Source organism: Lathamus discolor, chromosome 5 (genome assembly GCF_037157495.1).
Source record: "Lathamus discolor isolate bLatDis1 chromosome 5, bLatDis1.hap1, whole genome shotgun sequence".
NCBI classification, from domain to species: Eukaryota; Metazoa; Chordata; class Aves; order Psittaciformes; family Psittacidae; genus Lathamus; species Lathamus discolor.
The window spans coordinates 113,071,571-113,359,010 of record NC_088888.1 but is presented as its reverse complement, the minus strand read 5'-3'; the positions used below and the strand labels follow the sequence as shown (position 1 = coordinate 113,359,010).

The following is a 287,440-nucleotide window of genomic DNA, read 5'->3' as shown; positions in this document are numbered from 1 at the left end:
GATCACTGAAAAAACCATGGATGCAGTGCTCTGAAAGAGCTGCCAAAAAATAGTGGGTAGCTCCAAAAAACCAAATGCTGGTGATCTCCTGGAGGGCCATGTGCTGATGTACTCCTGAGGCTGCGCAGCGAAGCATTCCAGAGTTGCCCGGCGTTGTCTAATTCCAAGGGGAAAAAAGAAACAAAATCCAAAAACGTGAAAGTACTCCCAAGAACCAAACTGATGGAGCAGTCAAAAAAATGCCCTGGGGGCAAAACTCCCAACAAGGCCAGGGCAGAGAGCACCCAAAAATCCCTGGGTCGAGAGGTGGCAAAAATTAGTGAGTAGCTCCCAAAAACCAAAAGATGATGAACTCCACGAGGCCACGTGCTGGGGGAAGCACTGCAGAAATGGCAGGAATTGCAGAATTCCAGCGGAAAAAAAAAAAAAGTAAAAAAAAATTCAAAGCTGATTGGAAAAAAGAAGTTGAAGCGCTCCAAAAATGCCCTGGGTGGAAAGATCCCTAAAAAGCCTCCAGGATGTGAGCTCCCAAAATGCTGCCGCATGGAGAGCTACAAGAAAAGTCAAGGGTGAGCAGCGCTCCAAACTCCGACACTGCAGAAAGCCCTGCCAAGCTCTCCAGGATGCAGAGCTCCCAAAACCCCAGGGGTCAGAGCTGCAAAAATTCCTCTGGGTCAGAGCTGTCACAAAGGAGTGAGTAGCTCCCAAAAAACCAAACGTTTATGGCCTCCTTGAAGCCACGTTCTGATGCAACACCTCAAGGCCTTGTGGGGAAGCACTCAGGGAATGGCAGGCATTGTAGAATTCCAGTAGAAAACAAAATTAAAAATATAAAGAAATAAGAAAATAAAAATCAGCGCTTATAGGACAAAAGAAGAAGCTGAAGCGCCCCAAAAATGCCCAGGGAGCAAAGCTCCATAAAAGCCTCCAGGGTGAAAGCTTCCAGAACGCTGCCACATGGAGAGCTACAAAACCCCCATGGCGAATGGCTCTGGAAACCCCAACAGCTGATGCACTCCTGCAGCGATGCGCTCCTCCAGGGTGTGCAGGGAAACGTGTCAAAGGTGGCAGGCGCTGTAGAACTCCAGAACAAAATCCAAGCCTCCAAGTCCTCCCAGCACTCACAATGGTGAAGCACTTCCAACGGGTCCGGGATGGAGAGCTCCCAAAAATGCCCATGGTGCAGAGCTTCCAATGAGCTCAGGCTGGAGAGCAGCCAAACAGCCAAAGATCAGTGAGTGGTTCCCAAACGCCCAGTGCTGCTGCAGTCCTCGGGGCCGTGCAGTGAAGCACTGCTGCAGGTTGCTGAGCTGAAGCACTGCTCTGTGGCTGCAAGGTGATGCACGCTGCAGGGGCCGCAAGGTGAAGCGCTCCTCAGGGACCTTCCGTGCAGAACTTGCTCTTCCATGGCTGCAAGGTGATGGATGCTGCAGGGTCTGCATGCTGAAGTGCTCCGCAGGGACCTTCCATAAAGTACTTGCTCCTCCATGGCTGCAAGGTGATGGATGCTGAAGGGTCTGGATGCTGAAGTGCTCCGCAGGGACCTTTCATAGAGTACTTCCTCCTCCATGGCTGCATGGTGATGCACTCTGCAGGGGCCGCATGGTGAAGTGCTCCTCAGGGATCTTCTGTGCAGAACTTGCTCCTCCATGGCTGCAAGGTGATGGATGCTGAAGGGTCTGGATGCTGAAGTGCTCCGCAGGGACCTTCCATAAAGTACTTGCTCCTCCATGGTATCAAGGTGAAGCACTTCTATTCCGTTGCAGCATTGCACAGTGGTTTTCCAAGAGCAAAAGGAGTCACCAAAACCAAAATGCTGAAGTACTCAAAAAAAAAAAAAAAAAATCTCCAGAATGGAGATCTCCCAGAAATGTCCTGGGTGGAAAGCTGCCGAAAAAGGAGTGGGTAGCTAATAAAAAAAAAAGTTGAAGCTCTCCAAAAATGCCCTGGATGGAAAGATCCAAAAAAGACTCCAGGATGCGAGCTCCCAAAATGCTGCCACATGGGGAGCAATGAAACAACCCAAGGGTGAGCAGCACTCCAAAACCCAAAACTTTCCAAAATTGCCTGAACTTGTGGAATTCCAGAAAAAACCAAGTGATAAACAAAAACTCAAAAAAAAAACAAAGAAACAAAACCAAAAGCCACGTTCTCATGGAACACCTCAAGGCCGTGTGGGGAAGCACTCAGGAAATGCCGAGAATGGCAAAGTGCAGTAAAAAAAAACAAAGCAAACCAAATTTGTAGAATTAGAGGTTAAAAAAAAAAAGGCCAAAAGCACAAAAAAACCCCAAAGCCTTCACAAAAAAAAAAAAAAGAAAATTAAATAAAAACATAATCAGAGCTTGTAGGAAAACAGAAGATGCAGAAATGCTCCAAAACTGCACAGGGGGGAAACCAACATAAAAGCCACCAGCGTGAAATTTTCCAGAATGGTGCCATGTGGGGAGCTACAAAAGCCCCCATGGTGAATGAAGAGTGAGAAGTGCCCAAAAAAAGAAACGCTGAAGAACTTCCTGAGGCCACGTTCTGATGGAACACCTCAAGGCCTTGTGGGGAAGCACTCAGGGAATGGCAGGAATGGGAAATTTCAGTTAAAAAAAACCGCAAAAAACAAAAAAGAAAACAAAATAGAAAAAATTGTAGAATTCCAGTTAAAATAAAAAAACCCCAACAAAATATAACCACAATTCCCCTCCCCCTGAAAAAAAAAAAAAAAAAACCAAAAAACCCACAACACATTAAAATCAAAGCTAAGAGAAAAAAAGAAGTTAGAGCGCTCCAAAAATGCTCTGAGTGGAAAGATTCCTAAAAGGACTCCAGGATGTGATCCCCCAAAATGCTGCCACATGGAGAGCGACGAAACAACCCAAGGGTGAGCAGCACTCCAAAATCCAAAACTTTCCAAAACGGCCTGAACTTGTGAAATTCCAGAGAAAAACCAAACGATAAACATTCAAAAAAACCCCAAACAACCCCCCCCCAAAAAAACCCAAAACCAAAAGAGAAAGAAAACCACACAAAACGACAAAAAAAACCACAGAACTGCAGAGCTCTCCAGGCTGCAGAGCTCCCCAAAATCCCTAGGATCAGAGCTGCCAAAACAGAGTGAAAAGTTCCTAAAACCCCAAAACCTGTCAAAGGTGGCAGGCGCTGTAGAACTCCAGAACAAAATCCCAGCCTAAAAGTCCACCCAGCACTCACAATGGTGAAGCACTTCCAACGGGTCCGGGATGGAGAGCTCCCAAAAATGCCCATGGTGCAGAGCTTCCAATGAGCTCAGGCTGGAGAGCAGCCAAACAGCCAAAGATCAGTGAGTAGCACCCAAAAATGCCCTGGGTCGAGAGGCGCCAAAACTTAGTGAGTAGCTGCCAAAGAGCCAAACGCTGATGCAATCACTGCTCAAGGCCAGGGGCTGATGCACCACGTGCAGGCCTTGTGGGGAGCACTGCAGAAATGCCGGGAATTGTAGAATTCCAGATAAAAAAGAAAAAGAATAAAAGAATAATCAAAGAAATCAAAGCAAATCGGAAAAAAAAAGTTGAAGCTCTCCAAAAATGCCCTGAATGGAAAGATCCCTAAAAAGCCTCCAGGACATGAGCTCCCAAAATGCTGCCACATGGAGAGCGACAAAACAACCCAAGGGTGAAGAGCACTCCAAAGTCCAAAACTTTCCAAAATGGCCTGAACTGCTGGAATTCCAGAAAAACCCCAAACGATAAAGATTGTCAAAAAAAGAAAAAATGAAAAAAGAAAATAAGTGGCTCACTGCAAAGCTCTCCAGGCTGCAGAGCTCCCAAAAATCCCTAGGATCAGAGCTGCCAAAACTGAGTGAAAAGAGCCTAAAAGCCCGAAAGTAGAAGAACTCCTTGAGGCCAAGTTCCAATGGAACACCTCAAGACCTATGGGGAAGCCTTCAGGAAATGTCAAGAACGTAAAATTCCAGTACAAAAACCAAACCAAACCAAATTTGTAGAAGTCCTGATTTAAAAAAACCCAACCAAACCCACAAAAAACCCCAAAAGTCATCACAAAAAAAAAAAAAAAAAGAAAAAAAAATCAAAGCTTGTAGGAAAACAGAAGATGCAGAAATGCTCCAAAAATGCACAGGAGGAAAGCTCCATAAAAGCCACCAGCGTGAAATTTTCCAGAATGGTGCCATGTGGGGAGCTACAAAAGCCCCCATGGTGAATGAAGAGGGAGAAGCGCCCAAAAAAACAAACGCTGATGAACTGCTTGAGGCCACGTTCTGATGCAACACCTGAAGGCCTTGTGGTGAAGCACTCAGGAAATGCCGAGAATGGCAAATTCCAGTGAAAAGGAAGAAAACAAAAGAAAACAGAATAGAAAAAATTGTGGAATTCCAGTTAAAAAGAAAGTAAATAAATAACACCAACCCCCAAAATAAAATAATAAAAATCAAAGCTAATCGAAAAAAAGAAGTTGAAGCGCTCCAAAAATGGCCTGTGTAGAAAGATCCATAAAAAGCCTTTAGGATGTGAGCTCACAAAATACTGCCACATGAAGAGCAACAAAACAACGCAAGGGTGAACAGGATTCAAAAACCGATAACTTTCCAGAATGGCCTGAACTTGTGGAATTCCAGAAATGACCCAAATGATAAAGATTGCAGAAAAAAGATAAAACCAAAAGTGTCTCACTGCAAAGCTCTCCAGGCTGCAGAGGTCCCAGAGATCCCCAGGGTCAGAGCTGCCACAAAATAGTGAGAAGCGCCCAAAAAGCCAAACGCTGATGAACTGCTTGAGGCCACGTTCTGATGCAACACCTGAAGGCCTTGTGGGGAAGCACTCAGGAAATGCCAAGAATGGTAAGTTCCAGAAAACAAAAAGAAACAAACTCTAGAATTTCAGATTAAGAAGAAAATAAAAATAATTCAAACCCAAAAACAAAAGAAAAAACAAAAAAAAACCCAAAACCCAAAAACCCCCAAAAAACCCAAAATAAAATCTAAGCCTCAAACAGAAAGTGCAGCCCTGCAAAGATCCTCAGGCTGCAGATCTCCCAAAGATCCCCGGGGCCAGAGCTGCCAAAACAGTGAGAAGCTCCCAGAAAAGCGTATGTTGAAGAACTCCTTGAGGCCAAGTTCTGATGCAACACATCAAGGCCTTGTGGGTAAGGACACCAGAAACGCCAGGAATGGTAAATTGTAGTAAAAGAAACCAAACCAAAACAAACAACAAAAAAAAAAAAGCAGAATTCCAGAGAAAACAAAAGCAAAAGAAAAAAACAAGCCCCACCCCCCCCCCCCAATAAATAAATAAATAAAAGCCTAAAGAAAAAAGAAGAAGCTGAAGCACTCCAAAAATGCCCAGGGAGCAAAGCTCCATAAAAGCCTCCAGGATGTGAGCTCCCAAAATGCTGCCACATGGAGAGCTACAAAACAACCCAAGGGTGAAGAGCACTCCAAAATCCAAAGCTTTCCAAAATGGCCTGAACTTGTGGAATTCCAGAAAAACCCAAATGATAAACTTTATTAAAAAAAAACAAAAACAAACAAACCCCTCCCCCCCAAAAAAAACAAAAAAAGAAAAAAAGTGACCCAGTGCAAAGCTCTCCACGTTGCAGAGCTCCCAAGAATCCCTAGGATCAGAGCTGCCAAAACAGAGTGAAAAGTGCCTAAAACCCCAAAAGTAGAAGAACTCCTTGAGGCCAAGTTCTGACGGAACACCTCAAGGCCTTGTGGGGAAGCTTTCAGGAAATGCCAAGAACGGTAAACTCCAATAAAAACCCAAACCAAACCCACAAAAAAAACCCCAAAAGCCATCTCCAAAAAAAAAAAAAAAAAAAAATCAAAGCTTGTAGGAAAACAGAAGATGCAGAAACGCTCCAAAAATGCACAGGAGGAAAGCTCCATAAAAGCCTCCAGGGTGAAAGTTGCCAGAATGGTGCCATGTGGGGAGCTACAAAAGCCCCCATGGAGAAAGAAGAGTGAGAAGCGCCCAAAAAACCAAATGTTGGAGAACTTCCTGAGGCCACGTTCTGATGCAACACCTGAAGGCCTTGTGGGGAAGCACTCAGGAAATGCCAAGAATGGTAAGTTCCAGAAAACAAAAAGAAACAAACTCTAGAATTTCAGATTAAGAAGAAAATAAAAATAATTCAAACCCAAAAACAAAAGAAAAAACAAAAAAAACCCCAAAACCCAAAAACCCCCAAAAAACCCAAAATAAAATCTAAGCCTCAAACAGAAAGTGCAGCCCTGCAAAGATCCTCAGGCTGCAGATCTCCCAAAGATCCCCGGGGCCAGAGCTGCCAAAACAGTGAGAAGCTCCCAGAAAAGCGTATGTTGAAGAACTCCTTGAGGCCAAGTTCTGATGCAACACATCAAGGCCTTGTGGGTAAGGACACCAGAAACGCCAGGAATGGTAAATTGTAGTAAAAGAAACCAAACCAAAACAAACAACAAAAAAAAAAAAGCAGAATTCCAGAGAAAACAAAAGCAAAAGAAAAAACCAAGCCCCCCCCCCCCCCCAAATAAATAAAAGCCTAAAGAAAAAAGAAGAAGCTGAAGCACTCCAAAAATGCCCAGGGAGCAAAGCTCCATAAAAGCCTCCAGGATGTGAGCTCCCAAAATGCTGCCACATGGAGAGCTACAAAACAACCCAAGGGTGAAGAGCACTCCAAAATCCAAAGCTTTCCAAAATGGCCTGAACTTGTGGAATTCCAGAAAAACCCAAATGATAAACTTTATCAAAAAAAAAAACAAAAAAACAAACAAACCCCCCCACCAAAAAAAGCAAAAAAAAAAAAAAAAAAGTGACCCAGTGCAAAGCTCTCCACGTTGCAGAGCTCCCAAGAATCCCTAGGATCAGAGCTGCCAAAACAGAGTGAAAAGTGCCTAAAACCCCGAAAGTAGAAGAACTCCTTGAGGCCAAGTTCTGATGGAACACCTCAAGGCCTTGTGGGGAAGCTTTCAGGAAATGCCAAGAACGGTAAACTCCAATAAAAACCCAAACCAAACCCACAAAAAAAAACCCAAAAGCCATCTCAAAAAAAAAAAAAAAAAAAAAAAAATCAAAGCTTGTAGGAAAAGAGAAGATGCAGAAACGCTCCAAAAATGCACAGGAGGAAAGCTCCATAAAAGCCTCCAGGGTGAAAGTTGCCAGAATGGTGCCATGTGGGGAGCTACAAAAGCCCCCATGGTGAATGAAGAGTGAGAAGCGCCCAAAAAAAGAAACGCTGAAGAACTTCCTGAGGCCACGTTCTGATGGAACACCTCAAGGCCTTGTGGGGAAGCACTCAGGGAATGGCAGGAATGAGAAATTTCAGTTAAAAAAAAACCCAAAAAACAAAAAAGAAAACAAAATAGAAAAAATTGTAGAATTCCAGTTAAAATAAAAAAAACCCCAGCAAAACATAACAACAATTCCCCTCCCCCTGAAAAAAAAACAAAAACAAAACCAAAAAACCCACAACACATTAAAATCAAAGCTAATAGAAAAAAAAGAAGTTAGAGCGCTCCAAAAATGCTCTGAGTGGAAAGATTCCTAAAAAGACTCCAGGATGTGATCCCCCAAAATGCTGCCACATGGAGAGTGACGAAACAACCCAAGGGTGAGCAGCACTCCAAGATCCAAAGCTTTTCAAAACGGCCTGAACTTGTGGAATTCCAGAAAAAAACCCAAATGATAAACATTCAAAAAAACCCCAAACAACCCCCCCAAGAAACCCCAAAACCAAAAGAGAAAGAAAACAAAACAAAACAACAAAAAAACCCACAGAACTTCAAAGCTCTCCAGGCTGCAGAGCTCCTAAGGATGCCCAGGGTCAGAGCAGGCAAAGGATAGTGAGAAGATCCCCCAAAACCAAACACTGAAGAACTTCTTGTGGCCACGTCCTGATGCAACACCTCAAGCCCTTGTGGGAAAGCACTCAGGAAATGCCAGGAATGGGAAATTCCAGTAAAAGAAAACAAAAAATTGTAGAAGTCCAGATTATAAAAAAAAATAAAAATAAAGTTTATAGAAAAAAAAAAAAAGAAAAGATGCTGAATTGCTCCAACCCCCCCGCCCCCCCCCCCAAAAAAAAAAAAATCAAAGCCAAAACTTTCCAAAATTGCCTGAAGTTGTGGAATTGCAGAAAAGACTCAAAAGGTAAAGACTATTAAAAATAAGAACAAATCCAGAAACCAGAAAAACAAACACAAAAAAGTGACTCACTGCAGAGCTCTCCAGGCTGCAGAGCTCCCCAAAATCCCTAGGATCAGAGCTGCCAAAACAGAGTGAAAAGTTCCTAAAACCCCGAAACGTGTCAAAGGTGGCAGGCGCTGTAGAACTCCAGAACAAAATCCAAGCCTCCAAGTCCTCCCAGCAGTCACAATGGTGAAGCACTTCCAACGGGTCCGGGATGGAGAGCTCCCAAAAATGCCCATGGTGCAGAGCTTCCAATGAGCTCAGGCTGGAGAGCAGCCAAACAGCCAAAGATCAGTGAGTAGCACCCAAAAATGCCCTGGGTCGAGAGGCGCCAAAACTTAGTGAGTAGCTCCCAAAGAGCCAAACGCTGATGCAATCACTCCTCAAGGCCAGGAGCTGATGCACCATGTCCAGGCCTTGTGGGGAAGCACTGCAGAAATGCCGGGAATTGTAGAATTAAAGATAAAAAAAAAAAAAAAAAGAATAAAAGAATAATCAAAGAAATCAAAGCGAATCAGAAAAAAAAAAGTTGAAGCGCTCCAAAAATGCCCTGGATGGAAAGATCCCTAAAAAGCCTTCAGGATGTGAGCTCCCAAAATGCTGCCATATGGAGAGCGACAAAACAGCCCAAGGGAGAGCAGAACTCCAAAGTCCAAAACTTTCCAAAATGGCCTGAACTTGTGGAATTCCAGGAAAAACCCCAAACGATAAAGATTGTCAAAAAAAGAAAAAACCAAAAAAGAAAAAAAGTGACTCACTGCAAAGCCCTGCAGGCTGCAGAGCTCCCAAAAATCCCTAGGATCAGAGCTGCGAAAAGAGAGTGAAAAGAGCCTAAAACCCCGAAAGCAGAAGAGCTCCTTGAGGCCAAGTTCTGATGGAACACCTCAAGACCTATGGGGAAGCCATCAGGAAATGTCAAGAACGTAAAATTCCAGTAAAAAAACCAAACCAAACCAAATTTGTAGAAGTCCAGATTTAAAAAACCCAAACAAAACCCACAAAAAACACCAAAAGTCATCACAAAAAAAAAAAAAAAAGAAAAAATCAAAAATCAAAGCTTGTTTGAAAACAAGATGCAGAAACGCTCCAAAAAGGCACAGCGGGGGAAAGCTCCATAAAAGCCTCCAGGGTGAAAGTTTCCAGAATGGTGCCATGTGGGGAGCTACAAAAGCCCCCATGGTGAATGAAGAGTGAGAAGCGCCCAAAAAACCAAATGTTGAAGAACTTCCTGAGGCCATGTTCTGATGGAACACCTCAAGGCCTTGTGGGGAAGCACTCGGGAAATGCCGAGAATGGCAAATTCCAGTGAAAAGAAAGAAAACAAAAGAAAACAGAATAGAAAAAATTGTGGAATTCCAGTTAAAAAGAAAGTAAATAAATAACACCAACCCCCCAAAATAAAATAATAAAAATCAAAGCTAATCGAAAAATAGAAGTTGAAGCGCTCCAAAAATGGCCTGTGTAGAAAGATCCATAAAAAGCCTTTAGGATGTGAGCTCACAAAATACTGCCACATGAAGAGCAACAAAACAACGCAAGGGTGAACAGGATTCAAAAACCGAAAACTTTCCAGAATGGCCTGAACTTGTGGAATTCCAGAAATGACCCAAATGATAAAGATTGCAGAAAAAAGATAAAACCAAAAGTGTCTCACTGCAAAGCTCTCCAGGCTGCAGAGGTCCCAGAGATCCCCAGGGTCAGAGCTGCCACAAAATAGTGAGAAGCGCCCAAAAAGCCAAACGCTGATGAACTGCTTGAGGCCACGTTCTGATGCAACACCTGAAGGCCTTGTGGGGAAGCACTCAGGAAATGCCAAGAATGGTAAGTTCCAGAAAACAAAAAGAAACAAATTCTAGAATTTCAGATTAAGAAAAAAATAAAAATAATTCAAACCCAAAAAGAAAAAGAAAAAACAAAAACAAACAAACAAAAAAAAACAAAACCCAAAAAAACCCCAAAATAAAATCTAAGCCTCAAACAGAAAGTGCAGCCCTGCAAAGATCCTCAGGCTGCAGATCTCCCAAAGATCCCCAGGGCCAGAACTGCCAAAACAGTGAGAAGCTCCCAGAAAACCGTATGTTGAAGAACTCCTTGAGGCCAAGTTCTGACGCAACACATCAAGGCCTTGTGGGTAAGGACTCCAGAAACGCCAGGAATGGTAAATTGTACTAAAAGAAACCAAATCAAAAAAAAAACCAAAAAATTGCAGAATTCCAGAGAAAACAAAAGCAAAAGAAAAAAACAAGCCCCACCCCCCCCCCCCAATAAATAAATAAATAAAAGCCTAAAGAAAAAAGAAGAAGCTGAAGCACTCCAAAAATGCCCAGGGAGCAAAGCTCCATAAAAGCCTCCAGGATGTGAGCTCCCAAAATGCTGCCACATGGAGAGCTACAAAACAACCCAAGGGTGAAGAGCACTCCAAAATCCAAAGCTTTCCAAAATGGCCTGAACTTGTGGAATTCCAGAAAAACCCAAATGATAAACTTTATTAAAAAAAAACAAAAACAAACAAACCCCTCCCCCCCCAAAAAAACAAAAAAAGAAAAAAAGTGACCCAGTGCAAAGCTCTCCACGTTGCAGAGCTCCCAAGAATCCCTAGGATCAGAGCTGCCAAAACAGAGTGAAAAGTGCCTAAAACCCCAAAAGTAGAAGAACTCCTTGAGGCCAAGTTCTGATGGAACACCTCAAGGCCTTGTGGGGAAGCTTTCAGGAAATGCCAAGAACGGTAAACTCCAATAAAAACCCAAACCAAACCCACAAAAAAAACCCCAAAAGCCATCTCCAAAAAAAAAAAAAAAAAAAAATCAAAGCTTGTAGGAAAACAGAAGATGCAGAAACGCTCCAAAAATGCACAGGAGGAAAGCTCCATAAAAGCCTCCAGGGTGAAAGTTGCCAGAATGGTGCCATGTGGGGAGCTACAAAAGCCCCCATGGAGAAAGAAGAGTGAGAAGCGCCCAAAAAACCAAATGTTGGAGAACTTCCTGAGGCCACGTTCTGATGCAACACCTGAAGGCCTTGTGGGGAAGCACTCAGGAAATGCCAAGAATGGCAAAGTGCAGTAAAAAACCAAAGCAAACCAAATTTGTAGAATTAGAGGTAAAAAAAAAAAAGCCAAAAGCACAAAAAAACCCCAAAGCCGTCACAAAAAAAAAAAAAAAATTAAATAAAAACATAATCAGAGCCTGTAGGAAAACAGAAGATGCAGAAATGCTCCAAAACTGCACAGGGGGGAAACCAACATAAAAGCCACCAGCGTGAAAGTTGCCAGAATGGTGCCATGTGGGGAGCTACAAAAGCCCCCATGGTGAATGAAGAGTGAGAAGCGCCCAAAAAAAGAAACGCTGAAGAACTTCCTGAGGCCACGTTCTGATGGAACACCTCAAGGCCTTGTGGGGAAGCACTCAGGGAATGGCAGGAATGAGAAATTTCAGTTAAAAAAAAACCCAAAAAACAAAAAAGAAAACAAAATAGAAAAAATTGTAGAATTCCAGTTAAAATAAAAAAAACCCCAGCAAAACATAACAACAATTCCCCTCCCCCTGAAAAAAAAACAAAAACAAAACCAAAAAACCCACAACACATTAAAATCAAAGCTAATAGAAAAAAAAGAAGTTAGAGCGCTCCAAAAATGCTCTGAGTGGAAAGATTCCTAAAAAGACTCCAGGATGTGATCCCCCAAAATGCTGCCACATGGAGAGCGACGAAACAACCCAAGGGTGAGCAGCACTCCAAAATCCAAAACTTCCCAAAACGGCCTGAACTTGTGAAATTCCAGAAAAAACCCAAATGATAAACATTCAAAAAAACCCCAAACAACCCCCCCAAAAAAACCCAAAACCAAAAGAGAAAGAAAACAAAACAAAACAACAAAAAAACCCACAGAACTTCAAAGCTCTCCAGGCTGCAGAGCTCCTAAGGATGCCCAGGGTCAGAGCAGGCGAAGGACAGTGAGAAGATCCCCCAAAACCAAACACTGATGAACTTCTTGTGGCCACGTCCTGATGCAACACCTCAAGCCCTTGTGGGAAAGCACTCAGGAAATGCCAGGAATGGGAAATTCCAGTAAAAGAAAACAAAAAATTGTAGAAGTCCAGATTATAAAAAAAAATAAAAATAAAGTTTATAGAAAAAAAAAAAAAGAAAAGATGCTGAATTGCTCCAACCCCCCCGCCCCCCCCCCCCAAAAAAAAAAAATCAAAGCCAAAACTTTCCAAAATTGCCTGAAGTTGTGGAATTGCAGAAAAGACTCAAAAGGTAAAGACTATTAAAAATAAGAACAAATCCAGAAACCAGAAAAACAAACACAAAAAAGTGACTCACTGCAGAGCTCTCCAGGCTGCAGAGCTCCCCAAAATCCCTAGGATCAGAGCTGCCAAAACAGAGTGAAAAGTTCCTAAAACCCCGAAACGTGTCAAAGGTGGCAGGCGCTGTAGAAGTCCAGAACAAAATCCAAGCCTCCAAGTCCTCCCAGCAGTCACAATGGTGAAGCACTTCCAACGGGTCCGGGATGGAGAGCTCCCAAAAATGCCCATGGTGCAGAGCTTCCAATGAGCTCAGGCTGGAGAGCAGCCAAACAGCCAAAGATCAGTGAGTAGCACCCAAAAATGCCCTGGGTCGAGAGGCGCCAAAACTTAGTGAGTAGCTGCCAAAGAGCCAAACGCTGATGCAACCACTGCTCAAGGCCAGGAGCTGATGCACCACGTGCAGGCCTTGTGGGGAGCACTGCAGAAATGCCGGGAATTGTAGAATTCCAGATTTAAAAAAAAAATAAATAAAATAATAAAAGTGAATCGGAAAAAAGAAGTTGAAGCGCTCCAAAAATGCCCTGGATGGAAAGATCCCTAAAAAGCCTTTAGGATGTGAGCTCCCAAAATGCTGCCACATGGGGAGCAATGAAACAACCCAAGGGTGAGCAGCACTCCAAAATCCAAAACTTTCCAAAATGGCCTGAACTTGTGGATTCCAGAAAAAAAACAAATGATAAAGACTGTAAAAAAGAAAAAGGCTGCAGAGCTCCCAAAGATGCCCGGGGTCAGAGCAGGCAAAGGATAGTGAGAAGATCCCAAAAAACCAAACGCTGATGATCTTCTTGCTGCCACGTTCTGATGATGCAACACCTCAAGACATTGTGGGAAAGCACTCGGGAAATGCCAGGAATGGGAAATTCCAGTAAAACAAAACAAAAAAAGAATGTAGAAGTCGAGATTATTTAAAAAAAAAAAAAAAAGATAAATCAAATATTTTAGGAAAAAAATAAATAAAAAGATGGTGAAGTGCTCCAACCCCCCCTCAAAAAAAATCAAATCCAAAACTTTCCAAAATTGCCTGAATCTCTGCAAAGCTCTCCAGGATGCAGAGCTCCCAAAAATCCCCAGGGTCAGAGCTGCCAAAAAGGAGTGAGAAGCTCCCAAAAAATATTGAAAAAATCAACCAAACAAGCAAACAAAAAAATAATCGTAGAATTCCCGATAAAACCAAACAAATTTGTAGGATTCCAGTTTAAAATAAAATATAAAAAAAAGAACACAAACAAAAACCGCAAAAAACCTCCACAAAAAGCAACCCAACAAAACCCCAACCAGCTTAAAGGATAAAAGAAGCTGAAGCGCCCCCAAAAAGCCCAGGGAGCAAAGCTCCATGAAAGAGTCCATGGTGAAAGTTTCCAAAATGCTTCCGTGTGGGGAGCACACTGAAAGCTCTCCAGGCTGCAGAGCTCCCAAACATCCCCAGGGCCAGAGCTGCCAAAAGATAGGGAGTAGCTCCCAAAAAACAAATGTTGACAAAAAAAAATCCAAACCCAAATAAAACCAAGCAATATTTCTGGAATTCCACTTAAAAAAAAAAAAAAACCCACACCAAACAAAAACCACAAGAAGTAAAAAAAAATTAAAAGGTGATGGGGATAAAGAGGAAGCTGAAGCGCTCCAGAAATGCCCAGGGAGCAAAGCTCCATAAAAGCCTCCAGGGTGAAAGCTTCCAGAACGCTGCCACATGGAGAGCTACAAAACCCCCATGGCGAATGGCTCTGGAAACCCCAACAGCTGATGCACTCCTGCAGCGATGCGCTCCTCCAGGGTGTGCGGGGAAACGTGTCAAAGGTGGCAGGCGCTGTAGAACTCCAGAACAAAATCCAAGCCTCCAAGTCCTCCCAGCACTCACAATGGTGAAGCACTTCCAACGGGTCCGGGATGGAGAGCTCCCAAAAATGCCCATGGTGCAGAGCTTCCAATGAGCTCAGGCTGGAGAGCAGCCAAACAGCCAAAGATCAGTGAGTGGTTCCCAAAGCCCCAGTGCTGCTGCAGTCCTCGGGGCCGTGCAGTGAAGCACTGCTGCACGTTGCTGAGCTGAAGCACTGCTCTGTGGCTGCAAGGTGATGCACGCTGCAGGGGCCGCAAGGTGAAGCGCTCCTCAGGGACCTTCCATCAAGTACTTGCTCCTTCTTGGCTGCAAGGTGAAGCACTGCTGTGGGTGGTGTTGTCAAGCAGGGTGAAACATTCCAAGGTTGACAGGCACTGTGGGATTCCAGAAAACACCCAAAGGGAAATACTCTCATAAAAGTAAAACGTGAAGCACTGCAACAATCCCAAGGATGGAGAGCTTCCGAAGGGCCCAGGGTGCAGAGCTCCGAAAATTCCTGTAGGTCAGATATTCCGAAGAATGCTGAGTAGCTCTGAGAAACTGACTAAGCCCTTGAGGCCCATGTGCCCAATCACTCCTCCAGCATTGTCAGGTCAAAGTGTCCACAATAGCCTGGATTTGCAGAATTCCAGGAAAAAGACCAGACCTCAGAAGGCTCTCAGAAACCAAAAAGAGGCCCCAGGGATGTGAGCTGCCAAAATGCTGCCATGTGGGGAGCTGCAAGAATCCCCAAAGGGTGGAAAGCTCCCAGAGCCCAAAGGCACTGCACTCCTCAGAGCTGTGCAGTGAAACACCCCTGCAGGCTGGTGAGCTGACGCACTCCTCCACGCCTTCTAGAGCTTCCATTTCTCATGGAATTCCAGAGCAGGAAACAAACTTTGAAGGACTCCAAAACACCAAATTGGCTACCCAGGAAACCCAAAAGCTGATGCACTGCCTCAGAGGCATGGCGTGAAGCATTCCTGCAGTGATGTTCTCCTCCAGGTCGGCATGGTGAAGCAGTCCAAGGTTGCCAGGAAATGTAGAATTCCAGTGAAAAAACCCAAAGCTTACAGTGCTCCCAAAACCCCAAAATGCTGAAGCTCTCCAGAAATCCCCAGGGTAGAGAGCTCCCAAAAATCTGTTGAGTCGAGAGTTGCCATGAAACCCAAACAGTGGACAGCTCCCAAAACCCAAACGCTGATGAACTCCTTGAGGGCACGTGCTGATGCATCAGCTCAAGGCCACATCGTAAAGCACTTAAAAAAGGCCAGGTATGGTAAGTTCCAGTAGAAAACCCAAATCTGAAAGGTCCTGCTAAATCTCAAGTGGGCTCTCTACAGATTCCTATAATGGAGAGCTCCCAGAAATCCTTTGAGTGAGAGCTCCGTAAAAGCCCCGGGGTGCAGAACTTTGTGAAATCCCTCAGGGGCAGAGATCCCAAAGTGCACAGGGTGGAGAGCTGCCAAAAATCCAAATGCCAGTAAAAACCCCCAAGCTCAGAAGTTTCCCAATCCCCAGAACTGATCCCAAACCCAAAATGGCTCCCAGAAAAGGCCAGATGGTGGTGGGATGCGCCGTGAAGGAGTCCTGCAGGTTGGCGAGGTGAAGCTCTCCTCCGGGGTCGCCTGGTGAAATATTCCAAAATTGCCAGTCATGATAAATTCCAGAAAAGGATCAGACCTTGAAGGACCCCAGACCCGAAAATGGCTCCTCAGGGTGGAGATCTCCTAAAACAGCCCAGGGTGGAGAGCTCCCAAAGAGCCACAAGGTAGGGAGCACCCACAAGTGCCCAGAAGGTCTCCCTAAAACCCAAATGGTGAAGCGCTCCCAAAAAGCCTTGGGCTGAGAGCTCCCAAAAAGCCACCAGCTGGAGAGTTCCAAAGATAACAAAGGGTGGATGGCTCCCAGAGATCCAAATGCTGACGCGCACTCCTCAGGGCCACTCATCTTTGGAGGGCACAACCATAACTGGTGTTGAACCTTGTTCTAATCAAGGCTGCTGTACCTGCAAGAGCTGGTCGCGGGTGGTGAAAGCTTCCAGGCTCCTGTGAGAGGCAGGCAGGTCTGGCTCCACGGTGGCTTTAGGGCATCAGCATCCCAGGAGGGAAACAGCCACCTCTCTGTCCTCCCAGCTGCTGGTGGTGCTTTATCAGGACAGCAGTGGCAGGGCACCCACTGTGATGTCATCTGACGTATGAAGGTCTCTGGTTTCAGGCGTGTGTCCTGCCTGGCCACTGCTTATGGAGAGGGACCCAAGTCTGATCACTGGCTGTGGCTATACACAGATGAGAGCAGGCACACCACAAGCTGCAGGAACCATGAAAGCGAATGCTCGTGCTGAACGCAGTCAGGCTGGGCTCTGAAAAGGGAATTGTGTCCGTCCTCCAGGACGTGCACCAGCCCCACACGCTTCAACGGTGTCCCCAGAGCAACTTGATTTGTTACTGCAGGGTGGTGATGAATTGATAATAAAAGGGAGGAGGAGCAAAGCAAAATTAAATCGAACTGAAAACTCATTGATTTAATCTAGAAATGATATTATGTTATTTTAAGTAGTGAGTTAAATTCCCATCCCTTCCCAGAAAAATACCCAGAGGAAGAAATTATCCAGTAGTTCAGGTGTATTCAGGCGACCAGACCGAAAAATGACAACAAAGAGGGAAGAGTGTGAAGGGAGCAACAAATCAGTTTCCTTCTCTGGCAGCGTAACACCTTGTGAGGGGCAGGCACCTGAATGTGGACTCCAGAAAGCCTCCACACCTGAAGTTCCCATTGGCAGGGTAACAGAAGTTGGTCTCTAGCAAATTAGTGATGGCTGATGGAAAACTGCTCCCAGAGTCCTGCCTGTTATTTCCCCAATGACAGTGTGTGTTTCTGAGGATGACTGTTCTGGCCACATTGTTGTGCATGTTGTATAAAATAAGGTGGGAAGGTCCCTAAAATGGGGCCCGGCCCCTCACTTAACCTGCTTGTGAAAAGCATTGGCACATTTTGTCTGATTCTGAAGAGTCCTCCGGTCATCCTTCCCTTCAGCTGTAAAGGAAAACTGTCGCACTGAATTCCTTCCTTGCACTTGATGCCCCCAGTCTCTCTGTGTCTCTTGGATTCAAGGTAGATGCCTATTCCTTTCTGCCCTGCAGAGCTCTCCCCATTTCTTTCTTGCTGCCAGCCTGCTGCAAAAGGAGCCCATCGTGCTCCCAGCCAGAAGAATATGCACCGACAGTGCAGATGCCACCATTCTGATGTAGCTGGCTCATGTAGCCTCACCACCACATTCATGGAATCACAGACGTTTTGGGTTAGAAAGGACCTTAGAGCCCATGCAGTTCCAACCCCCTGCCACAGGCAGGGGCACCTTCCACTAGTCTGGGTTGCTCAAAGCACTGTTCAGCCCGGCCTTGAACACTTGACCAAGGGTCAATGAGTTATACCACAGGCATGACAAATGTTAATGACAAACAGCACAATGGCACAGCCCTTTGGTGAAGTCCTCCTACACCTTCAAGGGACGCCGTGTTGGTTTTTCTTTAAAGCCTGGGAAGCTGAGAGTAGCTAAGTATCAACGCACTTGGCTCCTTCTTTCTCATCCTTGTCCACAATGCAGCCAAAAACCTATCCTCATTTTTACCTGTCCCCTGAACAATCACTGTAAACAAACCCAGAGGGAATTAGGATTCACTCAAAGGGACAACAGCCCTTTTAACACTTTGGTGGTAGGCAATTGCTAAGGCTGCAAGAAACACCCCCCAGCTCCAGACCCTGCACCAAAGCCTTGTGCATGGGAGCAGCTGCACAAGGGCAAGCACCACGGATGGGCCTGCCTCAGTGGCACTTCTTCCATAGGTCGCTGGTCCACAGAGATGTGCATTGTCACATTGCTCCTTTTCTGTTCCCGGTGTTTCATGACTTTGGCCTTAGCCAAAATAGTGTGTAGGTTTGGTGGGTATCCAAGTGACACGTTAGAAAGAAGCAAACAGCACATATTATGGAGAGGGGAAGGAGTCGCTCCCACAGACTCCAGGCTTGAAAAAAAAGAAAAAAGAAACAACATAAAGGAAGCAAATTGTTGGGAAATCTCATTCTTTTAGGTAATTTTTGTTACCTTGGCATATGTAATCTCCTTCCGAGATGATGGAATTGATTCACCCTGCAATTTGACTGCCCTTGTCTTCAGGTCCATCTTCATCCGTGAGACGTTTCTCAGCCCCGTTGTTTGCCCATAGCTGGCATGCCATGTCTTGTCCTGCCTGCCGGTTGTCCCTTGTGGGTGCTGCTGCGACCAGCTCATGTGGGTGGGGGATGAGCTGACTTACTGTGCAAATAGAGGGGATGAGAGGCTGCCCAGCTGGATGGGTACAGGTCCTCCCCATCGCCCTCCCCACCAGCCGGGGACTTGCCCTGCATGCTCAGCCTGTGACAGCTCTGCTCAGAATGCCTCAGGGCTGACCACAGCTGAAAACCTCCCATGTGGCTCCTATCAGCCAAGTAACCTTTGCTCAAAGCATTTGGCCACACCTGTGCCATTCACAGCTTCTTCACCTGTCAGCAGGAAGGAGGAAGGAAAGGAGGAAGAGAGACAGAGGGAGGGAGAAAAGGAAGGAAGGAAGGAGGCTGCATTCAGCATTTACCTCCAGCAGCCAGAGCCAGAGCAGCTGAGAGTCACCGTGGGAGACGCTCGCGATGTCCTCGCCAGGCTCCACCACCTCTTTGCCCAGCGGCCTGTCTGTCCTGACGACTTTCCCAGATGTGCTCTTCATTCCTGAAATTGTGAGTGCTGGCTTTTCCCTGGGGGAGGGCAGATGCTGCTTGTGGGCATCCAGCACGCTTCATGCTGCAGGCGTCTGAGGGTCAGACTTGGCACTAAGCGTGTGGCTCAGGAGCCACAAGGTTCTGGGGCAGCCACCTCAAAGAGAAACAAGCCCTAAGTTGGGGCTTGGAACTTCTCCTTTAGTTTGCAGGGGCATGTTGTTGTGTCCTTGAAACCTTTTGTAACTTCTGCCTGGTGAACTTAAAGGGGCTACTGGTGGGTTAGGTTGCAAATTGAGCCAATGAATTAACTGGAAGGTGAGTTTAATAGCTGATACAGGCAGAGGATAAACTGCTTGCTTAAAGCAGGGGCTAAAAGTTGTCTGAGGTTAATTGCTTGCAGCAGCCAAGAGCCCAGGCTGCTGAAGCTGTACTGCTGCAGCGTTCCTGAGCTGGAGGTGAAAGAGCTGGATCTTTGTGTGTGTGCAACAGTGGGTGAGCAAAGGGTGAACAAACACCTTAGAACTTCTTCCTAGGTTGTAATGTTATTGAGCAGGCAAAGATCATAATCTTACCAGACTTGGTGCAGGTGATTAAAAGTAGCTGCTGTGAGCAGAGACCTAAAATTTAACTATAATCTTTAACATGTGTTCTCTGCCCCCAGCCATGAAACCTCCTCTCACAATAGTTTGAGAGGCTTTTTCTAAAGCCTGAGTACTTTCATCCAGCCCTGAGGATTTTGGATGTGTTGTAGGGTGGCATTCCAACTATTTCATGCTAAAAACTTCAACTTTGTGATCTGGGACCAAATCCTTTCCTGTCACCCAGCTCAGTCCACACTCCTGGGACTGATGTTTACTTCCTACTTCCTTCTCCTACTGATATCAGTCAAGCAAAGAGGAATTAGTTTAAAGCAGGTGGTATTGATGTGTAGAGAAAGGCTTTCCTTCAGCTGCTCCCAATATGCTCTGGGGACTTGCCCTCTGTGCCCTGCACCTAAGAATAAGCTCCAGGTTTTCTGCAGCTGCATGAAAAAGGGTGAAAAGTCCCTGTTGAGCTCCTGGCTGGGCAGACACTCGCCAGCCATCCCTGCCACTGGTTGTGTTAGTCCTGGTGCTCATCGTGCCGTTAACCAAGGTAGTGGCTGTGCCTCGAGCTGTTTGAAATTCCTGTCTCCAAGGGATTTGGCAGAGCTGCTTGCTTAATGGGACCGAAAAATAAAAGCACCCTATCCCTTGGTTTGGGTAAGGTCTGGAAATGTGCATCCCGAAGGCTCAGGAACCACCCAGGAAAGAAGAACGCTGCATAACCAGATTTCCCCATCTCCAGAGGTGTATGACTCTAGGTTGTGCAGCTGTATTATCTCTGCTGTGTACAAAGGAGGCGGCTGCCTTGAATCACAGCATTCGGAAGAATAAAGAGTTTCCCAGTCTCTAGAGGAATGTGAGATTGACTGCAGTGGGTTCATAGGGTAACCACAGAATGAAAACAAAAATTGGGATTTAACATACTGAGAAAGTCTTGGAAATGCCAGAAGGTCCTGCCTGCAGCTCAGGCGATTGCCACATATGGATGTGCTGATTAAAACTATCCTTTTTATTCTCTGAGTCTGGGTTTAATTCTTGTGATCTGTTTTATTTGAAGAGCTTTCTGCACATATGGATAGCCAGGCCTACGTGGAAAAGCTGAAAGAGGCTGAATACCGACATGTTTGCTTTGTAGAAGGGGATTAAAGAGATCAGTTTTTCTTAGACTGGTCCCCAACTTGCTGTGGGTTGTTACGGAAAGCTTCTTGGCCCTTCCCTCAGTTTTATGAGCCTGCTGAACAGCACCATGAAATCTAAGTCACTAATGAAACCATGTCAAACATACTTGCCTGAGTGAGAAATCACATCCTGCAGAAAGGGGAGATGGCGAGTGGTAAGAAGTGAGAAGTGATGCTTCTCCCCCCAGCCTTGCATCTCACCCCAATTGTGTTGGATTTTAAAGGAGCAACTGTAAGGCTTTCTCCAGGACCTTTAGCTGCAATGCTGTCATGGTGTCGCACATGAGTTATTCCAGGGACTGCATGACTGTTCAAGTGTCACTCTTTGGTTCTTACAAGAGACATCAAACCAGCAGCACTTTGCAAGACCTGTTTTCACTCAGATATCTGCAAGGTCTCAACCACATCTTCGATTTAGTGTATTGATTTGTGACATGGAAGCAACGAAGTTTCCTACAAGTGTGGGCTGCCACAAATGATGTGGCTTTTTTGGGGTATCAGATCTGAAACTTTTTTCCCACTTGCGGAATGCCTCCACTGCATTTGTATTGAGTTGTGTGATTTGTAAGAGTAGGCACTTGGATGCTGGACAAAGCTGGCCTGGGACACAGTGGTGATCAGACTGATTTTACAGTCAGTGAGGCTCTCTTACCTCTGGAGATTTGCCTGCAAATGCAAGGCCAGTCAGTGATGAGGGATGGGTCTCCTTTCTCTGCTGTGTGGGTTCAACGGAGGAGCTCCTCATCATAAAATACTGCATAGACTAAACTTCGCACAGGTTCTGGGAATAAGTGGACTGATTTATAGCAGAGAAAAGCTGCTCAGTACGCTCTGGTGCAAAGGCACCACTTTGCAGCTCACACGTTCTTAGCATGGGACATTGTGCTATGAAAGCAGCAATAAAAAACCCTAGAGAGTAAAATTGGCCATATTACCTCCTTTCAGCCTGTTCTCTGTCCTTTCAGGGTAACGTTTGCATGTGGCCTTCGCTAAGGCCATGCTGTTTGTGCAGTTGGGCTGAGTTTGACACGACTGCTTTCAGGGATCTGCCACTCTGCCTGTGAACCAAATGTGCCCTTCCGAAACAAGCCTGTTCATTGAAACCAGCATCCTGAGCACACTGATGTGGGCAGTGACAGCAAGAAGCAGGACTTGAACTTTTGCCAGCATTCTGTTGTGTTTCAAAGCTGTGAATTCACTGTTTTTCCCCTGTTAACTTGGAGTTACACCCAGGCAAATAGTCAAATTTAGTCACTTCAGAAAGTAGTTACACACAAAATTCAGGTGGACATCAGAATACCGTGGTAAAACTTAGAATGAAAGTCTTACCTTAGTTCCTTAGGAACAGACTACGTTTTAGCTTTTTTATCATGAAAGATGTGAAATTAATTCTTACAAGCTGGTGATTAATTTGGACGGCCATATTAAATTAGAATTTCTGAATTTCAAATTCCACAAACAGTATGTTTGGGGAGGGGGTATAAGATCAAGTTATTGTCAAGGGCTCTGTTTTATAAAGCGAAAACTAAGAGTCAAGGTATCTAGAGGCAAGAAAGGAAATAGCTTGCTCTTAGAGTTCTAAGTTCCAAGTATAAAAATAGTTAACTCCCTTCAGTCTGTTCTTGACTATTGGGAGTCCTTCCAGAGTGGCGGGTTCCTCCGGTTTGCCAAAGGTCTCCTTGCTTGTACTGTATAGAGTGTCTTTCTATTTATTGGTGGAAAAGGACAATGACAAGATTTTTACCTGAGGGTGGGCGTCAGACTGAAATAATTGACACATAAGTCCTCTTTCCTGCTACAGCAGTGCTACATGTTGTGCCCCTCCTGTAACTCACGACTGAGGCCTTTCTAGTAGATGAAAGTATCTCAGGACTAGTATGCAGATGAACAGAGTGTACTCTGACTCTTTAGTGTACAGTCATAGGGTTGTTAGGAAATCTGATCCTGTAGCAAGCATAACTTGAAGTGATTAATTATTAGTCTACAGGCAGGTGGGGTGTTTTACTCAAATACTAATGCATAAATTGTTCCTATGAAATGCTCATCTACTGTTTACTAATCCAGCCTCCTAAAGTTCTTAATAGTCCTGAGTAACAGATACACACTAGAGTAAAGTAGTAAAGTGGATGACAGCTTTATTTCTGACTTCACCTTGTTTTCATTGCTTTAGATACTTTATTGCCTAAATAATGTTGCATTTATGTCAAGGCAGCAAGTCTGCTACATGTCACCTTATGCTCCCTTTGTGCTGTTCAGTGTGTTTTAAGTCGCAGTATGATAGCAGAACACCTTTTAACTTTTGGTGACTATCCAGTTCATTGAAATTGCTCATAGGCTGGATTCCCTTGTGGATTTAACTGGGGTGTGTGTGGGGAAGTTCACCTTCCTGCACTATTTAGACCATCTAGATTATTCATAGTATTTGTGTCTCCTCTTACCACCTGCCTCCTGTATCTCTTCCATCATGTTGACATCTTTCACTTTTTCTGAGAAGAACCCCAAAATCAATAGTAATTCCAAAGCTGTTTAAAACAAGTACTTCAGTGGAGCAGAACTGATGTAACAGGTCACTGTTGCCAGAGAGGGGTGATTCCCTACCCTGCTCCTGGCTCTAGTGCTGCTTACGTGGTGTTACCCTGGCACTCGGTGTGGTGTCTGGGCTGGTGTGGTTGGTTCACCTGGCAGTGAGCTAAGCAAAAAGAGGGGGAAGTGGGTTTGTGCTGGCTTGGAGAATTGAATCAGCTCCTGAGGCAGTTGTGTGGGTTTGAGGGAAGCTGAAGGGAAGGACTGTAGGGCTGGAAGCAAGGGAGTTGGGAAGCTTCTTGTGTGTGGTTTCCTATAAAGTAGAGCTAATCCAGCTCAGGAAGCCTGTCTGTGCCCTGGGACCCGTTACCCTGTGAAGCAGCAACTTGTTTAGAATCTCTCATCTGCATTTTGTTCATCGATTCACATAGAAGTAGTCAAAACCTCTCCCCTTTTTCCCCTCCTTTTCAGACACACAGAGCGCACATCTGCTGATGAAGACTCTGCCTGGGGCCACGTTGAGAAGACAAGGGTAATGAAGATGTTAAAATGCTTTTGCAAGAGGCACACAGATTTGTAAAGACCATCAAGGGCTTTTTTCCTTGGTGGCACAGGCACTACGAGAAGATTGTAACGGGAGCAACAGGATTCAGCAATGTCTTTTTCTTGGCTGTATGTATTATTTTGGTGGGCTGTTTTTTTCAGTGGGGAAGCCAGAGGAAATTTGGTCTGCCTTGAATTAAACCGTTTTAGTGTCTTTGTGGGCAGATGACTGGAGCCATGTGAATTTGGACTTTCTGGGGACACAGTCCTGAAATGCTGGTGTGGCTCTGGCTCGCCTGTGACCATCTGCCCCATCATGGTGGAAAGGGGCATCCAGGTACACTCAGGCTTTCCAGTCAGGTGGCAAAATGTTCTTTGCAGGTGCCGTGCAGGGAATACCTGCTCCAGCTGTTGTGTTCTAGAGCACAGCCCCAGCAGGAACAGCAGTGCCATGTCCAGGGCTTCAGAAGCAACAGCTGTAGTTGCCCCTTTTGCCTATGTGGGCTACTGCACAGGGTCTCAGAGCAGAAGGATTTTCTTCACTGCTGTCAAAAATGTCTCAGCCTGCCCCATTGCCCATTTGCATTTATATGTGTGAAGCCAGTGTGTGTGGGTAAGGAAATAAATGGGCTTAAATAGAGGATTCTGAAGATGAGAGGGAAGGCAGAAGGTGGAGAAACAGGGCTGAACTCCCATAAAAAACCCTAATGTTCAGGTTTGATTTCAATACAGACTGGCATTTAATGTTTTGAATAATTTATTTATAAACTTTGACATACATACAAGCTTCCGTGGACGAGCTTCCGTGGACGAGCTTCCGTGGACGAGCTTCCGTGGACGAGCTTCCGTGGACGAGCTTCCGTGGACGAGCTTCTTGAAGACCTGAGAGACATTTCACTGAAACTGATTTGAAGAACCCGAAAATCTGAAGTGCATCTCTCCTTGAGGGCTGTGCAGTGAGGAACGCCAATGAAAGCCAGGGAACGCAGCACTCCAAAATGCGCAAGTGTTGAAAAGCTGATGGGTGAGCACCTCACAGAAGAACACAGGGTGAAGCAGTCAGAAAACACTGGGCAATGGAGAAAAGGTGAAGTGCTCCAAAGAAAGAAAAACCAAAACACATTTCCCTTGATGGAGAGATCAAAAACTCCAGGGGAAAGAGATCACTGAAAAAACCATGGATGCAGTGCTCTGAAAGAGCTGCCAAAAAATAGTGGGTAGCTCCAAAAAACCAAATGCTGGTTATCTCCTGGAGGGCCATGTGCTGATGTACTCCTGAGGCTGCGCAGCGAAGCATTCCAGAGTTGCCCGGCGTTGTCTAATTCCAAGGGGAAAAAAGAAACAAAATCCAAAAACGTGAAAGTTCTCCCAAGAACCAAACTGATAGAGCAGTCAAAAAAATGCCCTGGGGGCAAAACTCCCAACAAGGCCAGGGCAGAGAGCACCCAAAAATCCCTGGGTCGAGAGGTGGCAAAAATTAGTGAGTAGCTCCCAAAAACCAAAAGATGATGAACTCCACGAGGCCACGTGCTGGGGGAAGCACTGCAGAAATGGCAGGAATTGCAGAATTCCAGCGGAAAAAAAAAAAAAAGTAAAAAAAAAATTCAAAGCTGATTGGAAAAAAGAAGTTGAAGCGCTCCAAAAATGCCCTGGGTGGAAAGATCCCTAAAAAGCCTCCAGGATGTGAGCTCCCAAAATGCTGCCGCATGGAGAGCTACAAGAAAAGCCAAGGGTGAGCAGTGCTCCAAACTCCGACACTGCAGAAAGCCCTGCCAAGCTCTCCAGGATGCAGAGCTCCCAAAACCCCAGGGGTCAGAGCTGCAAAAAATCCTCTGGGTCAGAGCTGTCACAAAGGAGTGAGTAGCTCCCAAAAAACCAAACGTTGATGACCTCCTTGAAGCCACGTTCTGATGCAACACCTCAAGGCCTTGTGGGGAAGCACTCAGGGAATGGCAGGCATTGTAGAATTCCAGTAGAAAACAAAATTAAAAATATAAAGAAATAAGAAAATAAAAATCAGCGCTTATAGGACAAAAGAAGAAGCTGAAGCGCCCCAAAAATGCCCAGGGAGCAAAGCTCCATAAAAGCCTCCAGGGTGAAAGCTTCCAGAACGCTGCCACATGGAGAGCTACAAAACCCCCATGGCGAATGGCTCTGGAAACCCCAACAGCTGATGCACTCCTGCAGCGATGCGCTCCTCCAGGGTGTGCAGGGAAACGTGTCAAAGGTGGCAGGCGCTGTAGAACTCCAGAACAAAATCCCAGCCTCCAAGTCCTCCCAGCACTCACAATGGTGAAGCACTTCCAACGGGTCCGGGATGGAGAGCTCCCAAAAATGCCCATGGTGCAGAACTTCCAATGAGCTCAGGCTGGAGAGCAGCCAAACAGCCAAAGATCAGTGAGTGGTTCCCAAAAGCCCAGTGCTGCTGCAGTCCTCGGGGCCGTGCAGTGAAGCACTGCTGCAGGTTGCTGAGCTGAAGCACTGCTCTGTGGCTGCAAGGTGATGCACGCTGCAGGGGCCGCAAGGTGAAGCGCTCCTCAGGGACCTTCTGTGCAGAACTTGCTCTTCCATGGCTGCAAGGTGATGGATGCTGCAGGGTCTGCATGCTGAAGTGCTCCGCAGGGACCTTCCATAAAGTACTTGCTCCTCCATGGCTGCAAGGTGATGGATGCTGAAGGGTCTGGATGCTGAAGTGCTCCGCAGGGACCTTTCATAGAGTACTTCCTCCTCCATGGCTGCATGGTGATGCACTCTGCAGGAGCCGCATGGTGAAGTGCTCCTCAGGGATCTTCTGTGCAGAACTTGCTCCTCCATGGCTGCAAGGTGATGGATGCTGAAGGGTCTGGATGCTGAAGTGCTCCGCAGGGACCTTCCATAAAGTACTTGCTCCTCCATGGTATCAAGGTGAAGCACTTCTATTCCGTTGCAGCATTGCACAGTGGTTTTCCAAGAGCAAATGGAGTCCCCAAAACCAAAACGCTGAAGTACTCAAAAAAAAAAAAAAAATCTCCAGAATGGAGATCTCCCAGAAATGTCCTGGGTGGAAAGCTGCTGAAAAAGGAGTGGGTAGCTAATAAAATAAAAAAGTTGAAGCTCTCCAAAAATGCCCTGGATGGAAAGATCCAAAAAAGACTCCAGGATGCGAGCTCCCAAAATGCTGCCACATGGGGAGCAATGAAACAACCCAAGGGTGAGCAGCACTCCAAAACCCAAAACTTTCCAAAATTGCCTGAACTTGTGGAATTCCAGAAAAAACCAAGTGATAAACAAAAAAAAAAAAACCAAAAAAACAAAACCAAAAGCCACGTTCTCATGGAACACCTCAAGGCCGTGTGGGGAAGCACTCAGGAAATGCTGAGAATGGCAAAGTGCCGTAAAAAAAAACAAAGCAAACCAAATTTGTAGAATTAGAGGTTAAAAAAAAAAGGCCAAAAGCACAAAAAAACCCCAAAGCCGTCACAAAAAAAAAAAAAAAAGAAAATTAAATAAAAACATAATCAGAGCTTGTAGGAAAACAGAATATGCAGAAATGCTCCAAAACTACACAGGGGGGAAACCAACATAAAAGCCACCAGCGTGAAATTTTCCAGAATGGTGCCATGTGGGGACCTACGAAAGCCCCCATGGTGAATGAAGAGTGAGAAGTGCCCAAAAAAAGAAACTCTGAAGAACTTCCTGAGGCCACGTTCTGATGGAACGCCTCAACGCCTTGTGGGGAAGCACTCAGGGAATGGCAGGAATGGGAAATTTCAGTTAAAAAAACCCACAAAAAACAAAAAAGAAAACAAAATAGAAAAAATTGTAGAATTCCAGTTAAAATAAAAAAACCCCAACAAAATATAACCACAATTCCCCTCCCCCTGAAAAAAAAAAAAAAACCAAAAAACCCTCAACACATTAAAATCAAAGCTAAGAGAAAAAAAGAAGTTAGAGCGCTCCAAAAATGCTCTGAGTGGAAAGATTCCTAAAAGGACTCCAGGATGTGATCCCCCAAAATGCTGCCACATGGAGAGCGACGAAACAACCCAAGGGTGAGCAGCACTCCAAAATCCAAAACTTTCCAAAATGGCCTGAACTTGTGAAATTCCAGAAAAAAACCAAACGATAAACATTCAAAAAAAAACCCCAAACAACCCCCCCCCAAAAAAACCCAAAACCAAAAGAGAAAGAAAACCACACAAAACGACAAAAAAAACCACAGAACTGCAAAGCTCTCCAGGCTGCAGAGCTCCTAAAGATGCCCAGGGTCAGAGCAGGCAAAGGATAGTGAGAAGATCCCCCAAAAACAAACACTGATGAACTTCTTGTGGCCACGTCCTGATGCAACACCTCAAGCCCTTGTGGGAAAGCACTCAGGAAATGCCAGGAATGGGAAATTCCAGTAAAAGAAAACAAAAAATTGTAGAAGTCCAGATTAAAAAAAAAATAAAAATAAAGTTTATAGAAAAAAAACAAAGAAAAGATGCTGAATTGCTTCAACACCCCTGCCCCACCCCAAAAAAAATCAAAGCCAAAACTTTCCAAAATTGCCTGAAGTTGTGGAATTGCAGAAAAGACTCAAAAGGTAAAGACTATTAAAAATAAAAACAAATCCAGAAACCAGAAAAACAAACACAAAAAAGTGACTCACTGCAGAGCTCTCCAGGCTGCAGAGCTCCCCAAAATCCCTAGGATCAGAGCTGCCAAAACAGAGTGAAAAGTTCCTAAAACCCCGAAACGTGTCAAAGGTGGCAGGCGCTGTAGAACTCCAGAACAAAATCCCAGCCTCCAAGTCCTCCCAGCACTCACAATGGTGAAGCACTTCCAACGGGTCCGGGATGGAGAGCTCCCAAAAATGCCCATGGTGCAGAGCTTCCAATGAGCTCAGGCTGGAGAGCAGCCAAACAGCCAAAGATCAGTGAGTAGCACCCAAAAATGCCCTGGGTCGAGAGGCGCCAAAACTTAGTGAGTAGCTGCCAAAGAGCCAAACGCTGATGCAATCACTCCTCAAGGCCAGGAGCTGATGCACCACGTCCAGGCCTTGTGGGGAGCACTGCAGAAATGCCGGGAATTGTAGAATTCCAGATTAAAAAGAAAAAGAATAAAAGAATAATCAAAGAAATCAAAGCAAATCGGAAAAAAAAAGTTGAAGCTCTCCAAAAATGCCCTGAATGGAAAGATCCCTAAAAAGCCTCCAGGACATGAGCTCCCAAAATGCTGCCACATGGAGAGCGACAAAACAACCCAAGGGTGAAGAGCACTCCAAAGTCCAAAACTTTCCAAAATGGCCTGAACTTCCGGAATTCCAGAAAAACCCCAAACGATAAAGATTGTCAAAAAAAGAAAAAATGAAAAAAGAAAATAAGTGGCTCACTGCAAAGCTCTCCAGGCTGCAGAGCTCCCAAAAATCCCTAGGATCAGAGCTGCCAAAACTGAGTGAAAAGAGCCTAAAAGCCCGAAAGTAGAAGAACTCCTTGAGGCCAAGTTCTAATGGAACACCTCAAGACCTATGGGGAAGCCTTCAGGAAATGTCAAGAACGTAAAATTCCAGTACAAAAAACCAAACCAAACCAAATTTGTGGAAGTCCAGATTTAAAAAACCCAAACCAAACCCACAAAAAACCCCAAAAGTCATCACAAAAAAAAAAAAAAAAAAAGAAAAAGTCAGAGGTTGTAGGAAAACAAGGAAAACAGAAGATGCAGAAACGCTCCATAAATGCACAGGAGGAAAGCTCCATAAAAGCCTCCAGGGTGAAAGTTTCCAGAATGGTGCCATGTGGGGAGCTACAAAAGCCCCCATGGTGAAAGAAGAGTGAGAAGCGCCAAAAAAATCGAATTTTGAAGAACTTCCTGAGGCCAAGTTCTGATGGAACACCTCAAGGCCCTGTGGGGAAGCACTCAGGAAACGCAGGAATGGGAAATTCCAGTAAAAAGGAAAAATAAGAAAACAAAAGAGAAAAAGTTGTAGAATTCCTGTTAGAAAAAACAAAGCAAAAGAAAATCCCCACACCCCCAACACACGCAACCCCCCCCACAAAAACAACAAAAAAATCAAGGCTAACTGAGCAAAAGAAGTTGAAGCGCTCCAAAAATGTCCTGAGTGGAAAGATCCCTAAAAACACTCGACGATGTGAGCTCCCAAAGAGCTGCCACATGGAAGCATGGAGATCTACAAAAGAGCCCAAGGTTTGAACAGGACTCAAAAACTGAAACTTTCCAAAATGGCCTGGCCCTGTGGAATTCCAGAAATAACTCAAATTATAAAGATTGGAGAAAAAAGAAAAAAAAAAAAAACAAAACCCAAATTGCAGAATTCCAAAGAAATCCAAACAAATTTGTAGGATTCAAGTACAAAAAAAAAAAAACCTCAAACAAAGAACACACATACGCAAAAAACCCCACCAACCAAAACCCAAAAAAAAAACCCCACAACAAACAAAGATTAAAGGGATAAAGAAGAAGCCCCAAAAATGCCCAGGGTGCAAAGCTTCCAATGAGCTCAGGCTGGAGAGCAGCCAAACAGCCAAAAGATCAGTGAGTAGCACTCAAAAATGCCCTGGGTTGAGAGGCGCCAAAACTTAGTGAGTAGCTGCCAAAGAGCCAAACGCTGATGCAACCACTGCTCAAGGCCAGGAGCTGATGCACCACGTCCAGGCCTTGTGGGGAGCACTGCAGAAATGCCGGGAATTGTAGAATTCCAGATTAAAAAGAAAAAGAATAAAAGAGTAATTAAAGAAATCAAAGCAAATCGGAAAAAAAAAGTTGAAGCTCTCCAAAAATGCCCTGAATGGAAAGATCCCTAAAAAGACTCCAGGATGTGAGCTCCCAAAATGCTGCCATATGGAGAGCGAGAAATCAACCAAAGGATGAAGAGCCCTCCAAAATCCAAAACTTTCCAAAATGGCCTGAACTGCTGGAATTCCAGAAAAAAACCCAAACGATAAAGATTGTCAAAAAAAGAAAAAAACAAAAAAGAAAATAAGTGACTCACTGCAAAGCTCTCCAGGCTGCAGAGCTCCCAAAAATCCCTAGGATCAGAGCTGCCAAAACTGAGTGAAAAGAGCCTAAAAGCCCGAAAGTAGAAGAACTCCTTGAGGCCAAGTTCCAATGGAACACCTCAAGACCTATGGGGAAGCCTTCAGGAAATGTCAAGAACGTAAAATTCCAGTACAAAAAACATACCAAACCAAATTTGTAGAAGTCCTGATTTAAAAAACCCAACCAAACCCACAAAAAACCCCAAAAGTCATCACAAAAAAAAAAAAAGAAAGAAAAAAAAAATCAAAAATCAAAGCTTGTTGGAAAACAGAAGATGCAGAAACGCTCCAAAAATGCACAGGAGGAAAGCTCCATAAAAGCCACCAGCGTGAAATTTTCCAGAATGGTGCCATGTGGGGAGCTACAAAAGCCCCCATGGTGAATGAAGAGTGAGAAGCGCCCAAAAAAACAAACGCTGATGAACTGCTTGAGGCCACGTTCTGATGCAACACCTGAAGGCCTTGTGGTGAAGCACTCAGGAAATGCCAAGAATGGTAAGTTCCAGAAAACAAAAAGAAACAAACTCTAGAATTTCAGATTAAGAAGAAAATAAAAATAATTCAAACCCAAAAACAAAAGAAAAAACAAAAAAAACCCCAAAACCCAAAAACCCCAAAAAAACCCAAAATAAAATCTAAGCCTCAAAAAGAAAGTGCAGCCCTGCAAAGATCCTCAGGCTGCAGATCTCCCAAAGATCCCCGGGGCCAGAGCTGCCAAAACAGTGAGAAGCTCCCAGAAAAGCGTATGTTGAAGAACTCCTTGAGGCCAAGTTCTGATGCAACACATCAAGGCCTTGTGGGTAAGGACACCAGAAACGCCAGGAATGGTAAATTGTAGTAAAAGAAACCAAACCAAAACAAACAACAACAAAAAAAAAAAAAAAGCAGAATTCCAGAGAAAACAAAAGCCTTCAGGAAATGTCAAGAACGTAAAATTCCAGTGCAAAAAAACAAACCAAACCAAATTTGTAGAAGTCCAGATTTAAAAAACCCAAACCAAACCCACAAAAACCCCCAAAAGCCATCACCATAAAGAAAAAAATAAATAAAATAAAAAAAATCAAAGCTTGATTGAAAACAAGATGCAGAAAAGCTCCAAAAATGCACAGGGGGGAAAGCTCCATAAAAGCCCCCAGTGTGAAAGTTGCCAGAATGGTGCCATGTGGGGAGCTGCAAAAGCCCCCATGGTGAATGAAGAGTGAGAAGCGCCCAGAAAACCAAATGTTGAAGAACTTCCTGAGGCCCCGTTCTGATGGAACACCTCAAGGCCTTGTGGGGAAGCACTCAGGAAATGCAGGAATGGGAAATTCCAGTAAAAAACAAAGAACAAAAGAAAAGAAAAGAGAAAAAAGTGTAGAATTCCAGTTAAAAAATCCAAACCAAACCAAAATCTCCCCCCCACCCCCCAAAAAAAAAAAAAACAAACCCACAAAAAACCAAGAAAAAAGTCAAAGCAAATCGGAAAAAAAAGAAGTTGAAGCGCTCCAAAAATGCCCTGACTGGAAAGATCCCTAAAAAGCCTCAAGGATGTGAGCTCCCAAAAAGCTGCAACATGGAAGCTTGGAGATCTACAAAAAAGCCCAAGGGTGAACAGGACTCAAAAACTGAAACTTTACAAAATGGCCTGGCCCTGTGGAATTCCAGAAATAACCCAAATGATAAAGATTGGAGAAAAAAGAAAAAAGAAAAAAAAAAAAGAAACAAAAGCAAAAGAGAAAGAAAAAAAGAAAGAAGAAAAAATGTCACAGAAATGCAAAGCTCTCCAGGCTGCAGAGCTCCCAAAGATGCCCAGGGTCAGAGCAGCCAAAAAGTATTGAGAAGGTCTCAAGAAGCATGAAAAAAAAACACCAAAACAAAACAAACCAACAAACAAAAAAAAAACCCCAAAATTGCAGAATTCCAGATAAAACCAAACAAATTTGTAGGATTCAAGTATTAAAAAAAAAAAAAACTCAAACAAAAAACACACACACAAAAAAACTGCCACCAACCAAAACCCACAAAAAACCCCCTCAACAAACAAAGATTATAGGGATAAAGAAGAAGCTGAAGCGCTCCAGAAATGCCCAGGGAGCAAAGCTCCATAAAAGCCTCCAGGGTGAAAGCTTCCAGAACGCTGCCACATGGAGAGCTACAAAACCCCCATGGCGAATGGCTCTGGAAACCCCAACAGCTGATGCACTCCTGCAGCGATGGCTCCTCCAGGGTGTGCGGGGAAACGTGTCAAAGGTGGCAGGCGCTGTAGAACTCCAGAACAAAATCCAAGCCTCCAAGTCCTCCCAGCACTCACAATGGTGAAGCACTTCCAACGGGTCCGGGATGGAGAGCTCCCAAAAATGCCCATGGTGCAGAGCTTCCAATGAGCTCAGGCTGGAGAGCAGCCAAACAGCCAAAGATCAGTGAGCGGTTCCCAAAGCCCCAGTGCTGCTGCAGTCCTCGGGGCCGTGCAGTGAAGCACTGCTGCAGGTTGCTGAGCTGAAGCACTGCTCTGTGGCTGCAAGGTGATGCACGCTGCAGGGGCCGCAAGGTGAAGCGCTCCTCAGGGACCTTCCATCAAGTACTTGCTCCTTCTTGGCTGCAAGGTGAAGCACTGCCGTGGGTGGTGTTGTCAAGCAGGGTGAAACATTCCAAGGTTGACAGGCACTGTGGGATTCCAGAAAACACCCAAAGGGAAATACTCTCATAAAAGAAAAGCGTGAAGCACTGCAACAATCCCAAGGATGGAGAGCTTCCGAAGGGCCCAGGGTGCAGAGCTCCGAAAATTCCTGTAGGTCAGATATTCCGAAGAATGCTGAGTAGCTCTGAGAAACTGACTAAGCCCTTGAGGCCCATGTGCCCAATCACTCCTCCAGCATTGTCAGGTCAAAGTGTCCACAATAGCCTGGATTTGCAGAATTCCAGGAAAAAGACCAGACCTCAGAAGGCTCTCAGAAACCAAAAAGAGGCCCCAGGGATGTGAGCTGCCAAAATGCTGCCATGTGGGGAGCTGCAAGAATCCCCAAAGGGTGGAAAGCTCCCAGAGCCCAAAGGCACTGCACTCCTCGGAGCTGTGCAGTGAAACACCCCTGCAGGCTGGTGAGCTGACACACTCCTCCACGCCTTCTAGAGCTTCCATTTCTCATGGAATTCCAGAGCAGGAAACAAACTTTGAAGGACTCCAAAACACCAAATTGGCTACCCAGGAAACCCAAAAGCTGATGCACTGCCTCAGAGGCATGGCGTGAAGCATTCCTGCAGTGATGTTCTCCTCCAGGTCGGCATGGTGAAGCAGTCCAAGGTTGCCAGGAAATGTAGAATTCCAGTGAAAAAACCCAAAGCTTACAGTGCGCCGTGAAGGAGTCCTGCAGGTTGGCGAGGTGAAGCTCTCCTCCGGGGTCGCCTGGTGAAATATTCCAAAATTGCCAGTCATGATAAATTCCAGAAAAGGATCAGACCTTGAAGGACCCCAGACCCGAAAATGGCTCCTCAGGGTGGAGATCTCCTAAAACAGCCCAGGGTGGAGAGCTCCCAAAGAGCCACAAGGTAGGGAGCACCCACAAATGCCCAGAAGGTCTTCCTAAAACCCAAATGGTGAAGCCCTCCCAAAAAGCCTTGGGCTGAGAGCTCCCAAAAAGCCACCAGCTGGAGAGTTCCAAAGATAACAAAGGGTGGATGGCTCCCAGAGATCCAAATGCTGACGCGCACTCCTCAGGGCCACTCATCTTTGGAGGGCACAACCATAACTGGTGTTGAACCTTGTTCTAATCAAGGCTACTGTACCTGCAAGAGCTGGTCGCGGGTGGTGAAAGCTTCCAGGCTCCTGTGAGAGGCAGGCAGGTCTGGCTCCACGGTGGCTTTAGGGCATCAGCATCCCAGGAGGGAAACAGCCACCTCTCTGTCCTCCCAGCTGCTGGTGGTGCTTTATCAGGACAGCAGTGGCAGGGCACCCACTGTGATGTCATCTGACGTATGAAGGTCTCTGGTTTCAGGCGTGTGTCCTGCCTGGCCACTGCTTATGGAGAGGGACCCAAGTCTGATCACTGGCTGTGGCTATACACAGATGAGAGCAGGCACACCACAAGCTGCAGGAACCATGAAAGCGAATGCTCGTGCTGAACGCAGTCAGGCTGGGCTCTGAAAAGGGAATTGTGTCCGTCCTCCAGGACGTGCACCAGCCCCACACGCTTCAACGGTGTCCCCAGAGCAACTTGATTTGTTACTGCAGGGTGGTGATGAATTGATAATAAAAGGGAGGAGGAGCAAAGCAAAATTAAATCGAACTGAAAACTCATTGATTTAATCTAGAAATGATATTATGTTATTTTAAGTAGTGAGTTAAATTCCCATCCCTTCCCAGAAAAATACCCAGAGGAAGAAATTATCCAGTAGTTCAGGTGTATTCAGGTGACCAGACCGAAAAATGACAACAAAGAGGGAAGAGTGTGAAGGGAGCAACAAATCAGTTTCCTTCTCTGGCAGCGTAACACCTTGTGAGGGGCAGGCACCTGAATGTGGACTCCAGAAAGCCTCCACACCTGAAGTTCCCATTGGCAGGGTAACAGAAGTTGGTCTCTAGCAAATTAGTGATGGCTGATGGAAAACTGCTCCCAGAGTCCTGCCTGTTATTTCCCCAATGACAGTGTGTGTTTCTGAGGATGACTGTTCTGGCCACATTGTTGTGCATGTTGTATAAAATAAGGTGGGAAGGTCCCTAAAATGGGGCCCGGCCCCTCACTTAACCTGCTCGTGAAAAGCATTGGCACATTTTGTCTGATTCTGAAGAGTCCTCCGGTCATCCTTCCCTTCAGCTGTAAAGGAAAACTGTCGCACTGAATTCCTCCCTTGCACTTGATGCCCCCAGTCTCTCTGTGTCTCTTGGATTCAAGGTAGATGCCTATTCCTTTCTGCCCTGCAGAGCTCTTCCCATTTCCTTCTTGCTGCCAGCCTGCTGCAAAAGGAGCCCATCGTGCTCCCAGCCAGAAGAATATGCACCGACAGTGCAGATGCCACCATTCTGATGTAGCTGGCTCATGTAGCCTCACCACCGCATTCATAGAATCACAGACGTTTTGGGTTAGAAAGGACCTTAGAGCCCCTCCAGTTCCAACCCCCTGCCACAGGCAGGGGCATCTTCCGCTAGACCGGGTTGCTCAAAGCACTGTTCAGCCCAGCCTTGAACACTTGACCAAGGGTCAATGAGTTACACCACAGGCATGACAAATGTTAATGACAAACAGCACAATGGCACAGCCCTTTGGTGAAGTCCTCCTACACCTTCAAGGGATGCCGTGTTGGTTTTTCTTTAAAGCCTGGGAAGCTGAGAGTAGCTAAGTATCAACGCACTTGGCTCCTTCTTTCTCATCCTTGTCCACAATGCAGCCAAAAACCTATCCTCATTTTTACCTGTCCCCTGAACAATCACTGTAAACAAACCCAGAGGGAATTAGGATTCACTCAAAGGGACAACAGCCCTTTTAACACTTTGGTGGTAGGCAATTGCTAAGGCTGCAAGAAACACCCCCCAGCTCCAGACCCTGCACCAAAGCCTTGTGCATGGGAGCAGCTGCACAAGGGCAAGCACCACGGATGGGCCTGCCTCAGTGGCACTTCTTCCATAGGTCGCTGGTCCACAGAGATGTGCATTGTCACATTGCTCCTTTTCTGTTCCCGGTGTTTCATGACTTTGGCCTTAGCCAAAATAGTGTGTAGGTTTGGTGGGTATCCAAGTGACACGTTAGAAAGAAGCAAACAGCACATATTATGGAGAGGGGAAGGAGTCGCTCCCACAGACTCCAGGCTTGAAAAAAAAGAAAAAAGAAACAACATAAAGGAAGCAAATTGTTGGGAAATCTCATTCTTTTAGGTAATTTTTGTTACCTTGGCATATGTAATCTCCTTCCGAGATGATGGAATTGATTCACCCTGCAATTTGACTGCCCTTGTCTTCAGGTCCATCTTCATCCGTGAGACGTTTCTCAGCCCCGTTGTTTGCCCATAGCTGGCATGCCATGTCTTGTCCTGCCTGCCGGTTGTCCCTTGTGGGTGCTGCTGCGACCAGCTCATGTGGGTGGGGGATGAGCTGACTTACTGTGCAAATAGAGGGGATGAGAGGCTGCCCAGCTGGATGGGTACAGGTCCTCCCCATCGCCCTCCCCACCAGCCGGGGACTTGCCCTGCGTGCTCAGCCTGTGACAGCTCTGCTCAGAATGCCTCAGGGCTGACCACAGCTGAAAACCTCCCATGTGGCTCCTATCAGCCAAGTAACCTTTGCTCAAAGCATTTGGCCACACCTGTGCCATTCACAGCTTCTTCACCTGTCAGCAGGAAGGAGGAAGGAAAGGAGGAAGAGAGACAGAGGGAGGGAGAAAAGGAAGGAAGGAAGGAGGCTGCATTCAGCATTTACCTCCAGCAGCCAGAGCCAGAGCAGCTGAGAGTCACCGTGGGAGACGCTCGCGATGTCCTCGCCAGGCTCCACCACCTCTTTGCCCAGCGGCCTGTCTGTCCTGACGACTTTCCCAGATGTGCTCTTCATTCCTGAAATTGTGAGTGCTGGCTTTTCCCTGGGGGAGGGCAGATGCTGCTTGTGGGCATCCAGCACGCTTCATGCTGCAGGCGTCTGAGGGTCAGACTTGGCACTAAGCGTGTGGCTCAGGAGCCACAAGGTTCTGGGGCAGCCACCTCAAAGAGAAACAAGCCCTAAGTTGGGGCTTGGAACTTCTCCTTTAGTTTGCAGGGGCATGTTGTTGTGTCCTTGAAACCTTTTGTAACTTCTGCCTGGTGAACTTAAAGGGGCTACTGGTGGGTTAGGTTGCAAATTGAGCCAATGAATTAACTGGAAGGTGAGTTTAATAGCTGATACAGGCAGAGGATAAACTGCTTGCTTAAAGCAGGGGCTAAAAGTTGTCTGAGGTTAATTGCTTGCAGCAGCAAAGAGCCCAGGCTGCTGAAGCTGTACTGCTGCAGCGTTCCTGAGCTGGAGGTGAAAGAGCTGGATCTTTGTGTGTGTGCAACAGTGGGTGAGCAAAGGGTGAACAAACACCTTAGAACTTCTTCCTAGGTTGTAATGTTATTGAGCAGGCAAAGATCATAATCTTACCAGACTTGGTGCAGGTGATTAAAAGTAGCTGCTGTGAGCAGAGACCTAAAATTTAACTATAATCTTTAACATGTGTTCTCTGCCCCCAGCCATGAAACCTCCTCTCACAATAGTTTGAGAGGCTTTTTCTAAAGCCTGAGTACTTTCATCCAGCCCTGAGGATTTTGGATGTGTTGTAGGGTGGCATTCCAACTATTTCATGCTAAAAACTTCAACTTTGTGATCTGGGACCAAATCCTTTCCTGTCACCCAGCTCAGTCCACACTCCTGGGACTGATGTTTACTTCCTACTTCCTTCTCCTACTGATATCAGTCAAGCAAAGAGGAATTAGTTTAAAGCAGGTGGTATTGATGTGTAGAGAAAGGCTTTCCTTCAGCTGCTCCCAATATGCTCTGGGGACTTGCCCTCTGTGCCCTGCACCTAAGAATAAGCTCCAGGTTTTCTGCAGCTGCATGAAAAAGGGTGAAAAGTCCCTGTTGAGCTCCTGGCTGGGCAGACACTCGCCAGCCATCCCTGCCACTGGTTGTGTTAGTCCTGGTGCTCATCGTGCCGTTAACCAAGGTAGTGGCTGTGCCTCGAGCTGTTTGAAATTCCTGTCTCCAAGGGATTTGGCAGAGCTGCTTGCTTAATGGGACCGAAAAATAAAAGCACCCTATCCCTTGGTTTGGGTAAGGTCTGGAAATGTGCATCCCGAAGGCTCAGGAACCACCCAGGAAAGAAGAACGCTGCATAACCAGATTTCCCCATCTCCAGAGGTGTATGACTCTAGGTTGTGCAGCTGTATTATCTCTGCTGTGTACAAAGGAGGCGGCTGCCTTGAATCACAGCATTTGGAAGAATAAAGAGTTTCCCAGTCTCTAGAGGAATGTGAGATTGACTGCAGTGGGTTCATAGGGTAACCACAGAATGAAAACAAAAATTGGGATTTAACATACTGAGAAAGTCTTGGAAATGCCAGAAGGTCCTGCCTGCAGCTCAGGCGATTGCCACATATGGATGTGCTGATTAAAACTATCCTTTTTATTCTCTGAGTCTGGGTTTAATTCTTGTGATCTGTTTTATTTGAAGAGCTTTCTGCACATATGGATAGCCAGGCCTACGTGGAAAAGCTGAAAGAGGCTGAATACCGACATGTTTGCTTTGTAGAAGGGGATTAAAGAGATCAGTTTTTCTTAGACTGGTCCCCAACTTGCTGTGGGTTGTTACGGAAAGCTTCTTGGCCCTTCCCTCAGTTTTATGAGCCTGCTGAACAGCACCATGAAATCTAAGTCACTAATGAAACCATGTCAAACATACTTGCCTGAGTGAGAAATCACATCCTGCAGAAAGGGGAGATGGCGAGTGGTAAGAAGTGAGAAGTGATGCTTCTCCCCCCAGCCTTGCATCTCACCCCAATTGTGTTGGATTTTAAAGGAGCAACTGTAAGGCTTTCTCCAGGACCTTTAGCTGCAATGCTGTCATGGTGTCGCACATGAGTTATTCCAGGGACTGCATGACTGTTCAAGTGTCACTCTTTGGTTCTTACAAGAGACATCAAACCAGCAGCACTTTGCAAGACCTGTTTTCACTCAGATATCTGCAAGGTCTCAACCACATCTTCGATTTAGTGTATTGATTTGTGACATGGAAGCAACGAAGTTTCCTACAAGTGTGGGCTGCCACAAATGATGTGGCTTTTTTGGGGTATCAGATCTGAAACTTTTTTCCCACTTGCGGAATGCCTCCACTGCATTTGTATTGAGTTGTGTGATTTGTAAGAGTAGGCACTTGGATGCTGGACAAAGCTGGCCTGGGACACAGTGGTGATCAGACTGATTTTACAGTCAGTGAGGCTCTCTTACCGCTGGAGATTTGCCTGCAAATGCAAGGCCAGTCAGTGATGAGGGATGGGTCTCCTTTCTCTGCTGTGTGGGTTCAACGGAGGAGCTCCTCATCATAAAATACTGCATAGACTAAACTTCGCACAGGTTCTGGGAATAAGTGGACTGATTTATAGCAGAGAAAAGCTGCTCAGTACGCTCTGGTGCAAAGGCACCACTTTGCAGCTCACACGTTCTTAGCATGGGACATTGTGCTATGAAAGCAGCAATAAAAAACCCTAGAGAGTAAAATTGGCCATATTACCTCCTTTCAGCCTGTTCTCTGTCCTTTCAGGGTAACGTTTGCATGTGGCCTTCGCTAAGGCCATGCTGTTTGTGCAGTTGGGCTGAGTTTGACACGACTGCTTTCAGGGATCTGCCACTCTGCCTGTGAACCAAATGTGCCCTTCCGAAACAAGCCTGTTCATTGAAACCAGCATCCTGAGCACACTGATGTGGGCAGTGACAGCAAGAAGCAGGACTTGAACTTTTGCCAGCATTCTGTTGTGTTTCAAAGCTGTGAATTCACTGTTTTTCCCCTGTTAACTTGGAGTTACACCCAGGCAAATAGTCAAATTTAGTCACTTCAGAAAGTAGTTACACACAAAATTCAGGTGGACATCAGAATACCGTGGTAAAACTTAGAATGAAAGTCTTACCTTAGTTCCTTAGGAACAGACTACGTTTTAGCTTTTTTATCATGAAAGATGTGAAATTAATTCTTACAAGCTGGTGATTAATTTGGACGGCCATATTAAATTAGAATTTCTGAATTTCAAATTCCACAAACAGTATGTTTGGGGAGGGGGTATAAGATCAAGTTATTGTCAAGGGCTCTGTTTTATAAAGCGAAAACTAAGAGTCAAGGTATCTAGAGGCAAGAAAGGAAATAGCTTGCTCTTAGAGTTCTAAGTTCCAAGTATAAAAATAGTTAACTCCCTTCAGTCTGTTCTTGACTATTGGGAGTCCTTCCAGAGTGGCGGGTTCCTCCGGTTTGCCAAAGGTCTCCTTGCTTGTACTGTATAGAGTGTCTTTCTATTTATTGGTGGAAAAGGAGAATGACAAGATTTTTACCTGAGGGTGGGCGTCAGACTGAAATAATTGACACATAAGTCCTCTTTCCTGCTACAGCAGTGCTACATGTTGTGCCCCTCCTGTAACTCACGACTGAGGCCTTTCTAGTAGATGAAAGTATCTCAGGACTAGTATGCAGATGAACAGAGTGTACTCTGACTCTTTAGTGTACAGTCATAGGGTTGTTAGGAAATCTGATCCTGTAGCAAGCATAACTTGAAGTGATTAATTATTAGTCTACAGGCAGGTGGGGTGTTTTACTCAAATACTAATGCATAAATTGTTCCTATGAAATGCTCATCTACTGTTTACTAATCCAGCCTCCTAAAGTTCTTAATAGTCCTGAGTAACAGATACACACTAGAGTAAAGTAGTAAAGTGGATGACAGCTTTATTTCTGACTTCACCTTGTTTTCATTGCTTTAGATACTTTATTGCCTAAATAATGTTGCATTTATGTCAAGGCAGCAAGTCTGCTACATGTCACCTTATGCTCCCTTTGTGCTGTTCAGTGTGTTTTAAGTCGCAGTATGATAGCAGAACACCTTTTAACTTTTGGTGACTATCCAGTTCATTGAAATTGCTCATAGGCTGGATTCCCTTGTGGATTTAACTGGGGTGTGTGTGGGGAAGTTCACCTTCCTGCACTATTTAGACCATCTAGATTATTCATAGTATTTGTGTCTCCTCTTACCACCTGCCTCCTGTATCTCTTCCATCATGTTGACATCTTTCACTTTTTCTGAGAAGAACCCCAAAATCAATAGTAATTCCAAAGCTGTTTAAAACAAGTACTTCAGTGGAGCAGAACTGATGTAACAGGTCACTGTTGCCAGAGAGGGGTGATTCCCTACCCTGCTCCTGGCTCTAGTGCTGCTTACGTGGTGTTACCCTGGCACTCGGTGTGGTGTCTGGGCTGGTGTGGTTGGTTCACCTGGCAGTGAGCTAAGCAAAAAGAGGGGGAAGTGGGTTTGTGCTGGCTTGGAGAATTGAATCAGCTCCTGAGGCAGTTGTGTGGGTTTGAGGGAAGCTGAAGGGAAGGACTGTAGGGCTGGAAGCAAGGGAGTTGGGAAGCTTCTTGTGTGTGGTTTCCTATAAAGTAGAGCTAATCCAGCTCAGGAAGCCTGTCTGTGCCCTGGGACCCGTTACCCTGTGAAGCAGCAACTTGTTTAGAATCTCTCATCTGCATTTTGTTCATCGATTCACATAGAAGTAGTCAAAACCTCTCCCCTTTTTCCCCTCCTTTTCAGACACACAGAGCGCACATCTGCTGATGAAGACTCTGCCTGGGGCCACGTTGAGAAGACAAGGGTAATGAAGATGTTAAAATGCTTTTGCAAGAGGCACACAGATTTGTAAAGACCATCAAGGGCTTTTTTCCTTGGTGGCACAGGCACTACGAGAAGATTGTAACGGGAGCAACAGGATTCAGCAATGTCTTTTTCTTGGCTGTATGTATTATTTTGGTGGGCTGTTTTTTTCAGTGGGGAAGCCAGAGGAAATTTGGTCTGCCTTGAATTAAACCGTTTTAGTGTCTTTGTGGGCAGATGACTGGAGCCATGTGAATTTGGACTTTCTGGGGACACAGTCCTGAAATGCTGGTGTGGCTCTGGCTCGCCTGTGACCATCTGCCCCATCATGGTGGAAAGGGGCATCCAGGTACACTCAGGCTTTCCAGTCAGGTGGCAAAATGTTCTTTGCAGGTGCCGTGCAGGGAATACCTGCTCCAGCTGTTGTGTTCTAGAGCACAGCCCCAGCAGGATCAGCAGTGCCATGTCCAGGGCTTCAGAAGCAACAGCTGTAGTTGCCCCTTTTGCCTATGTGGGCTACTGCACAGGGACTCAGAGCAGAAGGATTTTCTTCACTGCTGTCAAAAATGTCTCAGCCTGCCCCATTGCCCATTTGCATTTATATGTGTGAAGGCAGTGTGTGTGGGTAAGGAAATAAATGGGCTTAAATAGAGGATTCTGAAGATGAGAGGGAAGGCAGAAAGTGGAGAAACAGGGCTGAACTCCCATAAAAACCCCTAATGTTCAGGTTTGATTTCAATACAGACTGGCATTTAATGTTTTGAATAATTTATTTATAAACTTTGACATACATACAAGCTTCAGTGGACGAGCTTCAGTGGACGAGCTTCAGTGGACGAGCTTCAGTGGACGAGCTTCAGTGGACGAGCTTCTTGAAGTCCTGAGAGACATTTCACTGAAACTGATTTGAAAGAACCCGAAAATCTGAAGTGAAAGGTGGCAGACGCTGTAGAATTCCAGAACAAAATCCAAGCCTCCAAGTCCTCCCAACAATTACAGTGGTGAAGCACTTCCAATGGGTCCAGGGTGTAGAGCTTCCAAAAATGCCCATGGTGCAGAGCTTCCAATGAGCTCAGGCTGGAGAGCAGCCAAACAGCCAAAGATCAGTGAGCGGTTCCCAAAAGCCCCAGTGCTGCTGCAGTCCTCGGGGCCGTGTAGTGAAGCACTGCTGCAGGTTGCTGAGCTGAAGCACTGCTCTGTGGCTGCAAGGTGATGCATGCTGCAGGGGCCGCAAGGTGAAGCGCTCCTCAGGGACCTTCCGTGCAGAACTTGCTCCTCCATGGCTGCAAGGTGATGCACGCTGCAGGGGCTGCATGCTGAAGTGCTCCGCAGGGACCTTCCATAAAGTATTTGCTCCTCCATGGCTGCAAGGTGATGGATGCTGAAGGGTCTGGATGCTGAAGTGCTCCGCAGGGACCTTCCATAAAGTACTTGCTCCTCCATGGCTGCAAGGTGATGCACTCTGCAGGGGCCGCATGGTGAAGTGCCCCTCAGGGACCTTCTGTGCAGAACTTGCTCCTCCATGGCTGCAAGGTCATGGATGCTGAAGGGTCTGGATGCTGAAGTGCTCCTCAGGGTCCTTCCATAAAGTACTTGTTCCTCCATGGCTGCAAGGTGATGGATGCTGAAGGGTCTGCATGCTGAAGTGCTCCTCAGGGACCTTCCATAAAGTACTTGCTCCTCCATGGCTGCAGGTGATGGATGCTGAAGGGTCTGGATGCTGAAGTGCTCCGCAGGGACCTTCCATAAAGTACTTGCTCCTCCATGGTAGCAAGGTGAAGCACTTCTCTTCCGTTGTAGCATTGCACAGTGGTTTTCCAAGAGCAAATGGAGTCACCAAAACCAAAATGCTGAAGTACTCAAAAAAAAAAAATGTCCAGAATGGAGAGCTCCCAGAAATGTCCTGGGTGGAAAGCTGCCGAAAAAGGAGTGGGTAGCTAATAAAATAAAAAAGTTGAAGCTCTCCAAAAATGCCCTGGATGGAAAGATCCCTAAAAAGACTCCAGGATGTGAGCTCCCAAAATGCTGCCACATGGGGAGCAATGAAACAACCCAAGGGTGAGCAGCACTCCAAAATCCAAAACTTTCCAAAATTGCCTGAACTTGTGGAATTCCAGAAAAAAAACAAATGATAAACATAAAAAAAAAAAAAACCTCAAAAACACAAAAAAAAAACCGAACACCAAAACCAAAAGCCACGTTCTCATGGAACACCTCAAAGCCGTGTGGGGAAGCACTCAGGGAATGGCAGGCATTGTAGAATTCCAGTAGAAAAAAAAATTAAAAATATAAAGATATAAGAAAATAAAAATCAGCGCTTATAGGACAAAAGAAGAAGCTGAAGTGATCAAAAATGCCCAGGGTGGAAACCCCCATAAAAGCCTCCAGGTTGAAAGCTTCCAGAACGCTGCCACATGGAGAGCTACAAAACCCCCATGGCGAATGGCTCTGGAAACCCCAACAGCTGATGCACTCCTGCAGATATGCGCTCCTCCAGGGTGTGCGGGGAAACGTGTCAAAGGTGGCAGGCGCTGTAGAACTCCAGAACAAAATCCAAGCCTCCAAGTCCTCCCAGCAGTCACAACGGTGAAGCACTTCCAACGGGTCCGGGATGGAGAGCTCCCAAAAATGCCCATGGTGCAGATCTTCCAATGAACTCAGACTGGAGAGCAGCCAAACAGCCAAAGATCAGTGAGAAGCACCCAAACAGCTAAAGATCAGTGAGTAGCACCCAAAAATGCCCTGGGTTGAGAGGCGCCAAAACTTAGTGAGTAGCTGCCAAAGAGACAAACGCTGATGAAATCACTCTTCAAGGCCAGGAGCTGATGCACCACGTCCAGGCCTTGTGCGGAAGCACTGCAGAAATGCCGGGAATTGTAGAATTCCAGATTAAAAAGAAAAAGAATAAAAGAATAATCAAAGAAATCAAAGCAAATCGGAAAAAAAAAGTTGAAGCTCTCCAAGAATGCCCTGAATGGAAAGATCCCTAGAAAGACTCCAGGATGTGAGCTCCCGAAATGCTGCCATATGGAGAGCGACAAAACAACCAAAGGATGAAGAGCCCTCCAAAATCCAAAACTTTCCAAAATGGCCTGAACTGCTGGAATTCCAGAAAAAAACCCAAACGATAAAGATTGTCAAAAAAAGAAAAAAACAAAAAAGAAAATAAGTGACTCACTGCAAAGCTCTCCAGGCTGCAGAGCTCCCCAAAATCCCTAGAATCTGAGCTGCCAAAACTGAGTGAAAAGAGCCTAAAAGCCCGAAAGCAGAAGAACTCCTTGAGGCCAAGTTCCAATGGAACACCTCAAGACCTATGGGGAAGCCTTCAGGAAATGTCAAGAACGTAAAATTCCAGTACAAAAAACAAACCAAACCAAATTTGTAGAAGTCCAGATTTAAAAAACCCCAACCAAACCCACAAAAAACCCCAAAAGTCATCACAAAAAAAAAAAAAAAAGAAAAAAATATCAAAAATCAAAGCTTGTTAGAAAACAGAAGATGCAGAAACGCTCCAAAAATGCACAGGAGGAAAGCTCCATAAAAGCCTCCAGGGTGAAAGTTTCCAGAATGGTGCCATGTGGGGAGCTACAAAAGCCCCCATGGTGAATGAAGAGTGAGAAGCGCCCAAAAAACCAAATGTTGATGAACTGCTTGAGGTCACGTTCTGATGCAACACCTGAAGGCCTTGTGGTGAAGCACTCAGGAAATGCCAAGAATGGTAAGTTCCAGAAAACAAAAAGAAACAAATTCTAGAATTTCAGATTAAGAAGAAAATAAAAATAATTCAAACCTAAAAACAAAAGAAAAAACAAACAAAAAAAAAAAAACCCAAAACCCAAAACCCCCAAAAAACCCAAAATAAAATCTAAGCCTCAAACAGAAAGTGCAGCCCTGCAAAGATCCTCAGGCTGCAGATCTCCCAAAGATCCCCAGGGCCAGAGCTGCCAAAACAGTGAGAAGCTGCCAGAAAAGCGCATGTTGAAGAACTCCTTGAGGCCAAGTTCTGATGCAACACATCAAGGCCTTGTGGGTAAGGACTCCAGAAATGCCAGGAATGGTAAATTGTAGTAAAAGAAACCAAACCAAACCAACCAAACAAACAAAAAAGCAGAATTCCAGAGAAAACAAAAGCAAAAGAAAAAACCAAGCCCACCCCCCTCCAAAAAAATAAATAAATAAAAGCCTATAGAAAAAAGAAGACGCTGAAGCACTCCAAAAATGCCCAGGGAGCAAAGCTCCATAAAAGCCTCCAGGATGTGAGCTCCCAAAATGCTGCCACATGGAGAGCTACAAAACAACCCAAGGGTGAAGAGCACTCCGAAATCCAATGCTTTCCAAAATGGCCTGAACTTGTGGAATTCCAGAAAAACCCAAATAATAAACTTTATCAAAAAAAAAAAAAAAACAAACAAAACCCCCTCCAAAAAAAAAACCCAAAAAAAAAGACAAAAAGTGACCCAGTGCAAAGCTCTCCACGTTGCAGAGCTCCCAAGAATCCCTAGGATCAGAGCTGCCAAAATGGAGTGAAAAGTGCCTAAAACCCCAAAACGTGTCAAAGGTGGCAGGCGCTGTAGAACTCCAGAACAAAATCCGAGCCTCCAAGTCCTCCCAGCAGTCACAATGGTGAAACACTTCCAACGGGTCCGGGATGGAGAGCTCCCAAAAATGCCCATGGTGCAGAGCTTCCAATGAGCTCAGGCTGGAGAGCAGCCAAACAGCCAAAGATCAGTGAGTAGCACCCAAAAATGCCCTGGGTCGAGAGGCGCCAAAACTTAGTGAGTAGCTGCCAAAGAACCAAACGCTGATGCAACCACTGCTCAAGGCCAGGAGCTGATGCACCACGTCCAGGCCTTGTGGGGAAGCACTGCAGAAATGCCGGGAATTGCAGAATTCCAGATTAAAAAGAAAAATAATAAAAGAATAATCAAAGAAATCAAAGCAAGTTGGAAAAAAAAAAGTTGAAGCTCTCAAAAAATGCCCTGGATGGAAAGATCCCTAAAAAGCCTTCAGGATGTGAGCTCCCAAAATGCTGCCACATAGAGAGCGACAAAACAACCCAAGGGTGAGCAGCCCTCCAAAATCCAAAACTTTCCAAAATGGCCTGAACTTGTGGAATTCCAGAAAAACCCCAAACGATAAAGATTGTCAAAAAAAGAAAAAACAAAAAAAGAAAATAAGTGACTCACTGCAAAGCCCTGCAGGCTGCAGAGCTCCCCAAAATCCCTAGGATCAGAGCTGCGAAAAGAGAGTGAAAAGAGCCTAAAAGCCCGAAAGCAGAAGAACTCCTTGAGGCCAAGTTCTGATGGAACACCTCAAGACCTATGGGGAAGCCTTCAGGAAAAGTCAAGAACATAAAATTCCAGTACAAAAAACCAAACCAAACCAAATTTGTAGAAGTCCAGATTTAAAAAACCCAAACCAAACCCACAAAAAACCCCAAAAGCCATCACCATAAAGAAAAAAAAATAAATAAAATAAAAGAAATCAAAGCTTGTTTGAAAACAGAAGATGCAGAAACGCTCCAAAAATGCACAGGGGGGAAAGCTCCATAAAAGCCCCCAGTGTGAAAGTTGCCAGAATGCGCCAAAAAAATCGAATGTTGAAGACCTTCCTGAGGCCCCGTTCTGATGGAACACCTCAAGGCCTTGTGGGGAAGCACTCAGGAAATGCAGGAATGGGAAATTCCAGTAAAAAACAAAGAACAAAAGAAAAGAGAAAAAAGTGTAGAATTCCAGTTAAAAAATCCAAACCAAACCAAAACAAAATCTCCCCCGCCCTCCCCCCAAAAAAACAAACTCACAAAAAACCAACAAAAAACTCAAAGCAAATCGGAAAAAAAGAAGTTGAAGCGCTCCAAAAATGCCCTGACTGGAAAGATCCCTAAAAAGCCTCAAGGATGTGAGCTCCCAAAGAGCTGCCACATGGAAGCTTGGAGATCTACAAAAGAGCCCAAGGGTGAACAGGACTCAAAAACTGAAACTTTCCAAAATGGCCTGGCCCTGTGGAATTCCAGAAATAACCCAAATGATAAAGATTGGAGAAAAAAGAAAAAGAAGAAAAAATGTCACAGAACTGCAAAGCTCTCCAGGCTGCAGAGCTCCCAAAGATGCCCGGGGTCAGAGCAGGCAAAGGATAGTGAGAAGATCCCAAGAAAACAAATGCTGATGAACTTCTTGCTGCCACGTTCTGATGCAACACCTCAAGACCTTGTGGGAAAGCACTCAGGAAATGCCAGGAATGGGAAATTCAGTAAAACAAAACAAAAAAAGAATGTAGCTGTCCAGATTATATATATATATAAAAAAAAAGATAAATCAAAGATTTTAGGAAAAAAAAAAAAAAAAAGATGCTGAAGTGCTCCAAACCACCCTCAAAAAAAAAAAAAAAAATCAAATCCAAAACTTTCCAAAATTGCCTGAATCTCTGCAAAGCTCTCCGGGATGCAGAGCTCCCAAAAATCCCCAGGGTCAGAGCTGCCAAAAAGGAGTGAGAAGCTCCCAAAAAATATTGAAAAAATCAACTAAACTTCACCAAACAAACAAACAAAAAAATAATCGTAGAATTCCCAATAAAACCAAACAAATTTGTAGGATTCCAGTTTAAAATAAAATATAAAAAAAAGAACACAAACAAAAACCTCCACAAAACCCAACCCAACAAAACCCCAACCAGCTTAAAGGATAAAAGAAGCTGAAGCGCCCCCAAAAAGCCCAGGGAGCAAAGCTCCATGAAAGAGTCCATGGTGAAAGTTTCCAAAATGCTTCCGTGCGGGGAGCACACTGAAAGCTCTCCAGGCTGCAGAGCTCCCAAACATCCCCAGGGCCAGAGCTGCCAAAAGATAGGGAGTAGCTCCCAAAAAACAAATGTTGACAAAAAAAATCCAAACCCAAATAAAACCAAGCAATATTTCTGGAATTCCACTTAAAAAAAAAAAAAAACAAAAACAAAAACAAAAAAACCCTGCACCAAACAAAAACCACAAGAAGGAAAAAAAAAAAAAGATGATGGGGATAAAGAGGAAGCTGAAGCGCTCCAGAAATGCCCAGGGAGCAAAGCTCCATAAAAGCCTCCAGGGTGAAAGCTTCCAGAACGCTGCCACATGGAGAGCTACAAAACCCCCATGGCGAATGGCTCTGGAAACCCCAACAGCTGATGCACTCCTGCAGCGATGCGCTCCTCCAGGGTGTGCAGGGAAACGTGTCAAAGGTGGCAGGCGCTGTACAACTCCAGAACAAAATCCAAGCCTCCAAGTCCTCCCAGCACTCACAATGGTTGAAGCTCTCCAAAAATGCCCTGAATGGAAAGATCCCTAGAAAGACTCCAGGATGTGAGCTCCCAAAATGATGCCACATGGAAAGCGACAAATCAACCAAAGAATGAAGAGCCCTCCAAAATCCAAAACTTTCCAAAATGGCCTGAACTGCTGGAATTCCAGAAAAAACTCCAAACGACAAAGATTGTCAAAAAAAGAAAAAACCAAAAAAAGAAATAAAGTGGCTCACTGCAAAGCTCTCCAGGCTGCAGAGCTCCCCAAAATCCCTAGGATCAGAGCTGCGAAAAGAGAGTGAAAAGAGCCTAAAAGCCCGAAAGCAGAAGAACTCCTCGAGGCCAAGTTCTGATGGAACACCTCAAGACCTATGGGGAAGGCTTCAGGAAATGTCAAGAACGTAAAATTCCAGTACAAAAAACAAACCAAACCAAATTTGTAGAAGTCCAGATTTAAAAAACCCCAACCAAACCCACAAAAACCCCCAAAAGTCATCACAAAAAAAAAAAAAAAAATCAAAGCTTGTAGGAAAACAGAAGATGAAGAAACGCTCCAAAAAGGCACAGGGGGGAAAGCTCCATAAAAGCCTCCAGGGTGAAAGTTTCCAGAATGGTGCCATGTGGGGAGCTACAAAAGCCCCCATGGTGAATGAAGAGTGAGAAGCGCCCAAAAAACCAAATGTTGAAGAACTTCCTGAGGCCACGTTCTGATGGAACACCTCAAGGCCTTGTGGGGAAGCACTCAGGAAATGCGGAGAATGGCAAATTCCAGTGAAAAGAAAGAAAAGAAAAGAAAACAGAATAGAAAAAAATGTGGAATTCCAGTGAAAAAGAAAGTAAATAAATAACACCAACCCCCAAAATAAAATAATAAAAATCAAAGCTAATCGAAAAATAGAAGTTGAAGCGCTCCAAAAATGGCCTGTGTAGAAAGATCCATAAAAAGCCTTTAGGATGTGAGCTCACAAAATACTGCCACATGAAGAGCAACAAAACAACGCAAGGGTGAACAGGATTCAAAAACCGAAAACTTTCCAGAATGGCCTGAACTTGTGGAATTCCAGAAATGACCCAAATGATAAAGATTGCAGAAAAAAGATAAAACCAAAAGTGTCTCACTGCAAAGCTCTCCAGGCTGCAGAGGTCCCAGAGATCCCCAGGGCCAGAACTGCCACAAAATAGTGAGAAGCGCCCAAAAAACCAAATGCTGATGAACTGTTTGAGGCCACGTTCTGATGCAACACCTGAAGGCCTTGTGGTGAAGCACTCAGGAAATGCCAAGAACACTAAGTTCCAGGAAACAAAAAGAAACAAATTCTAGAATTTCAGATTAAGAAGAAAATAAAAATAATTCAAACCCAAAAACAAAAGAAAAAACAAAAAAAAAAAAACCCAAAACCCAAAAAACCCCAAAAAAACCCAAAATAAAATCTAAGCCTCAAACAGAAAGTGCAGCCCTGCAAAGATCCTCAGGCTGCAGATCTCCCAAAGATCCCCAGGGCCAGAGCTGCCAAAACAGTGAGAAGCTCCCAGAAAAGCGTATGTTGAAGAACTCCTTGAGGCCAAGTTCTGATGCAACACATCAAGGCCTTGTGGGTAAGGACTCCAGAAATGCCAGGAATGGTAAATTGTAGTAAAAGAAACCAAACCAAACCAAACAAAAAAAAAAAAAAAAAAAAAAGCAGAATTCCAGAGAAAACAAAAGCAAAAGAAAAAACCAAGCCCCCCCCCCCCCCCAAATAAATGAATAAATAAAAGCCTAAAGAAAAAAGAAGAAGCTGAAGCACTCCAAAAATGCCCAGGGAGCAAAGCTCCATAAAAGCCTCCAGGGTGTGAGCTCCCAAAATGCTGCCACATGGAGAGCTACAAAACAACCCAAGGGTGAAGAGCACTCCAAAATCCAAAGCTTTCCAAAATGGCCTGAACTTGTGGAATTCCAGAAAAACCCAAATGATAAACTTTATCAAAAAAAAAAAAAAAAAACAAACAAACCCCTCCCCCCAAAAAAAACCAAAAAAAAAGAAAAAAAGTGACCCAGTGCAAAGCTCTCCACGTTGCAGAGCTCCCCAGAATCCCTAGGATCAGAGCTGCCAAAACAGAGTGAAAAGTGCCTAAAACCCCGAAAGTAGAAGAACTCCTTGAGGCCAAGTTCTGACGGAACACCTCAAGGCCTTGTGGGGAAGCTTTCATGAAATGCCAAGAACGGTAAACTCCAATAAAAACCCAAACCAAACCCACAAAAAAAACCCCAAAAGCCATCTCCAAAAAAAAAAAAAAAGAAATCAAAGCTTGTAGGAAAAGAGAAGATGCAGAAACGCTCCAAAAATGCACAGGAGGAAAGCTCCTTAAAAGCCTCCAGGGTGAAAGTTTCCAGAATGGTGCCATGTGGGGAGCTACAAAAGCCCCCATGGTGAATGAAGAGGGAGAAGCGCCCAAAAAAAGAAACGCTGAAGAACTTCCTGAGGCCACGTTCTGATGGAACACCTCAAGGCCTTGTGGGGAAGCACTCAGGGAATGGCAGGAATGGGAAATTTCAGTTAAAAAAAACCCCAAAAAACAAAAAAGAAAACAAAATAGAAAAAATTGTAGAATTCCAGTTAAAATAAAAAAAACCCAACAAAACATAACAACAATTCCCCTCCCCCTAAAAAAAAAACAAAACAAAAACAAAGAACCCACAACACATTAAAATCAAAGCTAAGAGAAAAAAAGAAGTTAGAGCGCTCCAAAAATGCTCTGAGTGGAAAGATTCCTAAAAAGACTCCAGGATGTGATCCCCCAAAATGCTGCCCCATGGAGAGCGACGAAACAACCCAAGGGTGAGCAGCACTCCAAAATCCAAAACTTTCCAAAACAGCCTGAACTTGTGAAATTCCAGAAAAAACCCAAATGATAAACATTCAAAAAAACCCCAAACAACCCCCCCAAAAAAAACCCCAAAACCAAAAGAGAAAGAAAACAAAACAAAACGACAAAAAAAAAAAACACAGAACTGCAAAGCTCTCCAGGCTGCAGAGCTCCTAAAGATGCCCAGGGTCAGAGCAGGCAAAGGACAGTGAGAAGATCCCCCAAAAACAAACACTGATGAACTCCTTGTGGCCACGTCCTGATGCAACACCTCAAGCCCTTGTGGGAAAGCACTCAGGAAATGCCAGGAAAGGGAAATTCCAGTAAAAGGAAACAAAAAATTGTAGAAGTCCAGATTAAAAAAAAAAAAAAAATAAAGTTTATAGAAAAAAAAAAAAAGAAAAGATGCTGAATTGCTCCAACCCCCCTGCCCCCCCCAAAAAAAAAAATCAAAGCCAAAACTTTCCAAAATTGCCTGAAGTTGTGGAATTGCGGAAAAGACTCAAAAGGTAAAGACTATTAAAAATAAAAACAAATCCAGAAACCAGAAAAACAAACACAAAAAAGTGACTCACTGCAGAGCTCTCCAGGCTGCAGAGCTCCCCAAAATCCCTAGGATCAGAGCTGCCAAAACAGAGTGAAAAGTTCCTAAAACCCTGAAACGTGTCAAAGGTGGCAGGCGCTGTAGAAGTCCAGAACAAAATCCAAGCCTCCAAGTCCTCCCAGCACTCACAATGGTGAAGCACTTCCAACGGGTCCGGGATGGAGAGCTCCCAAAAATGCCCATGGTGCAGAGCTTCCAATGAGCTCAGGCTGGAGAGCAGCCAAACAGCCAAAGATCAGTGAGTAGCACCCAAAAATGCCCTGGGTCGAGAGGCGCCAAAACTTAGTGAGTAGCTGCCAAAGAGCCAAACGCTGATGCAATCACTGCTCAAGGCCAGGAGCTGATGCACCACGTCCAGGCCTTGTGGGGAGCACTGCAGAAATGCCGGGAATTGTAGAATTCCAGATTAAAAAAATAAATAAAAAAATAATCAAAGCAAATCGGAAAAAAAGAAGTTGAAGCTCTCCAAAAATGCCCTGACTGGAAAGATCCCTAAAAAGCCTCTAGGATGTGAGCTCCCAAAATGCTGCCACATGGGGAGCAATGAAACAACCCAAGGGTGAGCAGCACTCCAAAATCCAAAACTTTCCAAAATGGCCTGAACTTGTGGAATTCCAGAAAAAAAACAAATGATAAAGACTGTAAAAAAAGAAAAGGCTGCAGAGCTCCCAAAGATGCCCGGGGTCAGAGCAGCCAAAGGATAGTGAGAAGATCCCAAGAAACCAAACGCTGATGAACTTCTTGCTGCCACGTTCTGATGATGCAACACCTCAAGACCTTGTGGGAAAGCACTCGGGAAATGCCAGGAATGGGAAATTCCAGTAAAACAAAACAAAAAAAGAATGTAGAAGTCGAGATTATTTAAAAAAAAAAAAAAAGATAAATCAAATATTTTAGGAAAAAAATAAATAAAAAGATGCTGAAGTGCTCCAACCCCCCCTCAAAAAAAATCAAATCCAAAACTTTCCAAAATTGCCTGAATCTCTGCAAAGCTCTCCAGGATGCAGAGCTCCCAAAAATCCCCAGGGTCAGAGCTGCCAAAAAGGAGTGAGAAGCTCCCAAAAAATATTGAAAAAATCAACCAAACTTCACCAAACAAACAAACAAAAAAATAATCGTAGAATTCCCAATAAAACCAAACAAATTTGTAGGATTCCAGTTTAAAATAAAATATAAAAAAAAGAACACAAACAAAACCCACAAAAAACCTCCACAAAAAGCAACCCAACAAAACCCCAACCAGCTTAAAGGATAAAAGAAGCTGAAGCGCCCCCAAAAAGCCCAGGGAGCAAAGCTCCATGAAAGAGTCCATGGTGAAAGTTTCCAAAATGCTTCCGTGTGGAGAGCACACTGAAAGCTCTCCAGGCTGCAGAGCTCCCAAACATCCCCAGGGCCAGAGCTGCCAAAAGATAGGGAGTAGCTCCCAAAAAACAAATGTTGACAAAAAAAATCCAAACCCAAATAAAACCAAGCAATATTTCTGGAATTCCACTTAAAAAAAAAAAAAAAAACAAAAAACAAAAAAAAACCCTGCACCAAACAAAAACCACAAGAAGGAAAAAAAAATAAAAAGATGATGGGGATAAAGAGGAAGCTGAAGCGCTCCAGAAATGCCCAGGGAGCAAAGCTCCATAAAAGCCTCCAGGGTGAAAGCTTCCAGAACGCTGCCACATGGAGAGCTACAAAACCCCCATGGCGAATGGCTCTGGAAACCCCAACAGCTGATGCACTCCTGCAGCGATGCGCTCCTCCAGGGTGTGCAGGGAAACGTGTCAAAGGTGGCAGGCGCTGTAGAACTCAAGAACAAAATCCGAGACTCCAAGTCCTCCCAGCACTCACAATGGTGAAGCACTTCCAACGGGTCCGGGATGGAGAGCTCCCAAAAATGCCCATGGTGCAGAGCTTCCAATGAGCTCAGGCTGGAGAGCAGCCAAACAGCCAAAGATCAGTGAGTGGTTCCCAAAGCCCCAGTGCTGCTGCAGTCCTCGGGGCCGTGCAGTGAAGCACTGCTGCAGGTTGCTGAGCTGAAGCACTGCTCTGTGGCTGCAAGGTGATGCACGCTGCAGGGGCCGCAAGGTGAAGCGCTCCTCAGGGACCTTCCATCAAGTACTTGCTCCTTCTTGGCTGCAAGGTGAAGCACTGCCGTGGGTGGTGTTGTCAAGCAGGGTGAAACATTCCAAGGTTGACAGGCACTGTGGGATTCCAGAAAACACCCAAAGGGAAATACTCTCATAAAAGTAAAACGTGAAGCACTGCAACAATCCCAAGGATGGAGAGCTTCCGAAGGGCCCAGGGTGCAGAGCTCCGAAAATTCCTGTAGGTCAGATATTCCGAAGAATGCTGAGTAGCTCTGAGAAACTGACTAAGCCCTTGAGGCCCATGTGCCCAATCACTCCTCCAGCATTGTCAGGTCAAAGTGTCCACAATAGCCTGGATTTGCAGAATTCCAGGAAAAAGACCAGACCTCAGAAGGCTCTCAGAAACCAAAAAGAGGCCCCAGGGATGTGAGCTGCCACAATGCTGCCATGTGGGGAGCTGCAAGAATCCCCAAAGGGTGGAAAGCTCCCAGAGCCCAAAGGCACTGCACTCCTCGGAGCTGTGCAGTGAAACACCCCTGCAGGCTGGTGAGCTGACGCACTCCTCCACGCCTTCTAGAGCTTCCATTTCTCATGGAATTCCAGAGCAGGAAACAAACTTTGAAGGACTCCAAAGCACCAAATTGGCTACCCAGGAAACCCAAAAGCTGATGCACTGCCTCAGAGGCATGGCGTGAAGCATTCCTGCAGTGATGTTCTCCTCCAGGTCAGCATGGTGAAGCAGTCCAAGGTTGCCAGGAAATGTAGAATTCCAGTGAAAAAAACCAAAGCTTACAGTGCTCCCAAAACCCCAAAATGCTGAAGCTCTCCAGAAATCCCCAGGGTAGAGAGCTCCCAAAAATCTGTTGAGTCGAGAGTTGCCATGAAACCCAAACAGTGGACAGCTCCCAAAACCCAAACGCTGATGAACTCCTTGAGGGCACGTGCTGATGCATCAGCTCAAGGCCACATCGTAAAGCACTTAAAAAAGGCCAGGTATGGTAAGTTCCAGTAGAAAACCCAAATCTGAAAGGTCCTGCTAAATCTCAAGTGGGCTCTCTACAGATTCCTATAATGGAGAGCTCCCAGAAATCCTTTGAGTGAGAGCTCCGTAAAAGCCCCGGGGTGCAGAACTTTGTGAAATCCCTCAGGGGCAGAGATCCCAAAGTGCACAGGGTGGAGAGCTGCCAAAAATCCAAATGCCAGTAAAAACCCCCAAGCTCAGAAGTTTCCCAATCCCCAGAACTGATCCCAAACCCAAAATGGCTCCCAGAAAAGGCCAGATGGTGGTGGGATGCGCCGTGAAGGAGTCCTGCAGGTTGGCGAGGTGAAGCTCTCCTCCGGGGTCGCCTGGTGAAATATTCCAAAATTGCCAGTCATGATAAATTCCAGAAAAGGATCAGACCTTGAAGGACCCCAGACCCGAAAATGGCTCCTCAGGGTGGAGATCTCCTAAAACAGCCCAGGGTGGAGAGCTCCCAAAGAGCCACAAGGTAGGGAGCACCCACAAATGCCCAGAAGGTCTCCCTAAAACCCAAATGGTGAAGCGCTCCCAAAAAGCCTTGGGCTGAGAGCTCCCAAAAAGCCACCAGCTGGAGAGTTCCAAAGATAACAAAGGGTGGATGGCTCCCAGAGATCCAAATGCTGACGCGCACTCCTCAGGGCCACTCATCTTTGGAGGGCACAACCATAACTGGTGTTGAACCTTGTTCTAATCAAGGCTACTGTACCTGCAAGAGCTGGTCGCGGGTGGTGAAAGCTTCCAGGCTCCTGTGAGAGGCAGGCAGGTCTGGCTCCACGGTGGCTTTAGGGCATCAGCATCCCAGGAGGGAAACAGCCACCTCTCTGTCCTCCCAGCTGCTGGTGGTGCTTTATCAGGACAGCAGTGGCAGGGCACCCACTGTGATGTCATCTGACGTATGAAGGTCTCTGGTTTCAGGCGTGTGTCCTGCCTGGCCACTGCTTATGGAGAGGGACCCAAGTCTGATCACTGGCTGTGGCTATACACAGATGAGAGCAGGCACACCACAAGCTGCAGGAACCATGAAAGCGAATGCTCGTGCTGAACGCAGTCAGGCTGGGCTCTGAAAAGGGAATTGTGTCCGTCCTCCAGGACGTGCACCAGCCCCACACGCTTCAACGGTGTCCCCAGAGCAACTTGATTTGTTACTGCAGGGTGGTGATGAATGGATAATAAAAGGGAGGAGGAGCAAAGCAAAATTAAATCGAACTGAAAACTCATTGATTTAATCTAGAAATGATATTATGTTATTTTAAGTAGTGAGTTAAATTCCCATCCCTTCCCAGAAAAATACCCAGAGGAAGAAATTATCCAGTAGTTCAGGTGTATTCAGGCGACCGGACCGAAAAATAACAACAAAGAGGGAAGAGTGGGAAGGGAGCAACAAATCAGTTTCCTTCTCTGGCAGCGTAACACCTTGTGAGGGGCAGGCACCTGAATGTGGACTCCAGAAAGCCTCCACACCTGAAGTTCCCATTGGCAGGGTAACAGAAGTTGGTCTCTAGCAAATTAGTGATGGCTGATGGAAAACTGCTCCCAGAGTCCTGCCTGTTATTTCCCCAATGACAGTGTGTGTTTCTGAGGATGACTGTTCTGGCCACATTGTTGTGCATGTTGTATAAAATAAGGTGGGAAGGTCCCTAAAATGGGGCCCGGCCCCTCACTTAACCTGCTCGTGAAAAGCATTGGCACATTTTGTCTGATTCTGAAGAGTCCTCCGGTCATCCTTCCCTTCAGCTGTAAAGGAAAACTGTCGCACTGAATTCCTTCCTTGCACTTGATGCCCCCAGTCTCTCTGTGTCTCTTGGATTCAAGGTAGATGCCTATTCCTTTCTGCCCTGCAGAGCTCTCCCCATTTCTTTCTTGCTGTCAGCCTGCTGCAAAAGGAGCCCATCGTGCTCCCAGCCAGAAGAATATGCACCGACAGTGCAGATGCCACCATTCTGATGTAGCTGGCTCATGTAGCCTCACCACCACATTCATGGAATCACAGACGTTTTGGGTTAGAAAGGACCTTAGAGCCCCTCCAGTTCCAACCCCCTGCTACAGGCAGGGGCACCTTCCACTAGTCTGGGTTGCTCAAAGCACTGTTCAGCCCGGCCTTGAACACTTGACCAAGGGTCAATGAGTTATACCACAGGCATGACAAATGTTAATGACAAACAGCACAATGGCACAGCCCTTTGGTGAAGTCCTCCTACACCTTCAAAGGATGCCGTGTTGGTTTTTCTTTAAAGCCTGGGAAGCTGAGAGTAGCTAAGTATCAACGCACTTGGCTCCTTCTTTCTCATCCTTGTCCACAATGCAGCCAAAAACCTATCCTCATTTTTACCTGTCCCCTGAACAATCACTGTAAACAAACCCAGAGGGACTTAGGATTCACTCAAAGGGACAACAGCCCTTTTAACACTTTGGTGGTAGGCAATTGCTAAGGCTGCAAGAAACACCCCCCAGCTCCAGACCCTGCACCAAAGCCTTGTGCATGGGAGCAGCTGCACAAGGGCAAGCACCACGGATGGGCCTGCCTCAGTGGCACTTCTTCCATAGGTCGCTGGTCCACAGAGATGTGCATTGTCACATTGCTCCTTTTCTGTTCCTGGTGTTTCATGACTTTGGCCTTAGCCAAAACAGTGTGTAGGTTTGGTGGGTATCCAAGTGACACGTTAGAAAGAAGCAAACAGCACATATTATGGAGAGGGGAAGGAGTCGCTCCCATGGACTCCAGGCTTGAAAAAAAGAAAAAAGAAACAACATAAAGGAAGCAAATTGTTGGGAAATCTCATTCTTTTAGGTAATTTTTGTTACCTTGGCATATGTAATCTCCTTCCGAGATGATGGAATTGATTCACCCTGCAATTTGACTGCCCTTGTCTTCAGGTCCATCTTCATCCGTGAGACGTTTCTCAGCCCCGTTGTTTGCCCATAGCTGGCATGCCATGTCTTGTCCTGCCTGCCGGTTGTCCCTTGTGGGTGCTGCTGCGACCAGCTCATGTGGGTGGGGGATGAGCTGACTTACTGTGCAAATAGAGGGGATGAGAGGCTGCCCAGCTGGATGGGTACAGGTCCTCCCCATCGCCCTCCCCACCAGCCGGGGACTTGCCCTGCATGCTCAGCCTGTGACAGCTCTGCTCAGAATGCCTCAGGGCTGACCACATCTGAAAACCTCCCATGTGGCTCCTATCAGCCAAGTAACCTTTGCTCAAAGCATTTGGCCACACCTGTGCCATTCACAGCTTCTTCACCTGTCAGCAGGAAGGAGGAAGGAAAGGAGGAAGAGAGACAGAGGGAGGGAGAAGAGGAAGGAAGGAAGGAGGCTGCATTCAGCATTTACCTCCAGCAGCCAGAGCCAGAGCAGCTGAGAGTCACCGTGGGAGACGCTCGCGATGTCCTCGCCAGGCTCCACCACCTCTTTGCCCAGCGGCCTGTCTGTCCTGACGACTTTCCCAGATGTGCTCTTCATTCCTGAAATTGTGAGTGCTGGCTTTTCCCTGGGGGAGGGCATCCAGCACGCTTCATGCTGCAGGCGTCTGAGGGTCAGACTTGGCACTAAGCGTGTGGCTCAGGAGCCACAAGGTTCTGGGGCAGCCACCTCAAAGAGAAACAAGCCCTAAGTTGGGGCTTGGAACTTCTCCTTTAGTTTGCAGGGGCATGTTGTTGTGTCCTTGAAACCTTTTGTAACTTCTGCCTGGTGAACTTAAAGGGGCTACTGGTGGGTTAGGTTGCAAATTGAGCCAATGAATTAACTGGAAGGTGAGTTTAATAGCTGATACAGGCAGAGGATAAACTGCTTGCTTAAAGCAGGGGCTAAAAGTTGTCTGAGGTTAATTGCTTGCAGCAGCCAAGAGCCCAGGCTGCTGAAGCTGTACTGCTGCAGCGTTCCTGAGCTGGAGGTGAAAGAGCTGGATCTTTGTGTGTGTGCAACAGTGGGTGAGCAAAGGGTGAACAAACACCTTAGAACTTCTTCCTAGGTTGTAATGTTATTGAGCAGGCAAAGATCATAATCTTACCAGACTTGGTGCAGGTGATTAAAAGTAGCTGCTGTGAGCAGAGACCTAAAATTTAACTATAATCTTTAACATGTGTTCTCTGCCCCCAGCCATGAAACCTCCTCTCACAATAGTTTGAGAGGCTTTTTCTAAAGCCTGAGTACTTTCATCCAGCCTTGAGGATTTTGGATGTGTTGTAGGGTGGCATTCCAACTATTTCATGCTAAAAACTTCAACTTTGTGATCTGGGACCAAATCCTTTCCTGTCACCCAGCTCAGTCCACACTCCTGGGACTGATGTTTACTTCCTACTTTCTTCTCCTACTGATATCAGTCAAGCAAAGAGGAATTAGTTTAAAGCAGGTGGTATTGATGTGTAGAGAAAGGCTTTCCTTCAGCTGCTCCCAATATGCTCTGGGGACTTGCCCTCTGTGCCCTGCACCTAAGAATAAGCTCCAGGTTTTCTGCAGCTGCATGAAAAAGGGTGAAAAGTCCCTGTTGAGCTCCTGGCTGGGCAGACACTCGCCAGCCATCCCTGCCACTGGTTGTGTTAGTCCTGGTGCTCATCGTGCCGTTAACCAAGGTAGTGGCTGTGCCTCGAGCTGTTTGAAATTCCTGTCTCCAAGGGATTTGGCAGAGCTGCTTGCTTAATGGGACCGAAAAATAAAAGCACCCTATCCCTTGGTTTGGGTAAGGTCTGGAAATGTGCATCCCGAAGGCTCAGGAACCACCCAGGAAAGAAGAACGCTGCATAACCAGATTTCCCCATCTCCAGAGGTGTATGACTCTAGCTTGTGCAGCTGTATTATCTCTGCTGTGTACAAAGGAGGCGGCTGCCTTGAATCACAGCATTTGGAAGAATAAAGAGTTTCCCAGTCTCTAGAGGAATGTGAGATTGACTGCAGTGGGTTCATAGGGTAACCACAGAATGAAAACAAAAATTGGGATTTAACATACTGAGAAAGTCTTGGAAATGCCAGAAGGTCCTGCCTGCAGCTCAGGCGATTGCCACATATGGATGTGCTGATTAAAACTATCCTTTTTATTCTCTGAGTCTGGGTTTAATTCTTGTAATCTATTTTATTTGAAGAGCTTTCTGCATATATGGATAGCCAGGCCTATGTGGAAAAGCTGAAAGAGGCTGAATACTGACATGTTTGCTTTGTAGAAGGGGATTAAAGAGATCAGTTTTTCTTAGACTGGTCCCCAACTTGCTGTGGGTTGTTACGGAAAGCTTCTTGGCCCTTCCCTCAGTTTTATGAGTCTGCTGAACAGCACCATGAAATCTAAGTCACTAATGAAACCATGTCAAACATACTTGCCTGAGTGAGAAATCACATCCTGCAGAAAGGGGAGATGGCGAGTGGTAAGAAATGAGAAGTGATGCTTCTCCCCCCAGCCTTGCGTCTCACCCCAGTTGTGTTGGATTTTAAAGGAGCAACTGTAAGGCTTTCTCCAGGACCTTTAGCTGCAATGCTGTCATGGTGTCGCACATGAGTTATTCCAGGGACTGCATGACTGTTCAAGTGTCAGTCTTTGGTTGTTACAAGAGACATCGAACCAGCAGCACTTTGCAAGACCTGTTTTCACTCAGATACCTGCAAGGTCTCAACCACATCTTCGATTTAGTGTATTGATTTGTGAAATGGAAGCAACGAAGTTTCCTACAAGTGTGGGCTGCCACAAATGATGTGGCATTTTTGGGGTATCAGATCTGAAACTTTTTTCCCACTTGCGGAATGCCTCCACTGCATTTGTATTGAGTTGTGTGATTTGTATGAGTAGGCACTTGGATGCTGGACAAAGCTGGCCTGGGACACAGTGGTGATCAGACTGATTTTACAGTCAGTGAGGCTCTCTTACCGCTGGAGATTTGCCTGCAAATGCAAGGCCAGTCAGTGATGAGGGATGGGTCTCCTTTCTCTGCAGTGTGGGTTCAACGGAGGAGCTCCTCATCATAAAATACTGCATAGACTAAACTTCGCACAGGTTCTGGGAATAAGTGGACTGATTTATAGCAGAGAAAAGCTGCTCAGTACGTTCTGGTGCAAAGGCACCACTTTGCAGCTCACACGTTCTTAGCATGGGACATTGTGCTATGAAAGCAGCAATAAAAAACCCTAGAGAGTAAAATTGGCCATATTACCTCCTTTCAGCCTGTTCTCTGTCCTTTCAGGGTAACGTTTGCACGTGGCTTTCGCTAAGGCCATGCTGTTTGTGCAGTTGGGCTGGGTTTGACACCACTCCTTTCAGGGATCTGCCCCTCTGCCTGTGAACCAAATGTGCCCTTCCGAAACAAGCCTGTTCATTGAAACCAGCATCCTGAGCACACTGATGTGGGCAGTGACAGCAAGAGGCAGGATTACAGCGAGGCTTTGTTTGGGTCACCATCAGAGACAGATGCTCCAAGCTAAATTCCCAGTTATCTCGTGCGATGGAAATCATCCTAAGAGCCTCCCTTTGCAAGTGTGTCTTGTGGTCACCCCATGAACATGGAAGTTGTTCAATGACTGCAGTTTCCAGGCTGGGTTTGGGGTTTGTTTTTTAATGTAAATACTATAAAACACAAAGCTTTTAATGTGGGTCTTAACAGGCAAGGCTGCTTCCACTGGATCTGATCCAATGACTGAAACAGTGAGGGATAGGAGAAGCTGTTTCTGATAAATACTCTGGCAAGGCTTTTAAAGGGGAGGCAAAAATTTTTCCTACTTGCAAAGCGGGAATTGCCTGCGCTGTTGTTGGAGAACATTGGTGTTAGAGGGAGGAAGTCTTGGGTAATCAAAAGGTAATCAACAGGTTTAGGTAATCAAAGACCTGATTCCATTGTTTACTCTTAAAGGCCTTATGACTGTCAGCTAGTCTACTCTTGCTGGGATTAGCAGGACTGCTATTTGTTCTGATGCAATATTTTGTATTTCTTTCCAGCATCTTCTAAAGAAGAAGAAAACTCCGCTTTTGAGGTGCAGCCATTTCTTCTCTGCAGAGAGTAAGCAGTGAATACAGAGCAATAGAGATGGCAACTCTTGAACAGGAAAACAGCATCTTTCTTTCAGTTTTGCACACATAGTAAGGGATATACATTTTTGGTTTTAGGCCTCCGATATTGATGCTGGTACTGACCAGCTTTATTGTTGGCCATTGTAGCCTTTTCAGCGCTTAAAAGTAATAGTCTGTATATATTTCAAGCTTCTTAATTCATAAACTCAAGCTGCATTGCCCCACATACACTCAGATTTACAGCTGGTTGACATCTGGGCATTGCGTTTTAATGCATCAACAACTGATTTCTGATTTTGGGGAACCCCTCCCACCCACCCCCCCCAAAAAAAACAAACCGAAAACAACCAACCAAAACAACAAACACCCAAGCCCCAAACAAAACAAAGTAAGACCACCACCACCACCAAAACAGCCAGCAACTGCAAGAACCAAACGTGGCCTCATCTAGCAGAGCCAAACACAAGAGAGATGTTATTTAATTTCTAGTATGTTCCTGCTTGTGACTACTTGCCAACTCTGGGCATTGTGCTGGCTTATTTTTCACAGAAACGTCTGCGGTTATTGACCAAACAAGAGTTTCATACCATTTACAGTGATTTTTTTTTTTTTGGTTTTTGTTTTTGTTTTGTTTTGGTTTGTTTTTTTTTTCCTAGACCTACATTTTTTTCACTGTTACTGTTTTTCCTAATGTCCAAACTGCCCATTAACATGCCTTTTAGGGACTTGTTTTGTACAATAATGCTGCTTTTTATTTGGATTCTGCATTGGCAAGAAGGATCTCAGACCAGAAAATGGTGGTGTGCTTTTTCCTTTCTGTTAGCATGTCCTGGAATATCCAGCTAGCCACCTGGTTTGCTGTTAGATGCCTCTGTTCATCCCTCATGCTGTCATTTTGTGGCAGAGTTGAACCAAGTGAATAGTGGGCTGCTTCTAACAGGCAGTTCCATCTATCTGCCTCTTTATGTCTTGGCTGAAAACAACCCCTTTCTGTAGGGCTGGTGTTCAGTGGGTGTTGATCTCACTTACCCAGTGCCAAAATGTGGTGGGAAGATGGTGAAGAAGGTGAGGTAGCTCCATAGAATGGCAGGGCGATCTTGCATAATCTTGTGTTGACCACCCCTCCCTTTGGCCGTGCTTGTCTTCTGGTCTCATTGCTCTGCTGGACCATCCTGCCCAAAGTATGTCCTTGGGAAGGGGAGGTGAGGAAGGGACCATTATCATGAGAGCTCCATCAGCAAGACTGTTTAATCCACTTGGAGTGAACAGAGCCAGGATAGTCTTTCCCCACCCACCCTCTCTCAAAGCCAAATGTAGTGCTTGCTCATCTACCGAGAAAAATGGATTACAGTCAATGGTTAGTATTAATCTGCTTTCTGGACAGGATGCAGTTCTCCAATCTGGGAGGAGTTACGAAGTTAGGGATTAAAATTCCATTTGGAGATGTAAGTTGCTGAGTTGAGCCATGACCCTTAACATGCTTAGGTGATCTGTCAAATGCAACTGACATCTGAGGTGTCAGCAGTATTGAGTTCTGCCCAGATGAAGGAAGGCGAGGCAGGATAGCACCTAACCTCTATTTTTCCTGCAATTGCCAGGCTACTTCGTGTTGGAGGGACGATTGTGTTGCTGCTGAGCCACGATCTCCACAAGCGCACGGATGACATTACCAAGTGTACTGAACGTGACTCTGCTGCTGCCATTTCTGATGGCACAGGTGAAACCACCACTGCAAAAGCCCTGCATGCAGATAGGAATTCTTCCTCCTTAGTGAATGGTGTTGAAGAATCCTTTCTCAATAGCAGACAGACATGTTTTGGCTCTCTGGTTCTAGATGGTGTCTATGGGGTTAGTCTTGGAAAGACGGATGCTTTCATATACAAATATAAGAAGATTTCTACTGCTGGGAATCAGTAGATTTCTTGCACTGTGCCTAAGTGAACTTGAGCCCTTGTACACTTGAAAAGCAGCATGGCAGTGATCTGCTGGAACCCTGCTAATCCAAACAACTACTTGCATTTGTTAGCTCAGCTCACTTCCTTTGGATGTCCTATGGTGCTGCTTTTCCCTCTTTTTTTTTTGGGGAGAGTTGGAAGATGCCTACTGGTGTTTCAAGTATTACTACTGTAAAATATTGTAATGAGATGAGAGGCCTCATTGTTTAGGCAAAGAGTCTTGGTATTGGGAGGACTTTCTCTGGGAGAGAAGATCTTCATTTGCAGAACTGGAAAAAAAAAAAGGTATTAAATATAAGTGGGTTTTCACCAGTATTCAGTATTTCTTTAGGAAGCAGATCTTACCTGAAGAAGTCTCCAGCTCTTTTTGAGGTCTGGATGTATGTTTTACCTTGCAGTCTTGTATTTTATTTTAAAGCTCCTTTCTGATGAGTTTGAAATGTCTCTGTTGAGATCTCTTAGTGGAAAATAAAACTATTTTTGTATTAATTCTTTGTATTAATTTTTCTGTTCTTTGCAGCATTTGCACGTGTCTAACGGGTGTGCTGTAGCTTTTTTAAGGGGAGAAGCTTCTTTCTATCAGAAATAATGTTTTTTTTCCCTTGATAATGTTACTCCATGGGCACAATGTGGAAGATGGAAAAACTTGCCAAGTGGATGAACGATTAGAAGTGAGTTCTGCCTGCAAAGAAGCATGTGGAAAAATTCTGCTGAAGAGAAAGGTGTTAGCAGTCCTTTTAGATAATGCAAAATGTATCTGTAGGGGGGAAATAGTCTAATTCAAAGCTTTGCATGTCTGCTGAGCTGACAGAGAAGTATTTTTGTAGAGAATGATTGCGGATTGCTTTCAGTTGCTCTTTTGGACAATGATTTGCAACTTGTCAAGCTGGGATGGACTTGTGCATTGTATTCATTCCTCTGCAGTGATTAGCATGGAGACACTTCTGCCTTTTGTGTTTCTGTTTTCACTGTTGCAAAGAATTTTATTGTGTAGGGTGGACAGCGAAGTGTACAAGAGGTATGTTTGTTTGATGGTGAAAAAGAGACACTGCCCTGTCCTGTTCGGTTTCAGGAAATACTCCTGGAGATAAAAGAGGCAGTTGCTTAATTTTTTTTTGTGTCTTGTAGTTCCTTCCTTTCTCATTTAGAAAGACTTGTGTCTCTTGGTATGAAATTGCCATTCTAATTGTGCCTAGTCCCAGGCTCTCTGTATTTTATGCTTTTCTTTTAGGGTTTGGGTTACAAGTGCTGCATGCAGGATTCTGACAGAGACCATATCGATAATTTGTCTGGTTTGCCCTCATTCAGGTACCTTTGGTTTTGGTGGTCAGTGGATATTGATTAAAAGCATCTTCTGAGGTGACGGTGGGTCTGTTTCTTTTGTTCATATGGTTATATCATTGTATGTGAGGGGGAGGGTGAGGAAGATCTTTGCTGTGGTTTAATAAAGGTTGAACTTCATTTACCATCTCACAGGTCATTCATCGTGTGTGGGCTGACCCTACAGAAGGTTTTCAGCATCTCTCTAAAAGAAATGCCTCCTTTTCCTTCCCCCTTTACTGAATTTCAAATAGTGAGTGAGATAATCAGTTCCTGCAGAGCTCTGTTGTGCCATGTCTACTTATTTCTGTTCTTTTTGTCATTTATGGCTTCAGACAGTTGACAGATGAAGATGCAGGGCTCTGCAGGGTGCACGTTGCCTGAGATCTCATTTTTCAAAAGAGAAAGCCCTATTTTCTGCTCCCCAGCCCCTTGGCTTGTGAGTTGGTTTTGGTGAGGGGAGACATGTACCTACAGCTCAAGTGCTTCACACTGAAGTCCTCAGATTCTGTAGGCTTCTCTAGGGAACACGTGGTGACTGTTACTGCTGTCAGCCATGTTCCAGTGTCTGGTTTCTGATAGTGCTTCTATCAGAGGATGAGGATGTGTCCAAGGCAGCTGATCCCGAATTTTGACGAATTCCAGTTTTGCAGCATCCTGAAAACAAATCTCTCCATGCCCATGCCCTTGATCTCTTCTCCGGGATGATCCAGCAAAGCATCCATTCTTTTGCAGCTTTGCTGCTACTGAAACTGTGCCTTTTAGTTGTGTGCTTTTTCATAGGCGTTTTAGTCATCCTTTCTACTTGATTGACCTTGCAGCTGTTGAAACTTCTTTTGACTTTTCTAGGAATAAATATTGGTGTTTCAAAGGCTATAATTTGAGCTTTCATTGCCTTTTGAAGCTTGTCAGGCAGAGAGAGGGGTGGTTGTTCTGCCATCCCGTTTTTACTGCACTGAGTAAGTACTACAGGGCGTAGTTTCTGTGACTGTGGTTTTGTTAACCGATAATCCATGTCTTGAGTAGGGAGTTTTGTTTGCCTTCATTTCAGATCTTTTTGTTTGACATCACCTTTCTCCAAACATTGCTTTCTGAAATTGTAGCTCTGTTGGGTTTTGGTATCATGCCTCCTACCAGAATGTGGAACTTTATTATTTTTAGCATAATTCTTAGGAGTTCAATTCCTGTTAGGTACAGCTTTGATTCTGTAGGACGAGCTGAACTGATGTAACAGGTCACTGTTGCCAGAGAGGGGTGATTCCCTACCCTGCTCCTGGCTCTAGTGCTGCTTACGTGGTGTTACCCTGGCACTCGGTGTGGTGTCTGGGCTGGTGTGGTTGGTTCACCTGGCAGTGAGCTAAGCAAAAAGAGGGGGAAGTGGGTTTGTGCTGGCTTGGAGAATTGAATCGGCTCCTGAGGCAGTTGTGTGGGTTTGAGGGAAGCTGAAGGGAAGGACTGTAGGGCTGGAAGCAAGGGAGTTGGGAAGCTTCTTGTGTGTGTTTTCCTATAAAGTAGAGCTAATCCAGCTCAGGAAGCCTGTCTGTGCCCTGGGACCCGTTACCCTGTGAAGCAGCAACTTGTTTAGAATCTCTCATCTGCATTTTGTTCATCAGTTCACATAGAAAGTAGTCAAAACCTCTCCCCTTTTTCCCCTCCTTTTCAGACACACAGAGCGCACATCTGCTGATGAAGACTCTGCCTGGGGCCACGTTGAGAAGACAAGGGTAATGAAGATGTTAAAATGCTTTTGCAAGAGGCACACAGATTTGTAAAGACCATCAAGGGCTTTTTTCCTTGGTGGCACAGGCACTACGAGAAGATTGTAACAGCAGCAACAGGATTCAGCAATGTCTTTTTCTTGGCTGTATGTATTATTTTGGTGGGCTGTTTTTTTCAGTGGGGAAGCCAGAGGAAATTTGGTCTGCCTTGAATTAAACCGTTTTAGTGTCTTTGTGGGCAGATGACTGGAGCCATGTGAATTTGGACTTTCTGGGGACACAGTCCTGAAATGCTGGTGTGGCTCTGGCTCGCCTGTGACCATCTGCCCCATCATGGTGGAAAGGGGCATCCAGGTACACTCAGGCTTTCCAGTCAGATGGCAAAACGTTCTTTGCAGGTGCCGTGCAGGGAATACCTGCTCCAGCTGTTGTGTTCTAGAGCACAGCCCCAGCAGGATCAGCAGTGCCATGTCCAGGGCTTCAGAAGCAACAGCTGTAGTTGCCCCTTTTGCCTATGTGGGCTACTGCACAGGGTCTCAGAACAGAAGGATTTTCTTCACTGCTGTCAAAAATGTCTCAGCCTGCCCCATTGCCCATTTGCATTTATATGTGTGAAGGCAGTGTGTGTGGGTAAGGAAATAAATGGGCTTAAATAGAGGATTCTGAAGATGAGAGGGAAGGCAGAAAGTGGAGAAACAGGGCTGAACTCCCATATAAAACCCTAATGTTCAGGTTTGATTTCAATACAGACTGACATTTAATGTTTTGAATAATTTATTTATAAACTTTGACATACATACAAGCTTCCGTGGAGGAGCTTCCGTGGACGAGCTTCCGTGGACGAGCTTCAGTGGACGAGCTTCAGTGGACGAGCTTCAGTGGACGAGCTTCTTGAAGTCCTGAGAGACATTTCACTGAAACTGATTTGAAAGAACCCGAAAATCTGAAGTGAAAGGTGGCAGGCGCTGTAGAATTCCAGAACAAAATCCAAGCCTCCAAGTCCTCCCAACAATTACAGTGGTGAAGCACTTCCAATGGGTCCAGGGTGTAGAGCTTCCAAAAATGCCCATGGTGCAGAGCTTCCAATGAGCTCAGGCTGGAGAGCAGCCAAACAGCCAAAGATCAGTGAGCGGTTCCCAAAAGCCCCAGTGCTGCTGCAGTCCTCGGGGCCGTGTAGTGAAGCACTGCTGCAGGTTGCTGAGCTGAAGCACTGCTCTGTGGCTGCAAGGTGATGCATGCTGCAGGGGCCGCAAGGTGAAGCGCTCCTCAGGGACCTTCTGTGCAGAACTTGCTCCTCCATGGCTGCAAGGTGATGCACGCTGCAAGGGCTGCATGCTGAAGTGCTCCGCAGGGACCTTCCATAAAGTATTTGCTCCTCCATGGCTGCAAGGTGATGGATGCTGAAGGGTCTGGATGCTGAAGTGCTCCGCAGGGACCTTCCATAAAGTACTTGCTCCTCCATGGCTCCAAGGTGATGCACTCTGCAGGGGCCGCATGGTGAAGTGCCCCTCAGGGACCTTCTGTGCAGAACTTGCTCCTCCATGGCTGCAAGGTCATGGATGCTGAAGGGTCTGGATGCTGAAGTGCTCCTCAGGGTCCTTCCATAAAGTACTTGCTCCTCCATGGCTGCAAGGTGATGCATGCTGCAGGGTCTGGATGCTGAAGTGCTCCTCAGGGACCTTCCATAAAGTACTTGCTCCTCCATGGCTGCAGGTGATGGATGCTGAAGGGTCTGGATGCTGAAGTGCTCTGCAGGGACCTTCCATAAAGTACTTGCTCCTCCATGGCTGCAAGGTGATGCACTCTGCAGGGGCCGCATGGTGAAGTGCCCCTCAGGGACCTTCTGTGCAGAACTTGCTCCTCCATGGCTGCAGGTGATGGATGCTGAAGGGTCTGGATGCTGAAGTGCTCCGCAGGGACCTTCTATAAAGTACTTGCTCCTCCATGGCTGCAAGGTGATGCACTCTGCAGGGGCCGCATGGTGAAGTGCCCCTCAGGGACCTTCTGTGCAGAACTTGCTCCTCCATGGCTGCAAGGTCATGGATGCTGAAGGGTCTGGATGCTGAAGTGCTCCTCAGGGTCCTTCCATAAAGTACTTGCTCCTCCATGGCTGCAAGGTGATGGATGCTGAAGGGTCTGCGTGCTGAAGTGCTCCTCAGGGACCTTCCATAAAGTACTTGCTCCTCCATGGCTGCAGGTGATGGATGCTGAAGGGTCTGGATGCTGAAGTGCTCTGCAGGGACCTTCCATAAAGTACTTGCTCCTCCATGGCTGCAAGGTGATGCACTCTGCAGGGGCCGCATGGTGAAGTGCCCCTCAGGGACCTTCTGTGCAGAACTTGCTCCTCCATGGCTGCAGGTGATGGATGCTGAAGGGTCTGGATGCTGAAGTGCTCCGCAGGGACCTTCTATAAAGTACTTGCTCCTCCATGGCTGCAAGGTGATGCACTCTGCAGGGGCCGCATGGTGAAGTGCCCCTCAGGGACCTTCTGTGCAGAACTTGCTCCTCCATGGCTGCAAGGTCATGGATGCTGAAGGGTCTGGATGCTGAAGTGCTCCTCAGGGTCCTTCCATAAAGTACTTGCTCCTCCATGGCTGCAAGGTGATGGATGCTGAAGGGTCTGCGTGCTGAAGTGCTCCTCAGGGACCTTCCATAAAGTACTTGCTCCTCCATGGCTGCAGGTGATGGATGCTGAAGGGTCTGGATGCTGAAGTGCTCCGCAGGGACCTTCCATAAAGTACTTGCTCCTCCATGGTAGCAAGGTGAAGCACTTCTCTTCCATTGTAGCATTGCACAGTGGTTTTCCAAGAGCAAATGGAGTCACCAAAACCAAAATGCTGAAGTACTCAAAAAAAAAAAATGTCCAGAATGGAGAGCTCCCAGAAATGTCCTGGGTGGAAAGCTGCCGAAAAAGGAGTGGGTAGCTAATAAAATAAAAAAGTTGAAGCTCTCCAAAAATGCCCTGGATGGAAAGATCCCTAAAAAGACTCCAGGATGTGAGCTCCCAAAATGCTGCCACATGGGGAGCAATGAAACAACCCAAGGGTGAGCAGCACTCCAAAACCCAAAACTTTCCAAAAGGGCCTGAACTTGTGGAATTCCAGAAAAAAAACAAATGATAAACATAAAAAAAAAAAAAAAAAAAAAAAACCTCAAAAACACTAAAAAAAAAAAAAACCGAACACCAAAACCAAAATCCACGTTCTCATGGAACACCTCAAAGCCGTGTGGGGAAGCACTCAGGGAATGGCAGGCATTGTAGAATTCCAGTAGAAAAAAAAAATTAAAAATATAAAGATATAAGAAAATAAAAATCAGCGCTTATAGGACAAAAGAAGAAGCTGAAATGATCAAAAATGCCCAGGGTGGAAACCCCCATAAAAGCCTCCAGGTTGAAAGTTTCCAAAATGCTGGCACATGGAGAGCTACAAAACCCCCAGGGCGAATGGCTCTGGAAACCCCAACAGCTGATGCACTCCTGCAGCGATGCGCTCCTCCAGGGTGTGCGGGGAAACGTGTCAAAGGTGGCAGGCGCTGTAGAACTCCAGAACAAAATCCAAGCCTCCAAGTCCTCCCAGCAGTCACAACGGTGAAGCACTTCCAACGGGTCCGGGATGGAGAGCTCCCAAAAATGCCCATGGTGCAGAGCTTCCAATGAGCTCAGGCTGGAGAGCAGCCAAACAGCCAAAGATCAGTGAGAAGCACCCAAACAGCTAAAGATCAGTGAGTAGCACCCAAAAATGCCCTGGGTTGAGAGGCGCCAAAACTTAGTGAGTAGCTGCCAAAGAGACAAACGCTGATGAAATCACTCTTCAAGGCCAGGAGCTGATGCACCACGTCCAGGCCTTGTGCGGAAGCACTGCAGAAATGCCGGGAATTGTAGAATTCCAGATTAAAAAAGAAAAAGAATAAAAGAATAATCAAAGAAATCAAAGCAAATCGGAAAAAAAAGTTGAAGCTCTCCAAGAATGCCCTGAATGGAAAGATCCCTAGAAAGACTCCAGGATGTGAGCTCCCAAAATGCTGCCATATGGAGAGCGACAAAACAACCAAAGGATGAAGAGCCCTCCAAAATCCAAAACTTTCCAAAATGGCCTGAACTGCTGGAATTCCAGAAAAAACCCCGAACGATAAAGATTGTCAAAAAAAGAAAAAAACAAAAAAGAAAATAAGTGACTCACTGCAAAGCTCTCCAGGCTGCAGAGCTCCCCAAAATCCCTAGAATCTGAGCTGCCAAAACTGAGTGAAAAGAGCCTAAAAGCACGAAAGTAGAAGAACTCCTTGAGGCCAAGTTCCAATGGAACACCTCAAGACCTATGGGGAAGCCTTCAGGAAATGTCAAGAACGTAAAATTCCAGTACAAAAACCAAACCAAACCAAATTTGTAGAAGTCCAGATTTAAAAAACCCCAACCAAACCCACAAAAAACCCCAAAAGTCATCACAAAAAAAAAAAAAAAAAGAAAAAAATATCAAAAATCAAAGCTTGTTGGAAAACAGAAGATGCAGAAACGCTCCAAAAATGCACAGGAGGAAAGCTCCATAAAAGCCTCCAGGGTGAAAGTTTCCAGAATGGTGCCATGTGGGGAGCTACAAAAGCCCCCATGGTGAATGAAGAGGGAGAAGCGCCCAAAAAACCAAATGCTCATGAACTGCTTGAGGTCACGTTCTGATGCAACACCTCAAGGCCTTGTGGTGAAGCACTCAGGAAATGCCAAGAATGGTAAGTTCCAGAAGACAAAAAGAAACAAATTCTAGAATTTCAGATTAAGAAAAAAATAAAAATAATTCAAACCCAAAAACAAAAAGAAACAAACAAACAAAAAAAAAAAAAACCCAAAACCCAAAAACCCCCCAAAAACCCAAAATAAATTCTAAGCCTCAAAAAGAAAGTGCAGCCCTGCAAAGATCCTCAGGCTGCAGATCTCCCAAAGATCCCCAGGGCCAGAGCTGCCAAAACAGTGAGAAGCTGCCAGAAAAGCGTATGTTGAAGAACTCCTTGAGGCCAAGTTCTGATGCAACACATCAAGGCCTTGTGGGTAAGGACTCCAGAAATGCCAGGAATGGTAAATTGTAGTAAAAGAAACCAAACCAAACAAACAAACAAAAAAGCAGAATTCCAGAGAAAACAAAAGCAAAAGAAAAAACCAAGCCCTGCCCCCCCCCCAAAAAAAAATAAATAAATAAAAGCCTATAGAAAAAAGAAGATGCTGAAGCACTCCAAAAATGCCCAGGGAGCAAAGCTCCATAAAAGCCTCCAGGATGTGAGCTCCCAAAATGCTGCCACATGGAGAGCTACAAAACAACCCAAGGGTGAAGAGCACTCCAAAATCCAAAGCTTTCCAAAATGGCCTGAACTTGTGGAATTCCAGAAAAACCCAAATGATAAACTTTATCAAAAAAAAAAAAAAAAACAAACAAAACCCCCTCCAAAATAAACGCAAAAAAAAGACAAAAAGTGACCCAGTGCAAAGCTCTCCACGTTGCAGAGCTCCCAAGAATCCCTAGGATCAGAGCTGCCAAAACAGAGTGAAAAGTGCCTAAAACCCCAAAAGTAGAAGAACTCCTTGAGGCCACGTTCTGATGGAACACCTCAAGGCCTTGTGGGGAAGCTTTCAGGAAATGCCAAGAATGGTAAACTCCAATAAAAACCCAAACCAAACCCACAAAAAAAACCCCAAAAGCCATCTCCAAAAAAAAAAAAAAAAAAATCAAAGCTTGTAGGAAAACAGAAGGTGCAGAAACACTCCAAAAATGCACAGGAGGAAAGCTCCATAAAAGCCTCCAGGGTGAAAGTTGCCAGAATGGTGCCATACGGGCATACGGGGAGCTACAAAAGCGCCCATGGTGAATGAAGAGGGAGAAGCGTCCAAAAAACCAAATGTTGAAGAACGTCCTGAGGCCACGTTCTGATGGAACACCTCAAGGCCTTGTGGGGAAGCACTCAGGAAATGCCGAGAATGGCAAAGTGCAGTAAAAAAAACAAAGCAAACCAAATTTGTAGAATTAGAGGTTAAAAAAAAAAAAGCCTAAAGCACAAAAAATCCCAAAGCCGTCACAAAAAAAAAAAAAAAATTTAAATAAAAACATAATCAGAGCTTGTAGGAAAACAGGAGATGCAGAAATGCTCCAAAACTGCACAGGGGGGAAACCAACATAAAAGCCACCAGCGTGAAATTTTCCAGAATGGTGCCATGTGGGGAGCTACGAAAGCCCCCATGGTGAATGAAGAGGGAGAAGTGCCCAAAAAAAGAAACGCTGAAGAACTTCCTGAGGCCACGTTCTGATGGAACACCTCAAGGCCTTGTGGGGAAGCACTCAGGGAATGGCAGGAATGGGAAATTTCAGTTAAAAAAAACCCCAAAAACCAAAAAAGAAAACAAAATAGAAAAAATTGCAGAATTCCAGTTAAAATAAAAAAAAAACCTCCAGCAAAACATAACAACAATTCCCCTCCCCCTGAAAAAAAAAAAACAAAACAAAACCAAAAAACCCACAACACATTAAAATCAAAGCTAATAGAAAAAAAAGAAGTTAGAGCGCTCCAAAAATGCTCTGAGTGGAAAGATTCCTAAAAAGACTCCAGGATGTGATCCCCCAAAATGCTGCCACATGGAGAGCGACGAAACAACCCAAGGGTGAGCAGCACTCCAAAATCCAAAACTTTCCAAAACGGCCTGAACTTGTGGAATTCCAGAAAAAAACCCAAATGATAAACATTCAAAAAAACCCCAAACAACCCCCCCAAAAAAACCCCAAAACCAAAAGAGAAAGAAAACAAAACAAAACAACAAAAAAACTCACAGAACTGCAAAGCTCTCCAGGCTGCAGAGCTCCTAAAGATGCCCAGGGTCAGAGCAGGCAAAGGATAGTGAGAAGATCCCCCAAAACCAAACACTGAAGAACTTCTTGTGGCCACGTCCTGATGCAACACCTCAAGCCCTTGTGGGAAAGCACTCAGGAAATGCCAGGAATGGGAAATTCCAGTAAAAGAAAGCAAAAAATTGTAGAAGTCCAGATTATAAAAAAAATAAAAATAAAGTTTATAGAAAAAAAAAAAGAAAAGATGCTGAATTGCTCCAACCCCCCCCCAAAAAAAATCAAAGCCAAAACTTTCCAAAATTGCCTGAAGTTGTGGAATTGCAGAAAAGACTCAAAAGGTAAAGACTATTAAAAATAAAAACAAATCCAGAAACCAGAAAAACAAACACAAAAAAGTGACTCACTGCAGAGATCTCCAGGCTGCAGAGCTCCCCAAAATCCCTAGGATCAGAGCTGCCAAAACAGAGTGAAAAGTTCCTAAAACCCCGAAACGTGTCAAAGGTGGCAGGCGCTGTAGAACTCCAGAACAAAATCCCAGCCTCCAAGTCCTCCCAGCAGTCACAATGGTGAAGCACTTCCAACGGGTCCGGGATGGAGAGCTCCCAAAAATGCCCATGGTGCAGAGCTTCCAATGAGCTCAGGCTGGAGAGCAGCCAAACAGCCAAAGATCAGTGAGTAGCACCCAAAAATGCCCTGGGTCGAGAGGCGCCAAAATTTAGTGAGTAGCTGCCAAAGAGCCAAACGCTGATGCAATCACTGCTCAAGGCCAGGAGCTGATGCACCACGTGCAGGCCTTGTGGGGAAGCACTGCAGAAATGCCAGGAATTGTATAATTCCAGATAAAAAAAAAAAAAAAAAGAATAAATAAATAATCAAAGAAATCAAACCGAATCAGAAAAAAAAAAGTTGAAGCGCTCCAAAAATGCCCTGGATGGAAAGATCCCTAAAAAGCCTTCAGGATGTGAGCTCCCAAAATGCTGCAACCTGGAGAGCGACAAAACAACCCAAGGGTGAGCAGCACTCCAAAGTCCAAAACTTTCCAAAATGGCCTGAACTGCTGGAATTCCAGGAAAAACCCCAAACAATAAAGATTGTCAAAAAAAGAAAAAACCAAAAAAGAAAAAGAGTGACTCACTGCAAAGCTCTCCAGGCTGCAGAGCTCCCAAAAATCCCTAGGATCAGAGCTGCGAAAAGAGAGTGAAAAGAGCCTAAAACCCCGAAAGCAGAAGAGCTCCTTGAGGCCAAGTTCTGATGGAACACCTCAAGACCTATGGGGAAGCCATCAGGAAATGTCAAGAACGTAAAATTCCAGTAAAAAAACCAAACCAAACCAAATTTGTAGAAGTCCAGATTTAAAAAACCCAAACCAAACCCACAAAAAACCCCAAAAGCCATCACCATAAAGAAAAAAATAAATAAAATAAAAGAAATCAAAGCTTGTTTGAAAACAAGATGCAGAAACGCTCCAAAAATGCTCAGGGGGGAAAGCTCCAGAAAAGCCCCCAGTGTGAAAGTTGCCAGAATGGTGCCATGTGGGGAGCTACAAAAGCCCCCATGGTGAATGAAGAGTGAGAAGCGCCCAAAAAAACAAATGTTGAAGAACTTCCTGAGGCCACGTTCTGATGGAACACCTCAAGGCCTTGTGGGGAAGCACTCAGGAAATGCAGGAATGGGAAATTCCAGTAAAAAACAAAGAACAAAAGAAAAAAGTGTAGAATTCCAGTTAAAAAATCCAAACCAAACCAAACCGAAATCTCTCCCCCCCTCCCCCCAAAAAAAAACAAACCCACAAAAAACCAACAGAAAAGTCAAAGTAAATCGGAAAAAAAGAAGTTGAAGTGCTCCGAAATTGCCCTGACTGGAAAGATCCCTAAAAAGCCTCGAGGATGTGAGCTCCCAAAGGGCTGCCACATGGAAGCTTGGAGATCTACAAAAGAGCCCAAGGGTGAACAGGAGTCAAAAACTGAAACTTTCCAAAATGGCCTGGCCCTGTGGAATTCCAGAAATAACCCAAATGATAAAGATTGGAGAAGAAAAAAAAAAAAAAAAACAAAAGCAAAAGAGAAAGAAAAAAAAAGAAGAAAAAATGTCACAGAAATGCAAAGCTCTCCAGGCTGCAGAGCTCCCAAAGATGCCCAGGGACAGAGCAGCCAACAAGTATTGAGAAGGTCTCAAGAAGCATGAAAAAAACCCCTGAAACAAAACAAACAAACAAAAAAAAAAAAACCAAAATTGCAGAATTCCAGAGAAAACCAAACAAATTTGTAGGATTCAAGTACAAAAAAAAAAAAAAACCTCAAACAAAAAACAAACACACAAAAAAACTGTCATAAACCAAAACCCACAAAAAAAAACCCCTCAACAAACAAAGATTATAGGGATAAAGAAGAAGCTGAAGCGCTCCAGAAATGCCCAGGGAGCAAAGCTCCATAAAAGCCTCCAGGGTGAAAGCTTCCAGAACGCTGCCACATGGAGAGCTACAAAACCCCCATGGCGAATGGCTCTGGAAACCCCAACAGCTGACGCACTCCTGCAGCGATGGCTCCTCCAGGGTGTGCGGGGAAACGTGTCAAAGGTGGCAGGCGCTGTAGAACTCCAGAACAAAATCCGAGCCTCCAAGTCCTCCCAGCACTCACAATGGTGAAGCACTTCCAACGGGTCCGGGATGGAGAGCTCCCAAAACTGCCCATGGTGCAGAGCTTCCAATGAGCTCAGGCTGGAGAGCAGCCAAACAGCCAAAGATCAGTGAGTGGTTCCCAAAGCCCCAGTGCTGCTGCAGTCCTCGGGGCCGTGCAGTGAAGCACTGCTGCAGGTTGCTGAGCTGAAGCACTGCTCTGTGGCTGCAAGGTGATGCACGCTGCAGGGGCCGCAAGGTGAAGCGCTCCTCAGGGACCTTCCGTGCAGAACTTGCTCCTCCATGGCTGCAAGGTGATGGATGCTGCAGGGGCTGCATGCTGAAGTGAAGCACTGCTGTGGGTGGTGTTGTCAAGCAGGGTGAAACATTCCAAGGTTGACAGGCACTGTGGGATTCCAGAAAACACCCAAAGGGAAATACTCTCATAAAAGAAAAGCGTGAAGCACTGCAACAATCCCAAGGATGGAGAGCTTCCGAAGGGCCCAGGGTGCAGAGCTCCGAAAATTCCTGTAGGTCAGATATTCCGAAGAATGCTGAGTAGCTCTGAGAAACTGACTAAGCCCTTGAGGCCCATGTGCCCAATCACTCCTCCAGCATTGTCAGGTCAAAGTGTCCACAATAGCCTGGATTTGCAGAATTCCAGGAAAAAGACCAGACCTCAGAAGGCTCTCAGAAACCAAAAAGAGGCCCCAGGGATGTGAGCTGCCAAAATGCTGCCATGTGGGGAGCTGCAAGAATCCCCAAAGGGTGGAAAGCTCCCAGAGCCCAAAGGCACTGCACTCCTCGGAGCTGTGCAGTGAAACACCCCTGCAGGCTGGTGAGCTGACGCACTCCTCCACGCCTTCTAGAGCTTCCATTTCTCATGGAATTCCAGAGCAGGAAACAAACTTTGAAGGACTCCAAAACACCAAATTGGCTACCCAGGAAACCCAAAAGCTGATGCACTGCCTCAGAGGCATGGCGTGAAGCATTCCTGCAGTGATGTTCTCCTCCAGGTCGGCATGGTGAAGCAGTCCAAGGTTGCCAGGAAATGTAGAATTCCAGTGAAAAAACCCAAAGCTTACAGTGCTCCCAAAACCCCAAAATGCTGAAGCTCTCCAGAAATCCCCAGGGTAGAGAGCTCCCAAAAATCTGTTGAGTCGAGAGTTGCCATGAAACCCAAACAGTGGACAGCTCCCAAAACCCAAACGCTGATGAACTCCTTGAGGGCACGTGCTGATGCATCAGCTCAAGGCCACATCGTAAAGCACTTTAAAAAGGCCAGGTATGGTAAGTTCCAGTAGAAAACCCAAATCTGAAAGGTCCTGCTAAATCTCAAGTGGGCTCTCTACAGATTCCTATAATGGAGAGCTCCCAGAAATCCTTTGAGTGAGAGCTCCGTAAAAGCCCCGGGGTGCAGAACTTTGTGAAATCCCTCAGGGGCAGAGATCCCAAAGTGCACAGGGTGGAGAGCTGCCAAAAATCCAAATGCCAGTAAAAACCCCAAGCTCAGAAGTTTCCCAATCCCCAGAACTGATCCCAAACCCAAAATGGCTCCCAGAAAAGGCCAGATGGTGGTGGGATGCGCCGTGAAGGAGTCCTGCAGGTTGGCGAGGTGAAGCTCTCCTCCGGGGTCGCCTGGTGAAATATTCCAAAATTGCCAGTCATGATAAATTCCAGAAAAGGATCAGACCTTGAAGGACCCCAGACCCGAAAATGGCTCCTCAGGGTGGAGATCTCCTAAAACAGCCCAGGGTGGAGAGCTCCCAAAGAGCCACAAGGTAGGGAGCACCCACAAATGCCCAGAAGGTCTCCCTAAAACCCAAATGGTGAAGCACTCCCAAAAAGCCTTGGGCTGAGAGCTCCCAAAAAGCCACCAGCTGGAGAGTTCCAAAGATAACAAAGGGTGGATGGCTCCCAGAGATCCAAATGCTGACGCGCACTCCTCAGGGCCACTCATCTTTGGAGGGCACAACCATAACTGGTGTTGAACCTTGTTCTAATCAAGGCTACTGTACCTGCAAGAGCTGGTCGCGGGTGGTGAAAGCTTCCAGGCTCCTGTGAGAGGCAGGCAGGTCTGGCTCCACGGTGGCTTTAGGGCATCAGCATCCCAGGAGGGAAACAGCCACCTCTCTGTCCTCCCAGCTGCTGGTGGTGCTTTATCAGGACAGCAGTGGCAGGGCACCCACTGTGATGTCATCTGACGTATGAAGGTCTCTGGTTTCAGGCGTGTGTCCTGCCTGGCCACTGCTTATGGAGAGGGACCCAAGTCTGATCACTGGCTGTGGCTATACACAGATGAGAGCAGGCACACCACAAGCTGCAGGAACCATGAAAGCGAATGCTCGTGCTGAACGCAGTCAGGCTGGGCTCTGAAAAGGGAATTGTGTCCGTCCTCCAGGACGTGCACCAGCCCCACACGCTTCAACGGTGTCCCCAGAGCAACTTGATTTGTTACTGCAGGGTGGTGATGAATTGATAATAAAAGGGAGGAGGAGCAAAGCAAAATTAAATCGAACTGAAAACTCATTGATTTAATCTAGAAATGATATTATGTTATTTTAAGTAGTGAGTTAAATTCCCATCCCTTCCCAGAAAAATACCCAGAGGAAGAAATTATCCAGTAGTTCAGGTGTATTCAGGCGACCAGACCGAAAAATGACAACAAAGAGGGAAGAGTGTGAAGGGAGCAACAAATCAGTTTCCTTCTCTGGCAGCGTAACACCTTGTGAGGGGCAGGCACCTGAATGTGGACTCCAGAAAGCCTCCACACCTGAAGTTCCCATTGGCAGGGTAACAGAAGTTGGTCTCTAGCAAATTAGTGATGGCTGATGGAAAACTGCTCCCAGAGTCCTGCCTGTTATTTCCCCAATGACAGTGTGTGTTTCTGAGGATGACTGTTCTGGCCACATTGTTGTGCATGTTGTATAAAATAAGGTGGGAAGGTCCCTAAAATGGGGCCCGGCCCCTCACTTAACCTGCTCGTGAAAAGCATTGGCACATTTTGTCTGATTCTGAAGAGTCCTCCGGTCATCCTTCCCTTCAGCTGTAAAGGAAAACTGCCGCACTGAATTCCTCCCTTGCACTTGATGCCCTCAGTATCTCTGTGTCTCTTGGATTCAAGGTAGATGCCTATTCCTTTCTGCCCTGCAGAGCTCTCCCCATTTCCTTCTTGCTGCCAGCCTGCTGCAAAAGGAGCCCATCGTGCTCCCAGCCAGAAGAATATGCACCGACAGTGCAGATGCCACCATTCTGATGTAGCTGGCTCATGTAGCCTCACCACCACATTCATGGAATCACAGACGTTTTGGGTTAGAAAGGACCTTAGAGCCGATGCAGTTCCAACCCCCTGACACAGGCAGGGGCACCTTCCACTAGTCTGGGTTGCTCAAAGCACTGTTCAGCCCGGCCTTGAACACTTGACCAAGGGTCAATGAGTTACACCACAGGCATGTTAATGACAAACAGCACAATGGCACAGCCCTTTGGTGAAGTCCTCCTACACCTTCAAGGGATGCCGTGTTGGTTTTTCTTTAAAGCCTGGGAAGCTGAGAGTAGCTAAGTATCAACGCACTTGGCTCCTTCTTTCTCATCCTTGTCCACAATGCAGCCAAAAACCTATCCTCATTTTTACCTATCCCCTGAACAATCACTGTAAACAAACCCAGAGGGACTTAGGATTCAGTCAAAGGGACAACAGCCCTTTTAACACTTTGGTGGTAGGCAATTGCTAAGGCTGCAAGAAACACCCCCCAGCTCCAGACCCTGCACCAAAGCCTTGTGCATGGGAGCAGCTGCACAAGGGCAAGCACCACGGATGGGCCTGCCTCAGTGGCACTTCTTCCATAGGTCGCTGGTCCACAGAGATGTGCATTGTCACATTGCTCCTTTTCTGTTCCCGGTGTTTCATGACTTTGGCCTTAGCCAAAATAGTGTGTAGGTTTGGTGGGTATCCAAGTGACACGTTAGAAAGAAGCAAACAGCACATATTATGGAGAGGGGAAGGAGTCGCTCCTATAGACTCCTGGCTTGAAAAAAAAAGAAAAAAGAAACAACATAAAGGAAGCAAATTGTTGGGAAATCTCATTCTTTTAGGTAATTTTTGTTACCTTGGCATATGTAATCTCCTTCCGAGATGATGGAATTGATTCACCCTGCAATTTGACTGCCCTTGTCTTCAGGTCCATCTTCATCCGTGAGACGTTTCTCAGCCCCGTTGTTTGCCCATAGCTGGCATGCCATGTCTTGTCCTGCCTGCCGGTTGTCCCTTGTGGGTGCTGCTGCGACCAGCTCATGTGGGTGGGGGATGAGCTGACTTACTGTGCAAATAGAGGGGATGAGAGGCTGCCCAGCTGGATGGGTACAGGTCCTCCCTATGGCCCTCCCCACCAGCCGGGGACTTGCCCTGCGTGCTCAGCCTGTGACAGCTCTGCTCAGAATGCCTCAGGGCTGACCACATCTGAAAACCTCCCATGTGGCTCCTATCAGCCAAGTAACCTTTGCTCAAAGCATTTGGCCACACCTGTGCCATTCACAGCTTCTTCACCTGTCAGCAGGAAGGAGGAAGGAAAGGAGGAAGAGAGACAGAGGGAGGGAGAAGAGGAAGGAAGGAAGGAGGCTGCATTCAGCATTTACCTCCAGCAGCCAGAGCCAGAGCAGCTGAGAGTCACCGTGGGAGACGCTCGCGATGTCCTCTCCAGGCTCCACCACCTCTTTGCCCAGCGGCCTGTCTGTCCTGATGACTTTCCCAGATGTGCTCTTCATTCCTGAAATTGTGAGTGCTGGCTTTTCCCTGGGGGAGGGCAGATGCTGCTTGTGGGCATCCAGCACGCTTCATGCTGCAGGCGTCTGAGGGTCAGACTTGGCACTAAGCGTGTGGCTCAGGAGCCACAAGGTTCTGGGGCAGCCACCCCAAAGAGAAACAAGCCCTATGCTGTGGCTTGGAACTTCTCCTTTAGTTTGCAGGGGCGTGTTGTTGTGTCCTTGAAACCTTTTGTAACTTCTGCCTGGTGAACTTAAAGGGGCTACTGGTGGGTTAGGTTGCAAATTGAGCCAATGAATTAACTGGAAGATGAGTTTAATAGCTGATACAGGCAGAGGATAAACTGCTTGCTTAAAGCAGGGGCTAAAAGTTGTCTGAGGTTAATTGCTTGCAGCAGCAAAGAGCCCCGGCTGCTGAAGCTGTACTGCTGCAGCGTTCCTGAGCTGGAGGTGAAGGAGCTGGATCTTTGTGTGTGTGCAACAGTGGGTGAGCAAAGGGTGAACAAACACCTTAGAACTTCTTCCTAGGTTGTAATGTTATTGAGCAGGCAAAGATCATAATCTTACCAGACTTGGTGCAGGTGATTAAAAGTAGCTGCTGTGAGCAGAGACCTAAAATTTAACTATAATCTTTAACATGTGTTCTCTGCCCCCAGCCATGAAACCTCCTCTCACAATAGTTTGAGAGGCTTTTTCTAAAGCCTGAGTACTTTCATCCAGCCCTGAGGATTTTGGCTGTGTTGTAGGGTGGCATTCCAACTATTTCATGCTAAAAACTTCAACTTTGTGATCTGGGACCAAATCCTTTCCTGTCACCCAGCTCAGTCCACACTCCTGGGACTGATGTTTACTTCCTACTTCCTTTACTACTGATAGCAGTTAAGCAAAGAGGAATTAGCTTAAAGCAGGTGGTATTGATGTGTAGAGAAAGGCTTTCCTTCAGCTGCTCCCAATATGCTCTGGGGACTTGCCCTCTGTGCCCTGCACCTAAGAATAAGCTCCAGGTTTTCTGCAGCTGCATGAAAAAGGGTGAAAAGTCCCTGCTGAGCTCCTGGCTGGGCAGACACTCGCCAGCCATCCCTGCCACTGGTTGTGTCAGTCCTGGTGCTCATCGTGCCGTTAACCAAGGTAGTGGCTGTGCCTCGAGCTGTTTGAAATTCCTGTCTCCAAGGGATTTGGCAGAGCTGCTTGCTTAATGGGACCGAAAAATAAAAGCACCCTATCCCTTGGTTTGGGTAAGGTCTGGAAATGTGCATCCCGAAGGCTCAGGAACCACCCAGGAAAGAAGAACGCTGCATAACCAGATTTCCCCATCTCCAGAGGTGTATGACTCTAGCTTGTGCAGCTGTATTATCTCTGCTGTGTACAAAGGAGGCGGCTGCCTTGAATCACAGCATTCGGAAGAATAAAGAGTTTCCCAGTCTCTAGAGGAATCTGAGATTGACTGCAGTGGGTTCATAGGGTAACCACAGAATGAAAACAAAAATTGGGATTTAACATACTGAGAAAGTCTTGGAAATGCCAGAAGGTCCTGCCTGCAGCTCAGGCGATTGCCACATATGGATGTGCTGATTAAAACTATCCTTTTTATTCTCTGAGTCTGGGTTTAGTTCTTGTGATCTATTTTATTTGAAGAGCTTTCTGCATATATGGATAGCCAGGCCTACGTGGAAAAGCTGAAAGAGGCTGAATACCGACATGTTTGCTTTGTAGAAGGGGATTAAAGAGATAAGTTTTTCTTAGACTGGTCCCCAACTTGCTGTGGGTTGTTACGGAAAGCTTCTTGGCCCTTCCCTCAGTTTTATGAGTCTGCTGAACAGCACCATGAAATCTAAGTCACTAATGAAACCATGTCAAACATACTTGCCTGAGTGAGAAATCACGTCCTGCAGAAAGGGGAGATGGCGAGTGGTAAGAAATGTAAGTGATGCTTCTCCCCCCAGCCTTGCATCTCACCCCAATTGTGTTGGATTTTAAAGGAGCAACTGTAAGGTTTCTCCAGGACCTTTTGCTGCAATGCTGTCATGGTGTCGCACATGAGTTATTCCAGGGACTGCATGACTGTTCAAGTGTCACTCTTTGGTTGTTACAAGAGACTTCGAAACAGCAGCACTTTGCAAGACCTGTTTTCACTCAGATATCTGCAAGGTCTCAACCACATCTTCGATTTAGTGTATTGATTTGTGAAATGGAAGCAACGAAGTTTCCTACAAGTGTGGGCTGCCACAAATGATGTGGCATTTTTGGGGTATCAGATCTGGAACTTTTTTCCCACTTGCGGAATGCCTCCACTGCATTTGTATTGAGTTGTGTGATTTGTATGAGTAGGCACTTGGATGCTGGACAAAGCTGGCCTGGGACACAGTGGTGATCAGACTGATTTTACAGTCAGTGAGGCTCTCTTACCTCTGGAGATTTGCCTGCAAATGCAAGGCCAGTCAGTGATGAGGGATGGGTCTCCTTTCTCTGCAGTGTGGGTTCAACGGAGGAGCTCCTCATCATAAAATACTGCATAGACTAAACTTCGCACAGGTTCTGGGAATAAGTGGACTGATTTATAGCAGAGAAAAGCTGCTCAGTACGTTCTGGTGCAAAGGCACCACTTTGCAGCTCACACGTTCTTAGCATGGGACATTGTGCTATGAAAGCAGCAATAAAAAACCCTAGAGAGTAAAATTGGCCATATTACCTCCTTTCAGCCTGTTCTCTGTCCTTTCAGGGTAACGTTTCCATGTGGCCTTCGCTAAGGCCATGCTGTTTGTGCTGTTGGGCTGGGTTTGACACCACTCCTTTCAGGGATCTGCCACTCTGCCTGTGAACCAAATGTGCCCTTCCAAAACAAGCCTGTTCATTGAAACCAGCATCCTGAGCACACTGATGTGGGCAGTGACAGCAAGAGGCAGGATTACAGCGAGGCTTTGTTTGGGTCACCATCAGAGACAGATGCTCCAAGCTAAATTCCCAGTTAACTCGTGCGATGGAAATCATCCTAAGAGCCTCCCTTTGCAAGTGTGTCTTGTGGTCACCCCATGAACATGGAAGTTGTTCAATGACTACAGTTTCCAGGCTGGGTTTGGGGTTTGTTTTTTAATGTAAATACTATAAAACACAAAGCTTTTAATGTGGGTCTTAACAGGCAAGGCTGCTTCCACTGGATCTGATCCAATGACTGAAACAGTGAGGGATAGGAGAAGCTGTTTCTGATAAATACTCTGGCAAGGCTTTTAAAGGGGAGGCAAAAATTTTTCCTACTTGCAAAACAGGAATTGCCTGCGCTGTTGTTGGAAAACATTGGTGTTAGAGGGAGGAAGTCTTGGGTAATCAAAAGGTAATCAACAGGTTTAGGTAATCAAAGACCTGATTCCATTGTTTACTCTTAAAGGCCTTATGACTGTCAGCTAGTCTTCTCTTGCTGGGATTAGCAGGACTGCTGTTTGTTCTGATGCAATATTTTGTATTTCTTTCCAGCATCTTCTAAAGAAGAAGACAACTCCGCTTTTGAGGTGCAGCCATTTCTTCTCTGCAGAGAGTAAGCAGTGAATACAGAGCAATAGAGATGGCAACTATGAAGACAGGCTGAGGAAGTTGGGGCTTTTCAGCCTGGAGAAGAGAAGGCTGCGTGGAGACCTCATAGCAGCCTTCCAGTACCTGAAGGGGGCCTATAGGGATGCTGGGGAGGGACTCTTTGTCAGGGACTGTAGTGACAGGACAGGGGGTAATGGGTTAAAACTTAAACAGGTGAAGTTTAGATTGGATATAAGGAGGAAATTCTTTCCTGTTAGGGTGGTGAGACACTGGAATAGGCTGCTCAGGGAGGTTGTGAGTGCTCCATCCCTGGCGGTGTTCAAGGCCAGGTTGGATGAAGCCTTGTGTTAGGTGGTTTAGTGAGAGGTGTCCCTGTCCCTGGCAGGGGGGTTGGAACTAGATGAGCATCTTCCTTTCAGTTTTGCACGCATAGTAAGGGATATACATTTTTGGTTTTAGGCCTCTGATATTGATGCTGGTACTGACCAGCTTTATTGTTGGCCATTGTAGCCTTTTCAGTGCTTAAAAGTAATAGTCTGTATATATTTCAAGCTTCTTAATTCATAAACTCAAGCTGCATTGCCCCACATACACTCAGATTTACAGCTGGTTGACATCTGGGCATTGCATTTTATTGCAGCAACAACTGATTTCTGATTTTGGGGAACCCCTCCCACCCCCACACCCACCCCCCCCCAAAAAAAAAACAAACCGAAAACAACCAACCAAAACAACAAACACCCAAGCCCCAAACAAAACAAAGTAAGACCACCACCACCTCCAAAACCCGCATCAACTGCAAGAACCAAACGTGGCCTCGTCTAGCAGAGCCAAACACAAGAGAGATGTTATTTAATTTCTAGTATGTTCCTGCTTGTGACTACTTGCCAGCTCTGGGCTTTGTGCTGGCTTATTTTTCACAGAAACGTCTGCGGTTGTTGACCAAACAAGAGTTTCATACCATTTACAGTGATTTTTTTTGTTTTTGTTTTGGTTTTGTTTGTTTTTTTCCTAGACCTACATTTTTTTCACTGTTACTGTTTTTCCTAATGTCCAAACTGCCCATTAACATGCCTTTTAGGGACTTGTTTTGTACAATAATGCTGCTTTTTATTTGGATTGTGGAGATTATTAATATCCAATTATTTATAGGCTTGTGCCAGAGCATATAGGCATCAGGTACAGGTCATATGCCTCCCTGTGTTTTTTTACTGTCTAATCAGATTAACTACAGAAAACCAAGAACTTTGTGTAACAGACTAAACTGTTGAGGTTCCATTCCTCTACCTGTTTTGAGTCCCTAAATATAATTTTCTTCCTGTGAGAAATGGCGTGTTACTTTCCTCTCTGCCTGTTACCTTTATAGGGTTAAAGAATCATCTACTGACTTTTCCTCATTTTCATTAGCTGTTAGCTTCACCTTTTGATTTAAAGTCACTTTACAAATACTCTTTACAAGAGTTTCACATACTCTTTTTCTGATCATCATAATGGCAAGCTCACGGTTTTCATACTTAGGACTATGTGTTACTTATGATACCTTTTGCATTCAAAAAACCTTCCTGGTGAAGTGAAAAAACATTTCTTCTTTAGGAGTACAAAAAAATCGGAATGTCTCACACATGTTAAGGTGAATTGACTTCTTTTTGTACCTTGTCTGATTTTTGTCCTTAAGATTTCATCCGGTTTTATGTATTTCCTAATTTAAAGCTGAAGTAGTAAAAGGTGTGTCTTGTGTTGAATGTTTTTATTCTACTTATAGACCCCATTGGTGTTAAAAGCTAATGTATTATCCCAGTAATTGCTCTCACAGTGCAGTTTCCTCCTTTGCTGTGAGGTCTCTTTATAATGAATATTTTTTCAGGTCCTGGATTCTGTTTCTGAAGATCTTGGGTTCAACACAGAAATAAAATGGATCTGCCAGCAAAGGGTAAGTAAATGTACATGCGACTGACTTTGATACTTTGCCATTTTCGTGGCTAAAGCTTGTAATTTAACCTGGCAATTAATGAGCTACAAAGGCATAATCTTGCGTTTTTTCAATGTGACTCTCTTCTTTTATTATAACCCACTGTCTTTAAATCTGGGAGTGTAGTAGCATCACTTCAGCAATTGAACAAACTTACTTTTAAAACAAATAGGAAGTATTTATAGGATTGAGGTCATATTGCAGCTCAGACTGCTTTTAGCTGAAGACCCTTTTCTAAAGTCAGCGGATCACAACAAATCAGGCATGCTATACATAGGAACAGTGACAAGAAATTCACCCTCTCCTGGGCTGGTGCAGGAGCAGCTACAACATGGTGCAGTAATACAAGCAACTCTTCCCTTCTAGTTAGCACTGCTGTGGACTCTGCTGGGTTGCTTAGTGCTTCGACTACAAGGAAGCAGTTGTCAAGGCTAGGACTGGAAGTCTGGAGTGGTGGAAAGAAACTAGTAGTCGTAGGTGGAAGGCTGTATGCATGGAGACATGCTAATGGTCTTCAGAGAAAGGAGAAAGACTGGTCCCCTTTGTCTTTGATAATAGCAGGTACCTAGTTTATTTCTACAAATAGCGTGAGGCGTCCCTACCCGTGTCATGGTGGTTGGAACTAGATGATATTAAGGTCCTTTCCAACTGTAACTATTCTATGATTCTATGATTCTATAAATTTGCTGTTGGATTTTTATATTTAGAAATAGCAAAACAAAATATCTGGAATAGTTTTTAGTGACCTTTCATGGAATTCCTTTGTGTGTTCAAAATTAGAAAAGGCTTCCTAGAAGCTCTCCTTGGATGGGGTGACAGTGAACTTCTTAGTGGAAGTTGCAGCTGAATTCAAACAGCAGTACCTCACAGACCGACAGTCCTATAATGGTGTAACTAGCGCTCAGCAGGCTGAAGAAGTGACTTCTGTATTCAAACTGGCAAACCGAATTCTCATTATGCTCAGGTTGAATGAGATACCATTGCTGATTAAAACCATTTTAGTGAGCATTAATCTAAATGGCTGAAATTTCTCCTTTTTCTAGGATGGACAGTGGGATGGCAACTTGTCAACTTACTTCGATATGAACCTCTTTCTGGATATTATCCTAAAAACTGTTTTGATGAATGCTGGAAGAAGAAGAATTGTGTTTTCTTCTTTTCATGCAGATATTTGTACAATATAAGTTAAGAGGAGATAAATTCTGTATTTTGCTTTCTTCTTTTTAATTGTAGGATTTACTTCGGACATAAGACTACCCAACAAGAAACAAGTAACACATAATCTTAATGGACTTAATCTTTGGGTGCCAAAACAGTTGGGAATTGAAGCAAGGCCACTTTGCCGTCTGAGCTGTGCCAAAAATAAGATAGGAGAACAAAGTCAAAGTAGCTAGGTTTTTTTCTGGTGCCTTTCTGAATGCTTCAGTCTTTCTTGACACAACAAAAAGGTCAAGATTTCTTCTGGTATTACAGTCTTTTTCAGTCATACTTGAGGGGTACACAAGCCTAGCTTACAAACAAAATCATTTTGGTACATTATATATCCCCCACTATATCTGCCTTTTACAAAGGACAGAAAATGAAAGGACTTTGGATTACCTGTGTTTGCTAAGTTTTTCTGGGTTGGTTGGTTGGTTTTAAGCAGTTTGCTTTTGTGTTGTGGAATGTCGTATTGAGGGCATTGGGGCACAGAAAAAGCATAGGAGTTAAACTAGAGTACAAACAGTTGGGATACATAGAAACTAACAATCTGCTGTAGTACTTTGTAAATGGGCAGGACAAAACCAAATCAAAGAGCATAATTCTCCTCAAGATGGAACTTCCCTGCTTTTTAACGCGTTTGCTACTTACAAACTTTTTTTCCTAACAGGGTTCGGCACAAGCAAAACAAGTATCCTGTGTTATTTCTCACACAAGGAGAATCTAAACTCTATCCAGAACTTATGGATCTTAGATCTCGTACAACTTCTATTGCCATTACCTTTGCGCAGTTTGAAAACTTGCTGGTAAGCTGATCAGTTCCGGCACTACTCTGCCGTAAAAGGAAACAAAATTACTACTACTTGTAAAGTTACTGGGTTTGACACTAATGCTTATAGTAACAACTAACCTCATAAAAGCAATACAGTAACATTCGGTGACTGCCAAAATAATGTCCTTCATTTCAAGTATCTGTTTAAAAGTGTTTAAAAAATAGTGTTATCAATAAGCTCTTTATTATGAGTGAAATTGTAAGGAGGCGCAGGTGTCAAAAGATTAAAACCCTGATGTGGGAGTGTTTCAGAAACATGTTTTTTTTAACCAAGGTCTTGTTTTTCAGGGAATTAATGTGCACTCCGAAGATCTGCTGAGGAATCCATCCTTTATTAAAAGGGCCAAATCTAAAGGCCTAGTTATTTTTTCATGGGGTGACGATGCAAATGACCCAGACAACAGGAAGGAGTTGAGAGAATGTGGTGTTCATGGGCAGATATATGACAGGTACTTAATTGTGCTTTAAAAATAACAACTAATACAGCTGAGAGATTATTGCAACCTGTTTCTTGTGAAATTTCACATTGATTTTTGGTTGACTGGGTGTAGAATATCTTCCTTTCGTACTCTAAGTACAGGAAGCCCATAAGGCCAGGTCAAGAAGAAGACTAACATTAACTCCTACTCTTTCAACTGTGTATATATACGAGGGAAAAGAACTTTTTTGTGAGCTTACATGTAATTTGGTTCTTTAAAGAACTAGTGCATGGTATGGACTTTTAACATGGTTAAAATTTTAGCATGTTAACATGGTAACTTTTAAATGCGTAGGTGACATGGTGAGGACAGTGTTATTTAACTGTTTGGCTGAAGTCTTCAGCCTTCTACGTTTAGTTGTGGAAATAGTTAACACAACTTGAATGGCTTGAACTTTTGCCAACATTCTGTTGTGTTTCAAAGCTGTGAATTCACTGTTTTTTTCCTGTTACCTTGGAGTTACACCCAGGCAAATAGTCAAATTTAGTCGCTTCAGAAAGTAGTTACACACAAAATTCAGGTGGACATCAGAATACCGTGGTAAAACTTAGAATGAAAGTCTTACCTTAGGTCCTTAGGAAACAGACTACGTTTTAGCTTTTTTATCATGAAAGATGTGAAATTAATTCTTACAAGCTGGTGATTAATTTGGACAGCAATATTAAATTAGAATTTCTGAATTTCAAATTCCACAAACAGTATGTTTGGGGAGGGGGGAGAAGATCGAGTAATTGTCAAGGGCTCTGTTTTATAAAGCGAAATCTAAGAGTAAAGGTATCTAGAGGCAAGAAAGGAAATAGCTTGCTCTTAGAGTTCTAAGTTCCAAGTATACTTAGTTAACTCCCTTCAGTCTGTTCTTGACTATTGGGAGTCCTTCCAGAGTGGCGGGTTCCTCCGGTTTGCCAAAGGTCTCCTTGCTTGTACTGTATAGAGTGTCTTTCTATTTATTGGTGGAAAAGGAGAATGACAAGATTTTTACCTGAGGGTGGGCGTCAGACTGAAATAATTGACACATAAGTCCTCTTTCCTGCTACAGCAGTGCTACATGTTGTGCCTCTCCTGTAACTCAAGACTGAGGCCTTTCTAGTAGATGAAAGTATCTCAGGACTAGTATGCAGATGAACAAAGTGCAATCTGTCTCTTTAGTGTACAGTCATAGGGTTGTTAGGAAATCTGATCCTGTAGCAAGCATAACTTGAAGTGATTAATTATTAGTCTACAGGCAGGTGGGGTGTTTTACTCAAATACTAATGCATAAATTGTTCCTATGAAATGCTCATCTACTGTTTACTAATCCAGCCTCCTAAAGTTCTTAATAGTCCTGAGTAACAGATACACACTAGAGTAAAGTAGTAAAGTGGATGACAGCTTTATTTCTGACTTCACCTTGCTTTCATTGCTTTAGATACTTTATTGCCTAAATAATGTTGCATTTATGTCAAGGCAGCAAGTCTGCTACATGTCACCTTATGTTCCCTTTGTGCTGTTCAGTGTGTTTTAAGTCGCAGTATGATAGCAGAACACCTTTTAACTTTTGGTGACTATCCAGTTCATTGAAATTGCTCATAGGCTGGATTCCCTTGTGGATTTAACTGGGGTGTGTGTGGGGAAGTTCACCTTCCTGCACTATTTAGACCATCTAGATTATTCATAGTATTTGTGTCTCCTCTTACCACCTGCCTCCTGTATCTCTTCCATCATGTTGACATCTTTCACTTTTTCTGAGAAGAACCCCAAAATCAATAGTAATTCCAAAGCCGTTTAAAACAAGTACTTCAGTGGAGCTGAACTGATGTAACAGGTCACTGTTGCCAGAGAGGGGTGATTCCCTACCCTGCTCCTGGCTCTAGTGCTGCTTACGTGGTGTTACCCTGGCACTCGGTGTGGTGTCTGGGCTGGTGTGGTTGGTTCACCTGGCAGTGAGCTAAGCAAAAAGAGGGGGAAGTGGGTTTGTGCTGGCTTGGAGAATTGAATCAGCTCCTGAGGCAGTTGTGTGGGTTTGAGGGAAGCTGAAGGGAAGGACTGTAGGGCTGGAAGCAAGGGAGTTGGGAAGCTTCTTGTGTGTGTTTTCCTATAAAGTAGAGCTAATCCAGCTCAGGAAGCCTGTCTGTGCCCTGGGACCAGTTACCCTGTGAAGCAGCAACTTGTTTTAGAATCTCTCATCTGCATTTTGTTCATCGATTCACATAGAAAGTAGTCAAAACCTCTCCCCTTTTCCCCTCCTTTTCAGACACACAGAGCGCACATCTGCTGATGAAGACTCTGCCTGGGGCCACGTTGAGAAGACAAGGGTAATGAAGATGTTAAAATGCTTTTGCAAGAGGCACACAGATTTGTAAAGACCATCAAGGGCTTTTTTCCTTGGTGGCACAGGCACTACGAGAAGATTGTAATGGGAGCAACAGGATTCAGCAATGTCTTTTTCTTGGCTGTATGTATTATTTTGGTGGGCTGTTTTTTTCAGTGGGGAAGCCAGAGGAAATTTGGTCTGCCTTGAAATAAACCGTTTTAGTGTCTTTGTGGGCAGGTGACTGGAGCCATGTGAATTTGGACTTTCTGGGGACACAGTCCTGAAATGCTGGTGTGGCTCTGGCTCGCCTGTGACCATCTGCCCCATCATGGTGGAAAGGGGCATCCAGGTACACTCAGGCTTTCCAGTCAGGTGGCAAAACGTTCTTTGCAGGTGCCGTGCAGGGAATACCTGCTCCAGCTGTTGTGTCCTAGAGCACAGCCCCAGCAGGATCAGCAGTGCCATGTCCAGGGCTTCAGAAGCAACAGTTGTAGTTGCCCCTTTTGCCTATGTGGGCTACTGCACAGGGTCTCAGAGCAGAAGGATTTTCTTCACTGCTGTCAAAAATGTCTCAGCCTGTCCCATTGCCCATTTGCATTTATATGTGTGAAGCCCAGTGTGTGTGGGTAAGGAAATAAATGGGCTTAAATAGAGGATTCTGAAGATGAGAGGGAAGGCAGAAAGTGGAGAAACAGGGCTGAACTCCTATAAAAAACCCTAATGTTCAGGTTTGATTTCAATACAGACTGACATTTAATGTTTTGAATAATTTATTTATAAACTTTGACATACATACAAGCTTCCGTGGAGGAGCTTCAGTGGACAAGCTTCAGTGGACGAGCTTCAGTGGACGAGCTTCTTGAAGACCTGAGAGACATTTCACTGAAACTTATTTGAAAGTACCCAAAAATCTGAAGTGCATCTCTCCTTGAGGGCTGTGCAGTGAGGAACGCCAATGAAAGCCAGGGAACGCAGCACTCCAAAATGCGCAAGCAGTGAAAAGCTGATGGGTGAGCACCTCACAGAAGAACACAGGGTGAAGCAGTCAGAAAACACTGGGCAATGGAGAAAAGGTTAAGTGCTCCAAAGAAAGAAAAACCAAAACACATTTCCCTTGATGGAGAGATCAAAAACTCCAGGGGAAAGAGATCACTGAAAAAACCATGGATGCAGTGCTCTGAAAGAGCTGCCAAAAAATAGTGGGTAGCTCCAAAAAACCAAATGCTGATGATCTCCTGGAGGGCCATGTGCTGATGTACTCCTGAGGCTGCGCAGCGAAGCATTCCAAACTTGTCCGGTGTTGTCTAATTCCAAGGGGAAAAAAGAAACAAAATCCAAAAACGTGAAAGTACTCCCAGGAACCAAAATGATGGAGCAGTCAAAAAAATGCCCCGGGGGCATTGTTCAGAAACAAAATTGCAGGAAAATTTACAATTATCTGATATTGAATATGCTAAAAAATTGTTTTGACTTTGATTTTATTTCAGTGTGACAGCTTGTCAGCCTCTCTGACAACAGGAAATGAAGACAGTGATTGTAACATACATATAATTCGATCTGGCCTGAATAAATTGTTACTTCATGTATACGAATTTGCACTAACAGATCCACCTGCAGAAAGCTTTGTGCCACGGGAAAATAGCTATATATTTTTAAGTAAACTGCAGTGAGTATTAACTCATTTTTTCTCCCACTTCATTTAGGACATTCAGGCTGCTGCTGTTGTTTTCTCCGCTGCCAATTCAGTGGTACAGTGTCTGTATATAGCAGTCAAGGGTGAACCACAAGTACGATTTTCCCTTCATTAATCTCACACAGGCCTGCTAAGCTTCAGAAGTGTTGTTTATAATTTTAACAGAGTAAGAGAAACATCTTCAGTGGTTGAGAATCTTATTTTGCACAGTAACCTTAATAAACAGAGTATAAACCATGCACAAACTCTGCAAATTGCATGCTTTAGTTCTTAAGCATGAAATTCAGGTGTTTGCTGAGGTCCTTGCATCTTTACGGTGCTAGTTATGTGTGAAGGGTGCAAGGACCAACTCAGCTACTTCTCTGCCTAAAACCACAGGCCTGTCATTTACGGACATTTGAAGAAAAGGCTTTACCACACATGATTTGTCTTGTTTACATAATGCAAGCTGTTGGCTTTTGTATTTTGGGAGCTTATTTTTGGTTTGGTTTTGTTTGTTTTGTTTTTGGTTTTTTTTTCCTCAGAGCAAAAATCACAAGTGTACTGAATTCAGATAATCTGTATTCTGTTGGCTGGTATCTATCCTCTGTAATTTATTACAAAGTCATAGTTTAGAGGTCTTAATAGGTAGGCATGCATGTCCTTTTTCCTCCTGAAGTTGCAGATCATGCCAACACAACAGCTGTAACTTTCTACTGAAGTGTTAATGTATAATAAGAATGAAAAATATTTATTTTTTTCTCTTGTAAATTGACAATGAAAACCATACTATGTACTATATTCTTTATATACAGGCATTGCTACATAGAACCGACTGTACAAAGAGTAAAGCCATTGCAAATAAGTGCTTGAGCCTGCACTGCTGAGCAGTTTGAAACAGCTTGTTTCGACTTGCCTTGTGCATTTTAGTATTTGAAGTTCTTTTGTCCTGCACAAACAGCACAGTAATGATTAGGATCCTGGAACCTGTCTTTTATTTAAAAAAAAAAATAAACAACACACACAAAACTTGGCAGTTTGTGACTGTGGTTTTTGGGAGGGAGGGAGGGAGGGGGCCTGAACCAGATTCCTGGCATCAGGAGCCTGTGGCTGTTTTAGAGCAAGTCCAGATTCCTTACTGAGGTGATTAATTCTTATTGTTTCTTTCCCCTCATTTGTATACCCCTAGGGGGGTTCTCTTGACGAGGGCTTTGCCAACGTGTGTGCTGCCCCTGCCGGAGTTACTGTTCATGAATGCAGGGCAGTGCGTACACTGAGATGTTGGACGTGACAGCTATTTTGTGTGAAAGCAGCTTAAAGGCTGTGTAGTCCAAAGCACTCTCTCAGACTCATCACAATGTGATGCTGAGAAGGGCTTAGGCACACTCAGAAACTCGTTTCCAAACCTTCCGTTGCTCAGAAAACAGCATCTGCCTGTTCTGTTTGCAGGGGGTGGGGTGGAAATAAATACACCCCCTGTGGTGATGCTTTTGAGCAGCGTTACAGCTTTGGTGCATTCCTGCCCACTGCCTTCTGCACGGGGCGGTTGTTTCGGCAACTCGCTCCAAACCTGACTGCAGCTCAACACGTTTGTCTGCTGCGCCACTTCTGAGAGCTGAGCTCAGAACAGGCACCGGGGAATCAAAGCTCAGCACTGTGGGCACGGCTGGGGGGAGCTCGGAGTGAGACGGGTGTTGGCAAAGAGGATGCTGCCTGTTCCATCCCTGTGCCCGCACACAAGCACGTGGCCACTCCGCACTGGTGCTGCATCCCGAGTGCCCTGGCAGCTGCTCTCGTTTGCCAACGTAAGCATGGTGCCTGGTGAAACAAGCTTTTGTTTTCTGCTCCTGCTTTCGTAGTGTTTCCTTCTGGACCCACCTGAAGTCTGGCCTATGTGTGTGAGACCCGAGTTACTTCATACTCAGCCCTCTGTAAGCAAGTGGGAAGGGGACATGAGAGCATTGTCCCACACAACACAGTGGCTGGAGAATGAAGGCTCCTGTGATACGCGGATTGACTCCACAACTCGTTAAAGTTGTAAAGTAGGTATGCTTTATTCAGCGCTGAGGTGCATGGGGATCGTTCCTCCAAAGTATGCACACCCAGGGTCGTTTTTCCTTTACATTTATTCCCTTAAGGCATACATATGCATTAGATTACTGTATGTATGTATAGATACGCCTATACATATTTAGTATCTGTCCCCACTTCGTATTATAACGAGCTAGAAGGTCCTTTGCGCCTGCGCAGTGCCCCCTCTGGTCATGGGCAGGGGTCTCAAGATGAAGTAAATGAGTCTTCCTCCTGTGGGCAGGGGTCCTCAAGATGAAGTAAATGAGTCTTCCTCTTCTTAAACTTTTCACCTTTTAATCTTCACGCATGGCTTTAGGGCTTAGTCGGTACTTCATCCATAAATCATCAGCTTCTCCCCCTTATCAATAGACCGAGACATTCCCATTTCCTTGTCCATAGTTGCTTATCAGTAGAATCAGGCCTCTGTCTCCTCCCCTTATCAGTATTCTGTGCCTTGTTCGCTTGGTAAGCATGACAGGTGTTTACAGCAGACAATACTTTTGCTTAAGCAAGGGATTCTTCTAACTCTCTTATACAATCCCCTGTATTGTTCCCTCGTACGTTTATTAACCCCGTATCGCCTGCGCACCCTGCGGCAGAGAAGGGTGTCTGCGGTGGGGAGCGGCTGGCTCCTGGCGCTTCCCCCGGGCTGTAGGCGCTGAATCCCCCCCAGCGGGTCCTACAGCTTTGTCTCCCGAACGGTGCGGATGAGGACACGGCTCCTGCCCCACAGCAGTGCTCCTCTCCATGGGCAGCGCTGGCGCGGTCTCCTGCTGCAACGCGAGGAGCGAGGAGCACTCCGCCCACACTGACGGTCCCTCGGGGCTCCCCTCCCGTCCCGCTGACAAGCGCGGTCAGCGGTGAAGCGGCCCCGGCCGGGCGCACCGCGCTAGGGCCGCCCCGAGGCGGGCCGGTCTCACCGCTGAGGGCCGCGGGGCGGGACAAGATGGCGGCGGGCGGGCGGTACTTCTGCACGGCGGGCCGCGGGCTGGAGCCCTTCCTGGAGCGGGAGGTGCGGGCAAGGCTCGGCGCCACGGAGGTGAGGAGCTGCCTGGGCCGGACGGCACCGCTGCGGCTGGGCGGGGAAGGCGGCGAGCCGACACCGGACGGGGCCCCGCGGGTCGGGTCTGGATCTTACACGGGGCGGGAAGGGGCCTCGAGAGGCTGGCGCAGCCCTGCTACGGGCAGCGATGCCTGCCCCTCGGGCAAGGCGTGCACCCTCGCCACTCCCGGTGAGCTGAGCGGGTGCTCGCCCAAAGCACGTCCCCGGCGTGGTTGATCCTTTCTGTTCTTCCCCTGAGGTGGACTGCGTCTCGGGAAAGGTGTTCTTCAGCACAGAGGCGGCCCCGGGCGAGCTGAGGAAGCTCAGGTCTGGAGAGCGGCTGTTCCTGCTGCTCAGGAAGCGCACAGCGCTTGCGGTTTCTAGAAATAAAGGTACGGCACTGACCCCCCTCCAGTGTGCTCCGGGGGGTGTGCGAGAACGGGAACCCCGGTTCCAGTCGTGCGTGTAAAACAGAACAGAGACCCAAGAACCCCTCTGGAGAGGGACTTTTCAGAAGAACAGGCAGTGAGGGGCCGAGGAGGAATGGCTTTGAGCTGCCAGAGGGGAGATGTAGGGTTTTGTGTTAGATCTCTTACCAGCTCATGTTCTCCTGGCGCTGTCCGTGCATGTCTGCGTGTAAGGCATGTAACAAACACCGCACCCTGAAGCTGAAGTCCAGTTCTGGACCCTTTGCGTTGGAACGAGCCGTTTTCTTTGAAGGGAAGTGGCCCGACATGTATCTTGTGTCACTTCAGTGCACAGACTGTGTGTGTTCAGTACACAGATTCCTTGTGAATTTCAGCTCCTCTGGTCACGTTCACTGTCAGTGCTGGAATGAGAACTTCAAGTTAGATGGATTGATCTCTGCGTGCTGGTGGGATTTAATTCGGGAGATCGCAGATGGGCTTGTAAAATGCACTGTAAAATTTAAAACGAGAAGTAGAAATACTTCCCCCGTCCCCCTTGTGACCAGCTTCGAGGTTTTAAAGTGAATTTGCCTCTGTATTCCTGGTACCTCTTTTGTCATCTCTAGCTCAAGGGGACTACCCATGAGCGTCAGTTTCGATGTGCGCTGGATGATTTAATCTTGGGTCTGCAGAGCTGGTAATCAGAGGGGTGCCTGGGTCTCTGCTGGGGGGCCATGTGGGTGTTGGTGTGGGTGTTGAGAGCTCAGCTCTGCCTGTGATGTGCCGCTGCTGCTGTGGTTCCTGGATTCACATATTGATGAAATCTGAACACAGTCTCTGTTAATAGCTGTTCTCAGTCCATAGGAAAATCCAGTGTTGAGCCTGAACTGCTTAACCTGAAACGGCTTTTTCTTCCAGGGAAAATGCTGCATGACATTAAAAGTCTTTTCGTTGAGGAGCCAAAGTATTGGCGGGACGTTATCTCTCTTTGGAGAAACCTTCATGGGTGTGAGGGTAAAAGAGATGATGTCTTTCGAGAAAACCCATTGCCTCTCAAGAGAAGATCAGAAGAGACAGATACTGCAACTAAAAGGCAGAAAACAGAACAAGTGAGAGAGACTGTGTCTGAGGAACATCAGACAGAAGCTGGAGAGAGGTGTGTGGTAGCAGGGGACTGCCAGACTGCAAGCGAGACTTCCTTAGAAGACTCTTCCAAAAGCAGTGGGGAGGAAGCTATTGCGAATGAGCAGCTTAACTTCAGTTTCAGAGTTTCTTGCCGTTGTAGTGGAGCAGTTGCCAAAGTACTTACGTCACAGGTGTGCTAAAGTATGTGTTTTAACAGAGTTTTGTGAAAGTGAAGGGGGATGTGTGGTTTAGTTGTCATTTCAATTGTGTTGTTTGTTGTAGAATATCAAACTGATCTCATTTTTTTTCTATATTTTCTCCAAAAAAAGAAGCCTTTAACCTGCGATAACCTGAAGCAGGTAGAAATACAAAGGCTGATGTTAATTACTGGGCACTGTTTCTCTGGATATTTTTCAAATCAATGCGTTGTACAGAGGTTAAGTAAAGGTAAGAGGCTGAGGTAGCTGGGCCCCTGGAGTCTGAGGAGTGATCTTACAGTCATTTACAGCTACATAAAGGGCCATTGCAAGGACAGTGGAGTCAGACACCTCTTAGTGTAAAAGAGGGCAAAACCCAGAGCTTGCAGCTTTGGTGGGCTCTGGTTCAGTACTGGAGAGAACCTGATCCCCAGGAGGGTGGTGCAGCCCTGGGACGTGTCTTGGCCAGTGGATCTTGGTCCTTTGGAGAGAGTGGTAGCATAGAGACTTCCAGGGGCCTTTTCCATCTAGCCCTCTTTCTATCTATAATTCCTTTCTATCATGAAGAAGATAAAAAGATAAAAAAAGCCCCAAACAACCATGTGTAGCTGCAGTTTATGTAGGTTTCTCTTACTTGAAGATAACAGTGGTTAACTACGTTATTCTTCTTTCCTACTGAAATACTTTGGGAAGGTGGGACACATGAGTCTGCCAACATGAATATTTGCTTAAATTTGTGCTGTGTGTTCTCATATTCAAAAGATAGCCAGAGGTTTCTGTAGATGCCATAAAAGCATGAAGATTGTGAGTTGCAGCTGTGCATTCACAGGTTTTCTCTTAGGTAATTTAGTTTACAGCATGAGGGATTTTGTGTGTGAAAGAAAATTCTAAAACGATTCCATTTGTTGTAGTTTGGGCAGTACTTGATCTTCAGCCTCCTGCCCTCCAGCGGAGGGATAGTCATTTTGTCCAGAGTGTGTTTTCTCTGCCCCTTTCTCTCACTTTGGCCTGCTGTACTTCTTCTGGTCTTTGTCTGAATTGTTCTCCTAGGGATGGAGAAAGCCTCTTTCTTTTTCCAGGTGTTTCTAAGGATTCTGCAGTCTGTGGTCTGTAATCTTCTCAATTCTGTTATTTTTGTGGCCTGTGACCGTTCTTCCCCCTTGCAGGAGATTGGAAGAGCCGTTGGCGTGACGCTCATGAAGCAGTGTGGCTGGCGGGCTGATCTGCGGGACCCTGATGTAGAGGTAGTGGTGCTTGTCTGCCAGAGGGCCTGTTGGTGCTTCCAACATCGCCCTTGATCTCTTTTGTTTTGTTCTCTGCTCCCTTTGCACTCCCAGCCGTGGCTTCTCCCTGTTTGTCTTCCTGCTGCTGAATTAAACTACAGTTGAGGTAGTGTTGAGGAAAGCTTCTTGGTAGCCATGGTGTGTGTGCCTTCCAGAACACTTAAATAACGATGAGAATGGCCATCATGGGCCTACAAGTCAGGGGAACAATCCATATGGGCAATGTCTCAGGACCCAGCATGCTTAACAACAGCTGGACTATGACTGTTGAAAGTGGAGATCACCTGAGCCATTGGGCCACCTTGCAGTCTCTGTAGGCAAGCAGTAAAGTCATGTTTTTGAGGAACTTGACTTGAGAATGCTGTTCATGGAAGAGCCTCCTCCTGGACCCTGCTCCTGACAAGCAGCTTGCTTAAGGTACTCTGTACATTGCAAGCTGTGTAGAGACCTGGGAAAGGATTCACTGCTCTTTCAAAAGCTCTTGTCAAAGGTGTTTCTCCATCCCTGTGCTTGGTGTATGGAAGTTGCTGTCAGCACGGATGCTGGGAGATCTGAGGCCTTCTGTAAGAGCTCTGGGTTCATCCAGTGGTTGTGGTTTTCCCAGGCTGTGCATCAAATAACAGCTTTATTGATCTTGAAGTGGGGATTTTGTTCTTGTCCATATTTTTGCTCTGAAACCTTTCAAACGCTGAGGACTGGGGTATTGCAAAAGTACCGCTCTTTGGGCTTTCTGGAGGGAGGGACTGTAGTCATGCAAGACCTGTTGGGGAGCTCAGTCATCCTTGGGGATGCTCTCTATGGGACAGGAGGACAATTGCTTTGAGCTGCTTACATTTCTCCAAGGACTGCATTCGTGCTTTCCATCTAAAGTTTCCCTTAGTAGCACTCCTGGGGTGTTTTTTGATGGGTTTTTGTTTGCTTGTTTGTGTTTAGTTTGGTTTTAGTTTGTTTTTTTCGGGAGGTGGTTGTGGGTTTTTTTCCCTTAAATTAGGAGGGGTGTGCTTGAACCCCTGAATACTAGTATGCAGCAAATAATCATAGAGTGGTTATGTTTGGAAGGGAGCCTGAAAGATCATCTAGTTCCAACATCCCTGCTTAGAGTAAATGCTTGTATGAGTAAAAACATCCATTCAGTGTCACAAAAATTAGTTCTCTTAAAGATTTAAGTGCTTGCTGATGGATTCCTAGCTGACAGAATTCTCTTTGCAGCTTGCCTAAATGCTAAATCCTCTTTAAAATGGCCTTCAGATTATCTAGTGAGATTTCTTGCAATTAATCATAACTTTGTGAAGCATATATTTTTGTTATCAAAAACTACAGTTAGAAGTTCGTAGGAACATCTTGTGTGTCTGGTTTACATGAGTTAAAGCTATTGTTGTGTCAGGTTGAGAGTGTCTGATGTAACCTGTTTCCTCTTTCAGATCTTCCTACATCTTAATGATGTTCACTGTGTGGTGGGGATTCCTCTTTTCAGGTAGGCATTCTCCTCACTGGATTTGTCTTGTCGGTATCAGAAGAGGAATGATTTCTAAATACTCTCGCTCACACGCTGTGAGCATTTATCTTCTGGTTTAATATTCGCTGCACTATCACATTAGTCTTATGGTCTGCCTGGAGCTTATGTGAGCATGTAGGCCAGACTGTGGTTTCTATTAGTCTGTCTGCAGATGTGTCTGGTTCATTTGTTCATACTACACAGGCTTTTCTGGGTGGTTTTACTGCTATCTTAATGTTGATTTTTTGTCTGCAGGCTTCCTTTGGCAAACAGAGAGTACATCAAGACAGCAGGACTGCGGTCAACAATTGCATGGGCCATGGCATCTCTGGCTGAAATCAGTGTAAGTTAATGTTAATGGCAAAGATGTAGAGTCCCAGATGCATAGGGTTTGCTGTGTTTGTGATCAGAGTGTGCTGTCACCTGCTGTTTGACCAGATATCTGCTGTAATCCCAGGTCCTTTTCAGCAGAGGTGTTATTCCTTGTACAAATGGATGTGTAAATGGCAAGGTTTTTTCCACTGTCTAGTCTTGAGACCCTGTTGGGTTGTTCTCCCAAGGGAAAACAGAAGCGAGTGTGATGTTTCCCACAGATGAATTTGATGCCGGTATCCATCTGCAGTCCACTCCTATTCTTTGTCTCTAAATGTTACCTCAAGGCAGGATGTGTAGATGCCTTGTATTTAGTGACGCTATTAATGCTTTTACGATACTCCCGACAGGCAAGTTTGGCCTGGTAAATCAGTAATTATTGCCCTGGGTTCAGTGGGAGTATGTAGGTGATCTGTACATCCCTGATTAAGGTTTGTCGTGGGAGAGGAGTCTGTCTTGATTGGCATGCAATAACCCCATGATTTCTGTAGGCTGGTGCCTTTGTGCTGGATCCCATGTGTGGGCTGGGAACGATACTGCTGGAAGCTGCCAAAGAGTGGCCTGTAAGTATCCCAGTGGCGACAGGCAGGACCTTTGCGAGGTGGCTTGTAGGTGCATTGAATAAAATCTGTACTGCAGTTACACCAAAGTCATTACTGTAAACCAGGCTGATCTTTTCAGACAGTTGTAAAATGATGTAGTACAAATGTTCTTCCACAGGAATGTAAATCCAAGTGCTGCATATTTGTGCAGGCAGGTGTTTGAGCCCTGGTTTTATACCTGGGGGTTTGTGTGAGCCTTTAAAACTGCCTGGGCTTATTCTAGGATCAAAGGTGTCAATGGGAGGTATTAGACAGCCAGTTGTCAGAGGCAGCGGTATGGCTGTTTGTAGCTAGATGGGGTCTTGCTCTTAGGACATAGCCTCAGTATTTCTGTAAGTTACAAGTATTTTGATCAGACCAGAATGTGGAAGGGGTGTAGATAGCACATACTTCCCCTACTCGTCTGGGTCTCTGTAGTGGTGATAGATCTCCCAGCAAGGTCTTTGTTTTGGAAGAGCTGTACAACAAGGCAGTTCTGAGAAGGGGTTATAAAATAAATACACCTGTTTGTCAACAAAATGACTTTTCTCTTTTTCTCTGAACAGGAAGCCTGTTACTGGGGTGCTGATATAAGTGATTCTCAGTTAGAGGGTGCAGATGTGAATATTAGGACTGCAGGCCTGATGGATAAGATTGAATTACTTAAAGCTTCTGTGAAAGGTGTGTGTGTTATATGTGAAAGGCTTTCCAAGTGAGATATATTTGGAGTGGTTTTTGTGGTTCTGGAATTATGCGGGTAATGGAGGTTCTCTTGAGGTCGTGTGAAGTAGAGCTAACACTCAGCAATGTGAGTAGTGACTCCATAGTGCTAGTGACTGGAGAAGTATTTGTTTCCCCCTTCTCACCCCTGGGAACTTTGGTAAGAATAAACTCAAGAGAAGACATTGAAACTAATAATTGTCAGACATGGGCAGTAGTTTTCTGTCGTAATGGTAAATTTGTGAATACCACAGAGACTACGTACACGAGAAGGTTTTTTTTTTTTGTCTAATGGGCACACAGTGAGGACAAATCCAGATAAATGTGGCTTGCAACTTAAATTTACCAGGTGAATAGTAGGGGGGATTCCTTGAGCTCAGTGTTGTATTGTTAAAGTTTTGCAGTAGGAGTATTTTAAATGACAATGCCTTTCTCCTGGAATTGGGAATCTGCTTGCTGTCAGCTCATGTGCTATTCTGGGGAGAAGGTAGTAAGTTTCTGACCTTATTTGGACCTCAGAGCCTGAATCTAAATTAGTCCTGTATGAAATCCGTGACAGACAAGAGCTGGGTGTTTTTCCCTGTGCAGGGGTGATGAAATAGGCATCTATTTTTTTTACCTTGCAATATTTATTTCTTACCAGAAGGGAAAGAAACATTATTTCTTATTACTAAGAAGCCGAAGCTGGGTCAGATTGCTCAGGGCCTTGTCCAGTCGAGTTTGAGCATCCTGAGGGTGGAGAAGCCATAGTCTTAGCCTTTTATATGCAGACTATGCTCTGGTGAGCGCAGCCCGTGTGTGGCTGGCCTTCATCACCACAAGGGTGCAGTGCTGCATTGTGGTCAAGAGAGCTGACTGATCCAAGGATGCAGAAACTCTGGGGAGATACTTCATAGACCCTAAGTCCAATAGAATCCAAGTGATTCTGGCTGTAACCAGATTCTTGGGGGGAAAAAAAAGGGGTATGGATGGAAATTTAACATGTCGTTCCTTGTCATTCATACGTATATATCTGAACATCTGCACTAAGTGAAGTGTTTGCAAGCTTAACTCTTCTTTTGCATTTGTTTTGTAAAGATGCACAGGTGTGTTGAGAAGCAGCAGTTAGTTTGGAACCATGCCATCCCTGTCTTACTCGCACACCACCAGTAACACACATACCACCAGTAGCAGGGAATCTGCAAGAGAAACCACACTATCATGCATCTGTTTCTTCCCAGTCTGCATTTACTTTGGCTTTGTAAGTGTAGTTTGTGAGGATAAGTACAGAAGGAGCTGTGAGTGTGGGTCCATGATCCACATAAGAGCCATCAGACAGCTGTGTAAGGTGGATGGGGGCATAGATGCTGCTCATTGTTCATACAGTCAGATGTAAAGACCTGCCTTTATTCTTCAGCATTGCCATTGCCTTCAGAAAGCTTCGACGCTGTGATTTCAGATATTCCATTTGGGAAGAAGTTCAAGATCACAAAAGATATACGGGTCCTACCAGATATTCTCCAGGAAATGGAGAGGTATGTGTGGCCTTTGATATGCTTGGAGTTTGTATAAGTGTCTTGATGGTTTTCAGTTTTAAGTGTTCATTCATCTTCACGTTTTCTCTGCTTCAAACACTCTCGAGCTCTGTAGTTGATCCTCTGCAGGTTGTGAAGGTCTGAGTCCTTTTCTTGTCTCTTGGAGGCTGTTGTGGCTTGTGTTGCAAGCTGTGAAAGTGCTGATGGCAGCGCAAGCTGACAAGGAATGAGTGTGTGGTGTGAGTGTGTGGCGTGTCCCAAATGTTCTTTACAAGGCAGAAAGGAGAAAGAGAAGAGGATCACCATGGCCAGGCAAATAAAGCAATAATCCTTTCCCGGAGGTCTGCTTGTATAAAATCATAGGGTTTCCTTTTGGGTTTACAACCAAGCTTTTACCAGCCTGCATTGGCAAGAAGGATCTCAGACCAGAAAATGGTGGTGTGCTTTTTCCTTTCTGTTAGCATGTCCTGGAATATCCAGCTAGCCACCTGGTTTGCTGTTAGATGCCTCTGTTCATCCCTCATGCTGTCATTTTGTGGCAGAGTTGAACCAAGTGAATAGTGGGCTGCTTCTAACAGGCAGTTCCATCTATCTGCCTCTTTATGTCTTGGCTGAAAACAACCCCTTTCTGTAGGGCTGGTCTTCAGTGGGTGTTGATCTCACTTACCCAGTGCCAAAATGTGGTGGGAAGATGGTGAAGAAGGTGAGGTAGCTCCATAGAATGGCAGGGCAATCTTACATAATCTTGTGTTGACCACCCCTCCCTTTGGCCGTGCTTGTCTTCTGGTCTCATTGCTCTGCTGGACCATCCTGCCCAAAGTATGTCCTTGGGAAGGGGAGGTGAGGAAGGGACCATTATCATGAGAGCTCCATCAGCAAGACTGTTTAATCCACTTGGAGTGAACAGAGCCAGGATAGTCTTTCCCCACCCACCCTCTCTCAAAGCCAAATGTAGTGCTTGCTCATCTACCGAGCAAAATGGATTACAGTCAATGGTTAGTATTAATCTGCTTTCTGGACAGGATGCAGTTCTCCAATCTGGGAGGAGTTATGAAGGTAGGGATTAAAATTCCATTTGGATATGTAAGTTGCTGAGTTGAGCCATGACCCTTAACATGCCTAGGTGATCTGTCAAGTGCAACTGACATCTGAGGTGTCAGCAGTATTGAGTTCTGCCCAGATGAAGGAAGGCGAGGCAGGATAGCACCTAACCTCTATTTTTCCTGCAATTGCCAGGCTACTTCGTGTTGGAGGGACGATTGTATTGCTGCTGAGCCATGATGTCCACAAGCGCATGGATGACATTACCAAGTGTTCTGAACGTGACTCTGCTGCTGCCATTTCTGATGGCACAGGTGAAACCACCACTGCAAAAGCCCTGCATGCAGATGGGAATTTTTCCTCCTTGGTGAATGGTGTTGAAGAATCCTTTCTCAATAGCAGACAGACATGTTTTGGCTCTCTGGTTCTAGATGGTGTCTATGGGGTTAGTCTTGGAAAGACGGATGCTTTCATATACAAATATAAGAAGATTTCTACTGCTGGGAATCAGTAGCTCTCTTGCACTGTGCCTAAGTGAACTTGCGCCCTTGTACACTTGAAAAGCAGCATGGCAGTGTTCTGCTGGAACCCTGCTAATCCAAACAACTGCTTGCATTTGTTAGCTCACCTCACTTCCTTTGGATGTCCTATGGTGCTGCTTTTCCTTCTTTTTTTTAGGAGAGTTGGAAGATGCCTACTGGTGTTTCAAGTATTACTACTATGAAATATTGTAATAAGATGAGAGGCCTCATTGTTTAGGCAAAGAGTCTTGGTATTGGGAGGACTTTCTCTGGGAGAGATCTTCATTTGCAGAACTGGAAAAAAAAAAGAAGATATTGAATATAAGTGGGTTTTCACCAGTATTCAATATTTCTTTAGGAAGCAGATCTTACCTGAAGAAGTCTCCAGCTCTTTTTGAGGTCTGGATGTATGTTTTACCTTGCAGTCTTGTATTTTATTTTAAAGTTCCTTTCTGATAAGTTTGAAATGTCTCTGTTGAGATCTCTTAGTGGAAAATAAACTATTTTTGTATTAATTCTTTGTATTAATTTTTCTATTCTTTGCAGCATTTGCACGTGTCTAATGGGTGTGCTGTAGCTTTTTTAAGGGGAGAAGCTTCTTTCTATCAGAAATAATGTTTTTTTTCCCTTGATAATGTTACTCCATGGGCACAATGTGGAAGATGGAAAAACTTGTCAAGTGGATGAACGATTAGAAGTGAGTTCTGCCTGCAAAGAAGCATGTGGAAAAATTCTGCTGAAGAGAAAGGTATTAGCAGTCCTTTTAGATAATGCAAAATGTATCTGTAGGGGGGAAATAGTCTAATTCAAAGCTTTGCATGTCTGCTGAGCTGACAGAGAAGTATTTTTGTAGAGAATGATTGCGGATTGCTTTCAGTTGCTCTTTTGGACAATGATTTGCAACTTGTCAAGCTGGGATGGACTTGTGCATTGTATTCATTCCTCTGCAGTGATTAGCATGGAGACACTTCTGCCTTTTGTGTTTCTGTTTTCACTGTTGCAAAGAATTCTATTGTGTAGGGTGGACAGCGAAGTGTAGAAGAGTTATGTTTGTTTGATGGTGAAAAAGAGACACTGCCCTGTCCTGTTCAGTTTCAGGAAATACTCCTGGAGATAAATGAGGCAGTTGCTTAATTTTTTTTTGTGTCTTGTAGTTCCTTCCTTTCTCATTTAGAAAGACTTGTGTCTCTTGGTATGAAATTGCCATTCTAATTGTGCCTAGTCCCAGGCTCTCTGTATTTTATGCTGTTCTTTTAGGGTTTGGGTTACAAGTGCTGCATGCAGGATTCTGACAGAGACCATATCGATAATTTGTCTGGTTTGCCCTCATTCAGGTACCTTTGGTTTTGGTGGTCAGTGCATATTGATTAAAAGCATCTTCTGAGGTGATTGTGGGTCTGTTTCTTTTGTTCATATGGTTATATCATTGTATGTGAGGGGGAGGGTGAGGAAGATCTTTGCTGTGGTTTAATAAAGGTTGAACTTCATTTACCATCTCACAGGTCATTCATCGTGTGTGGGTTGACCCCACAGAAGGTTTTCAGCATCTCTCTAAAAGAAATGCCTCCTTTTCCTTCCCCCTTTACTGAATTTCAGATAGTGAGTGAGATAATCAGTTCCTGCAAAGCTCTGTTGTGCCATGTCTACTTATTTCTGTTCTTTTTGTCATTTATGGCTTCAGACAGTTGACAGATGAAGATGCAGGGCTCTGCAGGGTGCACGTTGCCTGAGATCTCATTTTTCAAAAGAGAAAGCCCTATTTTCTGCTCCCCAGGCCCTTGGCTTGTGAGTTGGTTTTGGTGAGGGAAGACATGTACCTACAGCTCAAGTGCTTCACACTGAAGTCCTCAGATTCTGTAGGTTTCTCTGGGGAACACGTGGTGACTTACTGCTGTCAGCCATGTTCCAGTGTCTGGTTTCTGATAGTGCTTCTATCAGAGGATGAGGATGTGTCCAAGGCAGCTGATCCCGAATTTTGACGAATTCCTGTTTTGCAGCATTCTGAACACAAATCTCTCCATGCCCATGCCCTTGATCTCTTTTCTGGGATGATCCAGCAAAGCATCTATTGTTTTGCAGCTTTGCTGCTACTGAAACTGTGCCTTTTTCATAGGTGTTTTAGTCATCCTTTCTACTTGATTGACCTTGCAGCTGTTGAAACTTCTTTTGACTTTTCTAGGAATAAATATTGATGTTTCAAAGGCTATAATTTGAGCTTTCATTGTCTTTTGAAGCTTGTCAGGCAGAGAGAGAGGGGTGGTTGTTCTGCCATCCCGTTTTTACTGCACTGAGTAAGTACTACAGGGCGTAGTTTCTGTGACTGTGGTTTCGTTAACCGATAATCCATGTCTTGAGTAGGGAGTTTTGTTTGCCTTCATTTCAGATCTTTTTGTTTGACATCACCTTTCTCCAAACATTGCTTTCTAAAATTGTAGCTCTCTTGGGTTTTGGTATCATGCCTCCTACCAGAATGTGGAACTTTATTATTTTTAGCATAATTCTTAGGAGTTCAATTCCTGTTAGGTACAGCTTTGATTCTGTAGGATGAGCTGAACTGATGTAACAGCTCACTGTTGCCAGACAGGGGCGATTCCCTACCCTGCTCCTGGCTCTAGTGCTGCTTACATGGTGTTACCCTGGCACTCGGTGTGGTGTCTGGGCTGGTGTGGTTGGTTCACCTGGCAGTGAGCTAAGCAAAAAGAGGGGGAAGTGGGTTTGTGCTGGCTTGGAGAATTGAATCAGCTTCTGGGGCAGTTGTGTGGGTTTAAGGGAAGCTGAAGGGAAGGACTGTAGGGCTGGAAGCAAGGGAGTTGGGAAGCTTCTTGTGTGTGTTTTCCTATAAAGTAGAGCTAATCCAGCTCAGGAAGCCTGTCTGTGCCCTGGGACCAGTTAGCCTGTGAAGCAGCAACTTGTTTAGAATCTCTCATCTGCATTTTGTTCAACAATTCACGTAGAAAGTAGTCAAAACCTCTCCCCTTTTTCCCCTCCTTTTCAGACACACAGAGCGCACATCTGCTGATGAAGACTCTGCCTGGGGCCACGTTGAGAAGACAAGGGTAATGAAGATGTTAAAATGCTTTTGCAAGAGGCACACAGATTTGTAAAGACCATCAAGGGCTTTTTTCCTTGGTGCCACAGGCACTACGAGAAGATTGTAACGGGAGCAACAGGATTCAGCAATGTCTTTTTCTTGGCTGTATGTATTATTTTGGTGGGCTGTTTTTTTCAGTGGGGAAGCCAGAGGAAATTTGGTCTGCCTTGAATTAAACCGTTTTAGTGTCTTTGTGGGCAGATGACTGGAGCCATGTGAATTTGGACTTTCTGGGGACACAGTCCTGAAATGCTGGTGTGGCTCTGGCTCGCCTGTGACCATCTGCCCGATCATGGTGGAATGGGGCATCCAGGTACACTCAGGCTTTCCAGTCAGGTGGCAAAATGTTCTTTGCAGGTGCCGTGCAGGGAATACCTGCTCCAGCTGTTGTGTTCTAGAGCACAGCCCCAGCAGGAACAGCAGTGCCGTGTCCAGGGCTTCAGAAGCAACAGTTGTAGTTGCCCCTTTTGCCTATGTGGGCTACTGCATAGGGTCTCAGAGCAGAAGGATTTTCTTCACTGCTGTCAAAAATGTCTCAGCCTGTCCCATTGCCCATTTGCATTTATATGTGTGAAGCCAGTGTGTGTGGGTAAGGAAATAAATGGGCTTAAATAGAGGATTCTGAAGATGAGAGGGAAGGCAGAAAGTGGAGAAACAGGGCTGAACTCCCATAAAAAACCCTAATGTTCAGGTTTGATTTCAATACAGACTGGCATTTAATGTTTTGAATAATTTATTTATAAACTTTGACATACATACAAGCTTCAGTGGACAAGCTTCAGTGGATGAGCTTTAGTGGATGAGCTTCAGTGGACGAGCTTCTTGAAGACCTGAGAGACATTTCACTGAAACTGATTTGAAAGAACCCGAAAATCTGAAGTGCATCTCTCCTTGAGGGCTGTGCAGTGAGGAACGCCAATGAAAGCCAGGGAACGCAGCACTCCAAAATGCGCAAGTGCTGAAAAGCTGATGGGCAAACACCTCACAGAAGAACACAGGGTGAAGCAGTCAGAAAACACTGGGCAATGGAGAAAAGGTGAAGTGCTCCAAATTAAAAAAAAACCAAAACACATTTCCCTTGATGGAGAGATCAAAAACTCCAGGGGAAAGAGATCCCTGAAAAAAACACGGATGCAGTGCTCTGAAAGAGGCACTACGTGGAGAGCTGAAAAAATCCCTGGGGTGGAGAGCTAGAATAATCTCAAGGGTGAATGAGTCCTTCAGAAAAGCCCCAGTGCTGCTGCAGTCCTTGGGGCTCTGCAGTGAAGCACTGCTACAGGTTGCTGAGCTGAAGCACTGCCCTGTGGCTGCAAGGTGATGCACTCTGCAGGGGCTGCATGGTGAAGCGCTCCAGAAGGATCTTCCATGAAGTACTCACTCCTCTGTGGCTGCAAGGTGAAGCGCTCCTATTCCATTGTAGCATTGCACAGTAATATTCAGCATTTTGGTTTCTGGGAGTCCTTTTAATTTTTGAAGTACTCCAAAAAATCCACAGAACTGAGAGCTCTTAAAAATGCCCTAGGTGGAGAGCTGCCAAAAAATAGTGGGTAGCTCCAAAAAGCCAAATACTGATGATCTCCTGGAGGGCCATGTGCTGATGTACTCATGAGGCTGCGCAGCGAAGCATTCCAAAGTTGCCTGGAGTTGTGGAATTCCAAGGGGAAAAAAGAAACAAAATCCAAAAACGTGAAAGTACTCCCAGGAACCAAACTGATAGAGCAGTCAAAAAAATGCCCTGGGGGCAAAACTCCCAACAAGGCCAGGGCAGAGAGCACCCAAAAACCCCTGGGTCGAGAGGTGCCAAGAATTAGTGAGTAGCTCCCAAAAAATCAAAAGATGATGAACTCCACGAGGCCACGTGCTGGGGGAAGCACTGCAGAAATGGCAGGAATTGCAGAATTCCAGCGGAAAAAAAAAAAGTAAAAAAAAATCAAAGCTGATTGGAAAAAAGAAGTTGAAGCGCTCCAAAAATGCCCTGCGTGGAAAGATCCCTAAAAAGCCTCCAGGATGTGAGCTCCCAAAATGCTGCCGCATGGAGAGCTACAAGAAAAGCCAAGGGTGAGCAGCACTCCAAACTCCAACACTGCAGAAAGCCCTGCCAAGCTCCAATTCCAGTAGAAAAAAAAATTAAAAATATAAAGAAATAAGAAAATAATCAGTGCTTATAGGACAAAAGAAGAAGCTGAAGCGCCCCAAAAATGCCCAGGGAGCAAAGCTCCATAAAAGCCTCCAGTGTGAAATCTTCCAGAACACTGCCACATGGAGAGCTACAAAACCCCCATGGCGAATGGCTCTGGAAACCCCAACAGCTGATGCACTCCTGCAGCGATGCGCTCCTCCAGGGTGTGCGGGGAAACGTGTCAAAGGTGGCAGGTGCTGTAGAACTCAAGAATAAAATCCAAGCCTCCAAGTCCTCCCAGCACTCAAAATGGTGAAGAACTTCCAACGGGTCCGGGATGGAGAGCTCCCAAAAATGCCCATGGTGCAGAGCTTCCAATGAGCTCAGGCTGGAGAGCAGCCAAACAGCCAAAGATCAGTGAGTGGTTCCCAAAGCCCCAGTGCTGCTGCAGTCCTCGGGGCCGTGCAGTGAAGCACTGCTGCAGGTTGCTGAGCTGAAGCACTGCTCTGTGGCTGCAAGGTGATGCACACTGCAGGGGCCGCAAGGTGAAGCGCTCCTCAGGGACCTTCCGTGCAGAACTTGCTCCTCCATGGCTGCAAGGTGATGCATGCTGTAGGGTCTGGATGCTGAAGTGCTCCGCAGGGACCTTCCATAAAATACTTACTCCTCCATGGCTGCAAGGTGATGCACTGTGCAGGGGCCGCATGGTGAAGTGCTCCTCAGGGACCTTCCGTGAAGAACTTGCTCCTCCATGGTAGCAAGGTGAAGCACTTCTATTCCGTTGTAGCATTGCACAGTGGTTTTCCAAGAGCAAAAGGAGTCACCAAAACCAAAATGCTGAAGTACTCAAAAAAAAATCTCCTGGGTAAAAAGCTGTGAAAAAAGTAGTGGGTAGCTAATAAAATAAAAAAGTTGAAGCTCTCAAAAAATGCTCTGGGTGGAAAGATCCCTAAAAAGCCTCCAGGATGTGAGCTCCCAATGTGCTGCCACACACAATGTGCTGTGCACCCAAAAATGCCCTGGGTCGAGAGGCGCCAAGACTTAGTGAGTAGCTGCCAAAGAGCCAAAAGCTGATGCAATCACTCCTCAAGGCCAGGAGCTGATGCACCATGTCCACGCCTTGTGGGGAAGCACTGCAGAAATGCCGGGAATTGTAGAATTCCAGATAAGAAAAACAAACCATAAAAAAAATTATCAAAGCGAATTGGAAAAAAGAAGATGAAGAGCTCCAAAAATGCCCTGAATGGAAAGATCCCTAAAAAGCCTCCAGGACGTGAGCTCCCAAAATGCTGCCAAATGGAGAGCAACGAAACAACCCAAAGGTGAGCAGCACTCCACAATCCAGAACTTTCCAAAATGGCCTGAACTTGTGGAATTCCAAAAATGACCCAAATGATAAAGATTGTAAAAAAAAAAAAGAAAAAAAAAAAAACCAACAGTGACTCACTGCAAAGCCCTGCAGGCTGCAGAGCTCCCAAAAATCCCTAGGATCAGAGCTGCGAAAAGAGAGTGAAAAGAGCCTAAAACCCTGAAAGTAGAAGAACTTCTTGAGTCCAAGTTCTGATGGAACACCTCAAGACCTACGGGGAAGCTTTCAAGAAATGTCAAGAACGTAAAATTCCAGTAAAAAACCAAACCAAACCAAATTTGTAGAAGTCCAGATTCAAAAAACCCAAACCAAACCCACAAAAACCCAAAAGCCATCACCAAAAAAAAAATAATGAATCAAAGCTTAGGAAAACAGAAGATGCAGAAACGCTCCAAAAATGCACAGGGGGGAAAGCTCCATAAAAGCCTCCAGGGTGAAAGTTTCCAGAATGGTGCCATGTGGGGAGCTACAAAAGCCCCCATGGTGAATGAAGAGTGAGAAGCGCCAAAAAAATCGAATATTGAAGAACTTCCTGAGGCCCCGTTCTGATGGAACACCTCAAGGCCTTGTGGGGAAGCACTCAGGAAATGCAGGAATGGGAAATTCCAGCGTAAAAAAAAAAAAAAAGCAACAAAAAAGAAAAAAGAAAAGAAAAAAGAAGAAGCTGAAGTGCTCAAAAAATGCTCAGGGAGCAAAGCTCCATAAAAGCCTCCAGGATGAAAGCTTCCAAAATGCTGCCACATGGAGAGCTACAAAACAACCCAAGGGTGAAGAGGTTGTAAAAAAAAAAAAAAACAAAAAACCCCAAAAACCAAAAACGAAAAAAAGTGACTCACTGCAAAGCTCTCCACGTTGCAGAGCTCCCAGGAATCCCTAGGATCAGAGCTGCCAAAACAGTGAAAAGTGCCTAAAACCCTGAAGGCAGAAGAACTCCTTCAGGCCAAGTTCTGATGGAACACCTCAAGGCCTTGTGGGGAAGCTTTCACGAAATGCCAAGAACGGTAAACTCCAATAAAAACCCAAACCAAACCCACAAAAAAAAAAAACCACAAAAAACAAAAGCCATCACCAAAAAAAAAAAAAAAAATCACAGCTTGTAGGAAAACACAAGTTGCAGAAACGCACCAAAAATGCACAGGGGGGAAAGCTCCATAACAGCCTCCACAGTGAGCTCAGGCTGGAGAGCAGCCAAACAGCCAAAGATCAGTGAGTAGCACCCAAAAATGCCCTGGGTCTAGAGGCGCCAAAACTTAGTGAGTAGCTGCCAAAGAGCCAAATGCTGATGCAATCACTGCTCAAGGCCAGGAGCTGATGCACCACGTCCAGGCCTTGTGGGGAAGCACTGCAGAAATGCTGGGAATTGTAGAATTCCAGATTAAAAAAATAAATAAATAAAATAATAAAAGCGAATCAGAAAAAAGAAGTTGAAGTGCTCCAAAAATGCTCTGTGTGGAAAGATCCCTAAAAAGCCTTTAGGATGTCAGCTCCCAAAGTGCTGCCACATGGGGAGCAATGAAACAACCCAAGGGTGAGCAGCACTCCAAAATCCAAAACTTTCCAAAATGGCCTGAACTTGTGGAATTCCAGAAAAAACCCAAACGATAAAGATTGTCAAAAAAAGAAAAAACAAAAAAAGAAAATAAGCTCCCAAAGATGCCCGGGGTCAGAAAACCAAACGCTGATGAACTTCTTGCTGCCACGTTCTGATGCAACACCTCAAGACCTTGTGGGAAAGCACTCAGGAAATGCCAGGAATGGGAAATTCCAGTAAAACAAAACAAAAAAAGAATGTAGCTGTCCAGATTAAAAAAAAAAAAAAATAAAGATTTTAGGAAAAAAAAATAAAATAAAAAGATGCTGAAGTGCTCCAACCCCCCCTCAAAAAAAAAAAATCAAATCCAAAACTTTCCAAGATTGCTGGAATCTCTGCAAAGCTCTCCAGGATGCAGAGCTCCCAAAAATCCCCAGGGTCAGAGCTGCCAAAAAGGAGTGAGAAGCTCCCAAAAAATATTGAAAAAATCAACCAAACTTCACCAAACAAACAAACAAAAAAAAAATAATCGTAGAATTCCCAATAAAACCAAACAAATTTGTAGGATTCCAGTTTAAAATAAAATATAAAAAAAAAGAACACAAACAAAAACCGCAAAAAACCTCCACAAAAACCAACCCAACAAAACCCCAACCAGCTTAAAGGATAAAAGAAGCTGAAGCGCCCCCAAAAAGCCCAGGGAGCAAAGCTCCATGAAAGAGTCCATGGTGAAAGTTTCCAAAATGCTTCCGTGTGGGGAGCACACTGAAAGCTCTCCAGGCTGCAGAGCTCCCAAACATCCCCAGGGCCAGAGCTGCCAAAAGATAGGGAGTAGCTCCCAAAAAACAAATGTTGACAAAAAAAATCCAAACCCAAATAAAACCAAGCAATATTTCTGGAATTCCACTTAAAAAAAAAAAACAAAAACAAAAAAAACCCTGCACCAAACAAAAACCACAAGAAGTAAAAAAAAAATAAAAAGATGATGGGGATAAAGAGGAAGCTGAAGCGCTCCAGAAATGCCAAGGGAGCAAAGCTCCATAAAAGCCTCCAGGGCGAAAGCTTCCAAAACGCTGCCACATGGAGAGCTACAAAACCCCCATGGCGAATGGCTCTGGAAACCCCAACAGCTGATGCACTCCTGCAGCGATGCGCTCCTCCAGGGTGTGCGGGGAAACGTGTCAAAGGTGGCAGGCGCTGTAGAACTCAAGAACAAAATCCGAGACTCCAAGTCCTCCCAGCACTCACAATGGTGAAGCACTTCCAACGGGTCCGGGATGGAGAGCTCCCAAAAATGCCCATGGTGCAGAGCTTCCAATGAGCTCAGGCTGGAGAGCAGCCAAACAGCCAAAGATCAGTGAGTGGTTCCCAAAGCCCCAGTGCTGCTGCAGTCCTCGGGGCCGTGCAGTGAAGCACTGCTGCACGTTGCTGAGCTGAAGCACTGCTCTGTGGCTGCAAGGTGATGCACGCTGCAGGGGCCGCAAGGTGAAGCGCTCCTCAGGGACCTTCCGTCAAGTACTTGCTCCTTCTTGGCTGCAAGGTGAAGCACTGCTGTGGGTGGTGTTGTCAAGCAGGGTGAAACATTCCAAGGTTGACAGGCACTGTGGGATTCCAGAAAACACCCAAAGGGAAATACTCTCATAAAAGAAAAGCGTGAAGCACTGCAACAATCCCAAGGATGGAGAGCTTCCGAAGGGCCCAGGGTGCAGAGCTCCGAAAATTCCTGTAGGTCAGATATTCCGAAGAATGCTGAGTAGCTCTGAGAAACTGACTAAGCCCTTGAGGCCCATGTGCCCAATCACTCCTCCAGCATTGTCAGGTCAAAGTGTCCACAATAGCCTGGATTTGCAGAATTCCAGGAAAAAGACCAGACCTCAGCAGGCTCTCAGAAACCAAAAAGAGGCCCCAGGGATGTGAGCTGCCAAAATGCTGCCATGTGGGGAGCTGCAAGAATCCCCAAAGGGTGGAAAGCTCCCAGAGCCCAAAGGCACTGCACTCCTCGGAGCTGTGCAGTGAAACACCCCTGCAGGCTGGTGAGCTGACGCACTCCTCCACGCCTTCTAGAGCTTCCATTTCTCATGGAATTCCAGAGCAGGAAACAAACTTTGAAGGACTCCACAACACCAAATTGGCTACCCAGGAAACCCAAAAGCTGATGCACTGCCTCAGAGGCATGGCGTGAAGCATTCCTGCAGTGATGTTCTCCTCCAGGTCGGCATGGTGAAGCAGTCCAAGGTTGCCAGGAAATGTAGAATTCCAGTGAAAAAACCCAAAGCTTACAGTGCGCCGTGAAGGAGTCCTGCAGGTTGGCGAGGTGAAGCTCTCCTCCGGGGTCGCCTGGTGAAATATTCCAAAATTGCCAGTCATGATAAATTCCAGAAAAGGATCAGACCTTGAAGGACCCCAGACCCGAAAATGGCTCCTCAGGGTGGAGATCTCTTAAAACAGCCCAGGGTGGAGAGCTCCCAAAGAGCCACAAGGTAGGGAGCACCCACAAATGCCCAGAAGGTCTCCCTAAAACCCAAATGGTGAAGCGCTCCCAAAAAGCCTTGGGCTGAGAGCTCCCAAAATGCCACCAGCTGGAGAGTTCCAAAGATAACAAAGGGTGGATGGCTCCCAGAGATCCAAATGCTGACGCACACTCCTCAGGGCCACTCATCTTTGGAGGGCACAACCATAACTGGTGTTGAACCTTGTTCTAATCAAGGCTACTGTACCTGCAAGAGCTGGTCGCGGGTGGTGAAAGCTTCCAGGCTCCTGTGAGAGGCAGGCAGGTCTGGCTCCACGGTGGCTTTAGGGCATCAGCATCCCAGGAGGGAAACAGCCACCTCTCTGTCCTCCCAGCTGCTGGTGGTGCTTTATCAGGACAGCAGTGGCAGGGCACCCACTGTGATGTCATCTGACGTATGAAGGTCTCTGGTTTCAGGCGTGTGTCCTGCCTGGCCACTGCTTATGGAGAGGGACCCAAGTCTGATCACTGGCTGTGGCTATACACAGATGAGAGCAGGCACACCACAAGCTGCAGGAACCATGAAAGCGAATGCTCGTGCTGAACGCAGTCAGGCTGGGCTCTGAAAAGGGAATTGTGTCAGTCCTCCAGGACGTGCACCAGCCCCACACGCTTCAACGGTGTCCCCAGAGCAACTTGATTTGTTACTGCAGGGTGGTGATGAATTGATAATAAAAGGGAGGAGGAGCAAAGCAAAATTAAATCGAACTGAAAACTCATTGATTTAATCTAGAAATGATATTATGTTATTTTAAGTAGTGAGTTAAATTCCCATCCCTTCCCAGAAAAATACCCAGAGGAAGAAATTATCCAGTAGTTCAGGTGTATTCAGGCGACCAGACCGAAAAATGACAACAAAGAGGGAAGAGTGGGAAGGGAGCAACAAATCAGTTTCCTTCTCTGGCAGCGTAACACCTTGTGAGGGGCAGGCACCTGAATGTGGACTCCAGAAAGCCTCCACACCTGAAGTTCCCATTGGCAGGGTAACAGAAGTTGGTCTCTAGCAAATTAGTGATGGCTGATGGAAAACTGCTCCCAGAGTCCTGCCTGTTATTTCCCCAATGACAGTGTGTGTTTCTGAGGATGACTGTTCTGGCCACATTGTTGTGCATGTTGTATAAAATAAGGTGGGAAGGTCCCTAAAATGGGGCCCGGCCCCTCACTTAACCTGCTCGTGAAAAGCATTGGCACATTTTGTCTGATTCTGAAGAGTCCTCCGGTCATCCTTCCCTTCAGCTGTAAAGGAAAACTGTCGCACTGAGCTCCTTCCTTGCACTTGATGCCCCCAGTCTCTCTGTGTTTCTTGGATTCAAGGTAGATGCCTATTCCTTTCTGCCCTGCAGAGCTCTCCCCATTTCCTTCTTGCTGCCAGCCTGCTGCAAAAGGAGCCCATAGTGCTCCCAGCCAGAAGAATATGCACCGACAGTGCAGATGCCACCATTCTGATGTAGCTGGCTCATGTAGCCTCACCACCACATTCATAGAATCACAGACGTTTTGGGTTAGAAAGGACCTTAGAGCCCCTCCAGTTCCAACCCCCTGCCACAGGCAGGGGCACCTTCCGCTAGACCGGGTTGCTCAAAGCACTGTTCAGCCCAGCCCTGAACACTTGACCAAGGGTCAATGAGTTACACCACAGGCATGTTAATGACAAACAGCACAATGGCACAGCCCTTTGGTGAAGTCCTCCTACACCTTCAAAGGATGCTGTGTTGGTTTTTCTTTAAAGCCTGGGAAGCTGAGAGTAGCTAAGTATCAATGCACTTGGCTCCTTCTTTCTCATCCTTGTCCACAATGCAGCCAAAAACCTATCCTCATTTTTACCTATCCCCTGAACTATCACTGTAAACAAACCCAGAGGGAATTAGGATTCAGTCAAAGGGACAACAGCCCTTTTAACACTTTGGTGGTAGGCAATTGCTAAGGCTGCAAGAAACACCCCCCAGCTCCAGACCCTGCACTAAAGCCTTGTGCATGGGAGCAGCTGCACAAGGGCAAGCACCACGGATGGGCCTGCCTCAGTGGCACTTCTTCCATAGGTCGCTGGTCCACAGAGATGTGCATTGTCACATTGCTCCTTTTCTGTTCCCGGTGTTTCATGACTTTGGCCTTAGCCAAAATAGTGTGTAGGTTTGGTGGGTATCCAAGTGACATGTTAGAAAGAAGCAAACAGCACATATTATGGAGAGGGGAAGGAGTCGCTCCCATGGACTCCTGGCTTGGAAAAAAAAAAAAAAAAAAAAAAACAACATAAAGGAAGCAAATTGTTGGGAAATCTCATTCTTTTAGGTAATTTTTGTTACCTTGGCATATGTAATCTCCTTCCGAGATGATGGAATTGATTCACCCTGCAATTTGACTGCCCTTGTCTTCAGGTCCATCTTCATCCGTGAGACGTTTCTCAGCCCCGTTGTTTGCCCATAGCTGGCATGCCATGTCTTGTCCTGCCTGCCGGTTGTCCCTTGTGGGTGCTGCTGCGACCAGCTCATGTGGGTGGGGGATGAGCTGACTTACTGTGCAAATAGAGGGGATGAGAGGCTGCCCAGCTGGATGGGTACAGGTCCTCCCTATGGCCCTCCCCACCAGCCAGGGACTTGCCCTGCATGCTCAGCCTGTGACAGCTCTGCTCAGAATGCCTCAGGGCTGACCACATCTGAAAACCTCCCATGTGGCTCCTATCAGCCAAGTAACCTTTGCTCAAAGCATTTGGCCACACCTGTGCCATTCACAGCTTCTTCACCTGTCAGCAGGAAGGAGGAAGGAAAGGAGGAAGAGAGACAGAGGGAGGGAGAAAAGGAAGGAAGGAAGGAGGCTGCATTCAGCATTTACCTCCAGCAGCCAGAGCCAGAGCAGCTGAGAGTCACTGTGGGAGACGCTCGCGATGTCCTCGCCAGGCTCCACCACCTCTTTGCCCAGCGGCCTGTCTGTCCTGACGACTTTCCCAGATGTGCTCTTCATTCCTGAAATTGTGAGTGCTGGCTTTTCCCTGGGGGAGGGCAGATGCTGCTTGTGGGCATCCAGCACGCTTCATGCTGCAGGCGTCTGAGGGTCAGACTTGGCACTAAGCGTGTGGCTCAGGAGCCACAAGGTTCTGGGGCAGCCACCTCAAAGAGAAACAAGCCCTATGCTGGGGCTTGGAACTTCTCCTTTAGTTTGCAGGGGCGTGTTGTTGTGTCCTTGAAACCTTTTGTAACTTCTGCCTGGTGAACTTAAAGGGGCTAGTGGTGGGTTAGGTTGCAAGTTGAGCCAATGAATTAACTGGAAGGTGAGTTTAATAGCTGATACAGGCAGAGGATAAACTGCTTGCTTAAAGCAGGGGCTAAAAGTTGTCTGAGGTTAATTGCTTGCAGCAGCCAAGAGCCCAGGCTGCTGAAGCTGTACTGCTGCAGCGTTCCTGAGCTGGAGGTGAAAGAGCTGGATCTGTGTGTGTGTGCAACAGTGGGTGAGCAAAGGGTGAACAAACACCTTAGAACTTCTTCCTAGGTTGTAATGTTATTGAGCAGGCAAAGATCATAATCTTACCAGACTTGGTGCAGGTGATTAAAAGTAGCTGCTGTGAGCAGAGACCTAAAATTTAACTATAATCTTTAACATGTGTTCTCTGCCCCCAGCCATGAAACCTCCTCTCACAATAGTTTGAGAGGCTGTTTCTAAAGCTTGAGTATTTTTATCCAGCCCTGAGGATTTTGGCTGTGTTGTAGGGTGACATTCTGATTATTTCATGCTAAAAACTTCAACTTTGTGATCTGGGACCAAATCCTTTCCTGTCACCCAGCTCAGTCCACACTCCTGGGACTGATGTTTACTTTCTACTTCCTTTACTCCTGATAGCAGTCAAGCAAAGAGGAATTAGCTTAAAGCAGGTGGTATTGATGTGTAGAGAAAGGCTTTCCTTCAGCTGCTCCCAATATGCTCTGGGGACTTGCCCTCTGTGCCCTGCACCTAAGAATAAGCTCCAGGTTTTCTGCAGCTGCATGAAAAAGGGTGAAAAGTCCCTGCTGAGCTCCTGGCTGGGCAGACACTCGCCAGCCATCCCTGCCACTGGTTGTGTTAGTCCTGGTGCTCATTGTGCCGTTAACCAAGGTAGTGGCTGTGCCTCGAGCTGTTTGAAATTCCTGTCTCCAAGGGATTTGGCAGAGCTGCTTGCTTAATGGGACCGAAAAATAAAAGCACCCTATCCCTTGGTTTGGGTAGGGTCTGGAAATGTGCATCCCGAAGGCTCAGGAACCACCTAGGAAAGAAGAACGCTGCATAACGAGATTTCCCCATCTCCAGAGGTGTATGACTCTAGGTTGTGCAGCTGTATTATCTCTGCTGTGTACAAAGGAGGCGGCTGCCTTGAATCACAGCATTCGGAAGAATAAAGAGTTTCCCAGTCTCTAGAGGAATGTGAGATTGACTGCAGTGGGTTCATAGGGTAACCACAGAATGAAAACAAAAATTGGGATTTAACATACTGAGAAAGTCTTGGAAATGCCAGAAGGTCCTGCCTGCAGCTCAGGCGATTGCCACATATGGATGTGCTGATTAAAACTATCCTTTTTATTCTCTGAGTCTGGGTTTAATTCTTGTGATCTATTTTATTTGAAGAGCTTTCTGCATATATGGATAGCCAGGCCTACGTGGAAAAGCTGAAAGAGGCTGAATACCGACATGTTTGCTTTGTAGAAGGTGATTAAAGAGATAAGTTTTTCTTAGACTGGTCCCCAACTTGCTGTGGGTTGTTACTGAAAGCCTCTTGGCCCTTCCCTCAGTTTTATGAGTCTGCTGAACAGCACCATGAAATCTAAGTCACTAATGAAACCATGTCAAACATACTTGCCTGAGTGAGAAATCACATCCTGCAGAAAGGGGAGATGGCGAGTGGTAAGAAATGAGAAGTGATGCTTCTCCCCCCAGCCTTGCATCTCACCCCAATTGTGTTGGATTTTAAAGGAGCAACTGTAAGGCTTTCTCCAGGACCTTTTGCTGCAATGCTGTCATGGTGTCGCACATGAGTTATTCCAGGGACTGCATGACTGTTCAAGTGTCACTCTTCGGTTGTTACAAGAGACATCGAACCAGCAGCACTTTGCAAGACCTGTTTTCACTCAGATATCTGCAAGGTCTCAACCACATCTTCGATTTAGTGTATTGATTTGTGAAATGGAAGCAACGAAGTTTCCTACAAGTGTGGGCTGCCACAAATGATGTGGCATTTTTGGGGTATCAGATCTGAAACTTTTTTCCCACTTGCGGAATGCCTCCACTGCATTTGTATTGAGTTGTGTGATTTGTATGAGTAGGCACTTGGATGCTGGACAAAGCTGGCCTGGGACACAGTGGTGATCAGACTGATTTTACAGTCAGTGAGGCTCTCTTACCGCTGGAGATTTGCCTGCAAATGCAAGGCCAGTCAGTGATGAGGGATGGGTCTCCTTTCTCTGCAGTGTGGGTTCAACGGAGGAGCTCCTCATCATAAAATACTGCATAGACTAAACTTCGCACAGGTTCTGGGAATAAGTGGACTGATTTATAGCAGAGAAAAGCTGCTCAGTACGCTCTGGTGCAAAGGCACCACTTTGCAGCTCACACGTTCTTAGCATGGGACATTGTGCTATGAAAGCAGCAATAAAAAACCCTAGAGAGTAAAATTGGCCATATTACCTCCTTTCAGCCTGTTCTCTGTCCTTTCAGGGTAACGTTTGCATGTGGCCTTCGCTAAGGCCATGCTGTTTGTGCAGTTGGTCTGGGTTTGACACCACTCCTTTCAGGGATCTGCCCCTCTGCCTGTGAACCAAATGTGCCCTTCCGAAACAAGCCTGTTCATTGAAACCAGCATCCTGAGCACACTGATGTGGGCAGTGACAGCAAGAGGCAGGATTAGTGAGAGGCTTCTTTTGGGTCACCATCAGAGACAGATGCTCCAAGCTAAATTCCCAGATTCAAATGAAGGCAATTGCATCTGAACTGAACTGCGTAAGAGCATTCCTGCGATATTGCCATGTACAGTGCTAGTGCTAGAGGTATGCATGGCTTTTGGCTCTGCCTTGGGTAAGCCAGTTTATCCTACGCTCACCCTCTCTCCTCCTTTCATTTTCAGGTCTTTGGGGGCCTTGTCTGGATCCTGGTGGCATCTTCGAAGGTCCTGTTCCCCATGATGCAAGGCTGGGTGATGTTTGTCTCTGTGTTCTGCTTCGTCATGTCCACCACCCTCCTGTGCCTCTACATCTGCAGCGTGCATGGGGGCAGCAGCTTCTGGGTCACCTTGGTAAGTGGATGTGACAAACCTCAGGGCCTCTCTTCTCCCTGGTGGACAACTGTGTCCTTTCCTGCTACTGCACAGGCTGGAGGTCCTTTTTACCCCCTTCTCAGTGTGCTTCCTTTTTGGAAATGACTGTGGGATCCTTGTTTCTTAGGATGCCATCTGCCAGTCGACAGCAGCTCTGTTCTACCTCAGTGCTGCTGTGTTGGAGGCCTACTCTACCTATGTCCTTGGTTTCCCTGTGATGCCAGTGACTGGCTACCGGGAGAACATTGCTGCAGTGGTGAGTGCCTGGCAAGCAGGGGAAAGAAGGCAAGGGGGTGGCTGTGGAGCAGCCTCACGGGCAAATCTTTACTTGCACCAATCATCCAGGGATGGGGCAGAGAAACTAGTCCCAGTCCTACTATGTATGAATGCCTCCAGACCTGTGAGAGTCAATAGAAATATCATGCATCATGAAGTGTTTGCTTAGAGCAGGAACTCATACCATATAATAAAAAGTTAACTGGCTGATGTGTTTTTCCATTATAGGTATTTGCATTCTTAGCTACCCTGGTGTATGTGATCCATGAGGTGTTTTCGCTCCTGCGATGGAAATCGTCCTAAGAGCCTCCCCTTGCAAGTGTGTCTTGTGGTCACCCCATGAACACGGAAGTTGTTCAATGACTGCAGTTTCCAGGCTGGGTTTGGGGTTTGTTTTTTAATGTAAATACTACAAAACACAGAGCTTTTAATGTGGGACCATGGCAATGAAGACAAAGAGCCTACCAGAGTAAGCCATATCCTGCACAATGTGTTTCCCTTCACTCTCTTCTGGGTTGGTACAGTTTGATGCTGGTAACTGGGGTCCAAATAGAAAACATCCAGTTTTAAAAATAATAATATAGTTTGGTTCAAAGTGTTAAAATCTCCCTGAACCATACCTTTATGTCTCCAGGGTTGCTATTTCAGTTGACGCCTGCACAACCAGCACTAAGGAGCATGAGTATGACACCTTACACGTAATTGCCGCCTGTCCATGTAAGCCTGTTTCCCTCCCTAAACCTGCTGTGCCAAAAAAAAACATTTTCCTAGGGTTTCTCGAAGTGCCATCTCTGACCTGTGTTGAGAAATGTGGGCAAAATTTAACTTGCCTCAGGGCAGTACGAGTTATTGCAACCCCTGGAAGGGTATTGCTGAATTATAAGGCACAACAATAATGCCAGGAATTACCACTGTCTTTCATTCCCCTACAAAATGCAGCTTAGACGGTGCTCAGTAGACTGTAGGAAAATTGTATGGATTATTTAGAGTAACATCTTGAATAAGCAGAGGCAATCAACTCCTCTTTGGTGCATGGCTGCTCTCACATACACCAGCACTGTGCTGCTGTAATGAAGATGAGTTTGGCAGAGGTTTTGCAGATAGGCGAGAGTCTTCTGCTATTGTCCCTTTGCTGCACACAGGTACACAGCCCTGTACAGCCCCAGGAGCACTGCACTGTAACAGGGCAATGCCAAGGAAGGAGGCACAGACTTCAGCATGAGTGAGAGGGTTCTTCTAGCAAGGAGAGGCTCTGGGGCCAGGGGCTAAACCAGCTCAGTGACAATGTTCATCTGAATGCTTAAATGACTCCAGAGTTAACTTGAGTGAGTGTGCTGGGTTTGGCTGGGATAGAGTTCATTTTCTTCACAGTAGCTGGTACGGGGCTGGGTCTTGGATTTGTGCTGTCAACTGCTGATAACACAGGGATGTTTTTGTTATTGCTGAGCTGTGCTTGCACAGAGTCAAGAGTTGTTCTGCTCCTCATACCATGCACCAGTGAGGAGGCTGGAGGTGCAGAAGAAGCTGGGAGTGGACACAGGCAGGACAGCTGACCCCAACTGACCCAAGGGATATTCCAGACCATATGGGGTCATGCTCAGCATATAAAGCTGGGGGAGGATGGAATGGGGGAACATTTGGAGTGATGGCATTTGTCTTCCCAAGTAACCATTACATGTGATGGAGCCCTGCTGTCCTGGAGATGGGAAGTGGTGAATGAATTCCTTATGTTGCTTTGGTTGTGGCATGGCTTTTGCTTTACCTATTAAACTGCCTTTATCTCAACCCACGAGTTTTCTCTTTTACTCTTCTGATTCTCTCCCCCATCCCACCAGGGGGAGTGTGGTGGCTGTGTGGTGCTTAGCTACCAGCTAAGCTTAAACCACAACAGTGAGTTAACTTAAATGGGTTTAGACCCAAGAAGGGTGTTTTCACGTGTTAGAGGTGCTTAATAAACAGTGGTACCAAATTAGCCCTTCCCTTTTTTTGCCCCTGTGGGGAAAAAATGCTTCTGTTTTTAGTCTGAAGCTCCTGGATAGTAACAAGGACTGGAGAACAGAAGGGAAATGCAAGGGACCTCTGTTGCTTTAGGTCCAGGGGGGAATTTTGAGCTGTGACCACGGGCTGGGGTTGAAGCTTTTTAATTGCAGTGGGAGGGAAACATTTAAATTCTTTTTTTTTTCCCTTGCCTGACCTGTTCTGCTCGTTTTAGTGTGGCAACCGAAAGTTGATTGCAACAGAGATAAGAGAAGAAACCCCGTTTCAGAGCAGAGAGGGAACTCACAGCCACTTGAGACAATGACACTTGTTCTGAAGTTCAACATCCTCCTGTTGAAACTGGTTTAAACATCTTGTCATCGTGGGCGAGTGTGGGTGTGGGTGTGTGTGTGCCCAGATTTGCCCTGCTTCTATTAATGCTCCAGAACTTGGCATTAACACACAGACACCTTTCTGCTTGGGTCTGTTTACAAAGGCGGACACTTGCAGTCATACCGTGGACCCTGGGGTGCAGTGTCTCTGTCCACCCCCTGCACCCAGGAGTGGCCAGCACCTTTACACCAAGCAGTGCTGTCTGTCCCCTCACATCCATGTCCCGATGCCTTGCTGGCATTGCATTTGCAGCCTGTGTCTTGGCAGGGCTCCCATCTCTTCTCCCCAGTTCTTTCTGCCTGGCTTCTTCCTTTCCTTATCCCTTCCCTGCCACACACCAGTTTACACCAGACTGCACTAGTTCACCTACTTGTCCTGTCCCTTCTGGGCCACCAAAGTAATCTTGCTGTAAACCAGCACTGGAGGTGCTGCTGACTCATCAGTCCAGGGCAGCTAGGAGCTGGCTCAGGCAATGTTACAGACATGGCACTGAGAAGGAAGCCTTGAAGCTGCACTGTAAACTGCACCAAGTCTTTGCCTGAGGAGGGCTGAATGGAGAGAAGGGCCACCACAAGGATAGGAGCATCCAAATGAGCTGCTACAAAGCAGTGCTGCCACTTTGAAACCCTCCCAGTGTGGCCCCAACTTCAATCCCATGTAGCTGAACAGCTTGATGATGAATGAGTGTCCCTGTTTGCACAGGGTTGCTGGGCCCCAGCACAGGATAGTGGTGCAGTGAGGGGTGGCTCTGTTGCATCAAGCTGCTGGATTGGACCTGTTAGGTGCTGGGTTGCAGCAATAAGCATAGTCCCTGCATGGTGCTAAAAGGAGAAAGAGAAAATGAAAAAAAGCACCCTGAGGCTGCCATTCCCCATCACACCCAGCTTTCCTGTCATTTTTACACAGCCATGTTTGGGTGCTGATTGATGGACCTGAACACGAGCCAGCTTGTGCACAGGCAGACAAGAAGGCCAACACCATCCTGGCCTGTATCCGCAACAGTGTGGTAGCAGGGCCAGGGCAGCGATCATCCCCCTGTATTCAGCACTGGTGAGGCTACACCTTGAATCCTGCGTTCAGTTCTGGGCCCCTCACTACAACAGAGACATTGAGGTGCTGGAGCGGGGCCAGAGAAGGGCAAAGGAACTGGTGAAGGGTCTGGAGCACAAATGTGATGAGGAGCAGCCAAGGGACCTGGTGGGGTTTAGTCTGGAGAAGGCTCAGGGGGGACCTTGTCCCTCTCTACAACTGCTTGAAAGGAGGTTGTGGTGAGGTGGAGTCAGTTTCTTCTCCGAAGTAACAAGTGATAGGACAAGAGGAAACAGCCTCAAGCTGCACCAGGGGAGGTTTAGATTGGATATTAGGAAAAATTTCTTCACAGAGAGAGCAATGAGGCATTGGAACAGGCTGCCCAGGGCAGTGGTGGAATCACCGTCCCTGAAGTGTTCACAAACCGTGTGGATGCAGCTCCCAGTGACGTGGTTTAGTAGTGGCCTTGGCAGTGCTCGGGTGATGCCTGGAAAATTGCACACCTCATTGCTTCTGAAGGGAAAGATGCTGCCCAGGGCTCAGATAATCTCCTAGGAACTACAAACCACCTACCATCCGTGCATCAGGTCTCATCCCCACAGAGAACCCTGGGGACAGCATCGGCCTGAGAATTTGCTGTCGCCCCACTGGAAAGGTTTGGCATGATGAACACTTGAGGCTTGATCCTTCTCCCACGGAGGTACTTATCTGGGGGTAAAAACAGTGGCCTATTGCATCCTCACAGCCACCACATCTCAACTGGTAGCATAACTGGAGCTTCCATCTCTGCTGTTCTCCTCCAGCTTCCTCAACAAAAAGAGGTCTGCAGGCATCTACTCTAGAGAGCAGGCAATTAGACTTTAGTTAAAACAAACTAACCACTTGAAAGTAGGCAAAACCTCGGCTGCTGTGATAAAAACGAGATTACAGACATATCATTCATTAACTATGCCCAGATTGCAATCTTGGTTACTCTTGCTTAATTGAATAGTTTAACCACAATACTAGCTGTTCCCCAAATATTTGTACATTGGATACCTTGCCTCCAGTGAGGCAGTGAGTTAGATGCACTTCCATCTTCTCCTGAACAGCAGGAGAATATGCTTTGTCTGAAAGCAAAGAAACATGGCCAGCTCCATGGAAAATGTAGGAAGAGTTTCTGATGTTTCTCATTTTGGAGTCGGCCTTATCTGTGAGTGATGAGTGAACTGTATGCTGGATAAAGCATCTCTACAAGCATCTGTATTAATATGAACAAATCTGTGAAGACAGGAAACCCACAAAAGATGCCTTCTATGGAGGAATCAAAACTCCATGTGGGTTTGTGGCAGAATTTGATTTACAGACGGCCCGGTCTCTCCCCCCTTTTCCTGACCCAACTACAGCCCATTCCCTACCTCTGATCTTTGTACAGCAACCACGGCCCCCTCCTGCTCCTGTCTCCTTTATGCTAACAGAATCAAGCATTGAAAACCCATTTGCTTTGAGGGACGGAAATATCTTATTCCTGGAAGTGCTCAAACATGAGTTGCTGTCCTGTGGATCTGAGAAGAGCCCTAAACCTCCTCCAGAGAGCAGAGGCAAAGCAGAGGAGACCTGAAGACTCTCATGGGAGCAGATGCAAGTGTCACTGATGTGCAGACCTTGGGGAAAGAGGGAGATCTGTGGTTGTTAAATTACTTTAAGTTCTGTAAAAGCAAATGACATTTAGGCAACCACTTCCTTACCTTGTAGCTCCTCATTTATATAGCACACAAGGTGGACCTGCAAGGCTTGTGTGGATTCTCTGGGAGGCACCAGCTATAAATCAGTCAGACACTTTCCTGTGCTTTGACTGATGGAGAAAAGATCTATCAGAACAATGCATTGTTTTAGCCTGCACCAGCACTGAGAACAGAAATTGGCAGAAAATGAAGTCAGGTCTTCTCCCAGCACATGTGCAGAGGAGAGGCTGGATTGCAGGTTCTGGACTGGACTTCCAACGCCAGTCAAAATACTGCAGTATCTCACAGGCGCCGGGGTGTCTGTCCTCAGATATTTGGGCTCTGCTTCATTTGGGGAACTCCCCCCGACTTGCATGAATAATTTTTGCACAGCTCCAGCTGTTGCCCACCACAACCTTGTCCTTCTTCCTCCCCACCAGAAGACACAGAACTTCTACTTACTGATTTCACAGCCCCCCTACCATGAGTGAGCCTAGGGAGTGAGATGGAGAGCACACATAACTCCCACTACTGAGGCTTGCACCACATCTCCCAGATATTGGCATTTTCCAAAAAAGAAAGACACCAACAAACTCACACTGAGCTCATTCTGAGGATTCTTTATTGCTTTCACAAGTGTATCTTTCCAGTAGTTTCCCAAAAGCTTGTGAAAGACACACACAATCTGTTGATTACACATCATCTTCAGGAATCAAGTAAATGCATGCTTGAAGGCAAAGTCATGTTCACTGGCGGCTTCCATCTGAATGCCCCTAGTCAAACAGTGGTCAGAAGAATTGTGGGAAAGCAAAAAGAATGGTAGCAATGGGAGCAGCAATTTAAATGGCACGATTATGATGCCCTCCTCTGAAATGTAAGACTAGCTAACTTGTCCATTTGGGCTGGCCTTTCCCTGTTGCAGAAGAGACAGAGAGACTGAAGCTTTTACCATACTGTCCGTTTGACATTCGCCCACGGAGATTTCTTCATTCCCTGAGCTGCTTTCACATCACTCCACTCCAGCTTTATGTCTGGAACCTCATCTTGAGGCTCGGGATCCTCACGGACAGTCCCCTCAGGCAGCGCCACAACGATGGGCAGAGGGCCCTGCTCCTCACGGAACTCCACTACACAGAGACTCTTCTGGTTCGCTAACTGCTGGTGAGTCTCCTGGGAGCAGGAGAGAGAACAGAAAACCAAAGCAATGATACACAACGATAATCTACTTCAGATCAACCTCTACATGGTATATGGGGTAAGAAAAGAAACGTTAATTTACTAATAACAGTTTAAACACTGTGTAAATTAAACTACTTCTTAAGCTCATCCTCATGGGTTTCAGATGAGCTAACTGCATAAGCAGCAAGAATTTAGAGAGTTACACTGCAGACACACTAGCATGACAATGCCATCCTAGAGGATGCTTCTGGAAAGGATGAAGCCAGAAAAGGAACATCCTACTAATATGGATTCATGCTGGCATGTTAGTAACGTGCAGGAACGTCTTTATATGGATATAAATGTTGCTTTGACAACAGTAAAGTGCTTATTACTGCCCTAATAGGTAATATTAGCTAATGATACGAATTTAACATTATCTTCAACTAAACCTCTTCCTCACACACAAATTGTTTTGTTAACACTCAGAATAACAGTTCACACAATAAATGTCTACAGGGAACAGGAAACTTTTCCTATCCAGAGAAGTCAAGAAGATATATCAAGTGCTTATCTCAAAGCAATCACAGAATCAACCAGGCTGGAAAAGACGTTTAAAATTATCAAGTCCAACCGTTACCCCAGGTTTGCCAAGGCCACCACTAAACCATGTCTCTAAGGGCCTCATCTATACATTTTCTGAACACTTCCAGGGATGGCGATTCCACCACTGTCCTGGGAATCCTGTTCCAATGCCTGATCACCCCCTTGGAGAAGAATAATCTATACAGCAGGCCCTTCTTCTATTCTTCTATTCATTCTGTGAAAGACTTCTCAGAAACAACACACTGAAAATATTATATGCCAGACTTCTTCAAGTCAGACTAACCTCAGATACTGGTAAGAACCTGCAACTATCTCATTAGGCAAAGAGGATCAAAACCCCTCCTCTCCTGAGGCTAAACTGAAAGAGCTGGCTAGGACAGGGTGACAGATTTGATAACTATAGCTTTGCAGGGCTACATCGGGAGCGTTAAGCAGCTAAATCCTGGCAGCTACCAAGGCTCTACATCCAAACGAGATAACCAGGAATTTCCAAAGGACTGACTCATCCTAAGGCTGGTGTTCAAAGGAATGATGAAATGCTGCATGTTGGATCTTTCCATCAACTACAGGCAGCTGGCTCAGAGAGAGCCATCTCCATTGTGAGCACTTTGAGTTAGAGGAAATGATACCACCTCCCTGACTTATTTTAGGGATCTTAATTATACTAGCGACAGAAGCAGCTGTGATGTTCAGTCCTTAGGCAATGAAAACTTACATTGCAGACAAACAAGCAGCTGCAAGCAAAGCTGGGCCACAACTTCCTCTGCCCATGACTTTTCAAATATCACCAAAAATACTACAAATGAAAGCCCAGAAATTCAGATGTCCCCTGGAGACACTTGGTTGTGGAAAAGGTAGCATTACATGCAGCTGTTTCTGAGTGGATAACTTCAAACTGAGACAACTCACATTCTGATTTTGTTTGCTCTCTGCAAAATTACTTAATTTTAAATCTACAATATAAACTGTGTGACCATGAAGTATTACAACATCAGTCTTGTCCTGTCCCCGGACCTGATGTATAGAATCACTAAGAGTGCACTCTACCTGTTGTGTCAAGCCTTTAAAGAGCGCTCTGGTAATGTTAATCAAGTTTTTGGATCCAGAAACCTTGGCGTACATGTCTTTAATGCCAATTAGTTTGCAGATGGTGATGATAGCTCGGTGGCAATGAAGACCATACCCTGGGGGAAAATATAAATTAGCATTATATGATTATTTGTAAGCATTCAACTTAGCTAAGGGAGAAGAGAGAACTAAGACATCTTCTTAGTTATTTTTGTCTCCTAGCACATTAGAACGCGTTATATCTTAAAAATGGCAAAACCATTCTGATAACACCATTCTTCCCAGGCTTTCCTGCCATGTCAACATAAAAATCATGTGGTTTTTTGTACTAAATATACCTTACTTAACATAATGCAGAACAAAATGAAAGTGTCACCATCCTAACTCAAAGCAAAACCATAAATAATGCAACCTGAAGAATTGTTTAGTACGGCAAGTTTGGGTAGTATTCCTTAGAAGTACCATTGGCAACTTGAGAAGAATCTTCCAAAAACATACCCTCCCATCCTGGGAACATTCAGCAAACAAAAGGCAATTCCCTTTTCCCACTCAGCAGAAAAATAACACTAGTACTTCCTAATGATACTGATAACAACAACACGAATAACGTATTACCAGAGAAGGAAGGTGACAAGTTTGCCTAAAAGAGCATTAAAAGAAAGCCACTAGAACGGTAGAGGATCCAAACATAACTGAATTTCAACCAAGACTGTCTCTTCTAAAAATCAGTACCTACACAGCTTCAAAACCACTTCCTTTGCAATTTCAGGTGATCAGCTGCTGAATAACAGCTTCAGTAACTCCTAAGCATGATAAATCTGACCTTAAAGTCCTGATTCATATACACGATGGAGTGATTTAAACTGGTCTCCTATGGTGAAGTTACTGCTCAAAACAGCTGGTGTGCTCAAGCACTTCTGTCCTTTGGCCATCCTTTCAGAAGGACCCAGCAGTAGAAGCCATGTCAGTGTCTCTCATTCCCAGGCAGACTGCTGTTGGATGAGAGGACTACAGTGCCTTCCTAAAGTCTGAGATTGTGCTTAAGACCTCTATCAGACACACAGAAGGCAGAGAAAATTGGAGAGGAAAGGAAAACGGAAGTCCAAGTCCATGGGCAACGATGTTCCAATAGAAAAGTCCAATCTAAACACAGAACTGCTGGGAAAGAGGCAGTGTACCCACTGGCACTGGTATCTCTTGCTGCTCACAGGCCTTTGAGTAACCAGATAAAACCGACCACATTTTCATTTTATGCAGCTCTTAGTAAGCAAAGCTTTGAGCAGTGGAAGTGGGATGAGGCTGCCTGCAAATTCAGGAAGGCATCATGGCACTGACTCAGACCAAATTCACACTTGGCAGTTGATCTCTCCAAAATGTGAACCTGTTCCTTGCCTTCTGACTAAGCAACAGCAATTCACCAGGCTCCACAGTTTATGCAAAATAGAACAGGCTCTAGCCACCAGCCAAGAAAAACTCATGCTTTTCCCCTTCAGCTTACAAAAGCCAGTAGGATACTATGCACTGCCAAGAAAGTAAGATGGCACAGATTATCAAGGTACTGTGCTGAGACATCACTTCCTTTCTCCTGGCCCAGCAACTGGCATGAATTAAATTTGCTATTACATCAGCAGCACAGCATGAAGGATGGAATGGAAATAAAGAAGGTAACAGTCTCCTTGGAGCTAAAACTACTGGAAACACAGCAAAACACATTTCTAGGAAAAACAATTCTTTTAATCAAGCTTAAAGAGCAAACAACTGTTGCAACACTTACTTGCTTTCAACTTAATTGTTCAAAGTAGTAAGATCATAAAAAAAAAAAGCCAAATTACAAGCCTGTAACTGTAGCAACTTGAAATTTTGTAGGTGACTGGAGAGGACAGACATAGTTCAAAATCCACAAACACAATGGAGGTTTGCATATTATCTGCATCCATCTCCACCATAGAGTGTTATATTAGCTCCAATGCATAATTGTAATACATTAGCAAATGGTTTCTTAGACTTGTCAGATTTTAATGAAGGAGTTATTTTTTGAGGAGTCTAAATTTGCTCTCTTGTACCCTGGAGAGTTTTGTTTCACATAGCCTAGCTCTATTAGTCTTTAAAAATTGGTTTGTGATAGTTCTAATGTATCTTACTTAAAAGCTGAAAAGCAGGTTATTGATTAGTCCACTCTGGGGGACAGTCTTGCTGCTGAGTAAGTAAGGAAAAAAAAGTCTATTCCAGTGCTGCATATTTTATTGTGCCAATATGTCTCTTTTTCTTTTAACCTATAATCAGAAACTATAACCATCCAAAGCCATTTGTTCTGTCATTTGTTCTGCCTATCCCTCACATGTGCAATTTAATTTTCGCCTTATGTCTGACCTGACCACTAGAGGCGATGTCCCACCTGAAGCAATTCTGAAAGGAAAATTTCCTTCTCCAGCGTACAGAACAGCCTTCCCTTTTAGTTACTATAATGGTGAAGGGAAAACCACAATGGCTAGAGCATTAACAGTGCTGGGGCCACAATGTTTTATATATGGTGAATGCAGAACTGTTTTGGTAATGAGCAAGCAGGTGTGGTGGAAGGTGTTCCTGCCCATGGCAGAGGGGCTGAACTGGATGGGCCTTCCAACCCAAACCATTCTGTGATTCTGTGATTTCAAAAATACTGTTTTCTATGCTACAAGACAAAGTCAAGTTTTAGACACAATTACAGTGAATGACCTCTGAAAAGCTGTTTGCCAAAGATTCATTTTCAGTGCCCTTTAAAGCACTTAATTTCTGGCATTTTTATTGTGCTTTTCTCTCATCTGATCTCAACCAGGCTTCTGCAGATTGTTAATACATAAACCAGAAGCCAGTCCATCAGTCACTGAACAAAATTTATTCTGAACACAAAAGCAAAGGATTCCAACTGCAAACTCCAGATGTGGAGAAAAAGTTGGGGTCAGACACTTTTAACTGGTCTGGCAAGGCATGCTGCCTTACTGCAGTTTAATTCAGTGAGAGCTATGTAAGAGAAAAGGCTCATCTAAAATGTAAAACATATTCTTGCACCAAAAAAGATACAAAGGTAACCAAAAGTAGTATTTAAAATTTATCCCTCCTATAATCTAACACAAACTGTCAAGGAAATCTACGTTAGATTTTCTGGGTAGCTACAAACAAGACTTTGGAAGTACAACACCCACTTTATATATCTACACTAAGAGGCTAGTAGTTCACATTCACATGCTCACTTTACATTACTTTTTTAGCTTGGATATTCACTTGTCTAATACGCAATCCTGACAATATGATGGGGTTTTTCTCCACTTTGCAGGGACAAGGAATAAATTTAAGAAAGGAACGTTTAACAGTGACTTCACCTTTTCTACTGAAACATTAGGCTTCGTTGTGATCATTTGCTAAGATAGCTGCCTGAGTCCTATGTACAGGAACTGGAAATAAACTGCCAGCTGTAATTATGCAAAGTGAAAGGCACCAGCATACATAACCATACAGCTGTAATGCCAGGAGTGAACAGAGGGTATGCCTTAAGTCTACATATGCCTAATGTGAAAACTATGAATAACTGCAATTGCTTATACCTATTAATTACAGCTACAGGGTATCAGTGCTGGGCTTCACATCCACATAAGTGTATCTGACACTGCTCTGCGTTTCTCCTTATTAATTCACATTAGGAACTAATTTACAGTACTTAGGAGTGTATCGATGTGGTTAGCAGAGTAGTCTCATGACTACTGTAATTCTAAAGTCAAATCAGAGATGAAGATTAAGCGCTGTCCACACTCCAAAAGGTAGCATATTCTACAGCACAGATGAGCAATACCCCTGGTAGACTCCATCCAGCTGGCATGTGCTATAAACAGGAGTGATCTGGAATGGTGGCAGACACGAAGTCCAGGGCCTGCCTCATGTTAAATCTTGTTCTGTAGTATGTTCACAAGTCATTTAATTGTTCTAAAATTACAGCCAGCTCCTGCTGCCACTATGGATCCTCCCCTTAGAGTACAGCACAAAAGCCTGTCAGAGATTAAGGTAAAATCAGCAAGAGCTCTATCTATACCACCCCTTAAAAACTCAGTTTTGCATAGATACATAAGGTTACAGCTTGTTTTCAAGTCATGACCACATAATGAGGCCTCCCTCCCACACATACAATTTATCTACAAAACTTTGCACACTAATCTAACATTACACTTCTTAATAAGGCCAGCGATGCCTGCTGTCCAGAGCACATTGGACATAAGCACAGTTTTTTCTTGACGTCAAACCTGTTTCAGGAAAAGTACAATCTAGTTCCATCAAACAGGGAAAATACTCATTAAATGGAAAAGTGTTTCCTGATTTTTGAAGGATGCTTAGTTATATATGAATGTGTTGTCTGTGTGTTGTGTATCAGGCTGGACAGATACTCAGATAAAGCAAAGAACTTAGCCAAAACTGGTAGCAACAAACTACCAAGGCTAAGGTGGTAATGTGACAGAACAGGACTTGTATTCTGACACAGGTCAGTGTGATACTCTCACAAACAAGCTAGGGAAATAGAACAAAGCAAAATCATCATTAAAGTTTGCATCCCCCATTTCCTGCAGTCTGCTGACAGGCCAAGAAGTGAACGGGGCAGGGACCTGGTGACACAGGACACAGAAAAGCCTGAGGTACTGGAGGACACAGGAAACTACAGGCTAATCAGCCTCACCTAGATCCCTGGGAAACTGATGCAACAACTAATACTCAGGAACCATTTCCAGGCATATGATGTATGAGAAGGTGGTCAGGAGGAACTATGCTTAGGAAGCATGAAAGAAAACGACAAATATTGCTCCCACCAGCGTTAGAGGCACAAGCCCTGATTTACAGCAACAAAACCATGTCATCATCAGCAGGTATTTCTAATGAAAAACAAGCGATCATCTCTTAGCATTTAACACATGGTAAACTAGCACCAAATGATCCATTTCTGAATGGATAATTTCTGAAGGAAATGGATACATTTCTGAAGTGAACAGGCATTGCACAAATTAACTACATCAAATAAATACCTGTCAATAATTGATAAAACTTCAAAATTGCCAGGCAGCTTTAATTACCTTTGTTTTGCTTCTTCATGCGGATGGTTGTTCTTTTAAATTTCACTGTAATGTCATGGTAAACTGGAGGGGAGGAAAAAACCAAACAACAGGCATTACAGCTAAATTCTTCCTTCTAGAAGAGCTTTAGCTCAGCACATTTAAGGAGCACCTTTCTTCTTCAGAACTGTGAATGGGAAGTTGGGTTTACTCTCCTCAGAATTCTTCAATAATAATGACTAGTTGAGGTAAACTTCTGGCACAGATCAGGAATGTTTACACATCCGTGAATACTGTGTTACTATTGTATACAAAACCAAGCTTCACCTGAAAAATGTGACGTGTGTTTATCTCCAATAAACCTTATCTAGCTTTGAAGTGAGCTCACGTGATACAATTTAGTCTTTTTCCACATACTCAGATTTTTCTAATAATTCAGCTTTTAACCTAAGATTTCACCAAAGGCTTCAGCACTCTTGGATTTTCCATAAGAATATTTACCATTCTTGTCTTCCTGCTTCTCTCTGCTTCAAAACGAAGCCCAAACTCGTATCTTCTGGTGGGTGGCTGTTATATACATCTGATTCAGTGGTTCAGCTTTTGCACAGTGGATTCTAGCACTGCAGTCAAGATGGCTCATAGAGGACCTCCATGTTAAGTAGAACGTAAAGCCTGGTGGAAATGCCACCAGTTTTTAATCAAATCCCTAAATGGTGTGCAGTAATAATACTCGGGGAATAGATGTGTGAAGGTAACTGCAGTTTTGTATTTGTAAGCTGGTTTTATTATACTGAATATTTACTACACAATGACTTGGTTATTCATATACTCTGTAAGTTACTATCTTTCAATTTTTTTGATAACTGAATATTTGGTGTTCTGGTGCCATGTCTGACATCAGAGAGGACTTGTGTGATATTAAACTGAATTAACAGAAAGCAACCATGAAACATCAGACTGACTTCTCCACCCCACATTCTCCCTGGCTTTGTGCTGGGCTTTGTCAGCAAAGCCTATTGACATGGATGGACTCAACAGGGAATCATCTCTGACATACAAAGGGGAAAAGCATAGAGGAGTTCACCATGGAGAAGAGATAAACCACATATCCATTCTAGTTAATGGCAATTTATTTTACACAGGGATTGACAAAGTATGTACTCTGACATGACCACCATCTAGCTAAAAAGAGTCTGGAGCTGAAATTTCACACAGCTTGCTGAAGAAGCAAAATAATGCATGAATAATACTAATACAATGCATCAGATCAGACAAGTTTTAGTTAACATCTTTTTATGCTTTGTAACAAGTTGCAGTCAGTTCTTGTTGGCATATTCAGTACTTATTTAGAGTCTAAGAAAATCATAATACTTACTAGTGTGGTCCTGATACCGCTCTATAAAATGTAAGCCACGTACTGCTTTATTCTTTGCCTGGGGAATAAAAGCAGAAAACATTCTTTTTTTCTTGATTTTTTTCTGCAGAAGATTGGGAATCTACCACTGTTCACTCAACTAGACAATAAAAAATACCAAGGAAGAAACCTTTGGAAACAGGATGGCTACATCTAATACATTTATTTTATGGAAGTGAAAATGTCCTCTGTAAAGAACTGCTTTCTCCAACAAGATTTCATATTTTTTGAAAATTCTCAATACAGTAACAACTTTATCAAACTTTGTGTATTTTAGCATTGCTACATTGATAGCTTAGTTGAGCACTGGACAAGTAACATTTAGAAGTCTAAAGGAGCCTTTAATATGGTCATTATGCATGTGTAAGAGAAATTTTCTACACACTAACTGTATAAACAGATTGTATGTCATATAGTATTGGAAACAAGTGACCATGGGGCATATGCCATAGAAAAGGGAGCAGAAATAAAGAGTGCATTAGGAAAATCTCATTGCAAAGCAACCTCATTATGTGTGTCCAAAGAGCAATGAAACTGGTGAAGGGCCTGGAGCACAAGTCTTATAAGGAACAGCTAAGGGAACTGGGGTTGTTTAGTCTGGAGAAAAGGAGAGTTAGGGGAGGACTTATCTCCCTCTACAGCTACTGAGGTTGTAACGAGGTGGGTGTTGGTCTCTCTTCCCAAGTAGCAAGTGATAGGATGAGAAGAAACAGCCTCAAGTTGTGCCAGGGTAGATTTAGATTGGATTTTGGGAAAAATTTCTTCACTGACAAGGTTATCAAGCATTGGAACAGGCTGCCCAGGGCAGTGGTTGAGTCACGAACCCTGAAGGTATTTAAAGGCATGGTGCTTAGGAACATGGTTTAGTGGTGGAGTTGGCAGTGTTAGGTTTATGGGTGGACTCCAAAACCTTAAAAGTCTTTTCCAACCTAACGGTTCTATGATTACTTGTATCAAGGCCGACAAATCATGTATATGGACTTACTTCTTTGCATATACTACAAAAGATATTGACCGTAAAGAAAAAAGTGCAGGTATGAATTATACGTGCTTGTCATCAAGCAACAAGTAATCCAATCAACATACTTTCCGTAAAGCATTCATCCTGTCACCTGCTTTCCCCATTGCAAAACCTGCAAGAAAGAAAAGAGTCACTTTATTACTGAGAAATAGCTGAGGCAGGACCTTCATAAGGCAAAGGGGAAAAAACAGAATTTCATGACCACGTTTAGTATCTGTTATTTCCATGCCACTGCACAGATCATACTCGGAAAATGGTCCAGAGAAAACCACAGAAACCATAGAAAGTAACAGTTTAGGAGTTATGAATACCTAATAATTGAATGCCAATTGCTTGTTGTCAAATGAAACAAATGCACTTTATTATTTCTTTTGTGTATTTGTCCAAACTTGTACCAAATGACTGAATAATGGTGACTGTTTCAGCCAAAAACAGTCCACCTTTCTGCTTGAAAAGAAAGAAGGGAATGAAGAAAACCAAAAGGAATCTGATGCAGATAAGAGCTCCAAGACCCTAAAAGCAACGCAGACTGGGTTTCTAGTAGTGAAACAGACAGTACCAAATCCAGGTTTGTACAGAATAGTGCATCTGTAAAAAAATGCATGTCTGCAGAACAGAGAGCACAGGGTCTGTTTTGACTGCCAGTTTACAAACTGCTACCTAATCTCTCTGAACCCTCAGACCTACTCCTATTTACCAGGTCAGCTGTGGTAGTGACAAAGAGATTTCACAGCAGTCTCAGAGTATCTGCAGCCAGCTCAGAGCAGCACATCAACTGACTGTATGGAATGAATCAGAGGATGTGACAACCATTTTCACTAACTGTAGTCCAACAATGTCAAGGTAGACTGAATGAAAATCATTTCATTTCGAATCTGCAGATCTAGCTTCTTTGGTCTTTTGATACAAAACATAGCGTCCAAATGAATGCATACATAGTTTGATCATAAATCTTACTTTTACAGATGAAACTCAAACCTCACAGATATTTCAATATTGCGCAGTAGAAAAAAGGGGTTTTTTTTTGTTAAGTATTAAAAGTCCCTTTAAGTCACCCTGCCTCCCAAAGTCACAGAATCACAGAATCACAGAATCCCAAGGGTTGGAAGGGACCTAAAAAGATCATCCAGTCCAACCCCCCTGCAAGAGCAGGGTAACCTACAGTACATCACACAGGAACTTGTCCAGGCGGGCCTTGAATATCTCCAGTGTAGGAGACTCCACAACCCCCCTGGGCAGCCTGTTCCAGTGCTCTGTCACTCTTACAGTAAAGAAGTTCTTCCTGATGTTAACGTGGAACTTCCTATGCTCCAGTTTACACCCATTGCCCCTTGTCCTATCACTGGATATCACTGAAAAAAGCCTAGCTCCATCATCCTGACACCTACCCTTCACATATTTGTAAACATTGATGAGGTCACCCCTCAGTCTCCTCTTTTGCAAGCTAAAGAGACCCAGCTCCCTCAGCCTCTCCTCATAAGGGAGATGTTCCACTCCCTTAATCATCTTTGTGGCTCTGCGCTGGACTCCTTCAAGCAATTCCCTGTCCTTCTTGAACAGAGGGGCCCAGAACTGGACGCAATATTCCAGATGCGGCCTCACCAAGGCTGAGTAGAGGGGGAGGAGAACCTCTCTTGACCTACTAACCACTCCCTTTCTAATGCACCCTAAGATGCCATTTGCCTTCTTGGCCACAAGAGCACATTGCTGGCTCCTACCACAAACAGTGATTAACTTGGTATCTTTTATATACAGTAGATACACATACCTGCAGCTCCTTTACCATTTCCAATAGCCACCAAGGCACGTATTGATTTTTTTCTGCCTTCCTTCGCATTCATAGAAAACACATTTCTCACCTGAAGAAAAAAAAAACACAAACCAAACCACAAAGCATTTTGTGATGGCACAGTCCAATTCTTTCTGTTTGTTTGTTTGTTTTTAAAGAGATTCAGTTTACCAAAAAGTAATTAGAGGTCTGTGATGAAGCCATACAATATAAACTTTGTCATCTGCAGGTGGCACACTGGCTTCAAGGCATTAAGTATGTAAAGGCTGCTAGAAGTCTATACTCAGACAAAGAAGTTAGCTCAATAAAAGTTCCATTAAAATATTCTCTTTTGTATTTAGCTGCACAACAGATAATGGTTCTACTGCTGCGAGCTTCACATGTGATTTCAACTGTGATGAAAAAACATGGAAAAAAATGGAAGTGACATTAATATCTCACTGCCCCCCTCACGTTTTAACATATTCAGAAGCACTCAGAGGAACTATTCAGGGCGTGTTGTTGCTTAACATGAGTTAGCACTGAAATCTACTTGCAGACTGCAGAAGGCAGTCTCATTACTGAGATGACAGCTGCTAAAAAGACTTCATTTAAGAAAGCGGAAGAAGAAAATGGTATTCCATGCCTGGAACTAGAAATATTTTCAGAAACTCTGCAAGAAATTCAAGCAAGAGATGCTATTTAGTTTGGAGTGGAGGGACACAACAACTGGGGAGATAGATGGCCCTATGGTTAGCATTCTGGAAACCTAAATTTGCTTCTGCCTCTGCTACAGACTCCCCGTATGTGACTAGAGGCAAGTCACTGCATTATAGTCTCCCACCCTGAATGACCTAATATGTCACCCATGATCCTGTCCAACTGGCTCCTGTTCTAGTGTCCTTGGCTTTGTTTACATAATTGAATATATTTTTAACATATAGATACATACTTTCATATGCAGATAATATACTGTATATAATAAATTATATACATTTATCACATATAATGTAATATAATATGCATAGTATACAAAAAAATACATACACATATAAAATAACATACTGGATATTGCTTGACTGTGTCTCAGAATTACCAGTCACAAGATACAACTTACTTAATGGCTCATTTCTTTCTCTCAGATGCATCAGGGCCTACTTTCTTGAAGCCTCAATATGATTTCCATAATTTATCACAACAGCTAAATTAAACATGCATTACTGATACATGAATTAAGCAGTGTGCCCCCTTTTGCCCTATATGTAATTCTTCAGTAAGACAGTCTTGTTGTACTGTTATATCTGAAAGCAGGCTATTATACAATACTTGGTCATGGCTTAAACATGCTTCCTGAAATTCATACACCCCCACCCACCCAAACACCCCCTCCCACCCCAAAAAATTCCACTGAGACCACAAGGTACAGATTAGGAATGAACACTTCTGAAAAAATCCACCCTGCTTTCATTAAAATAAAGATAGTGTTAAATTCAAGGTGCGCATATATTCTGGAGAGCACTTTAAAGAAAGATCATCTTTGCTAATGGCTTATTCCGAGCTATTTTTATTTCTGCAATCTTACTGCTTACAAGTACAGGCTAAAAAACCAAGCCCCCTAAGATGAAAGTGCCTGTGGAAATAGGCTATTTACAGAAAATGCAAAATGATTATGAAAGAAAGAAGAGAGGGAAGCAGAGTGATCTCCCCAGGATCATCAAGAGCATACTCTTTTTGTTTTGCACATATTTTTTGTCTTCCACTGCCAATCTGAACAAGCTCTTGTAAAAACCCCAAAGTTGGCATGCGTATTGTCAAAATTAAAGGACGTGATGTTTGTAGAAATATACTCAAGAATTATTTTTCTCCCTTTCCAGATGGTGGCAATAAAGACACATGCAATGATTTCTCCAGAAGGCTTCCTAAAACTGCACTTGTCAGCTGTTTCTGAGCAGCTCTGAAGGAAAACGTGTTCAGTCACCCATCACAATCAGTGCTACTGAATCTCTCCTGAAACACTGTGAAGGCCTTTCAAGCTTGATCATGTACACAGACAGCTATGACTACTGAACAACACTGTCCTTAGATTCTCCCTGCAACAGCCCCATGCCATCAAATAAACAATGCTCTTCTGGATGCTCAGCAATGCTTCCCTTCCATCTTGAAAATAAAGCATGCAGCTGAAAGCCTATCATTAAACTGCACTGGAATTAATTAATATACAATGAAACAGCGTGACACTTTTAAAACAGCATGGCCTCTGAAAAGTGACTGAAACTAAGACACAATTACCCCTATTTACTAGATTGCCACTCAAGCTGGATTTAACAACAATTCTTTAAATTTGAAAACAGATGCATGCTCAAGCTTAATCACAGAGTACCTCAAAATGACTGTTGCCCTGCATCCATTATCCAGTGGTCAGAATGCAAATTCACCTAGATCTCTCCCTTGTTCTCCCTTTGGTTCCTGCCCCAGACATCCCATACATCTTGTGTAATACTGAAATGCTCTTCCCCTGCATCCCAAAATGTGTCCCCTACTCCTCAGCAGTAACCCCCCCCATAGTCTGTAGCATGCTCTGGAAAGCCTCATCTTAACAGATATTATCGCTGGACCACGGGGCAAAGGCTACTCCAGTGCAGCCTCAGGAGAAGCCAAACAGCGTGTCTGTTTCTCTCAGTCTGTAATTCTGGTTCCCCTGCCTGCCTCTGTTATCCTCTGGTCTGTGCAGATGAGACACCAATGCAGTTACAGCTCTCCTGTGATGGTCTTGGGAGGAGTGCTGGTAGGGTATTACTTGGGTTCCTCTACCTGCTATTGCCCCTGCACTCCTTTGTGTGTGGGCAGAGAGGTCTTTTACCACATAACCCAACAGTAAGTACTCTCTACATCTTGGTCATAAGTAGAATGATTTTCTCTTGATGAATTTGATTCGGTAGCTATAACCTTTGAGAAGCAGAAAGATTAGAACCAGCGGTCCTGCTCACAGTACGTCCACCCCTCAAGTACTCAAGGCAGTGGAGAAACTGCAATACAGAAAATTATCTGAACTCCTCTACCACTCACTCATCAAAACAGATGAAAGTTTTTGACCAGGCACTTGAAGTGTTTTTCATACAGGTTGAGTCATCACAGCTCTGGGATAAACCCCAAATGCAGTTCTCATCCAAATTAATGAGCCCAATCTGCAGAGAAACTACTGACTAAACTACAGTTAGTGCTGACAGTTTTCCCGTCACACGTGTGAAAGTCTCTGTTACATAACTCATTAGGAAAAATACGACAGCTCATATGCCCTACTGACACAGCATGTTGTCTAATGTGGCTTCATACTGCAGCTCACATCTGAGTACAGATCCTTTGGATTAACCCCACAATAATGCATGCTCAAAGCCACACTACATCAGAAATGGCTTTGTTTCCTTTTCAAATGATGATCCATCATCATGCCAAATTATAACTCACTTAAAAGCTTCTGAATGTTCCAAATGCCAATTATTTCATCCATACAGGCTGAGAGGTAAAAAGAGATAGAAGATTTAATTATTTAATCAACAGAACCAGTGTAAGGTAGCTTTCCCAAATGCTACTTCAGAGGTAGGACAAAATACTTGAGAAGTCCAAGAATATCAGAAATGAATTCTTGCACACAGCTCTGACCTCTCGTTCTTTCCTCTGACAGGTTGCTTCAGATGCTATCTTAGAAACTGTCTGAAATTTTCATTGTCAGTCTAAAGACACTGTCAGTATCATCCAGGGAACACAAAACTTTCCTGTAGTTTTAAAAGCAAAATCTAGAGCTCCAATACCCCGGAAGTATTTTTGAGCCAATATCTCACTTGAAATAAATTATTACTCAGACAGTATCCTGTCTACCACATGATTTTTCAGTCAAAGATGTCAAACAATGGATCTCAGACACTGTAATTTCATGCATCATTTCCTTTTCACGAGCCTTTTTTAATGCACCCTTTGCAAAAACAACAGCTAGAAAACTATTTCCAATGACTCACAAAAAGAAACGAAGGGTTTAGACCACATATTAAGGAATATTCTTTTTGTTACAAGTAGCAAATCTACCAAGATTAATTTTGTGGTCTTAAAATAAATATGTTCTTGTGGGGTTTCTATTACTTCATGGAAAATCGAAACTATGGTCTTATACTCCCTATGAACAATCCCCTGCTGCAGCTAGACAGTTTATTTTTGTCCAGTGGATGCAGAACAAAGGACTGCAGAGTGATAGTTTGTAACTCTCTTCTGTGTTCATATTCCCTACAGTTGCATACATTTCTGTGGCAAGACATTTAGGAATACTTAAGAGAGGTTCTTCATATCATTTTGACCCAACAAACCAATGTTTTTTTATCTCTGCTTTCCACATGCCAACATAGAGCTACTGTTTCTAAGGCAAGTTAATGCTCCTGCTCAGATTTTGGTTAACATGCAGCTCATACGAAGGCCTGATGTATGCTGAGAGCAGCTCCATGAGGTCAAAGGGAAAGCAACACACAGACGAACATCATGTGGAAGAAGGGCTAAAGGTCGTTATGCAGCCACTGTCACCTGCAGCTTACCATCACCTGCGGTGATCATCCTTGCACACTGACTGCCAGGCAGCCAAATTCAGAATCCCCCAGCTCACAGCAGTTGTACAGACCAAACTTCCAAGCTGGATGGTACTAGTACGTTGGCTTACTCAAAAAGATTTTGAAATGGATCTGACAGCAGTGGACTGCTGAGGTTTTCATGTTTCCCCTGTGACAAAGGAGCAAGGACGAGAATTCTTGCTGTTTAGCAACTATTTCACTCACAGCTGCACAAGTTACAAGTTATGAATTAGAGAACTTTTGACTCAGAAACCTCATGAATTAACTGATGAACTAGTGAATTCACGTTAGGCTAGTCAGTACAAAGGGGATTAGGCACTTGTATGACGTGTTTGTGGTCCTTCCTAGTAAGCTCATAAAATAAAGTTTAATTTCCAGAGTATGCTCCCCTTCATGAAACATTCAAAGGGGCCACTTTCGACCCTTACTGATTATTAGGTCTCACTTTCTAACTCTGATTGCACTACAAGGCAAGTAGTATTATAATTCAGGGTATCATGAAGCTACTTTTTTCACTACATTACCATGGTGACTTTGGAGAAAAATAGAATAAAGATTTATCTGAGGATGGACGATACTTTAACTGGAAAGCACCATTTTGTGTAAGAATGGCATATATCAATTACAGCTGTAAATTTTGCTTACCACTATTATGACATTGTGTTAAATGTAAACAAGGTAGTAAATACTACCTCCAGTTCTATTCACAGAAGTTCTTATGTGTAATGTATGAATAAACAGGAAATGTGACTTCAGGTTGGCAGGGAAAGAAAAAACAGGTAGCTCAAGTCATCTACTCTAAGTAACATAACAGTCTGTAGGAAAGCCAGAAACAAACCCAATATGCAATCCCTGCTGTTGTTCCTTAACATTCTCAAGCTAGCTTTATCTCTCTGACAACTTTCAGCTCTAATGTACATGAAAATCTGACCTTGTTTTTACTCTATTCTACAAGCAGGGGAAAATCAAGTTTGCTTTTCTGTTTCTACACTATTAAGAAAACACTTTATTAAACAATTTCTCACTTATAGCAAGGGAGCACAGTCTTTTTAGTAGCACAACCACGTCAGTAAGGGGCTTTGTATCTTTGCCCATAAAACAGTAATTTAAAAGTGGCTTTCAGTTTCTTGCTGCAAAGTATAATTCCCCAACAAACACTACTTTAATCTCCTGTAGTGCTGTAAAGATAATGGAAAAGACATACAGAAATAGCATCATGTATGCCATCTATTTAAAATAAGAATGCTAAAAAAGATCTGTTTATTTCAAAACTCATACTTATCAGAAAATTACAGGACTCAGTAATCTTGGGCTCACTACTGGCTTTGAATATACATCTTTTTGCTGCTGCTGCTGCTATTCCGAAAAAAAGAACAACAAAACGAACCAAAAAACAACAACCTATTCCTCTTTCTCAGTTCACATTTGAGAACCTCATAGAACAGTTGAATCTCAGCCTGCTTGTAAAAGCTGTTTTATTACTCAGATACAATAAAGCATTGAAACAATTTTTATAGTACAAGGAAGTACTGCATAGCATTTTGTTGTTTAATGAATTTGACTGCAAATAATTACGTCAGCACAAAACGGCCAGATTTAGTAAATACCTACAACAGTATCCAACTGACAGTCAGTTGTGACATGTCGCAGTAACAAAACAGCCACTTTTCTGCAATGCACCCTTTCAATTAACTGAATGCACTTCCAACTGCAGGACTCATTAACAAAACTCACTTCTTCTATGAGCAGTCCCCATGCAATTCAACATCACAAGTTGTTTTCTAACAGACAAGCTAAAGGCTAAGTGGTCCAAACAGTCTCTGCTCCATCAAAGTCCATAGTGCCCAGTCCACTCCCAAAACTTATTTACTTGAAGGAGCTTTAACAATATGTGTGGGTTTTCCAAACCCCACAAGAATCTACTGTGTGTACAGGTACTCCTGATCTAAGAGGAACTAAAACCACCTGTGTGGTTTTAAACCTGAGAATAATAGATTAATTTTGTGTGTTAAAATAAGAATGCATGAAAAGTGCATGGTGCACTTCAGGACACCTCATTAATGCTCACATAAATGTTCATTTTTATTGCATTTATCGTTCCCAATATAATCCCTAAAATATTACTCAGTGGGAATTTGGTATATAAAAGGGATCACCTAATCCAATTGGATATGACCAGAAGATCACCGATTTTTTTATCCAATAGTGCCATCCTATAAAGGCTGTTTCAGAGAAGCCTGGACATATGCACATCAGCATATGCAATAAAGAACAGAAGCATGCTATTTCTTTTCTATTGAAAGAAACCACTAGTGGCATTAAGTGCAAGTTTGCTACTCATTTTATTTCCTGTCATCTCTAAGCACCAATGACAAATCTGACAATAATATATTAGAGATACTTGAGAAAACAGGAAAAATCTTGATACCGAACTCATTTGTATAGGTTTTATACTCATGTCTGTTTAGATATACATGTCATATATGAACTGCCAGTGAAGGTCAGATCCTTTGATAAATGTTATCTTAAGATTTAGACTGACTGCACTCGCTAATGGAAAAGATACACCTCACTAAAGTAACTTTAATTTGTTCTTGTGCCTACCAGCACCACTTTACACATTCTGTAGAAGATTCTGAAAAGTCAAAGTTGACCTTAAATAGCCATTTGGTTTTAACATAGAGAGTGATCATAGCCAAGATAACAGAAGGGACCCTACAGCCACTCATCTTAGTCCAGGTGCTGGAATGCTAAAAAATTAAAAATTAAAAAATTTTGATGACAAAAAAAGTTTAAAGACAATTGAGGTCTGGCGCCTGGTAAGTGAAGCTGTAGTAATGAGTAAAGTGATGAACAGTCACCTCTATGCATATAAAACTGTAACAACTCACTAGACAGATAATTTCATAGTGATAAAAGCCTGTCAATATTCATATTAAGCAAAGACACACGATGTGCATCTATCACAGAATGTATATTGATTCAGGTTAAGACCTTGGCTCTCAGATGATAATTAGAAATGAGAGGTGTCTCTTTCTCCAAGCAGCAGCTAGACTAGTCCAATAATAAAGCAGTTAAATATTAATTGCAAATGAAGGTTCTGATTACAATCCTGAAAGGAACATAAATTTAATAAGCAATTTCAGCTGTACATAAGGAAACAACAGGAGAATGCCCTAAAGTGGCAAGTTTACACAATTAGTCATAGCCAACATGGGTTCACAAGGGGAAAAGTCATCTTTAACTTAATTTCCTTTTATGATAAAGTCACCCATCTAGTTGACCAAGGAAAGCCAACAGATGTGGGGTTTTGTTTGATTTTTGAAAAGCTTATGAAATTGTCTCTCCCAGTATCCTCATGGACAAGATGTCCAGCATACGGCTAGACATGTCTATAAACTGGGTTAACAATTAGCTGGTAAGTCTGGCTCAAAGGGTTATAGTAAATGGGGTTACATCAGGCTACCAGCCAATCACCAGTTGGTTCAATTTTAGAGCCAGCACTCTAATATTTTTATAAATTATGTGGATGCAGGATTGGAATGCACATTAAGAAAATTTGCCAATGATGCAAAATTAGGAGGAACTGTGGACTTCCTCATGGGTAGAGTGACCTTGTAGTGAGAGCTGGATAGAGCTGGACCATCATCGATTGTATGAAATTTAACAGTATTTTTTCCCAGAAGATAAAATAAGTAAAACATCTAGGACAAATGAGTATTTTATTACTTGAGAGGCACACAAAATGGGATCTCCATTCTACTCACTCTCTGTCCTGTGCAACTGCTCCCCACCTCTTTAATTCTTTGTTTCACAGGCAGAGTTATACAACTTCCTATCTGTAGTTTTGTCTGAGAAATAACCCTACCTCTTTTACTATGGTAATGTTTTCCCTCTCATGGTTGTTTCTGAACCATTAAAGCTTTATTTGCTGGCATTTGCCATTTCAGAGATACTCAAAACCACCTTCTAATTATATATCATTTGCTAAACAGAGAAGATAAGGCCCCAATGAAAAAAATGACCGTTGATACAAAATACCAGACTAATTCCTATGGCTGTAAGATCAACTTGGCAAAGGATACTTAAATAACTGCAAGCTCAATATAAAATAGTGACAATTATCTGAAGTCCTTAAAAAGATTTGTAATGCTTACCTCAATGACTCTTGTTTCAAACTCTTCATAAGTTTCTGTTCGGAGAAAAATAGGGCATTACATTTCCTTGTATTACTTATCTAGCAGCACAGCTCTCTGCAGGTGGTATAATTTAAAAAGGACACAGTTTTTATGTAACTGCAATTTATAAATTAATCTCAGCAGTAAGTAGAAAAGGTAAGAATAATTTGAACAAACGTATCTAAAGTGAGCTTTATTAGTTGCTTCCTTTTAAAAAGACCTCAAATATGTTTTGTTACCTGACACCATTCACTCAATCATTCAATCTTTTAGAATAAGGTGAAATAAAGTGAAAAACAGCATATAGCTCTTATTTATAAAGCATAGGTTTGGGTTTTATTAATTTCTTCACTAAAATCCACTTATGTGAAGAAAACTAGCTAAAAAAATCCAGTTAAATGGTAACTTCTCAGAAAGTTTAATACTGCTTGTCATTACAATACAGCTTGCTATAATTAAGAGATAACAACTGCTAAATGCATTCATTGTGCTCCATTAGGGACCCCAACCTCCAACTGCAATCAGTATCTGATGTTTTTAAGTACCATACATGCAGAGAATTAAGATGTAAACAGTCTCCAAGGACTGTCCAATCTAAATAACCAGAGAAGCACACAGGAAGAAAAATAGTTACTTTTTAAATGGTACAGCAAGACATACAAATTTAACTGCCTGCTCTGAACATCACAAAGAAAGCAAAGCTGATAGAAAAACTGAGACATCCTCAGAATCTATTGACTATTTTGATCAGAAGCTAAACTATATATCCTTCTTTTGGAAATCACTGCAACTCACCACTTACACTGAAGCATTTTTGTTATATTATATCCGATATTCTTCCTCATTCTTTACAGCTGCAGAAATGCTTTGAAAATAACCATCCATAGCATGTTACGAAAACAATGTTTTGGGTTTTCACTGGCTGGCAGAGTAAACTGCCTTCCTTCCCTAAATACTGCTCTAAAACTGCAAATGAACCCCAAATTTCATATCCACTGAGCAAAGGCTGTGAATGGTTAAAAATAAAAAAGTAAATCACCAAATGGGTCACTTCCATAATGACCTAAGTATTATCCAATATTATTCAGAATATTCTGAAACTTGTATCAGCAGGCAATCGGCAGGGATTAAAAGAAATTGCAAGTATTTCCTAATACATATTTCTGTGAAGTACCAAGAAGGGAAGGATAAAAAAACCCAATATATAGCCGCTTCAAATAATCATGCATCACATAGCCAGACCTTTTTTCCCCCTTTCAATTTCAAATTCTGCCTGAAAAAAAATGTCTTTGCAATCAAAGACAATTACAGCACCATTTTGTCTAGTAATAGATAAGGCATTTTGTACTGTAAAATAAAGATCACTTCTATGTCACCTCTGTCTTCAAGTCTTTTCATAACAGTGGTAATAAAACACCAGACAGACAGTTCAGGTGTACATTACATATTCAGCCCTACGTGGTAAACATATCCTTTCCACTGCACTGAAAGTTAGTAAGTTTCTGCTCTGTCATTAGAAGAAACTTCAAAATAAGACGTTTTTGAAATGTCTTACAATCTTGCAGGGAGAAGAATGGGAGAAGAGTAAGAATACTGGAGAGCTCTGGGCATGACATATACTGCCTTCAAAGGCAGTAAGTCAAACAGGAGAGCACAAAACCATGCAAACTGCGGTCCACTCAGATCCTCTCCATAGGCCTTCACCCTGACACATACTATAAGAATTGTCAGCAAACAAATCCCTTAGGCTTGGCTTTCAGCAGTTCCATCAGCATTTCTCAAAGTCTGTTTTTGAGAAGCAGGCAAAAAGGCTGCGTATCATGGATAGTGCCAAAAAGATCCTATTTTCTCGAGTTTCTGTTTCAAAACCAATGACCACACAAACACCTGAATATAAATTGCAAATATATTTGTTTCCTTTCATGCAATTGACAGCATACTTATATTTGATCTGTATTTTAATACATGCATTTTCCAAAAGGAGTATCCTATTATCAGCTTGGTTGTGGGAAAAATTAGTGACTTTGAAAGCAACAAAGTAAAATGCAACATCTTGGTATAAGAAGCAGAACAGATAAGAGATCCTTCCAACCTCCCGCTTTTCCAATTTATCTCATGAACAAGAGCATTTCAGTGGAACACAGAAGACCAGAGTTAATGAAAGCAGTTAATACTTATTTTATTTGGTGTAGCTACAGTGAGATTTTGGATAAAAGCTGGAAACAGTAAAATAGTGAAGAACGATAAAGAACTGGGGACTCACTCCTTCACCAACACTGCTTTATCATTTACGCATAACCTCCAAGACAATTATAAACACAATCATTCCTGCACAATTTAGAGATCTGTTAATCTACAAGAAGCAGACTTCTAGCTCACAGTATATGAGTATCAGCAGGTACCCTGTTCCCTCTCTGAAGCCTCTTCAGTTGCAAAGACATACTGTAAACTTGGAAGAAAATTGATTTTATTTCCAATGGAACAATACTGTTCTTTCTCAACTGCTAGTCAGCACAATAATTAGAGGTGCAGTGGAGGAAGATCCGTCTGAAAGAATGAAGCGTATATTATCACAGTATGTCCCCAATTATCTGTTTCTTTTTAACATATTGGTCAATTTCAACCGAATTTGTCAGATGTTGAATGCTAACAACACTGAGGTTTCTACAAGCTTCTTGGACTTGCTTTCATTGGAAAATATGAATGCTGCTGAAGGAAAGCTGCAGTTTATCTTCAGCCTCTGATTATTACTAGAGATTCTAGTATCAGAATACTAGGAAGGGCTGAACTGCAGAACCTCAGAACTCTTGCTTAGACAACAGGGAATACATGCCATAGTCTCAGGTCAAAAAGATTCATTTGGTTTATTCCTCCTAACACCTTCACAGTGTCAATGTCCCAAATCCCCTGCAAAAGCATTAATTATCTGAATAAACAGATGCAGAAAGAACTATGGGGAGCAGAAAATCCTCAAAATTTGTTGCAGATTTAAAGGAAATCAGTGCACAGTGATCAGAAACTGCTTTTCCTCAAGCAAATTTGTAATATAAATTGACAGCTTGATTTGCCTATTTTGACTGTACTACCCTTTCCTCTTTTTGGCTCAACTTTACTACAGCCTCCACACAGCCAACTTTAATGCAAGTAATCAACACCAATAGTATCAGCCAAAAGCAAAATCAATAAAAACATCGGAAGATAAAATTCCTATGTGCATAAATGTTGCTTGCAACAGCTGCCACTGCTTTTAGTGGAATAAACTACTTGAATATCTATTTAAATTTTAAAACAACACAGTCTTGTGTTCAAAGTATGAAACTAGAACTATGAAATTTTCTCAACTTCCTACATATTCCACCACTGAATTATGGGGAATTTGGAACAATTCATTAATTTCTCAATCACCTATTTTTCAGTTGTAAGATTCTGTGACAGTCGTCAAGTCCATTGTTACTTCACTGCCTTCCGTGGAATATTTGCTGTCAAGGTAATAAAATGAAACATGGGAAATAATGATAGGAAATCTTTCATTTATATACAAAAGCATTATGCTGATATAAAAATAGAATTAATTGCTCTTAAAACTGAAGACAATAAAAAAAATCTGAACAGATTGGCAGGCAAACTCTCCTTAAATGCACAAGGTAAATCTGAAGGAAATCATGCATCTCAGGCGCTACAGTGACACAAGCCACAAAATCATCTGTACCAGCTACAGGAATGGAAAACCTGAGAAAGGAACAGAGAAGTAGTAGATAATAATAATGGCATTAGCTTATAAAGCATAAAGCCACAAAAATGTCTATCTACATGGACAAAGGCAATAGATCACACAGGAAGGACAATGCTCTCACTATCTTATGGCTCAGTTCAAAGCATGGCCGAATTTTTAGTTAATGTCCAATAGAATGTAACCAGATAATATTCACAGACAGAAAAGAAATTGATTAACACAAAGCATTGGGCAGAGTGGGGAGCAAAGGTGACTGCAAGATGAGACAACAATATAATTCTGATTATATGCACGTAATTTCCCATTTCTGTTGACTTGCTGCAACATATGTTCCAAGATCCAAGCTTACACTGGGAGAACATATTCCTGGACAAAAATAGCTCCAAAACCATGAACAAGCTTAACACTTACAAGACTGCAACAACCCTGAAACAACAGCGCTAGGAAAAAAAATAAAAATCAACTGTCTTAGGTCATCTTACTAGAAAAGCCTAAAGAAAGACAACAATAAACATAAAAGCATCATTAACTGCATTACAAGAAAAACTCAGCTGAGTAACAACTCATTTCCATATTTAATCAGTTGAAAAGGATTAGGTTTCTAAATGTTAAACAAAGCTACTATAGAATTTCTAGTGGTTTGAATCAGAGCATTGTAAAAAAAAGTTAAGGTCATCACTCTAGGTACAGGACTAGTTTCACTGTATTTAACCAGCAGCAAATAAATATATTCTACTAGCTACATTCAAACTACATCATCTTTAACCACATTTCATTATCAGAACTAGGACAAAAAGCCTGATTAATCCCACAGGATCCTTTAAGAAGCTACAAAAAAACCAAACAACCAAACAACCCAAAACATGGCTATATTTCACACTCAAGCCAATTGTTGAAAACAGAAAACTATTTCCGTACTTCGAGACTCCTGTAACAGTCTACAGCATAGTACATTACACTGTAATGCAATACAATGTAACATCATACAGTCTAACAGCTATATTAGACTAAGCACTGATTTAGCAAGTTTCACTTGTGTTAACACTTGTTCTTTGATTTAGCTGCCTTGCTTCATGTATGGGCATGTAAAAAGAGAAGTACAAAATCAATTTTCATTTGTAGAAAAAGCCTTGATCTCACTAGCTTCAAGCCCCTTATCAGAAAGGCAAAAGTAAGACTAAGACAGATAATCAGTTTTCTTACCTCCATTAGGACCTGGGTCAGGAGGATCCAGAATGACACCTCCCCAACACTTTCCACTCCAACCTCCCTGCCTCTTAATTTTCATTTTTCTTCTCTTCTCATATGTATCCCTCTGCTGAATAAGTTCAGACTGAATTCTCTCTCGTTCTTCTTTTTTTCTTTGGCTAATTGCCTGGACTTTCCCACCTTGTATCACAGGAGCGTTAAGACCAGGCCAGAGGAATCCAGAACGTCCTTAAAAATAACAGAAAAAATATGGTTTATGCCAGATTAAGAGTGAAATGCTGCACACTGGAAAAATGCAGTAAAATGGAAGGTTCTCAAATATTTCAAGTGTGTTTTATGATACAGAATTTAGATTTCAAATCCAAGGACACATTAAAAAAATCAGGATTTTTTTTTTTTTTAAAGACAAAAAATACATCAAGCAGTTCTGACACCAAAGAAATTAACAGCAATTTGTCAATTTATTAAATCAAGAAACATTATACATGAAAAGGTCAAGACATGTCTTCAGCCCCTTATTTATGAATCTACCTTCACCAATCGCCTGGCCTTTATTCAGATTCTTCCTTAGCTTTTTCTTCCTTCTCTTTCCTCTTCCTTTCCTTACTCCCACACCAGTCTCTGCCAAAGCTCCTTTCCACAGCTCATCAGCTGTCACTGAAATAAAAAAAAACCTTTCATAAGCATCGTACAAGTACAGCTTATATAGGAAACTGAAGCTGAACATAAAAAAAAAACACCCAAACTTGAAATGTTAACCCTTGTTTGACCTTCACTGGGATTTGAGCTGCAGGATTACTGCCCTGCTAAGTGATTCTCTATGTATACGCATCTGGTGCAGAGATGGGTCTCTACTCATGACTGAAATCGGGTAGGCACACAGCCAGGTGCATGGGTTTTTAAATTAATTTCGAAAATCCTTTGAAGACAAACATTCCTAACCAGTAATCAGTAAGGTTATTAATTCCCAAGCCATTAGAAGAAAATAATTCATTAGAACTCTGCAACAACACCTGTAAGCACTTATCCAAGGACAAATATCAATGACAGCCAACTTGAATCACTCCTAAAATTATCCAAGGATTAGCCTACTTTAAAAAGCCACAAAACACAAGAAGTTAACCAACAACATAAATCTGCTGTTATGTTTCACCCAGGGGCAATGTTACTATGGCAGTTTAAATCTTGTCTTCTCTAATTAGAAACTGATTTTGTTTATTTGAAATAGGAAAAAAAATAAATCAGTAAATGCTTTTAACCAGGGGAATTAAAATAACTATGCTCAAATAGCTACAGTTTCCCATCAGCATTTCATGCTTGCTAGATTAATACACGAGAGTCCTGATCACAGAGTGGCAAACGCATTGGAACTGGGTAAGCTCTACTACGCTGACAACATGGTGAGGCCCAGGAGTTACCCAAGATTTCCAGAGGTATCACTAAATGCCCAAGTTTATTTTTTCATTGAGTAAGTTTGTATTAAGATACAAAGATATGACACCCATCTTTTCAGCCAAAAATCCTTTTCAAAGTGGGATACAGAACTGTATGGTATATGTGCTATCCCTGGAGACTTTAAGGCCGGGTTGATGTGGTTCTGGGCAACCTGATCTAGATGAAGGTGTCCCTGTTCATTGCAGGGGGGTTAGATTAGATGAGTTCTGAAGGTCCCTTCCAAACCAAGCTATTCGATGGCTCTAACTGTGACTCTTTTTTGAGAAGTTCAATCCTGAATCAAATAACAAAAGCTCAGTACATTAGGAAAGCAAGTGCACAAGGAAGGACACACAACATAAGGCCAGAAAGCTACAAACCAGCATTCCCTCGAGACAGACAACAGCAGAATAGCCTAGAAAGTACTACATACACAAATAACGTAATATATAATAAATATATAATACATATTTCAGCTGTATCACAGACAAGTGTAAAATGTGTACTACAGACAAGCAGAAATGCCCATGGACAACAGCGTTTATCACAGTTCCCATGTGCTGTGAGGCAAGAATTGCATTTACTCCTGGGCAGGCTTTAGTCTGTGTAGAAAAGAATTTTTTATCTTTTCTAGACATTCAAGTGAGCCCTAATGTCCAGAGGTTTATGGTTAAAATATCCCACCAATGTAAATGTATCAAATGGCTTGAAAACAGCATCTAAACTGTGAGCCACTAAAAAAAGTTTCCAGCTGATTACAAACTGACGCATGTATCTGTGTGCTAATAAATAATAGTAATTAAAAAAATCTTCTGCTGCACAGAACTCACCAAACAGAAAAACCTAATTGCTGACTCAACATGTTACTTTCAATAAAGGTCAAAGGGTGATAGATACTAGGCTGTCTACAGCTAGTGAATATTACCCTAAGATGACACTGCATTAAAGCTGAGTCAAAAAAAGACCGGTGGTAAGCAGGTAATGCATGATGCAGCTTTTGATGTTCCAAAGTGGACTATAGGATTCTCGCATGAGTTGGAAGTTTGACGATCAATCATGTTAAGCTTCTTAGCTTATGCAAAAAACACTGTGTAACTAGCAATTTATTTTTCCTCATGATAATCCTGCTAGCCTGGAAACTTGGAATTACAATAAAGGTATTTACATTTTCTTTGCCAGGTTATTTTTAAGCTGGAACAGTTCCCCAATCTGCTGCAGTTTGTGTGGCCTCATGAAGGGCTGTAACGGCTACAAAGGATGCTGCAGAGGGGCAGCAACAAGCAGTTGAGACACATGAACAGGGAGCCCTTGAGCTGGTTATACACTCAAAAAAACCCCAGCACTTCGAGCTGTATTCTAAATAGCTGTATGATAAAATCACTTAATCCCAATAGAGGAAAGAAGCAAAAGGAGATTGTTTTGTACCAAAGGAGATCAGTCAATGCTAACAGATCCTGCGAGATGAGGTCGGACTGAGTCAAATTTTGGCCTCAAGCACTGCACAACTTCTGACAAAATTAAAACCAGATGAAAACATCACATTCGGTAGCAAAGTGCAGTTCATCTAATCAGTCTATAATAATACCATCATGTGCTTGGAAAGCAGCTGCATTTAATGAAACATCAGGAGCCTGCAGGCTACAGAGCTGAGAGTTCTTTGTAAGATGGCAGATATCACACTGATTTTAAGACAAAGTGACAAGCATGGAATATGGAAAGGATAGGGTGCAGTCAAGAAGATTACAATGGTGGGGATACTGCTTACAATAGGCAGACAACACAGCAACAATGAAAAAAACCTGACCACAAGAAAGATCAATCTGACTTGGCAGCAAAGCGCCAAAATGATTCAAGAGCACATACATAGGCAGGAGAAATGAACTGTAGTGGATAAAACCAAAACAGAATTAGGGATTGCTGCACTCCTTTTTGCCTTTGTAAATGCTCAGAAATGCTCTGAAGGTATGCAATCTCTTAGTGATTTATGGCCTTTCCTTAATTTTGCCTCTTTAAACTTTGATTTTTGCATGCATTCCTCCAGAACTAAAATAGACCCTGTCATAAAAGCCCCCACATTTCTACTCAGTTACCAAAAGGTCCATAGCTACTAACTGAAAAAAGAAATACAAGAAAATGTGTCATATATAAAATTTTATTTTATAGGTTAGAAAAAGATCCGCTATTTAATTTTGCTGAGAGCATTCTTTATGCAAGCTGATTGCTAACAACTGCGAAGAGTAAGTCTGCATGATACCATTCCATTCTTCTTAACCCACATAAAACATGTTTGTAATATTCTGAAAAGGATTTGATTTTATGTCTTTTTATACTGTCTCTGAATTTCAGGAACCCGACAGTCCCAGGGCACACTTCAGAGGAAGATGAGTATTAGATCACACCTCAGTAACTCACAAGTATTACTGAAAAGACTTGCTTTAAACTGTACCAGAAAACAGTATCCTAGATCATGATAAACGAAGATTAACAGCACATTTCTTTGCCTTCTGCAAGATGAGTTCCCAGCTTGCTTAGAATAGGAACTACAGAGAAAGACAAGTAGCAGTAAATTGGAAAACTAAAGGGAATAAAAGCAGAAGAAAGAATCAATTTTATAAGTAGGCTCACTTCTACTGACAAGCAATTTTTCCTTAAGCTTTTTATAATGACAAATGGTCTTGTAGAATCAGAGCAGTGGAAATCCAAAGACATTAATATTAAGCATATAATAAAAAGACTAATGAACATATTACAATAAACATGCATCTTTCAAAGTGCTGTTGCCCACTAGTGCTGTTGCATCTACATATCTGTATTACCTTAAGGAACTCACTAAGGTCTTTTTAATCACTAACATTCTCTTTCAGGTTTCAGCTTGGAATACACACTTTTATTAGCAGATGAAATCTAAAAAGGTATGGTAGTTCAACCCCTTGCCTTCTTCAGACAGTGAGTTTGCCATCTCCAAACAAAAAAAAAGGTTTGGAAAAAATACTTCACACACAAGAAACATGAAAGAGCATCTGCAAAGGGAATCTGCTGCTTACATAATCTATTACAAATTGCATGATAAATTACGCAGTCTAGATTCAGCTGCTTAATGACCACAAGGAGACATTTTTTCTCAGAAGCAGATTAAAGGCTTAAAAATCAGCTCCTCTAGGAACCAAACCGCAGAAATCTCACTGTACTCAGGTGCAGAGGGCATTTCATTGACCTTGTCCTATAGGAAACAGAAGACACACTAGTCAGAACATTAACATGGGCTCAAAAGCAGCCAAATTCATAGAAGAAAAAGCCACCTAGAAGTGAAATAAATGAAAAAAAAAAAAAAACCCACCAAAAAAAGAAAATCCATTTGCAAATCACTGAAGGTTGTGAGGTTTTCCTAAGGAAGCACCCCTACATACTCATCCAACTCTTACTTTCTTCCAGTAGTGTGAACTGCTGTTGGAGACAGGATGCTCAGTCAGACGAACATTTGGTCTGATGAGGAGAGGTTTTTCTCACACTCTAGAAGTCCATTTTTACCTTACTCCTCTAAGACATTACTGTAATGTATAATTTTCATATTCGGTATCTGTTGATTTTAAAACACATTTCTGAAAGAACAGTATGGACTCTGTAAGTTCTTAGAAAACATACACATTTGTATCACCTTACCACAGCTGGCATCACTGAAGACTGATAAGAATAGGCCAAGCATTAAACAGGTATGAAAAGCAAATGATAGGCCTGCCCTAAGAGCTGTTCTCTAGGTATAGGTGAAATTGGATGAGAATAGGGAAAACAATATATTACTTATTCGTATAATGCTGCCTTCGAGGTTCACTGTAGAACAAGACATCATTGTGTAAGACGTTAAAAACAAACACATACCCACTCTTATTCTCTGCCATAGCTGTACCTTCAAAAGTCTACCATTATGGCTAAGATTTTAAGGATGTGCATCTCTGTTAAGAACTATGCAACTGTATAGTCGACAGTGAAAAGTCTGTTCATGCCCCAGACAGCTTAGAAACAAATTCTTCACTACTAAGAACTGCATTTCAGTATTTGTTCTGAGTGGTCAAAGCCTCAAGAGAAAGGTCATTCTGACAGCGTTCATGAACAATTAATATTAAGTCATGCTTCTAAAGCAGGATGTGCTGAAAGTCCAGAAAGATAATGAAGTTAATCTTCATAAAACTTTTACTGTGTAGCTATTATCTACTATTGGAATTAAAGTGAACAGAGTAATCCACTCACTTTTAAATTAAACAAGTTCTTAGTGACAACTTCACTGCCAATAAACTGATATCCCATCAAATAAGAGTTTTTATCATGGCACTGACGTGATGAAACTAATTTATTAAGCAGCCTCATCACTGAAGAACAGGCAGAGCTAGATTATTTCAATTACACTGGATTTTACAATATCTTAAAAAGAGACAACGGCAACCCTGTCTCATCAGAGCTAACTGAAATAGTCTACAGGAGTTCTAAACATTAGGCTTTCCTTGTAAAATGACAGCTTTCTTCAGAAACCTACAAAGCCCAATAGTAGTTAATTTTTCTTAAAAACCTTGATGGGTTTTAGAAGACATTGGCTTTCAGCCTATACTTCTGTTATTTTTGATATCAGATCACAACAATATTTTAGCATTCTTTCACCAATTTAACCAAAACTAATTATCAAGGCCAAAAAGAACTATGGTCAGGTGCTTCCTCAATTTGAAAAATGGAAGACAGCAATGACTAAAATGACGTTCAGAAATATTATCAAAACTTTCAAACCTCTGGTAAAGCTACACATCCAGTTCTACCTTTCAGTAGAACTGACTGATCCATAAACCTGCTAGTTCTGGTGAAGCACACCATGAAAGGAATCCTCAGTCAATGCCAAGGTGCTGTATCACTGTAAAATTTAAAATGCTGTATTTTGTTAAAGCTGCATGCTGCTGATCTCAGAAAATTAATCATTCTACCACTGTCACTGCAGGTGATATATATATCCATTATGGGAAATCAAAATTTACGATTAAAATCTTTTTAGGAACCAGTGCTTACATCACATCAGCCCACATAATATCCCCAAAAGATTCGGAAGTAGTTTTGTCAAAATCAGCGTGTTCATCCTGAAAGAGAACTGCCCTTGCTACTTCCTTTATCTCCAAACTGCAACTGTCTGCCATCATGTGACATCATAGTTTCTTGACTCTCTGTCTAACCCCAGTCTGCACGCAGAAAAGTGTAGGTTCGTAAGAAATTATATATAATGCTGGATTACTCTTGAATTTCCTCAGTGACACACTCAAAACATTGTTTTCTTCTACTGCAAGGCACCTCTTACATTCAAAATGGACGTGTATGATGTACATCTGATACAAGTTCTGCTGAAAGATGATGAAAAAAAACCAACTCCTCCCACCCCTGCAAGCGATGGGCAGCTACTTTAACAAAACACATGTTCTTCTTTACAACTCTGCCTCCAGCCTCTTAAGATGTCATCTTCTGCAGATATTATCTGTTAGTTCTACAGGGCCTTTATACAAACCTAGAAATAGTGAAGAATATAAAGCATTCAGTCTAGACAGCCTTCTACTGAGTAACTCAAAATTAATTTGGATAGCAGGTGGAATCTTATGCACTGCAAGAATATGGACATTGAAAATGTTCCAAGAAAGACAAGGACTACTGCAATATGACAAAGAGGAACATTAGGCCATGTAAGAGATTAGAACCATGGGACAGATTTAAGATAGTTTTAGGTAATCTTCACAGACTAAAAATTAGAACTGCACGTATCTGTAATGTTTCCACTGAAAACTTAAGCTCATTTCTACTTCTCACTGCTAGCCGATTTCCACAGAAAAAAAACAGAAATAACAGAAAAAAAACCCTAATCTAGAAAGAAATTTTCTAGCTTCTGTTAGATTTTGCTAATAAAAGGCTGAAGCTTTAGGGGCTACCTTCTTAATCATAGAAGTTGAAGAATGTAATTAAAAAATGTTAAAGTTCTCATTATGTAGATTGCAGTAAAAAATTAGTTTACGTGTGTCTGCACATTTGTTGCCAAGAGATGTCTGTATTACGTATTATGGTAGTACAACAAAACCTCTGGAGCTAGAAAATATTATTCAGAAAGATGCATCCATACTGCTCCACAGACTTAGTGAATTTCTCTGCTTAACTGCAAACCCTAAGCATGCTTTCACAGTGTACCTGGAATCAGAATTTCACTTTTTTAAAACTGACACTTTATCACAATGTCATCAGGAAGCTGTAGATATGAGATTTTCCAGTTAGCCACAATTCAAATGGTGAATAAAGCTGCCTACAAACCTAACTGTTGACAGACTAAAAACTTGTTAGCTTAAAGGAGGAACCAAAATTGCTCTAAATTATCTGGACAAACATCTGAGAAATTATGGGGGGTTTCTTCACAGCAACTTGTTAAAAAAGCAAGACCTTAACTTAGCTAATAGATGCTGTTGTAAATGCTACTGTTTTGAAGGTTGCTTTAATTAGTAAAGCTGGCATTAGTGTCACCAGATGGATACAAAGAAAAGATTTCGGTGAGGTCTGTAAACAAAACATCACTGGCCTCAAAACTAAATGAAAACCAGAGGCCAAGCACCTTCACAAAAGTTACACTTCACAGCAACACAGCAAAACCCAGTAAGATAGTCCTCCCCATTAAGCACAACTAACTGTATGGCATTTGGCATTCACTTCCCTTTTTCTGCCTACAATTAACCAACTATTCTTTAACAACAGGCACCTCCCTTGTAAAAGTAAAAAAAAAAAAAAAAAAAAAAGAAGAAAAAGGCAGTTGTATCTTTGGATCTCTTTATAACATTAATGCTGAAACATCAGAACTCTTCATATTATACCACTGACAGTCACAAGTGGTAACTCAGTAACTACTTATCTGGAGTGTTCACACTTAAAGAATAAAAAAATAAAATCACTCTGATCAAATTAAGCACAGCATAAAAAAATGAACAATATAATACAAAGAAAATTCACACAGCCCTACAAAAATGTAACATAAAACGTAATTTAAAGGAGCGGGCTTTCAGGAGCTGATGTTTCCAAGAAAAAAACAGAGATTTATACCACGTACAATTGCCTCCAGCGTGCAAAGCCTCCAGAGACAAAACATGTTACTCTGTGTATGATTATATATTGTTGGCCTGAATGATTCTCCCTTGATCATTACAATCTAGTTCTATAACATCTGAAAAAAATCATCCTATTCCTTACTCTGTATTCTAGCTAAGAGGATGCATCACCTAGCAACACAGAAATTAAGTTCGTCTTTTCATTTGTTCCCAAGGGTAGGCTAATGGAATTAATAGTCTGATTTGGAAAGCATGATTTTTATATAGTCACAGTATCAAATAAAAGTTATTTTCATATACACTTGGATACACAACAGATATTGAGAAAATTACGCTAGCTGATTTGAATGACTGGGATCAAAGATAACTCCTATAGCTGGGAGGCAAACCCATCTGTGCGTACCTCCTCTACCTTCAGGAATGACAGCCCAGGAATGTACTGACAGTTAAGGAAAACCAATCTGCCCTATCCTCTCAGACAAAAGTTGGACTGAAACAGACACAATAAAAACATTACCTGCAAATACCAGGTCTATTAAGACACACTGAAAAAGGAGGCAAGACTTTTCAGAGGAAGTTATATATTTTTTAAGTATGATCAGAAAAACCTCAGGCCCTTCCACATCTAAATAAGCATGTGAAATTCTTAAGTAAATGGAAACCAAACTGTTTCCCATAGTGGGAACAAAAAGCAAAAAGGAGGAACAGCAGCTAAGCCTGGGATAACAAGATCATTTAAAATGATTTCATTACAAACTCACTTAAATATGTCACAGGACAAGAATAAACTCATGTACATTTTTGTGTCAGAGTTGCAGGAGGTAACTATCTAGGTAAGGATCACAGAGTGCCTAGGGTAGTTGCCATTCCTCTTATTCACATTAATTTTGTCAATTTGAATGAGTTAAACTGTTTTAATAGTTACGTTGAAGCTACAGATATGCCTACTAACAAGAGCATGTTAATATTCTTATACGTATGATGGAAGAGAAATAAACCTTTACTAATGAGAAAGAAAGGAATGGTCACCTTTCTCAGTCACAAAGAACCTGTCATTTGGTTGACATTTCACTTGAAAATTGTTTCACATAAAATGGTTATATCTGCATTTTTAATGTTACCACTTCTGAAGCAACTACACTGCTAGAGGATATGAATGATTTATACTGTTACTATCTACTCCATTTGAATTTTGAAGATTTTATTTTTTTTAACATTGTAAGAGAAAACGTTCTTAGAAACTGTGCTTTGAAATAGAAACCATCTATCTTCTGAATCTGATGAACACATAAAGGAGGCACACTTATATTCTTCCAAGTTGTAAGCTTAATAAGACGTAACAGGTAGATTGCCTAAATATAACTTGTTCAAGATTTTGTTAATTCAGACAATGCAGGTGCCATCACAACAAACATTTTAATTCAGTCATCTAACAAACATTTTTCATTAAGTCATCTAACAAGACAGCTGGCAAACTTTCTGATAAAACAGAGCTCATCTAGACTTCATGAATATGAACACAAGCATAACTAAGGAAACGATCTAACCTACAAATTGTAATCACACTGCAATCACTTGCAATGCTAAATTATAAATTTAAGATAAACAAAGTAACAACAGTGCTTAGCTTCTTACATATTCTTATCTTGTGACTGCTTGGGTGCCTAAGAAAAAGTTCTACATTATTTTTTTCTGCAGTTAGCATCCTTAGAAAACTTTTACCACGCAGAGCCTCCGGTTCACACACTGTAGCTTTTTGCAGTTCTTTTGAGACCGCCCTACCCTCAGCTGTTTGAAATCAGTCAATGGTCAAAATTTACTGAGTAAGATGAAGAGCTCGCCAGCATGACTGTTTAAACCATTTCTTTAGCAAATGTAGTAAAACTTGTATTTTTCTGCATTAAAAATGTAGAAAACACAGTATTCTGCCACTTAGATGTTGAGAGGAATAGGAGGAGACCACCAGTTCTGACAGCTTGATTCTGCAGAGGTCTTGTATTTGATGGATTATAAACAGTCAAGGAACTGCAAACTGCTGCAGTTATCTCCTGCAGAGATTAAGTTCTTACTATTCCTTCTTACCCGCTTTGGGATACGATAAGGAACTACAAAACAGGTGGAATGGCCCCTTCGGCTATCTCAGCTCACAGTCCCAAGTGTGAATTTAAACAGCCATTTCTCTATGTTAAGTATATGTGGAAGAAAGAACTGCAGCTGGCCAGACAATTAGCAGACACTGTCAACAGGTTTTTGTTTAAAACATTACTGCATTTTAGTTATTTCTTTTTTGAGACAGCACACCTGGAACAGTACATCCTGCCTGTGCCTCAAAATTAATTTAGAAAATAAACACACAATTTATTCTTAATAAAGGAGTATGAAACAGAGGGGAAGGTACTTCCCCCCTCCACCCAACGATGGATATTAGATGGACTGATTCACTGTGACGTGAAACAAACCCTTGCTTGCTGCTAAAAGATAATAAAACTGAACTTGCGCATGCACTTCTGTCAAATAGGTGTAGTTGCAACTATAATCTTAGGAGACAGGTAGCTAGAACAGATTAAAAAAGTTACTATACATAGATTCTCATGACTGTATCTCTCCAAAGCAAAATTTTCTTTTCTTCTTCTGTTTATTACAGATAATAATTTTACTCCAACTCAAGACTTACACGTATTGAAGAAACTGCTTTGTCTGCGTTGCTCTACTGTCACAGTCCAGGGGGCAGAAATGGAACATCGTGCCTGGAAAGCCCATGCCAGGCTAGAATATGAACAACAATTTCCTTTCACTGGCACAGAAGCAAACCCTAAGAATAAAGGCAGAAAGATGTTTATATAAGGGACATTTTCTTCTTTAAAACAGCATTTTGTGCAAATATACACACCAGAAGAAAAAAACAGCAGTACTGACTCATACAGCTTAATTTCCAAAGTGAACTGAACTTCAACCTTCTGTCCTGAAGTGCAAAGAAAGTTGCCGGAGGTGATGGTGGTGAAATATTGCAAGGGAAATTGTCACGAAGAGAAGATATCTAGAAGGCTTCTAACTGGTGATAGAGTGAGAATGCACCCTCAAAAAGTAGAAATATTGTCCTAGCAGCAAAATGTGCAGTAACATCCTGCACACAGTTGAAAGTGATAAATAAATATACTACAAAATACCGTATGTGCTAGGAAAACCAACTCTGAAATCAGCCCAATAATCCTGCTCAATATCATAGAATCATAGAATGGTTAGGGTTGGAAAGGACCTCAAGATCATCTAGTTCCAACCCCCCTGCCATGGACAGGGACACCTCTCACTAAACCATTCCCCACAAGGCTTCATCCAACCTGGCCTTGAACACTGCCAGGGATGGAGCACTCACAACCTCCCTGGGCAACCGATTCCAGTGCCTCACCACCCTAACAGGAAAGAATTTCCTCCTTATATCCAATCTAAACTTCCCCTGTTTAAGTTTTAACCCATTAATGATGCGGATGGTGGGGCAGAGCATACCCTCAGCAAGTTTGCTGGTTATACAGAACTGGGAGGAATGGCTGATGCACCAGAGGGTCATGCTGGCATGCAAACGGACCTTGACAGGTTGGAGAAGAAACGGGTTGACAGCAAACTCAGTGTGCATATTCAAGAAACTAAAAAGGGCTATACTGTCTTGAAATCAAGTTTTCAACACGCTATTCAGAAAATAACAGAAAAATCCTACTTCTTCCCAAAGTACATTTAAATTAAATCTTTTCAGATGGTTTTTAAAAGCAGAAAATAAGCATGACTTTTATCATGTTCTGTTACCATCCAGTATCAATAAAATAACCACCATTTTTTGAAATCAGGATAATAGCTCCCTTTAGGCAAATCAATTCCTGCAGCAGGAAGCTCTAAAAAAATTCAAAGTCATCTTAAAATGTGAATTTATCATCATTTACTCCCGTAAAAAGTTAAAGTTGAAAGTAAAACACCATCATGAACAATTTTTGAAAACCTATCAATTTTCAAAAAATAAAAAGTGTCTCCAGTAAGTACTATAAACAGCTGGCTTGGGAAGAGTATAAAGTGAGCAAATATGTACGATACTGTCCTCCTTTATATTTTCTCAGTCTCTGACTACTTTCAGTACAGGTGGTTTCCTCAGAACCATGCAGAAATCTTTTATCCACAACACTCCTTGATAAGGAGTCACACAAATCTACTGCTCACCACATCGTGAGCTAGGTTATTATTTTATGGCTGGCAAACAGAAGAAAAGGAAAAAGTCAAATGTCAGAAAAAGAAACAGCCAAATGATCACTGGTGTGATAGAAAAAGGTCAGAAGACTTTCAGCTGATCTCAAGAAGTCTGGTGATCCAAAGTTATTTTAAAAAGTACTACAACATCCAACTATTACAGCTCATAACAGAGCTTGCTAAAGACCATTGTGAGATCCTGGCTTCAACTGAAACCAGTGACAAACCTCCTGTTTTCTTTAAGGATTCAATCTTCTTTAAAGTGAGAACAATTTATACTTGTAAGACCCACAGTGAAAGAATACCAGCTTCAGGCTGGCAATCAAAATTACATGTCTAGGAAAGCCTATGGGCTTTGTTGACCATATTCTGAACACCAGGAGATGAGACACGTGGTCTCTGAATTGCAGCAGGACAAAAGAAGGAAGAAGACAGGGAGAAAAAAAAAAAAACCCAACCCAAAACCTAACCTAACCAAATCTATATGATTCTCAAAGTCTGATACACTGAGTACTGGTATTTAATAAAATATACACTTCTGTACACACACTGCTACCAAGGGAAGAGACACTTTGAAAGGAGAGCAAAGAATAAATTTATGGAATGTAAACATCTGAAACGTCACATCTCAATAAAACAGTGTTTTGACATGTAAGTATGTACAGCTAATGCATCATATCCTCCATTCCCTATGCATCCTCCAAACATATGATGGGATTCTTATCTAAAACCTGAATCATACGTAAAAGCAAGACAGGTCATGAATGCTGGACTGATGTCTTGCCACCAGCAAAAGACACGTCTCTCTTAGACATGCTCTGCACTAACATAAAACTAACTTCTCAGTGACACATTCCTGCTATAAACATTACAATTAAAACCCTGCACTGACTTTTAAGTGCTGTCTAAATACAAAATTTTACACAAGTATAAACATACATACATTCAGCACTAAAAAAAGAAAAGAAAATCACTTAACACAACCACTATAAAACACAAACTGCTTTTTAAAAAACCCTCCAGCTTGCCTTGGAAAATTTTGGTTGTAAAGAACTTAATTTCTCAAGCTAAAACCCACGCATTTAAAATCACAGCATATGGAAAGGGTCGTTACCTATCTGGGCTACACATGTAACACTAAAGTAATCAAACCAGAAAGAGTTAGAGGGTCACACCTGAAGTCACAGATTATTTTAATAAATTATTTAGGAGCAGATGCAGCCTTCTACTTTTCCTGGTCTATTTGCAAGAAGTATTGTTTCTTTTTTAGGATATACTCTGTCACTAGATAGGGAAGATGTTTCCCTCCACCAAGGAAACAGCACTTGCCTGCTTTCAAAAGTCCCTGAATGCTAAGGCTTTAACTGCAGTTTGGCTATGGAATGGGCATCACTTCATCACCAATTACCCTGAGAAAGGAAAGAGACCAGAAATTCTTTAACTGCTTAGGTTTTGGGGTTTTTTTAATTATTTTTTTTTTTTTTTTTAGGAGTGGAGGCAAGTAAGTTTTCAGGAGACTGTAGAAGCTAAATAAAACCTAAGAACTTTGTTTTGCCTTTGAAGGTGAGGGAGAAAAAAGGGACATACTCTGCTCAAAGCCAAAAAAATGCTCAGCTCCCAGGTGTTCTAATACCAAGCTTGAATATACTTTTACCAATGTAATCTGGCCTTTCTTCCCACCTCAGTTGCCAGCTTTCCCTGGAAAACACACAGGCATTCATGTAGTTCATTATCACTTTTGCAGAGAACATAAATGCATACAAGCTACCTAGGCTGTATAAAGGATTCTGAGACGGGTTCACCTATATTTATTATCAGGGTGCATAGCTGATGGGATAACAGATGACTGACAGAGGTTTCCAAAGGCACCGCTAGCCTGCCCCAAACCCTGTAATGATGAACAAGATCTGCATGCCTAATGCCCATTCGTGATCTGAAGTACATGTTTACTGCATGTGAAGAAAAAAAAATATGGAAACTGCTAAGTACTGACAACAGCAAACTTGTCCACTGATGACAATGCAAGTGTAAAGCTACTTATTTCATGAGGTATTTATTATGCTTCCTGTCCTGGAGAAGAATAACATGCAAGAGCAACTAGGTTGACACTACCTAGCAAAATACAGTCTTTTAAAAGTTTGTTTTGAAATTCCCATTAGTGTTATTTAGATATAAAAGAGGATTCATGTGTAGCTCCTGCAGGACCAGGAGCGACTGGACAGACAAGGGAATGTATGCAACTGTGGTGTTTCCTGATCCGCACATGTAGTGAATAGCTCCTACTTCTCTATGTGTTGTTCTTATCACTAGATATTTAATACTGTGCCACAGTAACCACTGTAAAGTCTCACAGATAGAGCTGACTCCAACAAACAGCAAAGTACTTCTTCCATGATGGAATTAATAAAATAGAGGGAAAATCATTGCCAGCGCTTACAAAACACAAATACGCATATGTATAAACACCTCAGTATGACAGTGATCTCTGAAGCAGACACTCTGATCTTCCTCCATTCCCTAGCAGTGCTGTCGATATCATACCAGTGCAGGCAGGCAGCAGGCCGCAGGGGTTGCCCTTCACAGGTCATGCCCAGACCACAGAATCAGCTAGGTTGGAAAAGACCTTTAGGATCAAGCCCAACATCACCCCAGGACTGCCAAAACCACCACTAAACCGTATCATTGAGGGCATCATCTGGGACAGTGATTCCACCACTGCCCTGGGCAGCCTGTTCCAATGCCCGACTGTCTTTTCAGAGAAGACATTTCTCCTAATACCCAATCTAAACCTCTCCTGGCACAGCTTGAGGTCGTTTCCTCTTGTCCTACCGCTTGTTACTTGGGAGCAGAGACCAACCCCCACCTCACTGCGACCTCCTTTCGGGTAGTTGTAGAAAGTGGTGAGGTCTCCCCTGAGCCTTCGGGGACGCCACAAACCCACCCTCCAGGCTGAGGCGCACACACATGTGCACACGTATGTGGACACCCCCCCCCCCCACCCCAGCCTGCGGGTAACCGCGCGGGGCCTGTGTCCCGCGGGGGCCGCCTGAACCGGGCCGCTCCACGGGAGGCAAGCCCGCAAGCAGCCACCGCCTCCCCGAGCAGGTACCCCCGAGATCATGAGCTCCCCATCACCTCGCCACGCCGCTCGCAACGCGCCAAAAGCGCACGCCCGGCCGACCGCCGCCGCCATACTAGCCCCTTCCCCCGCTCTCTGCCACCATCCTGTGCTGCCCCTACCACTGCCTGATGAAAAAGCGGCAGGCTAGGTGAGCGGAAACTAGGCGGAGTGCAGAAAACCAACTGCTGACGCTCAGCTGCAGCCTTACTGAAAAGCTTCCGCTACCCCGACTGCTTCCTAAAGGGCAGCTGCATGTCTCGCGGTTAGCAGGCAAGCTCATGAACAGCCCCGCAGCAGAGGCCCGTCGCAGGACCCCGATGTTCGCCGGGGCTCTGCGCGGCGTTGGCGAGCGGTCACCCTCCTGTAGGGGTGGGGCTGTGATTGCTGCCTGTGGCCCGGGGTGGTGTGCGCTGGTACCGGTGTGCGCTGGTACGGCCGCCCGTTGGTACCGCCGCCCGTTGGTACCGCCGCCCGTTATTACCGCCGCGTTCGCTGCCGTTGCCACCGCCGGCAGTTGCGGGACCGGGGTGTGGATACAGCGGGGCGGGGAGAGTCACCGGTGCCGGGCTTTGCATGAACACCAGGGCGGCAGGTCTTGTCTGGAGCTCGTAGGGCTTCCCTAGGAGTCACGGTGTCTGTCCCGGTGGTTCCATGCCGTTTTCACGCACCTGAGGTGCAGTGGGCTGTGCAGTGCTCGGTTAATTGGGTGTACCCGCGCACACAGCTGTGTTGTGGCTCCGCGTTGCCACACTGGCACTGAGGCGTGCCTGCTATGCCATGGCAGGTGGGCTCCAGTAAAAGCTGTGGTAACACAAACGAACGCTGCCTGTGACAAAGCTTCCGTGTGCCTCACAATAATGATGTTAGTTTCCCCGCAGCTATTTCTCCCTTGACCTGCAGCAGCATCAAATGTGCTTTAGGAACTGCTCAAGACCCTAATCTCGCAGCAAAATGTAAGAAGAAGACCTGGCAGTTAAAGTACCCTTCGGTGCAGTCCTCTTGGGGCAGAAATCATCTGTTCTGCATGGTGCCTGCTGCTGTGGCTGTGAGGAACTGCTATACCAAGAAGGAAAAGGCAGCAGAATGCTAGGGGATTGATTGTTGCTTTTCCAGAACACTTCTTGGAAAAATTTTGCTGCAAACGATTCAAAGCCGGGTTTTTTCCCCCTTATTTTCCTCTTTCCTGTGCAGCAAGGCCGGTGGAGTTTTTGGTCTGATTGCCCTCATCTGCAGTACAAGTATTTTGATACACTGCATTAACATTCTTCCTCCTGATGTACTAGTTCCAGTAGTGAAGACTACAGTAACAGTTTAATTTGCATTAGTGAGCAGAAACACACAACCTGCGATGTGTTCAGTATTTGTCATACATTCAACGTATAGCACAATGATTGCTGTGTATCTGATGGAACAAAAATGCACTGAGAAACTGTAGGGCAGAATTTCCCGTAGAGTGCTGACAGACCAGCTGCTGGCAGAAAATTGATGCTAGACATAATCTTTTAAACAGGATTTTTATCTTATCTTCAGGCGCTTTTAATATGCTCATTCTCACAGCATTGCAATACCACGTATTTCAGGATGTAACCCTAGCAGTGTCACTAAGGATGAAACCAATTAGTGTCTCATAAATTCCTGCAGATAAGTTCACTGCAGTATTTATTTCCAGTTTTTTCTTTTGGAAGTAATTGTGTCACATAGAGAATTAAGCTCTCTTTTTTATTTATGCACTGGGTGTTCTAATGGAAATGCCACTTTCTGCGCATCATTTACTGAAGAGAATGAATATGCCTTGTGCAGATTTGTTACATAGAAAAAACAAAATGCAGTCAGTGAAATAGCTGTTCAGCAATTGTACCTTGTCACACTGCTACAGCTGGTTAATGCCAGCAATGTAGGGGTGTCAATGTCTCATGTCAACTGGTTTATGCCAGTAAAAAAAGTAATACTCAGCCCTAAAAGCCGGTTCCCAGAGTTCAATACTAGTCATTCAGCTTCAAGATCCAACTAGGAGTGGGCAAATATCTATCTTCATGAGAGTTACTACAATTCTTTTGCTCCTCCTCCCTCTAAAACTGAACTTACATTTTAAGAAAAGTCTTTAAAAAATTTAAATCATCTTGGAGCAAAATCTTCCAAGTCTGAAAGTTAACAGAGTTCTGAGTTGACTCAGAATGATTTGGGGATTTCACTTAGACTCTCTTTAAAAATCGGGTTCCAATAGCTCTGAACTGTTACTTTACCTGGTTGAATCCCAAGTTTTCTCCCTAGAACTGGAAATAGGCTGCAAAAGTCTTTATGTTAGGGCTGAGGCCCCAGAAAAGCACCTTGACTGCTCTGCAAGAAGCTGGTGTGGGTGATGCCATGAGAAGCTAGACAGAAAACAGATGACAAAATAGCACCTGATTAGCACCAGCATGGTGCTGTTGTGGCAGGCCGGCAAGGATGTATGCATGGTGGGGAAAAGGACCCAGAGGGGTGATCTGTCCTGAAGGGGGAACAACTGATTGTTAAAACACCATGGTGCAGCCACCATTCTCCCTGTGGTGAGAAGCTAAGGAGGGAAAATCCTCACTCCACAGGGCAGTCTGGTGCTTTCAGTATCCCACTGCAGTCCCTTGAAACACATATCTAGTCTGTCCAGCACTGGAATCTTTCAGCAAAGTGATGTTATCAGCTACTTCTTTGCTCTTTCAGAGTAGAGGAAAATCCCATTGTATCTGATAACCTACCAGAACTGAAAACAATTGCAATAAGGCTGCTATCTGAGCATGCTGTCATTTACATTTTGGAGCAAACCTTACATGCTCGGATTTTTTCACCAGTGATAACTGCTTTGCTTTGGCAGTAAAATAGATTTGATACAGTATTAGTCATTGATGCGTGAACAGTGCTGCCACTGGGAGGGACAGCAATACAGGCTGATAATGGGCCATGCAGAGGCAGGCTGACTGCTCCAATGAAGGATGAATAGTGGACTCCAATGCCAGCAGACAAAAATTTCAGAGATGTGATTTTGATTAGGGTTTTCCTATCTCTTAATAATAGCTAAGTCTCAATCTAGCTTGTTTGTTTCAGCAAGACTGCTAATTTTTAGCAACGGCTAAACACTGTTTTTTTGACTGGCTCACTGCCTGTAAATCTCTGTTGATTAAAGCTCCTCAGTGTGTATGCTTTCCCATTGTAAAAGCAATGTCAATTATATGCATTACACTGTTTTGTCTCTTCCTTGGTAGGAACTTCAGATGTGCAAGAAGAAACATCTCTAATGAGGAGCTCTGAGACCTAGTGGGGTTAGAAGGATTTCTTGCACTTTGGGTCAGCTTCAGCAGGAAAGAGGCTGGTGTCTTGAACAGTTTCTGATAAACAAGTTTCCAAAACAACAGAACTGACTGGCACTGGGCATGATGCTGTCCCAGAGAAAATCAGCCAGAATTTTCTCCCAGGGGTGAAGTTGAGGTGAGACACCAGAGGCAATTGTGGGTGGCATTATAATGTGGAAGCCTCAGGAGTATTTAGATGTTTAGCAACTAATGCTAAGCAAGGTATTTTGAAGAAGGAGTAGGAAGATCCTCCAGGCGTGGCAGAAACAGCTGCATGCCAGAGAACAGGAATGTGTGCCTACTAGGAACTCCTTCCCCAGGTAGAGAAGATACAAGTTTTTGCACCCTTTTTACCTGCCTGGGCCACTGGATAATGAGGAACCAAGGAGCTTTTAGCCCAGATGCCCACCTTGATCCCAGGCCTTGGTGACACACAGAAGAGGCCTCAGTCCCAGCTTCCTTGCTAAGGGCCAAATCAGCCCCACTCTGCAAACACAATATCCACTTGCCAGTGTTGCCTAAAGGGTTGTCAGGAGAAAGCATAATAAATTCTCCATGGAAACTTGCACTTGGTCAGTTTTCTTCTGTACATGCTGGGGACTGACAAGTACCATCAAGGCACCTGTTTCAGGAAGGTGTCATTAAAGATTCCAGAGCAAGGCCATCAGCAGTATCCATGAGGGCTTACCTGCCACATTGCTGTTGCCTCTTAGTATCAGAGTGTTTTTAGTGTTCCTGCCAAACCTTGTGTTTCTCCTCAGCCAATTAAGAATAACTGTGGCATATCATCTCCCAGGTGGTCACTCCTTTGCTCTGTGCCAGCAAAATCAGCTCTTCTTTCACAATTGCTCCGCTTCTGCGCCTGTCTGCAATTTGCATGGTATTTCATTTCTTCTGCGCTGCCAGTCTGTGGGGACTCCCAAGCTGTAAAACTCCAGTATTGCTACAGAAGTGTATCTCTGGGACAAAAGATCAGCTGCCAAGGAGAGTGGCAAAGAATACAGGTCTTGGCTAACCTAGAGATGCTGCAGAGCTGCTGAAACCAGACAGCTTGCAGTAATTTGAGATCTTCAATGGGTGTTTACTACACCTGCTCACCGAATTGTAGATAGAAACATTCGCGCCCTGGTCAGTATTCTCTCTCTGTCTCTCTGCTCTACCCTTCTTTTTTTAGTCCATAGGTTTCACACTTGGCTGATCACTTGTTTTCTTCAACAGTTCTGGGGCTTGATTTTTCTTATTATTTGTGCATAAGCATCAGTTTTATGGAGAAGGCAATGTGAATGCCAGGTGTCCACATTACCAGGAATATGCGTGACAGAGCTATAGCAGCTGTAGTGATGCTGCATCTAACAACACTGTGTGATGTGGCGCCAGGTGAAAACCTCTCCCCAATACAAAATGATACCAACGTACGTATCTAGAGCATACGTATCTAGGCTTGCTCTTCCGTTTTTGATACATAGGTGGTCAGTATGGGCCTTGCAACTGCTGGTTGGGCTCAGAGTCAAGCAGGGAAGTAAGCAGGTGCACTGGCCATTCATAACAATTAAGATGCAATTGCACAGCAGTATTGCTAATGAAGACAAAAGAAAGGTCATAAACAGACCTCCAGTTCTGATGGTGCCTTGGTATTTCTGCCATTGCTGTTATGAGTCAGACAGCAATGACATTCCTTGATATTTAAGTGTTTTGAGATGGCATCTGTGAGCCAAAAGCCACTGCCAGGCTTTTAGCAGAGCAATGTGAAACCAGCATGTAGCTGATCGGAAAGTTTAATGTGACTGCTGCCATCATTTCTCTTGTGTTGCTGAGGTACAGTGTTGCAAGCTATCAATAACCTACCAAAGTGAAAGCTGGAAATAGATTGAAGCTTTCCTGTGGCCAGCTCCATTAAGGTATTCTGAATTCCTGGCAGGACAGAAGGTAATTTACATGCCTCTTGAAATAGATGGCTACTGCCTGGCACCTGGTTTGAAGGCTGTGCAATTGGAAAAGTAGTCTAACAGTTATACAGAGAACTAAACATACATGAAAAGGAAGGTCTGGCAGGCCCAGAAGGCTGCTCTAAGACCATCAGGTAAGGCAGCATTTATCTGACTATGGTGCTCAAGCTTTTTAAGATGTACACATTTCCACTGAGATCTAAGTATTATTGCCACCTGGCATCAGATGCATTATAGCTGATTTCTGTATGGCAGTAGCCAGAGATAAAGGAGCAGTAAACAAAACAACTCTTCAACTCTCCACATTGTTTATGTGTTCTCCTTCCTGTTGCTGGCAGTAACAAACCAGGCTCCACCTGTCTCATATGGATCATTTATGAAGCAGAAAGCTGTTGTTTCCAAAAACCAGCTCTAGTGCTCAGGTGCACAGAGGACTCTGGCTGTGAAGAGCTGCTGCTTGACTCCTTGCTACCAGCATTGTTGGGGGACATGGATATTTGCTCTGGCAGGGTTTGTGTAGTGACAGACCAATCCAAGGGCTTAGCACAAATCCGTTGTCACTATCGTGCTGGCAGGAACACAATCCAAAAGCACGAGCTCCCAGGGTTTTTTTTTACACCAGGCTTCACTACAGGTGTTCAACACTTATCTTCCCCGAGACCTGACACGATACAGAGGGTGCAGCGAGAAATTGTATAAGAGAAGTTACATTTAAGCTGGACACTCATATCTGCAGACCTCCTCTTGCAAAGACTGTCTTGCTAGGGCCGTAATTGCATGGCACAGGAAATGAAATGAAGCGCAAAGCTCTTCTTTGCATGCTCAAGTCCATGACTCTACCTGGCACATGGGTATAAATAAAGAACAGAACAGGCAACTGGTTATCCTGTAAGACAGCAGTTACTCCAAAGGAAGGTAGAAATTCTGTACAGGACAAAGGCATTCAATACCAGCACAAAATCTACAGGGCCCAAATTAGAATTGCTCTTTTGACTATTTGGGGTGTTTTCCTTCTTTAAGCCCCTGTATTTAAAGAAGTAAGAGCAAGTACTGGAGTGTCTGTGGTTGAGTCACCCCATACACATCTTTTATTGATATGGTTTAATGATGCATGTCAGACCAACAGGTTTTACCTTTTTCCTGTGCTGGTGGCAAGGAAGCATTATGAGCTGGGGAACTGACTGACACAAAGATCTTTTGGGCTATCTGGCAGTCAAACATCTTGCATTCAGTTGCTTCCTATCTGTATGACTCATCTGAGCAACACCCAGCTCAACTTACGTGCCAAAGGCTCATTCAAGAGATATGTAGTGAAGAACCAAGCAAAAAGTCAACTCTCATGTCAGCTACCCCCAGTAGTAGCACAAAATCAAGAGGCTGGAGTGCTAAGAGCTCCTCCTAGAACCTGTTCAGGGTGTGCAGAAATCAGTCCTAGTAGACATGTTGCCAGGAACTGGGACATCTCTAAGGAATGTCAATAAACCAAATAAGCTATTATGAATGGCAGAAACTAGAAGTTATGGCTCAGAAAACAGATGCTTTTCAGGCACAAAATAAAAACTCATTTTGCCTAAGGTAACATTTAAGAAGTTCAAACATACTGTCATCTGCTCTTTGAACTACATTTCTAGAGAAAAGAGGTGATGAGATTTTTGTTCTTCCCTCCCTGACATGTTAGAGATTAAGGAAATTTTAAATTCATGCAACACTCAAAAAATTAAAACCCAAAACCAACCTTCCCCTGTCTGCAGGTCCTGAGAACTGGTGGAGGTGATCCGGGCTGCACTGTGCCAGGGTCTGTCATACAGAACAAACATAGGCAGAATAGATGAGAGAATGGTCTGTACTGTCTCCCTCAGACATCCCAGCATCTGGAAGGCAATCTCGGACATCTCTCTCTTGTGCATTCTAAGTAAGCATGATCATGTTGTAAAAGAGGATGTGAAAAGCTCCCCTGCCAGTGCCAACTTCAGCACTTCCACTCCCTGCAGAACAGGCAAAAATGCTTTCTGTCCCCTGCTTCTGGGAGCATCCAAGGAAAGTGCTAACAGAACAGCAGTTCTCTGTGTGGCTTTGGGACTTGGCCACCCACACCAGTCAAGTGCCGCTCTCTCTCAGGGACATAATAAGCCCTGTATTATCTATTATATAATGTCTTTATGATATAGGCAGTGGGATCAAGTGCACCTTCAGTAAGTTTGCAGGTGACGCAGAGCTGTGTGGTACTGTCGACAAACATGAGGGGAGGGATGCCATCCAGAGGGTACTGGACAAGCTTTAGAAGTGGGCCCATATGAACCTTATGAGGTTCAGCAAGGCCAAGTGCAAAGTCCTGCATCTGGGTCAGGGCAACCACCAGTATTAATACAAGCTGGGGAATGAAGGGATTGATAGCAGCCCTGAGAAGACAGACTTGAGGGTACTGGTGGATGAAAAGCTGGACATGTGGCAGCAGTGTGTGCTCACAGCCCAGAAAGCCGACCAGATTTTAATGTAGTTTATAATTTTATTATATGCCTTCATATTTCACCTAAGCAGGAGAGTTTGAGCTAAAGTTTTCACTGGCCACAGCTGGGGTACCAGTGTGGCAAATAGTATACTGTGCGATTGCCTGTGTGAGAGCTACTCTTTGATCATAATCCGGCTGTAATGATCTTTGCTCTTATGATCTTAGGATCATAACCAGGTGTTAATACAAGGGTCCTGGGCCTGCACTAACTTCCACCCCAGTCGCTGATACAGCTGAGAAAGGAAGTACAAAACAGCATTGCTTTTGCCTTTACTCACTTTCAGTTTCTGTAGTTGTACTTTCAGGATATTCTACTTCTGGTCTCACCAACACCTGCTGTGTTTGTCTCCTGAACCAAAGGAAGCTTTTTTCCATGTATAGCACTGCAGGGCGAATTCATCCTGCCTTTGGGCAGAAGTGCTGCTTACCCTGCCTAGCTGTCAGTGTCTTCCTCTTCTCCCACCATCCCCTTTGCCTGAAGAGTAGGCAAGGGCTGCACAGTCTCCACTACTCACACTCTCACAGGGAAGGGCAAGACCGAAAGCTCTTCCTTGAAATGGAAGCAAGAATCCACAGATGGATGTATTGGCTGAGAGAGTAATGAACCAATTCCTGTTTCTGTTCCTGCTGTGAGTCCAGCAGCAAAGCTGTAGAAGCTTCTAACTTTCCCTATGCTCCAGATTCTCCTGATGATTTTCCCACTGTTTCCTTCCTGCATGGGTGGTAAGTTGTGCAGCACCCAGACACCAAACCCCCAGGCTCAGCCAGGTGGGTGGAAGGATCCAGGACATAAAGACTAAAACAGAGAATTTGACTGTGTTCAAAGTATTATTAAATTGCCTTCCTCTTAAAGAACCCATGTTTTGTTTTGTGGGATCTGGAAGTTGTGAGAAATCTACCAAGAAAAAAGCACCTCTTCTCCATTTTCTCTGCCCCTGTCTTCCCAAACTTGGGTGAAGTGAGTTTGAAGGTTTTCATAGGTACACAGCACCTTCCTTACATTAAGCTAGAAGGAAAAATAATATCTTCGGGACTGGTGGGGAGGGGGGGAAGTTTATTGACATTCATATTATCCAGTGTGACCATTCCTAGTTGACAATATTGAAATTCAGTAAGCTGTTCAGCAGAGGAAGGCTGCGAGTGATAATCCCTTCAATGCCCTGTTCGTTTGTGTGTGTCAGACTTTGACTCTAGAGGTATTTCAGAGATGTCTTTATCAACAGTGCTTCAATGCTGGTCTGGTGCTGCAAGTGCCTAAAAAGACATTAGTCAGCATTTTCCCAGATTTCTGCTCGGCAGCGCATTAAGCAGTGACATGGGAACATTTTGTGGGATTCCATTACAGCCTATCACCGACACACAAAACACCATTTCACAGTCCAGTGAGAGAAGTCTAGCAGCGAAGTTACATTAAATGCTCAGAAGGTGAGGCAAGCTCCTCAGCTTGCTCTGTTTTATATTTATCACAGATCTTTGCAGGCTACATTGTGCTAACACGGCAAAGAGATGCCAGTCTATGGCAAGCTAGTAAGAAAACTTCCTAGCTTACTTACTACATCCTACTTTGTGAGGAAAAGTGGGATAATCCAGGAATTTTCCATCTCCCCTACAAACATCACACATGCTCTGTATTGGTGGAAGTGAACAAAAGAAAACTTTCTGAATGACTCTGGGATGAGGCCAAAATATTCCAAAATAAGATTTACACCAATTAATTTTCATTCTCTGGTTACAAAACAACATACAGGGAAGCTGCTAAAAGCAATACTCTCATTATTATACTCAGTTCTGTCTTGAGGTTGGGAGTGTTCATTTTAAATATGGAGAGTATCCCAGCTATCTTTAGGAATGTTGGACATTGTGGTGTAATAAAGTACTCCATTTTTTTCAGTGGATGCCCTATGTCATATTACTTGTTAGGAAAACCAAAATCCTTTCACCATTATGAACAAACGAGATAAAATTATGACTTCGATGCATGGTGGCTTCTCTGCAGATAATTCTGAGTACTATTTTTTTCCATCTAGGTCAAGGATGCTAACTCTGCATATATAACACTTCCTTGGATATGTCACACATTTTCCCATGTTCTGAGCAAAGGAGTCACCTGAGATTTGGCTGCATAGCAAAAACCTAATTGCAGGAATGGCCAGGGCCCCACAGTCCATGGCTCTGCATCCTAATGGGTCAGCAAGTTGCTGACCTAGCATTGGACTATCCCAGAGTTGCTTCCTTGCAGCAGACCTGCTGCTCCCTATTGCCATAAGAACTGCAGCACCACGCTGCTGCCCACCAGCATGATCTGCCCTAAAGTGTCTCTGGGGTCACCTTGCCTTGGATTCAAAATGAATGCCATAGCTGCTCCAGAAGAAGAAGCCACTGGACAGATGCTGGCTCAGGGAGGAAGGGTGGCACAGAGCATTCCCTACACAGGAACTCCTTCCTGGCACTGGATGACAGGATCCAGGCTGCATGAAAACCTCACATGCACTAAGCAAGATTGGCAAAGACTCCAGTGATGGACCCAAACTGGGACTCTTCTGACCCCATGCCAGCCCTATGCCAGAACAGACCTGCTCAATCATAAGGGCAGAAAACACATGCCTATGTAGCAGAAGACTTTTTGACTATTTCTTTTCTCGATGGAGATCTTGGTGATCCCCTGCTGCAGGCACAGTAAACTGGAAACTGAAGATGCATTGCTGTGCCACATACATGCATGTATGTGATGGCTGGGCTGTTGCAGTTGCAATGCTGGGGATTCAGGTTGCTGAGCACAGCAGTGGAGCAGGGCAAGGAATGACAAATACATCCCTTTAAGCTCATAGGAACAATAAGTCCCAGGCTGCCCACTATGCAGGGGATCCAGCTCAACAAAGCTCCCTCGGGCCTGAGGCCACTGCACAGCAGAAAGCAGCTCTGGTTCTGCCATCCAACAGCCCCAAGGAGCAAAGGTTCCTGGAAGAGCCACTGTGGGACATGGGTCAACCCACAGGGCTGTAAAACTACCCAAACAGCCCTTGGTGAATACACAAGCAGCAGCAGCATGAAGAGAGAAACAGCATGTACCTATGGGCACAGGAGGAGAAATACATGTCCAAAAGAGGACAGCAAAATCTGGAGAAATATCAAGATTGCTATTTGGACGGGATAGGATGGAGACAAGAGGGATAAGACTGGCTAGTCCAGTGCAGAGGTGGATGGCTGCTTTGGAGGAGGACCTGACATGCTCAGATGAAAAGCCTGTCAGGGCCATGCAGTGGTTTCATAGATTTCCTCCACCCTGGATGGCAGTTGATCATCCCCTGCCATGCTATCAGCTAGGAGGACATTAGATTGAGATGAATGAAAACCACTCACATAAGAAAATCAATATTAGTTAAAATGTCTTATCATACATTTAGTTAATTACTAAGTGAATTGCTTTAATGCTATACAAAATACGCAGCTGTGTTTAATGAGCTAGTGAAGTGCTTTCTTGGCAAACTTTAATAATATCACTATTCTCACAGAGGAAAACTGCTGCAGGGGAAAATGCATCTGTTTGCACCTAAAATATTCTGAGTGACAGCTCGACGCCTATTATCTTTAGGGCACATGGCAGTCAATTTCATTAATATGAAGTGTTAAAATGTTTATGCTTATCACTACTGTGCAGCCTCCAGGGCAGACTGCAAGGCCAGTTGCGCTGGTGACAGAGAAGGCAATTCCAGGATAGGTTAAATAAAGCCAACTCCTGTTTCCTTTTGCTTTCTGTCATAGTGCCCATTTCCTAGGGCTCAGACCTCGAAACCACCTCACGCTTTCCCTGTGACTCTCTTCAGCATCCTACATCACTTCCGTGATGAATGCCCCAGCTCAGACACAGCTCTCCCTGCCATGGCTAAGCCATAGCAAATAGGAAAACCCAGTTGACTATACACATGTAAGAAGGACATCTGCCTGTGGTACATCCCAGTATGAGGCATGCCTTCTCCATGACAGCAGTTACTTGTGGTCGACTGTGGCTCAGATCACTTCAGTAGCTCTCTTAAGCCAAGGTCAGGCTTGCCTGTAACTCTACCCAAGTACTGCCCTTCACTTATGAGTCAAGAGTATGCTTCTGGAGCTGCTGCCTTGTACTTCCGCTCTTACAGTTTGAGGAAAAAGAATTAGACACAAATGAAAATCATGAACCAGAAAAATCTACTTATTTCAGAATAAAACCCAGGCTGGCTTCTCAGAAGTCCTACCATAAGCCAGCATCCACCAGGCTGGATGTTAAACCAGTCTAGTAGACCCAACAAATATTCTTTGCAGTATAGAAGGTCATACCAGCTTTGTATGAACTGGTCACATGATGATTATCTCATCCTAGCTTCAATGTTGTTCCCTAACCAAGCTGCACCTTCTATATAGTCTCAGGAAATGGGAAAACGAGCAGTGCAGAGGCAGGCTATTGACCTCAAAATGCTCACAAAAGAGATTATTGCTGCTTCCTTCAAAGTGGCACTTGGTGACCCTAGGCACCCCAGTATCTGGTGTGTGCTGGTCCTTCTGGGCCATGCTCCTCTGCTATGGCAAGAACTTATTCTTATTATAGAATCATAGAATCGTAGCATAGTTAGGGCTGGGAAGGACCTTAAGATCATCAAGTTCCAACCCCCCTGCCATGGGCAGGGACACCTCACTCTAAACCATCCCACCCAAGGCTCTGTCCAACCTGTCCTTGAACACTGCCAGGGATGGAGCATTCTCAGCTTCCCTGGGCAACCCATTCCAGTGCCTCACCACCCTCACAGTAAAGAACTTCTTCCTTATATCCAGTCTAAACTTCCCCTGTTTAAGTTTTAACCCATTACCCCTTGTCCTATCACTACAGTCCCTAAGGAAGAGTCCCTCTCCAGCATCCTTGTAGCTCCCCTTCAGATACTGGAAGGCTGCTATGAGGTCTCCATGCAGCCTTCTCTTCTCCAGGCTGAACAGCCCCAACTTTCTCAGCCCATCTTCATATGAGAGGTGCTCCAGTCCCCTTCTAATCCTTGTGGCCCTCCTCTGGACTTGTTCCAACAGCTCCATGTCCTTTTTATGTTGAGGACACCAGAACTGCACACAATACTCCAGGTGAAGTCTCACGAGAGCAGAGTAGAGAGGCAGGATCACGTCCTTTGACCTGCTGGTCACGCTCCTTTTGATTATTAGACACACTATTACTTCCTAAGTGCTTCCCATTGGCTCCCCATGTTATATTCACATTCAGGCACTTGAGAGAGACTCCCGGTGCTGATTTAACAGGGAAAGTACAAGAGCCTCTCTTATTATGCTGTACGCATTACCTCACCCCTGTCCAGATTCGAAGTGCCCCAAATGTTGCACTGGCACACCTATGATATACCTACACAGATGTCCAGACAATCCTCAGCCACCAGAGCATGGGTTGGGTGACTTAAGTCTCAGAGCTGATCTCAAGTCTCAGTCCTGTACCTCCTTATGGTTGAGACTGTCTTAATTTTTGAGCCCAGCAGTCAGAAGGGCAACATACTGACAGTATTTCTCTGAGATCTTGCCCCAGGAGTCTCCTACTGCCTCAAAGTGACTTTCTGTATCATGATAAGTTGAGACAACCTGAAATGCTTAGAGATTTGAGAATACCTTGAGAAGCATTTGTTTATCTTTGGTTAGAAGAAAAGCAGTCACTTGGGAAGAGAATTTTCAGAGACATTTCCCGCATCTATAAACAAAGCCAAATATTTTGTCTGGGGCAATGTAGTGATTGCCATGCATTACAAATACAGTCAGAAACACTTTGTGCTGAGCACATGATCAGGCTGATGGATACGTGGTCTGCCTGCTGTTTGTTACCTATTCAGAATAAAGTACCAATGCTTTGAATACAAATTGTGAATTCCTTATTCCATTTTGAGCTCAGTGAATGTTTTAGTCTTTTCTGATTTTCAGAATCCTTGAGAAGGACCAAGTACAAACATTCTTGCCTATATCATTTATTGAAAGAAACCATTAGCTGCAGCAAAAGCCATGTCTTTGCTATGCAATTACACTTATGGCCTGCCATCTGCCGCTAATGCCTAGAGGGAAAAGAGCTTTTATTGCAGAACTATGCTGAAAAAGAAATAAAGCACCTGTGTGCTAGGGAAATCCTGATTTGCTCAGCAATAGTGGCCAGGCCTATTGGCTCCATCTCTTGATAAACATTCCTGTTATGAGATAGTTCTGGTTTATGGCTGTCTGCTCAGGTTTCTATAGTTCATCTATGAGTAAATGGTCTGAATGTTGATGCTTGCAGCCTAGCACATTTCTTCACTGAATGCCTTTTCCTCTGCCCTGCAAGAGCCCTGGCCCCAGAATTGCAACCTGCTCAGCACCAGCTCTCTTCTCAAAAGCAGGGAGTACAGAGTGAGTTCAGCGGTTCCCATCCAAGCCACAAGTGTCCCCACCTTGCCTTTCGTATCACCCACTCTCTGCATTAAAATTCCATGCTGAGTTTCCATAAGGAGTATAAACATATTTTGGAAATATATGTGGGGCCATAAAATCCCACTTCACAGCCTGCACTTTTTAGTTCACTGCTTTAAAGAAGACTCACAAAATATTTTGCTGGCTGCATTAGGGGATGGAAAACAGCTTGTGGATGGAGCTAAGAGCTTTTTGGAGAGTTTTTCCAAAGCAGGCAAGGCTTCTCTGAGCCTCTTTGATCTTTAGTAACAAGACTTCCCAGGAGAATTGCAGCTCTTCCTGACTACTGCCAGGCAAAAGAGAGCAGTATTTTTCTCTCCCATTTTTCTCTATTGAGCATTTAGCCTTCTGGGCACAGCTTCTCCCCATAACAGCCATATTTTACTTGTCTTCAAAAAAAGAAAAGGAGATACAAACTGGAGAATAGAAACAAACTAGCAAAAACTGAGGCCATCCAAATCTTTGTCAGAGCAGAACTAACCTGGAAGGACATTAAGGGTGAGAATGTGTCCCTCATTAGCCACATGGAGAGGAGAAGAGCCAGGGACAAGCAGAGTTGCTGTACACCCTACAGTGCAGTGTAAGCTAGCAGCTACATCAAAACACAAGGCTTCTAAGTTCACGACAGACACCCCAAGTGGGGACATAACACATACAGTGCCAAACAAGCTGTCAGACACGCTCAGCTTGTCCAACTTCAATACATGTATTACACTGTGTGTTAGCACAATCACAAAGGTGGACTTTTCTGCAAAGCTTATTTTGCTGTTTTAAGACAAGCTCTTGTTGGTGTTCTTTGTACAAGCAGGAGCAGCACTGATTTTCTGCATGTGGCACCAGCACAGTTCATACCTTCTGTGTATCCATAGCCTGCTCCCATGCTGCTTTTGCCTGCCTAGCCATACATACTACAGTGGTTGTAAATAAGAGGTTTTCTCTTGGCATAAACAAGCCAGGCAACACTGAGGTCCTATTTTCCAAGACCACTTAGGCTAGTGTTTAAGCTGTGTCAAGTCAGACACTGGAAATCGTCTCTGTTTTTAAATGTTTGTTTTGTACATATGGGATTGGATACTTTAAGGCATCACAAAATAAACTGGGATACCAGTTAGGTTCCTGTGATCTGCTTCTTTGTTTGTTTACTGTGCAATTAGTGTGGAGTAAATCCAGTGCAACCCTGAGAGCTGGGAGAAACTGCTTAAAGTGGAACTTGAGGAAAAAGAAGCAGCAACATCAAGGCAAGAAAACTCCCAAGCAAGGGGATAAGGTACCTGGCTGCCTTGGAAAGGAACACCTTCAGGCATTGCACTGTACCCCTTATAAAACGATAAATCTTGATAGTAGGTGAGGGATCTCACCTCAGTGCAGTAGTAGTGCTGTTATGGGATCACCAAAGCTTTGAGCACAGCAAACTACCTTTCTATTGACAAATAATTTCATCAGTGGAGCGATATAACCCAACTTAACCATCAGATGGTTTCCAGGAGAGAAAGCAAAAAGGCTGAAGTGACTGTTCTGAATGCAGTACAGTGTCATGGGCAATCTCTGGCATCCCTTGGAGTGATGTTGGGGCAGACCGGACCTCTTCATCTGACTTTTCTGCTTTCTTCCAATTCTGTTACTACAGCAGGCAACAGCCTCCTGCAATAAATATGGAGAAAAAACAAGAGAAGCATGGACTGCCCCCAGCCCACCAGCCTTAATCCTTCCAGCACATACAAGCCCAGGGTCTGGATTTCCATGGCACTCATGGACCAACAAAGAGCACATAGCTTCACAAAGCAACAAGCTGTTCTCATCCCTCAGGCCCAATACAGAGGTCTTGTTTCTTTTGCTCTGCCTATGGCTCACAGACATTTTCCTCCAGGCATGAAGCACAAAGAGGAGCAGTCTTTAGGGTCATAATTTTATACAGGTTTCTGCAGGTCAGCAGGGTTCATGCACCGATTTTGCTGTCTCTTGACTCTCTTGTATTTATTGAAGAGCTACCTTTTTCAGTGACAGTAAGTTAACTTTCCAGCCCTATAGAGATTTGCAAAGGAAACTTGACATTTGTTTGTAGGAGAGTGAATATGTGGAAGCGCCAGACAAAACAGCAGAGCAGGAAGTCAATGAATAGTGGATATGCAGCAAGTCATGGGACTGAAAGCAGCTGTGAAATCCAGGGTGGAATATAGATAATGCTTGGGAACTGTCAGGAGTTGGTACTTGGAGAAATACTGGGCGCACATTGGAGTGGGAACACCACTGGTGTGACTTCTACTCCTGTTGCTGAAGCAGGCTCAGGGCTGGGTTGAGTTATAAAAATAAGTCACACAGTATCATGGGAGGTAACAGGAGACAAGGTGAGGACTCAGAATCTGTTGTTCCTAATCCTCTGCATCACCATAAGGAATCCTGAACAGACATAGAATCATGGTATCATAGAATAGTTAGGGTTGGAAAGGACCTGAAGAACATGAAGTTCCAACCCCCCAGCCATAGGCAGGGACACCTCCCACTAAACCATGTCACCCAAGGCTTCGTCCAACCTGGCCTTCAGCACTGCCAGGGATGGAGCATTCACGTATTGGTGCTTGCATTGTTGAAGAATGGGTGAGCAACTGAAATGTGTCATATTTAAAGTGACACATTCTTCTACACAGTCTCACCCTGAGTTGCTCTGTGCTCTCTCCACCATCTTTGCCTGTTAGCCCCTGGGGAGAAGTTCTTCTTCTGACAACACCAGAGTGACAGCTCTCACAGTTGGAATGATTTGTTTGGCATCCATGGGAGAGAAGCTGCAGGTCTCCACAGAGGTGGGGACTGGCAGCTGCAGAGGCTACCAAGACACAGCCAAAGCCATGGCCCTCCTTATTAGTGTTGACATCAGTGCAGCTGTGAGTCAGAGGTTGGACCGGAGACTCCATGCATGTGTGGTGTTCCTGCTAAGACATGTCCTGTGTGTCCTCATGCACACAAGGGACAAAAAGTCACACAGGCTGTGTAGTCCAAGCAGAGTCCAAGCACCCTGAGAAGAGAATGGGAGCATGGGCCATCAATCTCCATGGCCTGTGAGCACTGAGAGAGAACTGATTGGTTTTGCTCTGTGGCCATGGTATTCATGGTTTGGGATTTCTCCTGAGAACAAAACATTTTCTATGGAAAGTATAGCACTGGCATTAGATTAGCTAGAACTCGCATGACTATAGGAAGGAGGCAGAACACCAACTTGCTGGTGCATCCAGGACGTACTTATACGATGACCTTGCCTCTAGTCTTTAACTTCTGAAAAATAAATGGGGTGGGTTTGCATCCTTGTCAGTGCGCAGGGAGACCAGGTCACTCCATTTTGGGTAGGTTGGAGCTGACCTCCTCCTGTTATCCCAATCCTGATGGAGATTATAAGCAAATGGCTCAGGGAGGTTGCGGCAAACCTGAAGAATGGCATAAAGGAGAAAAGATGGGAAAACTCTGGCACCTCCTTCTGCACAAGTGCTCTGGGTCTGATAGCCATCAGCATGGATACTTCCATGTAAAAGAATGCTCATATGACTTTGTTCTTCCAAGTCAAAGCAACAGCACACCAGGAGGCAGAGCTGAGCAGCACAAATATGCCCTGGTAGGGAACTTGAAAACAAGTAGGTTTATTCTCAGCTCCAGGACAAAACTTGCGGTTGAACCAGCTCCTTCATTTGTAAAGCAGGCTTCTGTGCTCAGAAAGTTTGGTGCTGGAAATATACAGTGGATGCTCTGGGAAAGCAGACCATTCAAAAATGGATAGCTCTTATTGGAGATAAGTTCAAAACATATGTTTGTTGGATGATATACGTATATGTATGTACATGTATTTATAGCTACCTATATATAAATATATATTTTTATCTATAAATATGTTTATGTCTGTATTTGTGTGTATATATGTATGTATACATACAGGCACATACACTTATTCACATGCAGAAATAAACTGATTCTCTGGAGGACCAATCCCTCATGCTGTCAGAGCAATCTCCCCAGTCCTGGCATTCACGGATCAGTGTGTTTGGTTAGAGATACTTCAGTGCCACAGAGGAGTACAGGGGTTAAAGAATCAAGCACTTCATCACAAGCTCTTATTTCGGAGCCTAAATTAGGAATATGGTGCTGGGCTGTATGCCAGGACCTCATCACACAGTACACTGACCAAAGTCTGAGTTAGAGCTGACTGGAAAGGTGTAGACTAAGCAGTAACACCTCAGCACATGCCTTTCTATCAAAGCAGAAAGACCTTGCGAGAACTGCGTGGTTCTGATAAAAAGGCATGTTGAAAAAGCATCTGCTTCCCTGCCTCTGCTTTTCCCAGTTGCTTTCTCCACAGATCACAGATTCCACTAACTCTTAGCAAAGTAGCAAACACAATATACATGAACACATGCATAATATAAGTATACTTCTATAATATTACTGCAATTGTGCATTTGTGCAATTTAGCATGTGTAATACATGCACACATGCATACTAGATAATGCAATGTATTCAACATGAATGCACAAGCCACCTGGCTTCCAGACAGCAAATCATCTGATGAACAGCAACTACTCAGTGAACTGGCAACACCTAGGTATTACTGCCTTGACCAAGCAAAATAGACATGGGGTCCATTCCGTATGCCCATGGGTGAATCTGTGTCCGTGGTTGGTGTAAAACCCACTCAGTTTTACCAATATGAGTACACCAGTAAGTGGTGAACCATGCAAAGCCAGCTGGGAATCCACCCAATATATGAGTATAGGAGTGGAGTCAAGAGCTGAGTGCCTTGTGAGCAGCACCCTTTGTCACACCATTGAGGTAAATTTTCCTTTTTCCTGAGTGCTTCATTATATTAACCTTGGCATCCCCTTCTCTGCTGGGCCCCAGTGCTGGTCTCCTGGGAGCCCACATGCTGCTGGGTCTTGGTGCAGAAGATGGAGGCAGCTGCCTGCACTGCACTGTCCTTCTGCCAGCTGCCACCAAGCTGCTAGTCCTTCCTCTCTCATGAGCATCCATCCTGTGATGGGCCCTGCGTGAAGCATGCCTAAAATACCATGATACAGTGCCAAGTTTTGGTGCTTTGCAGACTCTCTTCTTCAAGGCACTAATCTCAACAGGATCTAGTCTAGAATTAGCCCTTTCTCACTTTTTCATTAAGTACCATGTACTGTATATTGCAAATACTGCTTACTGTTTTCTGCTACATCCAAAGAAAATTAAACATCACACAAACCTTTGCAGCTTGAGTGTCATAAAGAATGTTACACAGCCACTTCCAAGATCTCAGCATTGGTTCAGCATTCAGGCTGCTTTGCAGGAATTCATATTAACAATTTGTTAAATATTATGCAATTAAAAAAATCAGATTTCCTCCATCAGAGAGGCATTAGCACTGTAATAAAAAAACCTTGTTCATGATACTGCAATCAACAATTGTTATGGGGAGGAGAGGTAGAATAAAGCTCACACGGAAGATATTAAATCTGTTACCTGCTAAATCCCAAGTACTTGATTTTTGTGGTGGCAATCATTTATGGTGGCCATATTATAAACATGTATGAGTAAAGAATTAAAATGCTGAGGAGCCAAATGCTGGACCTCAAATACTGCGAGTGCACCAGTGAGGTTCTTGGGACACCCGCTAACGCGTCAGGCACTGTCTCACCTCCACAGACGTTCTTACTGCACCTCTCTGTTGTTAAGACCAAGGAACAGCTTTCTCCTGCGGATCTCTGCACTAATCTACTTAGTTTAATTAAACAAATCTCCAGATTCAATTAGCAGTGATAATAAAGACTTTTGCAGATGTCTTGCCTGTTTTAATGCATGCCTGACACCAGGCACTCCTGTGAGAATGGTTGTATCTGCCCCTTGGTTTGCTCATTTGCCTGGCCCTGATAGAATTGTACTCAATTAAAACATAGCAGAGCCATGATGAGAGGAGACGGCCCAGGAAATAGCTGCCATCACAGGCCCTTTCACTGAAAGTCACCCAATTTTGATTCCCTTGACCTCTTACCCCTGTTTAAAAGTATCACAGCAACTTTCCACAGGGAAAAGGGCATCTCAGTGGGATTAAGGATAAAAGCCTAATTCTTGACATTTGCTGCTGTCGACTTCTCCAGCAATCACAGACACTTTCTTTTTTTCCCGTTTCCATTCATTTTGACCGTGCTCCAAAGCTACTTCTGCCTCTTAATGCAGTACTTTCAGTACTTCCATTTCTGCTTTCTTTTCACTATCTGCCCAAACACAGCACATGTACAGCAGCCCACATACAGAGCCACAGGAGAACTTTACAGAATCCCAGATCATTAGGGTTGGAAGGGACTTCTGTAGGTCATCTGGTTCAACCCCCTGCCAAGGCAGGACCACCTAGAGCAGGTTACATAGGAACACCTCCAGGCGTGTTTGGAATGTCTCCAGAGCGGAAGACTTCACGACCCCTGTGGACAGCTTGTCCCCAAGAAAAGTGTCGGCCCCAGTTCAGCCTTTCCAACGTAGGGAGAATGTTGCATTCCTCATACCCAGGAATTACACAGTGCGGGTGATTTAGGTGTGACAGTTGCAAAGTCTTTTTGCTGCCATGATCACAGTGTTCTTGATTGCAAAACCTAGTTTGCATTATCAAAAGCTGTATGAACCAGACCTGTCTAAACAGCTGATTTTATTCCTAAATCCTGTTAGAGCTTGGGGATGCACCAGTCAGTTCCAACCACCCTGACCTCCTTATTTTGGCTTTGTTCTCCTCTTATTTCCATATGAGTTGCCCATGTTGGATACTTCTGATACTTGAGGAAACAAAGCAAAACCTTTTGGAACCTTTCTTTTCCTAAGGCTGTTGGGTGCAGTTACATCATAGCCATTGGTCTCAGCTATTTCTTCAACAAGCCCTTCTCTGCAAGCACAAAATGAAGGCTATTTATTAACAGTAGTTATAAGTGGTGTTTTACAGAGCATTCATCCCACATTGCAATGTGTATAGACGTGAAGCAAATCTGATCCCTGCTGTTTACAGGCTGTGCAACTGAATCATCACTGTAGGTTATTCTAAGGGTCACCATCACAGTTGCTGTTTTAGAAAAAAAGAAAATAAATCTAGAGGAATTATGCTTAAGGCCCCTATCTCAGCAGGATCCCTCCTGGCTTTTTCTCCTCTAGCTGAGGAAGTGACAGATGCTATTAAGTTTTCTTTGTGTGAGATTTCAGGGAATAATTGCAGTGATTTGAGTCTCTCTTTTGCTAGTTGCTAATGCAAACATTGTTTCAGGTTTGGTTAATTAAGTGGAATTATTCTAAGATCAGCATTTACTTTAAAAGCACTAAATCTTCTTTCAGGATAAATGATTGCCATAAATAGTAGAAATGCCCATCATATACTTTCCTTAGGAATACACAGGATTTGCTTCTGACCACTTATATTCATCTTTACCTTCCAAAAGGCTTTCTGCTCAGCTGCGGCACTCGTTCTTCCCTTATTCTCCTATTGCTTCTACCCAGAGCTGCGCAACTGATTTTTCATTTCCCTGGCAGTTAAGAAGAAGAAGGAATTTCCATTAATACATTTGTTTGTATCTGAGGTCCCTGAAAGTTAAAAATACATTTCACATTGGCCAATGATATTTAGCTGGAACAAGACTGAACAATAGAAGTTGACGAGGATACAAATTTGCATTAAAAGCCCAATGCAGTGCAATAAAAAAGGCAAGATCAACATTTTCTGGGCTGCTGTGAGCAATTTGGTGAAAAGGCACAGACTCTGTAGGACATTTTCATGTCAGCAGAATCTGATTTGTTGCTTTCCCATGCTTATGAACCAGTTGCCCTTTCTTCACCCTGCAGATTGTGGACGACGGCTCTGACCACAGACCCCATGTTGTGCTGAGCAGAATGCATGTTCTCACAGTGCCTTGTCCTGAAGAGATTTATTAACTGCATCGAGCAAAGGCATTGTAATTAAGGATCCAATTAGGAAAGAAGACTGGTGTTGGTCTAGCTTTGCCCTCAGCAAAATCCTGCTAGCTGCAACACATTTTGCAAATCCTTTTTAGTTCTAATGCTTATGAGCTTGACATTTCACTGCTTTGAGGAGTGCTTAGTCCTATTCAAAACTCACACTTGAATTCTGCTTGTGTTGGCCTGGGGTCTTGTTTTATTCTTTGGACATATCCTGGACAATATCTCACAGGATTTGCATGGATTTTGCTACATGCAGATATACACAGGCTGAATAGACATAGGTTCCTATTAAAATCATCAGTAACGAGGCCCTTACAGTACAGTAGGGCTGGCAGGGTCTAGTCTTTACATCCCAAAAGGGTTTTATAACATGAAGTTAATTGTATCTGATGTTTCAAGTCCTCTGTTCTGTAGAGCTCATAATGAGAGCCTGGCAAACAATTTCTTCTGAATAATTTGTTGCATGAATTCATTGCCTTTCCTAGCTGACAAAAGCCATGAATAGACTGAAATTCCTCCTATATATTCAGTGCTGCCTGAATGAATGGAAATATGTTTTTCCCCAGCTTGCCCTTCTTGGTTGGGAGGTCAGTTATAAGAACAACACTGCTAATTCCCGTCTGTTTCAGCAGTTATTAGCTGTCTACTGTCTGGTAGGGAGGGTCAGCCAGCCCTAGCTGGTCATACTTCCCAGTGCAGTTTCAGCATCCATCAGAATGTTTTAATGCTCCCTCCCTGCTGGCCTCTATCCAACAAACCAACCTACAAGTCCTAATGATTGTCAGATAACTCCATATAACCAAGCCTGGGACATGAGTGTTACTGCTCCTGAGGCAACCAGATGCCTCCCACAGAGTCATAGGGCACTTAAAACTGGGACAGGGATGTGTTTGTCTCCACGTGCACCTGCGCATTGGAAAAGGCAGTGAGGCTGGAAGTTGCCACATGGCTATCAAGATGTTCCATTTTCCCAGGCAGATGAGTGGTACACACCAGGCAGCAGCTAAGGACAGGACATTGCCTGTCACATCTTATGAGGTGAGCTGGAGATGTATGCTGGAGCTGTGGAGCTCAGAGCTTTCCCCACACCATAAACGGTTTGAAGTGCAGATAGCCCTGCTTTGAACATGCGGCCTGATAAGCTTCCACACTGGTTTCACTCCCGGAGAGAGAAATGCTTGTTTGACAGGTTCCTTCAAATAAGTCAGGAGCTTTCCTGCCTCACTGGCCCAGCTCTGGGCACCATAATAATGAAAATTAAGAAAACATTCTGCATGGACCAGTGAACCCCCTGTCCCTGTGGAAAGCTGAGGGAGGCATGGCTGGCTCTGCCTAGCAGGAGCTCTTCACTGTCAGAAAATGCTGGTGCAGGAGTCATCATGCTGAAACCATTCCCTCTCTAACCTCCCCAGAATTCCAAACACCCATGTGATTTTCCAAGTAGGTGGTAGACCATGACTGGGTAATAGCCAGATGTTCACACCCAGGGGGATGATGCCATGTTTTCCCAGGCAAAAGGGAATGGGATTTCTGTGAGAACCGCTGTCTTCTACTTTATTTCGGGGCAATACGAAGCACGAGCAAGAAGGAGCAGTCTCAGTTTCTGTGGAGAAAGGTTCCCAGCAGGCAAGCATGCGCGAGCGAGCTGACACAATGCCCCCAGGTTCACATCCACACCTCTTAAAATCAGCCTCAAATTTCATGTTATCCAATCCAGCTTCAAATCATTACTTTGCTCTTAGGGTAGAAAGAGATCTGAAATTCAAGTAAAACTTGCCAGAACTGCAAAGTCAACCCTAGCTGATGTCAGACAAGGGGTGTTTTAATTTATTTTTAGGCTGAGACAACTAAAAGCCAGAATATCTTAATAACGAGTCCTGTTGGACAGAGCAGTGGGCATTTTTCCTCTCCTAGTACCTCTCCTTCACTTACCTACGGTCATCCCTGGGTTATAGGTAAGCATTGAATTTTTTCAATGCTGTTTTGCCTTAGGAGTTTTAATTCAGCCCTGGAACAGTTCATCAGAGTCAGAGATCTCCAACCATGGAGGTTTTCAGACCTAGTACTGGTGGCAGCAGGGGGTGGGACTCAAACCCTCCGGGTCCCTTCCCACCAGTGCTGCTGGGAGGCTATAACTAAATGTTGTGCTCCTAAGAGATGGCTCTTAAAAAATGACCAGCATTCATGTACCCCAGTACCTTCAAAATCAGATTCCGTGGGGACCTTACTAACTAGCTCCTTCATCTGCTCTCCCAACATCAGGGTTATTTCAGGGTATTATTTCAGTGGACACCAGTTTCACTGCAAGCATGAAGAATTCCTAAAATGGATAATAACACAATGAGACACAGCATTATTTTTCTTTTTTATTGGACCTGTGGTTTTTATTCAGAGAGACAGTGTTCTTCAGGTATTACTGCAATAAAAAACACAGCAATGCCATGACCTGACAGATGAGTTTTCCATGTGCATCACAGCTTTCTCAATTATTCCAAAAGAGTAAGAGGACAAGCATACATGATACCTTCCCTGCTTATATTCATTTGGTCAACTGTTTTCAGTGCAAGGGGTTTCCTGAAGTTATGCTTCATTTTTTTCATAACCTTAGCAGATGTCTGTTCCAAATAGTGTCTTGTACCCACAATGTCCCTTGGAAAAGAGTTCTGAGAATTTACACTTAAGGTGTGATAAGTTGTCTCCTTTCATTTATTCTGGACTTGAAATCAAGCAGCATTATTTATGACCCCTAGTTCTTATAGAGTCAGTGTTTATTCACCTTCTTCAGTCCACTCAGGGTTTGGCAGAGCTCTATCATCACATTTCTCTCTCTTTTTGGGAGAGCCCTCTCAAAGCATCACTTCTCCAAACTGAAAAGCCACAGCTTACATGATTTATCATTGAACATAGCTAAGTTGTTCCAGATCTATGATCATTCCTCATCCTTTGTTGAACCTTCTCCCATTCTGCTCCATCCTTTCAGAAATGTTTGACCAGAACTGCACACTCTATGCAGACTGATGGCAGTCCATGGATCATTTTGAAAAGCACGGTGATATTCTCTATTTCATGCTTATTTCTTTCTTTATAGTTACAAATGCATTAAGCTGGCACTTTCATGCCTTGTTTCTAACAGGCCCACCAGGTCTCTCCCTCCCAAATGGTAGCAGCCAGCTCTCAACCCTTCATTTTGTACATGAAGATACAGTTGTTCCTTCGTGTTGTATCACTTCATATCTGCTTTCATCTGCTCCTTCAGTTCTCCTTTCTCCAGTAATAGATCATTTATTTTAAAAAACACTTTCGAAATAGTGATCCCTTGCATGATTTTTGGTTAAAATCTCGGAAGTATTTGTGGTTTTTGTTGTTATTTTTATTTTGCTTGGGTTTGTTTTGTTTTCTTGGGCTTTGTTTTGGTTTTTGTTCTCTTTTTTTAACTGGCCACCCTCCAAATAAAACAACACTGGGGAACGGATGTGACTTTCTGAAATACTTGGTGAGAGAAGATGATTTGACAGACATTGATTCTGAATCCCATCAACCTGACAAAGAGGGCCAGGAGAAATTACCTGTTTAATAGAGTTGATCTTGGTGGTAGAGAAAATGCTGCTAATGAAAGTAATTGCCTAATCAAGACACTTCTTGTGGAACAGCCTGCCACCGTGTCTTCTTTGAACAATTACATGTTGTTGCACAAGTAATCACTGCTGTCTAAACTGCTCAGTACTATAGCCTGTCATGTTCTAATACCTTCCAAACCACTGCATAGAGGCATTGTAATTAACCTTAGTGATCCACCATTATCCAAGCAGCAATATTTGTTTGTTCAGGGTCCCCCCCCCCCCCCCCCCCCCTTTTCTAGGGGCTTCCTTTTTCTGTTCTACCCTGTGGCCATGTGTTAAGAGCAAAGGTTAGGAAATTACACTTAACTCCTTTTGACAGGAAGAGAAGCCACATTCTCCAAGGGCAAATGGGACATTAAGGCTCTTAGGCCAGTGGAAAATGGAATTTCCACCTACCACAGGTGGCTTCAGAAACAAAGATAGGAAAATAATCAAGATGATTTTTCATCTGCTGCCCCCAGGACTGATAATTCAGTTTGTCACCTTGACTTGGGGAGAACAAAAAAACATTGCCTTTCCCCCTGACTGAGCTTTGCAAAACGCACCCATTGAAGGTGTGAGAATGCCTGTAAACATGCAATGCAGTTTGCTGTGGATGGGTGTTCATGGATGGGTATTTTTTTTCTTCTGTCTGCAGTTGAGTTCATTCCACCTAGTGCATGAATTTCTTAGCAACGTTCATCTTACAGCTCACCCAACTCCCTACGATGCACAGCTGATAATCTGGTTTCTAAAATAACCCACAAATCCCCAGTGATACTTTAAAACTACTAAGAGGGATGAGTCATTTCTTTAATTTAGGCTATGGTATTATCTGAACCAGTAACTTCTATAGCTTAGAGAGAACCTAGGGCTGCCTGTACGCTCTTTCTTCTCTCCAGTGTTTTAAACTGTTTGAAGAAACTCACTCCACATGGCTCCCACACTGCTCTGCTCACTTCTGACCTGGCCATGCTGCAACATTTCTCATCTCAATTATTTAATTCCTCTTTTTGCTCATGAAAGATCGTATTAACCCAATTTCTTCACAAAAGAAAAATGGCCTTCCTTGCAGATCTGTGAGGTGCTAATTAGCAACCATGGCTGGGTGTTTGCATTACACATGCTCCTGTCTGCAAAGACTTAGCATTGTAGAGAATTGAACAGAATGGAACTGAACGGAACAGAACAGAACGAAACAGGATAAACCAGAACAGAATAGAATAAAACAGAAATTTCAGCTGGAAAGGACCTACAACAATCATCCAGTCCAACTGCCTGACCAATTCAGGGCTGAAAAAAAGTGAAAGCATGTTACTAAAGGCATTGCCCAAATCATAGAATCATAGAATAGTTAGGGTTGGAAAGGACCTCAAGATCATCTAGTTCCAACCCCCCTGCCATGGACAGGGACACCTCACTCTAAACCATCCCACCCAAGGTTCTGTCCAACCTGTCCTTGAACACTGCCAGGGATGGAGCATTCTCAGCTTCCCTGGGCAACCCATTCCAGTGCCTCACCACCCTCACAGGAAAGAACTTCTTCCTTATATCCAGTCTAAACTTCCCCTGTTTAAGTTTTAACCCATTACCCCTTGTCATGTCATTACAGTCCCTGATGAAGAGTCCCTCCCCAGCATCCCTATAGGCCCCCTTCAGGTACTGGAAGGCAGCCATGAGGTCCCCACGCAGCCTTCTCTTCTCCAGGCTGAACAGCCCCAACTTTCTCAGCCTATCTTCATATGGGAGGTGCTCCAGTCCCCTTCTAATCCTTGTGGCCCTCCTCTGGACTTGTTCCAACAGTTCCATGTCCTTTTTATGTTGAGGACACCAGAACTGCACACAGTGCTCCAGGTGAGGTCTCACGAGAGCAGAGCACAGGGGCAGGATCACCTCCTTCGACCTGCTGGTCACGCTGCTTTTGATGCAACCACGATATGGTTGGCTTTCTGGGCTGCAAGCGCACACTGCCGGCTCATGTGCATGCCTCTTAAGAGCTAACAGAGGCACAGAGCATTGACCACCTCTCTAGGCAGCCTGTTCCTGTGTTTGACCATCTTCGTGGTAGAGAAGTATTTCCTAATGGCAAGTCTGAACCTCTCCTTACACAGCTTTGAACCATTCCCACGTGTTATATCTCTGTAATATCTCTGGATATTAGGGATATCAACAGCTCTCTTTCCACTTCCCCACCTCAGGAAGCTGTAGAGAGCAATGAGATCATCCCTCAGCCTCCTCTCCTGCAAACTAGACAAACCCAGAGTCTTTTGTTGCTCCTCATAGGATATGCCTTCCTTCCCACATAAAAACCCAACACTGCATTAGGTAACTGGTAGTTTGCTCTGTTGGACTCCCTGACTGACCTCTCTCTAGAAGCCTGAAAATAAGCGTTTCCAATCAAAGCAGAAAAATGAGTTCCCATGAACCATCTCATTTCACTGCTGTTCCACAGCCTTGTGTTGGTGCAGTTTCATTAATGTACAGGTTAGCTGGCTGCTCAACAGAAAGGTTCTTTCTCATTACAGAACTTTCCTGTACAATTACTATCCATGGTAAAGAAGGTTGCAAACACTATTTCATTGAGATAAAGACCTATCAACAACTCTCATCTTGGTTGAAAAGATCTGCCCGCTGCACAAATTGCAGGGTCTCCTCCCCAGCACTGATCCTGGAAGAAGCCCTGGTATTGATATAAGGATACAGCAGTCCTTACCAACAGGAGCAGTGAAGGAGAAGGAGGAAAAGGTTTTCTATTTATGAATTCCTTGCCTGAGTCCTTCAGCCCCCAGAATATAATGAGTACCCTCCAAAACCCCATGAACATCATCCTACTACAGAACTACCTAAAATGTCCCCAGTCCCTTTGAGGCAAGGCCTGTCTCTCTGCTGTGTGCCAATAGATAGTGCCAAGCACAAAGCGGATTATACCCCCACCTAAGCATCTTTGGCACAGCTGTAATAATATTCAAGGAGGGTGTATCAGGGGTAGAAGTAGCATCTGCGTTGGGTTCCAGGGACTTCTCTCCAGGCATTCTAAATCAGCAGGGACTGCTGAAAGCCCATTATCTACATGCATGTACCTGCCTGACCCAGGAATGAATGTAAAAAAGTCCAGTTTATTTGGGCTTGCTATCTGAAGTTCATCTCCACTTCCCTGCCCTTGGCTGGGCAGAAAGGGAACAGCTTTCCTGTGCAAGACTTCATTAAGATTGAAGAATTGTTGCTGTATGCAGAGATATTTTCTGTAGCAGAGCTTTGCTGTGACTGATGCTTTGTATTAAAACTGAGTAGTACACACTGCAGAACATGTGCAGGTTCAGAGCAGAAGTCTGATGTGAACAATAAAATGGAAAAACCCTCATAAACCCATGCTTTAAAGGTCCCTTCCAACCAAACTATCCTATGATTCTATGAACCCCAGGCTCACAAATGCATTGCTCTAGGAAATCCAAGGAGGCTGAACAGGGGCCAGGAAGCAGAGCAAGCTCCATCTCTAGCTTTGAAGAGAAGAGATTCCTCCAAAAGAGTTCACTAACACTTGAAAAACCTCTGCTTTCATCAAATGCTTATATTAATACCACAGGATTATCTTATTACTATTGCAAAAGCTACAGACAGCACTTGGAGGCTTTGCACTTGACTGTGTCATCTAGGAGGGGCACCCATACTTGGCAACCAAAGCACATGACTGATTTTGTTATACAGAGAGGTTTTTCAACTCTGTAATATTTCCCTGCACAGGCTTCCAGAAGCCACTTGGCCACTGCTCAGCAGAAGGGGGTTACTACCCGCAGCCACCACCCAGCAGGCACAAATAACCTGCCCCTCAAAATCCAAAAGGGCTGGGTGCTTGAGAGGCTTCTCTGTGGAAGTGGACTTCGGACAAAGCACAAAGACTTTGCTAACATGATGACAACCTGGTGCATGACATTTATAACTCACTGCTATTTATTCGTGCTATCAGTGCTGATAATTTCAGATGACTAGGAGACTACCAGAAGCTACACATCATTAGTTCATCCATGTATAATAAACATATAAAAGAGCACATAATTAAAATGATGGACCATTTAGTTAACTTCATAAGTATATCACTTTCAAAGAAGTGCACTTTAAGTAGAACTGGACAGACAGTTTCCACCATGCAGGAAATGCTCATGCTTCAATACTTAATTTAGTTATGAAGTGAAAAGAAGAGGCAATATTTCAACATTGCTTCTGGAAGATGAATTCCCCCTCCTACCCAGATTCTTTCAACTACTTGAAGGCGTAGATGTGCTAAAATCACATGCGGTTTTACCAGCTAAACGATTAATGGAGTGTGGATTTTGGAATATGTTAGTCTCAGTGAAGAATATGATGTATTGCTGTAGTCATATCAAACTCAGTTTAATCAAAGGATCACATACAACTTTATTTACATGAAAGAGGAAAAGCAGAGGAACTGGGGTGAGAGGGAGCTGCTTCTTTCTTAAAATCACCATGTCATAGAAATGTTCTGTTTTCTCTGATTCCAATTTTATGTGGTCTTGATCCACAAACATTTTTGGAAGGAAAAAAGTTTGGCCTAATTTCCAGGTGCCTCTGCTAGTGAGGGACACAGAGCCAGGAAGGATGATGGGGCATTGCTGGGATGCTTTGGTCAAGAGGGACATTATTACCTTTGGCTGTGCCAGGAGCAGTAGTAGAGCACCAGCTGTGCTGAGGAGCCTGGCCCTGAGCATCTTGTGTGCCAGGCTTACATCTGTGCTTCTCTGAAGGCTGCTGAAAAGCTGGAGAAAATCCAGAAAAGGACAATAAGACTTGGCCAGCAGCTGGAGATGATACTTCACAAGGAAAGGGAGCTTGTTCTGCTCCAATTATTGAGAAGAAGAGCGTGAGGTGACTGGATTTAGTGCAGCCTTCAGGGGATACAAATGTTGAAAGGGTTTTTTAGCTGACTGGAGCAAGAAAAGGCTAATGTTTCTGCCAGCACCTTGGGAGTGGGCCTGGGGGTTTGCTTTACCTAACAGCAGATTCTTGAGACCAGTGCAAAGGAATTGAGTGATGCAGATGTGTTTGGCTGGCCAAGTGCTGTGGAGAAAGCAGGTCCCACTGTGTGGTGCTCCGTGCCCTCCCCCTGCTCCAGCCATGGAGGAGGAGCAGAACTGAAATGGTAGGAAGTGGGGAGAAACCCAGCAAGGAGCAAGATGGGTAGTGGGAGAGAGATGGGTGAAAGGACCTAACGGCATGGTGCCTCACCATGGTAAGGTCTGCCCCTCTCCCTCCAAACACAGGACACCCAAAGGCAGTGGTGGGCAATGCCAGGACGAAGAGACCCACACCATGACTCTGCACAGAACCACATCCATTTTTGCAGGCCTCCAGGGGGTAGCTGTAATGTCAGCACCAGAAAAGCAGAGCACTGCCAGCTCATGCTCCTAGATCTAAATTCACTCAGAAAAACCCTTTCTTCAGGCATCGCTGTTGCATTGTGTTCTTCTACCTGCTCTGGCTGCTGGCCCAACCTCTTACCATAGGTACATGCAAACATCTCTTCACCTGGAACAGGAGCACCACAAACCGTGATGAATAGGCTTTCATTTTTCTTTTCCCACTCTTTTAACCTAGTAGAAAGAGACTTAGATTAGTTTGCTTGTGTTGACACACAGGGTACTTGAGATAAGGAAATTCCCACCTGTGTTTCCACCCCAGCGTATGTCTATCTCTTCCTGGCATTGCTCCGTGAGGGCCAGACCTACTCTACTGAGTTAGACTTCAGGAGCAGCCGCTTGGTACTGCATGCAGCAAGCAAACCTGGAGTCAGCAAAGGAGGGGCAGCATCTGGCTGTGAAAGACTTAAAAGTGGCTCCTGATCTTTTAATGACATTTCTAATCTGCGTACACTGCTCCCTCTCCCCCATCCCACCTCAGCTTTCAAAACTAAGTAGGTTTAAATGACAGCCCCAGGCCACAGCTCTTGTTTTAAACCCATTATGTAATGCTCAGATACCAAGACAACAAGCACATTATAATTTTGGATAAATACACCAAAATCACATTCCTCTGATATGCAAAGTGTCCTTAAAAAGCTTATGTTCTTTAGTCTTTCTCTCTGAACAAGACTGCCATCTCTTCCACTTTTGTACCAGAACAGTCTTTTGCTGCGTGTAAGCACCAGGCAGCTCTGAAAGATCTGCAAAAAAGAGCAAGTCCATTCCCAGGAAGATTAAATATACTTGCATTGGAAAACTTCTAAGGGTCAAAAAACTGAGAAAACAAGATATCAGCTTTGTTTGCAGCTATGAATATGCCAGGAAGGAGAATCTATTGTAGTCTTTGCAGTGGTGTTCAATATCTTAAGTTAAATGTCTATCAATTAACTGGAGGAAGTGGTCTAAGAACATTTCCCTGAAGTGTCTATAAGTATAATTTGCTGTAATTATGAAGCTCTTCCTATTGCCACGGTGGTTTAAAATGGCTTTAGTCTACCCGAGAATTAGGTTAATAGGTTCTGACTGTAGCTCACATATCACTTTTCAAAGAGCTGGTAGAGTATCAGTTATCTATTCAGGTTATCCAGAGGTGGATGAGGACCCCACTGTGTCTGGTGCTGTGTGAGCACGGAAGCACCCCAGGGCAAAAGACCACTCCAAATGCAAAGACCAGCATCAAAACCACTCCCAGCATCTCAATGTACTGTCTGTCCTCCCATGAAACTAATCCCTCCCCTTGAAATGTGACTGGGGTGAGCAAGGAAGGTAGCAGTGCATTAATGTTTTTATTAAGAATGCAGGGAGAATATCCATAGCCAATGGACATACTGTTGTGTAACAATGATCCAGATGACATCTTGTGGGCTAAGCTTTTGTCAGTGCACTGCTTTGATTTAATAGGGCACAATCTGTTTAGCTGGAGCATTTGGCTTCCAGGTATACAAGCTTGGGAAATATCTGAATGTTAACTTCCACATTCCTGTCTGCTTTCTAAACTTGTCTGAATGCTTGAATACATGCTTGAAATTGCCTGTTCTTATTCCAGATGGCATCTCATTGGAAACAGTCATGCCCAATGTGTGCAAATAGGCTGTGATGTGCAGAAATGTTTACTAGGCAACCATAGGTCATTTGGTTCCTCCGGCTGCTGCCAAGGGTCCAGCACTACTTCTCCTAACCAAAGGGAAAAGCTCAGCTTCTCAGCTTCTCAGCTTCTCAACTTCTCAGCTTCTCAGCTCCAATGAGACTATGGACAGCCACAGACACATTCAGTGATGCACAGTGGTGGCCTGATGTACAGACACATCTAGATCACTACCTATCACATGGGACTACGTGTCGCAGTGATGGGCAAGTATTTGCTCCATGGGCAACACATCTGAAATCTATCTTAGCTGACTTTCTGCTGCCAGGGTGCATTTTGTGATAGGAGTGTGTCATATTGAGGCAGGCAAGCACACATAAGTCCACCTTTTGACGGAGGGGCACAGCCCCATGTGTGTGACCATGAGGCTGAGAGACTGAAGTTACCTTGCTTGGAGGATATGACATAAAGTTCCACATTACTAAAGTTTAGGACTTCTCCTGGGGGACTAAGAGATGTATGAAACAAGTTAATTGACTTTCCATAGAAAATGCATTCCCAGTTGCTCCAGGAGCATTTGAACAATATCTGCTCTGAAAGCCCCTGAGCTCTGGGTATAACCTACCCTATGCATGGGTGAGTAGCCACTTGTAATTACTCTTTTGCCAACAGTAATATAGCGGGCCACTTAAGAAAGCAGCTAGAAATTCCCCTGGATGTCAGCATGCTTTGAAATTAAGCATCAGGTAACTCAGGTTTACACATTTTTTCCATTCTTAGAGGGAACTACAGGAAAGGTGTAACAGGAGTGATTTGACCCAGGTATTTGAACTCTATTATTTTTTACAATAATTGATATTTCCATGTCTTTTCCAGGGTCAGATCTGATCTGGTAATTACGGCCTGACCTTGGCACATTCCAAGATTTTCCCCCCATTATTATTATTTCCTTCTCTGCTCTTTAAAGAATCTCTCCATCCACTTTAACAAACTATTCCACTAGTTAGGAAACTCGGGCATATTTTAAGAGCTATGTGGCCAGGAGGGTTTTTCCGAAGTGCTCAGGTATCTGCTAGAAGTGTTCCAGCAGTATAGCTGTCACAATGGAAAAATGCTAACAGCAAAATGCTGAGATGAAAATTTAAGATATACAGAGGGGAAGATACAAATTTTCTGATTCACTGACAGAAGTCCTTGCTCTGTCTCTCTTGGAAATGCTATTGAGCGAGAAACATTGCCAGCTGAGAGAAAGCCATGTGGGATTTGCTCCTTTTCTTTCTTTGCTGTGAAACATGGTGACACAAAAATGTAATGGGCTCAGACTGCTGCAGATCCCTCTAGCAGGATCTGACCATATCCTATGGGAGGTTCACCATAGGTGGACACCACCAATTTGTGGCTGCACAGGAATGTAAGATAGGGGAAGCTCCTTCAGACTCCCAGCTCATCTCATCCACAGGAAAGCTCAGGTTCCTGGGCAGCAGAGAGCTGCATGCCTTCACTAGCAGGGGATAAATCTGCTGCAGCAACTGGCTTGTCCTGTACCTAGCCAGTGCAGCAGCAAATTGCCCTCCTACTTCATCTCATCTTGGGTCTTGTTTGCTTCCCTTCATTTGCTCCCCGACATTTTCACTCTCAGTCTGCAGGGTCACCATCTGTTGGAGCTATTCTTCCATGCATTGGGATGAAGAAGCTGGTTTTTTGTTCTCTCAGTGGACTATCTCCACCAAGGGCAAGGAGCTGAAACTGTAATTGAACTGAATTGCATCTCTGAGTTGTAATCTCCAACAGCCTTTATTGCCTGGATTTTACAATGGTTAAATACAGCTCCCAGTTCCATTCCTTTTGGCTAAGGAAGTATTCCACCAGTAACAAAGTTAATGCTATCACCTCAATTTCAGTATTATTATTGTTTTTATATATAATCATAAGAATAATTAATTTTGGCTCTTGCAGCATTGAAAGTCAAGCAAAAACTAACAGCATAAAGCAACCACTTGCTCTTCTGAGACCCCAGAGGTGCAACTGCACTCTGATTTACTGTCAGCATTCACCCAGCAATTTTACTCCTGGTAAGTGCTTGGCTTTGCACCTAGGAGTTAGATGGAAGCCTACTCATGGAGTGTTTGCCGAGTTGCAAACACTGACTCTGTAATGTACACAGCCGCAGCAAACTGGGTGTGCTCTTTTAAAATATGGTGTCAGTGCAGGAAAGGCTTGCCAACCCATCAGGGCTGGAAGAATGTGGTACGCTCTTTTCCTAGGTGAGGATTGTAACACCTCTCTTGCTTTAAGCCACTGACTTCAATCTTGCTTTCATTGGAGCTGATAAAGTCCATGCAAATTCATCTTGCAAATCACACCTAAATTTTGTATTCGTGTCCCAAATGTATATTTGACAGAGTGCAAAACTCATATGCAGTGGTATGATCCAAGAAGTCCTCTGGGTTTGCCAAACAAAAAGCAATTTTCTACATATAGAAAACGCATAGGGAAGAGTGATTGATTCTCTCATATCTGCACTCACTGAGGATGCAGGAATCATCTGGGTTCCAGCATGCAAGCAAGAGGCTTTGGGTGGCAGAAGGAAGTGGGATCGTGAGCAGAGAATAAGTATTGCATCTTCCCAGAAACCCTCAGGACCCTGCTCAGACCTCCAAAGTACATGAAATGTGTACAGCTCTCATATGTGACAGACACATGCAACTGCAGGGTAACAAAAGGCTTGGCCTGGTGCCCAAAGGTTTCTTTACATACTGTTCTTCCAATGCAGGATCTTGCTTCCTCCTTGCTCCCCTCATTTCCTAGTGCCTCTATGAGATTTACAGCCCCAAGACACGAGCTTCAGCTCCGTGCCATCACTCCTCTCAACTCAGAACAGCTGCTGGTACTTGCAGCAAATCCACACTTCCACAAGCCACAGCACAGCCATCTGTAGCCAGTGCAGCCCATCCATGTTCTTGGTGGCACATGGAGACATGGCCAGCCCAGCCTTGCCTTCCGAGGTCACTGCACACAGGGGCAGTGAGAGCAGGAGGGTCATGGCGTGCTGTTTCCTGCTGTGACTTTCCTGGGCACAGAGCAAGTGTGCTGGCCTCCAGGGTCACCTGCAGGTAATAAAAGGTGTTAATCGGTGGTTAATGCAGAGTCTTTTCCTTAAACTAATAGACGATATAAGCTGCCCCAACAAATCTCCTGCTTGTATCATCAAGCCATTGAAGCTGTAACCGCACAGCCATGGCTCTTTTCTTTGTGCTTCCAGGTGTAGTAGAGCCTAGTAACGGCTTGGATGCTGGTCATGGAAGTGTGTTTTCTGAGACTAAGAGCATTTGTTATAGTCACTGATAGTCCTGAACTCTGGTGTGGATGTGTTGGGTTTCCCTATGGAGGGTCAGAGAGATCAGCACAGCTCCCTGCTCTCATTATTCTCTCCAGACATCCCAGCCACAGGATTTGGGTAGGACACCCTTGTGCATCCTTCCAGGTGGTAACAGAGAATGTAGGCACTGACTTTAGGAGGCTGAGACAACACAATTAAAGTGAATCAATTACAGCAATGGTTCTGATTTCAAACCAGCTTCAAACTTAATTCTCATTGATTTTAGTTTTACCAGTAGATTGCAGAGAGGTTGTGGGGCAGGAACATTGGTGGTGAGATGAAATCAGTGTCCATCAAATAGACAGAGCCACAATAAATTACCAATTAATAACAGCAAGCTAAAAATTACAATGATTAACCAGACAGAGTACAAATAGGAGCCGTGAAATTGGAGTTGCAATAGCAGGGCAGTTAGTTATTAATGAGATGTGGCAGCAATCAGAATGGCCTTATGGTATTAAAGTACTCCCTCTCACATAGACTGTGTTAGCTGACTTGTCAATGGCCTATCAAAAGGAAAAGAAAAGAACAACCAACCTTGATTTTAGAGACTGAGCATTGTAACAGACAAGGTACAAACACAGTTGCTTTGGATATGATCCTAGTTCATGTTGCTGTTGTGACATAAAAACCTGCCTATATCAGCCCATAGTGGGAACTGACAGGCTTGGTTGTAGCTGGAGCCATCATGTCCTTACAAAGACTGATTTCAGCTTGGAAAACGGTGTTTAACCTCTTTCCTGCTTTTTCTGATAGGACAGCACCTTGTTCATTTTAATAGGAACTACCATGAGTGCTGCTTCTCTTTGAAGGTGCATTAAAGAAGGTGGCAAAAGTAATGCCAATGAGCTGTATGGGAGAGCTTTCCTGGGTGGGAGATGCCAGACCCCTCTCACTGGTGTTCCCATCTCGGTGGAGCAACAGATGGATAATTCCTTCACATTTCCCACTTATGCACCTCCATTGCAAACCCATGGAACAAATGAACAGCAAGGAATGGCTACCAGAAATCCTTTCGCAGCTGTAAATCAGTGTTAAGTTTTTCTTACCAGGCACAGAGAGGAGAGGAATGCAACATGACCAATTTTTAGCTTTTTGACAGAGAGTATTTAACTTTCTTTATTGTTTTAATACTTTTGCAGTCAAAGGAAGGTCCATTCTGCTGGGAACAGCCAACCATGGCTGTTAATTAGCACTGTGAGGAAGAGCATTTTGCTCTTATTCTGGGATTGGGATAATATAACCTATTACAATTGAAGAGGGTACATTAGACAATCAAGGTGAGAAACGACTGTAGAGTGGGAAGGTCTTACAGAAGCAGAGCAAGAGCTGCACCAAGTCCAGATCTGAAGGCTGGAAAACTGTTTCAGCAATTAAAAACCAGCAGTGCAGTCACTTGGCCTTTTTTTGTTTGGTTGGTTTTGTTTTTGTTTTGGTTTATAATAACAGATAATGGACGGAATGCCTTATCATCAGACAGAACATTCAGAACCTGTTGTATTAAAGTGATACAGAGAAGGCCCTTGCTGTGGAAAGGAAGTAGAGATGGTTTTAATCTCATCTGCCATTGTCCTGCTGGGTTTTGCATCTCCCGTCAGCCTTACTCAGCCTGATAGGCAAGCGCAGCAGTGTGAATAACCAAGCTCAACTCCCACCAGCAGCTGTGCCAGTTAGCTGCCAACTGCCACAGAGACAGCCCTCTGAGCCACATTTTAAAGAAAGGAGAAACCAGTGTTCTACTGGAAAAAGGGGTCTGGGGAGGAAGCATCAGGTGGAGGAGCAGCCTGGGGCCTGCATCCTCATGGAAGGCTGGTTTGTAGAGAGGCAATGGGAGAGAGGGAGTCAAACAACATGGAGGGATAGGGCAGTGACCCAATAGGCTTGCTGGGCTTCTCATGGCTTTTTACTTGCCACAGCAGCTAGTGATGGTAAGCAGCCCACGGACACATGGGAAAATCAGGGTCATGTAGGCCCTTGGATGTACTTTCGGATGTATTATGGCTTTGGGAGGAACAGATGAGCTCAAAGGTATGTGTTGCCAGAGACAGGCACGGCAAGGACAGAGTCCAAGGCTCAAAGCTACGTGCTGTTCCCATGTTCAGACAGGGCACTGCACCAAGATCTGTTTCATCAGACATATAAGTCTTGTCACCTCTCTATTTGGCTACAAACAGAAATTTTTCCTGTACACTGACTATTCAGAGAGCAAGAATACTGCTTGGTCCAGCTTGCAGGTAAAAAGGAGCATTGCTGCCTCTCCTGTGCTCCTTCCCTCCCAAGCCTTTCTCTGAACTCAGCTGCACATTGATTCAAACAATGACTATTGGATGGGGTTTGGCTCCCTGAGGACTGGCCAGTGCGGGTGCAGAGTCTGTCATAGGAAGAAGCAAGAAATAAATGGCTCAGATTGTAACCTCAGTCCCCTGTAGATTGGCAATGACTTTACAGATGTGCTTTTAGATTAACTTTTAGATGTGGCCCTTCACAAAGAAACAATTTGACTTAGAATTAACTAGGAACAAAGACAGAAAAACCTGCACCTTCATTGTTGGATTTTTGCCTTTAACTCCTTGAATTTAACTGCACAGAAGCAAGTTTTGGCTGTCTGCAGGCTTTTTAGATACAGAATGGAAACAGGTTTCCTTTCTCTTTACGTCATGATGCATACCACATGGTGTTAACCAGAAGAGCTTCCCCTGCTCCTTAGCCCAGCAGTATATTAGTGTCTTTCCCCTAAAGAGGGCAAGATGTCAAACCCCCATACCTGTCTCAACAATTGCCAAGACTAGCACTTCTAATAATACCCAGCCTTGAATTTCTGATGGCAGATTTCCAGGGGATTTAACATTACAGCTTGCTTGTCAGATAAAGCTAAATCCTTAAGGAAAGTCTTCCTGCTGTCTTAAACCTTTCTGAAATACTCTCAGAAATGTGCACTATGTATTTTTCACTACATGAAAGAATTACTCTGCCTCCCTGGAACAGCAGGTAATAGGGGTTTATTATGTTTGGTGGCTATTAATAGTCATAACGTGTTACCACACAGAGCACCATGAGCAGTTTCCATGTACATCATGAGTACATAACGAATGGAAAAACAGTATAAATGGTGCACAGGGACTCTGCTGGGCTGAAGCTAATCTGCTTAGTAACAGTTAAGTACTTTTTTTTCCAGCTTTTTGGCTGGTTTCAGCAACTTGAGGGGTCACAACTCGAACATGACTGCAGGGGCACTGTGTGTCTGAAGATGATCCATGTCTCAGTGCATCTGCTGCTAAGCTGCTGAGAAATAAATGGAAGTTTGGTGTTCCTTTCACTTCTCAGTCACGGAGACTATTTTGGGTGTATCAGGCTGCTTTGATGTGCTTCACTGAGGTGGGTCTCTTTTCCTTCTCCCCATTAACTGAGTTGTGGTCTGTAGGCCACAAATTCTGTCCTCAGTCCAAAATACTACATGGGTGAAGACCTTCGGGACAGAGCGTGTGTGTGAGGAGGCTTTTTGCAGAAAGCTTGGAATGTTTTCGAAGCTGTGGGCTCCTGGTGAGACGTACCAGATTCCTCTTTACTGAGTCAAAGAAACCACGGTCCTGTGAAAAGATGAAAGGGTTCCACTTTGGAAAGAGGGGCTTGGTGCTCTCTTTAAACTCATAGCAGCTTTGTCTTGAATACTGTGTGTGTGCATAATGCTGCGTTGTCATGGTTTAAGCACGGAAGTTGAAGACAAAGCATCTGATTCCAAACACCTTTGCTCCTGCCCTCTTCCCAGGGAAATCACAAGTGCCAGCCTGTGCTGCTTCTCACACACCTTTCTCCCATGTAAGCTGCTGAAGGCCATGCAGCATGGATCTCCAACAAGGTGCTGTGCTTCACCACCTATTGCTTTGTTTATGGAGACTGGACGGCAAAATCACCAGCAGGTTTGTACCTTTGTGATAGTCCTGCTCCAAGAGAGTGGTTGGGCTGCAGAACAATGGAGGCTCCCTTCCCGCCAGCACTGGGAGTCCATAGAGCTTGGCCCATTACATTGGCCATAGAAGTGTCCAGGATGGAGGGATCCTTGCATGCTCCTTTGTGTGGAGGCTGCTGAGCAGTTGACACTGACATTCATCTCTCTGTTGATTGGAAACACCTCCTCACTTGCCTCTTGCAGATGCTGCATCTGTTGGGAAACGTTGCAGTCAGAAAAGATTCCCACCATGCCTGAATGGATTTCACTAGGACTTACAGTGTCTTCACCGCACAGCAAGGAGAACAACTTGACATACTGCAAGCTGAAAGAAAAGCCCTTCAGGCAGGTAAGACCAGGGGAAAGAAGGAACAAGAGATGCTGAAAGGGCCTGAGGCTCCAGTGGAAGCACTGTTACCTCCAGTGAACCACAGCTGAAGAGGGAAGAGAAGACCAAACAGAGACTTTGGGTACAAATCCCCTCCAACACACCCCATGGAAACTTTCACCCTACACGAAGCCACACTATACCACTCCTTTCTGTGACCTCCTGTTGGTTATGAACTGCACTGGGGTTCCTTTCAAACCTTTTGCCATTCTGCACCTCCTCAGCCCCATGAGCCAGACATCACTTTGCCCCAGGCCCTGCCACAGATGCCCAGATTTTCTCCTGCCATTCCCATCAGCTGCCTTTCTTTTTATGTCTTAGACCTTCCCCATAGCTGTCTTTGGATACGAACCTCAAGGCCTGGTGTCAGCACCCTTTTCTGTCACCATTGCTGCCAAAGAGATTTACTTCTGTCCCTGATTCAGGACTTTTTCTCATCTTGTATGAGGACAATTCAACCTCTGAGAGGACCCTGTACCACTTACTAATATAACCTGTTACTCAAGAGGCACAAAACCTGGGAGATATGTGCCACTAGTTTGGAATATAAGACCCCCTCTGAGGGATGGTCTTATATATTTGACACTCTCAAAAGAGCGGAAGATTTGCGAGTAGATTTTAACCCTGCTGTAACCAGAGATAAACCAAGGCCAAACTGGTTGATTTCTACTAGCACTTTTCTATGGCTAGTAGTTTTCACTGTGTTTCTAATTGGAGAACTCTGCAGATGATACTGCCGTATCCCTGTGTTCACAGTGGTGAAGGACACTATTAGTACATAAAGCTGGGCTGCTAATTAACACTTGCTACTGAGCATTGCAGGACTGTAAAAGAGCCATCACTTGCAAGGTGACAGATACCAGACCAGGGCCATGAGCAGGCAGGGGCAACCATTGAGTCAACATCACCTCTGCAGCCTCTTTGCAAGGCACCAGGCACAGATCTCTCTAGGGTGGGGGTGGGTTCCTGCATAACCCCATTCTCCTCTGTTCCCCATCAGATGGAGGCTGCATCTGTATAGCAAAACACCAGCAACACTGGCAGCCAAGAAAGGAGTTGCTAGGCAAATCTGAGCAGTGGGAGGATTTTCACATCCTGCAGCCACCTGGACTGCTGCATGCAGCTTTCCTCCAGCTCTCTCCCTCCAGGGCTCTTAACCCCTTTTCTCTACCCATGTGCTTCCCCCTTCCATGCCTTATCTATTTTTAGGGCAAACCTCTCGCTAGCTCTCATAAACTTACTCCTTACCCTTCTAGCCCAATGGGACAGCCTCATGGGAGAATCCGCACGTGCAGAGAGTGAGTGGCAACAACTTCCATTGCTCCAAGACATCTGCTTTCTCTTGGCTGAAGGTGGCCACATCCTACATAACACTTAAGTGATAAAAGGTAGGGGTAAGCTCCCTGAGAGACACAAAGCCCACCAGTATAGCCCTTCCCTGATCTGGCTGTGCCCCATGTGCTCAGCAAGCTGGTGACATAAAAATGGCACTGCCTCCTGGAAGTGTTCTCAAAGAAATAAAGCCCCTGCTGCCAGAAGGTCATCAAATTACTGCAGGGTTCAGCCACCAAAAGCTAAACCTTGGAGAATGAAGTGTTTACAGTTAAGGTGCTATTTTTGCATTGTATTTTTTAACAAAATCACTGATTGCAAAACCTTGGCTCCATCCTGGCAACATCTAACCAAACCAAGGCTGGAGGGTTTTGTGCAAAGCCAGGCTCTAGTCTGCCTAGGTTCTGGCTCATGGTGGCCCTCCAGCTTGTAAAAGGCAGAGCCTGGAAGACCCTAGTATAAGTTAGCTGTAGCTTGGGCTAGACCAGAATCATGTTCCCTCACTGCCCTGGTGTTAGCTTTACTATGGAGGAGTGCCAACAATTGCATCCTCTCTGATGGGGAGTTGAGGATTTGTGGAAATGTCAGCTAGTGTCACAATTTGTGAAGGGAAACGGACATGTATAGATGGAAAACATCCAGTGATGGCTGGACTTGATCTTAAAGGTCTTTCCCAACATAGCTGATTCTATAATTCTATTAAAAGACTAACACCCTATATTAAAACTGCTGTGACTTCTGATCTGGGGTCTATACCCAGGTGACCCAGAACAAAAGGTGACCCGGAGCAATCAAAATCCAATCACTGCTGAACAGCAGAGCAGGGATCACATTCTGTCAATCCCTGCTTGCTTTTCAGTTTATTAGCATGACCTTAACTGAAGGGAGAGCTGGGAGATGATGGATGAGCAGCGGTAGGAGTGTATTTGTAGAATGTCAGCCAGAAAACAAGAAAAATTGTAGGAGGGGTTTGAAAGATGGAAATGGACTTGTTTGTTCCAGGCATAGTCTGAAAATAGTCCTGTGCCTCAAGGTTATGAGACAGGGTTGCAGACCAGAATAACATGCTGAGCTCTGAATGGGCAGGTTTGAAGCAAGGACATCCCCCTAAATGAAGAAAAACCTGAAAGAATAATGTATGTTTCCCTTGTGTTACACTTTAATGTTTTGGGGTTTCTTTTCCTTCCACTTTTGGGCTGTAGAGATTTCTTCCACATCCAAAATGCCCTTTGGAAATCAGAGTTTCAGAAGTTTCAGAGACTTTCAGCAATTTTCCAGAATCACCTGGACGAGGCCCCAGACTGATGGAGCTGATGGCAGAGCTGAGAGCAATGAGTTGTTGGACTGGCTGTTGGACTGTATCATGCTGGAAGCTGAAAACAGAAATACGGAAGAGGAGGGGGAAGATTCCTACACTCCTTTAGACCAGCTAAGCTAGGGGAAATTAATTGACTGCCCAGCAATCATGTTGCTTTGTGACTGCTGGTAAGGGCTGCAACGCAAAAATCCCAGAAGTTCCCAATGCCAGAGAAGAGGCTAAAGCACAATAAAGACCTCTACAGCAATCTGTATTTTGCTAGATCTGAGATTATGGTCAGCACTGTGGATGGACCTCATAGCAGCCTTCCAGTATCTGAAGGGGGCCCATAAGGGTGCTGGGGAGGGACTCTTCATTAGGGACTGTAGTGATAGGACAAGGGGTAACAGGTTCAAACTTACACAGCGGAAGTTTAGACTGGATATAAGGAAGAAGTTCTTTACTGTAAGGGTGGTGAGGCACTGGAATGGGTTGCCCAGGGAAGTTGTGAATGCTCCATCCCTGGCGGTGTTCAAGGCCAGGTTGGACAGGGCCTTGGGTGAGATGGTTTAGTGTGAGGTGTCCCTGCCCATGGCAGGGGGGTTGGAACTTGATGATCTTAAGGTCCTTTCCAACCTAACTATTCTATGATTCTGTGGCAGGGAAGAAGAAAAAAAGAAAAAAAAAAAGAAAAAAGGAAAAAGAAAGAAAAAGCCCAAACAACTTTAATAATAGATTTTGGAGGACTTTGAATTGTCAGAGACATTTTCTAGTGACAGTTTGTCTGAATCATATTTGGCACTGGTAATATACCACATCTCCTGTCATGCTTTTAATTACTTTAGAGTTTTTAAAAGAGCATTTTAAAAATTAATTAAGAACACCTCTGATTTCAGACCAAGCAGGAGAAAATAAAATGTCCCCACTCTTGCATTTCCAGTGGCAGATTGTCCTGGTGCTGCAGATAAGCTTTCTGAACAATCCAGCATGCCAACACCAGAACAACCCCGAAAGATAACTTGAGTTTGTACCCATTTAAGAGCTTGGGAAGGGAAGTGTAACATTTTTGAATTTAAGGAGACAAAGGAACCTCAGTTAACTAATTATGTTACCAGGAGTCTGCATGAAATGGATTGGTTCCGCCCTGTGCTGATTAAAGCTTGAAAAGAGAACAAGGCAATGCTACAGCTGGTTGTAGCCTGTGGTAGAAATCACTTGTAGAAGATTTCTTGTGTGCAAAACCAGAGGATATGAATTATTTGGAAGGCGGTAGACATACCAGAATTTTAGGATTCATATTAGAGATGATCAGTGTTGTTTGGGTTTTGGTTTGGTTTGGTTTGTTTGGTTGGTTATTTGTTTGCTTTTTAGCAACTTAATGAATTTACCTCCCTGGCCAATATCTGAACACTTTGTGGTGTCCAACAGTTGTATGCATGCAATTTACTTAGGCACAGGTTAGTGTTAGGGTTTAACTAAGCAAACGGACACATTGGTTTGTAACCACACTATTGTCAGGCTATTACCTTTCTTCAGAAAAAGACTGCCTAGCATAAGACACAGGGATAAGTCAAGGAACCTTTGTCCAGCTTCTCAGATCAGACTGGGAATATCTATGGTGGAAGGTTTGCACCACCAGCCATTCAGGCCCAATGTGCTCATTGAGGAAGCTGCCCATCTCCTGGCTCCTTGTGCCTCTTGCACCCAGCATGCTGAAGCAGAGCAGAGCAGCACCTTCAGCTCTGTGCAGGAGCACAGTGTGAAAAAAGGGTGGCAGGGGCGGCTGCTCTGAGCTGTAAGATCTTTTTAGAGTGAAAGATCCAAATGTCTCCTAGGCTACCTCCAACAGCCAGTGGAAAACACCAAGAACATTTCTTGGTTAAAGGCATCTGTGGCTCTGCTTTTTGGGACAAACAAATCAAACCAGGCTAGATAAATCTGCTTCAAACCACATGAGATTCAAACCAGGATGTCCCTTCAGAGCAACCTTTGGTGCTCAGCTGCAGTGCTGAGTTTGTTAGCATAATACTGGTGTAGCTGAGCAGCTTGTGCATCGCTCTGCTCTTGGGAGCCCACCCACAGGCAGAGGAGCAAAGAAGCAGAGAGAAGTACTCCTCCAGTGTTGGCATGCTTGCTGCAGAGCATGATAGGTCAGAGCTGTGCGATTGCAGGGGGCCAGTACGAGAAATGTTCCCCTCTCCCTTCAGTAAAGATAAAAATTAATGAGTAAGACCTGGAGCTCGGGCTCACCAGTGCTGTCCATTAAGCACAGGACTGGGACATTACCCAGTGCACAGAGCACATAGTCTGTCATCCTTTCCACAAGGGTAACAATTCTGCCTTAAGGTTTGTCTTTTTGCTTTTCTCACCCTAGCACTGATTAAAATCCTGTCCTATGATATTGGGAACACTTTTCTTCCAAAGGAGGAAGCCAAAGAGCTGGGCTAAATTTAGGTCTGCCCTCAACCCTTCTGACCTCCAAACAGGGTCTGTGCACATTATATCACTGCTGATAACTTAGATGAAATCAGCTGCAGATGAAATTCATGACAAATAGTTTTCAAACAGCCTATTTGCAAAGGTAATATATTAGCTTACTGAAAAGAGACAGCTACAGATTTCTCTCTTGTGACTCTCAGCCAAGGCTGTCTCCTCTCCTCTCTCATCTCATGTGTGGAACATATTAAGGCTCTCAACTTCCAAAATACATTCAGCTCTTGACCAAGAACTGCTCAGGAGATGGGGAGAAGAAACCAAAATGAGAGAAGCAATTTTCCCTTTTCTGAAAGCAAGAATGTACCTGTCTCCTATGCCCAGCTTATTCCCTATCGTTTACTCTGCAAAGACCAAAAGAGCAGCTAGGCAGCTCTCTACTGAAAAAAGCTCCCAGTTAGCCAATCTCCTGATTTAGTGGAAATAGTTGCATGTATTAAATGAGGACATGCTTGATGTGAATATGTATTCATACAGCTTTCATGTAAGAGGCTTCCGTCCACTCAAAGCAGCATGTCTGACTATGGTGGGATTCAAGATGCCTTTCTTTCCTGATCTATTTTTGAAGCTGACCCCGCTTTAAATAAGAGGTTGGATCAGAGACTCCCCCACAGATTCCTTCCTGCCTAAACCCTAGAATAAATGTATGTTTTTTCAACAATAGATTTTAAATGCTGCCTTTCCTTCAAATTTTCTCTATATTGTAAGTAGAACTGAAGAGTATTTAAGTTCTCTTGCTCAATCTACAATCTTTCCTTCTTTCTCAACCCTCTTTTTAGCCCAGTACCACTGTTTTATCTTACCAGAAGCTGATGACATTCCCTTACATCTGCATTAGGGGGTTCAGAATCATCCATTAAAAAATCATTTAAAATATATTTTTTTTGGTCAGCTAGAACAGACTGACGAATAATTCAGGGTGAATCCCTGCTGTGCTGAAGCATTGTATTAGCCATAGGTTAGCCCTTGAAGATCTAGTCCTCTTACCCTGGATAGCTGCATGCATGCAGTTATTCCTCTGAGGGGCACAATTAATGAATTTGGTTTGTGTTCAGATGCTCAAAAGTGCAGTTAAAGCAGTCTGCTCCTTTGGGCACAGGTCCATCAGTCAAAGCTGCAGAAGTGTTTCTTCTTTCCTTCAAACCAGAAAGCTGTACGTGCAGCACTAATGGAGAGAAGAAAGGAGATACTGTCACTGCTGGTACTGAGGGTCACTGGTCAGACCTGGCTATGCAGTGTGTTGATGACCACATGGAGCAGGATCTGCCAAGCACTTCTCAGGCCCACCTCTTCACAATTATGAATTGTAAACCTACAGATCTCTTAATTTCTTAGGTTTCTGGTAGCACAACTTGTCCAGCAGACCTGTACGGTCTTCTCTTTACAGTCTGCCATGAAAAGCTCACCACCAGTATCACTCATAGTCACCATCACATTAAAGATGGCAATTATTTGTTAATCCCTAATTGGCAGTAAATAGCAAGGAAAATAAACCGAATTATTTCAGTTATTTTCCTTGTTTATCAGCAAATATTTGAGGAGAACCACAAATAATTCTAGCCCTTCCACTGAATCAAAACCCACTCATGATGTCATTGTAGATCTCTACCTGTTCTGCTCCTGGGTATGCAGTGTTTGTGAAATAAATGCATACAGGCTTAGCTAATATCACTGCAGCAATATTCTTAGTCAGCTGGGAGGTTGGTGAGAAAATGGGACAATAATTTACAGAAAGAGCTGGGTATTTCTGTTCAAAAGCACCCATGTCATGCTTGTGGCTGCTGCACTCTTACCTGAAGGCTTGATTGTCTGATGCAGTTCAGAGTCGTGTCATTTAACTATGAAGTTTAAATAATTGCTATATATAGACAGTGCTTGAAGGTCTGTCACTGGAAATGTTAATAAAAGCTCAAGATAGAGTCATCCTCCTTCTCTTTTCTGCCATACTTTTTTTTTCTTTTTTGGTCTGTTGCTCTGTGCAAGCCTTCCCCTGCATGGCCTTCACCATCCAAATAAGCAAGGTTAAAGCATGTGAATGAGAGGCTTTTCAAAGGTTACTGGGAGAACTGATCTCAGAAACTGTTGGAGATTGCCTGGTTGTCATAAAGCTTCCAGAAACCTCTCTGGAGAGCCTCTTACTCTCTCCCTGTAGTCTGCACACAGTGATTCACATTGATTCCATGTGGGCTCAGTTCAAGTGCAGTCAGCTTGTATTCTGCAGTGGTATAAGTGATATGTCTACAAGCTGAGGAAGAGTGTGGTGTGTCAGTGGGGTCTATACTGTTCCACAGCTCTGGAAGCCCAGGACAGTGTTAAACACAGGATGAAATTGTACAGGGCACCCAAGAGATCTGGGACCTCACCTCTAATCACAGTACAAGGATCTGAGGATTCACAATACATGAATTGCCATGACATTGGAACCCCTCTTCACTTATGGTTCAGAGGAGAAGCAAGGTGCAGAGGCGGTCTTCCCATACACTCTATCCTGCTCCCAGCCTCCTCCACTTGCAAAGAAGAGGAAGAGGAGGTGAAATGAGGTAGAGATAAGGGAAGATGGCCAGGGTACCCTTCACTTGTCATATACAAGGAAAGACAGGTTCCTTATGAGGCTCTGAGGAGGAAGAGCCAGCTGGATCGCTTCTGCTGTTGTCATGTCCTTGGTGTCCCTCCAATGCACTCCTGTGAATTTAGGATGCAGACATGCCTGTCTACCCTTCAGCCAAGGACTGTGTCGCAGTAGACTCTCATAGGTGGAGGACAAAGTTGCTAAACTCTCAGCATGGAGATACAGAGACATAGAGCCCTGCTGTCTTTCTGCATGTCCAGCTTGCCATCAGAGCTGGAATGACATGTGTCTACCTCCTTTGTCTTCACCACCATGACTGATGTACAAGACTTTGTCTTTATTCTAGAGTCCTGCAGAAATAACATTAAGCTAAGTCTTGAGCTGAAGATGGAAAGAACTTCTGCAAAAAGTGAAGTAACCTGGGGTGAGAGTATCATCCACCTGGGAGCATGTAATAACTGGGCCTAGAGCAAACCCCATGGGGATGGGGGTCCCAGCTGCCTCCAAGGAAGCAGAGAACTGGTAGCCAGCCATACACTCCAGGGAATGATGCCTATAGACATTGGAGGGAAAGCAAAAAATAAATGGCTGTTATACCCTTCACACAGACATTAGTGTGTTGACTTGACATTTGTGGAGTTTCTTCCTAATTCTACTGCCCCAAAACCAAAGGAAAAACTCCACACTGGGTGTTGAGCCCTTTTACATTATAGCCTGTTTTGTCCTGGCAGACTCTGTATAAAGGTTTTCCAGGTCATCCAAAGACTGTTCTCACAGTGGCACATCTGTATGTTATTATAGGCTCTGGGATTTCATTCAAATCCTCTTTGGATTGAAATATGGAGACAGTAAATGATTTATGGACACAACCTCGAGATGCTAGTTTTGACTAAAGATGTTGTTCTTCCTTGTAATCAGAGTAAGACCTGCTGATTGGCATTTGGATAGAAATGGATAAGACCAGAGAGTGGAAGAAGGTAGTGTGGAGTTTCTAAGGGACAAAATGCTGCCTCTGTCTCCTGAATGTTGCAGAGTCTTTCTCTCACTCCATGAAAGCTCAATCCTCTGTTGAAACTGGAGCACAGCAGCACAGTGCTTTTACCCATTTTAATGCAGATTCACTTACCATCGATTAGCCACTTACCATCGATTAGTCACCCAGAACTGCTTTGGTTTCAGGTATATGTCACTTCATTGAGCACTTGTGAATGGCAGGTTGATTTATCTACACAGCTTATTTATATATTTCTTCACAGCAGAAGTTAAAGTACTTCATGGAGCCTGTAGAGAAGCTTTTGTGGAAACTGATAAATTACAGGGGTCAGACTGCAAGGTGAGGATCACTGCCTAGCAGGAAGGTGAGCATCTCCTGTGAGTCACTGTGTGTGCTGAACTGCCAGAGCTTTCAGTCTGGTGAGCAGGAAAGGCCAGCCTGCATGTGAGTCACCTGCCCTGATGCTGGATTTAAAATACCACTTCATAGGAGCCAGTATCATAAACTCTGAAAGTCTGGACAAACCTTTTCCCATAGCACTATTTTACACCCAAGTATCACAAAGCTGTGCTTGATGTTCTTTAGCAGAACAGTACTTAGCTCAAGGAATGAAGAAGCGAATATCTACTTAGCAGAAGTAGGTGGGAATGGCCCTACCTGAATGTTTCTCTGTCTGGCTGCCTTCCACTCCTCCCCAGCCTTTGGCTGCTCCTCCACCAATTCTGATCTGTGTTCAGGGCTTTCTACTTGCCCAAGGCTCCCAGTGGATGTCTTAGTAGTTTTGGATCAGGACTCATGAGAAGACTTACTTGCTACAAACAATTTGCACTACTGGGGGAAGTACTGGAAATTCTACTGTGGTTATAAAAGAACTTAAGTTATGACATGTTAAAAAAAAGCATAAATATTAATAGTTATGAAGAAGATTGCATCTCCCTCCCTAGCACTGCTCATCCCAAGAAATATTCATCAGTATTCATCTAGCTTGAGTACCCCTGAAAAGTATGATCTGGAAAAGTATCATCTTCATTTACTTGTTTGTTCAGAAACAGTTTTATTTATTCCTATCTCAGTTTAAATTGCACTATATATATATGTTGGAGCCTTCACCATCCACTTGAATCTGTATCTGAGTGGAAAATTAGAGGATTCCTTGGCCTGCCAGCCAAATCTCCCATTTCAAGCACTTGCAGCCCTCTACACCCCATGTTCAGGAGATGCACTGTTCTCCTTGAAAACAGGTAGTGTGTCCATGAAAGACCTATGCAGGACTGTACCTGGTGCATTGTTCCCAAGGTGTTGAATTCCCACAACTTGGACGTGTAGTTGAACTTCATCAAGTCAGTATATGGCACTGCTTCACATGCTTCATACTCACAATCACCGTGAGGTTATGCTCCACATATACACACTGGAGAAGGCAGAGACCACCACCAGCTCCCTATTACATTAGCAGAGGAAGGTAGTGATTACCCCACATAACTGCTCTGAGTTTATACGGCAGCATTTTTCTGTCTTGCAAGAACTTTTTCTGCATGTGACAGATTTATAACCTCACTTTTCAGAAGAGAAAAGCAAGCTGGGAGAGATCAAAAGCCTCACCACAACTCATAGGCAACATCAAAACCATCAAGACTCTTGCTCCTGCAATCTGAAAAATCTTATAGGAAAAAGCTCTATGGGAAAGGTCTGTCCCTCTTTATTGCTGCATTCCTTCCCAAGCCCGCAGGCCAATACCTTAGAGCAGCCAGTCATGATTGCACAGGGCTTCCAAAAGCCTGGACCGATAGTAATCCACCACCAAGCAAAACGAGTTCATCTGTGCCTTCAGATACATGTCATCTGAAAGCACATGACAACTGCCTTGGTTACCACTGCAGATATCAGGCAGAATTCCTCTTGGAAGTCTCCTTCGCAGCGCAGTCTTTCCAGATATACACACTTCATGTTCATGGCAGTTTGTATAAAGAGGGAGAGCCTCTTCGAGTTTTCATCTTGCTTTTCCTTACTTCCTTGAGTTCCAAACTGAAATACCCATCAGTTCTCTGAAGAGCTTGTGCAAAATGGAGCAGCTTATTAGAAAAATACTACTCAGAGGGATTTCATCTTCCATGGTTGTTTCTTCTGTCTTCACAAGAGGCCTTCTCTCGTGCTTTGTTAGTTCTCTCAGGCAGGCAGGATTTCTACCTTATTAGCTAGAAAAATGCTGCTTCAGCCAAGATTTCCCCAATGATGAATAACACAACAAAACCAACAAGCCCTCAAGTTTTATAGCAGCACATTAGAAAAACCCATTTTTTTGCAAGATGGAAGAAGATAATACGCAAGAGGATAAAACCCCTTTTGAATCCCTCTTGATGGACACATAATCTGCAGTTATAAGGTATGTGTCAGCTTCCAAAAATGCTAAGTACCTAATCAGAGGCTTTTGCACTGAATTGCAGCAGTGGCTATGTATTTCTGTTCCTTGCTCAGGCAGTCCAATGCAGAAGAGCTGAGCAGTGAAGGAGATGATGAGAACACAAGCACAGTGCTTCTAGAAGTCCCCGCAGACCTGCTCCAGAAGGGAAGGGCATGGAGCGGCTCATCTCTCCATCCCACCAGTCAGTCTGACAAGAGAGCTGAGCCAGAAAACTCATGTAGAACAAGAGATAAATATATAGCATTCTACTATATTTTAGTCACTGCAGGCATCATAAGAATGAGGCAAGAAAGGAGATCTTGGCCAAATTCAGAAAACCCTTTCCATAGGAAACCATTACATTTCATATCTATTAAAATACCAAACTGGGTTCAAAGGCAAATATTTTTCCCCCTACACTTGACTTTTAGACTCAATTGCACCAGAAATGTTGAAACTTCAAATGAAAGACATAAAAAAAACAACCCAACCTGTTTTCTTCTTTTCTTTCCATGGTTGCTCCAGGAAGTTTGCCTTGCTCCAACTGGTACTCAGTTTCTTGCTTGCTTTTTATGCTGCTAGGACAGTTACTGGGAAGGGGAATAACAGTACCACCCTGTCTATGCTACTGTAATTGTAACATATCAAGCTGTGGCAATGGAAAAAATCAACTTTCTTATCTTCTCTGGAGAGCAATGCAGATTGGTTTGAGTTACAGATAAGCATCAGTTATAAAACACATCCATCGGCAAGGGAGTTGGAAATAAATTTTCTTCTTCATTTCAGGTAAGTGCAGGGATCATTAAGACACTTAGCATTTTCTTTTGATAGTTCTTTTCTCTGATGATTTAAACTCCTCACTTCAATAGGCTGCACTGCTTACAGTCAGAGGGAAAGCAGTGGTGGTGTTAAGGCAGAGCTTGCTGAAAGCCCTGGGCTCCTGTGTTTTGAACTGCTAAACTGAAAATGAATATCTGCAGCTGAAATTCTTTTCCTGTATTTTTTGAAATACATTTCATTTCAAGAGGTTCCAAGCAACCAGCCTTTTTCAGCTGCAATATGAGAAATATTTCTGAAAAGAGCTGGCAATTGGCAAGATGATACAGAAGTAAGGACATATTTAAGAATATGTCATTTATAATTAACTAGAGCTGTCACTGTGCTCAAAGAACCAATATTAGTTAAAAGAAGACACACACACACGCAGAGAGTCTTACACCAAAATTATCTCTGTAAATATGCAAAGCCAGGAGGTAAGTTGGGTGTATCACTCTTGCATTTTGAGCATCGTTTAATACCTAGCTCCCAGTGGGAAACAGGTAAATCAACTTGCTTTCAAGAACTTCAGGACTTTGCAAAGTACACAGTGATGGAGCAAAACTTGGACTGGGAGTTCCACCCTGATCACACCACTGGTAAAGCCTCTAAGCTGCTAGAAGAAAGGTGGGACCTGACTCAGGTCTGCCAGAAAGAGCTTCTCACATTTTCTGGAATTCATTTTTATTTCTGTACAATATATATCTAAAATTCTAAGAACTTTCTCAAATAAAAAGTACATATCTGGCTTTTGATCAGTCACAGAAACAGATGGAACACTACCACATCTTCAGTGAAATGACCCTATTTTAAAAAACAACAATGATAATAATTTGAGAATCAGGCTACCATCAATTCAACCACTCTATATGTGATGTTGCAAAGGGGTCTTTACAAGTCTCTAGTTCAGTCTCTCACTCAGAGTGGGACTGCGTCCACCACCATATCTCACTGGTTGTGTTTATGCCTTGGAAACCTCCAAAGACAGAGATCATTCACATGACTTAAGCCCAAACACAGATACCTTAAAGGCTGGATCTAGAGAGGAAAGAGGACTAGATAAAGCCTTTGTGTACAAATACTACAGTAATCCACCACAGAGCACAAGTCCTCCAATGTACTGTGTTGTAATGGAACCCCATGGGGAAAAATCACAGTGGGTTTTATCTTCCTGAAAACTTGTCATCTCACCTGCTCAAGAGCTTACTTATTCTCACCATGGCTAGTGACTGCTTGTAACAGGCAGAGAGGGATCACAGCAAGGAAGTCTGCACCAATGTGCAAGGGAGGGAGAGCAGCCAGTTTGTCAGCAGTCACACAGAGGGCTCCAGCAAGGCTCATTTAAATATTCAGAGCACGCACAGCAGAAGATGACTGGAAATCTGGTTGTATGAACACCACTTGAAAGGAAGCAGCCATTGTAATTAGCCTGACAGCAGAACTCAAGTGCTGCCCTCACTGCTTAAAGCTCAGAGGTAGTTGGTAGTTAACTGATCTGCTGTGCAGGGGCAATGATAGTGATCCTTGCCAATGTTACCAGCTCTGCTAGGCATCTCAGTGCTGCCTTCCCACTCAGAGGGATAACGAATAGCTGCCAGGCAGACAGGCAAGCCATGTGTGTGTTCCTTCTGTGCTTGCAAGAAGCACAGGGACACAAAACTTGTGCTGGGGTCAGCCACTCTCTTTTAAGATGCAAGTTAGTTGCCAGTGAAGGATGCAGAAGATTTGTGCCAAAACAGGACTAAGTCCTGGAGCAGAAGACTGTTATCCCATAGTGGTTCTTGTTATTACACAGTAAGCAAGCTCTGCTTTCCCTGACCCTTTGGCTATTCAGTTGGCATTAGAGAAGATCCAATTAGCTGCAAATTGCACCAAGCCTAAAGCACTTTTTTCTTTTTAATTTTATTTTTTATTATTATTTCTTTAGATCCTGGTCTAAAGAAACGAGAACACCATCAGGTTTTCACAGACTCAGAAGATGTGAGCCTCTCTTCTTGAAGGAATTCGATTTCCTAAGGAGGTTCCTCTCTGGTCACACCAGTCCAAAGCAGCACATGGGCACATGCTTCAGTTCACTGAGTATGAGTCCTTTAAGAACTGTCTTAGCTTGCATAAGGATCATTTCAGTCAAAGGCCAGGATGTTCCCATTTGGCAATGTTACAGAGTTTGTGGTAATCAAACTAGAGACCATTAATGTTCTGGAATGCTAATCACCTGCTATCTGTCAAGGATAGTAGCTGGAGATAACTCCCAAATAGCAACTAGATTTAGTTTGAATAGGTAATGCTGCTCTGACTGGACTTCCCTGGGTCATTTGTGTTAATGCTGGGTTTTTTTTAATTCGGCTACTACTATATATCTTCTGTGCCTGAAACGCCCCAAATTTGCAGTTGCCTTCAGTTTCTGTACTCAGTTACCACAGGCAAAGGGCTGTGGGGCTGACTAGCTCACTCCCCAAGCTTGGGTGGCATGGGCCGTGCTTCATTCCACATTACACATCCACAAAGCTTGTGTTGCACCTGCATTTTACTTGCCCAAGTCAGAGAGCAAGACAGCAAGGGCTAGCTCTCTGCAAATCCCCTGCCATTCCTCCCTTTAGTGCCCTACCCCACAGTGCAAAGCTCCATGATGAATGGTGGGTCTCAGAGCTGCTACAAACATATGCCGAGATGAAGGAGAAAAACGTTTGAGCTGATGCCATGAGACAGCTTATTAGTCATTATTGATCTTGGCCCATAAGCTGCTGTGATTGACTGATGATACAAAATTGGAGGCTTTTGCAAGGCATCGGATGGAAAGCGGAAAGATCGTAATGATTTCAAAGCTTGGAGTGATAAAAACTGGAAGTAGAGGAGGGAGTTCTGTGGCACAAACTGCAAGGCTGTGTTTTCAGGTACTAAATAAGCACAGCTCTGACAAGAAGGGATCTCAGTGCCTGGAGGAAGCAAAGGGAAGTCTGGCTGTATTAGTCAGATGCACACTTTCTAATGCAGGCATGAAAAGGGTGAGTGGGTCAAGCTAGCTATTTTCTGTACACACCTATTAGTGTATCTTCACACAGACAGACAACATTGCTTACAGCCCTCATCAAGCATTCAATAAAGAGCATGCTTTTATACATGGGGACAGGAGATCCATTGCAAAAAGGAGACAAGAAGAGCTTGATGTGTTCAGCTTAGCAACACAGAGATGAAAATGAACTACTGTCACTGTCTGCATTAATGTAGGAAGTACCAGCTCAGGGAGAAGTGCAGTTTTGGGACAGCCTTCTGGTATACAGGGAACAGAGGAAGACTGCTCAGTGGCGCCTGAGCAGTGTATCAGTGGCAGAATACAACAATTTTACCATCAATAGCTGGGCCTTGAGTGGATGGTTGTGTTTCCTTGGCTGAAAGTCATAGTCCTGTTGCACAGTCTTGGCCTCCATTGCCTTTTTTTGTCTCTCTGACCCACAGCATGACACACACTGGTGAGAAGGGTCTTTGAAACCTCTAACAGTGGACATCCCCCATATCTCTGGGTGCACCTTGCATGTCTCTACACCACCCTCTGGCAGGTTTTTTGTCTCCTTGCCAAACCTGAACTTTCAGAAACACGGTTTCTGGCTTTTACCCCTTGTTATAATGTCTGTCACAACCACCCTCTCCTTAAAATCCTTGCAAGAATCAGTAGCTGCTCCTAGGTTTGGGCTCCACAGGAGCAGAAAGGAATAAGGGGAATTCACCATAAACTGAATAAACCAACATAAAGAGAAACCTGTAGAATTACCATCTGGGTACTGAGACTAAGCAGAAGAAACGCACAATGCCAATATAAGAAAAAAAAAAGAAAAGCATTGTTGAAACTGTGAAACCATGCTCATTAAGGTGATGCATTTCCATTTCTTCTTTCAATAGAATTCAAAGTGAAAAAAGATCACATTTTTCGAATCTTCCAGATAGTACAACTGCAAGAGTATGAATCATTGTTTTCTCCACTTCTGATTTCTCAGGACTAAATGTACATGTTCAAAATGCTCCTAAAATGTTTTCCTTGTTTTCCCCCATCTTCAGGTTTGAAGGTTTTGGAGAGGCTTTTTGTTTGTTTATTTGCTGGCAATCTTCATTGTCAGAGGCAGAAAGGAGCTAAGTTGCTTTTTCTTCTGAACTTGATGTTTTTTGAACTTGAGGATATTGTAAAAGCTTGTGGAGAGAGGAAAAAAAAAAAAAGAAAAAGGAAACATAACCCCAGGATCATCCATCTTCTAACACTGATGTCGATAACTTTCAAAAGTGCAATTGAAACAGCAGCATTCATTTCAATTCCAAACTTCTTTTGGCAATTATGTTGTCTCAAACAATCTACGTTTGAAAAGGCTCTTTTCAAACTAACTCTAGTGTTCAAAGAGGTTGTCTTTTGAGTCTATAGCCTCTGGTACCAAACCCAGTTAACTCTGAAGTAGCTATGAAAGAACAGAATCATTACAAGTGGGAAGAAAAGATTGTTCTGCCTATTATTAGTGCACATGCATTGTTAGCAAGAAAGCCATGAGCAAGGGTCAGAGCCTGTAATGGCCATCTCTGGAGCAGTCATGCATGGACTAGCATAAGCCTGGAAGACAAAAACCAGGCCAATTTAAACCTGCTTTGCCTAAAAGGATGTAGTGGTCTGGACGAGCCAGCCTTGATTCAGCCACTGAGTGAGATAGGAAGACAGACCAAGCACAGCACAATCACATTAATAAATAAGAAGCATTGTCTTGTAATTATCCCATCTCACAAATAATCTCTGTGAGAGTTTCAGGTTTGAGAAGAGAAAGGAAAACCAAGAGTGGCATTGATGACTGACTAGCCAGTGGAGATGCCATTGTTTAGGTAGATTATACCAAATAGATAATAACCTCAGCGTCACAGGATCTGAGTGATATGTGAGCTCACAGAGTGCTTGATACTGAGGATTCTCATCACTGCTGTAATATAGGCTGCAGCAGAGAATGCTGTATTAAGTTGCTGAGTATTAAAGGCATTTCTCCACTACTAGTGCAGGTTGCCTCCATCCCCTGCTTTTCAGAAGTACTAGCAGAGAGATCAGACATGCATCCATTTCCCTGCAGACGAAATAAAGCAGACACCACCTGGAAATCTACCATGTGGAAAAGGTTGGGGGAAACAATTGTGCTACTGAGGACAACAGGAGAAGCGAGTAGCAGAAACTGCTCAGGTTTGCTAAGGCTGTGGAAATCTTACAGATTTTGGGGGAAATGAAATCCTTCACTGAACTGCACCTTTTCCTTCATCTTAAAACAAAGACAAAACTTGCTGACCTAGAGGAAAGACAAGGCGCTTTCAAAGCTGACTGATGTATTTAAACTTTAATTACACAGTTTGTGTTTTGCAGGAACTAGGATCTAATGCAGGATGATACTGGTGTTCAGGTCTGCTTAACTTCGCCATGGCCTGTGGTTTTGTCCAAGCTCCTCCACATACCCAGGTCACCTGCTTCTCTTCTCCCATTTCCCTACCTTATTACAGCTGCTCCCATTTTGTGCCATGCCTAGTAATGAGAACTTTCCATTAGCAATATGGCCAGAAAAAGCTGTTTCCATCACATACACAACTTGATTCAAGGGTTACAGACTATAGACTTGGAGTTTCCCAGCAAGTCACTTCCAAATGATGTATATCTAGTTTTGACCCCAGCATTACAGGATGCAGGTTTGTGCAGGGGATTTGCTTATTATTTATCATGGCACTGGCTCCCCAGGCCTTGGGTACTTTCTATTTCTTACCAAACCAAAGATTAGGACCCATCACTTTTGAAAGCCCTGCCTATACTGCCTCAGCTGACTTTTAACAAATACTTACTGTGTAACAAGAAATAAAGGCAGAAACAGGATGCAGATAGTGGACAAGCATCAGCTGATAATTGGTTCAAGCCATAATAACTTTGGAAAAGAATTGACCAGGAAGTGGTGTTCCCTTCTCTTCCTAGTGCAGGAGGGGAGAGAAAAGGGAAAAGAAACTAGAGGGGTAGAAAGAAAGAAGGAAAGTAAGAGAAATGCTATTTTGAAAGTAATAATGATAATAACAAAAAAAAAAAGCAAAAAAAGTTTAAAGATATTAAAACATTTGAGAAGAGATTTTTCATGAAATTCATGAAGAAATCATGAAATGATTCATGAAGATATTCTTCCATGAAAGTACTGGAAACTCCCTGACAAAGTATACTTTTAACAGAGCCTAATGGAGATATTCTTACATGTCCTAAAAATAACAGAGTAAATGAAACCTTTGCCTGGAAGTTATGTGCAGTGCTGTGCCATGACAGTTAGCATGCATCCAGCTGTAGAGCTCCAGATTTGCTCCTCAGAATGATCCTACAGAATCAATTCTCCACAAACAAGAATCCATCATTGCTGTTACTGAGTACTTGGTGACACAAACAGTCAGCATGCATATTTGCTTGTTTGAATAGGATCAAATAATTCAATATATATACAACATTTGATACATTAATGATATGATATTTCCCCCTGCTCTGAGTGGCAAAACAGAAATCTTATTTTTTGCATTTCTTGGAAGTTCTATTAAGCGTAGGTAGAAGCCAGGCAGGTGCTTTTCCGTGGGCACAGTTTTAAGATACTGTTATTCTAACTCCCCTTCTATTGTGCACAGTTCTGTACTTAAAAACCAAGATTTTCTCTGATTTACAGTGACTGAAAAAGAGCTCATTCTAAAAATGAAGGGTTTTTTTTGAGCCAGAAGTAAGATCCAGGGCATTGTTAACATCAGGTTCCCCAGAACCCATCAGCTCCGATAGAAGACTAATGTTGCACATAACTTATCTGAGAAGTTTTGATCCTAAAACCAAGTTAATGATCAAACCCACCCTCAGTGGCAGTCTAAAGAGCAAAAGCAACAATATCCTTTGATCATCTGAGTACTGGACTGCCAGAACTACTCGATGTGAGAGGAGGGAAAACTATTAATGCTCTTCAGGAGGTAGCTACAGGATGTGACGGATGTGTGGCTGAACCAAAACCTTCTTGCTGGTGTACTTTAGAAGAACATCAGGCCACCACTGTGAGCCAGAAGAGATTCTCATCTTCCTCTTATTTCCTATAGAAATGCAGAGACAAACACTGCTGTTTCATCAACCCATCCTTGGAAAATGATCAAAAAGCACAGAGACTGAGCCATTTGCTCAAGGCAGCTCAAATACTGTGGGAGATCCCATGTTGGACTAGGAGTTCAAATTCTTATCTGCTGCCTTCAGCAGGTTGTTCTCTACCCCTTGAGTGTGGCTCGAACAAGGGCAACCCAAGACCATCTGGCATCTAACAGAAGTTCCCCTGGTTGCAATGTCTGCCCGTAGCTTAATGTTCTTTCTCTGTGTAGTTTCAGAAAGAGTGCAGGTCTGCTTCCTCTGTACCCTCTTGTTAGGCGGTTACAGGCACTTTTGGAGCTTCCACTTCCCAGGCTGAACAGGCTCAGTTCCCTCCATTTCTCTTCCCATGCTGAATGCTCCAGCCCTGACCATCTCAAAGGCCTCTACTGGACTTGATGCAGTACATTCAGCTGCCTACTGTACTAGGCAGCCCAATGCTGAGCACAGCATCCAGATGTGGCCTTGCCAGTGCAAAACTTGTACACCAGGATTCTCATCTCTTTTGCAAAGCTGCTTTCTAATCTCTTAGATCCATTTGTCCTGCTTCCAGGGTGGTTGGATTTCAGCTGCAGCACATAGCCGTTGACAGGGCTTTAAACTAGTTATGAAGGGGGGAGGGGATTTAACTGGGCCTGTTGGGGACAAGCCCAAGAGGAACATGCTAGGGATTGAAGGATGGCGGGCTAAGGAGGACTATCAATCTCTTGTTTCACTTGTGGGAAAGGATAGCTTTTTAGACCCTGTCCCGCAGGGGAAAAAGGGTACTAGGACTGGCTCCCTGAAATGCCTGTACACCAATGCACGCAGCATGGGGAATAAACAGGAGGAGTTAGAAGTCTGTGTGCGGGCTAAAGGTTATGATCTAGTGGCGATTACAGAGACGTGGTGGGACAGTTCACATGACTGGAATGTGGTCATGGATGGCTATGTCCTTTTTAGGAAAGATAGGTCAGCAAAGCGAGGTGGTGGAGTTGCTCTTTACGTGAGAGAGCAACTAGAATGTATTGAGTTCTGTCCGGGGTCGGATGAGGAGCAAGTGGAATGTCTGTGGGTACGAATCAAGGGGCTGACTGGCACGGGTGATACAGTTGTGGGGGTCTATTACAGACCTCCTGATCAGGACGAAGGAGTTGATGAGGCTTTCTACAGGCAACTGGAAGTAGCCTCGCGACTACATGCCTTAGTCGTCGTGGGGGACTTTAACTACCCCGATATTTGCTGGAAGACTCACACAGCCAGTCATTCACAGTCTAGGAGGTTCCTCGAGTGCATTGATGATAATTTCTTAATGCAAACGGTGGACGTACCAACTAGGGGAGCAGCGCTGCTAGATTTAGTACTCGCCAACAAGGAGGGTTTGGTCGAAGTGGTGACGGTCAATGGCAGCCTTGGCTGCAGTGACCATGAGATGGTGGAGTTTAGGATCCTGTGTGGGAGGAATAGAATACCTAGCAAAGCCACAGTTCTGGATTTCCGAAGGGCCAACTTTGGCCTCTTCAGTCAACTGCTAAGGGAAGTCTCATGGGAAAGTGTACTAGGCGGTAAAGGGGCTCAAGATAGTTGGTTAGCATTCAAGGACCGCTTCTTCCAAGCTCAGGATCGGAGCGTCCCAATGAGTAGGAAGTCAAGTAAGGGATCTAGGAGACCGGCGTGGTTAAACAAGGAGCTGCTGGGCAAACTCAAGTGGAAAAGGAGAATCTATGGATTATGGAAGGAGGGGCTGGCCACTTGGGAGGAATATCGGACAGTTGTTAGAGGATGTAGGGAGGCAATTAGGACAGCTAAGGCCTCCTTGGAACTCAATCTTGCTAGTCGGGTTAAAGACAATAGAAAGGGCTTCTTCAAACACATAGCAAATAAAACTAAAACAAGAGGCAATATAGGCCCACTGCTAAATGAAGTGGGTACCCTGGAGACAGAGGATATAAAGAAGGCAGAGGTGCTAAATGCCTTCTTTGCCTCTGTCTTTACTCCTGCAGACTCTCCCCGAGGGCCCCGGATTTCTATAGCCCCAGAAGGAGTCAGGACAAAGGAGGAGTTTGCTTTGGTAGATGAGGATTGGGTTAGGGATCAGCTATGCAAACTGGACATCTGTAAATCGATGGGTCCGGATGGAATGCACCCACGGGTGCTGAGGGAGCTGGCGGAGGTCATTGCTAGGCCACTTTCCATCATCTTTGGTAAGTCGTGGGAAACGGGCGAGGTGCCTGAGGATTGGCGGATGGCAAAGGTCACACCAATCTATAAGAAGGGCAAGAAGGAGGACCCGGGTAATTATAGACCGGTCAGCCTTACCTCCATCCCTGGAAAGATGATGGAACAACTTATTCTTGACTCCATCACTAGGCATATCAAGGATGAGGGGGTCATTAAGAACAGCCAACATGGTTTTATGAGGGGGAAGTCATGTATGACCAACCTTATAGCCTTCTATGAGGAAGTGACTAGGTGGAGGGATGATGGTAGAGCGGTAGATGTAGTTTTTCTTGATTTCAGTAAGGCATTTGATACTGTCTCCCACAGCATCCTCATAGATAAGCTAAGGAAGTGTGGGCTTGACGATCAAGTAGTGAGGTGGATCGAGAACTGGTTGAAAGGAAGAAGGCAGAGAGTTGTGGTCAATGGCGCAGAATCTAGCTGGAGGTCTGTGACTAGTGGAGTCCCTCAGGGGTCGGTGCTGGGACCGGTGCTGTTTAATATTTTCATCAATGACCTGGATGAGGGAACTGAGTGCACCCTCAGCAAGTTTGCTGATGACACAAAACTGGGAGGAGTGGCTGACACACCAGAGGACTGTGCTGCCATTCAGCGTGACCTGGACAGGCTGGAGAGTTGGGCGGGGAGAAACTTGATGAAATTTAACAAGGGCAAGTGTAGAGTCTTGCATCTGGGGAAGAACAACCCCATGTACCAGTACAGGTTGGGGGTTGACCTGCTGGAAAGTAGTGAAGGGGAAAGGGACCTGGGGGTCCTGGTGGATAGGAGGATGACCATGAGCCAGCAATGTGCTCTTGTGGCCAAGAAGGCAAATGGCATCTTAGGGTGCATTAGAAAGGGAGTGGTTAGTAGGTCAAGAGAGGTTCTCCTCCCCCTCTACTCAGCCTTGGTGAGGCCACATCTGGAATATTGCGTCCAGTTCTGGGCCCCTCTGTTCAAGAAGGACAGGGAATTGCTTGAAGGAGTCCAGCGCAGAGCCACAAAGATGATTAAGGGAGTGGAACATCTCCCTTATGAGGAGAGGCTGAGGGAGCTGGGTCTCTTTAGCTTGGAGAAGAGGAGACTGAGGGGTGACCTCATCAATGTTTACAAATATGTAAAGGGTAGGTGTCAGGATGATGGAGCTAGGCTTTTTTCAGTGATATCCAGTGATAGGACAAGGGGCAATGGGTGTAAACTGGAACATAGGAAGTTCCACGTTAACATCAGGAAGAACTTCTTTACTGTAAGAGTGACAGAGCACTGGAACAGGTTGCCCAGGGGGGTTGTGGAGTCTCCTACACTGGAGATATTCAAGGCCCGCCTGGACAAGTTCCTGTGTGATGTACTGTAGGTTACCCTGCTCTTGCAGGGGGGTTGGACTAGATGATCTTTTGAGGTCCCTTCCAACCCTTGGGATTCTGTGATTCTGTGATAGCGTTTGCTATGGTTGAACTCCCTGCCAGCCCAATTGCCTTCCTTTCCAGGTTTCTTTGAATAGTAGTCCTGTCCTCCAATATATCATTTACACCTCCCAGTTGTGTATCGTCATGCTTTAGGTCACACTCTGTCCCACCACTGAAAGCATTAATAAAGGTGTTAAATAACATCAACCTAGTATTAACCCTCTCAGAAACATCACTTGTAAGCAACTGCCACTCAGTTTCAAGCTGTTGAGCCTGACAAGCTCCCTAAGCCTGATTGTCTACTCAAGACCATTGCCAATAAACTCGCCTAATGCCAGTGCAAAGCAGTCTCATCCACCATGCTTCTGAAACTACATGCAGCTCTTCTACCAGGTTATTCTCTACCAGTAACCAAAAACTTCAGACTGGGGCATGGATATATTGTGTGTATAATTCTGTGTTTAATTCAGTATGCTGTCATGCAAGCCTAAAATCAATAGAAGATAAAATAAAAGTTGGAAATGACCACTCAAAGTTTTGCCCAATTTTTATCTGTAAATGAAAACTGTTAGAATAGTACTACAGGAGACTTTTTTTGAGAAGGTGAGCAGCCTTTCCATTTAAATGGTCAGACAAATTTTGCTGTAGGGTGCTATGGAAGAGAGAATCTTGCTTCCACATCTCCGTAATGCATTAACAGGAAAACACAAAAAGTTGACATTTTTCTGACAAATCCTTAATCTGTTTTATTTTAGTTGCTGGCACTGGGAAAAAATTGAATCCCCACCTACTCAGTTCTCGCTTATGCTATATTAATATTTTAAGACATTTTAAAATACACTTGATTACCAACCATAAACCGAAGAAAAGAGATGTCAGAAAGGAGATTACAGATTTGAGCTCCTCTACTGTCAGCTCTCACGTGCACCTGTGCCCCACTGCTGGTCTGTAAGTTATTGAAAGGGTATCCCAGGAAGACTAAACTTACAGCTAAGAAACACAGAGAGATTTCCATCTATTCAAAATGTATAGATTAAAAAAAAAATCCCAAACAGGGAGAAAAAACTAAAAGTAAGGGGAGGTGGTCCTTCTAGCAAGAAAGTCAGAAACTGTAAAATAAAAATATCAATGTATGTTCTGGCACCCTTTCCTTCACCAGGATTCAGCTTCTGTGTTTCTTTCCCAATTGCAGTAGCTGTAACATGTAATGATTATTTGAGTCTGTTTGATCAGAACTGTAATGCCTTTAATCCAGTCATTGTCTCTCCTGGCTGCTACAAAACATAGAGCTGTTTTCTGTCACTCAGAAGACGCAGCTTGGACAGCCTTAGGATGAGCAGTAAGGAAAAGAACTCAGACTGACTTGAAAAGAAAACTGTCTCACCCAGCATCTCACAGATGCTTTCAAACCCCAGATTTTACCATTTTCATTCACTGTTGAATGGTAGATGCAGAAAAAAATAGTCTGGATAGCTTGTCTAAGACAGACTTAGCAGCTGGTCTTATAAACATTTTAAAAAGCCTTTACAGGCTGTAGATGCTGAGGATAGTAAGAAATAACCCTTTTCAGTCTGCTTTCCAGTGTAAATCTTATGAGGGCAGGAGAAGTTTGATGCTGGCATCCACCTTTAAATCCCCACTGCTGATGTCATAACTTTTTGCCTATATCCAAGTTGGAAGGGATATCTAGAGGCTTCCAGACCTACCTTGCCTTCGGAGCGGGACCACTGACAATAGTCAGATTTTCAAACCTTCCAAGACTGGACAGCCCAGCACCTCATCAAGTACTACATCTTCTCTAAACACCCAGCATAATTTTCCAACAATAGTCTAGGAAGCTGAAAGTGACTGTGCCCTAAAAAGGCTAAAAGTAAGAGCACCCTAAGCAAATAAATGTCTTCAAGGTTAAGATGCTGATCAATGTATCCAAGTGAATTCCTACTTACTTTTTTACAGAATAGAATCACAGAATCCCAAAGGTTGGAAGGGACCTAAAAAGATCATCTAGTCCAACCCCCCTGCAAGAGCAGGGTAACCTACAGTACATCACACAGGAACTTGTCCAGGCGGGCCTTGAATATCTCCAGTGTAGGAGACTCCACAACCCCCCTGGGCAACCTGTTCCAGTGCTCTGTCACTCTTACAGTAAAGAAGTTCTTCCTGATGTTAACGTGGAACTTCCTATGTTCCAGTTTACACCCATTGCCCCTTGTCCTATCACTGGATATCACTGAAAAAAGCCTAGCTCCATCATCCTGACACCTACCCTTTACATATTTGTAAACATTGATGAGGTCACCCCTCAGTCTCCTCTTTTGCAAGCTAAAGAGACCCAGCTCCCTCAGCCTCTCCTCATAAGGGAGATGTTCCACTCCCTTAATCATCTTTGTGGCTCTGCGCTGGACTCCTTCAAGCAATTCCCTGTCCTTCTTGAACAGAGGGGCCCAGAACTGGACGCAATATTCCAGATGCGGCCTCACCAAGGCTGAGTAGAGGGGGAGGAGAACCTCTCTTGACCTACTAACCACTCCCTTTCTAATGCACCCTAAGATGCCATTTGCCTTCTTGGCCACAAGAGCACATTGCTGGCTCATGGTCATCCTCCTGTCCACCAGCACCCCCAGGTCCCTTTCCCCTTCGCTACTTTCCAGCAGGTCAACCCCCAACCTGTACTGGTACATGGGGTTGTTCTTCCCCAGATGCAAGACTCTACACTTGCCCTTGTTAAATTTCATCAAGTTTCTCCCCGCCCAACTCTCCAGCCTGTCCAGGTCTCGCTGAATGGCAGCACAGTCCTCTGGTGTGTCAGCCACTCCTCCCAGTTTTGTGTCATCAGCAAACTTGCTGAGGGTGCACTCAGTTCCCTCATCCAGGTCATTGATGAAAATATTAAACAGCACCGGTCCCAGCACCGACCCCTGAGGAACTCCACTAGTCACAGACCTCCAGCTAGATTCTGCGCCATTGACCACAACTCTCTGCCTTCTTCCTTTCAACCAGTTCTCGATCCACCTCACTACTTGATCGTCAAATCAAGTAGTCAAATCAAGATAGCCCAATGGATAAATAGCCCAAGGGATGGGAAAGCAAAACATTGCCATTCAATGAAGACTGGATATTTTTTTGCAGACATGTCTTCTCTATGGGAAGAATGGAGATGTGATTGTAACTGCATACAGTACCTCAGAAATCTTCCTAGGACTTCTTTGAAAAACATATTCAAATGAAGAAATTCTTTAGTGGCTGCAAGACTATTGAAAAGCTGTGCTGGGGGATGGGTAAGGGAAGAAAAGGAGAGAAAAGCTTTGAAAAAAAGCTCAAAAAAATATCAGAGATCATTGTTATAGGGAAAGAATACACAGAGTCCTAGATATCTTTCTGTAGCATCTTTGCTTCTTGGTGACTCAGACAAAGAAGTTTGGCTGTTGAAAATCAAGCACACCCCTCCAGTTATTTTACTAATTTCAAGGCCTGTCTAACAAATAAGTAAGCTCTGAATTTAACAGATTTCACTAGAAATAACATATCCTATGTACCAGAAAGAGGTGCATTCTGTAAAATAGTGATGCATGACCGAAGGGGAGAATGCTTAATTAGCTCATTATTTTTCTCAAAAGCAATGTAAAAAAATTAGCTGTCTGCAGTATGACTATGTCTGTGTTTCCAATAGTTACAAGACAAAAAAAATTAAGTGGTGAAAATTTCTAGATTATAGTTTCTTAAAAAAACCCACAAACCAGTTTATTTGATACAAAGAATATAGACTTTAAGAGCTACAAAATCCCTAAGGCAAACTCAAATTAAAGGTATGAGCCCTACTAACTCCAGGGCAGAAGCCATGTGATAGAGTCAGGATGAAGAATGCTTTGGGGATGAAGCAGTTTCCAGGGGACTTTTTCAAGTTCTGAGCAAGATGAGCTCCTCCATCTGGGGCCACTAAGTCTAGGAACACCTCTATCTGGCATGTTCCTTTGGCTGTGCCAGCTCCTCCAGAGGGCACAGTCAGCAGGATGCAGAGAGCTTCTTTGCTGTGGGCAAATGGCTGCTTTCTGAAAGCTGGAACATGGTATGCGGTTCAGCAATGGCTGTGTTACTCCAGCAAGTTTATTTGGCTCCGGCAGGTGTTACCAGAATGACTGCAATCTGTTCTTGGAGTGAGGAGATGCTTTCCATTAGAGGAATTGCCATTTCCTCCCACTCATGAGGCTGCTTGTGTAGAATGAGCTGTTAGCAACAAGGCATGAGATGAGAGTGGTTTTCCAGACATCATACACAACCTTCCCTCATCCCACTCCAATTGGGTTGACATAACAGCTCCCATCTACTCACACCGAGAGCTGTATATTTCCCCTAACTCCTTTTACTAACTCATCCAGATGGAGAAAGCTAAAACTGAGCGTGTTTAGGGCTCCAATTGTTAGTTTTTAAACCAGTGCAATCCCGACCTCCTAGCTGGGAGAGCGATAGATGTTTGAGAATGAACTGTACTTCCAAAAGCTCATAAAACTCAAATACAGCTTTTCCGGGGCTCATATTTGTGGTGCCATGGACACTAGGGTCTTTTTCTGCAGTGTAGACCCCAACAAACTGTCTCTTGCCCCAGAGGACTCTCAGCAGAATACCATGATGAAGAGGGGAATGCTCATGCAGAAAGGTTGGGTAACTTAACCAATGGCACAAGGATGGGAGATGGCTCTTCCTGAGTGACCCCTCTGAGGAAAGACACATTTTAGTCCTGAGCTTTGCACAACACCAGCTGTGGTGCTCAGGCCAGTCCTTTTAAGGTATAGCTCAGCTATTCATTTCTACCTAAATCATCTTCCTCATATAGCCCCAAATCTGGATTTGAATATGCTCAGAAAAGGAGAATTTGTTAAGCCCACTAGCAGCTCACACCAGTGGATGATCCTCCTCCTTGCCAGAAAACGTGCTCTTCTCATATGAACTTTCCTGCCTTTCATTGCCAGACATTGTTTGTTCTTCATGTCTCCTCCACTAGATCAATAAGGCCCTTAATACCTGCTATCTCTTCCCTTTGAAGTTCTTGTACCCTGTAATCAAGCTACTTTTTGATCTTCTAAAAAAAAAAAACCCAGACTGAGCTCTTTAAGAATTACTGTAAAGTAACTTCTTTCTTTCCAGAATCGATCTCTGTCTTTCCAAAGTTGTCGTTAAAGAGCAACATACACGTTGTGTGATTATCCCACATTCCAGAGAGGAGTCCCATTCAGGAGTCCTGTTAGGTAAAGGATGACCAGGTTGCACAGTACTCCAAATAAATTGAACTTATTGTATTAGTGTCCGAAGGCTTTGAATCATGATCCGTTTTGGGTTTAATCTGCTATAGTCAAAGGGCTCACTTCGGCAATACAGTTCTTAGCTGTGTGCCCCAGCCTTCTGCCATAGGAACAGCAGGGTTGCTGCTTTAGCTGCATCAGTTGTCAGCCAAGCACACTGCTATAAGCTTTAACCCCAAGCTATGAATTTACTCCCAGCATATCACTTTGTCAGAGAAACACCTCCACCAGAAAAGGACTTTTGGACTAGGTAGAGCAGTCATCACCTGTATATTTCAGGAACGATCAGGAATACAGCAAATGATCACTGCATGAAAGATCAAAACCTTCAGAGCTTTAACTCACCAAAGTAATTTCATACACATTTTACTTGTCAACACAAGGCTACTAAATAAAAAGCTTGAGCATTTGGCAACAGCTGGCATAGAAATTGTTGCTGAAACCAAATAGAGCTATTATGTAAGGTTTTTCCTAGAACCCTGGAAGTTGATCAATGTCTTTGATTTTTGATCTCCTTTTTTTCAATGCTTCAGAAAGCTGTCTCATGGAAACCAGTCTCTCATTCAAGAGGCAGGGCTAAGTGCAGAACAGGAAACTGTGCGAAGCTGTCTGATCAAAACACTTGTGGAAGATATTTATTTAACAAATGCAAAAAGCAACTACCATGGTCTTTCCCTTATAGTTAGGGTGGATGAAATATCCGAGAGAAGAGCAATGCTTTTTGCTCTTCTTGACATTCAATACTACAGAAGGGTTAAGAACCTATAGCCAAGACCATGCTGAGTCCAGGGTGGTTGAGATATGGGAGACAACCCATGGGACTCTCTTGGCACAAGAAGAGAAAGTTAAGACAATGGATATGCCTAGATATACAACCATGGGTAGACTTTCGTGAAAAAGGATTAATGTAAGAGAAACAAGTTTCATCCTGTGCAGGCACTGAGGAAAGTATCACAGTCCTGGGAATGGTGGTTCATCATCAGAATGGTGAAGGATGTATTGAAGGAGAGACAGAATGATTCTAGGCCCTGTTATAGCACACAACAGGGTTGATTGCATGGCCTTCGTGGCCAACACAAGGTCAAGATAGCACAAAAGACAGCACATCCAGACCATTAAGCAATCTTCTATGCCAGTGTACTGCTATCCGGGCCATTAAGCAATCTTCTATGCCAGTGTACTGCTATCTGGGCAGCTAAAGCAGACACCACGCTTCCTACATTTGGCAGGACACTTTGAAGTCAACCAACCAGCCAAGAACGAGCAGATAAAAAAGATTTATTTCACCCAAAGCAGAACGCTGGTACATTACCACATGAATCTTAAAAATGGCTACTGAGAGAGTGGGAGCACCTGGATGGGAAGACCTGATTTTAAATCCAGTTTCCAGTCCAGTCTGTATTTGGACCTTGGCTCTCCAAATATGCAAGATAGTTGTGCTGCCAGATAAGCTTCATCACTGTCTGTCTTCTGCCATAACTGAGTTTCTGCCTCACCATCCAACAGAGAAATGACTCAGCATTACTTTTGGGAGGAAAGTGTCGTTTCTCTCTTCAGTCATTAATTCCAGGTCCTCCATCTTTTGCAAGGTGGCGAGTGGGGAATTTCTATTCTTGAGATGACTCCAATGTTTGAACAAGTAGTTTTGTCCTAAGTCCAGGACAGTAGTCCAGGATATACCACATCCTTCTAACCAGAGACATCAGGGGAGATATTGCTTGGTGAGTGATCCCAGCCCAAAGATTGTTATTATTGGTCTATCTTCATTTTCTACTTTTTGGCAAAACAGAAATGTCTTATGAGAAATACTGGCTTTTCAAAGAGATTGTAGTTTTTACCTTCCCCAGGAAGGCAGAACAATTCCCAAACAGCTCTGCTCAGAGCAGAATTTATGCCCTTTTCCATCTGGGTTTATCTATCAAAGCTTTGCCTCTTTCTAGTAAATTAAAAACATCTCTTTCTTATCATGCAAATGTGTAGGGAGTAAAAGGGCTCTAATATCTAAGAAGTCATTATAAAAGAGACATTTTAAAGTCTACCAAATAATCTTTGTCCTCCAAAGCAATACACAGCCCTCTACACATCTGTATTTTTGCTGTGTTATGTAAAGAAGCCTACTAATCACATCTTAATCTTTTGATTAAGAAACCTTTTTCTTCTCATCTGCAAAGAAAAGACCTTCTCCTGAGCATTTTTTAACCTTATATATAAAGGTATAGGGAAAAGGGACATTCAATAGAATGCTACCAAGTGAGAAAGCTGCAACCACTTATACCTTGCTGAAATGCTCCTCTTCCCCTGGCTTTATAATAAGCAGTCATTTCAGTCACCTCTGATCACTTAGACTCTATCAGCTGATTTCAGCCCAATTTGACAGAAACTCCTGAAAGAAAATTTAATCTCCTATGTGTATAGTAAAAATCGTTGGCCAAACTGCAGAAGGAAACACTCAACAAGGTCCCCATGGGGAGACAGGCATGTCATGATCACCTGGTTTACCCCCTTAGAGGTGGTAGCCAGTCAACAGCTTAGCACGTGTGTGGTGGCTGGCCATTTAGCACATAGCTAGTCGTGGACTAACCCTGCCTGCTTCTGTACTAGCACAGCTCTCCCTGAGGCCATGATGGGGAGAAGAGTTTATTACTGCGGAATAGAAACCAGTTTTGCTGCTGCCCATGTGGGGTGAGGTAAGAACAGATGAAAGCCCCAAAGCAGGGTTAGCACTCACTGATGAGGACATGGGAGGCAAAGGGAAAGGATGGTGGCTGGTCAGCAAAGGAGCAGCGTGGAAATAGGGTCCAGATCACCATGTACAAACACAGAGCTGCCCATGGACAGACCAGGTCTCTGCTGGACTAAATGAGGTCTGTCTAAAGAAGGAAGAGTCCCTTACTAGCAGCAAGGAGACAGCCTTCAGGATGGAAAGACAACACCTTGGGCACAGGAGATCTCGAGCCCCTTGATTTGGGTTCTGAGCAGTGGGTTACTCCTCCTTTACACAAGGACAAGGCAGAATAGAAAGGTCACTACCCACAAATACCTTGCTTGCTGAGAGACTGTACGCATGAGCAGACAGCACATTCAGCAGAGTAGTTGCACTGTCCAGATATGGCCCTTCCAGGAAGCATTCAGTTCCCACACCACACATACTATTTACAGCTATGAAATGTCTGTTTTTGCAGTGGATAAAAAGATGCATGCTTTTCAGTAACAGCTCAGCAGATATTCTCTCTCATGCCTGACATTAGCCAACTACTGTTCAAAAAACTGGGTGAGATGTATCTATCCTTAGTCACACGCTGACAGTCCCTAATGTAAAGCACATATACAAACTGAATTAATCAGAACTGATCCTACACTCATGCTTTCACAGATACTTCATCCTTCCACCAACTTGTCCACACTTTCCTCTCTCCCACTCCCTTCCTCTCCCAACGACAGTAAGCGCAAAATCATAAGGAAGGAAAAAAACTCACCACAACAACACGTATAAAACAACAGAACAACTTAACTGGACCAGATGGCATCCACGAGAATCTGAAATACAAGCATGCATCAATTACTGCAATATTCAGCCTTCATAAACTTTCAACAAATATGTTCACATAAACATGATGCTACATTCTGCATTCTAATTAATCTTCCCATGTGTACAAAACCTCTTCCAGGAACAAAAAAAAATAATAAATAAAAAATAAAAGAACACTTGCTCAGAATGTTTTTTTCCTTAAGGGACTGAAAGAAATTTTGAGTTCTTCTATTTCAGAAGAACACTTGAAACCCTTTCTTGATTTTTGTAATGAAGTGTAAGGCGGGCTGATTTTACCTACAGGTGCAGCTTTTTCTTTGAAAGGGGGTCCTGTACACTTATATGAGCAATAAATTTGCTTTTGCTTGCCATTAGCATGACCAGAGTTCAAGGGAGGGGATTTTCCCCCTATACTCTGCTCTCATGAGACCTCACCTGCAGTCCTGTGTCCAGCTCTCGGACCCCAACACAAGAAGGGTGTGGACCTGCTCAAGTGAGACCAGAGAAGGACCACAAAGATGATCAGAGGGCTGAAGCATTTATCCTGTGAAGGCAAGCTGAGTGAGTAGATTTTTTTCAGCCTGGAGAAGGCAAGGCTCCAGAAAGACCTCATCATAGCCTTCCAGTACTTAAAGGGGTGCTACAATAAAGCTGGAGAGAGACTTTTTACAAGGGCTTGTAGTGACAGGACAAGAGGCAATAGCTTTAAATGGACAGAGGAGAGATTTAGATAAGACATTAAGATTAAATTCTTTACTATGAGGGTGGTGAGGCCCTGGCAGAGGGTGCCCACAGAAGCTATGGCTGCCCCATCCCTGGCAGTGTTCAAGTCCAGGTTGGACAGAGCTTGAAGCAGCTTGGTCTAATGGAAGATGCCCCTGCCTGTGGCATGGAGGTTAGAACTAGATGATATTTAAGGTCCCATCCAATATAAACCATCCTACGATTTTGTGATCAAATGTGAAGAAGGAAAAGAAAAAGGGAGCCTGAAGGCAACAGCAATATCCCAAGCCAAACTGTAGAGGAAAAACGGAGTTTTTCAAATACCTGATTCTTTGACTCAGTAACTGAAATGAGGAGGTGGAAGTGAGAAGACTTTCAGAATGAAATCTGGACTATTCTGCAAATCAAAGTGTCTTTGGCTAGGCTGAATGCAGCCTTTGCGCTGGCATTGCTTCTTGCCCTAGCTTCACTGGTTGGTACATTGCCATTTTTGTGCAAATGATATGGGGTCAAATCTTCAGTAAGCATCACAGATGGTCTTACATGAGGAAAGACTGTAAAATCATTTGTGAAGAACTCAGATATTTTCTTATCCTCAAAATAAATACATGTCTATATAAATATATTTATCTGTCTTTTGGCTAGCTGAGAATTATAACCGCTATTCTGCTTTTGAAAAAAATAATTCAGCTATTATCTCTTAGCTGTCTTTAAGTAAAAAAAATCTCCCCATCATTCCTTTTCAGTTGAGAAATGCTCTGATATTTCTTATTTGAGAGTTGTACACAAAAGGCCCTCCTGCCCATGGCCCTAAGAGAGGGAAAGAGGATTTGTCACCGTCATAGAGATGACCAGTTCAGGGGCACTAGTCCCATAACTAGTCCCTGAGCATCAGGAGATCAGTCATTCCCCAGAAAAGCGGCTCACACAGCAGCATCCCTTGTCTCACCATTAAAAGGCATCACTGGTGGTCCTGCCCAGGGCTTTTTTCATCCTCTGCTCAGTAGGGTCTGGGCAGCTGCAAGGGGCACATCACTGACAAGGCATACACAAACAGCTACAGTGGGGAAGGACTTTTTCAGCTGACAGTGCTATCCCAGCAGTGACCATGAAGATAAAAACAGATGACTTTGTGGTCTGGTTCAAAGCATGCCACCCTGCCATCTCCCAGCAGAAGACTGGTTCTTTCCCTATCCTGATCACCACTAGCTCATTGTTTTATCTAAATAGTTTAGTTTGGCTTGTGGCTTTGCTGTGTAAAATTGATACAGTGCATATCTGTGTGCTTTATGGCTGTGCACGATTTTGTAAAATTACGTATTTCAGCTACAGTAACGTCTTTTGTTATGGAAAAAGATCAAAATGGAACTAAATGGAGCTAATGGTTGTGAGAGAGACAATGGCTTCTATTCAGCACAACAGAAATGCCACAAAAACTCTCATTTTTAAGGAGACAGAAAATACACGTACATTGCTTTAGAGAAAAAATTGTCAAATATGACCTGGCTGTCAAGGAGGATGGAAGCAGACAGGTGTGCAACATTTCACATGAGGGAGGCTGACAAAACTGGCATTGTCATCAATCTCAAAATGCCATGTAAGTGATTAGACAACTGTGTTTCTCTAGGATAACTTTATCTAGGTGCTATTGAGCTCCACTTTAAACAGTGTAGAAAGATGTATGATTATGAGCCTTGAGATTTTTTTTCTCTTTTCTCATTTTTTCCTTGCCCTAAGTGCCACTTAGTATTCACTCCAGTGTTAATGGCACCACAACCACTTATGACACCAGGGTGTGCTTGTTGCAGCTTTTTTCCTCATACATGTAATAATTCTTCCCAGAACACACGGTTGGAGAATTCCTCTCCTGTCTAAGCTGCTGGCAGTCGTCTTGTTCAAATCTGGCATCCCTACTTTGCAGCAATTTCTCTGACAGCAGGGTTGTGAGGTTTTAATATGTTAGTTTCTTTTTCTTGTCATTCTGCCTTTGTGTTTCTTGAGGCACCTCCCCTGGGAGGCTCAAGGCACCATTTCAAACCACAGGTACACTGCGACACAGCATCCTGAGCAACTTCTCAAGACTTCAATGGCTTTTCCAGAGAAAGACTCTGCTCTGACTCTTTTCTGAAATGGATAATAACTAAACCAAGAATAAACCCCCTAAACAACAAACAAACAAACCCAGACCAAACAAAGAAAATCCCAACAAATAAGGCAAAGAATTATTAAGGTCTGCGAGACACTACTTATCTAGCAGTAAATCCAGCTCCTGTGAAGATGGAAACTCCCACCAGTCTCTAAATGACCAGGATGTAAAATTGACATGCAGTATTTTAGATGGAAACATCAGAGTATATAGTATATCCAGAGGACAAACCCGCTAGTATGTAAAGTCCACAGGTAGCCAGGGTCCTTATTGCTGAATCTACACAGATCCTTAGGAGATCTGTAATTGCATGCACAGAAATGTCTTCCCTCTACAAACATTGGGGCTGGAATCTGTATTTAACCCAGCTGGTGGTCAGAAAACTGTGACAGGCAGAAAGCAGTGAGAAACGTCCTGGTAAACCAGGTCTCAAAAGACCCAGTGTATTCACTTATAAGAAGACTAGAAACAAATGACTATGTTTATTGGCCATGAAATGTCTCCTAAGCATGTGCAGGAGATTAGATGAGTCTGTCCCAGAGGAGATAATCACTGTAGCTTTTTGTAAGGGGGACAGGAGACTAACATATGGAGAGGATTCAGTGGCTAGCCCTGGAGCAGCTCAGCACCCTGGTCCTCAGCCCAGCCACAGCCAAGCACCCACCCACGATGCATCAAGCTACACGTCTGCTGTGTGCAAAGATCACGAGGTGCTGTGTGTAGGATGGGGCTGTTACTTGGTAATGCCGAGGTGTTACCATGCATTCCTGTGAAAGAAAAGAAGATAGCAAAAGGCCTTGTGGGCAAAACCACAGCAATCGAGAAAGTTGGGGCTGTTCAGCCTGGAGAAGAGAAGGCCATGTGGAGACCTCAGAGCAGCCTTCCAGTATCTGAAGGGGGCCTACAGGGATGCTGGGCTCTTCGTCAGGACTGTAGTGATAGGACACATGTTACTGGGTTCAAACTCAAACAGGGGAGATTTAGGTTAGATATGGGTTAGACACCCAAACTATTCTGTGATTCTATGGTTAACTGCAGCAAGCAGATCAGAGCTGCTGAGGAGCCATGGCCTGCATGGAAATGTACTGCTTGCCTTGCCCATGCCAAATCCCTGCCAAAGCCTCGCCTTCAGATAGGGAGGCAGGGTTTCCTCTTCCAGCCTCTGCCTTGACATTCACAGCTGCCAACACAGGGAATGGAGCTGCCAAGCTTTTGTCAAAGGCTCACAGGCAGCAAGCACTTTCTTCCATCTTCTTTGCCATTGCACAGTGAATCTGCAACTGCTCCAGTAACGAGCACATATCTTCAACAGTGGAAAACTCACGCTCTACAGCATCCTAGTCCGGATGGACCACACAGCTCAGGGCCCACAGTCCCCAGTGCCAGGGCTACCTGTGCATTATTTCCATTAATTTTCACACACGCATGGCTAATACCTGACAGGTCTTAAGCAGGATGAGTGTTTCTATCAAGACAGTGAAATAATTTCTTTCAACATCTCATCTTTGCTTACCATCAAAACTTTCATATCAACTGGGGTTTAATTCCAGCAAGCTGGTAACATACCGAGATAGCCTATACTACAGGTGCATAGTAGCAACCAGCAGTAACACAAGAGTGTCAGTGAGGTCCGTGAGGAAATACCTGCTCCGGATTGTGCTCGAATGCATTAACAAAATTAGACTTATAACAAGCATTCAGCACCTCCTGCAGTATCGGCTGTGCCTAAACCATCTCTCCTCCATTGAGCACTCAGTGTAACAAGGACACAGTAATTACAGCAACAAACAAACAGGGGACTTTCTTGAAGACAAATCTCATGCATTTTGGCACAATACTTATTAGCAAGCTTGTCTTTTCAGTGCAAGTGTCAGACTGTTCTGCACTGTCACACAGAGGTACATGGTCCAAGTGGTGGGTCCTTTGGTGTCCAGGCAGCACACAGGCTGTAGAAGATGCCACATCTTTCTAGTCAGTTGTGCACAACGGATCCATGTGGCCATATCCATATCTCACTACCTTGGACTCCAAAGCCTATGCTGGATGGAAGCAGATTTTAACCACAAAGACAGAGGACTCCTTGAACATGAATATATCTACCAGCCTTGGGGAGAGAGATGAAGGGGACATCAACAGAGAACAGATGTCTGCAGATGTCATTTCTCTGTAGCACACAGCCAAAACCATTTGGTTTATGACAACTCAAGTGCTGCTTTTTGTAGGTTGCAGATCTCTGTGGGAAAGCCAGACAGCAGTCCTGCCCAGACTGCTTAGAAAGGACCTGCAAATGTCGTTACTTATATTTCTGATGGGGCTTTTGAGGACAGACCTAAGAAGCAGGGACAGTTACAACCCACTGTGCCTTTGTTTCAAATCCTCTCATCCAAGCAGCATCAGTTATAAGATGCTCTCTGCCTCTCACTTAATTGTCCTTTCAGTACCAAAACTTCCTGCTGGCTTCCACCTCATTTGGGCAAGATTTCTCATCCCTATTCCTCATTAGGGCGCAGGAACTCTGAGACTCATTGCTTTCCAGGAAGGATTTAATCAAGGTTTAAGTTGATTAAATTTAACCCTTCATAGATTAAGGTTTAACCTCAAGATTTAGCGTATGAAGGTTTTACACCTTCATAGATGTTCCACACGAATGTGGAACTAGGGGTCCCAAAGCTAAATGGGACTTGGGTTAGAGGCTTGCACAGGTAGGCTGCAACAAGGACTAGCATTTAATTGCAAGAAGGTTTAACTTCAGTGCTACTTTTGCCAGGGCCTGGTAATAATTTGGAAAAGCACACTCATATAAAGCCAGCCAATGCAATTAGAAATACAGGAAAAGCCTGATTGGCTTTCCATGTATGAAGCATTAAAAAAATTAAGGCATTTCTCTCCAGTCCATGTATTGACTGCAATTATAGATAGCAGGCACCCTTTGCTGCTATAAAATATTGAAGTGCTTTTATATTGCTACCTCTATAGTTTACTATTTAGGGACAGGAGAATGGTTGCCATTTAATGAAGTGCAGTTTCACAGAACAACAGAAAGGAAGCCCATTACTACACAATACTGCTGCCCTTTCTATTATTAGCCTGAAAGCACTTGCCAGATGAATAGAAACAGGTTTAAACTTGCTTTATTATTTCTCTAATGTCAATTTGCCCTGAGCAGCTCACCCTCTGGGTAATCTCTGCTTGGAAGAAAGATTCCTATCTGATGAAAATGTATTTAACATATTTCAATTTCTCAGAGTTTCAAGTGGCTCTCACGGTATGGCTGGGGCAGTCATGGGTCAGGGAAAATAGGTTCCCCTGCAAGTGTTGCCTCAAGCTTTGTCCTTCAACTGCTGGCATCAGGCAGCACCTAAGAATTCAACCACTGTCCAAAATCACTCTGCTGTCTCCTGGTTTTGCATTTGAAAGCTAACCTTGGAGACACTGGTTCATATGTGACCCTGCACAAGTCAGATGGACTCGAAACAAGTGACCAAGGGCACCTGAGGGCCTGAGGACACAGTCCCAAAAAGTCTCTGTGATACAGCTTTCCTAGCTGAGAAACAGCACACCTTTATTTCATGACTATGAGTGAAAGGCATGTTGGTAAAGAACATAGAGACAAATAGTCACGGCACAGACCACATACAATTATTGAGAGCAGGTGAAATTGCCTACAGGCTTGTCAAATTCTGCTCATGCATGGGCATGACCAAGGAACTGCTGGGCTGAGGAGGTTTGTCAGAACCCCCTCCCAAACAACAAACCACCAAAACAAACCAACCAAACATAAAGAAACTAACAAGCAAAGGGAAAACCTCAGTGACTCAAACTCAGAAGGTACCAACAAACTATGTTCCATTCCTAAAAGGCATCATACATGGGAAGACCTGTCAGTCCTACCCAAGAAGATTCAATCACAGTGCACAGAGTTTTCATGAGCTTGCCACCCTGAGCAGCAGTTCTCATAGCAAATAAACCAGGCAGTTTCCCTCATTTAGACTTGAGGGCAAAAGGAGACTGAGAGCAGCCCTGGGGAGAAGGATGCTGGTTGACAAAAAGCTTGACATGACCTGACAGTGTGTGCTTGCAGCCCAGAAACCAGCTGTGTCATGGGCTGTGTCACTGGCAGTGTGACTAGAAGGATGAGGAAGAGGATTCTCTCCCTCTGCTCTGCTCTGGTAAGACCCCCAACCTGCAGTCCTGCATCCAGCTCTGGGGCAACAACACAAGAGGGACATGGACCTGCTCAAGTGAGTCCAGAGAAGGTCATGAAGATGCTCCAAGCACTGAAGCACCTTTGCTATGGAGACAGGCTGAGAGAGCTGGGCATGCTCAGCCTGGAGAAGAGAAAGCTCAAGGGAGACTTTAATGCAGTCTTCCCATATCTAAAGGGTGCCTACAAGAAATCTGGAGAGAGACTTCGACAAGGGCCTGTAGGAGCAAGACAAGTGGGAATGGCTTTAAACTGACAGAGGGGAGGTTTAGATATTAGAAAGAAACTCTTCCCCATGAGGGTGCTGAGGCCCTGGCACAGGGTGCCTGAAGAAGCTGTGGCTGCCCCATCCCTGGCAGTGTTCAAGGCCAGGTTGGACATGGCTTGAAGCAACCTGGTCTAGTGGAAGGTGTCCCTACACATGGCAGGGGGATTGGAGCTAGATGATATTTGAGTCCCTTCCAACCCAAATCATTCTGTGATTCTATGATTGGCAGGTGTCTTTTCTGCCCCAGAGAGGGAAGTGGCTAGTACCTGGTACTTATGACAAGGTGCAGAGACAAGAGTAGGCTCATAAGATACTTCTATTATCCTAGCAGTAAAGTAGACTAACTGTGATACTCCCGGGGTTATCATAGCTGTCACGTAATGAAATGTGTCTGTTTTCTTGCTCAGATACATGAATACACAATCTCACTGCAGGAACCCCAGACCAAGGGGACCAAGCCAAATGGCCTGCTGCAGAGCTCAGTAAGCATCTGATTTGTTCATTCAGATTACACTGTTTCATTACATTTTGCTCCATTGAGTTGACTGAATATTTTTTTACTTCCTTAGCTCACAACATGACTTTAAATTTACAAGGAAAGCACCAGTTAAAATACCTCAGAAACAGAGCCTGTAATTGTACCTTACTACAATTTTGTACCTAAATAACTGTAAGAAAAAGTAAAAGTCAGCCTCCGGAGTTTAGCACTTTCAAGGCCTATCCGAGGAAGCTAAGGTTAAACCTGAATATAATTATTTCCAAGCCTTGGAGGAATAAATCTAGGTACTAGAATAGACTAAAGTCATATTTAATTATAAGATGTGTCTGCTGACAGCTAGATTAGCTTGAAGAAAGAAGACCTAGCTACAGCTGTGGTTTCTGCTCTACTAAAATTATTACAAAGGGCCATATGCAAAAGCAGAAGGCATCACTAATATCCTTTGATTAGCAAGATTAAAGATCTGTTCTTACAACACAAGGCCTTGTTATCTCTTTTGTACTTACAACCTCCTGCAAAAAGTAAAACAGACAGCTAGGCAAAATGAAGTGAGATTGATCTCATTCACGCATACACTTAACACACAGCAGAGATATATATCCCAAGGGCTATCCAGGGCACTATCTTCCACTCCTTCAACATTTATACTTACCTTACTCAGGGAACAGTTACCTTCACTAGGAAAAGTCTTCAAAATCTCTACACCAAAAGAGTCCAGCCCTACAACCATCTTACACAAGCATCCTCTTGCAGTGACATCCTAATTGCTCAGTCAATAGACATCTCAACACAAGCAATTAGCACATCTCAGGTCTTTATTTCCTTGCTATCCAATTAACAAAACCTAAAGGTTATTTCTTTGTCAGGAGAAAATTGCTGCTATTTCCCTTTGTGCTAAATCAATTTAAAAAAAGTAAAAATTAAACTAAAAATAATCACAGGTGGCCACATCTCCCATAGGTACACTTTCTCCTTGCTGTTGGAGGTGCCAGATGATCTTTATTAGGTCAACAGCCTGGAGTGTGTGGGGATCTGAAGCCCAGTTTGTTTAAAGGAGTAAGTTTAGGTAAGGTAAGCTTGTACTGGGAACATCATTATAGATAAAGCTCTAGAAGTCACAGAAAGTCTCTGAAGTACAGAGATTAGTGGTTTCAACAATTTATTGTTGTGGAAGGTTTGAGGGAATGACCTTACAATGACCTTAGAAGTGTTGCACAGGAAAGTCCTAGCTTTCAGTCTCGTAAGAAAATGACTGAGGGATGTGAAGGTCTAGCTGAGAAGGGCCAGGTCGCAGATCTGGGTGTCTTGTGAATAGTCTTATGCCCTGTGACTATTTCACCAGGACTTTGAAAAAGATTGTCCTCTTTTGTTTCTTATGATATTGACACCTTCCAGACTTTGAAAAGTCCAAAGACCTTCTTTAGAAGTTAGCGAAAGCCTTTGCTGTGCACTTCTCACAAAGCTCCGATGATCTGGTGGACCAACAAATCTGCACAGGTTTCTTTCTAGAAGAAATGTCATGAGCATCTAAAGGAGTAAACCAAGTTGTCTTACAAGTAGATTGGCCCAAAATGGAGGAAGAGAATTGTTTCTTGAACATTATCTTCTGGATGGAAGCAGTTGCCAGAGCAACTGGGTTTGCCACAGAAACTGTTAACTTTTGGAGCAATCATCTTTCCTGTAAAGCAGCAAATCTTTTCTAGTTGTCAAGAAAAAAACCCCACCACCCTCTGAAATACCAAAAACATTAATAAAATCATTTCCACACTCCATTAGGGATGTAGTCATAGTAAATAATGAGTTTGTTTTGTTTTCTCCTACTGGCTAATTGCCTTTTAAATTTTAATCATCTCTCTAAAGCAGCTGCCAGAGTTCTTTTTCTATAATGCTTTTATATACCATATATTAATCTCATTGCTGGTTTTGATACATATAAAATGGCATTGCATTAAAAATATAAATAAAGCACAGTGGCATGCCTGCTGGAATACAAAACACAGCAATGATTTCATCATTATATCAAAGGAGAGCTCAGAGTGCTCTCTCCTTCCTACTAAGCATTTCTCCTGAGAAACCAAGGCAGATTTAGTCAGGGCTGAGCATGAGGAAAGAGTTTCTGTCCTGGACTTCAAATACATTGTGAGACACATTAAACAGAATTTTCTACTCTAAAAAGATCTCACATTGTACTTTGGGGAATAAAAGACACATTGATGTGTAGAAATGTTGAAAACCTGAATAAAAGATTACATTTACCCCTCTGCTCCATAATAGATGTTATGATTTAGTTGTCATTGTACAGCACATCATGAAAGGGACTAGACATTTTTCAGGGTAGCTTGCCTGATAAATCCACCCATGGGCACGTCCTCAGGGTAGTCAAGTACTTACAAATACCAATGTCACCAGAATTTGGGTCCTTAATGTTTTATTTACTGTTATGAACCCAGTTTGCAGCAGATAGTGTAATAAGAAAGCTCAAATGTGAGGATGGAAACACAACTGTTAAAACAAGCTTTCCAAACTACACCAATGAGCACCCATCTTGACACTCCAAGGGTAGGAGTTCAGTACATAGCTGCTGCCAAGGGACACGGTAGATAGTGTAGATACAGGCAGGTGGTATTTGGCCAGCAGTGTTTGGACATGGAACAAGGCAGGTCTGCAGAGGCATGTGGCTTCATTAAAAATTATATCTTTTTCTTAGATTCCTTTTGGTAATTTACATATGCTTAGGAGACTGTTGTTTTGTTTTGGTTTTAAAAAACAATTTTCACCACTTTTGTGTTGAGAGAAACTGCAAAATCTAGGCATGTTTAAGCTTCTAACTTTGAAGACAGAAGTAGATTGCCTCCACAAATGTGCTGTGGTTGGAAGAGATTCAAGAGTCCTGAAGCCCCCTCTGCAGATGTCAGCACGTTTGTCCATCCTGGGTATAGCTTCCTAAATATTCCATGCTTTGGCTGACAGTCTTTGTGGGATTATGTGCAACAAGTGTGTTTTCTGACGCAGCATAAGTTCACTGAGAGGCACACCCTGCTCCTGGCCCCCGGAAATATTTGTATGCAGCAGTACAAAGCCTTCTCAGATAGAAATGAAAGTCTAAACCAAGCAAAAAAAAAAAAAAAAAAAAAAAAAAACACAAAAAAAAAAAAAAAAAGAGGAACAGATTTAATGAAACAGTGAAATAAAAGAACATCCCCCATCTACGTTTTATGGTGGTATTGTAACACTAAATACACTGCTGTTAAAGTTACTGGAAACTCTTGCAATGCAGTCAACCAAATCTGGCAATGTTTCTCCATTTGAGAACAGCTTCTTATAATGACAGCAAACACTTGCATCTAACAGCCATACCCATCTGCTCTAAGAGGCCTCTGCGTATTGCAGATGCTGTCAAGTGAGTGTATTTGGGGAACAAAGGGAAGCCAGGGCCACCAGAGCTCCCCGATAAGCAGCTATTCTGCTGAGAGGGGAAACAGCAGCACATGGAAAATCTCATTATGGGAGAGGGTGCAAGTGATGCTTGTCTAAACATAAGAGGACAAGGAGAAGAGATAACGCAATAATTTAAGGAAGCTCTGAGTGGGAAATGAGTGAGTGAATGAGAAAGCATCTGTGCGCAATTTTCCATAGAATATCTTCAGCTCCCCGGTATCTGTGAGCCTGGGCAGATTCCTCCATTTCTGACAGCCAACAGAGGATATCAGTGTATGAGATTCATAGACAAAATTGTCACAGTGAGAAGAGCTATATTAAGACCCTAGGTGTTGGCACTCAGAATCTAGGTCTGGGTTGCAAGGACCGATCAAGGTGAAAGAAGTCGAGAAGAGGGCCTGTCCCACCACTGAAGGATTCCTGTAACCCCTGCGCAGAATGACTCTTGCCCACCTAGTGGCGTTTAAGCAGAGTTCTCCTCTGAGACAGTATAGTGACAATAGAGAGGGCTCACACAGCCTCTAATCCCGAGTAGCCCTGGTATGCTGCTCACCTGAGCCCCTGGAGATCTGCTGCTCTGATCTTGGAGAAGATGAGACCAACAACTAGAGGAAAGTTTCACAGTTGAGGCACTCTGTTCAGTGATTCCCTACCTTGGTACAGTGTCTGAAGGCAATGCCAGTATATGCCCTTCTTCTTGCTTTCCTTTCTTTCCTGACTCTTCCGGCATAAACCTGCTTTGCTCTCACTCCCAACTTCTGCTCAAGGCATACAAACAAGGCTGGGGAAGCTTAACATGACCAGACAGGTAGACAGCTGGAATTTCCACATCTGTCCAAGGCAAGGACAGTGGTTTCTGCCAGCACACCTGCCTGGGGCATGTCCCACCTTCTCTCACCAGTACGCAGTCTCATTCTCTTTAAAACCCCAAGGGCAGGAGCAAAATCCCATTAATACTTTTCTCTGACAAGCCTGATAGATAAGACTCACAAAAGCATGACTTCTACAAACACTGGACATCTCCACTCCAACCTTCCTTTAGAGACAGGACTATCACAAGGACTGGGTCAGGGCAGCCACAGCTTTGGAGGGAGCTATCCTATGGCTCCCACCATATGGATGAGGGAGAAGCATTCCTTCTAAAAATCTCTTTTAAGTAATTAGACTGTGTTGAGTTTGTCTCCTGGACTGACTTCCTGCTTTCCTACCATCAGAGAGAATCTCTGCTTTCTTCGCTTTCCTCTCCCAGGGATTGTCTGTCCCTGGTTTCTCTACACACTGTCCCCGTCCCCAGTAGTTCCAGTGGGTTTGGATCAAGCATTAACCCTCTTGTCTCTCACACCATCTCTCTTCCTTAGTCACTTTCACTCTCCCAATGACTCTCCTTCTCTTGCAATTCATTACTTTTCCCCCAAGCTTTTTCCTACACTATTCTTAAAACTGGAACTTTCGTTATTCCTACTGCCCTGGAAAAAAAAAACAAAACACCCCAACCAAAATCACAGGAAACTATTTTCATGTAAAGGGAAAGCAAAGCAAAGCAAAACAAACAGAATTTTGCATCTTTACATTTAACTAATACAAGCGGAAAAAAAATTGCATACAGGAAGCCTCCAGCTTGCAAAAAGGTTCCCTTCAGAAATGTCACATGGGAAGACAGAGGCACTGTAGAGCATGGCTCTGACTTTTTCCTTTGTTAAGCCTCATTTTTTCTGTACCCATGGAAGCATCACATGCTGCTTCACTGCTCTGAGTCTACTTCTTATTGCAAGTGGGATATTAAACTGTTCACTGGATAAGTGTGTGCTAGTAAAGCAGGCACGAAGACTCATAGTCAAACCACCTGACATTACCGAGTGACATTTACTTCTCTCTCCCGCTCCTTGTTCCCCTCCTTACCTGGGAAGCTCCTTGATGCATACATTTTCTTCTTGTTTGTCTCAAAAGGTATTAATACACATAAGATCTACCATATTGAGCATGGGTGATGCAACACCACAGAAGGGTTTAAGTGGGTGAGGACCTGTGGAGGTCTCTGGTCCAACCTTCTGCTCACAGGAGGACCAACTGGGACAGTAGGGCAGGCTGCTTAACCCATCAAGCTTTGAATATTTTCAAGGATGAAGACTCCACAGCCTCTCTGGGCTTGTTCTCAGCACTGCACCACTCACAGGGGAATATTTTCTCTCTCCCTCATGTCCAATTGGAAACTCCCATCCTGGAGCTCATGCTGTTCTTTTAACATGTGTCTCCCAAGAGCAGTCTGGCTCTGTCAAGAACCACAAAACCTAAGTTTTTGGCAGGATGAGACTTCTGTGTGCAGAATACAAGAGTCCCTTGTCTTTCCTGTAGCAAGACAGCTTTCTCGCCTCCTCTCAGCTGCTTTCCCAGGATACGCAGTTGCTACTCAAGGCACAGCACTGTCCTGGAATAGAGCTGTACAAAGCTCTCAGAGCACAGGGTGGCAGTTCTGAGAGGTGGCTGGATCCAGCTAGAAATAAAAGCAAACAGAAAGAGACGGACAGATTTACCCCTCACAGACATGCTTTCCAAATGCTGTCTTTCAAATCCACCATGAAAAGCAACCTTTTCCTTTTGGAAAATGCCACTGAATGAAAACATTAGGCCTTTGAACTTCAAACTTCAGAAGATGGAAACAACTGACTCCTCTGGTGACGGCGTGTTTTATCTGCCCTGATGGGAAACGAATTAAGAAAGAGAACTAAAAAACATACCTGAAGGACAAGAAATTGTGAATAAGTTATCAGTATTTTTAAAAAGCTAATTGCAATAATCCTGAACAGAAAATCGGAGTGCAACACATTCCCCATTGTAAAAAAGGTTCCTTATAAATCAAGGTGCTTAACTGTAGCTAAAGGATTAAGATTTATTTAAGAAAAAGGGTATGGTTTTCAATTTATTTTTAGAAAAAGGATGTGTTAAACAACTGTAATTGAGAGCATGTGCTCTCAAAGGCATCTCTGAAGCTTGCTGGGGAATATGTCATTATATTTTAAAATTCGCCACTTAGCTTAGTTTCCCCCTCTGCACTGCATGCTTTTTATCATATCAAGGAAGAGGTGAAAGACTTTGTCTTGGTCTGAGACACAAGGAACCCAAATATATTTTTACCTGCTTAGGTACTCCACGTTTACTGGCCTTTGGATACTGAATACAGCCACTGTCTGTGAAAATGTTTTTAACATGTGAACTCAGCATTAGCCCTCTGTGAACCTTCAACCACTAGCTGCAGCAGGGATAGGACCAAAGACTCACAGCATTCCTCAGTAAAAGAATAGGGGAAGAGAAAAGGAGACATGACAGAAACAGGAGAATAGCTTAGAATAGAATGTTTCTGTTGGGAGGGATCTATAGCGATCATTTAGACAACTGCCTAATCAATTCAGGGTTGAACAAGAGTGAAAGCATGTTTCTAAGGGCATTGTCTAAAGGCCTCTTAAACACTGACAGAGGTATGTGACATTGATCAACTCTCTAGGCAGCCTGTTCCTGCTTTTGAACACCCTCTCAGTAAAGAAATGCTTCCTAATGTCCAATCTGAACCTTCCCGATATAGCTTTGAACCATTCCCATCCTCCCTGTCACTGAACACCAGGGAGAATCGATCAGCAGCTCTCTTTCCACTTTCCCCTCTTGGGAAGCTGTAGAGAGCAATGAGGTCATTCCTCAGCCTCCTCTCCTGCAAACTAGACAAGCCCAGAGTCCCTAGCCACTCCTCACAGGACATGCTGCCACCCTTTCACCAGCTTTGGTGCCCTTCTCTGGGTGCATTCTGGTACATTTACATTCTTTTTAAATTGCAATGCTCGGAACTGCATGAGTTCTGGTACTCAGTGAGGCTGCACCAATGCTAAATACAGCAAGATAATCACCTCTTTTGACCAGCTGGTTATACTGCGTTTGATGCACCCCAGGACGTGGGTTTGACCTCCTGACTGCTCAATGATATTGAGTCTTCTGCCATCCAGCACCCCCAGGTCCTTTTCTGCAGGGCTGCTCGCTGGCCATTCCTCATATAATTTATACGTCTGTCTAGCATTATTCCATCCATACTCCACCCCAGGTATAGAATCCAGCATTTAGACTTGCTAAATTTCATCCCATTAATCATTGCCCAATGCAATGATCTAGATCTCTCTGCAAGGCATCTTGTCCCTCAAGATAGTCGACACCACTTCCCAGTTTAGTGTCATGAGGAAACTGGCTAGTGATGCATTCAACTTCTGCATTCAGATTGTTGGTAAGCATGTTGAACAGGACTGGCCCTAGAACTGAACCGTGAAGAACACCACTGGTGACCAGTCACCAGGCAGAGGTAGCCCCATTCACTATAACCCTCTAAGCCCTGTCATTCAGCCAGTTCTTCACTGAGCACACCATGTACCTGCTCAGCTGGACAACTTGTCCAGAAAGATGCTGTGAGGGACAATATCAAAAGCCTTACTAAAATTCAGAAAAACCTTATCTACCAGCTTCGCTTCATCCACTAGGCAGGTGACCTTACTGGAGGGGGATATCAAGTAGTTAGACAGGACTTTCCCTTTGTGAGCCTGTGTTAACTCTGCCCTATGATTGCATTGTTCTTTAAATGTCCTTCAGAATGATCTTCTCCATATTTTCTCCAGGTACTGAGGCTGGACTAACAGGTTTGTAGTTTTTTGGATCTTCCCTCATGCCTTCTTGTAAACTGGAATAATGTTGCCTAGCTTCCTGTCAGTGGGGACATCCCAACCTCCCCTCTTCTTCTGCAGGAGACTCCGGCAGTTTGGAAAGGGATGTTTGTGTTCATCTGGACATAGGTAACAGGTTGACTTTTCATCTTAGAGCAATTTCAACACAAGTTTTGAGGAGGGAGAGCATGACCATTTTCAGATCTGGGCCAAGTCAAAGGACTTGAATGACTTTTTACTGAGTTAAGGCCATGTTAGGACCAAACAAAATGAGGTTACCTGTGGACATGCGCACACTCGGGGTCTCCAGCTAAGATTTGCCACTGACTGATTGGAGAAAGGTGGCCTTGCTCACAGGTTTAACTCATGCATGATGTTAGCTTTTGCATGATCTGTGCCTCAAACGCAGATATTCAGAGTAAAACATTTTACATCTGTTTCATTGGCCTAATTCCGTGCCCTCTTAACTGAAGGGCTGTCAACAGCAATAGATAATAAGTATTTGATATATTCATAGAATCATAGAATCATAGAATAGTCAGGGTTGGAAAGGACCTCAAGATCATCTAGTTCCAACCCCCCTGCCAGGGGCAGGGACACCTCTCACTAAACCATCCCACACAAGGCTTTGTCCAACCTGCCCTTGAACACTGCCAGTGATGGAGCACTCACAACCTCCCTGGGCAACCGATTCCAGTGTCCCACCACTCTAACAGGAAAGAATTTCTTCCTTATATCCAATCTAAATTTCCCCTGTTTAAGTTTTAACCCATTACCCCTTGTCCTGTCACTACAGTCCCTAATGAAGAGTCCCTCTCCAGCATCCCTTTCCTGTTGCTTGATGTTAATCCTTTAAGATATGGAGGGATCTTTCCCTCCACAAAGTGAAACTGAATATACCAAGCTTAACCGAGTCACCAAAAGTTGTGTCTCTACAAGGCGGGAGAGGATTGCCATGACATAACTATAGACTAATAACCAAATGCATATTTCACCATGCCTGTTGTCCTTTTATTGCAGGATCAAAATCACTTAAAAAAAAATACCCCACAACCACCACACACTCACACTTCCTAAAGCTGATTTTTCCCTTGGTACCAAAGAAAAGCCCATTATGGATCTGAAAGGAAAATGTTTCTCTCCTCTAAGCGAACAAGCAGACCTAGAATTCCTCCCAGAAAAACTCTCACTTACTTTTTTGGGATTTTTTTTTTTGGTGCATATTTATTTCTGGGTTTAAAGGAGCTGAAAAATAATTGCTAAAATAAAACTCTAGTAATATGGACTCCCATAGATGCATTTTTTTCAACTCCCTCCTTAGATTAAGTTTTTCTGGAGAGAGCTATATTATCAGGCAGTGGAATAAAGATCATCATTATCAAGGTAGCTGCTGAGCTGCAGTATTTTACATAGGAGAATACTGAGCTTTCATAGTAAAGATGAATAGTGGCAGCAGGAGGTGGCAAAATACTGCATCACACTGTCCTAGTTAATACCAGGATGGACACATCAACGGGGTGATAAAAGGCATGTTTTCACATCATTCTGCAGCTGCCCATGATTCTAGGTGGCTTAATATTTTTGCACAGACTGCCAAGAAGTATGTTCAGATGGCCTCTACATCCATAAACTGTGTAACGACCCTAATTAACAATCGCCACCAGTTTGTTTAATGGGTTTTATCTAAAAGCTTTTGCATTCTGCAGCCCATGATAACATGGGTTATTTGCATTGCCAGAACATCTATGAGAAGTGTTGTATCTAACTGAGGAAGAATAAGAGAGATCTTCTCATCTCAACCAAGGACTGGCAAAGACCTAGGAGCTGAATTTAAGCAGACAAGATGGAATCCAGAGCTCCACAGAGCTGAGCACTAACCAGTTCAGAGAAGCAGTTCCAAAACAAAAGAATTTAAAGACTACCAGGCTTTAGGGTTGCCCTGCAGATTTTTTATTTTTATTATTATTTGGAGAACCTAAGCAGCAGCAGTATTTTGCTGATCAAACATTAGAGCTGATATAGCCACCCTATAGATAGTGACAAGACTGTCAGCTACCTAAACCATACATGCCGGTTCTCTGAAATGTATTTAGTAGCTGCTTATAGGGTATGTTCAGATTGTAACTACATCTGACTCCTCTCCCATTTAGGGTCACATATGTATCCTTGTAATGCTCAGGGTTAAACCAGCTTGCAAACAGCTTTTTGATTCATATATTGCAAGTGATTCAGACAACCCATGTAGCTTCTGAGAAACGTCTGAGCCCCAGCTCTAATCTCTCATCACTTACTAAATAATCCATTAATACCTGGCACTTGGCACAGCACACAGACTGCTGCAAGCTGTTCATTTCTTCTTCAACAGGAGCAAGCAATAGAGCTACAAACCAAACAATGTCAGGGCTTATTTTTTTTTTCTTGTAGCTGCTGTAACAGAGACATTCACAGGAGCAATATGATGGAAGTCACTGAAATAGCTTTGGAGATGTTTGTGGAGTGGCCTTATGCAAGAACCAGTTGGAATTCATGTGTACTTTAAACGGGAAAGTATGTGACTGTGTGTGGGATAAGGGTCAACAGACTGAAAGCATGTAAGAGCTGGTGGGCACAGACTGAAGGTGAAGATGGGCAGCTAGAGAGAAAGAGGCATACAGGACAGGTCTAGACGGATATTCATCAACAAAGGCGCAGACAGAGGTGTAAGAGGAAGAGTGAAAGAAAGAAGCACTTAAAGGACATTGGGGAAATAAAAGAGGAAAAAATATTCCCCATCCTAGACACCAGAGAAGCAAAGAGAGTAGAGTGGGAAGCAGCAGGGCAGCAGGCAAGGAAACCAAAAAACAGAATTCTAAGGCATCTCAGACAAAGAGCAAAGAACTGAGACACATGGGAGACTACATCAGAAAAGAGGGCAGAACAATGGCAAGGTACTTCATTGCAACAGCAGAGATTGCTGGAGGGATTGGGATTTCTCCCTCTTGTCCCAACAGATAGTCCCCAAAACATCATTTGCTTTTTTAAATAGATGAACTAGGGAGGAAAGTAACCCAACAGAATTAGTAAGCACTGGATAACAGTAGAGCTAACCCACCGAGCATAACAAGAAAAAAAACCCTATTGCTTCATTGCTATTGCTTGAAACAAGGAAGCCTCCTGCACCACTGACAGCACAACTTTTTGAAAAACAACCTTGCTTAACTCTTCAATTTTGTATTGAATTCCATATGCCTATTTTGAGAACAATGCCTCACTCCCAAACACTGTGCAGAGGCAGCTTGAATGTAATTCTCCCTGCCAAAGGTGCAGGCTGGTTGAAGGGGTCAGCTTGAGTTCATTGCTTCAATGCACGACAGTAAACTTAGTTACCCCAAGAAACTTTGTAGAACATTCAGGAGACACAGCTTTGAGCTGAAGGAAATCATCCAGGCTGAGAAGCACACAAAAACCAGCGTCCTGCCTAACCCAGCATGCCCTGCTTTCCCAGCCCACCCCAGTAAAGAAAGAGAAGGGAGGCAGCGATTACAACTTCAGCTCCAGTGCTCTGGCACAAATACCGCATCATTCAGAGCACGAGGGATATATTCAGTGCACAAGCAGCAACTTCACCATAATTGCAGCAATAATTTTAAGGAATTTATCCCCCGGTGTGTCACCTCCAACTGTTTTGTTTAAAAATCAGTCTAAGCATTATGAGCCTTGTGCAACAATAGTCTCAAGAGCAAGCAATGATTAGCCGGGCACAAAAACATCTTAGAAGCCCCTCAGATATAATACACCACACCCACGTATGCTGGTAACAACAGGCCCCAAGTGATTGATGCCTTAGAGAGACATTTAACAGCCTCCTCCCCTCAATTTCTAGAAATGACATTTCACTTAATCCCACAAAGCGAAAGCACCCATGCTGGTGCTGTGAATAACCAGCGGTGCTCTGGAATTTGAGATGCAAGCTGAACACCTGGGTAAGGCAGGACAAAAAAGTAGCTACTCTCATCCCTGCAAACCCCCATATTCCCTAGATTCAGATCATCAGGACCTGTTCAAATCATCAGAGAGCATTAATTTCCAACTGCACTTGGAAAGTGCTGTTTCTACAGAAGGGTGCATGCCCAAGACAGGCAGTTTCCCCTCCAAGTCAGGTTCTTTCTAGACCTGGGAGTGATAATACCCTGCAGAGTCATAGGAGGTTAGAGGAAGGTACTCAAGACAGATTACAAGTGACAAAGCAACCACTCAGCATCCCTCACTCTTGTATGCACATTTCCATGTTGTCAGTAAGTATGTTGGTACCTGTGACTGTAGTGATTTTTTTTTTCAGAAAGGTTAGGAGCTGCCCAGCTGGAATGACTAGATTGAGTCGAACTGATTGAGAGAAAGGGCTAAGCCACCCTTGCAGACAAGGTCTGAGCTGACTGGGAATGCTGGCTCCTACTTTCAGGAGGGGCCCGTTGCCTAATCCTGGAGCTCCGTTGAAATCCTCACCTGCTATAATAAAATGGAGATTATGGGTGTGAGATGGACAATACCCAGAATATGGACTGGGTTTTCAACATGCAGCTGTTCACACCTAGTAACACTTCAACACAAGTGAGTCTTTTTGGTAATTTTCCAGTAATTTCCAGTACATCCCATATCACATATATATTCCTCTTCATAACTGGAATTCTCTTTGGTCTTAGCACCTCTATTTTTCATTACAGAAAGGTACATTTTGTTGGTTGGCTTTACTGGTTACCTGCTACAAGATTCTGTGCCTCCAAGTTGGACAGCAGCCCCACAGTATTCACACTCACAATAAAAACCTTTTTGGCAGAAACAGAACAGCAGCTGAATAGTAAAATTTGCTGTTGAATAAGACCAGTGGTCAGTGTGGCTGAAGCTCTTTATTTGCTCGGTTTCTCAAAGAAGTGGAAGAAAGATTTTAATTCTTTCTAGGTTTCATTTTAAAATATAACTGTTCACAAAAGATGCTAACAGCCTATTTTAATATTGTTCATAAAAGCAGATATTAATCTTTCATGAAAAGACTAGAAGAAAAATATTAAAAGGGAAGAGATTAATGCTAAATAAGGCTAAAGACTTTTTACTTGCAAACAAAACTTGAACAAAAAGATCTTACTTATGCATAAGATTTCATTCCAAAGCAGATCAGGAGATCATCAATTTTGACCTTTTCTATAACCAGCCACAGGCCATCACCCAACTACCTGTACTAAAACAAATAACTTGCCAGAATGAAGGTACCTACTTGCAATTTAAAGACATCAAGAGCTGAAGGAGGCTTTGGAGGATGCTTTACTCCAGCAGTTACTCAGTATGGAAGATTTGTGCTCAGCATCCAGTCTGAATTTGCATAGCTTTGATGTTAGTCTTGTCTGCCAAATTGAAGCATTGCAATTTCTCTACGTTTTCTCCCAGTAACACATATCCATACAATAACAAAATTTTAACTGTGCTTGGTCAGAAGGACTTACTCAACTCTTGATGTTACACTCTTCATGAAATGCCCAAGACATCACCAGATCTGAACCCAGCTCTTTGCTGATGTGCTCTTTACACTTTGAGATAAGGAGCGAAGATTGAAGTTCCTAAAAGCTCTCTGGCAGGTTTAGGCACAGGTCTTGCTAAAGTAGAGAAATGTGTTTTCCCTCCATCATCTCCTAACTTGGAGGACTGACAAACTCAAAACCAGGGCATCTCTGGATGAGATGCCACAGGGTAGCAAGGAGCTGGGTTAGCATGGGAATGACAACTCTGTATGGTACTGACCGGCACTTGTATCAATTAAAGATGCAACTGCATCATCCCCTGAGCCAGCCTCCACAGCAGGCCAACCTGCTCACACCAGAAGTGGTGGGTAAGAGCAATCTTTCTGTATAATCTGTTTCAAAACAGATTATTATTTTTTTTAAATACAAATATATAGCTGTGACTTAATTTTTTAATTCAAAACCTGATCATGCTTTAGGTAAGAGTCTTCCTTCTATTCTTCTGTGCCCTAAGGCTGGCAAATTCTTGCTGCATCCCACAACAAAGCAGCAGAAGTGACCATGGCTTCAGCAGCAATGAATCAGATTCACCTGAGACATAGTGATCACTCAAGCCTTATTTCTCTATGAAGCCAGTCTCAAACATAGTACTGCTAAAGTTGGGGTGCTGTGCTAATTAACACCAGCCCACTAATCCCCATAGCCCCACTGTGCTGCTGCTGGAAAACAAAAGGCTTGTTTCTATCAACAGCTCTGTTTCAGGTACCCTGGGCACCTGACTCAGCAGTCCTTCACCCAGAGTGTAAAATACAGCACACTCCGAAAATGTATTTAAGTTGGTAGAGTGGTGAAATACCCACTCATACCTCTCCTTGCTGTCAATCTTGTCACCCTGCCAAGCAGACTCAAAATGACAGCTATGCAGTCATGACATGAAAACAAGAACTGCAGCATCATACCTAGATTACAGAGATACACTTTAAAAAGGAAAAAGATGCAGAAGCAGGGAGGTTACCAAACACCCGCTCAAACGACTCTAACTTGGGTTGCTATGGAGAGGCAACTCCACAGTAAACACATATCCATGGCTAACATGGGGATCTTGCACCTTGGGTTTAAATCCTTACACAAAGCAGAAGGAATATGGAGATGGAACAGCCTCTGTTCATTTTCCCCACATTATTACTGTCCAGTTTTCCTTCATCATCCTAATTAGAAGCATTTCTATCTAGAACAGATGATGAATTGCAGGATTTCACACAGACAATATTTTTTTAATTTTTTTATTTTTTCCTCTTTTCAAAGCAGAAGGGATTTCAGGGAGTTTTAGGATTTTCACTGAAAATTCCCTTCTGAAAATTTTCCCTAAATTGCCAAACCACCTCTCCCTTCCTTGCAGAGGCAACTGGAAGGACAGAGGCCTTTGTAGCACAGCTGTAACTGAGACAATACTCTCCTCAGTCACACTAGACATAAGTTTTTACCAATTATTGAAGAATGATGACTGCTTTTTTTATCCCCAGAAAAGGAAAGAATGTGTGCCTGGGTGTGAGAGCTAGGATAGGCTCCGGATCCATCCCCAGATGGAGCTTCTGCAGAAGAAAGACACTTATCTTGAGTTTCCTTGACTTCCTAGTATGTAATACTAACTTTTCTACCTCCTGTTGTCTCTCTTTGGTCCCCTTCCCCAGTCAGGCTCATTGCAACCAACAAGGCATCTGACAATGCTGCCTATCCACAGGCCCTCAGAGCAACAGAAGCTGATAAGTAGCTACTGATAAGTATCTGCTATGGCTTTACATATTGAGGAGCTCAAGCCCTACCTCATGGACTTTGTACACTGTGCTGCAACTCAGCAACATCGGGGCGGGGGGGGGGAAGCACAAAATGTCATCAGAAAGCTGTGCTTTTCTCAGCAGGCTTGTAAACCCCCACCCCCAGTGAACTTATGCGCCCCTTTCTTCTCAGCATTGCAGCAAGAGCAAGGAAAAGCTGGAAATTAAGACAGGAACAAATCTGTTTTGAGGAGGAGACCCTGAAAAGGTAGTGCTCCTCAATCATATCATTTACTTGCAACTCTAGACACATTCCTGCTACAGGCAGCCCAGTCTATTGTGACTAATGGGGTTACAGCACTTGTGGATGAGGAAAGAGTGACCGACATCACCTACCTTCACCTGTGCAAAACACAGGCACTTGGCCTTGTTGAGCTCCACGAGTTTTGCACTGGTCCAGCACTCCAGCCTGTCCAGGTCCCTCTGGCTGGCATCCCTTCCGTCCAGCATGTCAACCACACAGGTTGGTGTCATCAAAAACTGCTGAGGGTACACTCAATCCCACTGTCCATGTTGTCAACAAAGATGTTAAACTGTGACAGTTCCAATATGAAAACCTTAGAAACACCTCTTGTCACTGATCTCCACTCGGACATTGAGCTCTTGTCCACAGTTCTCCGAGTGCAACCATCCAGCCAATTTCCTTATCCACAGAGTCGTCCATCCATCAAATTCATGCCTCTCCAATCACTGACATGACTTCTCAAATATGATGGATAATGGCTTGGCAGCTTCATTCACCAGTTCCCTCAGGACCGGCAAATGCATCTCATGAGGTCCCATGGACTTCTGGACCCACAGGTTCCTTAGATGTTCTCAAAACTGATCTTCTCCTACAGCAGGCGGTTCTTCATTCTCCCAGTCCCTGCCTTTGCCTTCTGCAACTTCAGCAGTGTGGCTGGAGCACTTGCCAGTGAAATTGGAGGCAAAAAATGTCATTAAGTACCTCAGCCTTCCCTGTGGGTAACCAGACCTCCTGTTTCCTTCTAGAGGGGCCCCAATTTTTCCTTGTCTTCCTTTTATCCCCAGCGTACCTATAGAAGTTTTTCTTGTTGCCCTTGATGTCCCTGGTCAGATTTAATTCTATTAGGGCTTTAGCTTCCTTAACCTGATTCCTGGCTGCTCGGATTATTTCTCCGTATTCCTCTCAGTCTACCTGCCCTTGTTTCCACCCTTCGTAAGCCTCCTTTTTGTGCTGGATTTTGTCTAGGATCTCCTTGTTCAACCACACAGGCTTCCTGGCATTCTTGCCTGACTTCCTCTTTGTCGGAATGCATTACTCCTGAGGGTGGAGGAAGTGATTCTTGAATATTAACCAGCTTTCTTGGGCCCCTCTTCCCTCCAGGGCTTCATCCCATGGTACTCTACCAAGTAGATTCCTCAAGAGGCCAAAGTCTGCTCTCCTGAAGACCAGGGTAATGAGCTTGCTGTGTGCCCTCTTCACTGACCTTTCTTCAATGACTCAAACTCCACCATTTCATCATCAGGAAGGATGGGAAGATATTCTATCAGGAAATGTAGTGATAGGACAAAGTTCGGTGCAAGCTGTGCCTTGCCTAAAAAAATCCACTGCACAGGCTGGAAGGGCTTACTCTCACTTGTCTGTATGGACAGGCGAGGGTCAAAACGGTAGGTGACAAGGTGCATGGGAAGCTGCAGATCCAACCTTGCATGTGGGTGAACCAGCGCATGAGTAGCTCGAGATTACTCAGGAGATGACAGTCCTGGTCAGACACTCTCTGATTGCCTAAGCATCCTTTTCCAACCAGATTTGCATATCCCACATGCCCTTGGTCATTGTGCTTGTAGTAAGTATGGTCAAAGCCCTTCCCAAATCTTCGCTCACGAAGCCAAGCCATCAATGGGTTTAAACTGAAAGAGAGTAAATTTAGATTAGGTATTAGGAAGAACTGTGAGGGTGGTGAAGCACTGGAAAAAGTTGTCCAGAGAAGCTGTGGCTGCCCCATCCCTGGCAGTGTTCAAGGCCAGGTTGCACAGGGCTTGGAGCAACCTGGTCTAGTGGAAGGTGTCCCTGCCCATGGCAAGGGGTTGGAACTGAATGAGCTTTAAGGTCCTTTCCAACCCAAACCATTCTGTGATTTCACAATTCTATGATGCAGGAATTAATGTGCATGAGACACACAGCTTCCCCCTCTCCAGTATTGTCTCCTTCAGCATGTTCATCTAGGCTCCACATACTGATACTCTAGCTGATAGCATCAGAAACCTACATGCACATTTTACTGTGGGGAATAATAATAATACAATTATAAAATAAAAAGGAGCAATTCCTTTGTCAGGACCTGTCAGAGTGTTTTGTTAAATTGCACTTTAATATTCAATACAAAGTTTATTTACTGATTTTAACTGCCACAACATGACAGGGCACTTGGGTCCTGGCTGACAACCTTGTTTTTTATCTTCAAATATTTCATGCAATTGCATTAAATTTGAGAAAGGGACCAAGCCTGGCTAATTCTTACGCACAAATTCCACAGCATTCTTTTCTGCTTCTCCTTAATTTTTTGTCCCTATTATGGAATTAGATGAGAAAGCCCAGTCTTTCCACTTCCATAAACCTTCAAGTTTGCAAAATATTTTCCATAACAAAAAAATGGAAGATTTTTGGTGCATTAGGTTAATTAAGTAGTTCAACAAAGGGCAAGATCTGATCTCCTTCCAGCACTTACATTCCTGATCTTAGAGTACACGTTACTTTTTAATCAAGGACTTTCTATTTCGAATTCTTAATACTCCTTATGACCATAGTGCCCTGCAGCTGGAGTACGTATTTTATGTTCAATATACACTAGGCTTGCACAGTGCATTATGAAGTGACAAAACTCTTCTTAAGAAATTACGTAAATTCTAGAAGGCTGCCCAGAAGGATAGTTTTGCATGAAGAACATGCAACTGCCTAACATTAGCACCTTTTTTTCTTAAGCCCTGCTCATACTGAATCAATCAGCAACAGGAACGTGCAACTGTTCTACTTACCATCAGCCTAATAAGGAGCAGACAGAACTAGAAACCAAATTACAACATAGATAATTTACCACATCACGATCAGAAGTCCCACACCACAGCTTTCATAGGCTTATACTAAATACCTGTACAGAAGTTGTCCTGCATGCCGGCTTGTTACCTGATGAGCAGCACCAATTCCCTGCCGAGGTGAGGTATTTTTATACTTTTTCTCTAGTTTACTGCTTGCACTCCAGTAGAGTAGATAGCAAAATAGGAACCTACATGATTTCAAACCCCTCACCTCAATTACCTTTCCCTCAGTTAGTGCTTAGTTTTGCTAAGCTCATTTCTTGTGGTAAACAATCAGCCAGCTGATTGTTTGTAACTTGTGGTTTTACTCCTTTTAGAGTTCCTCCTTTAAAGAAAAGGATTTTCTGGTGCTTAACAGAGAATATAAAATGCTTATTACCTGAGATAACTATTAACAAATAATTTGTTCTTAAAGATAAACTGCTAACAGTGCTTTCAATTTTATTAACACTCTGATATCAAAGTGAACACCAGAAGGAACAGAGAGCTGCAACAGCAACAAGCCTTCCTTAGAGCAGAGAAGTTGGCTGCTCCCAATTTTCTCAATGCCATTTCAAAGCCTCCAATTAAAGATACTGAGCTAGCCCATGTTATCTTCTATTCTTTACTCTGCTACTACCAAAACCATTCAGTTCCATTTTCTACAACCTTCCTAAGCCCTTGTTCTCTGTAAGTCCTCTAAGGGGTGACCCAAAGTTTAGGAATATCCAACCAACCTTGTTTCATGACAGGCTTTTCACAGAACTGATAAGCTGGCAATGAAGCTTATAAACAGGAAGCAACTTCAGTCCTAAGCCTTTGACAGGAAGAATCACACCAAGAAGCCTGCTTTCCCAGCCCTAAAATAACATGATCTTCTCATCCCCACTCACAGTCAGCGAAGTCCTGATGATTAAAAACACTTGGTCCCCTTGAGGTAAGGGCTAAGCTCCTTTACTGCTCACATTTACTTATCAATAATTAGGAACAAATGTATAAAGGCACCCACCCATACGACAGAGATACATAATTTGTTATTGGGGCAATGAACAGATTAAATCAGATGGAAACATCCTTCAATTAATTTGGAGATCATCAAAACATTTGCAGCTTTGAATGTGCAAACACAACTTGTGCTTTTAAAAATCTCTTAGGGCACTTGAAATTCCTGTCCCACTTTTCTTCAAGAGCTAATTTTGCCAATATGAGCTGTCTGATGAGAGAGCTAACAGGACTAGTTCATTAGTCTGAGCTCCTAGAAAGCTCCCCACTCCCCATGCACCAGTTCTGTGCCTTGCCTGCAAGGCTGCCTTTGCTGTGGTTGCACTGGTCCTTGAGGGAGGAGAGCCTTGCAGAGGCAGGGTATTAACCAGAGGAGCAGAAGGTGGTCTTCAAAGCAGGACAGGGGTAGTGCTGCTTCTCTGAGAAGATTTGCTCTCAAAAGGGCAGCAAGGATTTATCTTGCTGCAGTTGAACAAAGGGGATCCTGTTAATACTCACCTCAACCTCCAATACATGGACTATCCTGTGCTACTCTAGCTCCTCACTGGTACTGTGAGGCATATACTGGGATGTCTCCTGAAGATTCAGGAGCAGCTGATATCTCTCTGCAGTCCAGTGGAAAGTGGAGCATTGAACAAGGGACTGAGGAACAGGTCTGCTCACTGAGATTTTCCCTGGGGCTTTGGGATCCTGGTCAGTATGGACCCAAGCCTTTGCCTTGATCCACATAACCTGTGACCACTGCACCCTGGCTATTCCTGTTTACTGAGCACTTCTGCGTCCCTCTTTCAGCAAACATCTGGGCATCAGGTGAATTTCAGTGATGGCAGAAATAAAGCCAACAAGAAAAACCAAGCACCAAGAAAAAAGCTCTGTGGGATATGCTGATTCTTGGCTTTCCTGCCCAGAGAAGCACCTGGTCAGCAACAGTCTTTAGTGTATCAACCTTGAATAATTTGCAGGTTTCTAGATCCTCCGAAGCCCAGCCACTGGTTTTCCCTTCCCAAAGTACTGCATCATTCCACCTCTTAGATGTCGAGGGGAAAGGCTGGCCCTGTTCCTCTGGCAAAAAGTCCTGCAGCTACCGGTGAGACCCAAACACTGCCAAGGGTCAGGGCTTCTTTCACTCCCAAGCTTTCTCTGTGCTGCCAGTACAACAGGACCAATAGTTTACCCATCCCTGTGCTCTGAAAAAAAGTGTTGAGATTGAAGAATTCAATAAGTAGAGCTTAGGAGGAAGAAAAAGCCTACATCTTTGCAAGGACTGGTCCCAAAGCAAGAAACATCTCTGAATTTACTTTAATTTATGCCCTTCTGAGGCCAAGCAGTGAAGAGCCATTTTAATCAGGCCTGGCTGGATGACATACAAGCAGCTTAGCTACTTGCTAACTGGAAGCATTAGGGATCTGAGTTTTCTCACTAACACAAGATAACAAACCTAGCATGCACATGGGAGTACAATGTTGATAGCACTGTCTCTATAGTATGATTAGGCTTTAAAAGAGAGCTTTCAGCTTGTTTCTAATCAACTACATGTAGATTTAGCACCTGCCTAGTTTCAGATTTACTACAAATTAAACCACACGAGAGAAGTGTTGTGTGGTTTAAAAAAGCAAAATAAGGCAAAGCCTACAATAGTTCAGTGTCAGGCTTTGTGCCATTACATTTAAAGCTGTGTCAGAGTTGCCTTCACTCAGCATCCTTGTTCTGCGCCTGAACCAGAGATCCTCAAGGTGCAGCTAACAAGCTCACTAACACCTCCCAGGAGCTACCGCCTTCCTCCCTAGGCTTCGTTTTCAAAGGCATGCTTGGCAACTTCCAAAAATGCCAGAGCAGCAGGGTTCTCACATCCCTTCCTTGCAGGTTGCCTCTGGATTAAGCCACTACAAGTTTTTAGAGCCATTCTGAATAGTCTGGGCAGTTTCTTCTTTGCATGACTGGAAAACTGGCTCTTGCTAGAGAAGCTGTGTGCAGAGGTGCTGTGCAGCCGGGGCACTGGCTGTAGCAGAGAGAGATGTCAGAGCTGAATGCCTGTCTCTGAGGAACAGGAAAGCCCAGCAGTGCTGAAGCAAGCCTCTGGTCCCACAGGGCAATTTCACTCCCTCTCTAGCTTGCCCTGCAAGCTGTGCAAGGACTGGATCACCTCCATGCAGCACTGGACAGTGAAACAGCTGCTGGCCCCAGTCTAAGCTTGACTGGAGCTTCACCTGCTTGTGAAAATAGCAGAACAGACCCTGTCCCCCTTCGAGTCATGCAGGAGAAGTCTTCTGTCATAGAAGCTTGTCACAGACTCCCACTCCCTGTCAGAGGATGGACAACTCAAACCAACTCTCTTCATAACATATCCTGAGCTAAGTAATTCCTCAGCCTTAACTAATCATGCCCAACACCTCCTACACACACATCAGCTAACGTAACTTAGGGCAGAATCACTCTTTGCAACTTTAGCTCGTGGTCTGGTTGTCAAACCACTCAGGTTAGGCACCACTGCTGCTGTATTTAGCTGAACAGTACTCATTAAGAGAGCAGAGATGAAGAACAGCAGCATTGTAGGAAAGAACTGAGTTCCCTATCTCAAGAGCTAATAGTACCTTGGTAATTCCTGCAGACCTATGAAGCACAGGGAATCAAAGCAAATTCCCATCCCTGGGAAAGGCAGGGATATTTAAGTCATGAATTCTATCTTGAGTGGGCTATTGCACACTATACCAAGCAGGGCATTTAAACACTTCTTACCCTTTCAAACATCCCCAGAAACACAAGATAAACAGATGCTTCTGACCACTTTCCTTAACTGGTCCGCAGTATTTTAGATATGATCAACCACTTACCTTTAGTATCTTTACTGAACCCCTTCAGACTTTCTGAAGACTTGTCTGTAACATTTTTTGCTTGGAGAAATCTGCCCATTAGCATTCAATGCACAGTGCTGTATTTAGTTTTCAGGAAATATGACACTCATTCCACAAGAAGATTGGAAAAAAATATAACATTGGCCTATTTCTCTTTTATAAATCTGTTGGTAAGATATTTTCATTGATTTTCCTCTATATCATGTATTTCTAAAACACTGTATGAGTAAATTTAGGATCCAAGTGAGAAGAAATAAGGTTTTTCTAGCAAACCTGAGTTTGGTCAATCAATTATGAAATAAAAAAAGAAAAAAAAGATCCTTCATACTGGTTTTATGAAGTGATGCAATGCAGCTCCTCAGAGACGTGTAGGCCTCCTGAAGATTAAACAAAATTAATCAGAAAGGCTTGAGACTGGTTTCTTGAGAAGTGAAACCAGTAAGGCACCAAGCATCCACTACATCTGCCATTTGCCGTTAACCATAGGCTCTCCTGCTTCCAAGCCATGCATGGGAAGTTCTCATGGTTTGAACAGCAAGTTTGGAGCAACCCTTTCCTTTTCACCAGGGGCTGGACAGGAGATGTAAGTTACAGGAGAGGATTCAACAGCAAGTCCAGTATCCCAGCAAACCTGGCCCAAGACTGACCCACAACCTCCTAGGTCCACAAGCAAGGTCCTTAGGAAGGCTCATCTGATACCACAGGGAGGCCATAACCTCTGTGCAGATAAGGCTTTTTGTGGATATCAAACCTTGGTCAGCTGCCACACCTTTGTAGTTAAAAGCAAGCCTGTTGATATAGGGAAGAGCACTGCTCCAAGTACTCCCTGCCAGTTCAATATGCAGTGTGAATGCTTTTCCATTGCTCACAGATGCACCACAGCACTCAGAATAGTCAGCCTCTGCTGTTCGGTTCCTTATATTCCTGCAGCTGCTCAGTGGTCCTATGAAAAAGGTACACCTACAGTTAATTTCCAAATCTGAATATACCATGAAAGCAAATGCAGGAGTCCCAGCTCATCCATGTCTCATTTTTAACTAAATCACTTACACTGTTTCAAAACATTCGAAAGGTTAAAAATGAAATTAAGCCTATCTTAATTTTGCTTGGTGGAGATCAATCATATGTACTACAAGGTAACAGATATCGCCTCGTTAGTACTGTTTACAGTGCCCATCCATAACATGACAGAATAGAGATAAGAAATAATTCAAGTTCACATATATAAGCAAAAATAAATGCACCTGAGAGTTCAGCACAAAATTCTGACCTATGAAGCAAACTTACTTAGAAATCACCATAACAGAAACTGATCATTTGGCAAATTGCACAAGGTTCAGTTTTCTTAATAGACAATATCATGCCAGCTGGGTTACACAAGCAAATTACTTCTCCGTCAATATCTGGGGCAGTGGTTTTTACCCCCAGGCCAAGGATTCATGGACTTCTGAGGATTGCAAGTGATAACTAATAAAGCACATACATAGGGTCCACATGGATCCAAACACTCCTAGGTAGTCTGGGCATCTTCCAGGAGAGATTTAACATGGAAATTGGGACTATTTGAAAAATCACCTGTCCAAATGGTAAATTGTTAGGAACAGTGACTGTATCTTGCACTGGAAGCGTACAACACCCCATTTTCTTGACTGCAATGCGTAAGAGCTGAAGCAAACATGAATAATGTTGCTGGTCAGATAAGGCCAGCTTAGAAATCAGACATACAGTTTTATTTGCTGATTTCCATTTTAAATAAATAGCCCTACATCCAGATGCCAAGCCCCATTTCAGCATTGAACAGTTTACCAGCCCAGGTCAACAACAGCAGCACCATTTCCTACAGGATTTACACTATGAAAGCATCCTTCCATTCCTCTCAAATGCACTCCAGCCAAAGGGCCAGCTTCATCAGGGGCCCAACTGAAATGCCTGTACACCAACACACACAGTATGGAGAATAAATCTGAGTTAGAGACATGCACATTCCTGCAGAGCTATCATCTTTTTTGCACCATGGAGACACAATGGGATGGCTTCTGTGGCCACAGTATTGGAATGGAAAGATACAGGCTCTTCAGGGAGAACAGGTAGAGGAGACAGGGAGGGGATGCCACCCTCTATGTCAATGACCAGCTGGAACTCGGCATTTCAGCATGGCAACTCAGCTGTTCTGTGCCAGCTAACCAGTTATTCTCAACTGGATAGAAAGGTACTGAAGTCTGTCATATTACTAACACACAAATGAAACCTTAAACCTGATGGCAAGCCTGGGACTCTTTCAAGATATCACCTGGTACTAATAACCCAGGATACAGCCCTTACAGGTAGGAGGTCCCACCTGAACCACTGCTGTCCAAGAACAGGCTGCCCAGGGAAGTGGTTGAGTCACCATCCATGGAGGTATTTAAAAGACATGTAGACATGGCACTTAAGGACATGGTTTAGTGATGGACTTGGTAGTGCTAAATTAATGGTTGGACTCAATAATCTTAAAGGTCTTTTCCAATCTAAACAATTCTATGATTCTATGATTGCACTGCACAGCATGTGCACACAAGCCTGCCCAGCATGATACTGGAAACTACAACGTAGACTGTCTATAAGCCTTTTATCTTTTAATAAAGGTAATTTAATAATGCATCATTTCTTACAATTGCCAGTGGGTCGCCAGTTACCTGACAGCTAATTTTCATCTGCACAGAATAAAAGAAACATCAGGTATTGGAGCAATATTGGTCCGATAGACCCACAGCTCAGAGCCAATGTTTGCAAGCTGTAGCTTCCAATGAAGGTGGGATCCCTTGTGTCATTGGATCCACTTCTGTGAGTTTTAGTTCTAGCCAAAAAAGTCCCAGGGTTCCAAAGGAACATGTGGATAGTCTGAACAGGTGATTGGAAAGGCTTTTTAGGCTTTAGACTCCATGACCCATGGAAAGCTTCCTCCAAACAGCAGGCAGCCAGAAAACAATGGGCCTTCTGACTCAAGAGAGAGAGCACCTCTCCTGACAAATGACACTGATAAATGATTCTGTGAGATTTACTTTGCTTACAAAGCTTTTTGTTTTGATACCCCTGAAATTTAAAAGCATAAAATACCATTAATATAGGGGGGAACACAGGCGTGAAATGAAATAATTCAGACGCAATACTTCATCACAAAGTTGATGGTATGAAGTGGAGGAAAGCATATTCAAACCAAAAGCCTAAAAAATGATATGAAAAGGAGTATCTTGCTATGATTTATTTATAGGTCAGTTTGTCCTCAACCACACCACATCCCCTGCAAAGAATGGTTTAGCGGTGTTAATTGTCAGCTTTCATGAAATTTTCACAGCTGAAAGTCCAGACCAGAGCCTGATCTTAGCAGAGCTGACCCAGAAAGTGACGGCTACTGGTGCTCACCTTTGTTACCCCTCAGTCACGATCCATCTGGAAATGTCTGGTTCTCAGTGCCTAAGAAAGGGTCAGCGGGATTTCGGGCTGTCTCCTGACAGCTCCATGGGGTCACTCTGCAGGACCATAGAAGATAAAAATCATTCAGTTCAACTCTGGGGTACACTGGAAGAGAAGATAGAGATGGAAACCATTACTTTCATGGGAAACAGGAGGAAAGCAGTCATTAGCAACATTGCTGATCAATGATGTAATCCTTCACATGTTTGAGATAGGCTGGTGAGTAACTGAAAACTGTGGCTCATTTTAAAGCAACTGTATCTTAATGAAAGTACCCAAAGAGGAGTCAGAATATGAAAGACCTGCAAAATTAATTCATTCTTAAGGCTATGAACTCAGTTGCAGGTTGTACTGTAATGATGTTTTGGCTTATGAGTTAGAGAGATACAAATCTGGGGAAGCACATAAACAAAAAAGGAAGCAAAAATCCTTACTGTAAAGAGGGAATTGGACTCCACTCAGAAAGCTTAAATGTCATTTACTTACAGTAAAAGTAAAGGTTATTCGAAGACTAAGAAGAAGAAAAAACAAATTTTGAAAACATGCATGGACTTCCTGGTAATTTGAATGACTTCTAGTAGCCGAGAGTTGGATTCTCTGTTCAAACGCTGTCTTTCCTGCTCCTTTCTTCCACCCTCCCAGACCTGCTTCCAAGGTAGCAGGAATGCCTGGCCATGACATCTCATCTTTTGCAAAGCAAAATCCAACCTTACGTGCCATGCTGTGTTAGGTCTGAGTATCTGTTTCTTACCCAGTAAATCAACAACATGACTGCAGGGAAAAGTTACTGGCTCATTGCTGGAATTTTCAAGTTCAGTGGTGTCTATTTGGAGAGAGCAAGCAACTATTTTCACACTGTTGGCACTCTCAGAAATAATTTCTGGAGAGAATTTCTATTTACATTAGTGTTACTACTCTGCACAGTTACTTCCCACGAGAAATATGGACTGTTTTAACAATAAGCCAGTCACCAGTTTTCCACCCAAGAACTGCTGTGCAGGAGGGATGGAACTAGATGATCTTAAGGTCCGCTCCAACCCTTACCATTCCATGATTCTATGATTCTATGATTCAAAGATGGTTCCTTTGGACCCATTTGTTATCTGGTTCATGGTTTTGCACCAGTGTTTCATTTTTATTCCAGCTGAGCTCTGTGTTCCTTGGCACTTTTAGGATCCTTTTAAAGTATCTTTTTATTGCACAAATTAGATCAGTTTTTAAAATAAAGATACGGGAAAATGCACCATGCCTGTTTTTGTTCCAGAGGTTCATGACAGTCACCAGCTATCGCTCACTTCTACCATTCAGACTCTTGAGATCAGGGTAGGGTGGCTTTTTTGCTGTTGGATGGGGGCTCAGCCTCTGCAGGGTCAGAGTATCGGTCCTCACCACACTCCATATCCTCCCCAGGCTAGAGCTTTCAGAATCTTTGCCCATTTTTACTCCTGTCTGTAGCTCTATATTGCAATGCTCTTCTCCCTAGGAATCTCTACTGCTTTAGCTTTCCTGGTATCTGCTCCCAAAGGGCTTGGTGAAGGATGCTTATCCCAGTACTCCATGGTCAAAGTTTGCAACTCTGTCTGAAGTAGATTCTTACCTGAATACAGCATGTCCCAGAAGGACCGTTGAGAGAATAGTTCAGGATGGTAGACCACACTCCAAAACGTGGAAGAGATGTGTGGATGGCAAGGTGCTGGAGGTCTTTCTGTTTACACATATAGCACAAAATAGTCCAAGTTCTTCCTTCTTGTCACCTTGGCACTAACTGGAAAGGCTTCCTGGAAGATGCAAGGCAGTAACAAAAGACAGACAAGGGAGACGCTGCCAGTCTCAGCTCTTTGCCCTTTGCTCCTGGTGTGGTTATAAGTGAAGAAAGGCAATGTTGTGCCTCGGAAGAGGTGCCTTCTCTGGATCCCTTTCTTCCTCCCATAAGTCTCCTCTGTTCTGTATCTAGTCTAAGGGTTCACAGGCTGGACTGTGCAAATGAAATAACATGTAAAGACAACAAAGGTTTCACAGGGGTGGAATGTTGCACACCAATGTGGCTGAGGGTGTAGCTGTATCAGGAGAGTTCTGGCATCACAGAACCCAGCCTGGTAGCACAAATCACAATGACTAATGCAGAAATGATGCTTGAGAGACTACTTGCAGCATGCAGTCATCCTGCATTGCATGGTGCAAGCCAAGCAGGTTACTGACTCCTGTTGTACAGTTATAAATCAGGGGTTTTCTCTGTTTCTCCAAACACTTGCCAAACTAAGAAAAACAATTCAAAACCTCCCTGAAACAATCAGAAAGATGGAAACACAGAAAAGTGAGCCTCCAGATCAGAGCAATTATTCCATTTTCATCAGGCTGATCATCATTATAAAATCCTGACAACACAGGTGAGATGCATCTTGCTGTCACTCTGTGTAATTCACCGTTACACAACACAATAGTCTGACTGCAATGGAGAAAATTGCTGTGCACACTATGAACTCCCATGAACAACAAAATGCAGTTCAGTCCTGCTGATTCATCATATCCCTATGACCTTGAGATATTTAAAAATACAATGAAAACACCTGAGACCTTCAAGACTGAAAAGCTCTGTGCACATACAGATTGCTTCTTTTTCAAAGAAGGCTTTGTTCGAAATTAGTGAAGTGTCTATTATGCATACTAAAATGTGAAAGCAACAGATAAGTAATAAACAGCATTTCCTAGCATAGAAAATAGGTCACATCTAGAGTAATTTTCATCCCAAACTTGAGGTGTTTCTGTTCTTTTCCTTTTCTTCTCCAGATCTTTCCATAAATAAACTTTTTGAGAACACAAAGAGCTCTTTTTCTTCTCAAATGAAGAAAACATCTTACTCAGACTGCTCTGTGTCCCTGCAGTTTGTTTGAGCTCTCCAATGGTTGTCATATGTTTGACACTCCCACTAAAACCTTTCCTTCCACCATCAACAGCAAGAAAAAGCCCCAACTAAAGGCTCAGGGAACTAACTGGTAGTGCCAGCTCATGTCAACTCAAAATATCCCACAGTCTGCATGACTTCAAGAGAAAACTCTCTGTGATCTTTCTGTCTTGCATGATGCTAATGCAATTAACTGGGGGCCTCTTATACAGTAGCTCTGTGTAACCCAGGCAGGGTTACAGAGAGACATACAGCCTAGCGTGACCCCCAGAGCACAGCCAGGATTTGCTACAGCCTGCACTATGAGGAGAAGCAGCTTACCTGACCATGCTGCAGAATGGGTGCTGACAGTATCCCCCATCCATAGTATCAGTTTCCCCATGTGGCTTTTGAAACATCATGTTTCTGATGCCCTGCTTTTGTGCACCTAGAGAAAAAGAGCCCTTTCTCTGGATACCAGGATTAAAAAAGTGTTTGCTATTTCCATATGTAAATTATTGCCTGCTTCCCATTATTACCTGCTTGAAGGGAATGAATCTTCTCCTGAAGAAGTGGGGTTCTGGTTGGATAGTACTTCACTTCTTTCCCCAGGTGGGAAAAGGTAGAGCAAGAAAGACAGCATACTCTGCTGCAGCGCAGACGTGATATACATCATATTGCACAAAAGCCCAGAAAGAAATATTCCCATTATTGATGGAAAGCTGTTTAATGGCAGTCACCACTTGTCCATTGTCACCTTCAGCTCTGCAAAAGGGCATCTCCATTACTGAAGAAGAAAGCTCTTGAAGGTGGTGTCATAAGTAGGTCTCCAACAGAGAGAGCTATATTGATGCATATTTTCCCCTTTCTATAAACATAAAGAGATTAATATTGTTTTGACTTTGAACAAAGGTTTTGGAGTTAGCTGGGAAGTGCTATTTTGTGTGACATGTTATGTGCAAGTACCTGGAACACTGCGGCTGCTCCTAGGGACTGCTGCAGTAAAGCAGCAACAGATAGTTTCTTGCTAGGGACTGAGATGAATGGGAAAGCCTGTCATTTACGAGGTTATGTTAATTTAGCTCCACTGAACCTCTCTGGGGACCAATAATATTGATTTAGGATTTTGTCCTGATGACAGCTGAAAGGTGTGAGCTAGAAGAATTTTCTGTGCCTTGCCAACTGCTTCCCCCAATTACTGCCTGTAACAGCAGCCTTGAGTTCTTAACTCTTTTGTTCACCTTGAGTCTCCAGACAAGATACTGCGGGATACTGAGCCATCTCCCTGCACTGTGTTTCCTGCACCAGGACACCCAGTGCCTTAGTCTGGAGTGATGCTCCATAAAGGAACTGCCTGCTTATCTTACAGCTGATGTTTCATCTGAGCAGAAATAGCTACTGCATATTTTGGGTGTGGGTCAGGGGGACGGATTGATCCTTAGGATTTTTTCAAATTTGCAGTATCTATCTTTTGTCTTCTGAAGCAAGAAAAACATGAAAATAAGACCCACATCAGATGCTGTGCTAAGGTGTTTGATGCTGTCTGCTGCTTCTTCTGAACCTTCATATCTTCTTTGAAAATAGGAACTGTGCAACCCTTTTGCATAGAAAGAAAATCTTGCAGACATTGAAGTAAGTGAACTGCTGCAGAGCTACTTGGCTGATATTGCAGAAAATGTCTTGCAGACAGTAACTGCTCCCCTTTCATCTCTACTCAGAGGTTAAAGCTGATCTCTCTAATGCCACCAGTGCTGACTGCTTATTCTTAAAGAAACCACCTCAGGGAGGAGAAAGAGATTTCCAGAACGCCACCTCTGATCATAACTTGAAAATCTCCCTAGCCAGTTGTGGGCAGCTCATTTGATATTAACTAAAAAAGCTTTTTATATTATTCCATTTTGTCTTTTACTGTTTCAGATAGGGATGGACAGTTGAAGACAGCAGGATCAGTGGGATCTTACCCCTTCAGACCTTCCTTATCAAGCGCATCCAAAACACGCTGATGATTACTTAACCACCTGAATTAGCTGGTGGAAACTGGCTTTGCTCCAGAAACCTCCCCAGAGATACTGAGAATGTGACTGGACTATGATTGTACTGCCTACAGGGGAGCATTATGAAGAATTTTCATGACTGAGAAGACAACATGAAGGGCTGATTAAACATCAAACAGACTATCAGCTGAAGAGCTCAAAGAAGCCCTAAATCAGTGGGAAAACAGGCATTCATGGCTTTGCTAGGCAAAGAAGAGTTCTTCGTTGTCTGAAACAAATGCTGGACAAGGCTTGTGAGACTTCAAGCCCTTGGAAAGCTATAAATCTTTTTGTTCAACGAAGGAAGCATGCTTTAGTCCAGTGGCACTGTGGAAAGAATACACACTGGCCAGATCATGCTGGACTCATCAATCTTCCTGGTCAAAGGGAAGAGATCAGATTTGAAAGGCCAGTAGAATCAAGAAATGGTTATGGGACTGGTGTCACAGCCAGGGGTTCAGATACTTAGACCACAGGACTCTGAGAAGCCTGGTCTGCTGAGAGCTGATGGGGTCCATGTCAGAGAAGGGGAAGACCCTCTTCAGTCACAGGCTTGCCAAGCTGGTGAAGGCTTTAAACTAAAGTTGATGGAGGAGGGGAACCTCAATCCACCCCATGCCTAGCAGTCTGATACCAGTGCCAGTGAGAGATGCCCAAAGGACTTCCAGCCAATGAGCCAGCTTCATTAGGGGCCCAACTGAAACGCCTCCATGCTGCATGGAGAATAAGAGGAGTTAGAGCTTCAGGCACATGCTTGGTGGAATTCCTCCTATGACTGAAGTGTTGGAATGGAAGGATACAGGCTTTTCAGGAAAGACAGGATGAGCAGACAAGGATGGGGTGCCACCCTCTATGTCAATGACCAGCTGACATTCAGAGCTCTGGCTGGGGATGGATAAACAGCTGACTGAGAGCTGAAGGATCAGGGCCCATCCAAATGGTAATATTTATAGAGTGAATCAGAACAAGTGCTGCAGGTTAATACTATAGACAAGACATATTCATTTTACACCTTCGTTCTCTTGTACGTAAACCAGGAGCTTTCCAGCTCATAGGTTCTATTGGGTATGAGGCCTGTTGCTCCTTAGTTAGCCTAAACCAAAGTACATGAGGGGTCAAGTGTATCTGTCACATCACCCCAGCCCTTCAGAGGAGCCATGGCTTCTCCATATCAGCACAAAAGGGACACAAAGGTTTTCCCATGTTTCTGCACCAGTAATGGGAATATTTCAAGAGCAGCCTGCGATGTCCTAAACTCTCTTCTGACTGACAGTTGGCAGTAGCTTTATCGAAAGCATGGCTGGAGCATACTGGAGCCCTGCAGAAGAAGCAGGTGAGACATTTGGGAGCCTCTACTCCTGGAAGCTATATCTTGGTTAACAGCCAGACCTGACAAGACGCTCCAGTTGATCATTACTTGACAAGTGTCAGCAGTTCTGGTCTGTGACCATTATCCCTTTAGTATAAAACAGCGGGGAGATTAAATAACCTGAAAACACAGCCAGACTTTGCTAGGTCTTGGAACAGCCCTTATGGCATTCTGGCCAGCTCTACTTTTATTCCATTTCCTCCCCTGGCAGAGAGCACAGCTCATTGTGCATGCAAGTGCATTCAAAAGTGTGACATAAATGAAGTGCACTCAGCTTTATGGGATGTATAAGTGCCCAGATGTGCCAGGACTTTCAGTCATTTTACAAGATCCAAAGCAAAGGGAACAGGTGCCAGTGAAAAGCTTTGGTTTCTTCTCTTTCTCTCTCATTTTCCCTGTTTTTAGAGGTTTCTTGGGATATGAGGCAAGTGAAGTACTGACATTCCCCTTGGAGAGTTGATCAGTTCAAAGTCTGCAAAACCCCAGGCAGATATCCTCCTGCTGACATCATTTTCCTCCCTGGATGCTCCACGTCTGAAGCCTGTGCTCTGGCTCTGCTCTGCTCACCTGGACTAAACCCTGAAGCCCCCAGGTGCCTCAGTACTGGCACAGGACCATCCAACAAGAATCACAGCCCCAGCCCTAGTGTTTCTGAGGAGCAATCTGGCAAGAGTACACAGTTGCATTGCCAGCCTTGCAGACCTGCATTCTCATGGCTTGCCAAATACCTGCAGTGATAGATACAGGTCACCTGCCAATCAATCCAGACTCTACACAGCTAATGAAGGGAGCAGGTTACCTGCAGATCCAAGTGGAAAATGTTTAAGCTAATGTACACTTTCCAAAGACATCATACTTCTAATGATTTATTCCTTTATAGCAATCATCTGATAACTCCAGGACCCCACTGCAGTACAGGTTTGGTAACAGGCATCTGTGGTTCTGAAAATGGTGTGACCTAAATAAAGCAACCAGATAGAAAGAGGGCAAAAAAGCTGCAAAAAAGAACTACCCAACCTTTTATACCATTAGTAACTACAAGTGAAATCACGTAAATTCAGCCCAGCCCATTAGTCCATGCTGCCTGTGCACACTGTACATCAGCAGTATTTGAATTCAGGCACAGCACAGGTCTTTTTCTAAAGTAACTTCATTTGTTTGATGTGTTTCAGAAGAGCACATGCACTGGATGTGTGGTTCTATCTGGCAAGACAGGACATACGTGTCAGTTGGACACATATACCAGGGAAATGCAATACTCCTGGAACATGAAGTGTTTGAGATGATAGGCAGTTTCAGTTCTTGTTAGCTCTATTGAATACATTTTCCCCATGATCATCTTCTGGATAAAAATGGCAGCTTGAAAGCTGTCACACAGACAAGGCAAAAAGGGCCTTTAATGAGAATGACTGCAAATGGAGCACATTTTTCCGTATCTCTAGCCTGCAAATGAAGATCCAGTTTCCCAATTACCTCTTCTGTCTTTCCTCATCCCAACTGCTGCATCAGTAAGAAATCAGCATCTTTTTCTATCAGACTACTTCCAGGATCTTTGCTGTGCGACTTGTTGTGAGCAGGAAGGATTCCATGGCTTTGTGTGCCTAGATACAGGAAAAAATCTTCCCTCACAAAAAATAAATACTCCTGGAATTAAAAACAAATGCAGAAGGACCTGCACTCCTATTTGCCTTCATGAACAAAACCAGTGTCAATAATGGGTTCTCCTGCTTCGTTTCCAGCTGGCTCAGTAATTTCATCATCTGTGGGGAAAAAACCTCATACATCATAACATACCGCTTAGAGATCTTGCAGCCAGTCCATTTCCATGCCAGGTTCTTCAGAAATTAAAATTAGAGGCTATATGGTAAGCTATCATAGTGGCAATTACCAAAACAGCTACCATATTGCAGGGTTTGACACATGTACTAGCAGCAGACAGGCAAAAATATGTAGGCATCAAGTGACTTTTCCACCCTCTTCAGAAATTCAGTTAAAAGTGTTTCCATATTTGGACACACAGACAGAAATACTCATATAGCCACACATTTGTTTGTGTAGTTTTTGCCATACATCTCTTTTTTAACCTTTATTAAATGTTTCCAAACCTTCCTTACATAAAGTATCCTTCTGCATCTCCCTTGTATTGGACTTGAAGGAAAAGAAGGTAAATTGTGTGTTTGTAATATAGAAACAATTCAAATTTTCTTTATGACCTTGTGTATAATATATTACTTAGCTGGCTAAATAGAGACTATCTCTTTTACCAGCTGTCTCTTGATACAGATTTCAATGACTCATCCAAACTGACCATAGCATAACATGCTTCCATCACTTTTAAAAAGCTCAGGGAGCAGTTCACAGAATTCACTGGGACACCAAGACTTCCTCTCTGGCCTTTATACTTTTGACTCCAAGTCAGCATAGAAATTAAGCAAACAGCACAGAATTCAAACTAAGCATGCATTTAAGTGCTCCAAAGAGACAGACCCTTAACAAATTCCATAGACATGGCCTTTGGTAGTTTCGCATGACCATATGGGCTCTTTTCCCCATGTTGCAGGGAAACTTTGATGTATCAAGTCTTCCTCCAGTTTCTGTCTTTCCTTATTATTCCCCCAGGCTGTTTGTCAGCATTTGCATTGTGCTTGTGACAGTGGTTGAAAATGGCTGTTAAATACAGCAGGGCAGTTGTTTTACCTGTCAGTCAAACCTGTGTCATATTTGGTGTGGTAAGCTGGAGGAGATAGCAGGTTTGGGTCTGGTCTACTCCCTTTCCTCCTAGCTCCTGCATTTCCTTTGACATTTCGGTTTCACTCACTTCTCTCTAACACTTTACTCTATACAAAGTTTAACTTTTTACTAAAACACCCCTAACCTAAACCTATCAGCGTGGAATAGCTCACAGGAACTTCTGTGGCAACTTCAGCACAGGTTTGTCATGTCACCATTCTCCTCTCTTGGGGCAAACAGACTCTTTCAGGTACACATCAGGCAGAGGGACACATCACTTCATCCTGGAATCTTGTCTGCAGAGTAGAGTGAGGTAATGAAGTTAGCCAGACTTGCAGATCCATGAGTCACAGAGGTAGTGGTCCCATACCTTTCCATTTCCAAAGCAGCTGGGGTTTGCAAAAATCACCCCAGAAAATACCTTTTAAAAACTTATTCCTTCCTGATCCATTCTGCAGAGTCCATCTGATTATGTGTTTCACTGTACATGTGTGCATGTACATGTGTGTTTCTGGAGATGCCCTCCAAACCCACGTGAGACATGTGGCCTTGCTGCATTGCCTCCAGTCACAAGCAGAAGGCAAAACTGGGAGATAAAAGCAGTTTAGGACTCATCTCTGGAGAGAATGTTTTACAGAAGATTGTAAACTGTAAGAAGTATAAATGCACCATAAATCATTATTTTAGCAGTAAACTGGCACCAGACAAAGCAATAGCAGATGAGAATTACCAGGTTGTAAAGTTGGCCACATAATTAACTGTAACAGTGAGAACAGCAGTTAATCCATCTATTCTTTAATGAGAAATAATAAAAAAGAATCTAGGAAAAAAAACCCAACCTGGGAACCAGAGTTGTTTTATGGTTTGCTTTTCTTGGTTGGTTTTTTTGTTTGTTTTTTTTTCTTTTTAATTAGTTTCTACAAGGTACATTTATCTTATAAAGAGAGATATATTATAGGTATAAGCTTAACGTGTGTTTATGGCTTAGCCTCTAGGAGACAAAAGAGAAATGATCTCTGCTTTTTTCCATCTAATCTGCATTAGAATGAACAGTTGGGGCTGGTTGCTCATAATTCACTTGGAAGTGGCCGTACAGAAAACCTTCTCAGCATCTGCAGGCCTGGCACAATGCTGTCTGATGGAGAACACCAGGATCCCTATGACAGTCACTGAGTGAGGGGCAGTGTGAAGGAGATGACCTGTAACCAGTTAGCAAGGCGTGAAGCATTTTCACAGCGAGGCCCTTGGTTTGTCCAAACCTGATCGGAATTCCAAGGGGAACTCCATATCTATGTTTTGGCTGTTTATCAATGTGCCTGGGGCAGTGCGCGTGCAATGAAGAGCAGTGCTTCTGTGGCTGGTCTGCACACACCTGCATGGAACAGACATTTTGCTTTTGCAGTTGTAGGGCTGGTAGCTATATCTGCACAGAAAGGGGTGTGTGGGTGCATCAGTGTTGTTTGCCTGAGCTTCCCATGACATCCCTGTCCATGGGTAACACACTCACAGCCACACTGGTAGAGGGAGCTGAGCATTTCCAGAATGCTGTGCCCTGAAGACAAGGCAGCATTGTCTTTGTCTTTGTTTTGTATCCACATCATGTCCCACTGTTTCTCTGTGGAGTCCTTGCACTGTGCCTCCCTCCAGACCAAAATCCAGCACCAGGGAAGCCAGGGAAGGCCTTGTTATTTCAACCCTGCCTTGTTTCATTTATCAGGTCAGACCTCGGGGAGGAAGAGAGGTTATTGTGGGAGGAAAAAGGTGCCTAGTTACGCTGTCAGCGGGTACAGAGATGGCATACGCTGTTGACCAATGGCTGTATCAAAGGAAAACTCATATTGTTAACATGAGCTCTCCCTGCCAAAGGAAACAAAGCCGCTGTCCTAATAAAGCATAGGGAGGGTGCCTGGATGGTGAGAATCTGAAAGGAAAAGGCAACGGAAATGGAGAAGTGTGGGGGGCTTTTCCAAAATCTTTCTGATGCTGCATAGATGATATTCTCTGTGCACATGAGCTATGTAAGAGCTTCCTGTGACTGTATTAAGCAGAAATCATGGCATATCCTGAAGTGACCAGTTCCCAGCTGGACATCTGAGACTGATTGTCTGCTGCCACTTATATCACACACCTGAGAGTTAGGATATGCCCCAGGGAATCACCACTGATGTTTGCAATTGAAGACGCCAGAAGCCCTGGGAAGCTGTAGCCTCTTTAGGTCTGGATTACCTCACTGCCAGCTGATCTGGGGAAGATAGGGCCTGGTT

General features: G+C 43.9%; 4 protein-coding genes and 2 long non-coding RNA genes across 14 annotated transcripts; 3 read left to right on the top strand and 3 right to left on the bottom strand.

Moving 5' to 3' along the window:
* Nucleotides 1-85,681: 85,681 nt before the first annotated feature.
* On the top strand, nucleotides 85,682-92,688 carry LOC136015762 (glycerophosphocholine phosphodiesterase GPCPD1-like). Its single transcript, XM_065682168.1, has 6 exons — nucleotides 85,682-85,699; nucleotides 87,560-87,625; nucleotides 88,708-88,844; nucleotides 89,535-89,670; nucleotides 89,985-90,145; nucleotides 92,406-92,688. Exons 3-6 carry the CDS (start codon nucleotides 88,747-88,749, stop codon nucleotides 92,512-92,514), a joined length of 504 nt encoding a protein of 167 aa, XP_065538240.1. The 5' UTR covers nucleotides 85,682-85,699; nucleotides 87,560-87,625; nucleotides 88,708-88,746; the 3' UTR covers nucleotides 92,515-92,688.
* A 3,877-nt stretch (nucleotides 92,689-96,565) lies between these two features.
* THUMPD2 (THUMP domain containing 2) lies at nucleotides 96,566-107,897 on the top strand. 5 transcript variants are annotated; one of them, XM_065682164.1, is made up of 10 exons: nucleotides 96,566-97,249; nucleotides 97,512-97,644; nucleotides 98,578-98,975; nucleotides 100,148-100,225; nucleotides 101,686-101,738; nucleotides 102,015-102,102; nucleotides 102,623-102,694; nucleotides 103,279-103,393; nucleotides 104,871-104,946; nucleotides 106,183-107,897. In XM_065682164.1, exons 1-10 carry the CDS (start codon nucleotides 97,157-97,159, stop codon nucleotides 106,499-106,501), a joined length of 1,425 nt encoding a protein of 474 aa, XP_065538236.1. In that variant the 5' UTR covers nucleotides 96,566-97,156; the 3' UTR covers nucleotides 106,502-107,897. The 5 variants fall into 5 exon arrangements, with proteins under 5 accessions (XP_065538236.1, XP_065538233.1, XP_065538239.1 ...); XM_065682161.1 differs by having other exon boundaries at nucleotides 104,829-104,946; XM_065682167.1 differs by lacking the exons at nucleotides 96,566-97,249; nucleotides 98,578-98,975 and having other exon boundaries at nucleotides 97,581-97,644; nucleotides 104,829-104,946.
* Nucleotides 107,898-119,833: 11,936 nt separating this feature from the next.
* MAL (mal, T cell differentiation protein) lies at nucleotides 119,834-125,459 on the top strand. Of its 2 annotated transcripts, XM_065679250.1 has the most exons (4): nucleotides 119,840-120,095; nucleotides 123,210-123,377; nucleotides 123,526-123,654; nucleotides 123,903-125,459. In XM_065679250.1, the coding sequence occupies exons 1-4, from the start codon at nucleotides 120,009-120,011 to the stop codon at nucleotides 123,975-123,977; spliced, it is 459 nt and encodes a 152-aa protein (XP_065535322.1). In that variant the 5' UTR covers nucleotides 119,840-120,008; the 3' UTR covers nucleotides 123,978-125,459. The 2 variants fall into 2 exon arrangements, with proteins under 2 accessions (XP_065535321.1, XP_065535322.1); XM_065679249.1 differs by lacking the exon at nucleotides 123,903-125,459 and having other exon boundaries at nucleotides 119,834-120,095; nucleotides 123,526-123,882.
* A 3,922-nt stretch (nucleotides 125,460-129,381) lies between these two features.
* On the bottom strand, nucleotides 129,382-170,617 carry MRPS5 (mitochondrial ribosomal protein S5). Of its 2 annotated transcripts, XM_065682159.1 has the most exons (11): nucleotides 170,513-170,617; nucleotides 165,822-165,959; nucleotides 155,142-155,267; nucleotides 154,605-154,838; nucleotides 149,648-149,682; nucleotides 140,881-140,971; nucleotides 139,178-139,224; nucleotides 138,053-138,110; nucleotides 136,699-136,761; nucleotides 131,588-131,724; nucleotides 129,382-129,946 (listed from the first exon to the last, which is right to left on the bottom strand). In XM_065682159.1, exons 1-11 carry the CDS (start codon nucleotides 170,568-170,570, stop codon nucleotides 129,722-129,724), a joined length of 1,212 nt encoding a protein of 403 aa, XP_065538231.1. In that variant the 5' UTR covers nucleotides 170,571-170,617; the 3' UTR covers nucleotides 129,382-129,721. The 2 variants fall into 2 exon arrangements, with proteins under 2 accessions (XP_065538231.1, XP_065538232.1); XM_065682160.1 differs by lacking the exon at nucleotides 165,822-165,959 and having other exon boundaries at nucleotides 170,513-170,602.
* A 29,899-nt stretch (nucleotides 170,618-200,516) lies between these two features.
* On the bottom strand, nucleotides 200,517-278,554 carry LOC136015759 (uncharacterized). Of its 2 annotated transcripts, none has more exons than XR_010613325.1 (5): nucleotides 277,761-278,554; nucleotides 276,113-276,268; nucleotides 266,157-267,692; nucleotides 242,475-242,535; nucleotides 200,517-201,884 (listed from the first exon to the last, which is right to left on the bottom strand). It is a non-coding gene; the product is annotated as an uncharacterized LOC136015759 (long non-coding RNA). The 2 variants fall into 2 exon arrangements; XR_010613326.1 differs by lacking the exon at nucleotides 200,517-201,884 and adding an exon at nucleotides 240,316-240,768.
* Nucleotides 209,701-220,170, bottom strand: LOC136015758 (uncharacterized). Of its 2 annotated transcripts, XR_010613324.1 has the most exons (3): nucleotides 219,886-220,170; nucleotides 217,160-217,337; nucleotides 209,701-210,875 (listed from the first exon to the last, which is right to left on the bottom strand). It is a non-coding gene; the product is annotated as an uncharacterized LOC136015758 (long non-coding RNA). The 2 variants fall into 2 exon arrangements; XR_010613323.1 differs by lacking the exon at nucleotides 219,886-220,170 and having other exon boundaries at nucleotides 217,160-219,863.
* Nucleotides 278,555-287,440: the final 8,886 nt, after the last annotated feature.

Excerpts from the sequence above, each read along its gene's own strand:
- LOC136015762 (XM_065682168.1), top strand. The coding sequence starts at position 88,747 with ATGAACCTCTTTCTGGATATTATCCTAAAAACTGTTTTGATGAATGCT. Across the intron at positions 88,845-89,534 it reads CATGCAGATATTTGTACAAT|GGTTCGGCACAAGCAAAACA; the intron begins ATAAGTTAAGAG and ends TTTTCCTAACAG. Across the intron at positions 89,671-89,984 it reads CGCAGTTTGAAAACTTGCTG|GGAATTAATGTGCACTCCGA; the intron begins GTAAGCTGATCA and ends CTTGTTTTTCAG.
- THUMPD2 (XM_065682161.1), top strand. The coding sequence starts at position 97,157 with ATGGCGGCGGGCGGGCGGTACTTCTGCACGGCGGGCCGCGGGCTGGAG. Across the intron at positions 102,103-102,622 it reads CATCTCTGGCTGAAATCAGT|GCTGGTGCCTTTGTGCTGGA; the intron begins GTAAGTTAATGT and ends TGATTTCTGTAG. Across the intron at positions 103,394-104,828 it reads ACTTAAAGCTTCTGTGAAAG|CATTGCCATTGCCTTCAGAA; the intron begins GTGTGTGTGTTA and ends TTTATTCTTCAG.
- MAL (XM_065679249.1), top strand. The coding sequence starts at position 120,009 with ATGTCCTCGCCAGGCTCCACCACCTCTTTGCCCAGCGGCCTGTCTGTC. Across the intron at positions 120,096-123,209 it reads TGCTCTTCATTCCTGAAATT|GTCTTTGGGGGCCTTGTCTG; the intron begins GTGAGTGCTGGC and ends TTTCATTTTCAG. Across the intron at positions 123,378-123,525 it reads GCAGCTTCTGGGTCACCTTG|GATGCCATCTGCCAGTCGAC; the intron begins GTAAGTGGATGT and ends CTTGTTTCTTAG.
- MRPS5 (XM_065682159.1), bottom strand. The coding sequence starts at position 170,570 with ATGGCGGCGGCGGTCGGCCGGGCGTGCGCTTTTGGCGCGTTGCGAGCG. Across the intron at positions 149,683-154,604 it reads TGACCCAGGTCCTAATGGAG|AAACTTATGAAGAGTTTGAA; the intron begins GTAAGAAAACTG and ends TTCTCCGAACAG. Across the intron at positions 138,111-139,177 it reads GGATGAATGCTTTACGGAAA|GCAAAGAATAAAGCAGTACG; the intron begins GTATGTTGATTG and ends TTTATTCCCCAG.